General features: G+C 43.9%; 1 non-coding gene across 1 annotated transcript; it reads right to left on the reverse strand.

Annotated features, from left to right (window-relative positions):
- Positions 1-282,757: 282,757 nt before the first annotated feature.
- Positions 282,758-282,909, reverse strand: LOC129395802 (5.8S ribosomal RNA). Its single transcript, XR_008623015.1, has one exon. It is a non-coding gene; the product is annotated as a 5.8S ribosomal RNA (ribosomal RNA).
- Positions 282,910-288,358: the final 5,449 nt, after the last annotated feature.

Here is a 288,358-nt window from a genome sequence, read left to right on the forward strand (position 1 = left end):
AAGAGGTACATCAGCAGGGTTATCAGTTCACTGATATGTCACAATGCCCCTGTAGGCAGAGCATAGAGAAGGGTTGCATCAATGGGGTGATCAGTGCAGAGATATGTCACAATGTCCCCTGTAGGCGAAGTCTAGGCAAGAGTTACATCACCTTTGTCATCAATTCAGAGATATGTCAAAACGCCCCTGTGGGCAGAGCCTAGACAAGACTTACATCACCTGGTTGATCAGTGCAGACATATTTCTCAATACCCCCCGTAGGCATATCCTAGATAAAATTCACATCACCTGGGTGATCAGTGCAGAGATATTTCACAATGCCCCCTATAGCAGAGGGTAGAGAAGAGTTGCATCACCTAGGTTATCAGTTCAGAGATATGTCACAAAGCCCCGTGTAAGCAGAGGCTAAACAAGAATTCTCTCCCTGGGGTGATCAGTGAAGAGATATGTCACAAGGCCCCTGTAGGCAGAGCTTAGATGAGTTACGTCACCTGAGTGATCGGTGCAAAGATATGTCACAAAGCCCCCTGTGGGCAAAGAGTAGAAAATAATTACATCACTTTTGTGATCAGTGTGGAGATCTCCCAATTCAGCTGTAGGCAGAGTTTATACAACAGTTACATCACGTAGGTGATCAGTGAAGAGATATGTCACAATGCCCCCATAGGCAGATGCAAGAAAAGAGTCCGTCACCTGGGTGACCAGTGCAGAAATAAGTCACAATACCCCCATAGGCAGAGCCTAGACAAAAGCTCCATCACCTGGATGATCAGTGCAGAATTATGTCACAAAGTCCCTTTAGGCAGATCCCAAACAAGTATTACATCACCTGGGTGATCAGTGCAGAGAAAAGTCACAATGTCACTGTAGGCAGAGCCTAAAAACGAGTTACATGACCTAGGTGATCAGCGCAGAGATACATCGCAATGCCCCTGTAGGCAGAGCCTTGACAAGTGGTACACCACCTGGGTGATCATTTCAGGGATATATCACAAAGCACCCTGTAGACAGATCGTTGTCAAGAGTTACATCACCTGTGTGATCAGTGCAGAGATATGTCACAATGCCTCTGTAGGCAGAGCCTAGACAAGAGTTACATGACCTAGGTGATAAGTGCAGAGATACATCGCAATGCCCCTGTAGGCAGAGCCTTGAAAACGGTACGTGACCTTTGTGATCATTGCAGGGATATGTCACGAAGCACCCTGTAGGTAGATTCTAGAGAAGAGTTACATCACCTGGGTGATCAGTGCAGAGATATGTCACAATGCCACTGGAGGCAGAGCCCAGACAAGATTTACATAACCTAGGTGATCAGTGCAGAGATACATCGCAATGCCCCTGTATGCAGAGCCTTGACAAGTGCTACATCACATGGGTGATCATTGCAGGGATATGTCACAAAGCACCCTGTTACTAGACAAGAGTTACATCACCTGGGTGATCACTGCAGAGATATGTCACAATGCCACTGCAGGCAGAGCCTCGACAGGAGTTACTTGATCTAGGTGATAAGTGCAGATATACATTGCAATGCCCCTGTATGCAGAGCCTTGACAAGTGGTACATCACCTGGGGGATCATTGCAGGGATATGTCACAAAGCACCCTGTAGGCAGATCCTAGACAATAGTTTTATCACCTGGGTGATGAGTGCAGAGATATGTCACAAGTCCCCTGTAGGCAGAGCCTGGACAAGGGTTATATCACCTGGGTGATCAGTGCAGTGATATCTAACAAAGCCGTGTAGCCAGAACCTTGACAAAAGATACATCACGTGGGAGATCACTGCAGAGATATGTCACTATCTCCCCAATAGGCAGAGCCCCGACAAGAGTTGGATCACCTCGGGATCAGTGCAGAGATATGTCTCAATCCCCCTGTGGGCACAGAGTGGACAAGAGTTACATCACCTAGGTTAAAAGTGCAGAGAGATGTCAAAATGCCCCTGTAGGCAGAGCCTAAAAAGTGTTACATCACTTAGGTGATCAGTGCAGAGATATATCACAATACACCTAGTAAGCAGAGCCTAGACAAAAGTTACATCACCTGGGTGATCAGTGCAGAGATATGTGACAAAGACCCTTTAAGCAGAGCCTAGAAAATAGTTGAATCACCTGAGTGATCAGTGCAGAGATCGGTCACAATGCCCCTTTAGGCAGAGACTAGACCAGAGTTACCCTACCTGGGTGATAAGTGCAGAGATATTTCACAATGCCTTCATAGGCAGATCCAAGAAAAGAGTCCAACACCTCGGTGATCAGTGTAGAAATATGTGACAATACCCCCAGTTGGCATAGCCTAGAAAAGAGTCCCATCACCTGGGTGATCAGTGCAGAGTTATGCCACAATGCCCCCTGGAGGCAGAGCCTACACAAGAGTTACATCACCTGGTTGATCAGTAAAGAGATATTTCACAATGTCCCTGCAGGCAGAGCATAAGTAACAGTTACATCACCTAGATGATAAGTGCAGAGACATGTCAGAAGAACCCCTGTAGTCAGAGCCTGGACAAAAGTTACATCACCTCGTTGATCAATGCAGTGATATGTCACTATTCCCCAATAGGCAGAGCCTAGTCAAACGTTATGTCACCTGGGTGATCAGTGCAGAGATATGTCACAAAGCCCCAATATACAGAGCCTAGATAAGAGTCCGATCACCTGGGTGTTTGGTGCAGAAATATATCGCAATGCACCATAGGCAGACCAACGGAAGAGATACATCACCTGGGTGATCAATGTAGAGATATGTCACAATGCCCCCGTAGGCAGAGCCCAGAAAAAAGTTCCATCAACTGGGTGATCAGTGCAGAGATATGTCACAAAGCCCCTGTAGGCAGAGCATAGACAAGAGTTACATCACTCGGTTGATCAGTTCAGAGATGTGTCACAATGCCCATGTAGGCAGAGCCTAGACAAGTGTTCCAACATCTGGGTGATCAGTGCAGAGATATGTGACAAGGCCCATTCAAGCAGAGCCTAGACTATAGTTACATCATCTGAGTGATCAACGCAGTGATATGTCACTATGCCCCAGTAGTCAGGGCCTAGTCAAGCGTTACATCACCTGGGTGATCAGTGCAGAGATATGTCAAAATGCCACTGCAGGTGGAGCCTAGACAAGAGTTACATGACCTAGGTGATCAGTGCAGGGATACATCACAATGCCCCTGTAGGCAGAGCCTTGACAAGTGGTAAATCACCTGGATGATCATTGCAGGGATATGTCACAAGGCACCCTGTAGGCAGATCTGAGCCAAGAGTTACATCACCTGGGTGATCACTGCAGAGATATGTCACAATGCCACCGCAGGCAGGGCCTAGACAAAAGTTACATGACGTAGGTGATCATTGCAGAGTTACATTGCAATGCCCCTGTAGGCAGAGCCTTCACAAGTGGTAACTCACCTGGGTGATCATTGTAGGGATATGTCACAAAGCACCCTGTAGGCAGGTCCTAGAAAAGAGTTACGTTACCTGGGTGATCAGTGCACAGATATGTCATGAGCCCCCTGTAGGCAGAGCCTAGACAAGGGTTATATAACCTCGGTGATCAGTGCAGTGATATGTCACAATACCTCCATAGGCAGAGCCCAGAAAAATGTCCCAACACCTTGGAGATCAGTGCAGAGATATATCACAAAGCCCTTGGAGGCAGAGGCTTGACAAGAGTTACATCTCTTGGTTGATCAGTTCAGAGATGTGTCACAATGCCCACGCAGGTAGAGCCTAGACAAGTGTTCCATCAGCTGCGTGATCAGTGAAGAGATATGGGACAAGGCTCCTTAACGGAGCCTAGACAATAGTTACATCATCTGAGTGGTTAATGCAGTGATATGTCACTATGCCCCAGTAGGCAGAGCCTAGTCAAGCGTTACATCACCTGGGTGATCAGTGCAGAGATATGTCATGAAGCCCCCATACACAGAGCCAAGGAAAGAGTCCAATCACTTGGGTGATCAGCTCAGAAATATGTCGCAATGCCACCATAGGCAGATTCAACAGAAGAGTTACATCAACTGTGTGATCAGTGTCGAGATATGTCACAATGCCCCCGTAGGCAGAGCCGAGACAAAAGTCCCATCACCTTAGTGATCAGTGCAGTGGTATGTCACAAAGCCCCTGTAGGCAGAGCAAGACAAGAGTTACATCACTTGGTTGATCAGTTCAGACATGTGTCACAATGCCCGTGTAGGCAGAGCCTAGACAAGTGTTCCATCACCTGGGTGATCACTGCAGAGATTTGTCACAAAACCCCTGCAGGCAAAGCCTAGACAAGAGTTACATTACCTAGTTTATCAGTGCAGAGAAATGTCACAATGCCACCTGTTGGCAGAGTCCAGGCAGGAGTTACATCACCTCGGTGATCACTGCAGAGATATGTCTCAATGCCTCCTGTCGGCAGAGCCCAGACAAGAGTTACATCATCTCGATGATCAGTGCAGACATATGTCAAATTGTCCCTGTGGGCAAAGCCTAGACAATATTTACATCACCTGGATGATCAGTGCAGAGATATGTCACAATGTCCATGTAGGCAGAGCCTAGACACGAGTTACAGTACCTGGGTGATCAGGTCAGACATATGTCACAATGCCTTCTATAGGCAGACCCCAGAGAAGAGTTGCATCACCTTGGTGGTCAGTGCAGAGATATGTCTCAGTGGCCCCTGTAGGCGAAGCCTATACTAGAGATACATCATCTCAGTGATCAGTGCAGTGATATGTTAAATTGCCCCTGTAGCAGAGCCTAGATAAGTTACATCACCTGGGTGATCAGTACAGAGATATCTCACAATACCCCCGTAAGCAGAGCCTAGACAAGAGTTACATCAACTGGGTGAGCAGTGCAGATAAATGTTTTAAATCTCACTGTAGGCAAAGCCTAGAAAAGTGTTACATCATCTCAGTGATCAGTGCAGAGATATGTCCCAATCTCCCTGTAGGCAGAGCTTAGACAAGAGTCACATCTCCTGGGTGATCAGTGCAGAGATATGTCACAATGCCCCCATAGGCAGAGCCTAGACAAGAGTTACATAACCCTGGTGATCCCTGCAGAGTGATGTCACAACGCCCTCTGTAGGCAGAGACTAGAAAAGAGTTACATCACCTGTGTTATCAGTGCAGAGATATGTCACAATGCCCTTGTAGGCAGAGCATAGAGAAGAGTTGCATCACCGGGGTGATCCGTGCAGAGATATGTCACAATGTCCCCTGTAGGCAAAGCCTAGGCCAGAGTTACATCACCTTTGTCATCAGTTCAGAGATATGTCAAAACTCCCCTGTAGGCAGAGCCTAGACAAGAGTTACATCACCTAGTTCATCAGTGCTGAGATATTTCACAATACCTGTAGTCATATCCTAGACAAGAGTTGCATCACCTGGGTGATCAGTGCAGAGATATTTCACAATGCCCCCTGTAAGAAGAGGGTAGGCACGAGTTACATCACCTTCGTGATCAGTGCAGAGATATTTCACAATACGCCCTGTAGGCAGATTCTAGACAAAAGTTGCATCACCTGGGTGATCAGTGTAGGCATATTTCACAATACCCCCTGCAGCAGAGGGTAGAGAAGAGTTACATCACCTCGGTGATCAGTGCAGACCTTTGTCAAAATTCCCTGTAGGCAGAGCTTATAAAAGAGTAACATCACCTAGGTGATCAATGCAGAGATATGTCACAAAGCCCCCTGTAGGGAGAGGGTAGACAAGAATTCTCTCCCCGGGGTGATCAGTGAAGAGACATGTCACAATGTCCCAGTAGGCAGAGCTTAGATGTGTTACATCACCTGGGTGATCAGTGCAAAGATATGTCACAAAGCCCCCTGTAGGCAAAGACTAGACAATAATTACATCACTTTCGGGATCAGTGGAGAGAGCTCACAATTCCCTTGTAGGCAGAGCTTATAAAACAGTTACATCACTTGGGTGATCAGTGAGGAGATATGTCACAATGCCCCCATAGGCAGATACAGGAAGAGTCCGTCACCTTGGTGATCAGTGCAGAAATAAGTCACAATGCCTCTGTAGGCAGAACCTAGACAAAAGCCCTATCACCTGGATGATCAGTGAAGAGTTATGACACAAAGTCCCTTCAGGCAGATCCTAGACAAGAGATCCATCACCTCGGTGATCAGTGCAGAGATATGTCACAATGCCACTGTAGGCAGAGCCTAAAAAAGAATTACATGACCTAGGTAATCAGCACAGAGATAGATCACATGCCCCTCTGGCAGAGCCTTGTAAAGTCGTACACCACCTGCGTGATCATTTCAGGGATATGTCACAAAGCACCCTGTAGGCAAATCGTAGTCAAGTGTTACATCACCTGTGTGATCAGTGCAGAGATGTGTCACAACGTCACTGCAGGCAGAGCCTCGACAAGGGTTACTTGACCTAGGTGATCAGTTCAGATATACATCACAATGCCCCTGTAGGGAGAGCGTTGACAAGTCTTACATCACCTGGGTGATCATTGCAGGGATATGTCACAAAGCACCCTGTAGGCAGACCCTAGACAATAGTTACATCCCCTAGGTGTTCAGTGCAGAGATATGTCACAAGTCCCCGGTAGGCACAGCATAGACAAGAGTTATATCACCTGGGAGATGAGTGCGGTGATATGTCACAAAGCCATGTAGCCAGAACCTTGACAAAAGATAGATCACCTGGGAGATCACTGCAGAGATATGTCACTATGTCTCCAATACGCAGAGCCCGGACAAGAGTTGGATCACCTCAGGATCAGTGCAGAGATATGTCTCAATCCCCCTGTGGGCACAGCCTAGACAAGAGTTACATCACCTCGGTTAACAGTGCAGAGAGATGTCAAAAAGCCCCTGTGGGCAGAGCCTACACAAGAGTTACATCAAGTAGGTAATCAGTGCAGAGATATGTCACAATACTCCCTATAAGCAGAGCCTAGAAAAGAGTTACATCATCTCGGTGATCAGTGCAGAGATATGTCAAAATGCCCCTGTGGGCATAGCCTAGACAAAATGTACATCACCTGGGTGATCAGTGATATTTCAGCACTGATCTCAAGGGTGATGGGACTCTTGTCTAGGCTCTGTGTGTCTGGGCTTTGTGACATATCTCTGCACTGATCACCCTGGTGATTTAATGCCTGACTGGGCTCTGCCTACTGGAGCATAGTGACATATCACTGCATTGATCACCGAGGTGATGTAACTCTTCTCCAGGCTTTGCCTACAGGGGACCTTGTGACATATCTCTGCACTGATCATCAAGGTGATGTAACTCTTGCTTACGCTCCGCCTGCAGGGGCATTGTGAAACATCTCTTTACTGATCAACCAGGTGATGTAAATATTGTGTGGGCTCTCCCTACAGCGGACATGGTGTCATAACTCTGCACTGATAACCCAGGTGATGTAACGCTTGACTAGGCTCTGCCTACTGGGGCATAGTGACATATTGCATTGATCACTCAGATGATGTAACTATTGTCTAGGCTCTGCTTAAGGGGCCTTGTCACACATCTCTTCACTGATCACGCTGCTGATGGAACATTTGTCTATGCTCTGCCTACATGGGCATTGTGACACATCTCTGAACTGATCAACAAAGTGATGTAACGCTTGTCTAGGCTCTGCCTACAGGGGCTTTGTGACATATCTCTGCACTGATCACCCAGTTGAAGGGACTTTTGTCTAGGCTCTGCCTACGGGGGCATTGTGACATATCTCTACCCTGATCACCCAGGTGATGTATCTCTTGTGTTGTATCTGCCTATGGGGCATTGCGACATATTTTTGCACTAAACATCCAGGAGATGGGACTCTTATCTAGGCTCCGTGTATGGGGGCTTTCTGACATATCTCTGCACTGATCAACCAGGTGATGTAACCCTTTTCTAGGCTTTGCCTGCAGGGGTTTTGTGACATATCTCTGCACTGATCACCGAGGTGATGGAACACGTGTGTAGGCGCTGCCTACATGGGCAATGTGACACATCTCTGAACTGATCAACCAAGTGATGTAATTCTTCTCTAGGCTCTGTCTACAGGGGTTTTCTGAAATATCTCTGTACTGATCACCCAGGTGATGGGACTGTTGTCTAGGCTCTGCCTATGGGGACATTGTGACATATTTCTACACTGATCACGCAGGTAATGGGACGCTTGTCTAGGCTCTGTGTATGGGGGCTTTGTGACATATCTCTGCACTGATCACCCAGGTGATGTAATGCTTGAATAAGCTCTGCCTACTGGGACATAGTGACATACGACTGCATTGATCACCGAGGTGATGTAACTCTTGTCTAAGCTCTGCCTATAGGGGGCCTTGTGACACATCTCTGCACTGATCATCTAAGTGATGCAACTCTTGCTTACTCTCTGCCTGCAGGGGCATTGTGAAATATCTCTTTACTGATCATCCAGGTGATGTAACCATTGTCTAGGCTCTGCCTACAGGGGGCATTGGGGCATAACTCTGCACTCATCAGCCAGGTGATGGGACTCTTCTCTAGGCTCTGCCTACTGGGGGCATGGTCACATATTTCTGCACTGATCACCCAGGTAACGGACTCTTTTCTTGGATCTGCTTATGGGGCATTCTGACCTGTCTCTGCACTTATCACTCAAATGATGTAACTATGGTCTAAGCTCTGCCTAAAGGGGCATTGTGACAGATCTCTGCACTGATCACTCAGAAGATGTAACTATTGTGTAGGCTCTGCTTAAAGGGGCCTTGTCACATATCTCTGCATTGATCACCCAGGTGATGTAACTCTTGTCTAGGCTCTGCCTACGGGGGATATTGTGACATATCTCTACACTGATCACCAAAGTGATGTAACACTTGTGTAGGCTCTGCCTACTGGGGAAATTGTGACATATCTCTGCACTGATCACCCAGGTGATGCAACTGTTCTCTGTGCTCTGCCTACAGGGGGCAATGAGACGTATCTCTGCACTGATCACCCAGGTGATGTAACTCTTTTCTAGTCTCTGCTTACAGAGGGCGTTGTGACATCACTCTGCGCGGATCACACGGGTTATGTAACTCTTGTCTAGGCTCTGCCTATGGGGACATTGTGACGTATCTCTGCACTGATCACCCAGGAGATGTGACTCTTGACTAAGCTCTACCTACAGGGGCATGGGACATATATCTTTACTGATCACTGAGGTGATGTAACACTTGCCTAGGCTTTGCCTACAGTGGGATTTATGACATCTATCTGCACTGATCACCCCGTTGGTGTAACTCTTGTCTAGGCTCTGCTTACAGGGGGTATTGTGAGATATCTCGGCACGGATCACCCAAGTGATGTAACTCTTTTCTATGCTCTGCCTACATGGGCATGTTAACATATCACTGCACTGATCACCGAGATGATGTAACTCTTGTATAGGCTTCGCTGACAGGGGACATTGAGACATATCTTTGGACTGATCACCGAGGTGATGCAACTCTTGTCTGGGATCTGCCTACAGGGTGCTTTTTTACATATCCCTGCAATAATCACCCAGGTGATATACCATTTGTCAAGGCTCTGCCTACAGGGGCATTGCGATGTATCTCTGCACTGATCACCTAGGTCATGTAACTCTTGTTTAGGCTCCACCTACAGTGGCAGAGAGACATATCTCTGCACTGTTCAGCCTGCTGATGTAACTCTTGTCTAGGATCTGCCTAAAGGGACTTTGTGACATAACTCTGCACTGATCATCCAGGTTATGTAACTCTTGTCTAGGCTTTGCCTGCAGGGGTTTTGTGACATATCTCTGCACTGATCACACAGGTGATGTAACACTTGTCTAGGCTCTGCCTACATGGGCATTGTGACACATCTCTGAACTGATCTACCAAATGATGTAACTCTTGTCTAGGCTCTGCCTACAGGGGCTTTGTGACATGTCCCTGCAATGACCACCCAAGTGATGGGACTTTTGTCTAGGCTCTGCCGACGGGGGCATTGTTACATATGCATTGATCACTCAGATGATGTAACTATTGTCTAGGTTCTGCTTAAAGAGGCCTTGTTTCATATCTCTCCACTGATCACCCAGCTGTTGGAACTCTAGTCTAGGCTCTGCCTACGTGGGCATTGTGACACATCTCTGAACTGATCAACCAAATTATGTAACTCTTGTCTAGGCTCTGCCTACAGGGGCTTTGTGATATATCTCTGCACTGATCACCCAGGTCATGGGACTTTTGTCTAGGCTCTGCCTACGGGGGCATTGTGACATATCTCTACACTGATCAGCCTGGTGATGTAACTCTTGTGTTGGATCTGCCTATGGTGCATTGCGACATATTTCTGCACTGATCACCAGGTGATAGGACTCTTGTCTAGGCTCTTTGCATGGGGGCTTTGTGACATATATCTGCACTGATCACCCAGGTGATGTAACACTTGACTAGCCTCTGCCTACTGGAGCATAGTGACATATTACTGCATTGATCACCGAGATGGTGTAACTCTTCTCCAGGCTCTGCCTATAGGGGGCCTAGTGACATATCTCTGCACTGATCATCTAGGTAATGTAACTCTTGCTTACGCTCTGCCTGCAGGGGCATTGTGAAATGTCTCTTACTGACCCACCAGGTGATGTAACTCTTGTCTAGGCTCTGCCTACAGAGGACATTTTGGCATAACTCTGCACTGATCACCCAGGTGATGGGGGTCATCTCTAGGCTCTGCCTACTGGTGGAACTGTCATATATTTCTGCACTGATCACCCAGGTGATGGACTCTTGTCTTGCATCTGCCTATGGGGGCATTGTGACATTTCACTGCACTGATCACGCAGGTGATGTAACCCTGGTCTAAGCTCTGCCTAAAGGGGCTTTGTGACAGATCTCTTCACTGATCACTCAGGTGATGGAACTATTGTCTAAGCTCTGGTTAAAAGGGCCTGGTCACATATCTCTGCACTGATCACCCAGGTGATGTAACTCTTGTCTAGGCTCAGCTTATAGGGAGTATTGTGACATATCTCTCCACTGATCACCTCAGTGATGAAACACTTGTGTAGGCTCTGAGTATAACGGCATTTTGACATATCTCTGGACTGTTAACCGAGGTGATGGAACTCTTGTCTAGGCTGTGCCTACAGGGTGATTGAGACAGTTCTCTGCACTGATCCCAAGGTGATCTATCTCTTGTCTGGGCTCTACCCACTGGGGATATTGTGATATATCTCTGCACTGAACTCTCAGGTGATGTAACTTTTGTCTAGGCTCTGGCAACATGGCATTGTGACATATCACTGCACTAATCACCCAGCTGATATAACTCTTGTCTAGGCTTTGTATAAAGGGGGTTTGTGACATATCTCTGCACTGACCACCCAGGTGATGTAACTCTTGCCTTGGATCTGCCTACAGGGTGCTTTGTGACATATCCCTGCAATGATCACTCAGGTGATGTGCCACTTGTCAAGGCTCTGACTACAGGAGCATTGTGATGTATCTCTGAACGGGTCACCTAGGGCATGTAACTCTTGCCTAGGCTCTGCCTGCAGTGGTATTGTGACATATCTCTTCAGTGATCACCCAGGTGATACAACTTTTGTCTAGGATCTGCCTACAAGTTGCTTTGTGACATATTCCTGCAATGATCAGCGAGGTGATGGGACTTTTGCCTAGGCTCTGCCTACGGGGGCATTGTGACATATCTCTACACTGATCACCCAGGTGATGTAACTCTTGTGTTGGATCTGCCTATGGGGCATTGTGACCTATGTCACAATGTGATCAGTGCAGAGACATGTCAAAATCTCCATGTTGTCAGAGCCTAGACAAGAGTTACATCACCTGGGTGATCATTGCAGACTGATGTCACAAAGCACTCTGTAGGCAGAGATTAGACAAGAGTTACCTCACCTGAGAGATCAGTGCAGAGATATTTCACAACACTCTCTGTAGGCAAAGACTAGACAAATTACATCACCTGTGTGATCAGTGCAGATATATGCCACTACGTCCCTGTGTCCAGAGACTAGACACGAGTTACATCTCCTGGGAGATCAGATCAGAGATACATCAAAATGCCCCCTGTAGGCAGATCCCAGAAAACAGTTGCATCATTTGGTGATCAATGCTGAGATATGTCTCAATGCCTCCTGTTGGCAAAGCCTACACAACAGTTCCATCATTTCGGTGATCACTGTGGATATATGTCAAAATGCCCCTGTGGGCAAAGCCTAGACACAATTTACACCACCTGAATGATCAGTGCAGAGACATGTCACAATGTCCATGTAGGCACAGCCCAGACAAGAGTTACATCATCAGGGCAATCATGGCAGAGTGATGTCACAACATCCTCTGTAGGCAGAGACTAGACAAGAGTTACCTCACATGAGAGATCAATGCAGAGATATGTCACAACCCCCTCTGTAGGCAAAGACTAGACAAGAGTTACATCACCTGTGTGATCAGTGCAGATATATGTCACAATGTCCCTGTGGCCAGATCTAGCCAAGAGTTACATCACCTGGGTGATCAGTGCAGAGATAAGTCACAATGTCTCCAGTAGGCAGAGCCTAGAAAAGAGTAAAATCACCTGGGTGATCAAGTCAGAAGTTTGTCACAATGACCCCTGTAGGCAGATCCCAGACAAGAGTTGCATCAACTCGGTCATCAGTGCAGAGTTATGTTTCAATGCCCCCTATCCGTGAAGCCTATACAAGAGTTACATCATCTTGGTGATCTGTGCACTGATATGTTAAAATATCCCAGTAGGCAGAGCCTAGACAAGAGTTACATCACCTGGGTGATCAATGCAGATATATGTCATAAATCCCACTGTAGGCAAAGACTAGACAAGAGTTACATCACCTCAGTGATCAGTGCAGAGATATTTCCCAATGCCCTTGCAGGCAGAGCTTAAACAAGAGTCACATCTCCTGGGTGATTAGTGCAGAGATACGTCACAATGTCCCCATAGGCAGAGCCTAGACAAGAGTTACATAACCCGGGTGATCCGTGCAGAGTGATGTCACAACCCCCTCTGTAGGCAGAGACTAGAAAAGAGATACATCACCTAGGTGATCAGTGCAGATATGTCACAATGTCCCCTGTAGGCTAAGCCTAGGCAAGAGTTACATCACCTTTGTCATCAGTTCAGAAATATGTTAAACCGCCCCTGTGGGCAGAGCCTAGACAATAGTTACATCACCTAGTTGACCAGTGCGGAGACATTTCACAATAACCCCTGCAGGCAGATCCTAGACAAGGGTTGCATCACCTGGGTGATCAGTGCAGAGATATTTCACAATGCCCCCTGTAGGCAGACGGTAGACAAGAGTTACATAACCCTGGTGATCCGTGTAGAGTGATGTCACAAAGCCTTCTGTAGGCAGAGATTAGAAAAGAGTTACATCACCTGAGTGATCAGTGCAGAGGTATGTCACAATGCCCCCTGTAGGCAGAGCATAGAGAAGAGTTGCATCACGTGGGTGCTCAGTGCAGAGATATGTCACAATGTCCCCTGAAGGCAAAGCCTAGGCAAGAGTTTCATCACCTTTGCCATCAGTTCAGAGATATGTCAAAAAGCCCCTGTAGGCAGAGCCTAGGCAAGAGTTACATCACCTAGTTGATCAGTGCAGAGATATTTCACAATACCCCATGTAGGCAGATGCTAGAAAAGAGTTGCATCACCTGGGTGGTCAGTGCAGAGATATTTCACAATGACCCCTGTAGGCATAGGGTAGACAACAGTTACATCACCTAGGTGATCATTGCGGAAATATTTCACAACACCCCATGTAGGTAGAGGTTATACAACAGGTAGATCACCCAGGTGATCAGTGCAGATATTTGTCAAAATTCCCTATATGCTCAGCTTATAAAATTGTTACATCACCTAGACAGTCTAGAAAATAGTTGCATCATCTGAGTGAACAATGCAGTGATATTTCACAATGCCCCAGTAGGCAGAGCCTAGTCAAGCGTTACATCACCTGTGTGATCAGTGCAGAGATATGTCACAAAGCCCCCCACACACAAAGCCTAGAAAAGAGTCTCACCACCTGGGTGATCAGGGCAGAAATATGTCGCAATGCCCCCATAGACAGATCCAACACAAGAGTTACATCACTTTGGTGATCAGTGTAGAGATACGTCACAATTCCCCCATAGGCAGAGCCTAGACAAAAGTCCCATCACCTGGGTTATCAGTGCAGAGATATGTCACAGAGTCCCTGTAGGCAGAGCCTAGAGAAGAGTTCCATCAATTGGTTGATCAGTTCAGAGATGTGTCACAATGCCCAGGTAGGCAGAGTCTAGACAAGTGTTTCATCAGTTGGGTGATCAGTGCAGAGATATGTGACAAGGCCCCTTTAAGCAGAGCCTAGACAATAGTTACAACATCTGAGTGATCAATGCAGTGATATGTCACTATGCCCCAGTAGGCAGAGCCTACTCAAGTGTTACATAACCTGGGTAATCAGTGCAGGGATATGTCACAAGGCCCCCACACGCAGAGCCTAAAAAATAGTCCCATCACCTTGGTGATCAGTGCAGAAATATGTCGTAATGCCACCATAGGCAAATCCAACACAAGAGTTACATCACCTGGGTGATCAGTTTAGAGATATGTCACAATGCCCTCGTTGGCAGAACCTAGATATAAGTCCCATTACCTGGGTTATCAGTACAGAGATATGTCACAAAGCCCTGTAGGCAGAGCCTAGACAAGTGTTACATCACTTGGTTGATCAGTTCAGAGATGTGTCACAATGCCCATTTAGGCAGAGCCTAGACAAGTGTTCCATCACGTCAGTGATCAGTGCAGAGATATGTCAAAAAACTACTGCAGTCAAAGCCTAGACAAAAGTTAAATCACCTGGATGATCAGTGTAGAGATATGTCACAATGCCCCCTATAGGCAGAGCCTAGACAACTGTTACATCACCTGGGTGATCATTGCAGTGATAAGTCAAAATGCCCTTGTAGGCCGAGCCTAGACAACAGTTACATCATTGAGGTCAACAGTGCAGTGATATATCACAAAAATCCCTGTAGACAGAGCCTAGAAAAGAGTTACATCACCTGGGTGATCAGTACAGATATTTGACACAATGCCCCCATAGACAGAGCCTAGACAAGACTTCGATCACCTGGGTGATCAGTGCAGGGATATGTCACAAATCCTCCTTTAGTCAGAGTATTGAGAAAGGTACCATCATCTGAGTGATCAATGCAGAGTTATGTCACAAAGACCCCGGTTGGCAGAGCTTAGACAAGAGTGACATCACCTCTGTTATGAGTGTAGGGATATGTCACAATGCCCTTGTAGGCATAGCGTAGACAAGAGTTGCACTACCTCAGTGATCATTGTAGAGATATGTAACAATTCCTCCTCTGGGAAAAGCCTAGAAAAGAGTTACATCGCCTAGTTGATCAGTGCAGAGATATGTCACAAAGACCCCTGAAAGTGCAGCCCAGAGAAAAGTTACATCACCTGGGTGATCAGTGCGTGATATGTCACAACTTCCCTGTAGGCAGACCCCAAAAAAGGGTTACATCACCTGGGTGATCAGTACAGAGATATGTGGCAAATCCCCCTTTAGGCAGAGCCTAGAAAAGGGTTACATAATCTGGGGAATCAGTGATGAGATATCTCACAATGCACCCATAGGGGGAACTTAGACAGGGGTCACATCACTTCACTGATCAGTGCAGAGATCTGTCACAATGCCCCATTAGGCAGAGCCTAGACAAGTGTTACATCACTTGGATTATCAATACAGAGTGATTTCACAAAGCACTTTGCAGGCAGAGCCTAAAGAAGAGTTACATCACCTTTGTGATCAGTGCAGAGATATGTCACAATGCCCCTGTAGGCAGAGCCTAGAGAAGAATTGCATCACCTGGGTTATCAGTGCAGAGATATGTCACAATACCACCTTTAGGCAGAGCCTAGACAAGAGTTACAACACCTGGGTGATCAGGGCCGAGGTATGTCACAATGCCCCCTGTAGGCTGAGCCCACACAAGAGTTGCATCACCTCAGTGATCAGTGCAGAGATATGTCTCAGTGCCTCCTGTCGGAAAAGCCCAGAAAAGAGTTACATCATCTCGGTGATCAGTGCAGGGATATATCAAAATCCTCATGTGGGCAGAGACTAGACAAAATTTACATCACCTGGGTGATCAGTGAAGAGACATGTCACAATGTCCATGTAGGCAGAGCCTAGGCAAGAGTTACGTCACCTGGGTGATCATTGCAGAGTGACGTCACAACTCACTCTGCAGGCAGAGACTAGACAAGAGTTACCTCACCTAAGAGATCAGTGCAGAGATATGTCACAGCGCCCTCTGTAGGCAAAGACTAGACAAGAGTTACATCACCTGTGTGATCAGTGCAGAGATAAGTCACAGTGTCTCCAGTAGGCAGAGCCTAGACCAGAATTACATCACCTGGATGATCAGGTCAGAGATATTTCACAATGCCCTCTACAGGCAGATCCCAGACAAGACTAGCATCACCTCGGTGATCAACACAGAGATATGTCTCAATGCCCCCTGTCGGCGGAGCGTATACAAGAGTTACATCATCTCAGTGATCAGTGCAGTGATATGTTAAAATGCCCCGGTAGGCAGAGTCTAGACAAGTGTTACATCACCTGGGTGATCATTGCAGAGTGATGTCACAATGCCCTCTGTAGGCAGAGACTAGACAAGAGTTACCTCGCCTGAGAGATCAGTGCAGAGATATGCCACAACGCCCTCTGTAGGCAAAGACTAGACAAGAGTTACATCACCTGTGTGATCAGTGTAGAGATATGTCACAATGTCTCCTGCAGGCAAAGCCTAGGCAAGAGTTACATCACTTTTGTCACCAGTTCAGAGATATGTCAAAACGCCCCTGTAGGCAGAGACTAGAGAAGGGTTACATCACCTAGTTGATCAGTGCAGAGATATTTCACAATACACCCATAGGCAGATCCTAGACAAGTGTTGCATCACGTAGGTGATCAGTGCAGAGATGTTTCAGAATGCCCCCTCTAGGCAGGGGGTAGACAGGAGTTACATCAACTAGGTGATCGGTGTGGAGATACCTCACAATAGCCCCTGTAGGTAGATCCTAGATAAGAGTTGCTTCACCTGGGTAATGACAGCAGAGATATTTCACAATGCCCCCTGTAGGCAGAGGGTAGACAAGGGTTACATTACCTAGGTGATCAGTGCAGACATTTGTCAAAATTCCCTTAGGCAGAGCTTATGAAAATGTTACATCACCTAGGTGGTCAGTGCAGAGATATGTCACAAATCCTCCTGTAGGCAGAGCCTAGACAAGAATTCTCTCCCCGGGTTGATCAGTGCAGAGATATGTCACATGGCCACTGCAGTCGGAGCTTAGATTAGTTACACCGCCTGGGTGATCAGTGTAAAATATGTCACAAAGCCCCATGTAGGCAAAGCTTAGACAATAGTTACATCACTTGGGTGATCAGTGGAGAGATCTCTCACAATTCTGCTGTAGGCCGAGCTTATACAACAGTTAGAACACCTGTGTGATCAGTGTTGATTAGTGCAGAGATATGTCACAATGCCATTGTAGACAGAGCCTAGACAACACTTACATGACCTAGGTGACCAGTTCAGAGACACATCACAATGCCCCTGTAGGCAGAGCCTTGACAAGTGCCTGATCAGCTGGGTGATCATTGCAGGGATATGTCACAAAGCACCCTGTACGCAGCGTCTAGACAAGAGTAATGTCAACTGGGTGTTCAGTGCAGTGATATGTCACAATGCCGTGTAGCCAGAGCCTAGACAAAAGTTACATCACCTGGGAGATCAGTGCAGAGACATGTCACAATGTCCTCAGTCGGCAGAGCCCAGACAAGAGCTGGATCATCTCGGGATCAGTGCAGAGATATGTCTCAATCCCGCTGTGGGCACAGCCTAGACAAGAGTTACATCACCTCAGTTAACAGTGCAGAGATATGTGAAAAGTCCCCTGCAGGCAGAGACTACACAAGTGTTACATCACTTCGGTGATCAGTGCAGAGGTATGTCACAGTACCCCCTGTAAGCAGAGCCTAGACAGGAGTTACATCACCGAGGTGATCAGTGCAGAGATATGTGACGAGGACCTTTTAAGCAGAGCCTAGACAAGAGTTACATCACCTGAGTGATCAGTGCAGAGATCTGTCACAATGCCCCTTTAGTCAGAGCTTAGCCCAGTGTTACATCACCTGGGTGATCAGTGCAGAGTTATGTCACAATGCCCCCATGGGCAGAGCCAAGACAAGAGTCCATCACCTGGGTGATCAGTGCAGAAATATGTGACAATGTCCCCAGTAGTCAGAGCATAGAGAAGAGTCCCATCACCTGGGTGATTAGTGCAGAGTTATGCTACAATAACCCTGTAGGCAGAGCCTAGACAAGAGTTACATCACCTGGTTGATCAGTAAAGAGATGTTTCACAATGCCCCTGCAGGCAGAGCATAGGCAAGAGTTACATCACCTAGATGATCCATGCAGACATATGTCACAAGGACCCCTATGGGCATAGGCTGGACAGGAGTTACATCACTTCGGTGATAAATGCAGTGATATGTCACTATGCCCCAGTAGACAGAGAGTAGTCAACCGATACATCACCTGGGTGATCAGTACAGAGAAATGTCACAAAGCCCCCATACACGGAGCCTAGACAAGTGTCCCATCACCTGGGTGATCAGTGCAAAGATATGTCAGAAAGCCCCTGTATGCAGAGCCTAGAGAAGAATTACATCAGTTAGTTGATCAGCTCAGGGATGTGTCACAATGCCCATGTAGGCAGAGCATAGAAAATTGTTAAATCAGCTGGGTGATCAGTGTAGAGTTATGTGACAAGTCCCCTTTAAACAGATTCTAGACAATAGTTACACCATCTGAGTGATTAATGCAGTGATATGTCAGTATGCCCCAGTAGGCAGAGCCTAGTCAAGCATTACATCACCTGGGTGATCAGAGCAGAGATGTGTCACAAAGCCCCCATACACAGAGCCTAGGAAAGCGTCCCATCACCTGGGTGATCAGTTTAAAAATATGTCACAGTGCCCCCAGAGGCAGAGCCAACAAAAGAGTTACATCACCTGGGTGATCAGTGTAGAGATATGTCACAAAGCCCCTATAGGCAGAGTCTAAACAAGAGTTACATCACTTGGTTGATCAGTTCAGACATGTGTCACAATGCCCATGTAGGCAGAGCCTAGAAAATTATTCCATCACCTGGGTCATCAGTGAGTAGATATGTCACAAAACCCCTGCAGCCAAAGCCTAGACAAGGGTTAGATCACCTGGTTGATCAGTGCAGAGATATGTCACAATGTCCCCTATAGGCAGAGGCTAGACAAGAGTTACATCACCTGGGTGATCAGTACAGTCATATGTCAAAACGCCCCTGTAGGAAGAGCCTAGACAAGAGTTACATCATCTAGGTTATCAGTGCCATGATATGTCATAAAAATCCCTGTAGACAGAGCCCAGACAAGAGTTACATCACCTGAGTGATCAGTGCACATACAATGCCCCCATAGACAGAGCCTAGGAAAGACTTTCATCACTTGCGTGATCAGTGAAGAGATATGTCACAAATCCCCCTCTAGGCAGAGTATAGAGAAGAGTCCCATCACCTGAGCGATCAGTGCAGAGATATGTCACAAAGACCCCTGTAGGGAGAGCGTAGACAAGAGTACCATCACCTGTGTGATCAGTGTAGTGATATTTCCCAATGCCCCTGTCGGCAGAGCGTAGACAAGAGTTGCATTAACTGGGTGACCCGTGCAGATATATGTAACAATACCCCCTCTGGGCAAACGCCTAGAAAAGCGTTACAACGCCTAGTTTTTCAGTGCAGAGGTATGTCACAAAGCTTCTGAAAGTACAGACTAGAGAAGAGTTACATCACATGGGTGATCAGTGCAGTGATATGTCAAAAGTCCCCTGTAGGCAGAGCCTAGAAACGTGTTACATCACCTGGGTGATCAGTACAGAGATATGTGTCAAATCCAGCTTTAGGCAAACTTAGAGAAGAGTCACTTCATGTAAAGAATCAGTGCGGTGACATCTCACAATGCACCCATAGGGAGAGCTTAGACAGGGGTCACCTCACCTCAGTGATCAGTGCTGAGATATGTCACAATGACGCCTAGGCAGAGACTAGACAAAAGTTACAACAATTGGATGATCGATATAGAGTGATGTCACAAAGCACCTTGCAGGCCGAGCCTAGAGAAGAGTTACATCAGCTGCATGATCAGTGCAGATATGTCAAAATGCCCCCAGTAGGCAGAGCCTAGAGAAGAGTTTCATCACCTGGGTGATCAGTGCAGAGATATGATACAATGCCCCCTGCAGGCAAAGCCTAAACAAGAGTTACATCACCTGGGTGATCAGGGCAGATATATGTCACAATGCCCCCTGTAGACAGAGCACAGACAAGTGTTGCATCACCTCGGTGATCAGTGCAGAGATATGACTCAATGCCCCTTGTCGGCAAAGCCCAGACAAGAGTTATATCATCTAGGTGATCAGTGCAGAGCTATGTCAAAACGCCCATGTAGGCAGAGCCTAGAAAAGAGTTACATCACCTAGGTGATCAGTGCTGAGATATGTCACAATAACCCCTTTAAGCAGAGACTAGACAAGAGTTACTTCACCTGGGTGATCAGGGTAGAGATATGTCACAATGCCCCCTGTAGGCAGAGCACAGACAAGGGTTGCATCACCTCGGTGATCAGTGCAGAAATATGACTCAATGCCTCCTGTCGGCAAATCCCAGACAAGAGTTATATCATCTAAGTGATCAGTGCAGATATATGTCAAAATGCCCCTGTGGGCAGAGCCTAGACAAAATTTACATCACCTGGGTGATCAGTACAGAGATATGTCACAATGTCTATGTAGGCAGAGCCTAGACAGGTATTACATCACCTGGGTGATCATTGCAGTCATGTCACAACGCCCTCTGTAGGCAGAGACTAGACAAGAGTTACTTCACCTGAGAGATCAGTGCAGAGATATGTCTCAACGGCCTCTGTAGGGAAAGACTAGACAAGAGTTACATATCCTGTGTCATCAGTGCAGATATATGTCACTATGTTCCTGTGGCCGGAGACTAGACAAGAGTTGCATCAACAGGGTGATCAGTGCAGAGATAAGTCACAAAGTCTCCAGCAGGCAGGACCTAGACATGAGTTACATCACCTGGGTGATCAGGTCAGGGAAATGTCACAATGCCCCCTGTGGGCAGATCCCAGACAAGAGTTGCATCACCTCGGTGATCAGTGCAGAGATATATCTCCATGCCCCCTGTCGACGAAGCCTATACAAGTGTTACATCATCTCGGTGATCAGTGTAGTGCTATGTTAAAATGCCCCTGTTGTCAGAGCCTAGAAAATGGTTACATCACCTGGGTGATCAGTGCAGAGATATCTCACAATACCCCCGTTAAGCAGAGCCTAGACAATAGTTACATCAACTGGGTGATCAGTGCAGAGATATATCATAAATCCCACTGTAGGGAAAGCCTAGACAATTGTTACATCACCTCAGTGATCAATGCAGAGATATGTCCCAATGCCCATGTAGGCAGAGCTTAGACATGGGTCACAACTCCTGGGTGATCAGTGCAGAGATACGTCACAATGCCCTTATAGGCAGAGCCTAGACAAGAGTTACATAACACAGGTGATCCTTGCAGAGTGTAGTCACAACACCCTCTGTAGCCAGAGATTAGAAGAAAGTTACATCACCTGGGTGATCAGCACAGAGATATGTCACAATGCCCCCTGTAGGCAGAGCATAGAAAAGAGTTGCATCACCTGGGTGATCAATGCAGAGATATGTCACAATGACCCTGTAGGCAAAGCCTAAGTAAGAGTTACATCACCTTTGTCATCAGTTCAGAGATAAGTTACAACGGCCCTGTAGGCAGAGCCTAGGAAAGAGTTACATCACCTAGGTGATCAGTGCAGAGATATTTTACAATACCTCCGTAGGCAGATCCTAGACAAGAATTTCATCACCTGGGTGATCAGTGGAGATATATTACACAATGACCCCTGTAGGCAGAGGATAGACAAGAGTTACATCACCTAGATGATCAGTGCAGAGATATTTTGCAATACCCACTATACGCAGATCCTAGACAAGGGTTGCATCACCTGGGTGATGAGTGCAGAGATATTTCACAATGCCCACTCTAGGCAGAGGGTAGACAAGAATTATATCACCTAGGTGATCAGTGCAGAGATTTTTCAAAATTCCCTGTAGTCAGAGCTTAAATGAATGTTACATCACCTAGGTGATCAGCCTAGAGATATGTCACAAAGCCCCCTGTAGGCAAAGCCTAGACAATACCTACATCACTTGGGTGATCAGTGGAAAGATCTCTCACAATTACCCTCTTGGCAGAGCTTATACAACAGTTACATCACCTGGGTGATCAGTGCAGAGATATATCACAATGCCCCCACAGGCAGATGCAAGACAAGAGTCCGTCACCTGGTTGATCAGTGTAGAAATACGTCACAATGCCCACGTAGGCAGAGCCTAGACAAAAGCACCATCACCTGGATGCCCAGTGCAGAGTTATGTCACAAAGTCCCTTTAGGCAGATCCTAGACAAGTGTTACATCACCTGGGTGATCAGTGCAGAGATATGTCACAATGTCACTGTAGGCAGAGCCTAGACAGGAGTTGCATCACCCTGGGTGATCAGTGCAGAGATAATTGACAATGCCCCCTTTTGGCAGAGGGTAGACAAGAGTTACATCACCTAGGTGATCAGTACAGAGATTTGTCAAAATTTCCTGTAGGCAGAGCTTATAAAAGTGTTACATCACCTAGGTGATCAGTGGAGAGATATGTCACAAAGACAGCTGTAGGCAGAGCCTAGAAAATAATTCTCTCCCCAGGGTGATCAGTGCAGAGATATGTCACAAGGCCCCTGGAGGCAGAGCTTAGATGCGTTACACCACCTCTGTGATCAGTGCAAAGTTATGTCACAAAGCCCGCGGTAGGCAAAGCCTAGACAACAGCTAAATTACTTGGGTGATCAGTGGAGAGATCTCTCACAATTCCCCTGTAGGCAGAGCTTATACAACAGTTATATCACCTGGGTGATCAGCGCAGAGATATGTCACAACGCCCCCATAGGTAGATGCAAGACAAGAGTCCATCACCTGGGTGATCAGTGCAGAAATACGTCACATGCCCCCTTGGGCAGAGCCTAGACAAAAGCCCCATCTCCTGGATGATCAGTGAAGAGTTATGCCACAATGACCCCTGTAGGCAGAGCCTAGACAAGAGTTACATCACCTGGTGGATCAGTAAAAAGATATAACACAATGACCCTGTAGGCAGAGCATAAACAAAGGTTACGTCACCTAGATGATCAGTTCAGGGATATGTCAGAAGGCCCCATATATGCAGAGCCTGGACAAGAGGTACATCACCTCGGTGATCAATGCAGTTATATGTCACTATGACCCAGGAGGCAGAGCCTAGTCAAGCGTTACGTCACCTGGGTGATCAATGCAGAGATATGTCACAGAATCCCCATACACAGAGCCTAGACAAGGATCCCATCACCTGGGAGTTCAGTGCTGAAATGTGTCGCAATGCCCAATAGGCAGATCCAACACAAGTGATACATCACCCGGGTGATCAGTGTAGAGATATGTCACAAACCCCCTGCAGGGAAAGCCTAGACAAGAGTTACATCACTTGGTTGATCAGTGCAGAGATATGTCACAAAGCCCCGTCACACAGAGCCTAGATAAGAGTCCGCTTACCTTGGTGATTAGTTCAGAAATATGTCGCAATGCCCCACAGGCAGATGCAACACAAGAGTTACATCACCTGGGTGATCAGTGTAGAGATATGTCACAATGCCCCCCTAGGCAGAGACTAGACAAAAGTTCCATCACCTGGGTGATCAGTGCAGAGATATGTCACAAAGCCCCTGTTTACAGAGCCTAGACAAGGGTTACATCACTGGGTTGATTAGTTCAGACATGTGTCACAATGCCCACGTAGGTAAAGCCTAGACAATTGTTGCATCGGCTGGGTGATCAGTGCAGAGATATTTCACTAGGCCCCTTTAAGCAGAGCCTAGACAATAGTTACATCATCTGAGTGATCAATGCAGTGATATGTCACTATGCCCCAGTAACAAAGCCTAGTCAAGCGTTACATCACCTGGGTGATCAGTGCAGATATATGTCACAAAGTCCCCATACACAGAGCTTAGAAAAGAGTCCCATCACCTGGGTGATCTGTGCAGAAATATGTCGCAATGCTCCCACAGGCAGATCCAACACAAGGGTTACATCACCTGGGTAATCAGTGTGGAGATATGTCAAAAAGTCCCTCTAGGCAGAGCCTAGACAAATTACATCACTTGGTTGATCAGATCAGAGATGTGTCACAATGCCCATGTAGGCAGAGCCTAGACAAGTGTTCCATCACCTGGGTGGTCAGTGCAGAGATATGTCACAAAACCACTGCAGGCAAAGCCTAGACAAGTGTTATGTCACCTGGTTGATCAGGGCAGAGATATGTCACAATGCTCCCTATAGGCTGAGCCTAGACAAGAGTTACATCACCTGGGTGATCAGTGCAGTTATACGTCAAAATGTCCCTGTAGGCAGAGCATAGACAAGAGTTACATCATCTAGGTGATCAGTTCGGTGATGTGTCACAAACAGCCCTGTAGACAGAGCCTAGACAAGAGTTATATCCCCTCGGTGATCAGTGCAGATATTTGACATGATGCCCCCATAGACAGAGCCTAGACAAGACTTCTATCACCAGGGTAATCAGTGCAGAGATATATGTCAAATCCCCCTCTAGGCAGAGTATAGAGAAGAGACCCATCACCTGAGTGATCAGTAAAGAGATATGTCACAAAGACCCCTGTAGGCAGAGCGTAGACAAGAGTCCAGTCACCTGTGTGATCAGTGTAGTGATATGTCACAATGCCCCTGTAGGCAGAGCATAGACAAGAGTTGCATTACCTGGGTGATCAGTGCAGAGATATGTAACAATGCCCGCTCTGGGCAAAGCCTAGGAAAGAGTTACATCGCCAGTTCATCAGTGAAGAGGTATGTCACAAAGCACTCTAGAAGTAAAGCCTAGAGAAGAGTTACATGGCCTGGGTGATCAGTGCAGCGATATGTCAAAATTCCCCTGTAGGCAGAGCCTAGAAAAGGGTTACATCACCTGGGTGATCAGTACAGAGATATGTGGCAAATTCCCCTTTAGGCAAAGTGTAGAAAAGAGTGGTACCATGTGGGGAATGAGTGCAGAGATATCTCAAAATGCACCCATAGGGAGAGCTTAGACAAGGGTCACATCACCTCAGTGATCAGTGCAGAGGTGTGTCAGAATGCCCCTTTAGGCAGATCATAGAAAAAAGTTACATCACCTGGATGATCAATACAGAGTGATGTCACAAATCACCTAGTAGGCAGAACCTAGAGAAGAGTTACATCACCTGCGTGATCAGTGCAGATATATGTCACAATGCCACCTGTAGGCAGAGACTAGAAAAGAGTTGCATCACCTGGGTGATCAGTGCAGAGATATGCTACAATGCACCCTGTAGGCAAAGCCTAGACAAGAGTTACATCACCTGTGTGATCACGGCAGATATATGTCAAAACGCCCCTGTAGGCAGAGCCTAGAAAAGAGTTACATCACCTAGGTGATCAGTGCAGAGATATGTCACAATATTCCCTTTAGGCAGAGCCTAGACAAGAGTTACATCACCTGGGTGATCACGGCAGAGATATGTCACAATGTGCCGTGTAGGCAGAGCCCAGACAAGGGTTGCATCACCTCGTTAATCAGTGTAGATATATGTCAAAATGTCCCTGTGGGCATAGACTAGACAAAATTTACATCACCTGGGTGATCAGTACAGAGATATGTCACAAAGTCCATGTAGGCAGACCATAGACAAGTGTTACATCACCCGGTTGATAATTGCAGAGTGATGTCACAATGCCCTCTGTAGACAGAGACTATACAAGAGTTACCTCACCTGAGAGATCAGTGCAGAGATATGCCACAACACCCTCCGTAGGCAAAGACGAGACAAGAGTTACATCACAAGTGTGATCAGTGCAGAGATAGTCACAATGTTCCCTGTAGGCAAAGCCTATACAATAGCTACACCAATTGTGTGATCAGTGGAGAGATCTCTCACAATTCCCCTGTAGTCAGAGCTTTTACAACAGTTATGTCACCTGGGAGATCAGTGCAGAGATATGTCACAATGCCTCCATAGGCAGATGCAAGACAAGAGTCTGTCACCTGGGTGATCAGTGCAGAAAGACATCACAATGCCCAAATAGGCAGAGTCTAGACAAAAGCCCCATCACCTGGATGATCAGTGCAGAGGTATGTCACAAAGTCTCTTTAGGCAGATCCTAGACAAGAGTTACATCACCTGGGTGATCAGTGCAGAGATATGTCACAATGCCACTGTAGACAGAGCCTAGACAACAGTTACATGACCTAGGTGATCAGTGCAGAGATACATCACAATGCCCCTGTAGGCAGAGCCTTCACAAGTGGTTGATCAGCTGGGTGATCATTGCAGGTACATGTAACAAAGCACCCTGTAGGCAGCGCCTAGACAAGAGTTATATTACCTGGTGATCAGTGCAGTGATATGTCACAATGCCGTGTAGCCAGAACCTAGAGAAACGTTACATCACCTGGGAGATCAATGCAGAGATATGTCACAATGTCCCTAGTAGGCAGAGCCCAGAAAAGAGATGGATCACCTCAGGATCAGTGCAGATGTATGTCTCAAACCCCTGTGGGCACTGCCAAGAAAACAGTTACATCACCTCGGTTAACAGTGCAGAGATATGTCAAAATGCCCCTGTAGGCAGAGCCTACACAAGTGTTACATCACTAAGGTGATCAGTGCAGAGGAATGTCACAATACCCCCTTTAAGCAGAGCCTAGACAAGAGTTACATCACCTGAGTGATCAGTGAAGAGATCTGTCACAATATCCCTTTAGGCAGAGCTTAGAACAGAGTTACACCACCGGGGTAATCAGTGCAGAGATATGTCACAAGGACTCCATAGGCAGATCGAAGACAAGAGTCCGTCCCCTGGGTGATCAGTGCAGAAATATGTGACAATGCCCCCAGTTGGCAGAGTCTAGAGAAGAGTCCCATCACCTGGGTGGTCATTGCAGAGTTATGACACAATGCTCCCTGTACGCAGAGCCTAGGCAAGAGCTACATCACCTGGTTGATCAGTAAAGAGATATTTCACAATGCCGCTGCAGTCAGAGCATAAGCAAGAGTTACATCACCCAGATGATTCGTGCAGAGATATGTCACAAGGACCCCTATAGGCAGAGCCTGGATAAGAGTTACATCACCGCAGTGATCAATGCAGTGATATGTCACTATGCCCCTGTAGGCAGAGCCTAGTGAAGTGATACATCACCTGGGTGATCAGTGCAGAGATATGTCACAAAGCCCCCATACACAGAGCCTAGACAGGAGTCCCATCACCTGGGTGATCAGTGCAGAAATATGTCACAATGCACCACAGGCAGATCCAACACAAGAGTTACATCACCTGGGCGATCAGTGTAGAGATATGTCAGAATGCCACTGTAGGCAGAGCCTAGAAATAGTCCCATCACCTGGGTGATCAGTGCAGAGGTATGACACAAAGGCCCTGTAGGCAGAGCGTAGAAAAGAGTTACATCACCTGGGTAATCAGGGCAGAGCTAAGTCACAATGTCTCCAGTAGACAGAGCCTAGACAACAGTTACATCACCTGGGTGATCAAGTCAGAGATATGTCACAATGCCCCCTGTAGGCAGATCCCAGAAAAGAGTTGCAGCACCTTGATGATCAGTGCACAGATATGTCTCAATGCCCGCTGTTGGCGAAGCCTATACAAGAGTTACATCATCTCGGTGATCATTTCAGTGATAAGTTAAAATGCCCCTGGAGGCAGAGCCTAGAGAAGAGTTACATCACCTGGGTGATCAGTGCAGAGATATCTCACAATAACGCCTGTAAGCAGAGCCTAGTCAAGAGTTACATCAACTGGGTGATCAGTGCAGAGATATATTATAAATCCCACTCTAGGCAAAGCCTTGACAAGTGTTACATCACCTCAGTGATCAGTGCAGAGAAGTGTCCCAATGCCCCTGTAGGCAGAGCTTAGACAAGAGTCACATGTCCTGGGTGATCAGTGAAGAGATAAGTCACAATGAACCCCTAGGCAGAGCCTAGACAAGAATTACATAAGACGGGTGATCAGTGCAGAATGATGTAACAATGCCTTCTGTAGGCAGAGACTATACAAGAGTTAGGTCAACCGAGAAATCAGTGCAGAGATATGTCACAACGCCCTCTGTAGGCAAAAACTAGAGAAGAGTTACATCACTAGTGTGATCAGTGCAGAGATATGTCACAATGTCCCCTGTAGGCAAAGCCTAGGTAAGAGTTACATCTCCTTTGTCATCAGTTCAGAGATATGTCAAAAAGCCCCTGTAGGCAGAGTCTAGACAAGGGTTACATCACCGAGTTGATCAGTGCAGAGATATTTCACAATACACCAGTAGGCAGATCCTAGACAAGAGTTGCATCACGTGGGTTATCAGTGCAGAGATATTTCACAATGCCCCCTGTAGGCAGAGGGTAGACAAGAGTTACATCACCTAGGTGATTAGTGCAGAGATATCTCACCTTACCCCCGTAGGCAGATCCTAGACAAGAGTTGCATCACCAGAGTAATCAGTGCAGAGATATTTCACAATGCCCCCTGTAGGCAGAGTGTAGACAAGAGTTACATCACCTAGGTGATCAGTGCAGAGATTTGTCAAAACTCCCTCTAGGAAGAGCTTATAAAAGTTTTACGTCAACTAGATGATCAGTGAAGAGATATGTCACAAAGCCCCCTGTAGGCAGAGCCTAGAAAAGAATTCTCTTCCGGGAGTGATCAGTGCAGAGATATGTCAAAAGGCCCCTGCACTCGGAGCTTAGATGAGTTACACAACCTGGGTGAACAGTGCAAAGATATGCCACAAAGCCACATGTAGGCAAAGCCTAGACAATAGTTACATCATTTTGGGTGATCAGTGGAGGGATCTCTCACAATTCCGCTGTAGGCCGAGTTGATACAACAGTTACATCACCTGTGAGATCAGTGCAGAGATATGTCACAATGCCCTCATAAGCAGATGAAAGACAAGAGTCCGTCACCTGGGTGATCAGTGCAGAAATACATTACAATGCCCCTGTAGGCAGAGCATAGAAGAAAGCCCCAACACCTGGATTATCAGCGCAGAGTTATGTCACAATGTCCCTTTAGGCAGAGCCTAGACAAGAGTTACATCACCTGGGTGATCAGTGCAAAGATCACTGCACGGATGCCTGGAATGGAATGGAGTGGAGTGAAGTTGAGAGAAATGGAGTGGAGTGGAATGGAATGGAAAGGAGTGGAATGCAAAGGAATGCGCTGGAATGAAACGGAATGGAATAGAATGCAAGGCAATGGAAAACAATGCAATGCAATGCAATGCAAGGCAATGCAATGCAAAGCAATGGGATAGAATGCAATGCAATGGAAAGTTGACATGTAATGTTAGCTGAGATTATACCATTGCACACCAGCCTGGGTGACACAGTGATATCCTCTCAAAAGAAAGGAATGGAATGCAACAGTTTGAAACGGAATGGAATGGAATGGAATGAATGGAATGGAATCACATGAAGTGGATTAGAAAAGAGAGGAGTGGAGTGGAGTGGAATGGAGTCGAATGGAATGGGATGGAGTGGAATGGAAAGGAGTGTAGTGTAGTGGAGTGGAGTGAAAAAGAGTGGAATGGAATGGAATGGAATGGAGTGGGAGGATTGGAATGGAATGGAGAGAAGGAGAGTGGAGTGGAATCGAATGAAACTGAGTGGAGTCGAGTGCAGTGGAGTGCAATGGAATGGAGTTGAGTGGAGTGGAATGGAAAGCAGTGGAAGGGAGTGGAGAGAACTGGAATGGAACGGAATGGAATGGTGAAAAGAAATGTGTGCTGAGATTGCATGACTATGCTACAGCATCAGTGACAGAGAGATATACTTTCAAAAGAAAGGAGTGGAATGGAAAGGATTGGATAGGAATGGAATGTAACGGATTGGAGTGGAGTGGAATGCAATTAAGTGGGTTGGAGTGGAGTGCAGTGGAATGGAATGGAACGGAAAGGAGAAATGAAATGTGAGCTGAGATTGTGCCACTGCACAGCAGTCTGGGTGACAGAGTGAGATCCTTCCAAGAAAAAGGAATGGAAATTAATGCAGTGGAAAGGAACAGACTGTACTGGAGAGGAGTGGAGTGGAGTGAAGTAGAGGGGATTGGAGTGGAATGCAGTGGAATGGAATGGAAGGGAATGGAATGGAATGGAATGGAATGGAATGGATTGGAAGAGTGGAGTGGAGAGAAGTGGAGTGTAGTGGAATGGAATGGCATGGAGCAAAATGGAATGGAATGTAACGGAATGGAGTGGAGTGAAATGGAATAGAGAGAAGTGGAGGGGAATGGAGTGACGTGGAATGGAATGGAGTGGGGTGGAGTGACATAGAGTGGGATAAAATGGGAAAGAATGGAAGGCAAATGAATGGTGAAAAGAAATGTGAGCTGATATTGTGCCAATGCACTCCAGTAGTTGTGACAAAGAGAGATCCTGTGGAAAAACGGATTGGAATGGAATGGAGTGGAGTTGAGTGAAGTGGAGTGAAGTGGAATGGAGTGGAGTGAAGTGGAGGTGACTGGAGTTGAATGGAATGGAATGGAGTGGAATGGAATGGAATGGAGTGGAATGGAGTGGAGTGGAATGGAATGGAATGGAATGGAATGGAATGGAATGGAATGGAATGGAATGGAATGGAATGGAATGGAATGGAATGGAACGGAATGGAACGGAATGGAATACAATGCAACGCAATGGAAAGCAATGCAATGCAACTAAATATAAGGCAATGAAATAGAGTGCAATGCAATGGAAAGTTGATATATAATGTGAGCTGAGATTGTGCCAGTGCACTCCAGCCTGGGTGACACAGTGCTGTCCTGTAGAAAGAAAGGAATGGAATGCAGTGGAGTGAAGGGGAATGGAATGGAATGGAATGGAATGGAATGGAAAGGAATGGAATGGAATGGAATGGAATGGAATGGAATGGAATGGAGTGGAGTGGAGTGGAATGCAGTGGGGTGGAGTGGAATGCGGTGAACTGGAATGGGTTAGAGTGCATTGGACAGGAGTAGAAAGGAGTGGAGTGGTGTGGAATGAGGTGGAGTAGAATGGAATGGAATGGAGTGCAGTGGAATAGAGTGGAATGTAATGTAATGGAATGGAATGGAGTGGATTGGAGTGGAGTGTAAGGGAGTAGAGTGGAATGGAGTGGAATGGAATGGAATGGAGTGGAATGGAGAGGAGTTGAGTGCAGTGGAATGGAATGGAATGGAATGGATGCAGTGGGGTGGAGTGGATTGGAATCGAGTGGAGTGGAGTGGAATGGAATGGAGTGGAGTAGAGTGGACTGGAGTGGAATGGAATGGAGTGGAGTAGAATAGAATGAAGTTGAAAGGAAGGGAATGGAGAGGAGTGGAATAGAATACATTGGAGTGGAATGGAATGGAGTACAGTGGAATGGAATGGAGTGGAGCGGGGTGGAGTGGAGAGGAATGTAGTGGAGTAGAAAGGAATGGAATGGAGTGGAGTGGAATGGAGTGGAGTAGATAGGATTGGAGTGGAGTGAAGTGGAATGGAGTGGAGTGGAGTGTAATGGAGTAGAGTGGAATGGAATGGAGTGCAGTGAAATGGAATGGATTGGAGTGCAGTGGAATGGAGTGGACTGGATTGGCCTGGAGTGGAGTGGAGTGGAATGGGATGGAGTGGATTATACTGGAGTCTATTAGAGTGGAATGGAGTGGAGTGAAAAGGAGTGTAGTGGAATGGAGTGGAGAGCAAAGGAGTGGAGTGAAGTGGAGTGGAATGGAGTGGAGTGGAATGGAATGCAATGGAATGGAAGGGAATGCAATGGAATGCAATGGAATAGAATGCAATGCAATGGAAAGTGACATGTAATGTGAGGTGAGATTGTGCCACTACAATCAAGTGTTGGTGACATAGTGATATCCTGTCGAAAGGAAGGAATGGAATGCAATGGAGTGAAATGGAATGGAATGGAATGGAGTGGAGAGGAGTGGATTGGAATGGAGTGCAATGGAGTGGAATAGAGTCGATTGGAAAGGAATGGAGACAAGTGGAGTGGAGTGGAGTGAAATAGAGTAGAATGGAATGGGATGGAATGGAATACAATGGAACGGTGAAAATAAATGTAAGCTGAGAATCTGCCACTGCACTCCTGCCTTTGTGACAGAGAGAGATCCTGTTTAAAGAAAGGAAAGGAATGGAACGGAGTGGAATGGAACGGAAACGAATGAAGGGGAATGGAAAGGAATGGAATGGAACGGAATGGAATGGAATGGAATGCTTTGCAATGCAATGGAATGCCATGCAATGCAACGCATTGAAAGGCAATGAAATAGAATGCAACGCAATGGAAAGTTGACATTCAATGTGAGCTGAGATACTGTAACTGCACTCCAGCCTGGGTAACACAGTGATATCCTGTTGAAAGAAAGGAATGGAATGCAGTGGAGAGGAATGGAATGGAATGGAGTGGATTGGAGTAGAATGGAGTGGATTGGAGTGGTATGCAGAAGGGTGGATTGGAATGGGGTGGAACGGATTGAACTGGATTGGAATGGAATAGAGAGGAGTGGAATGGGGTGGAGTGGAATGGAATGGAGTGAAGTAGAATGGAGGGGAAAGGATTGAAATGGAATGGAGCAGAGTGAATTGGAGTGGAGTGAAGTGGAGAAGAGTGGAATGGAGTAGAATGGAACGGAACGGAGAGGAGTGGAGTGGAGGGGAAGGGAATGGAATGGAGTGGAAAGGAGTTCACTGGAGTTGAGTGGAGAGGAATGAAGTGGATTTGAGTGGAGTAGAATGGAATGGAATGGAGTGGTATGGAGTGGAATGGAAAGGAAAGGAAAGGAATGGAGTAGAGTGGAGTCGAATGGAGTTGACAGGAATGGAATTGAGTGGAGTGAAATGGAAGAGAGGGGAGTGGAATGGAGTGGAGTGGAAGGGTGTGGAATTGAATGGAAGGGAATGGAGTGGAGTGGAATGGAATGCAGTGGAGTGGAGTGGAAAGGAGTGGAGTGGAGTAGAATGGAGTGGAGAGAAGTGGAATGGAGTGGAATGGAGTGGAGTGAGAGGAATGGATGGTAATATAGTGGAGTGGAGTGGATTGGAATGAACTGAAATGGAATGGAATGGAATGGAATGGAATGGAATGGAATGGAATGGAGTTAAGTATGGTGGAGAAGAGTGGAATAGAGTGGAATGGAATGGAATGGAATTTAATGGAGGGGAGTGGAGTGGATTGAAGTGGAATTGAATGGAGTGCAGTGGAGTGCACTGTAATGGAATGGAATGCAATGGAGTGGGGTGGAGTGGAGTGGAGTGGAGGTGAATGGGGTTGAATGGAATGGAAGGGAGTGGAATGGAATGGAATGGGATGAAAAGGAATGGAATGGGATGGAAAGGAATGGAATGGAATTGAATGCAATACAATGCGTTGGAATGCAATGCAATGCAATGCAATTAAAGGCAATGGAATAGAATGCAATGCAAAAGAAAGAGGACATGTAATGTCAGCTGAGACTGTGCCACTGCACTCCAGACTGGGTGATACAGTGATATCCTGTTGAAAGAAAGGAATGGAATGCAGTGGAGTGAAATCAAACGGAATGGAATGAAATGCAGTGGACTTGAGTAGAGTGGAGTGGAGTGGAGTGGAGTGCACTGCAGAGGAGTGGAATGGGGTGTAGTGGAGTGGACTGAAATGGAATGGAGTGGAGTGGAGTGGAATTGGGTGTAGTGCAATGGAATGGAATGCAGTGGAGTGTAATGGAGTGGATTGGAATGCAATGGAATGGAGCATAGTGAAGATGAGTGGAGTAGAATGGAGCGGAAGGGAATGGAATGGAGTGTAATGGAGTGGAGTGGTTTGGAGTGGAGTGGAATGTAATGGAATAAAATGGAGTGGAATGCAATGGAATGGAGTTCAGTGGAATGGATTAGAGTGGAATGGAGTGGAAAGTATTGTAATGGAATGGAATGGAGTGGAGTGGTGTGTAATGGAATGGAACGGAGTGGAGTGGATAGGAATGGAATAGAATGGAATAGAATACAATGGAATGGAATGGAGCGGAGTGGAGTGGAATGGAGTTGACTGGAATCGAATGGAGTGAAGTTGAATGCAATAGATGGGAATGGAATGGAATGAAGAGGAATTGAATAGAATGGGATGGAAGTGAATGGTGTGGAGTGGAATGGAATGCATTGGAGTGTTGTGGAATGGAGTGGAATGGAGTGGAATGGACTGGAGTGGAGTGGAATGGAGTGGAATCGAGTAGACTGGTGAGGAATGGAATGTATTGTAGTGTAGTGGAGTGGAGTGGAATGAAATGCCTGGAATGCAATTTAATGGAATGGAATGCAGTGGATAGGAGTGTGGTGGAGAGGAGTGGAGTAGAGTGGAATGTAATGTAATGTAATGAAATGAAATGAAATTGAGTGGAATGGAGTGGAGTGGAGTGGAATGGAATGTAGTAGAATGGAATAGAATGGATAAAAATGGAATGCAATAGAATGGAATGATAAATGAAATATGAGCTGAGATTTTGCCACTGCACTCCAGCCTGGTTGCAGAGTGAGATTCTGTTGAAGGAAAGGAAGGGGATGTAAAGGAGTAGAATATAATGGAATGGAACTCAGTGCTGCGGGGGAGATTGGAGTGGACTGGAGTGGTGTGGAGTCGAGTGGAATGGAATGTAATGGAGTGGAATGTAATGGAATGGAATGGAATGGAGTGGAGTGGAGTGGAGTTGAGTGGAATGGAATGGAATGGAAGGGAATGGAAAGTAGTGGATTGGAGTAGAGTGGAATGGAATACAGTTGAGTGGAGTGAAGTGGAATTGAATAAAAAGGAGAGGAGAGGAATGGAATGGAATAGAATGGAACGGAATGCAATGGAATGGAGTGGACTGAAGTGTAGTGGGATGGAATGCAGTGGAGTGGAATGGAATGGAGCAGATCGGAGTGGAGTCGGGTGGAGTGCAGTGGAGTGGAAGGGAATGGAGTGCAGTGGGATAGAGAGAAGTGGAATGGAATGAAGTGGAGTTCAGTGGAGTGGAATGAAATGGAAAGCAGTTGAATGGAATAGCATGAAAAAGAATTGAATAGAATGGAGTGTAGTGGAATGGAGTGGAGTGGATTGGAATTGATTGGAGTAGAGTGGAATGGATTGGAGGGGAGTGGAGTGGAATGGAATGGAGTGGAGTGGAATTGAATGGGTGGAGTAGTGTATAATTGAATGCTATGGAATGGAATGAAATGAAATGGAATGGAATGGTGGAATGTAATGTAAGCTTAGATTGTGCCACTGCACTCCTGTATTGGTGACAGTTTGATATCCAGTCAAAAAAAAAAAGAATGCAATTGAATGAAGAATAATTGAATTCATTAGAGTGGAGTGGAGTGCATTGGAGTGGAGTGGAAACGAATGGAATGGAGGGGAATGGAATGGAATGGAATGGAATTTAATGGAAGGGTGAAACAAAATGTGGGCTGAGATTGTGACGCTGCACTTCAGCCTGTTTGACAGATTGCGATCCTGTAGAAAGAAAATCTAGGAATGGAATATAGTGGAATGGAATGGAATGGAATGGAGTGGAGTGGATTTGAAAGGAGAGGAATGGAATGGGATGGAATGAAATGGATTGGAGTGGAGTGCATTAGAGTGGAATGGAATGGAGTGGAGTGGAGTGGAGTGGAAAGGAAAGGAGGGGACTGGAGTGGGAAGGAATGACATGGAGAAAAGTCAAGTGTGCTGAGTTTGTGCCACTGCGCTGCAACCTGTGTGACCGGGACAACTTGTTGAAAAAAACGAGTGGAATGAAAGGGATTTATATGGAATGGTACAGAGTGAATTGGAGTGGAGTGGAGTGGAATTGAGTGGAGCTGAGTGCAATGCAGTGGAATGGAGTGGAATGGAATGGAATGGAATGGAGTGGAATGGAATGGAATGCAATGGTGAAATAAAATATGTGCTAAGATTGTGCTACTGCACTGCAGGCAGGGTGATAGTGTGAAATCCAATCGAAATAAAGGAATGGAATGGAATGGAGTGGAGTGGAGACGAATGGAGATGAGTGGAGTGGAATGTAATGGAATGGAGGCAAATGGAATGGTGAAATGAAATGTGAGGTGAGATTGTGCCACTGCAATCCAGCCTTGGTGACAGAGGGAAATCCTGCCAAAAGAAAATATTGGAATGGAATGCAGTGGTATGGTGTGGAATGGAGTGGAGTGACATGGAAAGGACTGGAATGTCGTAAAATGGAATCAGATGTAATGGAATGTAGTTGAGTGCAGTGAAATGGAGCGGATTGGAGTGGAAAGGAACAGAACAAAACAAACCAAATGGAATTGAACAGAGTGCAGCGGAGTGGAGTGGAGTTGAGTGGAGTGGATCGGGGGGCAGGGAAATGGAATGGTGGGGAGTGTTCTGAAGTGGAGTGGAATGGACTGGAGTAGAGAGTATTGGAATGGAGTGGACCGGAGTGGACTGAAGAGGAGGGGAAAGGAGTAGAGTGGAGTGGAATGCAGTAGACAGCAATGGAGTAGAGTGGAATGGAGTGGAATGGCATCGAATGGAACGGAGTGGAACAGAAAGGAAATGAGTGGAATGGAGTTGAGTGGAGTGGAGTGGAGTAGAGTGGAATGGAAGGGAATGGAGTGGAACAGAATGGAATGGAGTGCAGTGTAGTGGAGTGGAGTGGAGAGGAAAGGAGTGAAATGGAATTGGAAGGAAAGGAAATGAGTGGAATGGATTGGAATGGAATGAAGTGGAGTGGAGTGGAATGGAATGGAGTGGAGTCTAGTGGAATGGAATACAATGGAATGGAATGGTGAAATGAAATGAGAGCTGATATTGTGCCATGGCAATCCAGGCTGGGTGACAGAGTGAGACACTCTCGATGAAGGAATGGAATAGAATGGAATGGAATGGAAAGGAATGGAATGGAATGGAATGGAACGGAATGAAATGCAATGGAATGGAACGCAGTGTACTGGAGTAGAGTGGAGTAGAGTGGAGTGAAGTGGAGTGGAATGGGGCTGAGGGCAGTGGAATGGAATGAGATGGAATGAAGTGGAGACATATTGGGTGAAGATGAGTGCAGTGGAATGGAGTAGAATGGAACGGGATGGAGTGGAATGCAGTGGAGTAGAGTGCAGTGGAGGGGAGAGAAGTGGAATGGAGTGGAATGGAATCACATGTAACGGAATGCAATGGAGTAGAGTGGAGTGGAGTGGAGTGGATCGGAGTGCAGTGGAATGGAATGGAGTGGAATAGAACTGAGTGGAGAGTCGTGGGGTTTAGGTTAATGGAGTGGAGGGGAGTGGAATGAAATGGAGTGGAATGTAGTGGAGTGGAATGTAATGGAGTGGAGAGAATGGAATGGAATGGAATGGAATGGAATGGAGTGGAGAGGAATAGAATGGAGGAAGTGGAAAGGAAATAAGAGAAGTGTAGTGGAATGGAGTGGATAGGATGGGAGTGGAATGGTACGGAATGGAGTGTAGTGCAGTGGAGTGGAAAGGAATACAATGGTATGGAATGGAATGGAATGGAAGGGAATGGAAGGAAACGGAAAGGAGTGCAGTCGAGCGGAATGGATTGGAAAGGAATGGAGTAGAGGGGAATGGACTGGAATGGAAAAGAATGGAATGGAATGGAGAGCAGTGGACTGGAATGGGATGCAATGGAATGGAGTAGAGAGGAGTGCAATGGGCTGGAATGGAATGGAGAGGAGAGGAATGGAATGGAGTGGAATGGAATATAATAGAGTGGAAAAGAATTTAATGGAATGGAATTGAATGGAATGCAAAGAAATGGAATGGAATGGATTAGGAAGGAATGGAATGGAATGGAATGGAAGGGAATGGAGTGTACTGGAGTAGAGTGGAGTGGAGGGGAGTGAAGTGGAGTGGAATGAGCTGGAGGGCAGTGGAGAGGAATGGAATGGAATGAAGTGGAGAGATATTGGGTGAAGATGAGTGCAGTGGAATGGAGTAGAATTGAATGGAATGGAGTGGAATGGAGTGGAGTAGAGTGCAGTGGAGTGGAGAGAAGTGGAATGTAGTGGAATGGAATCACATGTAACGGAATGCAATGGAGTAGAGTGGAGTGGAGTGGATCGGAGTGCAGTGGAATGGCATGGAATGGAATGGAATGGAATGGAGTGGAGTGGAATAGAATGGAGTTGAGAGTCGTGGGGTTTAGGTTAATGGAGTGGAGGGGAGTGGAGAGAAATGGAATGGAATGTAGTGGAGTGGAATGCAATAGAGTGGAGAGAATGGAATGCAATGGAATGGAGAGGAATACATGGAGGAAATGGAAAGGAAATAAGAGACGAGTAGTGGAATGGAGTTGATTGGATGGGAATGAAATGGTATGGAATGCAGTGTAGTGCAGTGGAGTGGAAAGGAACAGAATGGAATGGAATGGAATGGAATATAATGGAATGGAATGGAATGGAATGGAATGGAATGGCAGGGAATGGAAGGGAATGGAATGGAGTTCAGTCGAGAGGAATGGATTGGAAAGGAATGGCGTAGAGGGGAATGAACCGAAATGGAATGGAATGGAATGGAGTGCAGTGGAGTGGAATGGAATGGAATGGAATGGAATGGAATGGAATGGAATGGAGTAGACAGTAGTTCAGTGGGCTGGAATGGAACGTTGGAGTGTAATGGAATGGAGTAGAATGGAATGGAATAGAGTGGAAAGGAATTTAATGGAATGGAATGGAATGGAATGCAATGCTAAGGAATGGAATGGAATGGAACAGAATGGAATGGAATGGAATGGAATGGAATGGAAAGCAGTGTACTGGAGTAGAGTGGAGTGGATTGGAGTGAAGTGGAGTCGTATGGGGCGGAGGGAAGTGGAATGGAATGGAATGGAATGGAATGCAGTGGAGACATATTGGGTGAAGATGAGTGCAGTGGAATGGAGTAGAATTGAATGGAATGGAGTGGAATGGAATATAATAGAGTGGAAAGGAATTTAATGGAATGGAATGGAATGCAAAGAAATGGAATGGAATGGAATAGGAAGGAATGGAATGGAATGGAGTGTACTGGAGTAGAGTGGAGTGGAGGGGAGTGAAGTGGAGTGGAATGAGGTGGAGGGCAGTGGAATGGAATGGAATGGAATGAAGTGGAGAGATATTGGGTGAAGATGAGTGCAGTGGAATGGAGTAGAATTGAATGGAATGGAGTGGAATGGAGTGGAGTAGAGTGCAGTGGAGTGGAGAGAAGTGGAATGTAGTGGAATGGAATCACATGTAATGGAATGCAATGGAGTAGAGTAGAGTGGAGCGGATCGGAGTGCAGTGGAATGGCATGGAATGGAATGGAATGGAATGGAATGGAGTGGAGTGGAATAGAATGGAGTTGTGGGTCGTGGGGTTTAGGTTAATGGAGTGGAGGGGAGTGGAGAGAAATGGAATGGAATGTAGTGGAGTGGAATGCAATAGAGTGGAGAGAAAGAATGGAATGGAATGCAATGGAATGGAGAGGAATACATGGAGGAAGTGGAAAGGAAATAAGAGAAGTGTAGTGGAATGGAGTGGATTGGATGGGAGTGAAATGGTATGGAATGGAGTGTAGTGCAGTGGAGTGGAAGGGAACAGAATGGAATGGAATGGAATGGAATATAATGGAATGGAATGGAATGGAATGGAATATAATGGAATGGAATGGAATGGAATGGCAGGGAATGGAATGGAGTGCAGTCTAGAGGAATGGATTGGAAAGGAATGGAGTAGAGGGGAATGAACCGAAATGGAATGGAATGGAATGGAGTGGAGTGGAATGGAATGGAATGGAATGGAATGGAATGGAATGGAATGGAATGGAATGGATTGGACTGGAATGGACTGGAGTAGACAGGAGTGCAGTGGGCTGGAATGGAATGTTGGAGTGGAATGGAATGGAGTAGAATGGAATTGAATAGAGTGGAAAGGAATTTAATGGAATGGAATGGAATGCAATGCAATGCTAAGGAATGGAATGGAATGGAAAGGAATGGAATTTAATGGAGTGCAGTGTACTGCAGTAGACTGGAGTGGAGTGGAGTGAAGTGGAGTGGAACGGGGCGGAGGGCAATGGAATGGAATGGAATAGAATGAAGTGGAGACATATTGGGTGAAGATGAGTGCAGTGGAATGGAGTAGAATGGAATGGGATGGAGTGGAATGCAGTGGAGTAGAGTGCAGTGGAGGGGAGAGAAGTGGAATGGAGTGGAATGGAATCACATGTAACGGAATGCAATGGAGTAGAGTGGAGTGGAGTGGAGTGGATTGGAGTGCAGTGGAATGGAATGGAGTGGAATAGAACTGAGTGGAGAGTCGTGGGGTTTAGGTTAATGGAGTGGAGGGGAGTGGAATGAAATGGAGTGGAATGTAGTGGAGTGGAATGTAATGGAGTGGAGAGAATGAAATTGAATGGAATGGAATGGAATGGAATGGAATGGAGTGGAGAGGAATAGAATGGAGGAAGTGGAAAGGAAATAAGAGAAGTGTAGTGGAATGGAGTGGATAGGATGGGAGTGGATTGGTACGGAATGGAGTGTAGTGCAGTGGAGTGGAAAGGAATACAATGGTATGGAATGGAATGGAATGGAAGGGAATCGAAAGAAACGGAAAGGAGTGCAGTCGAGAGGAATGGATTGGAAAGGAATGGAGTAGAGGGGAATGGACTGGAATGGAAAGGAATGGAATGGAATGGAGTGCAGTGGACTGGAATGGGATGGAATGGAATGGAGTAGAGAGGAGTGCAATGGGCTGGAATGGAATGGAGAGGAGTGGAATGGAATGGAGGGGAATGGAATGGAATGGAATGGAATGGAGTGTACTGGAGTAGAGTGGAGTGGAGGGGAGTGAAGTGGGGTGGAATGAGGTGGAGGGCAGTGGAATGGAATGGAATGGAATCAAGTGGAGAGATATTGGGTGAAGATGAGTGCAGTGGAATGGAGTAGAATTGAATGGAATGGAGTGGAATGGAGTGGAGTAGCGTGCAGTGGAGTGGAGAGAAGTGGAATGTAGTTGAATGGAATCACATGTAACGGAATGCAATGGAGTAGAGTGGAGTGGAGTGGATCGGAGTGCAGTGGAATGGCATGGCATGGAATGGAATGGAATGGAATGGAATGGAATGGAATGGAATGGAGTGGAGTGGAATAGAATGGAGTTGAGAGTCGTGGGGTTTAGGTTAATGGAGTGGAGGGGAGTGGAGAGAAATGGAATGGAATGTAGTGGAGTGGAATGCAATAGAGTGGAAAGAATGGAACGGAATGGAATGCAATGGAATGGAGAGGAATACATGGAGGAAGTGGAAAGGAAATAAGAGAAGTGTAGTGGAACGGATTGGATTGGACGGGAGTGAAATGGTATGGAATGGAGTGTAGTGCAGTGCAGCGGAAAGGAACAGAATGGAATGGAATGGAATGGAATGGAATGGCATATAATGGAATGGAATGCAATGGAAAGGCAGGGAATGGAAGGGAATGGCATGGAGTGCAGTAGAGAGGAATGGATTGGAAAGGAATGGAGTAGAGGGGAATGAACCGAAATGGAATGGAATTGAAAGGAGTGCAGTGGAGTGGAATGGAATGGAATGGAATGGACTGGAATTGACTGGAATGGACTGGAGTAGACAGGAGTGCAGTGGGCTGGAATGGAATGTTTGAGTGGAATGGAATGGAGTAGAATGGAATTGAATAGAGTGGAAAGGAATTTAATGGAATGGAATGGAATGGAATGGAATGCTAAGGAATGGAAGGGAACGCAACGGAATGGAATGCAATGGAATGGAATGGAATGGAATGGAATGGAATGCAGTGTACTGGAGTAGAGTGGAGTGGAGTGGAGTGAAGTGGAGTGGAATGGGGCGGAGGGCAGTGGAATGGAATGGAATGGAATGAAGTGGAGACATATTGGGTGAAGATGAGTGCAGTGGAACGGAGTAGAATGGAATGGGATGGAGTGGAATGCAGTGGAGTAGAGTGCAGTGGAGGGGAGAGCAGTGGAATGGAGTGGAATGGAATCACATGTAACGGAATGCAATGGAGTAGAGTGGAGTAGAGTGGAGTGGAATGGAGTGGATCGGAGTGCAGTGGAATGGAATGGAGTGGAACAGAATTGAGGGGAGAGTCGTGGGGTTTAGGTTAATGGAGTGGAGGGAAGTGGAATGAAATGGAGTGGAATGTTGTGGAGTGGAATGTAATGGAGTAGAGAGAATGAAATGGAATGGAATGGAATGCAATGGAATGGAGTGGAGAGGAATAGAATGGAGGAAGTGGAAAGGAAATAAGAGAAGTGTGGTGGAATGGAGTGGATAGGATGGGAGTGGAATGGTACGGAATGGAGTGTAGTGCAGTGGAGTGCAAAGGAATACAATGGTATGGAATGGAATGGAATGGAAGGGAATCGAAGGAAACGGAAAGGAGTGCGGTCGAGAGGAAAGGATTGGAAAGGAATGGAGTAGAGGGGAATGGACTGGAATGGAAAGGCATGGAATGGAATGGAGTACAGTGGACTGGAATGGGATGGAATGGAATGGAGTAGAGAGGAGTGCAATGGGCTGGAATGGAATGGAGAGGAGTGGAATGGAATGGAGTGGAATGGAATATAATATAGTGGAAAGGAATTTAATGGAATGGAATGGAATGGAATGCAAAGAAATGGAATGGAATGGATTAGGAAGGAATGGAATGGAATGGAATGGAATGGAATGGAATGGAATGGAATCGAATGGAATGGAATGGAATGTAAGGGAATGGAGAGTACTGGAGTAGCGTGGAGTGGAGGGGAGTGAAGTGGAGTGGAATGAGGTGGAGGGCAGTGGAATGGAATGGACTGGAATGAAGTGGAGAGATATTGGGTGAAGATGAGTTCAGTGGAATGGAGCAGATTTGAATGGAATGGAGTGGAATGGAGTGGAGTAGAGTGCAGTGGAGTGGAGAGAAGTGGAATGAAGTGGAATGGAATCACCTGTAACGGAATGCAATGCAGTAGAGTGGAGTGGAGAGGATCGGAGTGCAGTGGAATGGCATGGAATGGAATGGAATGGAATGGAATGGAATGGAATGGAATGGAATGGAATGGAATGGAATGGATTGCAGTGGAGTGGAATAGAATGGAGTTGAGAGTCGTGGGGTTTAGGTTAATGGAGTGGAGGGGAGTGGAGAGAAATGGAAAGGAATGTAGTGGAGTGGAATGCAATAGAGTGGAGGGAATGGAATGGAATGGAATGCAATGGAATGGAGAGGAATACATGGAGGAAGTGGAAAGGAAATAAGAGAAGTGTAGTGGAATGGAGTGGATTGGATGGGAGTGAAATGGTATGGAATGGAGTGTAGTGCAGTGGAGTGGAAAGGAACAGAATGGAATGGAATGGAATGGAATGGAATGGAATGGAATATAATGGAATGGAATGGAATGGTAGGGCAGTGAATGGAAGGGAACGGCTTGGAGTGCGGTCGAGAAGAATGGATTGGAAAGGAATGGAGTAGAGGGGAATGAATCGAAATGGAATGGAATGGAATGGAGTGCAGTGGACTGGAATGGGATGGAATGGAATGGAGTAGAGAGGAGTGCAATGGGCTGGAATGGAATGGAGAGGAGTGGAATGGAGAGGAGTGGAATGGAACATAATAGAGTGGAAAGGAATTTAATGGAATAGAATGGAATGGAATGCAAAGAAATCGAATGGAATGGATTAGGAAGGAATGGAATGGAATGGAATGGAGTGGAATGGAAGGGAATGGAGTGTACTGGAGTAGAGTGGAGTGGAGGGGAGTGAAGTGGAGTGGAATGAGGTGGAGGGCAGTGGAATGAAATGGAATGTAATGAAGTGGAGAGATATTGGGTGAAGATGAGTTCAGTGGAATGGAGCAGATTTGAATGGAATGGAGTGGAATGGAGTGGAGTAGAGTGCAGCGGAGTGGAGAGAACTGGAATGTAGTGGAATGGAATCACACGTAATGGAATGCAATGGAGTAGAGTGGAGTGGAGAGGATCGGAGTGCAGTGGAATGGCATGGAATGGAATGGAATGGAATGGAATGGAATGGAATGGAATGGAGTGGAGTGGAATAGAATGGAGTTGGGAGTCGTGAGGTTTAGGTTAATGGAGTGGAGGGGAGTGGAGAGAAATGGAATGGAATGTAGTGGAGTGGAATGCAATAGAGTGGAGAGAATGGAATGGAATGGAATGCAATGGAATGGAGAGGAATACATGGAGGAAGTGGAAAGGAAATAAGAGAAGTGTAGTGGAATGGAGTGGATTGGATGGGAGTGAAATGGTATGGAATGGAGTGTAGTGCAGTGGAGTGGAAAGGAACAGAATGGAATGGAATGGAATGGAATGGAATGGAATGGAATGGAATGGAATGGAATATAATGGAATGGAATGGAAAGGAAGGGCAGGGAATGGAAGGGAATGGCATGGAGTGCAGTCGAGAGGAATGGATTGGAAAGGAATGGAGTAGAGGGGAATGAACCGAAATGGAATGGAATGGAATGGAGTGCAGTGGAGTGGAATGGAATGGAATGGAATGGACTGGAATGGACTGGAATGGACTGGAGTAGACAGGAGTGCAGTGGGCTGGAATGGAATGTTGGAGTGGAAAGGAATGGAGTAGAATGGAATGGAACAGAGTGGAAATGAATTTAATGGAATGGAATGCAATGCTAAGGAATGGAATGGAATGCAACGGATTGGAATGGAATGGAATGCAATGGAATGGAATGGAATGCAGTGTACTGGAGTAGAGTGGAGTGGAGTGGAGTGATGTGGAGTGGAATGGGGCGGAGGGCAATGGAATGGAATGGAATGGAATGAAGTGGAGACATATTGGGTGAAGATGAGTGCAGTGGAATGGAGTAGAATGGAATGGGATGGAGTGGAATGCAGTGGAGTAGAGTGCAGTGGAGGGGGGAGAAGTGGAATGTAGTGGAATGGAATCACATGTAACGGAATGCAGTGGAGTAGAGTGGAGTGGAGTGGAGTGGATCGGAGTGCAGTGGAATGGAATGGAGTGGAATAGAATTGGGTGGAGAGTTGTGGGGTTTAGGTTAATGGAGTGGAGGGGAGTGGAATGAAATGGAGTGGAATGTAGTGGAGTGGAATGTAATGGAGTAGAGAGAATGAAATGGAATGGAATGGAATGCAATGGAATGGAGTGGAGAGGAATAGAATGGAGGAAGTGGAAAGGAAATAAGAGAAGTGTAGTGGAATAGAGTGGATAGGATGGGAGTGGAATGGTACGGAATGGAGTGTAGTGCAGTGGAGTGCAAAGGAATACAATGGTATGGAATGGAATGGAATGGAAGGGAATCGAAGGAAACGGAAAGGAGTGCGGTCGAGAGGAATGGATTGGAAAGGAATGGACTAGAGGGGAATGGACTGGAATGGAAAGTAATGGAATGGAATGGAGTGCAGTGGACTGGAATGGGATGGAATGGAATGGAGTAGAGAGGAGTGCAATGGGCTGGAATGGAATGGAGAGGAGTGGAATGGAATGGAGTGGAATGGAACATAATAGAGTGGAAAGGAATTTAATGGAATGGGATGGAATGGAATGGAATGCAAAGAAATGGAATGGAATGGATTAGGAAGGAATGGAATGGAATGGAATGGAATGGAATGGAACGGAATGGAATGGAATGGAAGGGAATGGAGTGTACTGGAGTAGAGTGGAGTGGAGGGGAGTGAAGTGGAGTGGAATGAGGTGGAGAGCAGTGGAATGGAATGGAATGGAATGAAGTGGAGAGATATTGGGTGAAGATGAGTTCAGTGGAATGGAGCAGATTTGAATGGAATGGAATGGAATGTAGTGGAATGGAATCAGATGTAACGGAATGCAATGGAGAAGAGTGGAGTGGAGAGGATCGGAGTGAAGTGGAATGGCATGGAATGGAATGGAATGGAATGAAATGGAATGGAATGGAATGGAATGGAGTGAAGTGGAATAGAATGGAGTTGAGAGTCGTGGGGTTTAGGTTAATGGAGTGGAGGGGAGTGGAGAGAAATGGAATGGAATGTAGTGGAGTGGAATGCAATAGAGTGGAGAGAATGGAATGGAATGGAATGCAATGGAATGGAGAGGAATACATGGAGGAAGTGGAAAGGAAATTAGAGAAGTGTAGTGGAATGGAGTGGATTGGATGGGAGTGAAATGGTATGGAATGGAGTGTAGTGCAGTGGAGTGGAAAGGAACAGAATGGAATGGAATGGAATGGAATGGAATGGAATGGAATGGAATGGAATGGAATATAATGAAATGGAATGGAATGGAAGGGCAGGGAATGGAAGGGAAGGGCATAGAGTGCAGTAGAGAGGAATGGATTGGAAAGGAATGGAGTAGAGGGGAATGAACCGAAATGGAATGGAATGGAATGGAGTGCAGTGGAATGGAATGGAATGGACTGCAATGGACTGGAATGGACTGGAGTAGACAGGAGTGAAGTGGGCTGGAATGGAATGTTGGAGTGGAATGGAATGGAGTAGAATGGAATGGAATAGAGTGGAAAGGAATTTAATGGAATGGAATGGAATGGAATGCAATGCTAAGGAATGGAATGGAATGGAACGGAATGGAATGGAATGGAATGGAATGGAATGGAATGGAATGGAATGGAATGGAATGCAGGGTATTGGAGTAGAGTGGAGTGGAGTGGAGTGAAGTGGAGTGGAATGGGGTGGAGGGCAGTGGAATGGAATGGAATGGAATGAAGTGGAGACATATTGGGAGAAGATGAGTGCAGTGGAATGGAGTAGAATGGAATGGGATGGAGTGGAATGCAGTGGAGTAGAGTGCAGTGGTGGGGAGAGAAGTGGAATGGAGTGGAATGGAATCACATGTAACGGAATGCAATGGAGTAGAGTGGAGTGGAGTTGAGCGGAATGGATCGGAGTGCAGTTTAATGGCATGGAATGGAATGGAATGGAATGCAATGGAGTTGAGTGGAATAGAATGGAGTTGAGAGTCGTGGGGTTTAGGTTAATGGAGTGGAGGGGAGTGGAGAGAAATGGAATGGAATATAGTGGAGTGGAATGCAATAGAGTGGAGAGAATGGAATGGAATGGAATGCAATGGAATGGAGAGGAATACATGGAGGAAGTGGAAAGGAAATAAGAGAAGTGTAGTGGAATGGAGTGGATTGGATGGGAGTGAAATGGTATGGAATGGAGTGTAGTGCAGTGGAGTGGAAAGGAACAGAATGGAATGGAATGGAATGGAATGGAATATAATGGAATGGAATGGAATGGCAGGGAATGGAATGGAAGGGAATGGAGTGTACTGGAGTAGAGTGGAGTGGAGGAGAGTGAAGTGGAGTGGAATGAGGTGGAGGACAGTGGAATTGAATGGAATGGAATGAAGTGGAGAGATATTGGGTGAAGATGAGTTCAGTGGAATGGAGCAGATTTGAATGGAATGGAGTGGAATGGAGTGGAGTAGAGTGCAGTGGAGTGGAGAGAAGTGGAATGTAGTGGAATGGAATCTCATGTAACGGAATGCAATGGAGTAGAGTGGAGTGGAGAGGATCGGAGTGCAGTGGAATGGCATGGAATGGAATGGAATGGAATGGAATGGAATGGAAGGGAATGGAATGGAATGGAATGGAATGGAGTGGAGTGGAATAGAATGGAGTTGAGAGTCGTGGGGTTTAGGTTAATGGAGTGGAGGGGTGTGGAGAGAAATGGAATGGAATGTAGTGGAGTGGAATGCAATAGAGTGGAGAGAATGGAATAGAATGGAATGCAATGGAATGGAGAGGAATACATGGAGGAAGTGGAAAGGAAATAAGAGAAGTGTAGTGGAATGGAGTGGATTGGATGGGAGTGAAATGGTATGGAATGGAGTGTAGTGCAGTGGAGTGGAAAGGAACAGAATGGAATGGAATGGAGTGGAATGGAATATAATGGAATGGAATGGAATGGAAGGGCAGGGAATGGAAGGGAATGGCATGGACTGCGGTCGAGAGGAATGGATTGGAAAGGAATGGAGTAGAGGGGAATGAACCGAAATGGAATGGAATGGAATGGAGTGCAGTGGAGTGGAATGGAATGGAATGGAATGGACTGGAATGGACTGGAATGGACTGGAGTCGACAGGAGTGCAGTGGGCTGGAATGGAATGTTGGAGTGGAATGGAATGGAGTAGAATGGAATGGAATAGAGTGTAAAGGAATTTAATGGAATGGAATGGAATGGAATGCAATGCTAAGGAATGGAATGGAATGGAACGGAATGGAATGGAATGGAATGGAATGGAATGGAATGGAATGGAATGGAATGGAATGGAATGCAGTGTACTGGAGTAGAGTGGAGTGGAGTGGAGTGAAGTGGAGTGGAATGGGGCGGAGGGCAGTGGAATCGAATGGAATGGAATGAAGTGGAGACATATTGGGTGAAGATGAGTGCAGTGGAATGGAGTAGAATGCAATGGGATGGAGTGGAATGCAGTGGAGTAGAGTGCAGTGGAGGGGGGAGAAGTGGAATGGAGTGGAATGGAATCACATGTAACGAAATGCAATGGAGTAGAGTGGAGTGGAGTGGAGTGGATCGGAGTGCAGTGGAATGGAATGGAGTGGAATAGAATTGAGTGGTGAGTCGTGGGTTTTAGGTTAATGGAGTGGAGGGGAGTGGAATGAAATGGAGTGGAATGTAGTGGAGTGGAATGTAATGGAGTAGAGAGAATGAAATGGAATGCAATGGAATGGAGTGGAGAGGAATAGAATGGAGGAAGTGGAAAGGAAATAAGAGAAGTGTAGTGGAATGGAGTGGATAGGATGGGAGTGGAATGGTACGGAATGGAGTGTAGTGCAGTGGAGTGCAAAGGAATACAATGGTATGGAATGGAATGGAATGGAAGGGAATCGAAGGAAACGGAAAGGAGTGCGGTCGAGAGGAATGGATTGGAAAGGAATGGAGTAGAGGGGAATGGACTGGAATGGAAAGGAATGAAATGGAATGGAGTGCAGTGGACTGGAATGGGATGGAATGGAATGGAGTAGAGAGGAGTGCAATGGGCTGGAATGGAATGGAGAGGAGTGGAATGGAATGGAGTGGAATGGAATATAATAGAGTGGAAATGAATTTAATGGAATGGAATGGAATGGAATGCAAAGAAATGGAATGGAATGGATTAGGAAGGAATGGAATGGAATGGAATGGAATGGAATGGAAGCGAATGGAATGTACTGGAGTAGAGTGGAGTGGAGGGGAGTGAAGTGGAGTGGAATGAGGTGGAGGGCAGTGGAATGGAATGGAATGGAATGAAGTGAAGAGATATTGGGTGAAGATGAGTTCAGTGGAATGGAGCAGATTTGAATGGAATGGAGTGGAATGGAGTGGAGTAGAGTGCAGTTGAGTGGAGAGAAGTAGAATGTAGTGGAATGGAATCACATGTAACGGAATGCAATGGAGTAGAGTGGAGTGGAGAGGATCGGAGTGCAGTGGAATGGCATGGAATGGAATGCAATGGAATGGAGACGAATACATGGAGGAATTGGAAAGGAAATAAGAGAAGTGTAGTGGAATGGAGTGGAATGGATGGGAGTGGAATGGTACGGAATGGAGTGTAGTGCAGTGGAGTGGAAAGGAATACAATGGTATGGAATGGAATGGAATGGAAGGGAATGGAAGGAAACGGAAAGGAGTGCAGTCGAGCGGAATGGATTGGAAAGGAATGGAGTAGACGGGAATGGACTGGAATGGAAGGGAATGGAATGGAATGGAGTGCCGTGGACTGGAATGGGATGGAATGGAATGGAGTAGAGAGTAGTACAATGGGCTGGAATGGAATGGAGAGGAGTGGAATGGAATGGAGTGGAATGGAATGGAATGGAATGGAGTGTACTGGAGTAGAGTGGAGTGGAGGGGAGTGAAGTGGAGTGGAATGAGGTGGAGGGCAGTGGAATGGAATGGAATGGAATGGAATGAAGTGGAGAGATATTGGGTGAAGATGAGTGCAGTGGAATGGAGTAGAATTGAATGGAATGGAGTGGAATGGAGTGGAGTAGAGTGCAGTGGAGTGGAGAGAAGTGGAATGTAGTGGAATGGAATCACATGTAACGGAATGCAATGGAGTAGAGTGGAGTGAGAGGATCGGAGTGCAGTGGAATGGCATGTCATGGAATGGAATGGAATGGAATGGAATGGAATGGAATGGAATGGAGTGGAGTGGAATAGAATGGAGTTGAGAGTCGTGGGGTTTAGGTTAATGGAGTGGAGGGGAGTGGAGAGAAATGGAATGGAATGTAGTGGAGTGGAATGCAATAGAGTGGAGAGAATGGAATGGAATGGAATGCAATGGAATGGAGAGGAATACATGGAGGAATTGGAAAGGAAATAAGAGAAGTGTAGTGGAATGGAGTGGATTGGATGGGAGTGAAATGGTATGGAATGGAGTGTAGTGCAGTGGAGTGGAAAGGAACAGAATGGAATGGAATGGAATGGAATGGAATATAATGGAATGGAATGGAATGGAAGGGCAGGGAATGGAAGGGAATGGCATGGAGTGCAGTCAAGAGCAATGGATTGGAAAGGAATGGAGTAGAGGGGAATGAACCGACATGGAATGGAATGGAATGGAGTGCAGTGGAGTGGAATGGAATGGAATGGAATGGACTGGAATGGACTGGAATGGACTGGAGTAGACAGGAGTGCAGTGGGCTGGAATGGAATGTTGGAGTGGAATGGAATGGAGTAGAATGGAATGGAATAGAGTGGAAAGGAATTTAATGCAATGGAATGGAATGGGATGCAATGCTAAGGAATGGAATGGAATGCAACGGAATGGAATGGAATGGAATGGAATGGAATGGAATGGAATGGAATGGAATGGAATGGAATGCAGTGTACTGGAGTAGAGTGGAGTGGAGTGGAGTGAAGTGGAGTGGAATGGGGCGGAGGGCAGTGGAATGGAATGGAATGGAATGTAGTGTAGACATATTGGGTGAAGATGAGTGCAGTGGAATGGAGTAGAATGGAATGGGATGGAGTGGAATGCAGTGGAGTAGAGTGCAGTGGAGGGGAGAGAAGTGGAATGGAGTGGAATGGAATCACATGTAACGGAATGCAATGGAGTAGAGTGGAGTGGAGTGGAGTGGATCGGAGTGCAGTGGAATGGAATGGAGTGGAATAGAATGGAGTGGAGAGTCGTGGGGTTTAGGTTAATGGAGTGGAGGGGAGTGGAATGAAATGGAGTGGAATGTAGTGGAGTGGAATGTAATGGAGTAGAGAGAATCAAATGGAATGGAATGGAATGCAATGGAATGGAGTGGAGAGGAATAGAATGGAGGAAGTGGAAAGGAAATAAGAGAAGTGTAGTGGAATGGAGTGGATAGGATGGGAGTGGAATGGTACGGAATGGCGTGCAGTGCAGTGGAGTGCAAAGGAATACAATGGTATATAATGGAATGGAATGGAAGGGAATCGAAGGAAACGGAAAGGAGTGCGGTCGAGAGGAATGGATTGGAAAGGAATGGAGTAGAGGGGAATGGACTGGAATGGTAAGGCATGGAATGGAATGGAGTGCAGTGGACTGGAATGGGATGGAATGGAATGGAGTAGAGAGGAGTGCAATGGGCTGGAATGGAATGGAGAGGAGTGGAATGGAATGGAGTGGAATGGAATATAATGGAGTGGAAAGGAATTTAATGGAATGGAATGGAATGGAATGCAAAGAAATGGAATGGAATGGATTAGGAAGGAATGGAATTGAATGGAATGGAATGGAAGGGAATGGAGTGTACTGGAGTAGAGTGGAGTGGAGGGGAGTGAAGAGGAGTGGAGTGTGGTGGATGGCGGTGGAATGGAATGGAATGGAATGAAGTGGAGAGATATTGGGTGAAGATGAGTTCAGTGGAATGGAGCAGATTTGAATGGAATGGAGTGGAATGGAGTGGAGTAGAGTGCAGTGGAGTGGTGAGAAGTGGAATGTAGTGGAATGGAATCACATGTAACGGAATGCAATGGAGTAGAGTGGAGTGGAGAGGATCGGAGTGCAGTGGAATGGCATGGAATGGAATGGAATGGAATGGAATGGAATGGAATGGAATGGAATGGAGTGGAGTGGAATAGAATGGAGTTGAGAGTCGTGGGGTTTAGGTTAATGGAGTGGAGTGGAGTGGAGAGAAATGGAATGGAATGTAGTGGAGTGGAATGCAATAGAGTGGAGAGAATGGAATGGAATGGAATGCAATGGAATGGAGAGGAATACATGGAGGAAGTGGAAAGGAAATAAGAGAAGTGTAGTGGAATGGAGTGGATTGGATGGGAGTGAAATGGTATGGAATGGAGTGTAGTGCAGTGGAGTGGAAAGGAACAGAATGGAATGGAATGGAATGGAATGGAATATAATGAAATGGAATGGAATGGAAGGGCAGGGAATGGAAGGGAATGGCATGGACTGCGGTCGAGAGGAATGGATTGGAAAGGAATGGATTAGAGGGGAATGAACCGAAATGGAATGGAATGGAATGGAGTGCAGTGGAGTGGAATGGAATGGAATGGAATGGACTGGAATGGACTGGAATGGACTGGAGTCGACAGGAGTGCAGTGGGCTGGAATGGAATGTTGGAGTGGAATGGAATGGAGTAGAATGGAATGGAATAGAGTGGAAAGGAATTTAATGGAATGGAATGGAATGGATTGCAATACTAAGGAATGGAATGGAATGGAACGGAATGGAATGGAATGGAATGGAATGGAATGGAATGGAATGGAATGGAATGGAATGCAGTGTACAGAAGTAGAGTGGAGTGGAGTGGAGTAAAGTGGAGTGGAATGGGGCGGAGGGCAGTGGAATGGAAAGGAATGAAATGAAGTGGAGACATATTGGGTGAAGATGAGTGCAGTGGAATTTAGTAGAATGGAATGGGATGGAGTGGAATGCAGTGGAGTAGAGTGCAGAGGAGGGGAGAGAAGTGGAATGGAGTGGAATGGAATCACATGTAACGGAATGCAATGGAGTAGAGTGGAGTGGAGTGGAGTGGACCGGAGTGCAGTGGAATGGAATGGAGTTGAATAGGATTGAGTGGAGAGTCGTGGGGTTTAGGTTAATGGAGTGGAGGGGAGTGGAATGAAATGGAGTGGAATGTAGTGGAGTGGAATGTAATGCAGTAGAGAGAATGAAATGGAATGGAATGGAATGCAATGGAATGGAGTGGAGAGGAATAGAATGGAGGAAGTGGAAATGATATAAGAGAAGTGTAGTGGAATGGAGTGGATAGGATGGGAGTGGAATGGTACGGAATGGAGTGTAGTGCAGTGGAGTGCAAAGGAATACAATGGTATGGAATGGAATGGAATGGAAGGGAATCGAAGGAAACGGAAAGGAGTGCGGTCGAGAGGAATGGATTGGAAAGGAATGGAGTAGAGGGGAATGGACTGGAATGGAAAGGAATGGAATGGAATGGAGTGCAGTGGCCTGGAATGGGATGGAATGGAATGGAGTAGAGAGGAGTGCAATGGGCTGGAATGGAATGGAGAGGAGTGGAATGGAATGGAGTGGAATGGAATATAATAGAGTGGAAAGGAATTTAATGGAATGGAATGGAATGGAATGCAAAGAAATGGAATGGAATGGATTAGGAAGGAATGGAATGGAATGGAATGGAGTGTACTGGAGTAGAGTGGAGTGGAGGGGAGTGAAGTGGAGTGGAATGAGGTGGAGGGCAGTGGAATGGAATGGAATGGAAAGAAGTGGAGAGATATTGGGTGAAGATGAGTGCAGTGGAATGGAGTAGAATTGAATGGAATGGAGTGGAATGGAGTGGAGTATAGTGCAGTGGAGTGGAGAGAAGTGGAATGTAGTGGAATGCAATCACATGTAATGGAATGCAATGGAGTAGAGTGGAGTGGATCGCAGTGCAGTGGAATGGCATGGAATGGAATGGAATGGAATGGAATGGAATGGAATGGAATGGAATGGAGTGGAGTGGAATAGAATGGAGTTGAGAGTCATGGGGTTTAGGTTAATGGAGTGGAGGGGAGTGGAGAGAAATGGAATTGAATGTAGTGGAGTGGAATGCAATAGAGTGGAGAGAATGGAATGGAATGGAATGCAATGGAATGGAGAGGAATACATGGAGGAAGTGGAAAGGAAATAAGAGAAGTGTAGTGGAATGGAGTGGATTGGATGGTAGTGAAATGCTATGGAATGGAGGGTCGTGCAGTGGAGTGGAAAGGAACAGAATGGAATGGAATGGAATGGAATGGAATATAATGGAATGGAATGGAATGGAATGGCAGGTAATGGAAGGGAATGGAATGGAGTGCAGTCGAGAGGAATGGATTGGAAAGGAATGGAGTAGAGGGGTATGAACCGAAATGGAATGGAATGGAATGGAGTGCAGTGGAGTGGAATGGAATGGAATGGAATGGACTGGAATGGACTGGAGTAGACAGGAGTGCAGTGGGCTGGAATGAAATGTTGGAGTGGAATGGAATGGAGTAGAATGGAATTGAATAGAGTGGAAAGGAATTTAATGGAATGGAATGGAATGGAATGCAATGCTAAGGAATGGAATGGAATGGAATGGAATGGAATTTAATGGAATGCAGTGTACTGCAGTAGACTGGAGTGGAGTGGAGTGAAGTGGAGTGGAATGGGAAAGAGGGCAATAGAATGGAATGGAATGGAATGAAGTGGAGACATATTGGGTGAAGATGAGTGCAGTGGAATGGAGTAGAATGGAATGGGATGGAGTGGAACGCAGTGGAGTAGAGTGCAGTGGAGGGGAGAGAAGTGGAATGGAGTGGAATGGAATCACATGTAACGGAATGCAATGGAGTAGAGTGGAGTGGAATGGATCGGAGTGCAGTGGAATGGAATGGAGTGGATTAGAACTGAGTGGAGGGTCGTGGGGTTTAGGTTAATGGAGTGGAGGGGAGTGGAATGAAATGGAGTGGAATGTAGTGGAGTGGAATGTAATGGAGTGGAGAGAATGAAATGGAGTGGAATGGAATGGAATGGAATGGAATGGAATGGAGTGGAGAGGAATAGAATGGAGGAAGTGGAAAGGAAATAAGAGAAGTGTAGTGGAATGGAGTGGATAGGATGGGATTGGAATGGTACGGAATGGAGTGTAGTGCAGTGGAGTGGAAAGGAATACAATGGTATGGAATGGAATGGAATGGAAGGGAATGGAAGGAAACGGAAAGGAGTGCAGTCGAGCGGAATGGATTGGAAAGGAATGGAGCAGAGGGGAATGGACTGGAATGGAAAGGAATGGAATGGAATGGAGTGCAGTGGACTGGAATGGGATGGAATGGAATGGAGTAAAGAGGAGTGCAATGGGCTGGAATGGAATGGAGAGGACTGGAATGGAATGGAGTGGAATGGAATGGAATGGAATGAAGTGGAGAGATATTGGGTGAAGATGAGTGCAGTGGAATGGAGTAGAATTGAATGCAATGGAGTGGAATGGAGTGGAGTAGAGTGCAGTGGAGTGGAGAGAAGTGGAATGTAGTGGAATGGAATCACATGTAACGGAATGCAATGGAGTAGAGTGGAGTGGAGTGGATCGGAGTGCAGTGGAATGGCATGGCATGGAATGGAATGGAATGGAATGGAATGGAATGGAGTGGAGTATAATAGAATGGAGTTGAGAGTCGTGGGGTTTAGGTTAATGGAGTGGAGGGGAGTGGAGAGAAATGGAATGGAATGTAGTGGAGTGGAATGCAATAGAGTGGAGAGAATGGAATGGAATGGAATGCAATGGAATGGAGAGGATTACATGGAGGAAGTGGAAAGGAAATAAGGGAAGTGTAGTGGAATGGAGTGGATTGGATGGGAGTGAAATGGTATGGAATGGAGTGTAGTGCAGTGGAGTGGAAAGGAACAGAATGGAATGGAATGGAATGGAATGGAATATAATGGAATGGAATGGAATGGAAGGGCAGGGAATGGAAGGGAATGACATGGAGTGCAGTCGAGAGGAATGGATTGGAAAGATATGTAGTAGAGGGGAATGCACCGAAATGGAATGGAATGGAATGGAGTGCAGTGGAGTGGAATGGAATGGAATGCAATGGACTGGAATGGACTGGAATGGACTGGAGTAGACAGGAGTGCAGTGGGCTGGAATGGAATGTTGGAGTGGAATGGAATGGAGTAGAATGGAATGGAATAGAGTGGAAAGGAATTTAATGGAATGGAATGGAATGGAATGCAATGCTAAGGAATGGAATGGAATGCAACGGAATGGAATGGAATGGAATGGAATGGAATGGAATGGAATGGAATGGAATGGAATGGAATGGAATGCAGGGTACTGGAGTAGAGTGGAGTGGAGTGGAGTGAAGTGGAGTGGAATGGGGCGGAGGGCAGTGGAATGGAATGGAATGGAATGAAGTGGAGACATATTGGGTGAAGATGAGTGCAGTGGAATGGAGTAGAATGGAATGGGATGGAGTGGAATGCAGTGGAGTAGAGTGCAGTGGAGGGGAGAGAAGTGGAATGGAGTGGAATGGAATCACATGTAACGGAATGCAATGGAGTAGAGTGGAGTGGAGTGCAGTGGAGTGGATCGGAGTCCAGTGGAATGGAATGGAGTGGAATAGAATTGAGTGGAGAGTCGTGGGGTTTAGGTTAATGGAGTGGAGGGGGGTGGAACGAAATGGAGTGGAATGTAGTGGAGTGGAATTTAATGGAGTAGAGAGAATGAAATGGAATGGAATGGAATGCAATGGAATGGAGTGGAGAGGAATAGAATGGAGGAAGTGGAAAGGAAATAAGAGAAGTGTAGTGGAATGGAGTGGATAGGATGGGAGTGGAATGGTACGGAATGGAGTGTAGTGCAGTGGAGTGCAAAGGAATACAATGGTATGGAATGGAATGGAATGGAAGGGAATCGAAGGAAACGGAAAGGAGTGCAGTCGAGAGGAATGGATTGGAAAGGAATGGAGTAGAGGGGAATGGACTGGAATGGAAAGGAATGGAATGGAATGGAGTGCAGTGGACTGGAATGGGATGGAATGGAATGGAGTAGAGAGGAGTGCAATGGGCTGGAATGGAATGGAGAGGAGAGGAATGGAATGGAGTGGAATGGAATATAATAGAGTGGAAAGGAATTTAATGGAATGGAATGGAATGGAATGCAAAGAAATGGAATGGAATGGATTAGGAAGGAATGGAATGGAATGGAATGGAATGGAATGGAATGGAAGGGAATGGAGTGTACTGGAGTAGAGTGGAGTGGAGGGGAGTGAAGTGGAGTGGAATGAGGTGGAGGGCAGTGGAAAGGAATGGAATGGAATGAAGTGGAGAGATATTGGGTGAAGATGAGTTCAGTGGAATGGAGCAGATTTGAACGGAATGGAGTGGAATGGAGTGGAGTAGAGTGCAGTGCAGTGGAGAGAAGTGGAATGTAGTAGAATGGAATCAGATGTAACGGAATACAATGGAGTAGAGTGGAGTGGAGAGGATCGGAGTGCAGTGGAACGGCATGGAATGGAATGGAATGCAATGAAATGGAATGGAATGGAATGGAATGGAGTGGAGTGGAATAGAATGGAGTTGAGAGTCGTGGGGTTTAGGTTAATGGAGTGGAGGGGAGTGGAGAGAAATGGAATAGAATGTAGTGGAGTGCAATGCAATAGAGTGGAGAGAATGGAATGGAATGGAATGCAATGGAATGGAGAGGAATACATGGAGGAATTGGAAAGGAAATAAGAGAAGTGTAGTGGAATGGAGTGGATTGGATGGGAGTGAAATGGTATGGAATGGAGTGTAGTGCAGTGGAGTGGAAAGGAACAGAATGGAATGGAATGGAATGGAATGGAATGGAATATAATGAAATGGAATGGAATGGAAGGGCAGGGAATGGAAGGGAATGGCATGGAGTGCAGTCGAGAGGAATGGATTGGAAAGGAATGGATTAGAGGGGAATGAACCGAAATGGAATGGAATGGAATGGAGTGCAGTGGAGTGGAATGGAATGGAATGGAACGGAATGGAATGCACTGGAATGGACTGGAGTAGACAGGAGTGCAGTGGGCTGGAATGGAATGTGGGAGTGGAATGGAATGGAGTAGAATGGAATGGAATAGAGTGGAAAGGAATTTAATGGAATGGAATGGAATGGATTGCAACGCTAAGGAATGGAATGGAATGGAACGGAATGGAATGGAATGGAATGGAATGGAATGGAATGGAATGCAGTGTACAGAAGTAGAGTGGAGTGGAGTGGAGTAAAGTGGAGTGGAATGGGGCGGAGGGCAGTGGAATGGAATGGAATGCAATGAAGTGGAGACATATTGGGTGAAGATGAGTGCAGTGGAATTTAGTAGAATGGAATGGGATGGAGTGGAATGCAGTGGAGTAGAGTGCAGAGGACGGGAGAGAAGTGGAATGGAGTGGAATGGAATAACATGTAACGGAATGCAATGGAGTAGAGTGGAGTGGAGTGGAGTGGATCTGAGTGCAGTGGAATGGAATGGAGTTGAATAGGATTGAGTGGAGAGTCGTGGGGTTTAGGTTAATGGAGTGGAGGGGAGTGGAATGAAATGGAGTGGAATGTAGTGGAGTGGAATGTAATGCAGTAGAGAGAATGAAATGGAATGGAATGGAATGCAATGGAATGGAGTGGAGAGGAATAGAATGGAGGAAGTGGAAAGGAAATAAGAGAAGTGTAGTGGAATGGAGTGGATAGGATGGGAGTGGAATGGTACGGAATGGAGTGTAGTGCAGTGGAGTGCAAAGGACTACAATGGTATGGAATGGAATGGAATGGAAGGGAATCGAAGGAAACGGAAAGGAGTGCGGTCGAGAGGAATGGCTTGGAAAGGAATGGAGTAGAGGGGAATGGACTGGAATGGAAAGGAATGGAATGGAATGGAGTGCAGTGGACTGGAATGGGATGGAATGGAATGGAGTAGAGAGGAGTGCAATGGGCTGGAATGGAATGGAGAGGAGTGGAATGGAATGGAGTGGAATGGAATATAATAGAGTGGAAAGGAATTTAATGGAATGGAATGGAATGGAATGCAAAGAAATGGAATGGAATGGAATGGAATGGAATGGAATGGAATGGAATGGAGTGTACTGGAGTAGAGTGGAGTGGAGGGGAGTGAAGTGGAGTGGAATGAGGTGGAGGGCAGTGGAATGGAATGGAATGGAATGAAGTGGAGAGATATTGGGTGAAGATGAGTGCAGTGGAATGGAGTAGAATTGAATGGAATGGAGTGGAATGGAGTGGAGTATAGTGCAGTGGAGTGGAGAGAAGTGGAATGTAGTGGAATGCAATCACATGTAACGGAATGCAATGGAGTAGAGTGGAGTGGAGTGGATCGGAGTGCAGTGGAATGGCATGGCATGGAATGGAATGGAATGGAATGGAATGGAATGGAATGGAGAGGAATACATGGAGGAAGTGGAAAGGAAATAAGAGATGTGTAGTGGAATGGAGTGGATTGGATGGGAGTGAAATGGTATGGAATGGAGTGTAGTGCAGTGGAGTGGAAAGGAACAGAATGGAATGGAATGGAATGGAATGGAATGGAATATAATGAAATGGAATGGAATGGAAGGGCAGGGAATGGAAGGGAATGGCATGGAGTGCAGTCGAGAGGAATGGATTGGAAAGGAATGTAGTAGAGGGGAATGAACCGAAATGGAATGGAATGGAATGGAGTGCAGTGGAGTGGAATGGAATGGAATGCAATGGACTGGAATGGACTGGAATGGACTGGAGTAGACAGGAGTGCAGTGGGCTGGAATGGAATGTTGGAGTGGAATGGAATGGAGTAGAATGGAATGGAATAGAGTGGAAAGGAATTTAATGGAATGGAATGGAATGGAATGGAATGAAATGCTAAGGAATGGAATGGAATGCAACGGAATGGAATGGAATGGAATGGAATGGAATGGAATGGAATGCAGTGTACTGGAGTAGAGTGGAGTGGAGTGGAGTGAAGTGGAGTGGAATGGGGTGGAGGGCAGTGGAATGGAATGGAATGGAATGAAGTGGAGACATATTGGGTGAAGATGAGTGCAGTGGAATGGAGTAGAATGGAATGGGATGGAGTGGAATGCAGTGGAGTAGAGTGCAGTGGAGGGGAGAGAAGTGGAATGGAGTGGAATGGAATCACATGTAACGGAATGCAATGGAGTAGAGTGGAGTGGAGGGATCAGAGTGCAGTGGAATGGAATGGAGTGGAATAGAATTGAGTGGAGAGTCGTGGGGTTTAGGTTAATGGAGTGGAGGGGAGTGGAATGAAATGGAGTGGAATGTAGTGGAGTGGAATTTAATGGAGTAGAGAGAATGAAATGGAATGGAATGGAATGCAATGGAATGGAGTGGAGAGGAATAGAATGGAGGAAGTGGAAAGGAAATAAGAGAAGTGTAGTGGAATGGAGTGGATAGGATGGGAGTGGAATGGTACGGAATGGAGTGTAGTGCAGTGGAGTGCAAAGGACTACAATGGTATGGAATGGAATGGAATGGAAGGGAATCGAAGGAAACGGAAAGGAGTGCGGTCGAGAGGAATGGATTGGAAAGGAATGGAGTAGAGGGGAATGGACTGGAATGGAAAGGAATGGAATGGAAGGGAGTGCAGTGGACTGGAATGGGATGGAATGGAATGGAGTAGAGAGGAGTGCAATGGGCTGGAATGGAATGGAGAGGAGTGGAATGGAATGGAGTGGAATGGAATATAATAGAGTGGAAAGGAATTTAATGGAATGGAATGGAATGGAATGCAAAGAAATGGAATGGAATGGATTAGGAAGGAATGGAATGGAATGGAATGGAATGGAATGGAATGGAATGGAATGGAATGGAATGGAATGGAAGGGAATGGACTGGAATGGAATGGAATGGAATGGACTGTAATGGACTGGAATGAACTGGAGTGGACAGGAGTGCAGTGGGCTGTAATGGAATGTTGGAGTGGAATGGAATGGAGTAGAATGGAATGGAATAGAGTGGAAAGGAATTTAATGGAATGGAATGGAATGGAATGGACTGCTAAGGAATGGAATTGAATGCAACGGAATGGAATGGAATGGAATGGAATGGAATGGAATGGAGTGGAGAGGAATAGAATGGAGGAAGTGGAAAGGATATAAGAGAAGTGTAGTGGAATGGAGTGGATAGGATGGGAGTGGAATGGTACGGAATGGAGTGTAGTGCAGTGGAGTGCAAAGGAATACAATGGTATGGAATGGAATGGAATGGAAGGGAATGGAAGGAAACGGAAAGGAGTGCAGTCGAGCGGAATGGATTGGAAAGGAATGGAGTAGAGGGGAATGGACTGGAATGGAAAGGAATGAAATGGAATGGAGTGCAGTGGACTGGAATGGGATGGAATGGAATGGAGTAGAGAGGAGTGCAATGGGCTGGAATGGAATGGAGAGGAGTGGAATGGAATGGAGTGGAATGGAATATAATAGAGTGGAAAGGAATTTAATGGAATGGAATGGAATGGAATGCAAAGAAATGGAATGGAATGGATTAGGAAGAAATGGAATGGAATGGAATGGAATGGAATGGAATGGAAGGGAATGGAGTGTACTGGAGTAGAGTGGAGTGGAGGGGAGTGAAGTGGAGTGGAATGAGGTGGAGGGCAGTGGAAAGGAATGGAATGGAATGAAGTGGAGAGATATTGGGTGAAGATGAGTTCAGTGGAATGGAGCAGATTTGAATGGAATGGAGTGGAATGGAGTGGAGTAGAGTGCAGTGGAGTGGAGAGAAGTGGAATGTAGTAGAATGGAATCAGATGTAACGGAATACAATGGAGTAGAGTGGAGTGGAGAGGATCGGAGTGCAGTGGAACGGCATGGAATGGAATGGAATGGAATGAAATGGAATGGAATGGAATGGAATGGAGTGGAGTGGAATAGAGTGGAGTTGAGAGTCGTGGGGTTTAGGTTAATGGAGTGGAGGGGAGTGGAGAGAAATGGAATGGAATGTAGTGGAGTGGAATGCAATAGAGTGGAGAGAATGGAATGGAATGGAATGCAATGGAATGGAGAGGAATACATGGAGGAAGTGGAAAGGAAATAAGAGAAGTGTAGTGGAATGGAGTGGATTGGATGGGAGTGAAATGGTATGGAATGGAGTGTAGTGCAGTGGAGTGGAAAGGAACAGAATGGAATGGAATGGAATGGAATGGAATATAATGAAATGGAATGGAATGGAGGGGCAGGGAATGGAAGGGAATGGCATGGAGTGCAGTCGAGAGGAATGGATTGGAAAGGAATGTAGTAGAGGGGAATGAACCGAAATGGAATGGAATGGAATGGAGTGCAGTGGAGTGGAATGGAATGGAATGGAATGGACTGGAATGGACTGGAATGGACTGGAGTAGACAGGAGTGCAGTGGGCTGGAATGGAATGTTGGAGTGGAATGGAATGGAGTAGAATGGAATGGAATAGAGTGGAAAGGAATTTAATGGAATGGAATGGAATGGAATGCAATGCTAAGGAATGGAATGGAATGGAATGGAATGCAGTGTACTGGAGTAGAGTGGAGTGGAGTGGAGTGAAGTGGAGTGGAATGGGGCGGAGGGCAGTGGAATGGAATAGATTGGAATGAAGTGGAGACATATTGGGTGAAGATGAGTTCAGTGGAATGGAGTAGAATGGAATGGGATGGAGTGGAATGCAGTGGAGTAGAGTGCAGTGGAGGGGAGAGAAGTGGAATGGAGTGGAATGGAATCACATGTAACGGAATGCAATGGAGTAGAGTGGAGTGGAGTGGAGTGGAATGGATCGGAGTGCAGTGGAATGGCATGGAATGGAATGGAATGGAATGGATTGGAGTGGAATAGAATGGAGTTGAGAGTCGTGGGGTTTAGGTTAATGGAGTGGAGGGGAGTGGAGAGAAATGGAATGGAATGTAGTGGAGTGGAATGCAATAGAGTGGAGAGAATGGAATGGAATGGAATGCAATGGAATGGAGAGGAATACATGGAGGAAGTGGAAAGGAAATAAGAGAAGTGTAGTGGAATGGAGTGGATTGGATGGGAGTGAAATGGTATGGAATGGAGTGTAGTGCAGTAGAGTGGAAAGGAACAGAATGGAATGGAATGGAATGGAATGGAATATAATGGAATGGAATGGAATGGCAGGGAATGGAAGGGAATGGAATGGAGTGCAGTGGACAAGAATGGATTGGAAAGGAATGTATTAGTGGGGAATGAACCGAAATGGAATGAAATGGAATGGAGTGCAGTGGAGTGGAATGGAATGGAATGGAATGGAATGGAATGGAATGGAATGGACTGGAGTAGACAGGAGTGCAGTGGGCTGGAATGGAATGTTGGAGTGGAATGGAATGGAGTAGAATGGAATGGAATAGAGTGGAAAGGAATTTAATGGAATGGAATGGAATGCAATGCTAAGGAATTGAATGGAATGGAACGGAATGGAATGGAATGGAATAAAATGGAATCGAAAGGAGAGGAGTGGATAAAAATGGAATCAAGAGGAATGGAGTGGAGTGGAGCGATATGCAATGGAATGGAATGAAGTGGAATGGAATGGAATGGAATGAAATGGAAGGGAGTAGACAAGGGGAGTGGAATGGATTTGAGTGGAGTGGATTGCACTGGAATGGAATGGAATGGAATGGAATGCAGTGTATTGGATTGGGGTGGACTAAAGTGAGGTGGAGTGGAGTGGAAATGAATGGAGTGTAATGGGATGAAATTGTGTGGAGTGGAGTGGAATGGAATCCAATGTAATGGGGTGGAGTGGAGTCGTGTGTAGTGGACTAGAATGGAATGGATTGGAGGGGAATGGAGTGGAATGGATTGGAATTGAGTGAAGTGTAGTGAACAGGGATGGAATGAGGTGGAGTGGAGTGGAGTGGAGTGGAGTGAAGTTGAATGGAATGGAGTGTATTGGATTGTAATGGAGGGGAATAGAGTGGAATGGAATGGAATGGAGTGGAGTGGAGTAGAGTGGAGAAGAGTGGAGTAGAGTTAAGTGGAATGGAGGTGAATGGAGTAGATTTTAATGGAATGGAATGGATTGGATTGGAGTGGAGTGTAGTGGAGTGAATAGGAGTGGACTGGAATGGAATAGAATGGAGAGGAAAGGAATGGAATGGTATGGAATTGAATGGAATGTTATGGAATGCAATGCAATGCAACGGAATGCAAAGTTATGCAATACAATGCGATGTAATAGAATAGAAGGCAGTGCAATGGAAAGTTAGCATGTAATGTGAGCTGAGATTATGCCAGTGCACTTTAGCCCGGGTGACACAGTGATATCCTGTCGAAAGAAAGGAATGGAATTCAATGATGAGGAATGGAATGGAATTGAATGGAATGAAGTGAAGTGAAGTGGAAAAGAGTGGAATGGAGTGGAGTGGAGTGGAGTCGAATGGACTGGGATGTATTCAAATGGAGTGGAGTTGAATGGAGTGAGAAAGTGTGGAATGAATTGGGATGGAATGGAAAGCGAAGGAATGGTGAAAAGTAATCTGAGCTGATATTGTGCCACTGCACTGCAACCTTTGTGACAGAGAGAGATGTTGTGTAAAGAAATGAATGAAATTGAATGTAGTGGATTGGAATGGAGTGGAAGGCAGCAGAGTGGAGAGGAGTGGACTGAATTGGAGTGGAACTGAATGGAATGGAGTGGAATGGAGTATAGTGGAGTGGTATGGAATGGAGTGGAATGGAACGGGTTTGAATGGAGTGGAATGGAATGAAATAGATTGGAGTGGAATAGAATAGAATGGAGTGGAATGAAGTGGAGTGGAGTGAAATGGAATGGAGTGTTGTGGGGTCAAGTGGAGTGGAGTGCAGTGGAGTGAAGTGGAATGGAGTGGAGAGGAGTGGAGTGATGTGGAGTGGACTGGAGTGGAATGGAATGCAATGGAATGGAATGGAATGGAATGGAATGGAATGGAGTATAGTTTTTCGAGTGGAGTGGGGTGGAATGGAATGGAATGAAATGAAATGGAGTGGAGTGGAATGGAAAGGAGTGGAGTGGAGCGGAACAGACTGCAGTAGAATGCAATGGTGGGGATTGAACTGGAATGGAGTGGAATAGACAGGAATGGAATGGAGTGGAGTGGTGTGGAAAGGAGTGCAGTGTAGTGGAATGAAGTAGAGTGGAATGGAATGGACTGGATTGGAGTGGAGTGGAGTGGACTGGAGTGGAATGGAGTGGAGCGGAATGGAGTAGACTGCAATGGAGTACGGTGGAATGGAGTGGAATGGAATGGAAACGTAATGAGTGAAATGGAGTTGAGTGGAGTGGAGTGCAGCCGATTGCAATGGAATGGAATGGAATGGAGTGGAGTGCAGTGTAGTGGGAAGGAGTGCAATGGAATTGGATTGAAAGGAAATGAGTGGAGTGTACTGGAATGGATTGAAGTGGAGTGGAGTGGAATTGATTGAAGTGGAGTCTAGTGGAGTGGAATGGAATGGAAGATAATGGACTGGATTTGAATGGACAGGTGAAGTGAAATGAAAGCTGACATTGTGCCACAGCATTCCAGGCTGGGTGACAGAGTGAGATATTTTCGAGGAAAGCAAAGGAATGGAACTCAGTGGAATGAAATGGAATGGAATGGAATGCAGTGGAATGGAATGGAATGGAATGGAATGGAATGGAATGGAATGGAATGGAATGGAGTGGAATGAAATGGAATGGATCATAACCGCATGGACGGGAGTGAGGTGGAGTTGAGTGAAGTGGATTGGAGTGCAGTGGAATGGAATGGAATGGAATTTAATGGAATGGAATATAATGGAATGGAATGGAATGGAATTTAATGGAATGGAATATAATGGAATGGAATGGAATGGAAAGGAATGGAGTGGAATGGAACAGAATGGAATGGAGCAGAACGGAAAGGAGTGGACTGGAATAGAGTTGAGTGGAATGCAAAGGAGTGGAATGGAATGGAATTGAGTGGAGTGGAAAGGAATGGAATGGAATGGTGAAATGAAATGTGATGTAAGATTGTGCCACTGCACTCTAGTCTGTGTGACAGAGTGAGATCCAGTCGAAATAAATGAAAGGAATGGAATGGAGTAGAATAGAATGAAAAGTAGGGGAGGGGAATGGAATGGAGTGGAATTCGGTGAAGTGGAGTGGAAATAATTGGAGTGGATTGGAAAGGAGTGGAGTTGAATGGAGTGGAGTTGAGTTGACTGAAGTGGATCAGATTGCAGTGGAAATGAATGGAATGGAATGGAATGGAATGGAATTGATTGGAGTGGAATGGAAGAGAATGGATTGTAATGTATGGGAGTGGAGTGGAATGGAATGGAGTGGAGTGGAGAGGAGTGGAGTTGAATGGAGTGGAGTGGAAAGGAGTTGACTGAAGTGGATCAGAGTGCAGTGGAACTGAAAGAAATGGAATGGAATGGAATGTACAGGAATGGAACGTAAGGAAATGGAATGGAATGGAATGGAATGGAATAGAGTGGAATGGAAGGGAACAGATTGCGGTGTAGTGGAGTGGAGTGGAATGGAATGGAGTGGCAAGGTTTGGAGTGATTTGGAGTGCAGTGGAGTGGAATGGAACGGAACCGAGTCAAACGGTATAGAATGGAGTGGAGAGGAATGAAACGAACTGGAGTGAAATGGAATAGAATGGAGTGGAATATAATTGAGTGGAGTGAAAAGAAATGGAGATGATTGGAGTGGAATGGAATGGAGTGAATATGAACGGAATGGTATGGAATGGATTGGAATGGAGTGGAGAGGAATGGAGTGGAGTGGAGTGGAATGGAATGGAGAGGAGTGGAATGAAATGGAGAGGAGTGTAATGGAATGGATTGGAGTGGAATGGAATGGAATGGAATGGAATGGTGAAATGCAATGTGACCTAAAATTGTACCACTTCACTCCAGTCCTGGTGACAGAGTGAGATCCAATCAAAATAAAGGATTGCAATGGAATCGAGTAGAATAGAATGAAAAGGAGTGGAGTTGAATAGAATGGAGTGGAACGGGGTGGAGTGGAGTGGAATGGATAAGAGTGGAGTGGAAAGAGTGGAGATGAATGGAGTGGAGAGGAGTGGAGTGGAGTTGACTGAAGTGGATCAGAGTGCAGTGGAATTGAAAGGAATGGAATGCAGTGGAATTTAATTGAATGAAATGAAATGGAATGGAATGGAATGGAATGGAATGGAGTGGAACGGAATGGAATGGAATGGAATGGAATGGAATGGAATGGAATGGAATGGAATGGAATGGAATAGAGTGCACTGGAATGGAAGGGAATGGATTGTAGTGTACGGTAGTGGAGTGGAGTGCAATGGAATGGAGTAGCATGGTGTGGAGTGAATTGGAGTGCAGTGGATTGGAAAGGAATAGAATGGTGCCAAATTGAATAGCATGGAGTGGAGTGGAATGGAATGGAATCGAATGGATTGGAGTGAAATGGAATGGAATGGAGTGGAATAGAATTGAGTGGGGTGAAACACAATGAAGTTGAGCAGAATGGAATGGAATGGAGTGGATAGGAATGGAGTGGAATGGCATGGAGTGGAGTGGAATGGAATGGAGTGGAGTGCAATGGAATGGTGGAATGAAATGTGAGCTAAGATTGTGCCACTGCACTGTGATCTTGGTGACAGAGTGAGATCCAGTCGAAATAAAGGAATGAAATGGAATGGAGCAAAATGTGATGGAATGGAGTGTAGTGTTGTGGAGTGGAGGGGAGTTGAGTAGAGTGCAATGGAATAGAATGGACTGGAGTGAAATGGAATGGAATGGAGTGGAATAGAATTGAGTGGAGTGAAAAGCAATGCGGTTGATTGGAGTGGAATGGAATGGAGTGGACTGGATTGGAGTGGAATGAAGTGGAACAGAATGGAGTGAAGAGGAGTGGATTGTAGTGTAGTGGAATGGAGTGGAATGGCATGGAATGGAATGAAATGGAATGGAATGAAGTGGAATGGAATGTAATGGAAAGGGGAAATGAAAAGTGAGCTAAGATTATGCCACTGCATTCCAGTCTGGGTGACAGAGGGAGATCTAGTCGAAATAAAGTTATGGAATGGAATGGAGTAGAATGGAATGGAATGGAGTAGAGTGGAATGGAATGTAATGGAAAGGGGAAATGAAAAGTGAGCTAAGATTATGCCACTGCATTCCAGTCTGGGTGACAGAGGGAGATCTAGTCGAAATAAAGTTATGGAATGGAATGGAGTAGAATGGAATGGAATGGAGTAGATTGGAATGAAATGGAGTGGAATAGAGTGGAGTGGTGTGGAGTGGATTGGAATGGAATGGTGAAACGAAATGTGAACTGAGGTTGTGCTACTGCACTCCCGTCTGAGTGACAGAGTGAGATCCAGTAGAAATAAAGTTTTGGAATGGAATGGAGTAGAATGGAAAGGATTGGCGTATAGTGGAATGGAATAGAGTGGAATGGAGTGGAATGGTGTCTAATGGAATGAAGTGGAATGGACTGGAGGATAATGGAGCGGAACTGAGTGGAATGGAAAGGAATGAAATGTAGTACAATGGAACGAAATGGAGTGGAATGGAGTTGAGTGGAGTGGAATGGAGAGTAGGGGAATCGAGTGGATTGGGATGTAGTGGAATGGAGTGGAATGGAATGAAATAGAACAGAGTGGAATGGAATGAAATAGATCAGAGTGGAATGGAATGGAACTGAGTGGAATTGAATTGATTGGGATGCAGTGGAGTGGATTGGAGTGGAGTGGAATGGTATGGAGTTTAATGGAATGGAACGGAACGTTACAAAAGGGAATGCAACGGAATGGAGTGGAGTGGAGTTGAGTGGATTGGACTGAAGTGTCCTGGAATGGAAAGGAATGGAAGGGAATGGGGTGGAGGGTAGTGGAGTGGAGTGTAGTAGAGTGGAGAGAAGTTGAAAGGAATGGAGTGGATTACAACGGAATGCAATGGAACAGAATGGAATGGAATGGAACGGAATCAAAGGGTTTGGAAAGGAGTGCAGTGGAGAAGAGTTGAGTCGAGAGGATTGGAGTGCAGAAGAATGGAATGAAATGGAATGGAAAGGAGATGAATGGAGTAGAATGGAATGGAATGGAGACGAATGGAGTGAAATGGAGTGGCATAGAAAGGAGTGGAGTGGAATGAAATGGAATGGAGTGGAATTGAAAGGAAAGGAGTTGAGAGGAGTGGATTTGAGTGCAGTGGAATGGAATGGAATGGAATGGAAAGGAACGGAGTGGAGTGGAGTGGAGTTGAGTTGATTGGAGTTGATCAGAGTGGAATGGAATTGAATGGAATGGAATGCAATCAAATCGAATGGAATGTAACGGACCAGAGTGAAGAGGAGTGGAGTGGAGTGAAATGGAGTGGAATGGAGTGAAACGGAGTAGAGTGGAATGGTGTGTAATGGAATAGAATGCAGTGGAATGGAACAAAACGGAACACAATGGAAAGGAATGCAATGGAATGGAGTGGAGTTGGGTGGACAGAAGTGGAGATGAGTGGATTTGATTTTAGTGCAGTGGATTGGAATTGAATGGAGTGGAGTGGAGTGGAAATGAGTTGAGTGGTATGCAAAGGTATTTAACGGAGTGCAACGTTGAAAGGAAATGTGAGCTGAGATTTTGCCACTGCACTCCAGTCTGAGTGACAGAATTACAAACAGTCGAAATAAAGGAATGGAAAGGAATGGAGTAGAATGGAAAGGAATAGAGTTGCATAGAGTGGAGAGCTGTTGAATGGAGTACAGGGAATGGAGTGGAGGGCAATGGAGTGGCACGGATTGGAATGGAATGAAGTAGAATGGAATGGAATGGAGTGGAATGGAGTGGAGTGAAAAAGAATGGAGTGGAGTGGTATGAAATGGAGTGGAATTGAGTGGAAAAGAATGGAATGGAATGGAATGGAAAGGAATGAAATGCAATGGAATGGAGAGAAATGAAATGGAATGGAATGTAGTAAATGGAATGGAATGGAGTGGAGGAGAGTAGAGTAGAGTGGAGTGGAATGGAATGAAGTGGAATGTTGTGAAATGGAGTGGAGTAGAACTGAGTGGAGTGCATAGGAATGGAGTGGAATGGAATGGAACGGAACAGAATGAAATGGACTGGAGTATAGGGGAGGGGAGTGGAGTGGAGTGGATCAGAGTGTGATGGAGTAGAATAGAATGGAGTGGAGTGGAATGGAATGGAGTAGAGTGGAATTTAGTGAAGTGGAGTGCAGTGGAGTGGAGAGGAATGGTGTGGAATGGAGAAGAATGGAATGGAGTGGAGTGGAATAGAATGAAATGTAATGGAAGGGAATTGAATGGAACAGACTGGAATGGAATTGAATAGAATGGAGTGGGGTGGAGTGGAGTAGAGTGTATTTGACTGAAGTGGATTGGAGTGAAGTGGAATGGAATGGAATGGAAAGGAATGGAATGGAGAGGAATGGAATGGAATGAATGGAATGAATGGAATGGAATGGAATGGAATGGAATAGAATGGAGTTTAGTGGAATGGAATGGAATAGAATGGAATGGAGTGGAGTGGAATGGAGTGGAATTGAGTGGAATGGAAAGCAGTGAAGAAGAGAAGAGTGGAATGCAGTGGAATGGAGTGGAATAGAATGGAATGGAGTTTAGTAGAATGTAACGCAATGGGGTCTAATGGAAAGGAGTGGAGTGGAATGGAATGCAGGGTAGTGGAGAGGAATGAAGTGTAGAGGAATCGATTGGAGTGGAGTGGAATGGACTGCAATGGAAATGCATGGAGTGCAATGGAATGCAATGGAACATAATGGAATAGAATGGAAAGAAGGGGAGTGGATTGAAGTGGAATGCAGTATACTGAAGTGGATCAGAGTGCTGTGTCATGGAATGGATGGCAATGGAATGGAGTGGAGTGATATGGAATGGAATGGAGTGGAGAGGACGGGACTGGAATGGAATGGATTAGAGTGGAGTGGAACGGAATGCAATAGAATGGAATGGAAAGGAATGGAAGGAAACAGAGTTGAATGCAGTGGAGTGGAATGGAGTTTAGTGGAGGGGATTGGGGTGCAGTTGATTGGAATGGAATGGAGTGGAGTGTTGTGGAATGGAATGGAATGTAATCGAGTGGAATGGAGTGAAGTGGAGTTGAGTGGAGTGGACTGGAGTGCAGTGTATTGGAATGGAAATGAATGCAATGGCATGGTGAAATGAAATGTGAGCTAAGATTGTGCCACTGCACTCCAGACTGGGCGACAGAGTGAGATCCATTCAAAATAAAGCAAATGAATGGTATGGAATAGAATGGAATAGAAAGGAGTGGACTGGAATGTAATGGAATGGAACGGAATGGACTGGAATGAAAGGAAGTGGAGTGCAGTGGAATGGAGCAGAATGCATTGGAATGCAGTGGAATGGAATAGAATGCTGTCAAATGGATTGGAGTGGAGTGTAGCAGAGTGGAGTGGAGTGGAGTGGAATGGAGTGGCATGGAGTGGAATGGAGTTAAATTGGGCAGAGTGGAGGGGAGTGGCCTGGAAGTGAAAGGAGTGTAATGGAATGGAATGGGACAGAATGGAGCGGAAAGGAATGGAGTGGAGTGGAGTGGAGTGCAGTTGAGTGGAGTGGATAGGAGTGCAGCGGAATGGAATGGAATGGAATAAAATGGAGTAGACAGGAGTAGAGTGGAGTGGAGTGGAGTGGAATGGAGTGGAATGGAGTGGAGTGAAATGGAATTGAATGGAACATAATGGAATGGAATGGAATGGAATGGATCGGAACTGAGTGGACTACAGTGGAGTGGAGTTGAGTGAAGTGGGTTGTAGAGCAGTGGAATGGAATGGAAGGGAATGGAATGGAATGGAATGGAATGGAAAGGCATGAAATAGAATGGAATGGAATGGAGTGGAATGGAATGGAATGGAACGGAACAGAACAGAATGGAGTTGACTGGAGTGGAGTGGAATGGAATGGAGTGGAGTGGAGTGGAAAGGAATGGAATTGAATGGAATGGTGAAATGAAATGTGAGCTAAGATTGTGCTACTGCACTCTAGTCTCGGTGACAGAATGAGATTGAGTTGAAATAAAGAATGGAATGGAATGGAGTAGAATAGTATGAAAAGGAGTGGAGTGGAATAGAATGGAGTGGAATGGGGTGGAGTGGAGTGGAATGGATTGGAGCGGAGTGGAAAAAAGTGGAGTTGAATGGAGTTGTGTGGAGCTGACTGAAGTGGATAGGAGTGCAGAGGAATTGAAAGGAATGGAATGAAATAGAAAGGAATGGAATGGTGTCGACTGGAATGGAAGGGAATGGATTGTAGTGGAGTGGAGTGGAGAGGAATGGAACGGAGTGACATGGAGTGGAGTGAACTGGAGTGCAGTGGAGTGGAATGGAATGGAATGGAGTCAAATGGAATAGAATTGATTGGAGTGCAAAGGAGTGTAATTGAACGGACTGGAGTGAAATGGAATGGAATGGAGTAGGATAGAATTGAGTGGAGTTAAAAGCAGTGTAGTTGATTGGAGTGGAATGGAATGGAGTGGACTGGAATGAAGTGTAAAGGAATGGAATGGAATGGAGTGGAGTGGAATACCGTGGCATGGAATGGAATGGTAAAATGAAATGTGAGCTAAGATTGTGCCACAACACTCCAGTCTTGGTGACAGAGTGAAATCCAATTGTAATAAAGAAATGGAATGGAACGGAGTAGAATAGAATGAAAAGGAGTGCAGTGGAATAGAAGGGAGAGAAATGAGATGAAGTGGAGTGGAATGGACAGGAGTGGAGTGGAAAGGAGGGGAGTTCAATGGAGTGGAGAGGAGTGGAGTTGACTGAAGTGGATCGGAGTGCAGTGGAATTGAAAGGAATGGAATGGAATGGAATGGAATGAATGGAATAGAATGGAATGGAGTGGATTGGAATGGAAGGGAACGGATTGCAGTTGAGTGGAGTGGAGTAAAAAGTAAGGGAGTGACATGGAGTGGAGTGAATTGGATTGCTGTAGAGTGGAATGGAACGGAATGGAGTCGAATGTAATTGAATGGACTGGAGTGGAATGGAAGGGAACGGAATGTAATGGAATAGAGTGAAATGGAATGGAGAGGAGTGGAATAAAATTGAGTGGAGTGAAGAGCAATGGGATTGATTGGAGTGGAATGTAATGGAGTGGATTGGAATGGAGTGGAATTAAGTGGAATGGAATGGAGTGAAGTGGAGTGGATTGTAGCGGAGTGGAATGGAGTGGAATGGCACTTAATGGAACGGAATGGAATGAAGTTGAAAGGAATGAAATGGAAAGACGAAATGAAAAGTGAGCTAAGATTGTGCCACTGCATTCCAGTCTGGGTGACAGAGTGAGATCCAGTAGATATAAAGTTGCGGAATGGAATGGAGTAGAATGGAATGGAAAGGAGTAGATTGGAATGAAATGTAGCGGAATAGAGTGGAGTGGAGTGCAGTGGAGTGGAGTGGAGTGGACTTTAATGAAATGGAATGGAATGGAAAGGAATGGAATAGTGAAATGAAATGTGAGCTAAGATTGTGTCACTACACTCCAGTCTGGGTGACAGAGTGAGATCCAGTAAAAATAAAATTATAGAATGTATGGATTAGAATGGAATGGAAAGGAGTAGAGTGGAATAGAATGGGGTGGAATGGAGTGGAGTTGTGTCTAATGGAATGAAGTGGAATGGACTAGGGGGAATGGAATGGGATTGTGTGGAAAGGAAAGGAACAGAATGTAGTGCAATGGAATAGAATGGAGTGGAATTGAGTTGAATGGATTGGAAAGGAGAGTAGGGGTATCGAGTGGGTTGGAATATAGTGGAATGGAGTGGAATGGAAGTAAATAGAATGGAGTGGAAAGGAAAGAAATGGAGTTTAATTTAATGGACTGGTGTGCAGTGGAGTGGAATGGAGTGGAGTGGAATGGTATGGAGTTTAATGGAATGGAAGGAAACGTTGCAAAATGAAATGAAATGGAGTAGAGTGAAGTGGAGTGGAGTGGAAATTTGTGGATTGGATCGAACTGCACTGGAATGGAAAAGAATGGAAGGGAATGGGGTGGTGTGTAGTGGAGTGGAGTGGAGAGGAGACGAGTGGAATGGAATGGAGTGGATTCGAATTGAATGCAATGGAATGGAATGGAATGGAACAAAACGGACTCAAATGGTTAACAACGGAGTGGAGTGGAGTAGAGTTGAGTGGAGTAGATTGGAGTGCAGTTGAATGGAATGGAATTGAATGAACGGAATGGAACGGAATGGAATGGGGTGGAATCGAGTTGATTGGAAAGCAGTGCATTGTACTGGAGTAGGGTGGAGTGGAATGGAGTGGAATGGAATGAAGAGGAATAGAGTGGAAAGGAATGGAGTGGAATGGAATAGAATGAAATGGAATGGAATGGAATAAAATTGAATGGAATGGTATGGTGAAATGAAATGAGAGTTAAGATTTTGCTACTCCACTCCACTCTGGGTGACAGAGTGTGATCCAGGCGAAATAAAGCAACGGTATGGAATGGAGTAGAATGGAATGGAATTGAATGTAGTAGAATGGATTGGAATGGAATGGAATGGGGTGGAGTGGAAAGGAATGGAATGGAGTGGAATGGAGAGGAAAGGAATAGAATGGAGTGAAATGGAGTGGAAAGGAATGGAATAGAGTGGAATAGACTGGAGTGGAGTGGAGTGGAGTGGAAATGAGAGGAATGGAGTGAAATGGAGTGGAGTGGAAAGGAGATGAGTTAAGCAGAGTGGAGTGGAATGGAGTGGAATGGATTGAAAAGGAGTGGTGTAGGAAATAGTGGAGTGGAATGACATGGAGTTCAGGGGAATTGAAAGGAAGTGAGTTGAAAGGAGTGGATTGGAGTGTAGTGGAATGGATTGGAATAGAACACAACGGAATGGAGAGGAGTGTAGAGGAGTTGATTGGAGTGGATCGGAGTGGAAAGGAATTGAATCGAATGGAGTGGAAAGGACTGGAATGGAGTAAAATGGAATGGAGTGGAGTGGAGTAAGTGGAATGGAATGAAAAGGAGTGGAGTGGAATGGAGTGGATGAAAATGGAATGGAGTGTAATGGAAAGGTACAAAACGGAATTGAATGTAATGGAACGGAGTGGACTGGAATTGAGTGGAATGGAGGTGAGTGGAGTGCATCAGAGTGCAGTGGAATGGAATGCAATGGAATGGAATGGAATGGAGTGGGGTGGAGTGATGTTGAGTGCAGTGGAGTGGAGTGGAATGCAGTGTAATGCAGTGGAATGGAGTGGAGTGGAGTGGAACGGAGTGGAGTGGAACAGTGTGCAATTGAATGGAGTGTAATGGAAAGGAATGGAACAGAAGGCTATGGAGTGGAGTACAGTGGAGTGGAGTAGAGTTGAGTGGGGTGGATGAGAGTGCAGTGGAATGGAATGGAGTGGAGTGGAATGAAACGGAGAGGAGTGGAGTAGATTGGAGTTCATTGGAGTGGAGTGCAGTGCAATGGAGTGGTATGGAGTGGAGTGGGGTGTAATGGACTGGAGTGGAGTGGAATGGAGTGGAATGGAATGGAGTGGAGTGTAATCAAATGGAATGGAACAGAACGGAATGGAATGGAATGGAATAGAATGCAACGGAATGGAACGGAGTGGAGTGGAGTGGAGTAGACTGGAGTGGATTGGAGTGTATCGGAGTTCACAGGAATGGAATGGAATGCAATGGAATGGAATGGATAGGAATGGAAAGGAATGGAAACGTGAAATGAAATGTGAGATAAGATTGTGCCACTGCACTCCAGTCTGGGAGACAGAGAGAGATCCAGTCAAAATAAAGGAATGGAATGAGGTGGAGTACAAAGGAATAGAATGGAATGGAGTGGAGTGGGGTGGAATGTAGAGCAGTGGAATAGAGTGTAGTGGAAGGAAATGAAAAGGAGTGGAATGGAATGGAGTGGATTGGAGTGGAATGTGGAGTGGAAAATAGTGTAGTAGAATGGAGTGGATTAGAGTGGAATGTAATGTAATGGAATGGAATAGAATGGAGTGGAATGGATTTGACTCGAGTGGAATGGACTGGAGTGTAGTGGAAAGGATTGGAGTTGTATGGAGTGGAGTGGAGTGTGATGGAATCGAGTGGAGTGGAATGGATTTGAATGAAGTGGAATGGAGTAGAATGGAATTGAAAGGAGTGGAGTGGAATGGAATGGAATGGAATGGAATACAATGGATTTGAATGGAATGAAATTGAGTGGAATGGAGTGGAGTGGAGTGGAATGGAGTGGAGTGGAATGGAATAGACGGGAATGGAGTAGAATGGAATAGAATGGAATTGAGTGGAACGGAAGGAAATGGAGTGGGAAAAAATGGAGAGAAGTGTACTGAAGTGAAGAGGAGTGGAAGGTAGCCAAAGGAAGTGAAAAGGAATGGAATGGAATGGAGTGGAGTGGAATGGAAAGGTGTGGAATGGAATGGAATGGAATGCAATGGCAGGCAGCATAGTGGAATGGAGTTGAGTGGATTAGATTGGAGTGCTGTGGACTGGAATGGAATGGAAGGGAATGAAATGGAATGGAATAGAACGGGAAGGAATGGAATGGAATGGAGTGGTGTGTAGTGGATTGGAGTGGAGTGGAGTGGAGTCTAGTGAAGTGCAGTGGAGTCGAATGCAATGGAGTGGAGTGGAGAGGAATGGAATGGACTCCAATGGAACAGAATGGAACGGAATGGAACAGAATGGAATGTAATGGAACGGAATGGAGTGGAGAGGATTGAAGTGTAATGGAGTTGAGGGGAGTTGATAGGAGTGCAATGGAATGGAATGGAATGGAATCTAAATGAAAGGAATTGAGTGGAGTGGAAGGGGATGGAATGGAATGGAATTGAATAGAATGGAACTGAATGGAATGGAGTGGAGTGGAGTAGAGTGAAGTGGAGTGGAATAGATCGGAGTGCAGAGGAATGGAATGGAATGGAATGAAATGGAATGTAATGGAATGGAATGGATAGCAATGGAAAGGAATGGAAACGTGAAATGAAATGTGAGCTAAGATTGTGCCATTGCACTCCAGTCTGGGTGACAGAGTGAGATCCAGTCGAAAAAAAGGAAAGGAATGTAATGGAGTAGAAAGAGATGGAGTAGAATGGAGGGGAGTGGAGTGGAATGGAGAGAAGAGGAATGGAGTGTAGTGGAAGGAAGTGGAATGGAGTGGAATGGAATGGAATGGAGTGGATTGGAGAGGAAGGTAGTGGAGTGAAATACAATGTAGTAGAATGGAGTGGATTCGAGTGGAATGGAATTGAATGGAATGGAATGGAGTTTAATGCATTGGACTGGAGTGGAATGGACTGGAGTGGAGTGGAAAGGATTGGAGTTGAATGGAGTGGAGTGGAGTGTAATGGAATGGAGTGGAGTGGAATGGAGTAGAATGGAATGGAGTAGAATGGAATGGAAAGGAGTGGAGTGGAATGGAGTGGAATGGATTGGAATGGAGTGTAGCGTAAAGGAATGGAGTGGAGTGGAATGGAATGGAGTGGAATAGAAAGAAACGGAGTGGAATGGAATGTAGGGGAGTGGAATGTAGTGGAGTGGAATGGATTGTAGTGGAATGGAGTGGAATGGAATAGAATGGAATTGAGTGGAATGGAATGAAATAGAGTAGAAAGAAATGGAGAGAAGTGTACTGAATTGAAAAGGACTGGAATGTAGCGGAATGGAGTGAAATGGAATGGAATGGAATGGAGTGGATTGGAATGGAAAGGTGTGGAATGGAACGGAATGGAATTAAATGCATTGGCATGGAGTGGAGTGGAGTGGAGTTGAATGGGGTAGATTGGAGTGCTGTGGATTCGAAAGGAATGGAAAGGAATGAAATGGAATGGAATAGAATGGAAAGGAATGGAATAGAATGGAGTGGAGTGGAGTGGATTGGAGTGTAGAGGATTCTAGTGGACTGGAGTGGAGTCAAATGTAATGGATGGAGTGGAGTGGTATGGAATGGACTCCAATGGAACAGAATGGAATGGAATGGAACAGAATGGAATGTAACGGAATGGAATGGAGTGGAGAGGATTGAAGTGGAATGGAGTTGAGTGGAGTTGATAGGAGTGCAATGGAATGGAATGGAATGGATTGGAATCTAAATAAATGGAATGCAATTGAGTGGAGTGGAATGGAATGGAATGAAATGGAGTGGAATGGAATGGAAAGAAATGGAGTGGAGTGGAGTGGAAAGGAATGGAGTGGAGTGGAATAGAATGAAGTGGAGTGGTGTGGACTGGAGGTGAGTGGAATGGAGTGGAAATAATTGGAATGCAATTGAATAGAGTGAAATGGAGTGGAATGTAGTGGAGTGGAGTGTAGCAGAGTGGAGTGGAGTGGAGAGGAATGGAGTGGCATGGAGTGGAAAGGAGTGAAATGAATCAGAGTGGAGTGGAGTGGCATGAAATGGACAGCAGTGGATTCGAAAGGAATGGAATGGAATAGAAAGGAATGGAAAGGAGTGGAGTGGAGTACAGTTCTGTGGAGTGGATTGGAGTGCACTGGAATGGAATGGAGTCCTATGGAATGGAGTAGATGGGAGTGGAGTGGAGTGCAGTGGAATGGAGTGGAATGGAATTGAGTGGAGTGCAATAGAATCTAATGGAATGTAATGGAAAGGAATGGAATATAATGGAATGGAATGGAACTGAGTGAAGTGGAGTGGAGTGAGTGTAGTGGATAGGAGTAGAGTGGAATGAAATGGAATTTAATGGAATGGAATGGAATGGAATGGAATGGAATGGGATGGGATGGAATGGAGTGGAGTGGAATGGAATGGAGTGGAGTGCTGTGTAGTTGAGTGGAGTGGATTGGCAAGGAGTGGAGTGGAGAAAAATGGACCGCTATGGAGTCGAATGGAATATAATGGAGTGGAATGGAATGGAATGGAACGGAATGGAATGGAATGTAAAAGATTGGAATTTAATGATATGGAATGGAATGGATTGCAGTGGAGTGAAAAGCAATGGTGTGGATTGGAGTGGAATGGAAAGGAGTGGAGTGGAATGGAGTAGAGTGGAGTGGAATTGAATGGAATGAAGTCGAGTGGATTGGAGTGGAGTGGAATGGAGTGGAATGAAGTCGAATGGAATGCAATGGAAAGGTGAAATGAAAAGCGAGCTAATATTGTGGCACTTCATTCCAGTATGGTTGACATAGTACGATCCGGTCGAAAGAAATATATGGAATGGAAGGGAGAAGAATGCAATGGAATGGAGTGGAGTGGACTGGAGTACAGTGGAATGGAATGGAACGGTGGAATGAAATACAAGCTAAGATTGTGCCACTGCACTCCAGTGTGGGTGACACAGTGAGATCCAGTCGAAATAAACTTACAGAATGGAACAGAGTAGAATGGAATGCAATGGAGTGGAGTGGAATGGAATGGAGTGGAACGAAGCGGAGAGGAGTCTAAAGAAATGAAGTGCAATGGAGTGGAGGAGAATGGAGTGGAATGGAAAGTAATGGAATGGAGTGGAATGGAATTGAATGGAGTGGAATGGAGTTGAGTAGAGTGGAATGGAGAGGAATGGAATGGAGTGGAGTGGAATGGATTGGAATGGTGTGTAATGGAGTGGAATAGAACAAAGTGTAATGGAATGGAATGGAGTGTAATTGAATGGACTGGATGGAGTGGAGTGGAATGGAGTGAAGTGGCAGGGAATGGAGTGGAAAGGAATGATACGGAACGGAACAGAATGGAAAGGAATGGAATGGAGTGGAATGGAGTTCAGTGGAATGGATCAGAGTGCACAGAATAGAATGGAATAGAATAGAGTGTAGTGTAGTGGAGTGGAGTGGAATGTTATGTAATAAAGTGGAATGGAATGGAGTGGAGTAGAATGGAATGCAATGGAATGGAATGAAATTGAATAGAATGGAACAGAATCAAATGGTACAGAATGGAGTAGAGTTAAGTGCAGTGGATTGGAATGCAGTGGATTGCAATGGAAGGGAATGGAAAGGAATGGAATGGAGTGGAATGGAAAGGAGTGGAATGGAGTTGAATTGAGTGGATTGTACTGGAGTAAGGTGGATTGGAACGGAGTGGAATGGAATGGAGTGGAATGGAGTGGAATGGAATGGACTGGAAAGGAATGGAAAGAAGTGGAATGGAATAAAATGGAACGGAATGGTATGGTAAAATGAAATGTGATATAAGGTTGTGCAACAACACTCCAGCCTGGGTGACAGAGTGAAATCCAGTCAAAATAAAGAAACGGAATGGAATGGCGTAAAATAGAACGGAATGCAGTGGAGTGGAATGCAATAGAGTGGAATGGAGTGGAATGTGGTGGAGTGGAGTGGAATGGATTGGAAGGGAGAGGAATTGAATGGAGTGGAGTGGAATGGAATGGAGAAAAATGGAGAAGAGTGGAATGCAGTGGAACGGAACGGAATGGAATGGAATGGAATGAAATGGAATGGAATGGAATGGAATAGAATGGAATGGAATGGAATGGAATGAAATGGAATAGAATGGAATGAGGAAATGAAATGTGAGCTAAGATTGTGCCTCTGCACTCAAGTCTGGGTGACAGAGATAATCCCGTGGAAATAAAGATTGGAATAGAATGCAGTAGCATTGAATGGAAGTGAGTGGAGTGGAATGGAATGGAGTGGAATGGAGTGGGGTGGAATGGAGTGGAATGGAATGGAATGCAGTGGAATGCAGTGGAATGGAGTGTACTGCAATGGAGTGGAAAGGAATGGAATGGAGTGGAATGGAATGGAGTGGACAAGAGTGGAATGTAGTGGACAAGAGTGGGATGGAATGAAGTTGAGTGGAATGGAGTAGAGCGGAATGGAATGGAGTGGAGAGGAGTATACGGGAGTGGAGTGGAGTGCAATGGAGTGGCATGGAGTGAAATGGAATGGAGTGGAGTGGAGTGGGTTTTAATGGAGTGGGATGGCAAGAAATGGAGGGGAGTGCAATGGAGCGGAGTGGAGTGGAATGGAATATAGTGGAATGGAAGAGAATGGAAAGAAATGGAGTGGAACTGAATGGAACAGAGTGGACTGGAGTGGAGTGGAGTTGAGTGGAAAGGGTCAGAGTGCAGTTGAAAGGAACGAAGTAGAATGGAATGGAATGGAATGTAGTGGTTTGGAGTGGATTGGAGTAAATCGGTGTGGAGTAGAGTGGAATGGAGTGGAATGACATGGAGTGGAGAGGAATCGAATCAAATGTAGTGGAATTGTAACGAATGGTGTGGAGTGGAATGGAATGGAAAGGAATGTAGTATAACGGAGTGAAATGGAGTGGAGTTGAGTGGAGTAGGTTGCAGTGCAGTGGAATGGAATGGAATGGAATGAAATGGAATGGAAAAGAATGGTGCAATCAAAGGTGAGCTAAGATTGTGCCACTGCACTCCAGTCTGTGTGAAAGAGTGAGACCCAGTCGAAATAAAAGAACGTAAAGGAATGGAGTAGAATAGAATGAATTGGATTGGAGTGGAATGAAATGGAGTGGAATGGAGTGGTGTGAAGTGGAAGGGAGCTGAGTGGAATTTAGTGGAATGGAATGAAATGGAGTGGAATGGAAAGTAACAGAACGGAACAGAAAGGAACGTAATGCAACGGAATGGAGTGGAGTGAACTGGAGTTTATTGGAGTGGATCGGGGTGCAGCAGAATGGAATACAATGGAATGGATTGCAGTGGAGTGGAGAAGAGTGGAGTGTTCTCGAACGGAGTGCAATGGAGTGGAATGGATAGGAATGGAGTGGAATGGAATGGAGTGGAGTGGAGGGGAATGGAATGGAATGGAATGGAATGGTATGGAACGGAAAGAAATGGAATGGAATAGAATGGCATGGAATGGAATGGAAGGGAAAGGATTCAAGTTGAGTGGAGTTGAGTGGAGTGGATCGGAGTACAGTGGATGGGATTGGAATGGAATGTAGTGGAGTGGAATGGAATGGAATGGAATGGATTGGAATGGATTGGAGTGGAGCGAATTGAAGAGATTTAGAGTGGAATGGAATGGAATGGAATGAAATTTAGTGGAATTGACTTGAATGGAGAGGAGAAGAATGGAGTGGTATGGGGTGTAATGGAACGGAGTGGAGTGAAGCGGAGTGGAGTGGAATGGAATGGAATGGAATGGAGTGGTGAAATGAAATATGAGCTAAGATTGTGGCACTACACTAGAGTCTGGGTGACAGAGTGAGTTCCAGTCGAAATAAAGAATGGAATTGAATGGAGAAAAATGGAATGGAATTGAATGAAGTGGATTGGAATGGAGTGGAAAAGAGTGGAGTGGAATGGAGTGGAGAGGCATGGAGTGGAATGGATAGGGATGGAATGGAATGCAATGGAGGGGAATGCAATGGAATGGAGTTGAATGGAGTGGAGTGGAGTGGAATGGAATGGAGTGGAGTGGAATGGATTGGAATGGAATGGAATGGAATGGTATGGAGTGGAGTGGAATGGAATGGAACGGATCAGAATGGAATGGAATGGAACGGCATGCAAAGCAATGGAACGGAACAGAGTTGAGAGGAGTGGAGTGGATTGGAGTTGAATAGAGTGGATCAGAGTGCCCTGAATGGAAATGAATGGAAAGGAGTGGAGTGGAGTGTAGTAAAGTGGAAGGGAGAGGAATGGAGTAGAATGGAATGAAGTTGAGCGCAATGAAATGTAATGGAACAGAATGAAATGCAATGGAAAGGAATGGAATGGAATGCAATGGAATGGAATGGAACGGAATGGAATGGAAAAGTGTAATGAAATGTGAGCTACGATTCTACCACTGCACTCCAGTATTGGTGACAGAGTGAGATCCAGTGGAAATAAAGGAATGAATTGAAATGAAGTAGAATGGAATGGAATGGAGTGGAAGGGAATGGAGTGGAGAGGAGTGGAATGCACTGGAGTGGAGTGGAATGCTGTGGAATGGAATGGGTGGAGTGGAATGGAGTGAAATGGAGTGGAAAGGAATGTAATGGAATGGAATTGAGTGGCATGGAATGGATTGAATAGGAGTGGAGTGGAGTGGAGAGGAGTGCAATGGAGTGGAATGGATTGAAATGAAGTGGAGTGTAATGGAGTGGAGTGGAATGGATGGAGTGTAATGGAATGGAACTGAAGGGAATGGATGGAAAAGAATGGAACAGAGTGCAGTTCAGTGGAAGGGGTTGAGTAAGGTGGATCAGAGTTCTGTGGAATAGAAGGAATTAAATGGAATGGAATGAACTGGAGTGGAATGGAGCGGAATGGAATGGAGTGGAGTGGAATGTAACGAAATGGAATGGAATGGAATGGAATGGAATGGAATGGAATGGAATGGAATGGAATGGAATAAAACGCAATGGAATGGAATGCAGTGGAATGGAGTGGAGTGGAGTGGAATGGGTGGAGTGGAATGGAGTGCAAAGGAGTGGAATGGAATCGAATGGAATGGAATTTAATGGGGTGGAAAGGAATGGAATAGAGTGGATTGCAGTGCAGTGGAATGGAGTGGAGTGGAATGGAATGGAATGGAATTGGGTGGAATTGAGAGGAACGGAAAGGATTGGAATGCAATGGAATGGAGTGGAATGGAATGGAGTGCAATGGAATGCAGAGGAAAGGATGGGTGTAGAGAGGAGTGTACTGGAATAGCGTAGAATGGAGTGAAATGGAGTGGAGTGAAAAGGACTGGAGTGGAAAGGAATAGCGTATAATGGAATGGAATGGAACGGAACTTAAAGGAAGTAGTGGAGTGAAGTGGATTAGAGTAGAGTTTACTAGACTGGATCGGCATGCATTGGAATGGAATTGAATGGAACAGAGTAGATTGTAGTGGAATGGAGTGGAATGGATTAAAATGGAGTGCAATGGAATGGAGTGGAATGGAATGGAAAGGAACAGAGTGGAATGGTATGGAATAGAAAGGAATGGAACAGAACGAAATGGAGGAAAGTTGAGTGGAGTGGAGTGAAGTCAAGTGGATCAGAGTGCAGTGGAATGGAATGGAAAGGAATCTAATGGAATGGAGTGGATTGTGGTTGAATGGAATTGAATGGTGTGGAGTGGATTTGACTGGAGTGGATTGAAGTGGAATGGAGTGGAATGGAATGAAATGGAATGTAGTGGAACGGAATTGAGTGGATTGAAATGTAATGGATTGGAGTGGAGTGGATTTGAGTGGAGTGGAGTGGAATGGAGTGAAAAGGAACAGAGAAGAATAGAGTGGAATGGATTGGATTGGAGTGGAATGGAATGGAGTGGAACAGAACAGAATGAAATGGAATGGAAAGGAATGTACTGGAGTGGATTGGAGCGGAATTGAGTGGAGTGAATCGGAGTGAAGTGGAATAGAATGGAATGGAATGGAGTTGACAGGAGTGGAGTGAAGCGGACGTTAGTGGAATGGATTGGAAAGGAAAGGAGTGGAGTGGAATATTATGGAATAGAATGGAACGGAATGGAATGGAATGGAGTGGAGTGCAGTGGAGTGGAGTTGAGTGGAGTGGGTCTGAGTGCAGTGGAATGGAATGGAATGGAATCGACTGGTGTGGAATGGTATGGAAAGAAATGGAATGGATTTGAGTGGAATAGAGTGGAGTGGAATAGAGTGGGGTGGAATTGAGTGGCGTGGAATGGAGTGGAAAGGAGTGGCATGGAATGTAACAGAATGGAATCGAACGGAACGGAACGGAATTGAACTAAGTGGAATGGAGTGGAGTGGATTCTAGTGCAATAGTGTGGAGTGGAATGGAGTTGAGAGGAACTGAGTGGAATGGAATGGACTGGAATGGAATGGAATGGAATGGAATGGAATGGAATGGAATGGAATGGAATGGAATGGTGAAATGAAATGTCAGCTAAGATTGTGCCACTGCTCTCCACTCTTGGTGAGAGAGTGAGATTCAGACGAAATAAAGCAATGGAATGGAATGGAGTACAATGGAATGGAATGGAGTGGATTGGAATAGAATGGAGTGGAATGGAGTGGAGTGGAGTGGAATGTATTGGAGTGGAATGGAGTGGAGTGGAGTGGAGTAGATTGAAATGCCATGGTATGGATTTGAAAGGAATGAAATGGAGTGGAGTGGAGTGCAATGGGGTGGAGTGGAATGGAGTGGTATTCAACGGAGTAGAATAGGATGGAATGGAATGGAGTGGAATGGAATGCAGTGGAGTGGAATTGAATGGAGTGGAGTGGCGTGGACAGGAGTGGAGTGGAATGCAGTGGAATGCAATGGAATGGAATGGAGAGTAATGGAAGGGAATGAAGTAGAATTGAATGGTGTGGAATGGTGTGGAGTTGAATAAAGTGGAATGGAGAGAAATGGCGTGGAGTAGAACGGAGTGGAGTGTAATCATATGGAGGGAAATGGAATGGAACGGAACCGAACCGAATCGAACGGATTGGATTGGAGAGGAATGGAATTGATTGGAGTGGATTGCAGTGCAGTGGAATGGAATGGAATTTAATGGAATGCAGAGGAGTGGAATGGAATGGACTGGAGTGGTATGGAATGGAATGAAATGGAGTGGAGTGGAGTAGAATGGAATGAAGTGGAATGGAATGGAGTGCAATGGAATGGAATGGAATGCAATACAATGGAGAGGAATGGAGTGGAATGGAGTGGAAGAGCATGGAGTTTAGTGGAATGGATTGGAGTGGATATTAGTGGAGTGGAATTGAGTAGAATGGAGTGAAGTGGAAAGGAGTGGCGTGGAATGGAATGGAATGGAGTGGAGGGCAGTGGGGTGGAGTGGAGTGGAATTGAGTGGAATGGATTGGAGTGGAGTGGAATCGAATGGTATAGTATGCAATGGAATGGAATAGAATGGAACACAGTGGAAAGGAATAGAAGAGAGTGGAGTGTACGGGATTGTAGTGGATTTGAGTGGAGTGGTTCGGAGTGCATTGCAATAGAGAAGAATGTAAAAGAATGGAATGGAATGGAATGGAATGGAATGGACTGGTCAAAAGAAATGTGAGCTGATATTTTTCCACTGCAGTCCAATCTGGGTGACTGAATGAGATACAGTCAACATAAAGCAATGTAATGGAATGAAGTAGAATGGATTGGAATGGAGTGGAGTGGAGTGCAATGGAGTGGAATGGATTGAAAAGGAGTGCAGTGGAAAGGAGTGTAGTGGAATGAATTGGAGTGGAACGGATTTGGGTGGAACGGAATGGAAAGGAATGGAACGGAAAGGTATGGAATGGAATGGAGTGGAGTGGGGTGGAGTTGAAAATAGTGGATCAGAGTGTCCTGTAATGGAATGATATGGAAAGGAGTGGAGTGGAGTGGAAGAGAGGGGAATGCGGTGGGATTGAATGGAGTTGAGTGGAATGGAATGGTATGGAAAAGAATGGAATGGATGCAATGGAATGGAATTGAATGGAATGGAATGGAAGAAAACGGAAGGGAACGGAGTGGAGCGGACTGGAGTGGAATGGAGTGTAAGAGAATGGAACGGTGTGGAATGGAATGAGACAGAACTGAACACAAGGGAAAGGAATGGAACACAGTGGAGTGGAGTGCAGTGTAATTGAGTGCAGGATATCATACTGCAGTGGAATTGAATGTAATAAAAGTGAAACGATGAAGCAGAATGGAGTGGAGTGGAGTGGAATGGAGTGGAGTGGAGTGGAATGGAGTGGAATGGAGTGGAGTGGAATGGAGTGGAATGGAGTGGAGTGGAATGGAGTGGAATGGAGTGGAGTGGAATGGAGTGGAATGGAATGGAGTGGAATGGAATGGAGTGGAGTAAAGTAGTGTGGATTGGAGTGGAGTGGAATGGAGTGGAGAGGAATTGACTGGAGTGGAGTCGAACGGACCAGAACAGAACCTAGTGGAATGGAATGAAGTGGAGTGCAGTGGAGTTGAGTTGAGAGGAGTGGATCACAGTGAAATGGAATGAAATGGAATTCAATGGAGTGGAGTGGAGGGGAGTGGATTGGTGAGGAGAGGAGTGGAATGGAGTGGAGTTAAGTGGATTGTAGTGCAGAGGAGAGGAATGGAGTGGAATGGAGTGGAATTGAAAGGAGTGGTGTGGAATGGAATGGAATGGACCGGAAAGGAATGGGAAGTGATGAAATGGAATGAAATGGAATGGAACGAAACTGAGTGGAGTGGAGTTGAGAGGAGATGAGTGGAGTATATCAGAATGCAGTGGAAACGGAATGGAATGGAATGCAATAGTGAAATGAAATGTGAGTGAAGATTGTGCAACTGCAATCGAGTCTGCGTGACAGAGAGAGATCTAGTACAAATAATGGAATGCAATGGAATGGAGTAGTATGTAACGAAATGGAGTGGAGAGGAATGGAGTGGAGAGTAGTGGAATGCAGTGAAATGTAATCTAGTGTAGAGGAATGTATTAGAATGGAGTGTAAAGAATGGATTGGAATGGAGTAGAATGCAACGGAATAGATTGGAATGCAGTGGAGTGGATTGGAATATAGTGGAGTGGAAAGGAGTGGAGTGGAATGGAGTGGAATGCAGTGAAATGCAATGGAATGGAATGGAGTGGAATGGAATGGAATGGAGTGGAATGGAATGGGGTGGAGTGGAAAGGAGTGGAATGGAATGGAGTGGAATGGAATGGAGTGGAATGGAATGGAGTGGAATGGAATGGACTGGAGTGGAGAGGAATGGAGTGGAATGGATTGGAGGGGAATGGAGTAGAATGGAATGGAATGGAATGGAGTGGGATTGAAGAGAATGGATTGGAGTGAAAAGGAATGGAGTGGAATTGAGTGGAATGGACGGGAATGGAGTGAAATGGAGTAGAGTGGAGTGGAATGGAGTGGAATGGCTTGCAAGGGAATGAAAAGGAATGGAATGGAATGGAATGGAGTGGAGTGGAGTGGAGTGGATGGGATTATAGTGGAGTGTAATGGAGTGGAGTGGAATGGAGTGGAGTGCAGTGAAATGCAATGGAATGGAATGGAGTGGAGTGGAGAGGAATGGAGTAGAATGGATTTGAGGGGAATGGAGAGCAATGGAGTGGAATGGAATATAATTGAATTAAGTGGAATGGAATGGAATGGAATGGAATGGATAGGATTGGAAAGGAGTGGAGTGGAGTGGAGTGGAGTGGAATGGAGAGGAATGGAGTGAAATGGAGAGGTGTGGAATTTAGTGGAGTGGAATGGAATGGAGTAGAATGGCACGCAATGGAATGGAAAGGAATGGAACGGAATGGAATGGAATGGAACGGAACGGATTCGAGTGTGGTGTATTGGGATGGGGTTCTGTGCAGAGGATTAGACTGCAATGGAATGGAATGGAATGGAATAGAGTGTAGTGGACAGGAGAGGAGTGGAAGACAGTGGAGTGGAGTGGAGTGGAATGGAGAGGAATTGAATGGAGTGGCATGGAATGGAATTGAATTGAAAGGAATGGAAAGGAATGGAATGAAATGTAATGTAACGGAATGGAACAGAGTGGAGTGGATTGGAGTGCAGTTGAGTGTAGTGTATCACGGTGCAGTGGAATGGACTGGAATGGAGGGGAATGGAATGGAATGGAATAGAAAAGTTAAATGAAATGCGAGTTAAGATCGTTCCACTGCAAACCAGTCTGGGTGAAAGAGTGAGATAAAGTTGAAATAAAGGAATGAAATGGAATGCAGTAGAATGGAATGGAGAGGAGTGGATTGGAATTGAATGGAGTGGCATGCAGTGGAGTGGATTGAATGGAGTGGAGTGGAATGGAGTGGAGTGGATTGCAGTGGAATGGAAAGGTATTGAGTGGAATTGAATGCAATGGAGTGGAATGGACTGGAGTGGGGTTGATTGGAGTGGAGTGGAATGGAGGGGAGTTGAATGGAGTGGATCAGAGTGCAGTGGAATGGAATGGAGTGCTGTGGAGGGGATTGGAGTGGAGAGGAGAAGAGTGGAGTGGAGTAGAGTTGAGTTGAGTGGAGTGGAGAGGAGTGGAATGGAGTGGAGTGGAATGGAGTTAAATGGAATGGAATGAAATGAAGTGGAATGGAATGGAATGGAGTGGAGTGGAGTGGACTGAAATGGAGTAGAATGGAGTGGAATGGAATGAAGTGGAGTTTAATCTCATGGAATGGCATGGAATGGAATGGAACAGAATGGAAAGAAATGGTATGGAATCGAATGGAATGGAGTGGAGTGGAGTGGAGTGGATTTGAGGGGAGTGGATACGAGTGCAGTGCAATGGAATGGAATGGAATGGAATGGATTAGAATGAAATTGTGAAATGAAATGTAAGCTAAGATTGTACCACTGCAATCCAATCAGGGTGACAGACTGCGGTCAGGTCGAAATAAAGAAATGGAATGGAAAGTAATTGAATGGAATGCAAAGGAATTCAGTGAAATGGAATGTAGTGGAATGGAGTGGAGTAGAGTGAAATGGAGAGAAGTGGAGTTGAATAGATTAGAATGGTGTGGAATGGAATGGAGTGGGATGCACTGGAAGGGAATGGAATAGAGTGGAATTCAAAGAAGTGGATTGTATTGGACTGGAGTGGAATGGAATGGTATGTAATGGAATGGAATGGAATGGAATGGAATGGAGTGGAATGGAATGGAGTTGAGGGGAATTCGGTGGAGTGGAATGGAGCCGAATGGAGTGGAATGGAGAGAAATGGAGTGGAGTGGAACAGAGTGGAGTGGAAGGGAATGGAGTGTAAAAGAATAGAAAGGAATGGAATGGAACTTAATGGAACGGAGTGGAGTGGAGTTGAGTGGAGTGGATTGGGGTGCAGTAGAATGGAATTGAATGGAAGGGAATCAAATGGAATGGAATGGAATGGAATGGTGAAATGAAATGTGAGCTAAGATTGTGCGACTGTACTCCTGTCTGTGTGACAGAGTAAGATCCAATCAAAAAAAGAAAAGAAACGGAATGAGGTAGAGTAGAATGTAATGCAGGGGTGTGGAATAAAATGGAGTGGAATGGAGTGGAGTGGAGTGGTATGGAATGGAATGAAATGCAATGTAGTGAAATGGAATGGAATGGAGTGGAATGGAATGGTGAGATGAAATGATAACTAGGATTGGGACCCTGACTCCAGTCTGGGTGACAGAGTGATATCCAGTCAAAATAAAGGAATGGGAAGGAATGGTGTAGAATGAAACGGAATGTAGTGTAGTGGAGTGGACTGGATTGGAATGGAGTGGATTGGAGTGGAGGGAAATGGACTGGATGTGAGAGGAAAGGAGAGGAGTTGAATGGAGTTTAATGGAGTGGAATGGAATGAAATGGAGAGGAACAGAAAGGTTTGGAGTGGAATGGACTGGAGGGGAGAGGAATGGAGAGGAGAGGAATGGAGTGAAGTGGAGAGTAGTGCAGTGGAATCCAGTAGAGTGGAATGCGATGGAGTAGAATTGAATGTTATGGAGTGGAATGGAGTGGAGAGAAGTATAGAAAGGAGTGGAGTGGAATTGAATGGAATGGATTGGAGTTGTATGGAAAGGAATGGAATGGAATGGAATTGAATATAATGGAAAGGAAAGGAGTGGAGTGGTGTGGAGTGGAGTGGAAATGGAATGGAGTGGCATGGAATGGAATGGAGTGCAGTGGAGCAGAGTGGAATGGAAATGAATGGAATAGAGTGGAATAGAATAGGACGCAGTGAAGTGGAAAGGAATACAGTGAAGTGGAATGGAATGGAGTAGAATGGAATGGAGTGGACTTGTGTGTAGAGGAGTGTAGTGTAGTGGAATGGAATGGAGTGGAATGGAGTGAAATGGAATGAAAAAATGGAATGCAATGGAATTTAAAGGAATGGGATGGCATGGAGAGCAGTGGATTGGAATGTAGTGTGTGGAATGGAGTGGAGAGGAATGGAGTGGAATGGAGTGAAAAGGAGTGGCGTGGAATGAAGTGGAGTGGAATAAAATGGAGTGGAATGGAACGAAATGGAACGGAATGGAAAGGAAAGGTACGGAAAGCACTGGTGTGAATTGGAGTGGAATTGAGTGCAGTGGATCACAGTGCAGTGGAATTGAATGGGAAAGAATGTACTGTAATGGAATGGAATGGAATGGAATAGAATATAATGTAATGGGATGGTATGGAAAGGAGTGGAATGGAGTGGAGCGGAAAGGAGTGGAGTGGAATGGAGAGGAGTGCAATGGAGTGGAATGCAATGGAAGGGATTAGAGCGGAATGGAATGGAGTGGATTAAGATGGATTGGAAGGAAGTTGAGTGTAATGTAATGGAGTGGAGTGGAGTGAACTCTAGTGGAGGGCAATGGAGAAGACAGGAGTGGAATAGAATTGGGTGGAGTGGAAAGGAATGCAAAGGAGTGGAAAGAAATGGAATGAGGTGAAGTGGAATGGAATGGAATGGAATGGAATGGAATGGAATGGAATGGAATGGAGTAGAATGTAGTGGAGTGGATTGGAATGGAGTGAAGAGGAGTGGAATACAATGGAGTGCATTGGAGTGGAATGGAGTACAGTAGAATGGAAAGGAATGGAGTTGAGTGGAATGAAGCAGAGTGGACTGGAATGGAATGCACTAGAATGGAGTGGGGTGGACTGGAAAAGTTTGGAGTGAAGTGGAATGGAATGGAGAGAAATGGAGTGGGGTGGAATGGAGTGGAGTGCAATGGAGTGTTGTAGAGTGGAATGCAGTGGACAGGAGTAGAGTGGAATGGAGTGGAGTGGAATAAAATTCAGTGGAATGGAAAGGAATTGAATGAAATGGAATGGTGAAATGAAATGTGAGCCAAGATTGTGCCACGGCACTCCAGCCTGAGTGACTGAGTGAGATCCCATCAATGTAAAGGAATGGAAAGAAATGAAATAGAATGGAATGGAATAGAGTGGAGTGGAAGGCGATGGAATGTAATGGAGTTTAATGGCGTGGCAGTGAGTGGAGTGGAATGGAGTGAAATGGAATGCAATGGAGTGGCATGGAATGGAAAGTAATGGAATGGAGTGGAGGGCAGTGTGTGGAGTGGAGTGGAGTGGAATGGAATGGAATGGAATGGGTTGGAATGGAATGGATTTGAAAGGAAGTGATAAGAGTGGAGTGGAATGGAGTGGAGTGGAGTTGAGTAGAGTGTATCGGTATGCATTGGAATGTAACGTAATGGAATGGAATGGAGAAATGAGTTTTCTGGAATGGAATGGAATGGAATGGCATGGAATGGTATGGAATGTTATGGAATGCAGTGAAGTGGGGAGGAATGGAAAGGAATGAAATGGAATTTAATAGAGTGGAGTGGAATGGAATTGAATGGAGTGCAGTGGAGTGGAATGGAATAGAGTGGAGTGGAATGGAATGGATTGGAGTGAAGTGGAGTGGATTGGAGTGGAGTTTAAAGTAATGGAATGTAATGGAATGCAATGGAGAAATGAAATGTGACCTAAGATTGTGCCACAGAATTCCAGTCTGAGTGACAGAGTAAGATCCAGGTGAAATTAAAGAATATAATGGAATTTAGTAGAATGGAATGGAATAGAGTGCAGTGGAATGGAATTAAGAGGATTGGAGTGCACTGGAGCGGAATGGAGCCGATTGGAGGCTAATGGAGTGGAGTGGACTGAGGTGCACTGGATGGGAGTGAAGTGTAATGGAATGCATTGGAACGGTTTGGAGTGTAGTGTAGTGCAGTGAATTAGAGTGGAGTGGAGTGCAACGGATTGGAGTGCAGTGGAAGGCAGTGGAACGGAGTGGAGTAGAGGGGGGTAGAGTGGAGTGGAATGGAGTGAAAAGGATTGCAGAGAAATGGAGTGGAGTGGAATGGAATGGATAGTAAAGGAACGGAACAGAATGTAAAGCAACCGACTGGAATGGAGTGGAGTGGAGTTGAGTGCAGTGGTTCGGAGTGCTTTGGAATGGAATGGAGTGGATTGGAGTGGAGTGTAATTAAGTGGTGTGTCGTGAATTGGAGTTTAGAGTAAAGGAATGGAGTGGAGTGGAGTGCAATGGATTGAAATGGAATGTAGTGGAATGGAATGGAATGGCATGGGACAGAATGGAATTAAATGGAACAGAAAGGAATGGAATGGAATTGAACGGATTGGAATGGAGTGGAGTGGATTGGATTTGAGTGGAGTGGATTGAAGTGCAGTGGAATAGAGTGGAATGGAATGGAATGAGATGGAATGGAGTGGAGTGCAAAGGAATGGAGTGGAGTGCATTGGAATGGGGTGGAATGGATTGGTGTGGAGGGGAGTGGATATAAGTGTAGTGTAGTGGATTGGACTGGATCGCAGAGTAGTGGAATGGAATGGGATGGAGTGGAGTGAAATGGAATGGAGTGGAGTGGGGTGGATTGCAGTAGAGTGTAGTGGAATGGAGTGGATTGAAATGGAATGGAATGGAATGGAATGGAACCGAATTGGGAAATAAAATGTGAGCTAAGATTGGGCTGCTACACTCCAGTCTCAGTGACAGAGTGAGATCCAGTCGAAATAAAGGAATGGAAGGGAATGGAGTAGAAGGGAATGGAATGGATTAGAGTGGAATGGAATTGAGTGGAATGGAGTGGATTGGAGTTGAATGAAGTGAAGTGGAATGGCGTGGAATGGAGTGGAAGGTAAGGAATGGATTGGAAACGAAAGGAGTGGAGTGGAGTGGATTGGAGTGGAGTGGAATGGAGTGAAATGGAGTGGAGTGTAATGGAGTGGAGTGGAAGGGAATGGACTGGAATGGAATGGAACGCAACAAAACGGAATGGAACAAAACGGAATGGAACAGAATGGAGTTTAGAGATGTGAAAATGAGTGGAGTGGATCACAATGCATTGGAATAGAATGGAATGGATTGGAAAGCAGTGGAATGCAGTGGAATTGAGTGGAGTGGAGAAGAATGGCGTGGAATCCAGTGGAATGGAATGGAGTGGAATGGAATGGAATGGAATGGAAAGGAGTGGAATGCAGTGGGGTGGAGTGGAGTGGAGTGGATTGGATCAGAATGCAGTGGAATTGAATATAATGGAACGGAGTGGAATGGAATGGAATGGAATAACATCGAATGGAATGTAAGGGAGAGCAGTGGAGAAGATGGAGTGGAATGGAGTGGAATGGAGTGGAGTGGAGTGTATTGGAGTGGAGTGGATTGGCCTGGAATGGAATGGAGAGGAATGGGATGGCAGGGGTTGGAACGGAATGGAATGGAGTGGAATGGAATGGTATAGAGTGGTGTGGAATGGAATGGAATGAAATGGACTGGAGTATAGTGGAATGTAAAGGAATGGAGTGTAATGGAATGAAGTGGAGTGGAATGGACTGGAGTGGTATGCAGTGGAATGGAAAACAGTGGAGTAGAAAGGAATGGAATGGAACGGATTGAAATGCAATGGAAAAGAATGGAATTGAACAGAATGGAACGGAGTGGAGTGGAGTGGAGTGGAATGTAGTGGAATGGAATGGAGTAGAGTGGAATGGAATGTGGTGGAACCAAAGGGAAGAGAATGAAGTGGAATGGCATGGAATGGAAGGGAATGGAGTGGAAAGGAGTGGAGTGGATTGGATCTGACTGGAGTGGATCGGAGTGCAGTGGAATGGAATGGAGTGGAATGGAGTGGAGTGGAGTGGAGACGAGTGGAGTGGAATGGAATGGAATAGAATGGAAAATGGAATGGTGAAATAAATTTAAGACTTAACATTGCCCCACTTGACTCCAGTCTGGGTGACAGAGTGACATCTAGCCGAAATAAAGGAATGGAATGGAATTGTGTATAGTGGATGGAATGAAGTGGAGTGGAGTAGCATGCAGTGAAAGGGAGTGGATAGGGGTGGAATGGAGAGAAATGGAAAGGAGTGGAGTGGAATGGAGTGGAATGGAATGGAATGGAGTGGAAAGAAAAGAATGGAGTGGAATGGAGAGAAGTAGAGAAGATTGAAGTGGAGTGGAATGTTTTCTTGTGGAATGGAGTATAGTGGAATGTAGTGGAATGGAGCGTAATTTAATGGAATGGAAAGAAGTGGAATGGAATGGAATGAAATGGAGTCTAATAGAATGGAATGGATTGGAATAGAATGGAGTGGAGTGGAGTGGAGTGGAATGGAGTGGAGGTGAGTGCATTTGAGTGGATAGGAAATGCATGGAACAGAACGGAATGGAATGGAAAAGAGTCGAGTGGAGTTTAGTTTCGTGGAGTCAAATGCAGTGGAATGGAGTGGAGTGGATTACACTGGAGTGAAATAAAAGGGAATGGAACAGAATGGAATTTTTTGGAAAAGAATGGAATGGAATGGGAAGAAAAGGAGTGAAATAGAGAGGAGTGGAGTTGACTGGAGTGGATGGGTGTGCAGAGGCATGGAATGGAATGGAATGGAATGGAACGCAATGAAATGGAATGGAGTGGAGTGGAGTCGAATGGAGTGGAGTGGAATGGAATAGAGTTGAATGGATTGGAAAGGTGTGGAATTGAGTAGAATGGAATGGAGTGGAATGTAAGGGTGTAGAATGTAATAGAATGGAGTGGAGTGCAATGGAATCGAGTAGAATGCAGTAGAGTGGAGTGGAGTGGAATGGAGTGGAGTGGAATGGAGTAGAATGGAGACCAATGGAATGGAATGGATTGCAAATGACTGGAGTGGAGTTGATTGGACTGGAGGGGAATGGAGTGGAATGGAATTGAATGGAATGGAATGGAGTGGAATGAAATGGAATGGAGTGCAAAGGACTGGAGTGGAGATGACTGGAGTGGAGATGACTAGAGTGGAGGGGAATGGAGTGGAACGGAATTGAGTGGAATGGAGTTGAATGGAATGGTATGGAATGGAGTGGAAGTGAATGGAATGGAGTGCAATGGAATGGTTTGGAATGGAGTGGAAATGAATGGAATTGAGTGGAATGGAATGGAGTGTAGTGGAATGGAGTGGAGAGGAATGGAGGAGAATGGTATGGAGTGGAATGGAATGGAAAGTAATGGAATAGTATGGAGTGGAATAGAATGTGGAGTAGTGGAATGGAATAGAGTGGAGTGGAGTGGACGCGACAGGAATGGAAAAAAAGTGGAATGGAATGGAATGGAAAGGAGTGGAGTGGAGTGGAATTGAGTGGAGTGGAATGGAATGAAATGAAGAGGAATGAAATGGAATGGAGAGGAAAGGAATGGAGTGCAGTGGAATGGAACGGAATGGAATGTAACAGAAAGGAATGGAACTGAGTGGAGTGGAGTGGGTGCACAGGATTGCTGTGGAATGTAAGGAAATGGAAAGTAACGGAGTGGAGTGGAGTGGATTGCATTGGAATGGAGTGGAATGGAATGGAGAGGAGTGGAATGGAATGGAAAAGTACGGAATGGAATGGAATGAAGCAGAATGGAATGGAAAGGAATGGAATGGAACAGAACGGGATGCAGTGGAGTGGAGAGGAGTGGTTAGGATCATAGAGCTGTGGTATGGAATGGAATGCAATGTAATGGAGTGGAGTGGAATGGAATGGAGTGGAATGGAATGGAGTGGAATGGAATGGAATGAAATGGAATGGATTTGAAAGGAAGAACTGAGTGGAGTGGAGTGGAGTGCAGTGAACAAGATTGCTGTGGAATGTAAGGAAAGTGAAAGTCATGGAGTGGAGTGGAGTGCAGTAGAGTGAATTGGAGTGGATTGGATTGGAATGGAGGTGAATGGAAAGGAGAGGAGTGAAATGGAATTGAATGGTATGGAACGGAATGGAATGGAATGCAATGGAATGGAATAGAATGGAATGCAATGGAACAGAACGGGACGGAGTGTAGTGGAGAGGAGTGGATTGGATCATAGACTGTTGTATGGAATGGAATGCTAAGTAATGGAGTGGAGTGTAATGGAATGGAGTGGAGTGGAATTGAGTGGAGTATAGAGGACTGGAGTGGAATGGAATGGAATGGAATGGAATTGAGTGGAGAGGAAAGGAGTAGAGTGGAGAGGATTGGAGTAGAGGGAATTGGAGTACAATGGCGTGGAATGGAATGAAATGGAATAAAAAGGTGAAATGAATTATCAGCAAAATTGTGTCACTGCACTCCTGTCTGGGTGACAGAGTGAGATCTAGTGGAAATAAAAGAATGGAATGGAATGGAGCTGAACGGAATTGAAAGGAGTGGAGTGGAATGGAATGGAGTGAAATGGAATGGAGTGGAGTGGAATGGAATGGAGTGAATTGAGTGGAATGGAGAGCAATGGAATGGAATGGAGTACAATGGAATGCAATGGAGTGAAAAGGACTGGAGTGGAGTTGATTGGAGTGGAGGGTAATGGAGTGAAATGGAATAGAGTGGAACGGGGTTGAAAGGAATTGTGTGGAATGGAGTGGAAATTAGTGGAATGGAGTGGAATGGAATGTTTTGGAATGGAGTGGAAATGAATGGAATGGAGTGGAATGGAGTGGAGTGGAGTAGAATGGAGAGGAGAGAAATGGAGTGGAATTGCATAAATAGAATATAATGGTATGGTATGGAGTGGAATAGAATGTGGAGGAGGGGAATGGAATGGAGTGGAGTGGAGTGGACTGGAATGGAACAAAGTGGAATGGAATGGAATGGAAGGACATGGAATGGAATGGAATGGAATGGAATGGAATGGAATGGAATGGAAGGGCATGGAATGGAACGGAATTGAATGGTATGAAATGGAAAGGAGTGGAGCGGAGTGGAGTTGAGTGGAGTGGAATGGAGTGAAATGGTGTGGAGTGGAATGGAATGGAATGGAATGGAATGGAATGGAATGAAGTGGAATGGAACAGAACGGAACAGAACAGAACAGAAAGGAATGGAACAGAGTGGAGTGGAGTGGAGTTGAGTGTAGTGCAGAGGATTGCTGTGGAATGTAAGGAAATGGAAACAAATGGAGTGGAGTGGAGTGGAGGGGTTTGGATTGGGATGGAGTGGAATGGAATGGAGAGGAGTGGAATGGAATGGAACAGAATGGAATGGAATGAAACCGGACAGAGTGGAGTGGAGAAGCGTAGATTGGATCATAGAGCTGTGGTATGGAATGGAATGCAATGTAATGGAGTGGAGTGGAATGGAATGGAGTGGAAGGGAATGGAATGGAAGGGAACGGAAAGGAATTGATCTGAGTAGAGGGGAGTGGAGTTGAGTGTAGTGCACAGGATTGCTGTGGAATGTAAGGAAATGGAAAAGTAATGGAGTGGAGTGGAGTGTTGTGGAGTGCATTGGATTGGAATGCAGTGGAATGGAATGGAGAGAAGTGGAATGGAATGGAATGGCATGGAATGGAATTAATGGAATGGAAGGGAATGTCATGGAATGGAATGAATGGAATGGAATGGAACGGAATGGGACAGAGTGGAGTGGAGAGGAGTGGATTGGATTATGGAGCTATGGTATGGAATGGAATGCAATGTAATGGAGTGGAGTGGAAAGGAATGGAGTGTAGTGGAATTGAGTGGAGTATAGAGGACTGGATTGGAATGGAATGGAATGGAATGGAATCTAGAGGAGAGGAAAGGAGTAGAGTGGAGTGGAGTACAGGGGAGTGGTGTGTAATGGCGTGGAATGGAATGAAATGGAATAGAATGGTGGAATGAAATATCAGCAAACATTGTGTCACTGCACTCCATCCTGGGTGACAGAGTGAGATCTAGTCAAAATAAAGGAATAGAATTGAATGGAGCAGAATGGAATAGAAAGGAGTGTAGTGGAATGGAATGGAATGAAATGGAATGGATAGGAGTGGAATGGAGTGGAATGGAATGGAGGGGAGTGGAGTGGAGTGGAATGGAGCAGAATGGAATGGAGAGGAATGAAAATGAATCGTGAGGAATGAAGTGTAGTGGAGAGGAATAGATTGGAGTAGAATGGAGTGTAGTTGAATGGAGTAGATATGTGTGGAATGTAATGGAATTTATTGGAGTGGAATGGAAAGGAGTGGAATGGAATGGAAGGCAATGGAGTGGATTGGAGTGGAGTCGAGTAGATTGGAGTGGAATGGAGAGAAACTGATTGGAGAGGAATGGAGTGGAGTGGAAAGGAAAGGAGTGGAACGAAACAGAATGAAACGGAAAGGAATAGAACGAATTGGAAAGGAGTGGAGTGGAGTTGAGTGGAATCGATTGGAGTGTGGAGGAATGCAATGGAATGGAGTGGATTGGAGTGTAGTGCAGTGGAGTAATGTTGATTGGATTGCAGTGGAGGGGAATGCAATGGAGTGGAGCAGAGTGGAGTGGAGTGGAATGGAATGGAATGGAGTGGAGTGGAAAGGAATGCAATGGAACGGAATGGAACGGAGTGGAATGGAGTGGCGTGGATTGTGTTTGATTGGAGTGGAACAGAGTTCAGTGGTATGGAATGAAATGGAATGGAATGGAGTAGAGTTGCCTGGAAAGAAAAGAGAGTAAAGGAAAGGAAACTAATGGAACGGAATGCAACGGACTGGAGTGTATTGGACGGGAGTTGAGTGGAGTGGATTGGAGTGCAGTGAAATTGAATGGAATAAAATGGATAGGAAAGTATTGTGGTGGAGTCGAGTGGAGTGGATTGGAGTTGAGTTCAAAGGAATGGAGTGGAATGGAGTGGAGGGGAATGGAGTGGAATGGAATGGAGTGGAGTCTCATGGGACTGAATGGAATGTAATGCAATGGAATGGAAAGGAATACAATGGAGTGGAATGCAGTGGAGTGGATTGGATTTGACTGAAGTGCATCAGAGTTCAGTTGAATGGAATGGACTGGAATGGAATGAAACGGAATGCAGAAGAGTGAAAAGAAATTGAGTGGAATGGAATGGATTGGAGAGGAGTGGACTGGGGTGAAGTGGCGTGGGGTGGAGAAGAATGGGAATGGAATGAAATGGAAAGCAATGCAGCGAAATGAAATGGAGCGTAGTTGGGTGGAGTGAAGTTGATTGGAGTAGAATGCAGTGGAGTGGAATGGAATGGAATGGGATGGAATGAAATGGAATCGAATTGTGAAATGAAATGTGAGCTAAGATTTTGCCACTGCACTCCAGTCTGGGTGAGATAATTAAATCCAGTCGAAATAAAGGACTGCAATGGAGTGGTTTCGAATGGAAAGGAATGGAGTGGATTGGAATGGAAATGAGTGGAATGGAGTGTGGTGGATTGGAATGAAGTGGCGTGGAATAGACTGGAGTGGAATGGAGTGGATTGGAGTGGAATGGAGTGGAATGGAATGGAATGGAGTGGAACTGAAATAAGTGGCGTCGAGAGGATTGGATTGGAGTGGAATGGAGTGAAATGGAGTGATGTGGAATGGAGTGGATTGGAAGGGAATGGACTGGAATGGAAAAGAAGGAAATGGAACGGAAAAGAAAGGAATGGAATGGAACTGAGTGGAGTGGATTTGAGATGGGTGGATTGGAGACCAATGGAATGGAATGGAATGTATTGGAGTGGAGTGCAGTGGAGTGGATTGGAGTGGAATGGATTGTAATGGAGAGGAATGGAATGGAATGAAGTGGGGTGGAATGGAATGGAATACAACGGAATGGAATGCAATGGAATGGAATGGAGTGCAATGGAGTGGAGTGGAGTTGAGTGGAGTAGATCGGAGTTCATTGGAATTCAATGGAAATGAGTGAAGTGCAAAGAAATGGAGTGGAATGTAATAAAATGGAACGGAATGGTATAGAGAGGAGTGGAGTGGAGTTGAATGCAGTGGAGGTTTGTGAAGTGGATTGACGTGGAGTGGAGTGGAGTGGAATGGATAGGAATGGGAAGGAATGGTGTGGAATGGAATGGAAATGAGTGGAATTGAATGGAGTGGAATGAAATGGATTGGAGTAGAGTGGAATGGAAAGGAATGGAGTGGACTGGAATGAAGTGGAGAGGAATGGAATGGAATGAAATGCAGGGTAATGGAATGGAGAGGAGTGGAAAGCAATGGAATGGAACCGAATGAAATGGAATGCAATGGAAAGCAACTGAATGGAATTGAATGGAGTGGAGTGGAGTGGAGTAGAGTGGAGTGGATCAGAGTGCAGTGGATTGGAATGGAATAGAAAGGAATGGAGTGGAGTCGAGTGGACTTGAGTGCATTGGATTGGAATGGAAAGGAATTGAGTGGAATGGAATGAAGTGCATTGTAATGGAATGGAGTGGAATGCAGTGGAAAGGAATGGAGTGGAGTGGAAAGGAATGGAATGCAACGGAATGAAATGGAACGGAACATAATGGAAAGGAGTGGAGTGGAGTGCAGCGACGTTGAGTGGAGCGGATCAGAATGCACTGGATTAGAATGGAATGCAAAGGAACAGAGTGCAGTGGAGTGGAATGGACTGCATTGGAATGGAATGGAAAGGAATGGAATGAAATGGAGTGAAATGGCAAGGAATACAATGCAAAGAAATGGAAAGGAATCAAACGAAAGTAATAGGCGGAAACGGAACGTAGTAGAGTGTAGTGTAGTGGAGTTGCATGGAGAGGTTGGGAATGCAGTGGAATGGAATGGAAAGAAATGCAATGGAATAAAATGGACGGGAGTGGAATGGAATGGAAGGGAATGGGACGAAATGGAATGGAATGGAATGATGAAATGAAATCTGAGCTAAGATTGTGCCACTGCACTCTAGACTGTGTGACAGAATGAGATCCATTCAAAATAAAGGAACACAAAGGAATGGAGTTGAATGAAATGGAATGGAGTGCAGCGGAATGGAATGGAGTTTATTGGAGAGGGGGGAAGTGGAATGGAGTGGAATGGAAAGGAGAGGAGTGGAATGGAATGGAATGGAATAGAGTGGAAGGGAATGGAGTGGAATGCAGTGGAGTGGAGTGGAATAAATTGGAGTGGAATGGAGTGGTGTTGAATGGAGTGTAAAGTTGTGGAATGGAATGGAATGGAATTGAGTGGAGTGGAATGGAAGGCAGTGGAACGGAGTGGAGTACACTGGGGTAGAGTGGAGTGGAATGGAGTGAAAAGGATTGGAGAGAAATGGAGTGGAGTGGAATGGAATGGATTCTAAAGGAAAGGAATGGAATGTAATGCAAACGAGTGGAATGGAGTGGAGTGGAGTTGAGTGGAGTGGATCGGAGTGCAGTGGAATAGAATGGAGTGGATTGGAGTGTAGCGTAGTTAAGTGGTGTGTCGTGAATTGGAGTTTAGTGTAAAGGAGTGGAGTGGAGTGGAATGGATTGGAATGGAATGTAGTGCAGTGGAATGGAATGGAATGGAACAGAATGGAATTAAACGGTATAGAATGGAATGGAATGGAATAGAACGGATTGGAAAGGAGGGGAGTGGATTTGATTTGAGTGGAGTGGATTGAGGTGCAGTGGAAAAGAATGGAATGGAATGGAATGAGATGGAATGGAGTGGAGTGCAATGGAATTGAGTGGAATGGAATGGTGTGGAGGGGAGTGGATTGAAGTGTAGTGGAGTGGATTGGACTGGATCGGAGTGCAGTGGAATGGAATAGGATGGAGTGGAGTGAAATGGAATGGAGTGGAGTGGGGTGGATTGCAGTGGAAAGGAGTGGAGAGAAATGGAATGGAACCGAATTGGGAAATGAAATGCGAGCTAAAATTGGGCTGCTACACTCCAGTCTCGGTGACAGAGTGACATCCAGTCGAAATACAGGAATGGAAGGGAATGGAGTAGAATGCAATGGAATGGATTGGAGTGGAAAGGAAATGAGGGGAATGGAGTGGACTGGAGTGGAATGAGGTGAAGTGGAATAGAGTGAAGTGGAATGGCGTCAAATGGAGTGGAATGGAGTGGAAAGGAAAGGAGTGGAGTGGAGTGGATTGGAGTGGAGTGGAATGGAGTGAAATGGAGTGGAGTGTAATGGAGTGGAGTGGAAGGGAATGGACTGGAATGGAACGCAACAAAACGGAACGGAACAAAACGGAATGCAAACGAATGGAGTTTAGAGGTGTGAATTTGAGTGGAGTGGATCACAATGCATTGGAATGGAATGGAATGGAATGGAACGGAATGGGATGGAATGGAATGGAATGCAGTAGAGTGGAGTGGAGAGGAATGGCGTGGAATCCAGTGGAAAGGAATGGAGTGGAGTGGAATGGAATGGAATGGAAAGGAGTGGAATGCAGTAGAGTGGAGTGGAGTGGATTGGATCAGAATGCATTGGAAATGAATATAATGTAATGGAGTAGAATGGAATGGAATGGAATAAAATCGAATGGAATGTGAGGGAGAGCAGTGGAGAAGATGGAGTGGAATGGAGTGGAGTGCAGTGTATTGGGGTGGAGTGGATTGGTGTGGAATGGAATGGAGAGGAATGGGATGGCAGGGGTTGGAATGGAATGGAATGGAGTGGAATGGAATGGTATAGAGTGGTGTGGAATGGAATGGAATGAAATGGACTGGAGTATATTGGAATGTAAAAGAGTGGAGTGTAATGGAATGAAATGGAGTGGAATGGACTGGAGTGGTATGCAGTGGAATGGAACCCAGTGGAGTAGAAAGGAATGTAATGGAGAGGATTGAAATGCAATGGAAAAGAATGGAATTGAACAGAATGGAACCGAGTGGAGTGGAGTGGAGTGGAAAGTAGTGAAATGGAATGGAGTAGAGTGGAATGGAATGTGATGGAACCACAGGGAAGAGAATGGAATGGAATGGCATAGAACGGAATGGAATGGAATGGAGTGGAAAGGAGTGGAGTGGATTGGATCTGACTGGAATGGATCGGAGTGCATTGGAATGGAATGAAATGGAATGGAATGGAGTGGAGTGGAGACGAGTGGAGTGGAATGGAATGGAGTGGAATGGAAAGGAATGGAATGGAATGGAATGGAATGGAATGGAATGGAATGGTGAAATAAATTTAAGACCTAAGATGGCCCCACTTCACTCCAGTCTGGGTGACAGAGTGACATCTAGTCGAAATACAGGAATGAAATGGAATTGTGTATCATGGAATGGAATGGAGTGGAGTGGAACTGCATGCAGTGGAAGGGAGTGGATAGGGGCCGAATGGAAAGAAATGGAAAGGAGTAGAGTGGAATGGAATGGAATGGAATGGAAGGGAGTGGAATGGAATAGAATGGAGTGGAATGGAGAGAAGTAGAGTCAAATGGAGTGGAGCGGAATGGTCTGTTGTGGAAAGGAGTATAGTGGAATGGAATGGAGTGGAATGGAATGGAATGGATTCTAATAGAATGGAATGGAGTGGAATGGAATGGAGTGGAGTGGAGTTGAGTGGAATGGAGTGGAGGTGAATGCAAATGAGTGGGTTGGAAATGAATGGAACCGAACGGAATGGAATGGAACAGAGTCGAGTGGAGTTTAGTTGAGTGGAGTGGAATGCAGTGGAATGGAGTGGAATGGATTACAGTGGAGGGAAATAAAAGGGAATGGAACGGAATAGCATATTTTGGAAAGGAACGGAATGGAACGGAAAGAAAAGGAGTGAAATAGAGAGTAGTGAAGTTGACTGGAGTGGATGGGTGTGCAGAGGAATGGAATGGAACGCAATGAAATGGAATGGAGTTTAGTGGAGTGGAATGGAGTGGAGCGGTATGGAATGGAATGGAATGGAATGGAATGGAACGCAATGAAATGGAATGGAGTGGAGTGGAGTGGAATGGAGTGGAGGCGAAAGGAAACTTATTTGAATGGAGTGAATAGGCGTGGAATGGAGTAGAATGGAATAGAGTGGAATGTAAGGGTGTAGATTGTAATGGAATGGAGCGGAGTGGAATGTAATGGAGTAGAATGGAGTAGAGTGGAGTGGAGTGGAATGGAGTGGAGTGGAATGGAGTGTAATGGAGAGCAATGGAATGGAATGGAATGGAGTGGAATGGAATGGAATGAAGTGGAATGGAATGGAGTCTGAAGGACTAGAGTGGAGTTGATTGGAGTGGAGGGGAATGGAGTGTAATGGAATTGAGTGGAATGGAGTTGAATGGAATTGTATGGAATGGAGTGGAAATGAATGGAATGGAGTGGAATGGAATGGTTTGGAATGGAGTGGAAATGAATGGAATTGAGTGGAACGGATTGGAGTGGAGTGGAATGGAGTGGAAAGGAATGGAGGGGAATGGTATGGAGTGGATTGGAATGTGGAGTAGTGGAATGGAAGAGAGTGGAGTGGAGGGGACTGGAATGGAAAACAATGGAATGGAATGGAATGGAGTGGAGTGGAATTGAATGGAGTGGACTGGAATGAAATGAAGAGGAGTGGAATGGAATGCAGTGGAATGGAACGGAACGGAATGGAATGGAACGGAAAGGAATGGAACAGAGTGGAGTGGAGCGGAGTGGAGTGGAGTGGGTGCACAGTATTGCTGTGGAATGTAAGGAAATGGAAAGTAAAGGAGTGGAGTGGAATGGAGTGGATTGCATTGGAATGGAGTGGAATGGAATGGAGAGGAGTAGAATGGAATGGAATGGTACGGAATGGAAGGGAATGGAATGGAATGGGACGGAATGGAATGAAACGGGACGGGATGCAGTGGAGTGGAGAAGAGTGGATTGGCTCATAGAGCTGCAGGATGTAATGTAATGTAATGTAATGTAATGTAATGTAATGTAATGTAATGTAATGTAATGGAGTGGAGTGGAAAGGAATGGAGTGGAATGGAATGGAGTGGAATGGAATGGAACGAAATGAAATGGATTGTAAAGGAAGTACTGAGTGGAGGGAAGTGGAGTGTTAGTGCACAGGATTGCTGTGGAATGAAAGGAAATTGAAAATAATTGAGTGGAGTGGAGTGGATTCGATTGGAATGGAGGGGAATGGAATGGAGAGGAGTGGAATTTAATGGAATGTTATGGAATGGAATGGTACGGAATGGAATGGAATGAAAGGGAATGGAATGGAATGGAGTTCAGTGAAATGGAATGGAGTGGTGTGGGGGGAGAGGAGTGAAGTGGAGCTTAGTGGAGTGGAATGGAGTGGAGTGGAAAGAAATGGAATGGAATGGAATCGAAGTGTGACATGCAATTTGAGCCAGGATTGTGCCACTGCACTCCAGTCTGGGTGACAGAATGAGATCAAGTAGAAATAAAGAAATGGAATGGAAAGGAGTAGAAGGGAAAGGAGTGGAGTGAGTGGAAACGAATTGGGTAGAATGGAGTGGAGGGGAGTGGAATGATGTGGAGTCGAATGGAGTGGAGTGGATTGGAGAGACAAGGAGAGTAATGGAATGGAATGGAGTGTAATGGAATGCACTGGAGTGGAGAGGATTGGATTGGAGTGGAATGCCATGCAATGCAGAGGAATGGAATGGAGGGGAGTGGAAGAGATTGGACTGGAAAGGAACGGAATGAAACAGAATGGAACAGAACTTAACGGAATGGAACTGAGTAGAGAGGAGTGGAGTGGACTTGAATGGAGTCGATTGGAGTCCATTGGAATGGAATAGAATGCAGTGGAGTGGACTGGATTTGAGTGGATTGGAGTCGAATGGAGTGGAGTGGATTTAATAGCAATGCAGGGCAATAGAGTGGAATGGAATGGAATGGAGTGGCATGGAATGGAATGAAATGGAATGGAATTGAATGGAATGGAAGAAAATGGAATGGAATGGAACAGAATAGAGTGGACAGGAGTGGAGTGAATTTGAGTAGATTGGAACGGAATGCAGTTAAATTGGATGGAAGGGAATGGAATGGAATGCAATTGAATAAAATCGAATTGAATGTAATGGAGAGGAGTGGAGTGGAATTGAGAGCAGTGGAGTGGACTGGGTTATAGTGTAGTGTAGTGGAGTTGAATGGAGAATAATGGGCTGGAATGGGGTAGAATGGAATGGAATGGAGTGGAATGGCATGAATGGAGTGGAGTGGCATGGAATGGAATGAACTGGAATGGAGTAGAGAGGAATGAAAATGAATAGAGTGGAATGTAATGAAGTGGAGTGTAAGGGAATGGAGGCGAATGAAGTGGAATGGAATGGAGAGTAGTGGATAGGAATGGAATGGAATGAAATCGAATGGAACAGAATGCAAAGGAGGGGAGAGGAGTGGAGCAAAGTTGAGTGGAGTGGATCAGATTGCAGTGGATTGGAATAGAATGCAAAGGAAGAGAGTGGAGTTGAGTGGAATGGAATGCATTGGAATGGAGTGGAATGGAATGGAGTGAAATTGAAATGAATAGAATGGAAAGGAATGAAATGGAATGGATCAAAAGGGAATGGAAAGAAACGGAACGTAGCAGAATGTAGTGGAGTGGAGTTGAGTGTAGTGCCTGAGAGTGCAGTGGAATGGAATGGAAAGGAATGTAATGGAATGAAATGGAGGGAATTGGAAAGGAATGAACAGAAATGGAATGGAATGGAAAGGAGTGGAGTGGCGTGGAGTGTAGAGGAATGGACTGGAATGTAGTGAAATTGACTGCAGTGGAATGGAACGGAGTGGAACGGAATGGAGTGGAATGGAACAGAACAGAACAGAAAGTAATGGAATGGTAAGGAGAGGAGTGGAGTGGAGTGGAGTGGAGACTAGTGGAGTGGAATGGGATGCAGTGAAATGGAATGGAATGGAATGGAATTGAGCGGAGTAGACTGGAGTGGAAATCAGTGGAATAGAGTGGAGTCGAGTGTAAGGTACAGGAATGGAACGCAGAGGAGTTGAATGGATAGGAATAGAATGGAAATTAGTGGAATAGAATGCAATTGGATGGAATGGAACAGAAAAAAATGGAGTGGAGTGCAATGGATTGGAATGGAGTGGAGTTGAGTGCAGTGGATTTGAGTTGAGTGGATCAGAGTGCAGTGGAATTAAAAGGAATGGAAAGGAGTGGAGTAGAGTGGAGTGGAGTGGAGTGAAGAGGAATGGAGTGGAATGGAGTGGAAATCAGTGGAATGGAATAGTGTGGGGTGGAATGGAATGGAATCGAATAGAACAGAACAAAGTGGAGTTGAGAGGAGGGCAGTTTAATAGAGTAGATCGGAGTGCAGTGTATTGGAATGGAATGGAGTGGATTGGAATGGAATAGTATGGAATGGAATAAAATGGAATGGAATGGAGAGGAGTGGAGTGAAGTGGACTGTAGTGGAGTGGAATAGAGTGGATTGGAGTGGAATGGAGTGGAAGGTAGTGGAATGAAATGGAAGGGATTGGAATGGAATAAAACGAAGTGGAAACGAGGGTAATGGGAAGGCATGGAATGGAATGGAGTGGAATGGAATGGAATGCAATGGAATGAAATGCAATGGAATGGAATGGAATGGAATGGAATGGAATGGAAGGGGGTGGAGTGCAATGGTTTGGAGTGGAGTGTAAACTAATGGAGTGGAGTGGAACGGAGTGGAGTTGACTGGAATGAAGTGAAATGGAGTGCAGTGGAATGGAGAGGAAAGTAATCGGATGTAATGGAATGTAGTGGAGTGGAATGCAGTGGAACAGAAGGGAACAGAATTTAAAGTAACAGAAAGGAACTGAATGGAACAGAGTGGAGTGGATTAGACTTGTGTGGTGTTGACTGGAATGTATCTGAGTGCAGAAGAATGGAATGGAATGGAGTGGGGTGGAAAGGAAGGGAAGGGAATGTAATAAAATGGAATGGAATGGAATGGACAGGAGTGGATTGGATTGGAATGGAGTGCACTGGAGTGAAATGGAGTGGAGTGGAATGCTGCGGATTGTGGTGGCGTGGAGTCCAGTGAATTGAAATGAAAGTAATGCAATGGAATCGGGTGGAATGGCATGGTATGGAGTGGAATGAAAAGGAACAGAGTGGATTGGAATGGAATGGAATGAAGTGGAGTGGAGTGGTGTGGAGTGCATTACAGTGGAAAGGAGCAGAATGGAATGGGATGGATTTGAATGAAGTGGAGTGGAGTGCAGTGGAGTGGAGAGGAGTGGAATGGAGTGCAATGGAATCAAATGTAAAGGAATGTAGTGGAGTGGATTGGAAAGAAATGGAACGGAATGGAACAGAACGTCATGGAACCGAGTGGAATGGCATGGAGTGGTGTGGAGTGGAGCTGAGTGGAGGGAATCAGAGTGCAGAGGAATGAAATGAAATGGAATGGAGTAGAAAGGAGTGGATTGGAGTGGAGTGGAATGGAGTGTAGTGCAGTGGAATGGAGTGACAAGAAGTGGAATAAAATGGAATGGAGTGGAATTGAAAGGAATGGAGTGGAGTGGAGTGGAGTTGATTGGAATGGAGTGGAATCTAATGAAACAGAATGTAATGGAATAATGAAATGTAATGTGAGCTAAGATTGTGCCACTGCACTCCACTCTGGGTGACGAAGTGAGATCTAGTCGAAATATTAGAATGGAATGGAATGGAAAGGAGTAGAATACAATGGAATGAAGTGGAGTGGAATGGAGTGTAGTGCAGTGGAATGGAGTGACAAGAAGTGGAATAAAACGGAATGGAGTGGAATTGAAAGGAATGGAGTGGAATGGAGTGCAGCGGAGTGGAATGGAGTGGAGTGCAAAGGAGTGGAGTGGAATGGAGTAGCATGGAGTGAAATGGAATGGAATGGAATGGAGTAGAATGCAAAGGAATGGAATTGAGAAGAATAGAATGGAATGGAGTGGAATGGAATGGAGTGGAGTGCATTGCATTGCAGAGAAGTGGAATGCATTGGACTGGAGTGAAATGGAGTGGAGTGGAGTGGTGTGGAATCAAAAGGAATGGAGTTGATTGAAATGAAATGGAACAGAATGGAACGGAATGGAATGTAGTGGAGTGGAGTGATGTTGAATGAAGTGGATTCGAGTGTAGTGGAACAGAATGGAATGGAACGGAAAGGAGAGGAGTGGAGTGGAATGGACTGGATTGTCATGGAATGAAGTGGGATGAAATGGAGTGGGATTAAACGGAATGGAAAGGAATGGAATGAAATGGAATGGAGTGGAAAGGAATAGAAAGGAATGGAATGGAACGGAGTGGAGTGGAATGGAGTTGAGTGGAGTGAATCAAAGTGCAGCGGAATGGAATGTAACTAAATGGAAATTAATGGATTAGAATGGAACAGAGTTTAGAGGAGTGGAATAGAATGGAGTGGAGTCGAGTCGAGTGTAGTGGAATGGAGTGGAATGGAATGGATTGGAGCCATGGCAAATGGAATGGAGTGGAATGGAGTGGAGTGAAATGGAGTGGAATGGAATGGAATGGAATGGAGTGGAATGGAATGGAGTGGAATTGTGTAGAAGGGACAGGAATGAGGTGGAATGAAGTACAATGGAGTGGAGTGGAATAGACTGGCGTGGTATGGAATGGGGTGGAATTAAATGGAATGGAATAGAGTGGAGTGGAGAGAAGCAGAGTGTTGTTTATTGAGTGGATCAGAATGTAGTGCAATGCAATGGCATAGAATTGAGTGGAGCGAAGTGGAGTGGAAAGGAGACGAATGCAGTGGAATGGAATGGAGTGGCTTGGAATGGAAAGGAATGGAACAGAATGGAAGGGAATGGAATAGACTGGAACAGAACAGAATGGCGTGGAGTGGAGTTGAGTGGAGTGGATCAGAGGGCAGTGGAATGGAATGAAGCAGAATGGAATGGAATAGAATGGAATAGAATGGAATGGAATGGAATGGAAAGGAATGGAATGGAATGGAATGGAATGGAATGGAAAGGAATGGAATGGAATGGAATGGAATGGAATGGAATGGAATGGAATGGAATGGAATGGAAAGAAAAGGAATGAAATGGAATATAATGCAGTGGAGTGCAGTGTATTAGAGTGGTGTGTAATGGAATGGAATGGAATGGTGAAATGAAATGTGAGCTAATATCGTGCCACTGCACTCCAGTATGGGTGACAGACAAAGATCCAATCAAAATAAAGTAATAGAATGGAATGAAGTAGAATGGAATTAAATGGATAGGAGTGGAATGGAATGGAGTAGAATGGAGTGAAGTGGAGTGGAATTGTGTGGAGATCAATGGAGTGCAGTGGAATGGAGTGAAATGGAATAGAATAGAACGGAGTGGAGTGGTGTGGGATGGATTGGACTGGAGTGGAGTGGAAAGCAGTGGAGAGGAATGGCGTGGAGTGGAATAGTGTGGACTGGAGTAGAATGGAATGAAGAGCAATGGAATGGAATGGAGTGGAATGGAATGGAGTGAAACCGAATGGAATGGAGAGGAACGGAATGGAATGTAAAAGAACGGAACGTGTTGGAGTGGAGTGGAGGGGAGTAGAGTTGAGTGTTGTGGATCAGAGTGCAGAGGAATAGAGTGGAATGGAATGGAATGGAATGGAGTGGAGTGGAGTTGAGAGGAATGGAATCGAGGGGAGTGGAGTGGAGAGGAATGGAATATTTTGGAATGGAATGGAATGGAATGCAATGGTGAAATTAAATGTGAGCTACGATTGTGCCACTGCACTCCATTCTAGGTGATGGAGTGAGGTCAAGCCGCAATAAATGAAAGGAAAGGAATGGAATGGAGTAGAACACACTGGAATGGAGTGGAGAGTAAGGGAATGGAGTGGAGTGGAATGGATAGAAGTGGAATGGGGTGAAATGGAGTGGGGTGGAATGGAATGGAATGGAGTGCAATGGAATGGAATGGATTAGAATGGAATGGAGAGGAATGGAATGGAATGGAGTGGAACGGAATGGAATGGAGTGGAACGTAATGTAATGGAAAGGAATGGAATGGGATGGAATGGAATGAAACGGAATGGAATGGAATGGAATGGAATGGAATGAAATGGAATGGAGAGGAATAGAGTGGAGTGGAGTGGAGTTGAGTGAAGTGGATTGGAGTTCAAAGGAATGAAAAGGAATTGAATGGAATGAAGTGGAGTGAAGTGGAATGGAATGGAATGGAGTGGAATGGAATGGAATTTTGAAATGAAATTCAAGCTAAGAGTGTGCCACTACACTCCAGTCTGTGTGAAAGAGTGAGTAGAAATTAAGCAGTGAAATGGAGTGGAGTAGAAAGGAAAGAAATGGAGAGGAATGGAATGGAGAGTAGTGGAATGAAAGGGAGTCAAATGGAATGGAGTGCAGTGGAGTGGAGAGGAGTGGAATGGAATGGAATGGAGTGAAATGGAGTGGAGTGGAATGGAGTGGAGAGGAAGGGAATGGAGTGGAATTGAATGGAACAGAACCGAATGAAATGCAAGGGAACACATTGGAAGAGTGGAGTTGAGTGGAGTGGAATGCATTTGAGGGGAGTTGACTGGAGTGCAGTGGAATGGAATGGAATTGAATGGATTGGAGTGGAGTGGAGTGGAAAGGAATGGAGTGGAATGCAGTGGAATGGAATGATGTGGTTTGGAATTGCATGGAATGGAGTGGAATTCAATGGAATGGAAAGGAACATAGTGAAGTGGATTGGAGTGGTGTGGAGTTGGCTGGAGTTGATGGCAGTGCAGTGGAATGGAATGGAATGGAATGGAATGCAATGGAATGGAGTGGAGGGGAGGGGAATGGACAGGAATGGAGTGGAATGGATGGAGTGGATTGGAATGGCAAGGAATGGAACGGAATGGAATGGAATGAAACGGAATTAAATGGAATGGAAAGGAAAGGATTGGATTGGAGTGGAGTGGAGACGAATGGAGTGGATTGGAGTGCAGTGGAAGGAAATGGAAGAAAATGGAATGGAATGGAGTGTTGCTACATTGATTGGAGTGGAGTGGAGTTGATTGGAATGGAGTGGAATCTAAAGAAATGGAAAGTAATGGAATGACGAAATGTACTGTGAGATAAGATTGTGCCACTGCACTCCACTCTGGGTGATGGAGTGAGTTCAAGTCGAAATAATGTAAAGGAATGGAATGGAAAGGAGTAGACTGCAATGGAATGGAGGGGAGTGGAATGGAGTGTAGTGGAATGGAATGGAGTGACAAGGAGTGAAATTAAATGGAATTCAGTGGAATTGAATGGAATGGAGTGGAGTGGAGTGGAATTGACTGGAATGGAGTGGAAACTAATGAAATGGAAGTACCAGAATGATGACAGGTAATGTGAGCTAAGATTGTGACACTGCACTCCACTCTGTGTGACAAAGTGAGATCTAGTCAAAATAATGGAACGGAATGGAATGGAAAAGAGTAGAATGCAATGGAATGGAATGGAGTGAAATGGAGTATAGTGGAGTGGAATGGAGTGACAAGAAGTGAAATAAAATGGAATGGAGTGGAATTGAACGAAATGGAGTGGAATGGAGTGGAGTAGAGTGGAATGGAGTGGAGTGCAATGGAGTGGAGTGGAATAGAGTAGCATGGAGTGAAATGCAATGTAATGGAATGGAGTAGAATGGAAAGGAATGGAGAGGAATGAAATGGAGTGGAGTGGAGTGCATTGTATTGCAGTGAATTGGAATGGAGTGGAATGGAGTGGATTGGAGTGGAGTGGAATCAAAAGGAATGGAGTTAAACGAAATGAAATGGAACGGAATGGAATGGAGTGAAGTGCTGTGGTGTTGAGTGAAGTGGATTTGAGTGCAGTGGAACGGAATCGAATGAAATGGAAAGGACAGGAGTGGAGTGGAGTGGAGTGTGGTGGAATGGAGTGGAATGAAATGGAGTAGGGTGGAATGGAATGGAATAGAATGAAATGGAATGGAATGGAGTGGAGTGGAGAGGAGTGGAGTGTATCAAAATTCAGTGGGATGGAATGTCATGAAATGGAAATTAATGGATTGAAAAGGAACAGAATTTAGAGGAGTGGAATGGAACGGAGTGGAGTGGAGTCGAGTGTAGTGGAATGGAGTGGAATGGAATGGATTGGAGTGGTGTCGAATGGAATGGAGTGGAATTGACTGGAGTGGAATGGAGTGAAATGGAATGGAATGGAATGGAGTGGAATGGAATGGAGAGGAATGGTGTAGAATGGAGAGAAATGAGGTGGAATGAAGTGTAATGGAACGGAGTGGAATAGAGTGGAGAGGATGGGAATGGAGCGGAATTGAAAGGAACATAACGGAATTGAATGCAAGGGAAAGCAATAGAACAGAGTGGAGTGGAGTGGAGTGGAATGTAGTTGAGTGGAGTGGATTAGAGTGCAGTGGAAAGGAATGGAATTGAATGGAGTGGAGTGGAATGAAATGGAGGCGAATGGATTGGAATGGAATGAAGTGGTTTGGAATGGCATGGAATGGAAAGGAATTCAATGGAATGGAATGGAACGGAACATAGTGGAGTGGATTGGAGTGGTATGGAGTTGACTGGAGTGGATGAGAATGCAGTAGAATGGAATGGAATGGAGTGTTGTGGAATGGAAGAAAATTGAATTGAATAAAATGGAAAGAAATGGAGAGGAGTAGAGTGGAGTAGACTAGAATGGTTTGGAGTGTAGTGGAGTTGATTGGAGTGGATTGGAGTGGAGTGGAGTGGAATGGAGAGGAATGGAATTGGGTGGAATGGAATGGAATGGAGTGGAATGTAAGGGAATGGAGTGGAGTGGAATGGAATGGAATGGAATGGAACGGAATGGAATGGAGTGGAAGAGAGTGAGATGGAAAGGAAAAGATTGGAATGGAATGGAATGGAATGGAATGGAATGGAATGGAATGGAATGGAATGGAATGAAATGGAATGGAAGAGAAAGGAATGGAATGGATCCGAATGGAAAGGAACTGAATGCAAAGGAGAAGAGTGAAATGCAGTGGAGTGGAGTTGAATTTGTGGATCAGACTTCACTGGAATGGATTTTAAAGGAATGTAATGTAATGGAGTGGAGTGGTGTGGTGTGGAATGGAATGGAATGGAATGGAATGGAGTAGAATAGAGTGAAATGGAAAGGAAAAGATTGGAATGGAATGGAATGGACTGGAATGGAATGGAATGGAAGAGAAAGGAATGGAATGGATCCAAATGGAAAGGAACGGAATGCAAAGGAGAAGAGTGAAATGCAGTGGAGTGAAGTTGAATTTGTGGATCGGACTTCACTGGAATGGATTTTAAAGAAATGGAATGTAATGGAGTGGAATGGAGTGGAGTGGTCTGGAATGGAATGCAATGGAATGGAATGGAATGGAATGGAATACAATAGAAAGCAATGGAATGCAACGGAACGGTGAAATGTAACGTGAGCTAATATTGTGCCACTGTACTCCATTCTGGGAGACAGTGTGATATCAAGTCGAAATAAAGAATGGAATGGAATGGAATAGAATGGATCGGAATGGTGTGAGGTGGAATGAAATAGAGGGGAATGCAGTGGAGCAGAATCAAATGGAATGGAGTGGATTGGAGTGGAGAAGATTGGAATGGAATCGAGTGGAGTGGAAAGGATTGGTGTGGAATGGAATGGAATGGAATGGAATGAGACGGAGTTTAATGGAATGGAATTGAATGGAATGGAACAGAGTTGAGTGTAATGGAGTGCAGTGGAATTAAGTGGAGAGGAATGGAGTAGAATGGAGTGGAATGAAATGGAATCGATTGTTGTGTAATGGAATGGAATGGAGTGGAATGGAATGAAGTTGAGTGGAGTGGAGTAAAGTGGAGTGGAGTGAAATGGAGTGGAAAGGAGTAAAAAGGAATGGGTTGGAATTGAGTGGAGTGGAACAGAGTGGAGTGCAAAAGAACGGAACAGAAGAGTATGGAATAAAACAGAGTCGAGTGGAGTGGAGTTGAGTGTTGTTTATCAGAATGCAGTGGAATAAAATGGAATGGAAAGGAATGAAGTGGAGTGGGGTAGAATGGAGTGGAATGGTGTGAAACGGAATGGAGTGGAGTGGAGTAGAATAAAGTTGAGTGGAGTGGATTGGAGTGCAGTGAAATGGAATGAATAGGAATGTAATGGAAGGGAATGGATAGAAATGGAAAGGAACGGAACTAAACGGAGTGGATTGGTTTGGAATTGACTGGAGTGGGTTGGATTGCAGTAGATTGGAACAGAATGAAAGGAATGGAAAGAAATGGAATGGAATGGAACAGAATGGAGCAGAATGGTGTGGGGTGGAATGGAATAGCGCGGAATGTAGTGTAGCGGAATGGAATGGAATGGAACGGATTGGAGTGGAGTGGATTGGATTGGAATGAAATCAATTGGACTGGAAAGGAATGGTGTGGAATGGAATAGAAGGGAATGGAATGGAATGGAAAGGAATGGAATGGAATGGAGTTTAATGGAATGGAATTGAGAGGAACTGAGTGGACTTGAGTGAAATGGAGTGGAGTGGAATGGAGTGGAGAGGAATGAAATAGAATGCAGTGGAATGATTTGGAATCGAATGTGGTGTAATGGAATATAATGGAGTGGAATGGAATGGAGTTGAGTGGAGTGCAGTAAAGTGGAGTGGAGTGGAATGGAGAGGAAAGGAGTAAAATTAAATGGGATGGAATTCAGTGCAGTGGAAAGGAGAAGAGGACAAAAGAACGGAAAGGAAAGGAACGGAACAGTACAGAATGGAATGGAGTGGAGTGGAGTGGAGTGTTTTTTATTGGAGTGCAGTGGAATAAAATGGAATGAAGTGGAATGGAGTGAAAAGGTGTGCACTGGAATGGAGTGGAGTGGAGTGAAGTTGAGTGGAGTGGATCAGACTGCAGTGAAATGGAATGGATTGGAATTTAATGGAATTGAACGGAAAGAAATGGAATGAAACAGAACTTAATGAAGTGGTTTGGAATTGAGTGGAGTGGATCGGAGTGCAGTGGAATGGAATGGAAGGAATGCAAAGGAATGGAACAGAATGGAATGGAATGGCATGCAATGAAGTGGAGTTAAATGCAATGGAATGGAACAGAGTGCAGTGGAGTGGAGAGAAGTGCAGTAGAGTGGAGAGGACTGGAGTGGAATGTAATGGAATGGAGTGGAGTGGAATGGAATGGAGTGGAAATGAATGAAATGGAATGGAGTGCAGTGGAGTGGAGGGGTCTGGAATAGAATGCAATGGAATGGAAAGGAATGTAATGTAATGTAATGGAATGGAACGGAGTGGAATGGAATGGAATGCAGTGGAATGTTGAAATTTAATGTGAGCTATTATTGTGCCACTGTACTCCAGTCTGGGTGACAGAGTGAGACCCGGTCGAAATAAAGAATGGAATGGAATGGAATAAAATGGAGCAGAATGGTGTGGGGTGGATTGGAATGTAGGGGAATGGACTGGAGTGGAGTGGAATGTAGTGGTTTGGAATGGAGTTGAGTGGAATGCAGTGGATGGGGGTCGAGTGGAATGCAGTGGAATGGAATTTAATGGAATGGAGTGGAGTAGAGTGGAATTGAGTGGAGTGGAGTGGAATGGTGTGGAGTGGAAAGGAATGGAGTGATATTGAGTTTAATGGAAAGCAACCGAATGGAATGGAATGGAACAGAATGGAATGGAGTGGAGTGGATTGGAATCGAGTGGAGGTGAGTGGATTAGATATTTGTGCAGAGGAATTTAATGGAATGGAATGAAGTATATTGGAGTGCAGTGGAGTGGAATGCAGTGCAGTGGATTGGAATGGAATGGAGTTGAACGGAGTGGAATGGAATAGAGGGGATTGGAATGGAATGGAATGGAAAGGAATGGAATGGTCTGTAATGGATTGGAATACGATGGAATGGTGTGGAACGGAAAGGAACAGAAAGGAGTGGAGTGGAGATGAGACGGGTGGATTGGAGTGCAGTAGAATGGAATGGAATGGAATGAAATGGAATGGAGGAGTATGTAATGGAATGGACTGGAGTGAAGGGATTTGAGTGGAATGGAAAGGAATGGAATGGAGTGGAGAGGAGAGGAGTGGGGTGGAATGAAAATCAAAGGAGTGGAATGGAAAGGAGTGGAATGGAATGGAATGGAAGAGCATGAAATGGAAAGGATCAGAATGGCGTGTTGTGGCCTGGAGTGCAGTGGAGTTGCGTGGAGTGGATGGGAGTGCATTAGGATAGAATGAAAAGTAATGGAATGAAATGGAAATGAAAGTTGTGGAGTAGATTGAAATGGAGTGCAATAGAATGGAGTGGAGTTGACTGGAGTGGATTGGAGTGGACTGGAAAGGAATGGAGTGGAGTGTAATGGAATGGGATGAAATGAAATGGAATGGATTGGAATGGAGTGGAATGGAGTGGAGTTGAATGAAGGGGAATGGAGTGAATAAGAGTGGAGTGGAATGGAGTGGAGTGGGAGGGAATGGAGTGGAATGGAACGGAATGGAAGGGAACAGTACAGAATATAATGGATGGAGATGAGTGGAGTGGAGTGGATCTGAGTGCAGTTGAATGTAATGTAATGAATGGAGTGTAGAAGAGTGCAGTGGATTAGAGTGGATTGGAATGGAATGGAATGGAATGGAATGGAATGGAATGGAATGGAATGGAATGGAATCGTGAAATGAAATGAGAGCTAAGATTGTGCCACTGCACTCCAATCTGGTTGACAGAGAAGGAACCAGTCGAAATAAAGGAAGGAAATGCAATGGAGAAAAATGTAATGGAACGGAATGGAGCAGAGTAGAATCGAATGGAGTGGAGTAGAATCGAACGGAGTGGAATGGAATCGAATAGAGTGGAATGGAATTTATTGAAGTGGCATGGAGTGCAATGGAGTGGAATGGAATGGATTGGTATGGAATGGAGTGGAAAGGAATGCAATGGAGTGGAACAGAGTGGATTGGCTTGGAAGGGAGTGGAATGGAATGAATGGGAGTGGAGTGGAATGGAGGTGAATTTAATGGAATAGAGTGTAATGGAATGGAATGGAAGGGAATAGAATGCAATGGGATGGAGTGGAGTTGAGTGGAGTGTATCAGAGTGCAGAGGAATGGAATGGAATGGAATGGAGAGGAGTAAAAGGATGAGAAGTGGAGTGTAGTGGAGTGGAATGGAGTGGAATGGAATGAAGTTGAGTCTAATGGAATGGAATGGAATGGAGTTGAGTCTAATGGATTGCAAAGGAAGGGAATGGAATGGAACTGAGTGGAGTGGAGTTGAGTGGAGTGGATCAGAACGCAGTGGAAATAAAAGGAATGGAAGGAAATGGAGTGGAGTGGAGAGTAATGGAATTGAAAGGAATGGAATGGAATGGTGAAATGAAATGTGAGCTAATACTGTGCCACTTCACTCCATCTGGGTGACAGACTGGGATCTAGTAGAAATAAAAGAATAGAAAGGAATGAAGTAGAATGGAATGGAATGGAGTGCAGTGGAATAGAAGGGAGTGGAATGAAGTGGAGCAGAGTGGAATGGAGTGGATGGGAATGAAGTTGAGTGGAACGGAATGGAATGGAGTGAAATGAAATTGAATAAATACAGATGAATGGAATTAAATGGAGTGGAATAGAGTGGAGTGGAGTGGAATGGAGTGGTGTGGAATGGAATACAGTGGAATAGAGATGAATGGGGTGGAATCGATGGAATGGACTGGAGTGTAGTGGAATGGAATGGAGAGGGATGGAAAGGAGTGGAGTGGAGTTGTATTGAGTGAAATCGGTGGAGTGGAATGGAATGGTGTGGATTTGAATGGAGTGGAACACAATGGAATGCAACAGAACGGAACTGAACAGAATGGAACAGTGTGGAGTGGAGTGGAGTGGAGTCGAATGAACTGGAACGGAGTGGAATGGAATGGAGATGAGTGGACTGACATGGAATAGAATGGAATGGAATGAAATGGAATGGAATGGAAAAGAATGGAACAGAACGGAACAGAAACGAGTGGAGTGGAGTGAAGTGGAGTGGACTGAAAGGGAGTTCAATGGAATGGAATGGAATGGAGTGGAATGAAATGGAATGTAATGGAGTGGAATGGAAATGAATGGAAAGAATGGAATGGTGTAATGAAATCTATGCCAAGATTGTGCCACCGCACTCCAGTCTGTTTGACACAATTGGATCAAGTAGAAATAACGGAATTGAAACAAATGGAATAGAGTGGAATGGAATGGAGTGGAGTGGAATGGAATGGAGAAGAATGGAGTTCAGTGGAGTGGAATGGAATGGAGTGGAATGGAGTGGAGTAGAATGGAATGGAAAAGAGTTGAATGGAATGGAGTCTAATTGAGTGGAGTGGAGTGGAATAGAGTTGAATGGAGTGAATTGGAGTGCAGTTTAATGGAATGGAGTGGAATGGAAGGGAGAGGAATGGCACAGAAAGGAAGGGAATGGAACGGAAAGTAATGGAATGGATTGGAGTGGACTGGAGTGGAGTTGAGTCATTTAAGACAGAGGTCAGTGTAATGGAATGAAATGGAGTGTAGTGGAGTGCAGTTGAGTGGAGTGGTGTGAAGTGGAATGGAATGGAAAGGAATGGAAAGGAAGTGAAAGGAGTGAAGTGGCCTGGAATGGAGTAGAGTGGAGAGGATCACAGAGGAGTGGAATGTAATGGGATGGAATGGAATGGATTGGAGTGGAATGGAGTGCAGTGGAGTGGAATGGAGTGAAGTGGAGTGGAATGGAATGAAATGGAATGGTGAAATGAAATGTGAGCTAAGATTGCACCACTGCACTCCAGCCTGGAAGACAGAGTGAGATCCTCTCAAAATGGAGGAATGGAACGAATGGAGTAGAATTGAATGGAATGGAGTTGAGTGGAATGGAATGGAGTGGAATCGATTGGAGTGGAAAGCAGAGGAATGAAGTGGAATGGAGTGCAGTGGAATGGAATGCAGTGGAATGGAGTGGAACGGAGTGGACAAGAAAGGAGTGGAAGGCCGGGCACGGTGGCTCACACCTGTAATCCCAGCACTTTTGTAGGCCGAGGCGGGCAGATCACGAGGTCAGGAGATCGAGACCATCCTGGCTAACACGGTGAAACCCCGTCTCTACTAAAAATACAAAAAATTAGCCGGGCGTGGTAGCGGGCGCCTGTAGTCCCAGCTACTCGGGAGGCTGAGGCAGGAGAATGGCGTGAACCCGGGAGGCGGAGCTTGCAGTGAGCCGAGAGCGCGCCACTGCACTCCAGCCTGGGCGACAGAGCGAGACTCCGTATCAAAAAGAAAAAAAAAAAAAGAAAGAAAGAAAGGAGTGGAATGGAATGGAGTGGAGTGGAGTGGAGTGTAAGGGAGTGGAGTGGAATGGAGTAGAAGGGAGTGGAAAAAAATTGAATGGAATGGAGTGGAATGTAATTGACTGCAGTGGATCGGAGTGTAGTGGAATGGAATGGAATGGAATGGAATGGAATGGAGTGGAGTGGAGTGGAATGGAGTGAAGTGGACCGGAGTGGAATGGAGTAGCATGGAGTGGAATGGAACGGACGGGAATGGAATGTAATGGAATGGAATGAAAAGGAGAAGATTTGAGGGGAGCAGAGTGGAATGGAGTGGAATTTTGTGAAATTGACTGGAGTGGAATGGAGTGGAATGGAATGGAATGGAACAGAATAGAATGGAACAGAGTATAGTGGAGTGGAGTGGAGGGGATTGGAGTGAGGCAGAATGGAATGAAATGGAATGGAATGCAGTGATGTTGTGTGGATTGGAGTGGAGTGGAATGGAGTGGAATGGAATGGAATAGAGTAGAATGGAATGGAAAGGAAAATAATGGAAAGGAAAGGAACGTAAAGGAATGGAACATAATAGAATGAAGTGCAGTGGCGTGGAATGAAGTGGAGTTGAGTCGAGTGGAGTTGAATGGAGTGGAGTGGAGTGGAATGGAGTGGAGTGCAGAGGTGTGGAGTGGAGTGGAATGGAATTTAATGGAGAGGAGTGGAATGGAGAGCAGCGCAGTTGAGCTGAGGGGAATGGAACTGAATGGAATGCAATACAATAGAAAGGAATGGAATGGAATGGAATGGAATGGAATGGAATGGAATGGAATGGAATGGAATACAGTGGAATGCTAAAATGAAATCTGAGCTAAGTTTGTGCAACTGCATTCCAGTCTGCAGTGACAGTGAGAACCGTTCGAAATAATGGAGTGGAATAGAATGGAGAAGAATGGAATGGAATGGAGTGGAGTGAAACTGAATGGAGTGGAATGGAGTGGATTGGAGTGCAATGGAGTGGAGTCGATTTGAGAGGAGTGGAACGGAGTGGACTGGAGAGGAATAGAATGGGGAGATGACTGGAATTGAATGGAATGCAGTGGAATGGAGCGGAGTGGAGAAGAATAGATGGGAGTTAAATGGATTGGAATGGAGAGGAATTGAATGGAATAGAGTGGATTGGAATGGAATGGAATGGTGTGGTATGGTGTGGAGTGGAATGGAATGCACTGGAGTGGAAATAAGTGAAGTTTAGTGGAGTTGAGTGGAGAGGAGTGTAATGTAATGTAATGAAGTGAAATGCAGTGTAGTGGAAGGGAGTGGAGTGGAATGGAGTGGAGTGGAATGGAATGGAATGGAAAGGAATGGAACAAATAGGAACGGAGTGGAGTGGAGTTTAGTGGAATGGACCGGATTGCAATGGAATGGAATGGAATGGAATGGAATGGAATGGAATGGAATGGAATGGAGTGGACTTTAGTGCAGTAGAGTGGAGTAGAATGGAGTGGAGTGGAGTGGAGTGGAATGAAGAAGAATGGAGTGGAATGGAATTGAGTGGAGTGGAATGGAATGGAACAGAAAGAATTTAATGGAATAGAATGAAATGGAACACAAAGGAACAGAGTGGAGTAGATTGGAGTTTAGAGGAGTGGATCAGAGTACAGGGGAAAGGAAAGGAATGGAGTGAAGTGGATTGGAATGGAATGGAATGGAATGGAATGATGAAACGAAATTTGAACTGTAATTATGCCACTGCAACTGTGTCTGTGTGACAGAGTGAGATCCAGTCGAAATAAAGGAATAGAATGGAATGGAGTAGAATGGAAAGGAATAAAGTGGAGTGGAATTGAATGCAGATAAATGGATTGGAGTGGAGTGGAATGCAGTGGAGTGGAAAGGAGTGGAGTGGAAAGGAGTGCAATTGAGTTGAATGGAATGGAATAGAGTGGAATAGAATGGCATGCGTGGAATGGAGTGGAGTGGGGTGGAATGGAGTGGGATGGAGTTAATTGGATAGGACAGCAGTGGAGAGTAATGGAATTTAGTAATGTGGAATGTAACGGAACGGATGGGAATGGAACAGAATGGAAAGGAGTGTAGAGGTGAGGAGTGTAGTGGATTTCAGTGTAGTGGATCAGAGTGCAGGGGAATGGAAAGGAGTGGAATGGAATGGAATGGAATGGAATGGAATGGAATGGAATGGAATGGAAAGAAAAAATGAAATGTGAGATAAGATTGGGCCACTGCACTCCAGTTTGGGTGACAGAGTGAGATTCAGTCGAAATAAAGGAATGGAATAGAATGGAGCAGAATGGAATGTAGTGTAGTGTAGTGTAGTGTAGTGTAGTGTAGTGTAGTGTAGTGTAGTGTAGTGTAGTAGACTGGACTGGAATGGAGGGAAATGGTGTGAAATGGAGTAGAGTTGAAAAGAGTGGAGTGGAATGGAATGGAGTGTAATGGAACGGAACAAAGTGGAATGGAACTGAACAGAATGGAAAAAAGTGGAGTGGAGTGGAGTGGACTGTATTGGATCAGAGTGCAATGGAATGGAATGGAATGGTAAAAGGAAATGTGAGCTAAAATTGTGCCACTACACTCCAGTCTGGGAGACCCAGCGAGATCCAATTTAAATAAAGGAATGGAAAGGAATAGAGTAGAATGGAATGGAATGAAGTTGAGAGGAATGGAATAGAGTACAATGGAGTGGAATGGATTGGGTGGGAGTCGAATGGATTGTAGTGGAGTGGAATAGATTGCAACGGAGTGGAATGGAATGTAATGGAATAGAGTGGAACGGAAAAGAATGGATGGGAATGGAGAGCGGTGGAGTGGAATGGAGTGGAGTGTAATGGAGTGGAATGGAGTGGATGGAATGGAGTAGAGTGGAGTGTACTCGAATAGAGGGGAAAGGAGTGGAATGGAATGGTATGGAGTGTAGTGGAGTGGACTGGATTGGAGTTGAGTGGAGAGGATCAGAGAGCAGTTGGAAAGAAAGCAATGAAACGGAATGGAGTGGAGTGGAGTGGAGTGAAATGGAGTGGAATGGAGTGGAATAGAATAGAGTGGAGAGGAAAGGAATGGAATGGAATGGAATTGAATTGAATGGAACAAAACGGAGGGGAAAGGAGTGGATTTGATTGGAATGGAAAGGAATACAGTATAATGGAATGGAATGGAGTGGAATGAAATGGACTGGAGTGGAGTGGAAGTGAATGGAATGCTGAGGAATTGAGTGGAGTGGAGTGAAGTGGAGTTTAGTTTAATGGAATGGAGCAGACTGGAATGGAATGGCATGGAGTGAAATGGAATGGAATGGAATGGAATGAAATGGAAAGGAAAGCAATGGTGTGAACTGGAGCTTAATGGAAAGGAGGGGAGTTGAGCGGAATGGAATGTAGTGGATTGTAATGGAGGGGAATGTAGCGAAACGTGGTGGAGTGAGGTGGATTGGAGTGGAATGTAATGGACAGGAATGGCATTTAGTGGAATGGAGATGAATTGAGTGAAATGGAAAGGAATGGAATGGAGTGGAGAAGAATAGAATGGAGGGGGCTGGAGTGGAGAAGAGTAGAATGAAGGGGAGTGGATTGCAGTAGAGTGAAATGGAGTGGAATGGAGTGAAATGGAATGGAATTGAATGGAGTGGAATGGAATGCAATGGAATGGAATGGAATGGAATATAGTGGAGTGGCGTGGAGTCTAATGGGGCGGAATGGAGGGGAATGGAATTAAATGAAGTGGAGGAGAATGGATTGGAGTGCAATGGAATGGAGTGGATTGGAACGGAATGGAACGGAACGGTATGGCAACGAATGGCATAGAATGGAATACAGTGGAGTGGCATGGACTGGTGTAGAGTCAAGTGGAGTGGATCGGAGTGCTGTGGAATGGAATGCAATGGAAATGAGTGGAGTGGAGCAGATTGGAGTGGAGTGCAGTAGAATGGAGTGGAAGGGAGAAGAGTGGAGTGGAATGGAGTGGAACGGAATGGAAAGGAAATAAACGGAATGGAATGGAATGGATTAGAAAGGAATGAAACAGATCAAAATGGACTGGAGTGGAGTGGAGTAGAGTGGAGGGGAACGGAGTGGAATGGAATGGAATGGAATGGAGTTAAAGGGAATGGAGTAGAATGGAGGGGAGGAGAATGGAATGGAGTGGAATTGAACAGAATGGAATGTAATGGTATGGAATGGAATGGCATGGAAGGGAATGGAGTGGAATGGTGTGGAATGGTGTGGAGTCAAGTGGAGTGAATTGGAGTAATATATAATGGAATGGAATGGAATGGAAACTAGTGGAGTGGAGTGCAGTGTAGTGTAGTGTAGTGTAGTGAAATGGAGTGGAAAAGACTGGAGTTCAGTGGAGTGGAATGGAATGGAATGGAAAGGGAAGGAGTGGAATGGGATGGAATGGAGTTTAATGGAATGGAGAGGAGTGGAGTGGAGTGGAGTAGAATGGAGAGCAATGGAGTGAAACGGAATGGAGTGGAATGGAGCGGAGTGGAATGTATTGGAATGAAATGGAGTGGAATGGAATGGAACGGATTGGAATCCTGTGGCGTTAAGGGGAATTTTTCAGAGTGGAGTGAAGTAGAGTGGATTGCAATGGATTGGAGTAGGATGGAATAGAGTGGAATGGAGTGGAGTGGAATGGAATGTATGGTATTGAATGGAATTGAATGGAATTAAATGGAGTAGATGTGACTGGAGTGGAATGTAATGGCGTGTAAAGAAATAGAGTGGAGTTTAAAGGAATGGAATCAAAGGGAATGCAATGGAATAGAACACAATGGAATAGAAAGTAACAGAACGGACTGGAATGGAATGGAGTGGATTGGAATGGAGTGAAGTGGAATGGATAGGAATGGAGTGGAATGGAATGGAGTAGAATGTAGTGGAATGGAGTCCAATGGAATGGAGTGGAGTAGAGTGAAGTGCAGTGGAGTGGAGTGGAATAGAGTGCAATGGAGAGAAATCTAGTGGATTAGAATGGAGTAGAGTGGAATGGAATGGATTTGAGTGGAGTTAAGTGGAGTGGAGTTGAGTGGATTGGATCAGAGTGCAGTGGAATGGAGTGGAATGGAATGAAAAGGAATGGAATGGAGAGGAGTGGAATGAAATGGAATGGAAAGGTGAAATAGAATGTGAGCTACGATTGTGCCACTGCACTCCAGTCTGGGTGACAGAGTCAGATTCAGTCGAAATTAAGAAATGGAATAGAATGGAGCTGAATGGAATGGAGTGGATTGGTTTGCAGTGGAGTGGAGTAGACAGCAGTGGAATCGACGGGAAAGGAGTGAAATGGAGTTCAGTGGAATGGAGTTGAGTGGAATGAAATGGAGTGGAATGGAAAGGAATGGAACAGAAATGCGTGGAATGCACTGGAGTGGAGTGGGGAGGAGTGGTGTGGAGTCAAGTGGAGTGGATCAGAGTGCAGTGGAATGGAATGGAATGGAATGGAATGGAATGGAATGGAATGTAGATGAGTGGAGTCCAGTGGAGTGGAATCAAATGGAATTGAGTGGAGTGGCATGGAATATAGTGGAATGAAATGGAGTGGAGTGGAGTGAAATGGAATTTAACTGAATGGAGTAGAGTGGATTGGAGTGCAGTGGAATGGAGAAGAAAGGATTGCAATGGAGTCAAATGGAGTGGTGTGGAAAGGAGTGGAGTGGAAGGTAATGAAGTGAAATCGAGTGGAATGGAGTGGAATGAAATGGAATGGAATGGAAGGGAATACTGTGTATTTGAATGGAGAGGATAAAAATGGAATGAAATGGAGTTGAGTGGAATGGAGAAGAGAGGAATCGAATGGTGTGGAATGGAGTGAAATGGAATAGAATGGATTGGAATTAAATGGAATTGAGTGAAGTGGAGTGGAGTGGAAAGGAGTGGAATGGAATGGAGTGGATTGGAATGGAATGGACTGGGATGGAACTGAATGGATTGGAACGGGTCTGAACGGACTGAAGTGGAGTGGAGTGGTGTCAAAATGAGTGGAGTTGAATGGATTGTAATGGAGTTTAAAGCAGTGGAGTAGAATGGAATGGAGTGGAATGGAATGGAGTGGAATGGAACACAACAGAACAAAAGGTTATGGAACGAAATGGCGCGGAAGAGAAGGAAGTAGATAGGCATGGAGTGGTGTGGAGTCAAGTGGATTGGACCGGAGTGCAGTGGAATGGAAAGTAAAGGAATGGAATGGAAAGGAATAGAATGGAATGGAGTGGAAAGGAATGGAATATAACGGAATGGAATGGAACGGAATGGAATGGAATGGAATGGAATGGAATGGAATGGAATGGAATGGAATGGAATAGAATGGAACGGAACGGAACGGAATGGTGAAATGAAATGTGAGCTAAGATTGTGCCACTGAACTCCAGTCTGTGTGACAGAGTAAGATTCATTCGAAATAAAGGAATGGAATGAAATGCAGCTGATAGGAATAAAACAGAGTGGAGTATAGTGGAGTGGAGTGGATTAGAGAGGAGTGGAAAAGAGGGGAATGGAGTGAAATGGCGTGGAGTGATAAAAAAAGTGAAGTGGAATTGAATGGAGTGGAATGGAACAGAACAGAATGGAACAGCAGGGAGTGTTATGGAGTGGAGTGTCTTGGAGTGTTGTGGAGTCAAGAGGAGTGGATCAGAGTGAAGTGGAGTGGAATGGAATAGAATGGAATAGGGTGGAGTAGAGTGGAGTGTTAAGGAGTGGAACGGGGTGAAACGGAGGGGAAGTGAATGGAATGGAGTGGAGTGGAGTGGAATGAAATGGAAAGAAATGGAATTGAGGGTAATGGAAATGAGTGGAATTAAATGGAATTGATTGGAATGCAGTGGATTGGAGTGGAATTGAGTAGAATGGAGTGCAATGGAGTGAAATGGACTGGAGTGGAATGGAGTGTAGTAGAATAAAAAGGAATGAAATGGAGTGGAATGGAGTGGAATGGAATGGAGTGGAGAGGAATGGAATAAATTTGAACATAATGCACTAGAATGGAATGGATGGGAATGGACAGGAGTGGAATGGAATGGAGTGGAATGGAGTGGAGAGGAATGGACTGGAATGGACTGGAATGGAGTTAAAGGGAGTGGATTAGAATATAGTGGAGTGGAATTGAATGGAGTGGAATGGATCAAAATGGAACGTAACGGTATGAAACGGAATGGCGTAGAATGGAACGGAGTGGAGTGGCGTGGAGTGTTGTGGAGTCAAGTGGAGTAGTTTAGAGTGCACTGGAATGGAACGGAATGGAATGGAATGGAATGGAATAGAATGGAATGGAAAGAAGTGGAGTGGAGAGGAGAGGATTAAATGAATTGGAGTGGAGTGGAGGAGTGGAGTGGAGTGGAATGGAATGGAGTACATTGGAATGAGTGGAATGGAATGGAGTGGATTGCAGTGGACTGGAATGGAATGGAGTGCAACGGAATGGAGTGGAGTTTAATGGAATGGAGTAGAGTGGAGTAGAGTCGAACGGAGCAGAATGGAATGCAACAGAGTGGAGTGGAATGGAATGGATTGGAATTTCGTGGAATGAAATGGAGTGAAATGGAGTGGAATGGAAAGGAAAGGAATGGAATAGAATGGAATGGAATGCTGGGGAGTTGAGAGTAGTGTATAACAGTGGAATGAAATGGAGTGAAGTGGAACGGATAGGAGTGGAATGGAATGGAGTGGAATGGAAGGAAATAAAATGGAATGGAATGGAGGGGATTGGGGTAGAGTGGAGTGGAGTGGTGTTGAATATAGTGGATGGGAGTGCAGAGGAATGGAAAGGAATGGAATGGAATGCAATGGAATGGAATGGAATTAAGTGGAATGGAATGGAGTGGATTTTAATGGAATGGAGTGGAATAGAGTGGAGTGGACTCGAATGGAGCAGAATGGAGTGTAATGGAGTGAAACGGAGTGGAGTGCAATGCAGCGGAGTGGAACGAAATGGAAATGAAATGGAGTGGAATGGAGTGGAATGGAATGGAATGGAAAGGAATGCTGTGGATTTCAGGGTAGTGTATCACAGTGGATTGAAATGTAGTGGAGTAGAATGGATAGGAGTGGAATGGAATGGAGTGAAATGGATTGGAATGGAATGGAATGAAATGGAATGGAATGGAGTAGAGTGAAGTGGAGGGCAGAGGAGTAGAATGGAGTGGAATGGAATGGAGTTGAGGGGAATGGAATGGAACTGAAGAGAATGCAATGGAGTGGAACAGAATGGAATGGAATGGATGGGAAAGGACTGGAGAGGAGTGGAATCGAATGGAGTGGAGTAGAATGGTGAAGAATGGAGTGGAATAGAGTGGAATGGAATGCAGTGGAATGTAGTGGAATGAAATTGAGTGTAGTGGAATGGAGTGAAGTTCAATGGAATGGAGAGGAATGGAGAGAAATCTAGCGGATTGGAATGGATTGGAGTGGAATGCAATGGAATGGAATGAAGTGCAACAGAATGAAACGGAATGGACTTGAATGGAAGGGAATGGAGTGGAGTGGATTGGAGTTGAGAAGAGTGGATGGGAGTGCAGAGGAATGGAATGGATTGGAATGGAATGGAATGGAGTGGAATGGTGAAATGAAATGAGAGCTAAGATTGTGCCACCACATTCCAGTCTGCGTGAAAGAGAGAGATTCAGTTGTAATAAATGAATGGAATGGAATGGAGCTGAATGGAATGGAGTGGAGTGGAGGGCAAGGGAGTGGAGTGTAAGAGGGTGGAATCGAGGGGAATGGAGTTAAATGGAGTGGACTGGAATGGAGTGGAGTGGAATGTAATGGAGTGGAATGGAACGGAACGGAACGGCATGGAACGGAAAGGTGTGGCGTGACGGTCAGTGGTGTGGAGTCAAGTGGAGTGTATCAGAGTGCAGTGGAAAGGAATGGAATGTAAAGGAGTTGAGTGGAGTGGAGTGGTGTGGAATGGGGTGGAATGGAAAGGAGTGGATTGGAATGGAGTGGAGTGGAGTGGAATGGAATGGGACAGAATGGAACGAAGTGGAAAGCAATGGAGTGAAGTTTAATGGAATGGAGTGCAGTGGAATGGAGTCGAATGGAGAAGAATGGAATTCAATGGAGTCAAACGGAGTGGAGTGGAATGGAGTGGAGTGGAATGTAATGGAATGAAATGGAGTGGACTAGAGTGGACTGGAATGAATTTAAATTGCATACTTTAAAGTTGAGGGGAGTGAATAAGTGTGGCATGAAATGGAGTGGGGTGGAATGCAGTGGAGAGGAATGGAAAGGAGTGAAATGGGATGGAAGGGAATGGAAAGGAATGTAATGGAATGGAGTGGATTTGGGTGGAGTGGAGTGGAAAGAAGTGGAATGGAATGGAGTAGAGTGGAATGGAATTCAATGGAATGGAATGGAATGGAATGGAATGGAACGGAATGGAATGGAACAGGTATTAACGTACTGGAGTGGAGTAGCAGAATGGAGTGGAGTGGAATGAAGTGGAATAGAGTTTAAGGGAGTGGAATAGAACGGAGTGGAGTGGAATGGAATGGAGTGGAATGGAACAGAACTAAACGGAACGTTATAGAATGGAACGGCATGGAATGGAAGGAAGCGGAGTGGCATGCCATGGCGTGGAGAGAAGTGAAATGGATAGGAGTGCAGTGGAATGGAATGGAATTGAATAGAATTCAATGGAGTGGGGTGGAGTGGAGTGGAATGGAGTGGAATGGAATGGAGCAGAAGGAAATGGAATGGAATCGAATGTAATGCAATGGAATGGAACAGAAATGAGTTGAACGGAATGGACTGAAACATACTGGAGTGGAGAGGACTGGAGTGGAACAGAGTGGAGTGGAATGGAGTGGAATGGAATGGAGTGGAATGTAGTGGAATGGAGTGGAATGGAATGGAGTGGAGTGCAGTGGAGTGGAGTGAAGTTCATCGGAGTGGGGTGGAATGGAGTAGAATGGAGACAAATCTAGTGTATTGGAATATAGTGGATTAGAATGAAATGGAATGGAATGGAATCGAATGAAATGGAATGGAATGGAATGGAATGGAAGGGAGTGCAGTGGAGTGGATTGGAGTTGAGTGCAATGGACGGGAGTTCAGAGGGATGGCATGGATTGGAATGGAATGGAATGGAATGAAATGGAATGGAGTGAAGTGGAATGGAATGGAATGGAAAGGTGAAATTAAATGTGAGCTAAGATTGTGCCACTGCACTCCAGTCTGGGTGACAGAGTGAGATTCAGTCAAACTAAAGGAATGGAATGGAATGGAGCTGAATGTAATTGAGTGGAGTGGAGGGCAGTGGAGTGGAGTGGAGGGGATGAATTCGAGGGTAATAGAGTGAAACGGAGTGGAGTGGAATGGAGTGGAGTGGACGGGAATGCAGTGGAATGGAATGGAACAGAATGGAACAGCATTGAACGGAGCGGAGTGCAGTGACGGGCAGTGGTGTGGAGCCAAGTGGAGTGGATAAGACTGCAGTGGAATAGAATGGAATGTAAAGAAGCTGAGTGGAGTGGAGTGCAGTGCAGTGGAGTGGAATGGAGTGGAAAAGAATGGAGTGGAGTGGATTGGGATGGAATGGAATGGACTGGAAAGCAATGGAGTGAAGTTTAATGGAATGGAGGGGAGTGGAGTGGACTGTATCGGATCGGAGTTCAATGGAATGGAATGGAATGGAAAAGTGAAATGAAGTATGAGCTAAGACTGTGACACTGCATTCCAGTCTGGGTGACAGAGTGAGATTCATTTGAAATAAAGGAATGGAATGGAGTGGAGCTGCAAGGAATGAAATGGAGTGGAGTATAGTGGAGTGGAGTGGATATGAAAGGAGTGGAATCAAGGAGAATGGAGTGAAATGGCATGAATTGATAGAAAAAAAGTGGAGTGGAATTGAATGGAGTGGAATGGAACAGAACAGAGTAGAAAGGCCGGGAATGGTACGGAGTGGAGTGTCATGGAGTGTTGTGGAGTCAACAGGAGTGGATCAGTGTGAAGTGGAGTGGAATGGAATGGAAGGGAATACAGTGGAGTGGAGTGGACTGTTGTGGAGTGGAATGTAGTGAAATGGAGGGGAATGGAATGGAATGCAATGGAAAGGAATGGAATGGAGTGGAATGTAGAGGAGTGGAGTGGAATGAAATGGAAAGGAATGGAACTGAGGGAAATGGAAAGGAGTGGAATTAAATGGAAGGATTGGAATGCAGTGGAGTGGAGTAGAATCGAGTAGAATAGAGTGCAAGGGAGTGAAATGGACTGCAGAGGAATGGAGTGTAGTAGAATGTAAAGGAATGAAATGGAGTGAAATGGAGTGGAATGGAATGGAGAGGAATGGAATGTGGTGGAGTTTACGGGAATGGATCAGAGAGGAGTGAAATGGAGTGGATTTGAATGGAGTTGAGAGGAATGGAAAGGAGTGGAATGGAATGGAATGGATTGGAGTGGAGAGGAGCACAGTGGAATGAAGTGGAATGGAATGCAGTGGAGTAGAATGTAAAGGAATCGAACGCAATGGAATGGAATAGAATGGAATGGATTGGAACGTACTGGAGTGGAATGGAGTGGAGTGGAGTTGAATGGAGTGGAGTGGAAAGGAATGGAATGGAATGGAGTTAAAGGGAATGGAGTGGAATGGAAGGGAGTGGAATGGAACAAAATGGAATGGAATGGTATTTAATGAAACGGCACGGAATGGAATGGAGTTGAGTGCTGTGGAGTGTTGTGGCATAAACTGGTGTGGATTGAAGTGCAGTGGAATGGAATGGAATGGATTGGAATGGAGTGGAATCGAATGGAATGGAACAGAATGGAATGGAAAGGAGTGGAGTGGAGTGGAGAGGAGTGAAATGAACTGGAGTGGAATGTAGTGGAGAAGAGTGGAGTGGAATGGAGTGGAGTACATTGAAATGGAGTGGAATGGAATAGAGTGGATTGGAGTGGACTGTAATGGAATGGAATGGAATGGATTGAAACGGAATGGAGTGGAGTTTAAAGGAATGGAGCAGAGTGGAGTCAAATGGAGCAGAGCGGAGTGCAATGGAGTGAAACGGAGTGGACTGGAATGGAGCAGATTGGAATTTAGTGGTATGAAATGGAGTGGAATAGAAAGGAATGGAATGGAATGGAATGCTGTGGAGATGAAGGTAGTGTATCACAGTGGAGAGAAATGGAGTGGAGTGGAATGGATAGGAGTAGAATGGTATGGAGTGGAATGGAATGGAATGGAATTTAATGAAAAGGAATGGAATGGATTGGATTGGGGTGTAGTGGAGTTGAATAGAGTGGATGGGAGTGCAGAGGAATGGAATGGAATGGAATGGACAGGAATGGAAAGGAATTGAGTGAAACGTAATGGAGGGGACTTTAATGGAATGGAGAGGAGTAGAGTGGAGTGGAGTCGAATGGAGTAGAATGGAGGACAATGGAGTGAAACGGAGTGGAGTGCAATGCAGCGGAGTGGAATGTAGTGGAAATGAAATGGAGTGCAACGGAGTGAAATGGAATGGATGGAATGGAATGCTGTGGATTTGAGGGTAGCTTATAACAGTGAACTGAAATGGAGTGGAATGGAACGGACAGGAGTGGAATGGAATGGAGTGGAACGGACTGGAATAGAATGGAATGGAACAGAGTAGAGTGGAGTAGAGTGGAGTGCAAAGGAGTGGAATGTAGTGGAATGGAATGGAGTGGAGAGGAATGGAATAAATTTGAACATAATGCACTAGAATGGAATGGATGGGAATGGACAGGAATGGAAAGGAATGGAGTGGAATGGAGTGGAGAGGAATGGACTGGAATGGACTGGAATGGAGTTAAAGGGAGTGGATTAGAATATAGTGGAGTGGAATTGAATGGAGTGGAATGGATCAAAATGGAACGTAACGGTATGAAACTGAATGGCGTGGAATGGAACGGAGTGGAGTGGCGTGGAGTGTTGTGGAGTCAAGTGGATTAGTTTAGAGTGCACTGGAATGGAACGGAATGGAATGGAATGGAATGGAATGGAATGGTATGGAATGGAATGGAATGGAATGGAATGGAATAGAATGGAATGGAAAGAAGTGGAGTGGAGAGGAGAGGATTAAATGAATTGGAGTGGAGTGGAGGAGTGGAGTGGAGTGGAATGGAATGGAGTACATTGGAATGAGTGGAATGGAATGGAGTGCAACGGAATGGAGTGGAGTTTAATGGAATGGAGTAGAGTGGAGTAGAGTCGAACGGAGCAGAATGGAATGCAACAGAGTGGAATGGAATGGAATGGATTGGAATTTCGTGGAATGAATTGGAGTGAAATGGAGTGGAATGGAAATGAAAGGAATGGAATAGAATGGAATGGAACGCTGGGGAGTTGAGAGTAGTGTATAACAGTGGAATGAAATGGAGTGAAGTGGAACGGATAGGAGTGGAATGGAATGGAGTGGAATGGAAGGAAATAAAATGGAATGGAATGGAGGGGATTGGGGTAGAGTGGAGTGGAGTGGTGTTGAATATAGTGGATGCGAGTGCAGAGGAATGGAAAGGAATGGAATGGAATGCAATGGAATGGAATGGAATTAAGTGGAATGGAATGGAGTGGATTTTAATGGAATGGAGTGGAATAGAGTGGAGTGGACTCGAATGGAGCAGAATGGAGTGTAATGGAGTGAAACGGAGTGGAGTGCAATGCAGCGGAGTGGAACAAAATGGAAATGAAATGGAGTGGAATGGAGTGGAATGGAATGGAATGGAAAGGAATGCTGTGGATTTCAGGGTAGTGTATCACAGTGGATTGAAATGTAGTGGAGTAGAATGGATAGGAGTGGAATGGAATGGAGTGAAATGGATTGGAATGGAATGGAATGAAATGGAATGGAATGGAGTAGAGTGGAGTGGAGGGCAGAAGAATAGAATGGAGTGGAATGGAATGGAGTTGAGGGGAATGGAATGGAACTGAAGAGAATGCAATGGAGTGGAACAGAATGGAATGGAATGGATGGGAACGGACTGGAGTGGAGTGGAGTCGAATGGAGTGGAGTAGAATGGTGAGGAATGGAGTGGAATAGAGTGGAATGGAATGCAGTGGAATGTAGTGGAATGAAATTGAGTGTAGTGGAATGGAGTGAAGTTCAATGGAATGGAGAGGAATGGAGAGAAATCTAGCGGATTGGAATGGATTGGAGTGGAATGCAATGGAATGGAATGGAGTGGAACAGAATGAAACGGAATGGACTTGAATGGAAGGGAATGGAGTGGAGTGGATTGGAGTTGAGAAGAGTGGATGGGAGTGCAGAGGAATGGAATGGAATGGAATGGAATGGAATGGAATGGAATGGAATGGAATGGTGAAATGAAATGAGAGCTAAGATTGTGCCACCGCACTCCAGTCTGCGTGAAAGAGAGAGATTCAGTCGTAATAAAGGAATGGAATGGAATGGAGCTGAATGGAATGGAGTGGAGTGGAGGGCAGGGGAGTGGAGTGAAAGAGGGTGGAATCGAGGGGAATGGAGTTAAATGGAGTGGACTGGAATGGAGTGGAGTGGAATGTAATGGAGTAGAATGGAACGGAACGGAACGGCATGGAACAGAAAGGTGTGGAGTGACGGTCAGTGGTGTGGAGTCAAGTGGAGTGTATCAGAGTGCAGTGGAAAGGAATGGAATGTAAAGGATTTGAGTGGAGTGGAGTGGTGTGGAATGGGGTGGAATGGAAAGGAGTGGATTGGAATGGAGTGGAGTGGAGTGGAATGGAATGGGACAGAATGGAACGAAGTGGAAAGCAATGGAGTGAAGTTTAATGGAATGGAGTGCAGTGGAATGGAGTCGAATGGAGAAGAATGGAATTCAATGGAGTCAAACGGAGTGGAGTGGAATGGAGTGGAATGGAATGTAATGGAATGAAATGGAGTGGACTAGAGTGGACTGGAATGAATTTAAATTGCATACTTTAAAGTTGAGGGGAGTGAATAAGTGTGGCATGAAATGGAGTGGGGTGGAATGCAGTGGAGAGGAATGGAAAGGAGTGAAATGGGATGGAAGGGAATGGAAAGGAATGTAATGGAATGGAGTGGATTTGGGTGGAGTGGAGTGGAAAGAACTGGAATGGAATGGAGTAGAGTGGAATGGAATTCAATGGAATGGAATGGAATGGAATGGAATGGAATGGAATGGAATGGAATGGAACAGAATGGAATGGAACAGGTATTAACGTACTGGAGTGGAGTAGCAGAATGGAGTGGAGTGGAATGGAGTGGAATAGAGTTTAAGGGAGTGGAATAGAACGGAGTGGAGTGGAATGGAATGGAGTGGAATGGAACAGAACTAAACGGAACGTTATAGAATGGAACGGCATGGAATGGAAGGAAGTGGAGTGGCATGCCATGGCGTGGAGAGAAGTGAAATGGATAGGAGTGCAGTGGAATGGAATGGAATGGAATGGAATAGAATTCAATGGAGTAGGGTGGAGTGGAGTGGAATGGAGTGGAATGGAATAGAGTAGAAGGAAATGGAATGGAATCGAATGTAATGCAATGGAATGGAACAGAAATGAGTTGAACGGAATGGACTGAAACATACTGGAGTGGAGAGGACTGGAGTGGAACAGAGTGGAGTGGAATGGAGTGGAATGGAATGGAGTGGAATGTAGTGGAATGGAGTGGAATGGAATGGAGTGGAGTGCAGTGGAGTGGAGTGAAGTTCATCGGAGTGGGGTGGAATGGAGTAGAATGGAGACAAATCTAGTGTATTGGAATATAGTGGATTAGAATGAAATGGAAAGGAATGGAATCGAATGAAATGGAATGGAAGGGAGTGCAGTGGAGTGGATTGGAATTGAGTGCAATGGACGGGAGTTCAGAGGGATGGCATGGATTGGAATGGAATGGAATGGAATGAAATGGAATGGAGTGAAGTGGAATGGAATGGAATGGAATGGAATGGAATGGAATGGAATGGAATGGAATGGAATGGAATGGAATGGAAAGGTGAAATTAAATGTGAGCTAAGATTGTGCCACTGCACTCCAGTCTGGGTGACAGAGTGAGATTCAGTCAAACTAAAGGAATGGAATGGAATGGAGCTGAATGTAATTGAGTGGAGTGGAGGGCAGTGGAGTGGAGTGGAGAGGATGAATTCGAGGGTAATAGAGGGAAACGGAGTGGAGTGGAATGGAGTGGAGTGGAATGGAGTGGAGTGGAATGTAGAGGAGTGTAGTGAAATGGAGGGGAATGGAATGGAATGCAATGGAATGGAATGGAGTGGAATGTAGAGGAGTGGAGTGGAATGAAATGGAAAGGAATGGAACTGAGGGAAATGGAAAGGAGTGGAATTAAATGGAATGGATTGGAATGCAGTGGAGTGGAGTGGAATCGAGTAGAATAGAGTGCAAGGGAGTGAAATGGGCTGCAGAGGAATGGAGTGTAGTAGAATGTAAAGGAATGAAATGGAGTGAAATGGAGTGGAATGTAATGGAGTGGAATGGAATGTGGTGAAGTTTACGGGAGTGGATCAGAGAGGAGTGAAATGGAGTGGATTTGAATGGTGTTGAGAGGAATGGAAAGGAGTGGAATGGAATGGAATGGATTGGAACGTACTGGAGTGGAATGGAGTGGAGTGGAGTTGAATGGAGTGGAGTGGAAAGGAATGGAATGGAATGGAGTTAAAGGGAGTGGAGTGGGATGGAAGGGAGTGGAATGGAACAAAATGGAATGGAGTGGTATTTAATGAAATGGCATGGAATGGAATGGAGTTGAGTGCTGTGGAGTGTTGTGGCATAAACTGGTGTGGATTGAAGTGCAGTGGAATGGAATGGAATGGATTGGAATGGAATGGAATCGAATGGAATGGAACAGAATGGAATGGAAAGGAGTGGAGTGGAGTGGAGTGGAGACGAGTGAAATGAACTGGAGTGGAATGTAGTGGAGAAGAGTGGAGTGGAGTGGAGTGGAGTACATTGGAATGGAGTGGAATGGAATAGAGTGGATTGGAGTGGACTGGAATGGAATGGGATGGAATGGATTGAAACGGAATGGAGTGGAGTTTAAAGGAATGGAGCAGAGTGGAGTCAAATGGAGCAGAATGGAGTGCAATGGAGTGAAACGGAGTGGACTGGAATGGAGCAGATTGGAATTTAGTGGTATGAAATGGAGTGGAATAGAAAGGAATGGAATGGAATGGAATGCTGTGGAGATGAGGGTAGTGTATCACAGTGGAGATAAATGGAGTGGAGTGGAATGGATAGGAGTAGAAGGGAATGGAGTGGAATGGAATGGAATGGAATGGAATTTAATGAAAAGGAATGGAATGGATTGGATTGGGGTGTAGTGGAGTTGAATAAAGTGGATGGGAGTGCAGAGGAATGGAATGGAATGGAATGGACAGGAATGGAAAGGAATTGAGTGAAACGTAATGGAGTGGAGTTTAATGGAATGGAGAGGAGTAGAGTGGTGTGGAGTCGAATGAAGTAGAATGGAGTGCAATGGAGTCAAACGGAGTGGAGTGGAACGCAGCGAAGAGAAATGTAGTGGAAATGAAATGGAGTGGAATGGAGCGGAATTGAATGGATGGAATGGAAACCTGTAGATTTGAGGGTAGTGTATAACAGTGGATTGGAATGGAGTGGAGTGGAATGGTTAGGAGTGGAATGGAATGGAATGGAATGGAGTGGAATGGAATGGCATGAAATGGAGTGGAATTGAATGGAGTAGAATGGAATGGAGTGCAAAGGAGGGGAATGCAGTGGAATGGAATGGAGTGGAGGGGAGTGGAATGGATTTGAACAGAATGCAATGGAATGGAAGAGAATGGAATGCAATGGATGGGAAAGGACTGGAGTGGAATGGGGTGGAGTGGTATGGAGTGGAGTGGAATGGACTGGAATGGAATGGAATGGAGTTAAAAGGAGTGGAGTGGAATCGAATGGAGTGGAATGGAACAAAATGGAACGGAACGGTATGGAAAGGAATGGCATGGAATGGAATGGAGTGGCGTGGCATGGAGTGTTGTGGATTCAAGTGGAGTGGATTAGAGTGCAGTGGAATGGAATGGAATGGAATGGAGTGGAGTATAGTGGAGAGGAGTGCAATGAACCGGAGTGGAGTGTAGAGGAGAAGAGTGGAGTGAAGTGGAATGGAGTGAAGTGTATTGGAATGGAGTGGAACGGAATGGAGTGGATTGGAGTGGACTGGAATGGAATGGAGTGCAATGAAATGGAGTGGAGTATAATGGAATGGAGTGGAGTCGAATGGAGTACAATGCAGTGCAAAGGAGTGACACGGAGTGGAGTGGAATGGTAAGGATTGGAATTTAGTTGAATGAAATAGATTGGAAAGGAGTGGAATGGAAAGGAAAGGAATAGAATGGAATGGAATTCTGGGTGTTTGAGTGTAGTGTATAACAGTGGAGTGAAATGGAGTGCAGTGGAATGGATAGGAGTGGAATGGAATGGAATGAAATGGAATGGAATGGAATGGAGGGGATTGGGGTGGAGTGGAGTGCAGTGGAGTTGAATAGAGTGGATGGGACAGTGGAATGGAATGGAATGGAATGGAATGGAATGGAAAGGAATGGAATGGAAGGGAATAGAAGGGAATGGAATTGAGTAGAATATAATGGAGTGGAGTTTAATGGAATGGAGTGGAATAGAATGAAGTGGACTCGAATGGAGTAGAATGGAGTGCAATGAAATGAAACGAAGTGGAGTGCAATGCAGTGGAGTGGAATGAAGTGGAAATGAAATGGAGTAGAATGGATTGGAATGGAATGGAATGGAAAGGAATGTTGTGGAGTTGAGGGTAGTGTATCACAGTGGATTAAAAAGGAGTGCAGTGGAATGGATAGGAGTGGAATGGAACAGAATGGAATGGAAAGGAGTGGAGTGAAGAGGAGTGAAATAAAATGGATTGGAGTGTAGTGGAGAAGATTGGAGTGTAGCGGAATGGAGTGGAGTGCATTGGAATGGAGTGGAATTCAACGGAGTGGATTCGAGTGGACTGGGAGGGAATGGAGTGCAACGGAATGGAGAGGAGTTTAATGGAATGGAGTGGAGTGGAGTCGAATGGAGTAGAATGGAGTGCAATGGAGTCACACGGAGTGGAGTGGAATGGAACGGATTGGAATTTAGTGGAATGAAATGGAGCAGAAAGGAGTTTAATAGAAAGGAAAGGAATGGAATAGAATGTAATGCAATACTGGGGAGTTGAAGGTAGTGTATAACAGTGGAGTGAAATCGAGTGGAGTGGAACGGGTTGGAGTGGAGTGGAATGGAGTGGAATGGAATGGAATTACATGGAATGGAACGGGGGGGATAGGGGTGGAGTGGAGTGGAGTGGATTGGAGTTGAATAGAGTGGATGGGAGTGAAGACAAATATAATGGAATGGAATGGAATGGAATTGAGTGGAATGTAATGGAGTAGGGTTTAATGGAATGGAGTCGAATAGAGTGGAGTGGACTCGAATGGAGTAGAATGGAGTGTAATGGAGTGAAACGGAGTGGAGTGCAATGCAGCGGAGTGGAATGAAGAGGAAATGAAATGGAATGGAATGGAATGGAAAGGAATGCTGTGGATTTGAGGGTAGTGTATCACAGTGGATTGAAATGGACTGGAGTGGAACGGATAGGAGTGGAATGGAATGGAGGGGAATGGATTAGAATGGAATGTAATGAAATGGAATGGAATAAAGGGGATTGGGGTGGAGTGGAGTGCAGTGGAGTTGAATAGAGTGGATGGGACAGAGGAATGGAATGGAATGGAATGGAATGGAATGGAATGGAATGGAATGGAATGGAATGGAATGGATTGTGGTGGGGTTGAGTGGACTGGAGTGGAAAGAAGTGGAATGTAATGGAGTGGAGTCGAAAGGAATGGAATGGAACAAAATGGAATGGAACAGATCGGAACGGACAGGAGTGAAGTTGAGTGGGATGGACTGGAGTGGAATAGAGTTAAAAGAGTGGTGTAGAACGGAGTGAAGTCGAATGAAATGGAATGGAACATAACGGAACTGAACGGAAAACTATGGAAAGGAATGGCAAGAAATGGAAGGAAGTGGAGTGGCGTGGCGAGGCGTGGAGTCAAGTGGAGTGGATCAGAGTGCAGTGGAATGGAATGGAATGGAATGGAATGCAATGGAGTGGAGTGCAATGGAGTGGAATGGAATCGAGTGGAGGGGAATGAACTGGAATCGAATGGAATGCAGCGGAATGGAACAGAATCGAATGGAATGGAACAGAATGTACTGGACTGGAGTGGAGTGGAGTGGAATGAAGTGGAGTAGAATGGAGAGGAATGGAGTGGAATGGAATGGAGTGGAATGTAGTGGAATGAAGTGGAATGTAATGGAATGGAGTGGAGAGGTGTGAAGTTCAGTGGAGTGGAGTGGAATGGAGTAGAATGGAGAGAAATCTAGTGGATTGGAATGGAGTAGAGTGTAATGCAGTGGAATGGAATGAAATGGAAAGGACCAGAATGGAACGGAGTGGAGTGGAGTGGATTGGAATAGATTGGAGTGGATGAGAGTGAAGAGGAATGGAATGGAATGAAATGGAATGGAATGGAAAGGAATGGAGTGGAGTGGAATGGAATGGAATGGAAAGGTGAAATGAAATGTGAGATAGGTTTGTACCACTGCACTCCAGTCTGGGTGACAGAGTGAGATTCAGTCAAAATAATGGAATATATTGGAATGGAGCTGAATGGAATGGAGTGGAGTGGATAGCAGTGGAGTGCAGTGGAGGGGATTGGAATCGAGGGGAAAGGAGTAAAACGCAGGGGAGTGGAATGGAGTGGAGTGGAATGGAATGGAGTGGAATGGATTGGAACAGAACATAAAGGAATGACATGTCATGGAATAGAGTGGAGTGACACGCAGTGGTGTGGAGTCAAGTGGAGTGTATCGGAGGGCAGTGGAATGGAATGGAATAGAAAGGATTTTGGTGGAGTGGAGTGGAATGCAGTGCAATGGAGTGGAATGGAATGGAGTCGATTGAAATGGAGTGGAAAAGAATGGAGTGGAGTGCATTGGAATGCAATGGAATGGAATGGAAAGGAGTGGAATGCAATGGACTCAAGTTTAATGGAATGGAGTGGAGTGAAGTGGAGTGGAATGTAGAAGAACGGAGTGCAATGGAGTCAAACGGAGTGAAGTGGAATGGAGTGGAGTAGAATGGATGGGAATGGATTGCTGTAAATTTGAGGGGTGTCAATCAATGTGGCATGAAATGGAGTGGATTAGAATGGAGTTGAGAGGAATGGAATGGAGTGGAATGTAATGAAAGGGAATATAATGGAATGGAATGGAATGGAGAGGATTAGAGTTAAGTGGAGTGGAATGGAAAGAAGTGGAATGCAATGGAGTGGAGTGGAATGGAATGGAATTAAATGGAATGGAACAGAATGGAATGGAATGGATTGGAAAGGACAGGAGTGGATTGCAGTGGAGTGGAGTGGAATGAATAGGAATAGAGTTTAAGGGAGTGGAGTAGAATGGAGTAGAGTGGAATGGAATGGAGTGGAATGGAACAGAATGGAACGGAAAGGTATGGAATCGAACGGAATGGAATGGAAGTGGACTGGTGTGGCATGGCGTGGAGTCAAGTAGAGTGGATCAGAGTGCAGTGAAATGGAATGGAATGGAATGAATTGGAATGGAATGGTGAAATGAAATGTGAGCTAAGATTGTGACACGGTACTCCAGTGCGGGCGACAAAGTGAGATTCAGTGGAAATAAAAGAACGAACTGTAATGGATCTAAACAGAATGAAGTGGAATGGAATATAGTAGAGTGGAGTAGGGTAGAGAAGAGGAATCGAGCGGAATGGACTGAAATGCAGTGGAGTGCAATAAAGTGGAGTGGAATGGAATGAAGTGGAATGGAACGAAACAGAGCGGAACAGCAGGGAAAGGAATGGAGTGGAGAGGCGTGGAGGGGTGTGGAGTCAAGTGGAGTGGAACGGAGTGCAGTGGAATGGAATGGAATGGAAAGGATTGGAGTGGAGTGGAGGGGAGAGGAGAGGAGTGGAGCCGAATGCAGTGGAGTGGAGTGGAATGAAGTGCAATGGAATGGAGTGGAGTGGAGTGGAATGGAATGGAACACAATAGAATGCAGCGGATTGGAATGGAGTGGACTTAAACGGAATGGAGTTTAACGGAGTAGAGTGCAGTGGAATGGAGCAGAATGGAGTGTAATGAGGTGAAATGGATGGAGTGGTATCGAGTGGAGTGAAATGTAAGGGAATGAAATGGAGTGGAGAGCAGTGGAATGGAGTGGAGGGGAAAGGAGAGGAGTGGAATGGAGAGGAAGGGAGTGGAATGGAATGGAGTGGAATGTAGTGGAATGGAGTGGAATGGAATGGAGTGTAGTGGAGTAAAGTGGATTGGAGTGGAGTGGAATGGAGTGGAATAGAGAGAAATCTAGGGGATTGGAATAGAGTGGAGTGGAATGAAATGGAATGGAACAGAGAGGAATGGACCAGAATGGAAGGGAGTGGAGTGGAGTATAGTGGAGTTGAGTGGAGAGGATCAGAGTTCAAAGGAATGGAATGGAATGGAATGGAATGGAATGGAATGGAATGGAATGGAATGGAGTGGAATGGAATGTAAAAGTAAGTTGAAATGAAATGTGAGCAAAGATTTTGGCACTGCACACCATTCTGGGTGATAGAGTGAGATTGAGTCAAAATAAAGGAATGGAATGGAATGGAGATGAATGCAATGGAAGGGATGCAATGCAGTGGAGTGCAGTGGAGAGGAGTGGAATATAGGAGAATGGAGTGAAATGTAGTGTAGCGGAATGGAGTCGAGTGGAATGGAATGGAGTGGAATGGAATGGAATGGAAGGGAAGGAGTTGAGTGGAGTGTAGTGGAATGGATTGGAATGAAGTGGAGTGGAGTGGAATGGAATGGAATTGAATGGACTAGAGTAGAGTGGAATGGAATGGAAAAAATGGAATGTAGTGGACTGAAATGGCATGGAATTTAATGGAATGGACTGGAGTGGAGTGGAATGGAGAAGAATAGAGAGTAATGGAATCAAATGGAGTGAAGTGGAAAGGAGTGCGGTGGAATGTAAATGAATGAAATGGAGTGGAATGGAGTGGATTGGAATTGAATGGAATGGAATGTTGTGGAGTTGAGGGGAGTGTATCAGAGTGGAGTGGAATAGAGTGGAGCGAAATGGAATGGACTGGAATGGAACGGAATGGAATAAAGTGGAGTGGAGGGGAGTGGAAAGGAGTGGAATAGAATGAAGTGGAAGAGAATGGAATGGATTCAAACGGTATGGCATGTAACGGAAAATAATGGAATGGAACAGCTCCGAACAGACTGGAGTGGAGTGGAGTGTAGTGGAATGGACTGAAGTTGAATGGAGTGGAATGGAGTTTAACAGAGTGGAGTAGAATGGAGTGGAGTGGAATGGAATGGAGTGCAATGCAATGGAGAGAAATGGAAAAGTATGGAATAGAAGAGCATGGAATGGAAGGAAGTGGAGTGGCGTGGAGTGGTGAGAACTCAACTGGAGTGGATCGGAGTGCAATGGAATGGAATGGAATGGAATGGAATGGAATGGAATGGAAACAAAAGCAATGAAATGGAATGAAATGGATTGGAAAGGTGAAATGAAATGTTAGCTAAGATTGTGCCACTGCACTCCAGTCTGGGTGACAGAGTGAGATTCTCTCGAAATAAAGGAATGGAATAGAGTGGAACTGAATGGAATGGAGTGGAGTGGAGTATAGTGGAGTGGAGTGGAGTTGAGAGGAGTGGAATCGAGGGGAATGGAGTGAAATGGAGAGGAGTGGAATAAAGTGGATTGGAGTGGAATGGAATGGAAAAGAATGGAGCGGCAGGTAATGGAATAGATTGGAGTGGCATGGAGAATTGTGGAGTCAAGTGTTGTGGATCGGAGTGCAGTGGACTGGAATAGAATGGAACGGAATGGAATGGAATGGAAAGGAGTGGAGTGGAGTGGAGCAGAGTGGAGTGGAGGGAAATGGAGTGGAATGGAGTGGAGTGGAGTGGAATGCAGGGAATGGAGTGGATTGGAGTGGATTGGAATGGAATGGAGTGGAGTGGAATGGAATGGAATGGAATGGAATGGAATGGAATGGAGTATAATGGAATGGAGAGCAATGGAGTGGAGTGAAGTGGAATGGAGTAGAATGGAGTGCAATGGAGTGAAATGGAGCAGAGTGGAATGGAGTGGCGTCGAATATAATGGAATGAAATGGAGAGGAATTAAGTGGAATGGAATGGAAATGAATGGAATGTTGTGGAGATGATGGGAGTGGATCATATTGGAGTGAAATAGAGTGTAGTGGAATTTAGTTGAGAGTAATGGAACGGAATAGAAACGACTGGAATGGAAAGGAGTGGAGTGGAGAGGAATGGATTGAAATGGAATGGAGAGGAGAGGAAAAAAATGGAATCAAACGGAGTGAAATGTAAAAGAATGGAATGGAATGGATCAGAACAGACTGGAGTGGAATCGAGTGGAGTGGAATGGAGTGCGGTGGAATGGAGTGGAGTTGAATGGATTGGAATCGAATGGAATAGAGTTAAAAGGAGTGGATTAGAAAGGAGTGGAGTGGATTGGAATGGAGTGGAATGGAACGGAAAGGAACGGAACAATAAGTAATGGAATGGCATGGAATGGAACGAAGTGGGGTGGCGTGGAGTGTTGAAGATTCAAGTGGGGTGGTCTGCAGTGCAGTGGAATGGAATGGAATGGAATGGAATGGAATGGAATGGAATGGAAGAGTGGAGTGGAATGGAGTGGGGTAGAGTGGAGTGTAGTGGAATGAAGTGGAGAGGAGTGGAATGCAGTGGAATGGAATGGAGTGGAGTGCAGTGGAATTAAATGGAACGGAATGGAAAGGAGTTGAATGGAATGGAGAGGAGATTAATGAAATGGAGTGGAGTGGAGTGGAGTGGAGTGGAGTTAAGGGGAATGGAGTAGAATGGAGTGCAATGGAGTGAAACGGAGTATAGTGGAATGGAGTGAAACGGATTGGAATGCTGTAGAGTTGAGGGGAGTGGATCAGAGTGGATTGAAATGGAGTGGAGTGGAATGGAATAAAAAGCAATGGAATAGAATGGAACAGAATGGATTGGAACGGATTGGAAAGAACTGGAGTGGAGTGCATAGGATTGGAATGGAGTGGTGTGGAATGGAGTGCAATAGCGTGGAATGGAGTGGAATGGAATTGAGTGGAATGTAGCAGAATGGAGTGGAATTCAATGGAGTGGATTGGAGTCGTGTGAAGTGCAGTAGAGTGAAGTGGAATGGAGTGGACTTGGGTGAAATGCAGTAGATTGGAATAAGGTGAAGTGCAGTGCAATGGAGTAGAATGGAACGGAACAGAACCAAACGGAATGTAGCGGAATGGAAGGGAGTGGAGTGGAGTGGAGTGGAGTGGAGTGGAATGGAGTGCAGAGGAATGGAATAGAATGGAATGGAATGGAATGGAATGGAATGGAATGGAATGGAATGGAATGGAATGGAATTCAATGGAACGGAGTGGAAAGGAGTGGAATGGAACTGAGTTGAGTGGAATGGAGTGGAGTGGAGTTGAGTGGAGTCGATTGGATTGCAGTGGAATAGAAAGACATGGAATGGTATGGAATGGAATGGAATGAAATGGATTGGAATGGAATGGGATGGATTGGAATTGAATTGAAGGGAATGAAAAGGTTAAAGGAAATGTGAGCTAAGCTGTTGCCACTGGACTCCAGTCTGCTTGACAGAGAGAGATTCAGACTAAATACAGGAAAGGAATGGAATGCAGCTGAAGGGAATGGAGTTGAGTGGAGAGGAGTGGAATCAACGGGAATGGAGTGAAATAGAGTGGAGTGAAATGCAATGGAGTGCAATGGAACAGAACAGAATGAAATGGACGGAAGGGAATGGAACTGAGTGGAGTGGAGTGGAGGTGAGTTGAGTGTAGAAGATTGGAGTGCAGTGGAATAATGGAATGGAATGGAATGGAATGGAATGCAATGGAATGGAATGGAATGAAATGGAATGGAGAAATGAAATGTGAGCTAAGATTGTGCCAATGCACTCCACTGTGAGTGACATAGTGAGATCCAGTTTAAAGGAATGGAATGGAATGGAGTAGCATGGAATGGAATGGAGCAGAAGGAGTGGAGTGCTGTGGGGTTGAGGGGAGTGGATCAGAGTGGAATGAAATGCCGTGTAGTGGAATGGTGTGGAATGGAGTGGATAGGAACAGAGTGGAATGGAAAGGAATGGATTGGAATGGAAAGCAGTGGAGTGGAAAGGAGTGGAGTGGAATGGAGTGGAATAGAGAGGAATGGAATGGAATGGATTGGACAGGAATGGAACGGAATGGAGTACACTGGATAGGAGAGGAGTGGAATGGAGTGGATTGTATTGGATTGGAGTGGAATGGAGTGGAATAGAGTGGAATGGAATGGAATGGAATTGACAGCAATAGAATGGAATGGAGTGAACTGGAGGGGAGAGGAGAGGAATGCAGTGGTGTGGATTGGATTGGAGTGGAATGGAGTGGAATAGAATGGAATGGAAAGGAATTGAATGGAAGGAATGGAAATGAATGGAGTGGAATGAAATGGACTGGAGTGCCTTGGTATGGACTGCAGTGGTATGGAGTGGGAAGGAGTTAAATGGAGTGGAGTGGAATGGAGTGTAATGCAGATAAGTAGAGGGGAGTGGAATGGAGTGGAGAGCAATGGAATGGAGTGGAATGGAATTGAACGGATCGGAATGGTTTGGATTGGAATGGAACATAACGGATTGGAATGGAGTGGAGTGACGTGGAACGCTGTGGAGTCACCTGGGGTGGATTGGAGAACAGAGGAATGGAATGGAATGGAATGGAATGGAATGGAGTGGAATGGAATGGATTTGAGTGGAGTGGATTGGAGTGGAGTTAAGTGGATTGGATCAGAGTGCAGTGGAATGGAAAGAAATGGAATAAAATGGAGTGGAGTGCAGCAGAGTGGAGTGGAATCAAGGGGAGTAGAGTGGAATCGATGGGACTGGAATGGAGTGGAGTGGAATGGAATGCAACGGAATGGAATGGAAAGAAATGTAATGGAATGGACTGGAGTGGAGTGGAGTGGAAAGGAATGCAGCACAGTGGAATGGAATGGAGTGGAAATGAATGTATTGGACTGGAGTGGAAGAAAATAGAATGTAATGGATTTGAGTGCAGTGGAATGCAGCGGAGTGGAGTGGAGTGGAGTTTAATGGAATGGAATGGAATGAAATGGAATGAAATGGAATGGAATGGTGTGGATTGGAGTGGAATTGAATAGAGGGGATTTCAGTGGAATGGAGTGGACTGGATTGGGAAGTAGTGCAATGGAGTGAGATGTAGTGCAATGAGAAGGAGTGGAGTGGAATGCAATGGAGTGGAGTGGAATGGAACGGAATGGAGTGGAGTGGAATGGAAAGGATTGAAGAAGAGTGATATGAAGTGGAGTGGATTTGACTGGAGTGGAATGGAGTGGAATGGAATGGAATGGAGTGGAGTGGAATGGAATGGAATGGAGTGGAGTGGAGTGGAGAAGAGTGGAATGAAGTGGAGTGGAATAGAGTGGAGTGGGATGGAGTGGAATAGAGTGGAAACGAATGGAATTGAATAAATTGGAATGGAATGGAATGGAGTGGAATGGAATTTAGTGGAGTGGCATCGAGTGGAGTGGAGTAGAGTGGAGTGGATTGGTGTGGATTTAACAGGAGTGGAGTGCAATGGAGTGAAGTGGAATGGAAAGGAGTGGAATGGAAAGGAATGGAAGGGTATGGAAAGGAAAGGCAAGGAAAGGAATGGAGTGGAGTTGCATTGAGTCGTGAGGAGTAAAGTGGAATGGATTGGAGTGCAGTGGAATGGAATGGAATGGAGTGGAGTGTAATGGAATGGAAAGGAGTGCAGTGGATGGAATGCAGTGGAATGGAATTGAGTGGAGTGGAATGGGATCGAATCGAACGAAATGGAATGGAACACAATGGATTGGAACTTATAAAACAGACTGGAGTGGTGTGGAATGGATTGGAGTGGAATGGAGTGGAATGGAGTGGGATGGACAGAAACGGAATTGGGTGGAATGGAGTGGAATGGAGTGGAATGAAATAAATTCGAGTAGAGAGAAATGTAGTGCAATGGAGTGGAATGGTGGGGAATGGAGAGAAATGCAGTGGATTGGAATAGAATTGAGTGGAATGCAATGGAATGGAATGGAACAAAAAGGAAAGGACAGGAAGGGAAGGAAGTGGAGTGGAGTTGAGTGGAGTGAATCGAAGTGCAGTGGAACAGAATGCAATGGAATGGAATGGAATGGAACGGAAAGGAATAGAAAGGAAAGGTGAAATGAAATGTGAGCTAAGATTGTGCCGTTGCACTCCAGTCTGGGTAACAGAGTGATTTCAGTCGAAATAAAGGAATGGAAGGGAATGGAACTGATGGAATGGAGTGGAGTGGAGAGGAGTGGAATTGTAGGGAATGGAGTGAAATGGAGTGGAGTGGAATGGAGGGGAGTGGAATTGAATGGAGTGAAATGGAATGGAATGGAATGGAACCGCATGGAATGGAATGGTGTGCAGTGGCGTTAGGTGGTGCGGAGTCATGTGGAGTGTGTCAGATTGCAGTGGAATGGAATGGAATGGAAGGGAAGGGAGAGGAGTGGAGTAGAGAGGAATGCAGTGGAATCAAGTGGAGTGGAGCTGAATGCAGTGGACTGGAATGCAGTGGAGTGGAGCGGAGTGGAATGGAATGGAACATAATGGAATGGAGAGGAATTTAATGGAATGGAGAGGAGTGGAGTGGAATGGTGTAGAATGGAATGTAATGGATGAAATGGATTGGAGTGGAATAGAGTGGAGTGGAATATAATGGAATGAAATTGAGTGGAATGGAGTGGAATAAAATACACTGGAATGGAATGCTGTGGAGTTGAGGGGAGTGAATGAGAGTGGAGTGAAATGGAGTGGAGTTGAATAGAATGGAGGGGAATGGAATGGAGTGGAATGGAATAGAAAGGAATGGAATGGAATGGAGTGGAGTGGAGTGGAGTGGAGTGGCGTGTAATGGAGTGGAATTGAATGGAGTGGCGTGGAATGGAATGGAAAGGAATTGAACGGAGTGGAGTGGAATGGAATGGAATCAAACGGAATGAAATGGAATGGAACAGAATGGAATAGAGGGGATCAGAACAGATTGGAGTGGAGTGGATTGTGGTGGAATGGAGTAGAGTGGAATGGAGTGGAATGGAGTGGGATGGAGTAAAAGAGACTGGAGTAGAATGGAATGAAGTGGAATGGAATGGAGTGGAATGGAACGAAACAGAATGGAACAGTATGGAATGGAACCGTATGGAATGGAATGGAGTGGAGTGGCCTGGAGTGGTGTGGAATAAATGGGAGTGGATCGGACTGCAGTCAAATGGAATGGAATGGAACAAAATGGAAAGGAGTGCAGTGGAGTGGAATGGAGTGGAGTGGATTGGATTGGAGTGGAATGGAAGGAGTGGAATGGAGTGGAATGGAATGGAAAGGAATGGAAAGGAGTGTAATGGAATGGAGTGGAGTGGATTGGAATGGAGTTGAGTGGAGTGGAGTGGAATTGAGTGGAATGGATTGGACCACAGTGGAATGGAGTGAAATGGAATGGAATGCAATGAAATGTAATGCAATGGAAAGAAGAAATGAAATATGAGCTAAGATTCTGCCACTACACTCTAGTCAGAGTTACGGTGAAAGATTCAGTCGAAATAAAGGAATGGAATGGAATGCAGTGGAATGGAACAGAGTGCAGTGGAGTATAGTGGAGTGGAGTGGATAGGAGTGGAATCGAGGGGAGTGGGGTTGAATGGAGTGGAGTGGAATGGAATGGAGTGGAATGAAACAGAACAGAATGGAATGACACAGAATGGATTTGAAACGAGTGGATTGGACTGGAGTTGAGTGTAGAGGATAAAAGTGCAGTGGAATGAAGTAGGATGAAATGGAACGGAATGGAATGGAATGGAATGACATGGAATGGAATGGAATGGTGAAATGAAATGTGAGCTAAAATTTGCGACTGAACTCCAGTCTGGGTGAGAGAGTGACACCCAGTTAAAATAAAGGAATGGAATGAAATGCCGTAGAATAGAATGGAATGGAGAGGAGTGGAACGGTATGTAGGGGAATGGAGTGGAATGGACTGGAGTGGAGTGGAATGCAGTGGAGTGGATTTGAGTGGAATGGAAAGGAGTGGAATGAAGTGGACTTGAATGGAATGTAATGGGGTGGAATGGAAAGGAATGGATTGGAATGAAGAGCATTGGAGTGGAATGGAGTAGAGTGGAACAGATTGTAGTGGAATGGAGTGGAATGGAATGGAGTGGAGTACAGTGGAGTGGAGTGGAGTGGAATGTAGTGGACTGGAGTGGAACAGAATGGAAGTGAGTGAAATAGAATGGAATGGAATGGAGTGGAATGCAATGGAGTGGAGAGGAGAGGAGTGGAGTGGAATGGAGTGGAGAGTAATTTAATGACACGAGAAGGAGTGCAGTGGAATGGAGAGCAATGGAATGGAATGCAGTGGAATGGAATGGAATGGCAGGGAATGGAATGAAATGGAATGGAGTGGAGTGGAATGGAATAGAACGGAGTGGAATGGAATTGAGTGGAGTGAAGTGGAATTGAATGGAACAGAATGGAATTTAATGGAAAGGAGAATACTGTAATGGAACGGAAAGGAATGGATTAGAGTGGAGTGGAATTGAGTGGAATGGACAGAGTGCAGTGAAATGGAAGGGGATGGAAAGCCAGGAAATGGAATGGAATGTAGTGTAGTGGAACGGAATGGAGTATAGTGGAACAGAGTAGAGAGGAGCGGAGTAGAATTGAGTTTAGTGGAGTGGAGTGGATTGCAATGGAATGGATTTTAATGATATGGAATGAAGTGAAAAGGATTGGAGTGAAATGGAATGGAGTGGAGAGGGGTGTGGTGGAGTGGAGTCGAATTGAGTGGAGTGGAATCGAGTGGAGTGGAATGGAACGGAATGGAACCGAATGGAACGGAGTGGATCAGAGTGGAGTGGAGTGGAATGGAATGCAATGGAGTGGAATGGAATTGAGTGAAGTGAAAAGGAATGGAATGGAACAGAAAGGAATTTAATGGAAAGGTGCAGAATGGAATGGAACGGAAAGGAGTGGAGTGGAGTGGAATTTAGTGGAGTGGACGGAGTGCAGTGAAATGGAAGGGAAAGGAAAGCCATGAAATGGAATGGAGTGCAGTATAGTTGAATGGAATGGAGTAGAATGGAATGGAGTAGAGTGGATTGGAATAACGTGTAGTTGAGTTGAGTGGATCGGATTGCAGTGGAATGGAATGGAATGATATAGAATGAAATGAAAAGGTTTGGAGTGAAATGGAATGGCGTGGAAAGGGGTGGGGTGGAGTTCAGTGGAATGGAGAGGAGTGGAATGGAATGGACTGGACTGGAATGGAATGGAACAGAATGGAACGGAAAGGAGCACAATGGAACATAGTGGAGTGGAGTGGATTTGAGTTGATTACACCGGAGTTCCGTGGAATGGAATGGAATGCAATGGAGTGGAGTGGAGTAGAGTTGAGTGGAGTGGAATGGAGTTTAATGTAGTGGTATGGAATGGAGTGGAGTTGAATGGAATGGAATGGGATTGAATGGAAAGGAATGAAAAGGAATGTAATGTAATGGAATAGAGTGGAGTGGATTGGACTGGAGTGGATTTGAGGAGAGTGGATTGGAGTGGAATGGATTTCAGTGGAATGAAATGGAATGGGATGGAATGGAAAGGAATGGAGTGGAATGAGGTGGTACGGAATGGAGTATGGTGGAGTGGAATTGAGTGGAGTAGTTTGGAATGGGATGGGATGGAATGGAATGGAGTGGAGTGGAATGGAACAAAGAGGAGTGGAGTGGAGTCGAGTGGAATGGAGAGGAGTTGAGTGGATTGGATTGGGGTTGAGTGGAGTGGATTGATGTGGAATGGAGAGGAATGGAATGGAATGGGGTGGAATATAATGGAATGGAGTTGAATGGAATTGAATGCAGTGGGGTGGTATGGAATGGAGTGGAATGGAGTGGATTAGAGTGCAATGGAAAGGAATGGAGTGGAAGGGAATGGAGACGAGTGGAATGGACTGAAGTGGAATGGAGTGGAATTGAATTCAGTGGAGTTGAATGGAATGGAATGGAAGGGAAGGGAAAGGAACGGAACGGAATGGAATGGAATGGAATGCAATGGAAAGCAAAGGAATAGAACGGAGTGGAGTGGAATGGAAGGGAGTGGAGTGGAGTTGAGTGGAGTGGATTGGAGTGCAGTGGAATGGAATGGAATGATATGGAATGACATGAAATGGAATGGAATTGAATGGAATGGAGTGGGATGGAATGTAACAGGTGGTGGAGTAGAGTGGAGGCGAGTGCAGTGGAGTGGAATGAAATGGAATGGAATGAAGTGAAATGGAATGGTGGAATAAATTGTTAGCTAAGATTGTGCCAATGTACTCCAATATGGTTGACAGAGAGATATCCAGTAGAAATAAAGGAATGGAATGGAATCGCATAGTATGGAATGGAATGGAATGGAGTGGAATAGAGTGGAGTGAAGTGGAATGGAGTGGAGTAGAATGGAGTGGAGTGGAATATAGTGGAGTTGAGTGGATTGGATTGCAGTTGAATGGAGTGGAGTGGAATGGAATGGATAGGAATAGAAGGGATCATATCAGAACACAACAGAATGGAACAGAGTGGAGTGTGGTGGAGTGTACTGGAGTTGAGTAGAATGGATTGGAGTGCAGTGAAATGAAATGGAATGGAATGGAATGGCATGGAATGGAAAGGAATGGATTGGAGTGAAGTGGAGTGAAGTGGAATAGAATGGAATGGAATGAAATCCAAAGGAATGGAAAGGAATGAAATAGTGAAATGAAATATGAGCTAACATTGTGTTACGGCACTCCAGTATGGGTGAGAGAGTGAGATCCTGTCGAAATAACGGAATTCAATGGAATGGAATAGAATGGAATGAAATGGAGTGGAGTGGACTGGAACGGAGTGGTGTGGAGTGGAGTGGAGAGGAACGGAGTGGAGTTAAGAGGAATGGAGTGGAGTGGTATGGAGTGGAGTGCAATAAAGTGGAATGGAGTGGAATGGAATGAAATGGAGTGGATTTTAAAGGAATGGAGTGGAATGTATTGTAATGGAATGGAGTGGAATGTATTTTAATGTAATGGAGTGGAGTGTAATGGAGTGGAATGGATAGGAATGGAAAGGAGTGGAATTGAATGGAATGGATTTGAGTGCAATGGAGTGGGTTCGAATGGAGTGGAGTGGAGTGGAATGGAGTAGAATGGCGTGAAATGGAGTGGAATGCAATGATGTGGAAAGGAATGGAGTGGAAGTGAACATAACGGAAAGGAATAGAATAGAATGTAGTGGAGTGGAGTGGTTTGGATTTCAGTGGCGTGGATTGGAGTGCAGTGGAATGGAATGGAATGGATTAGAATGGAGTGAAATGGAATGGAATGCAGTAGTGTGGAATGGAAAGGAGTGGAGTGGAGTGGGATGAAGTGGAGTGGAGTAGGGAGGACTTGAGTGGAGTTGTGTGGAATGCAATGGAACTGAATTGAATGGAAAGGAATAGAATGGAATGGAATGGAATGGAATGGAATGGAATGGAATGGAATGGAATGGTGAAATGAAATCTGAGCTAAGATGGTGCCACAGCACTCCAGTCTTTTGACAGAGTGAGAAACAGTTGAAATAAAGCAATTGAATGGAATGAATTAGAATGGAATGGAATGGAGTGGAGTGGAGTGGAATTGGATGGATTCTAAGGGAGTAGAGTGGAGTGGAAAGAAGTGGAGTGGAATGGAGTGGAGTTGAGTACAGTGTAATGGAATGGCATGGAATGGAGTAGAATGGAAGGGAATGAAATGGATTAGAGTGGATTGGAGAGGAACGGAGTGGATTGGAATGGACTGGAGTGGAATGGAGTGGATTGGATTGGAATGGAATGGAATGGAGTGGATTGGAATGGAAAAGAAGGAGTGGAGTCCTATGGAGTGGAGTGGAATGGTGTGGAATGTAGTGAAATGGAATGGAGTGGAATGGAGTGGAGTGGAATGGAATGCAGTGGAAAGGAATGGAAAGGAACGGAACGGATGGGAAAGGAATGGAATGGAGTGGAGTGGAGTGGCTCAGAATGCATTGGAAAGGAATTGAATGTAATGGAATGGCATGCAGTGGAGTACAGTGGAGTGGAGTGGAATGGAATGGATCGGAATGGAATGGATTCAAGTTAAATGGAATGGAATGGAATGGAACTGAATTGAATGGAATCAAATGGAACAGAGTGGAGTGGAGTAGAATGGAGTGCAGTTGAGTGGAGTGGATCGGAGTGCAGTGGAATCAAATGGAAAGGAATGGAATGCAACGGAGTGGATTCGAGTGGAATGGAGTGGAGTGGAGTGGAATGGATGGGAGTGGAATGGATTGGAATAGAGTGGAATGGAATGGAGTGGAATGGAATGGAGTGGAATGGTGCAGAATGGAATGGAAAGTAATGGAGTGGAATTGCGTGGAATGGATTGGAATGGAGTTGAGTGGACTAGAATGGAGTGCAGTGGAATGGAATGGTATGAAATGGAATAGTATGGAACAGAGCGTAATGGATTGAAGTGGAATGGAGTGTCATGGAGTTGAATGGAGTGGATCGGAGTGCAGTGGAATGGAATGGAATGGAATGGAATGAAGTGTAGTGGAATGGACTGTGGTGTAATGGAAAGAATGGAATGTAATGGAATTGAAAGTAACGGAAGTGAGTAGAGCAAAGTGGAGTGGAGAAGAGTTGAGAGGAGGGGATTCGAGTGCAGTGGAATGGAAAGGAGGGGACTGTAGTGAAATGGAAGGGAATTGAGTGGAGAGGACTGCAGGGGAGTGGAATGGAATAGAATCGAATGGAAAGGAATGGGATGGAGTGGACTGCGGTTGAATGAAGTAGACTTTAGTGGAGTGTAGGGAATGGAGTGGATTTGGGTGGAGTGGAGAGTAGTGGAGTAAAGTTGAGGAGAGTGAATCAGAGTGTAGTTGAATGGAATGGAATGGAGTGCAGTGGAGTGGACTGGAGTGGACTGTAGTGCAGTGGAGTGGAATGGAATGGATTGGAGTGGAATGGAATGGAATGGAAAAGAATGGAATTGAATGGAGCAGAAAGGAATGGAACAGAGAGGAGTGGAGTTGAGGTGATTGGAGTGTATCAGAATGCAGTGGAATGGGATGGAATTCACAGGAATTGTATGGAAAGGAATGGAATTGATGGTGAATGAAATGTGAGCTAAAATAGGGCCACTGCAATTCATTCTGAGTGACAGAGTGAGATCCAGTGAAAATAAAGGAATGGAATGCAATGGTGTAGAATGGAATGGAGTGGAACAGAAGGGAAAGGAAGGGAGTGGAGTGGCATGGAGTGGAGTGGAGTTCAGTGGATTCGATTGGAGTGCAGTAAAATGGAATGGAATGGAATGGAGTGGAGTGGAATGAAATTCAGTGGAGTGGAGTGGAGTGGAATGGAGTGGAATGGATTGGAATGGAGTTGAGTGGACTAGAATGGAGTGCAGTGGAATGGAATGGTATGAAATGGAATAGTATGGAACAGAGCGTAATGGATTGAAGTGGAATGGAGTGTCATGGAGTTGAATGGAGTGGATCGGAGTGCAGTGGAATGGAATGGAATGGAATGGAATGAAGTGTAGTGGAATGGACTGTGGTGTAATGGAAAGAATGGAATGTAATGGAATTGAAAGTAACGGAAGTGAGTAGAGCAAAGTGGAGTGGAGAAGAGTTGAGAGGAGGGGATTCGAGTGCAGTGGAATGGAAAGGAGGGGACTGTAGTGAAATGGAAGGGAATTGAGTGGAGAGGACTGCAGGGGAGTGGAATGGAATAGAATCGAATGGAAAGGAATGGGATGGAGTGGACTGCGGTTGAATGAAGTAGACTTTAGTGGAGTGTAGGGAATGGAGTGGATTTGGGTGGAGTGGAGAGTAGTGGAGTAAAGTTGAGGAGAGTGAATCAGAGTGTAGTTGAATGGAATGGAATGGAGTGCAGTGGAGTGGACTGGAGTGGACTGTAGTGCAGTGGAGTGGAATGGAATGGATTGGAGTGGAATGGAATGGAATGGAAAAGAATGGAATTGAATGGAGCAGAAAGGAACGGAACAGAGAGGAGTGGAGTGGAGGTGATTGGAGTGTATCAGAATGCAGTGGAATGGGATGGAATTCACAGGAATTGTATGGAAAGGAATGGAATTGATGGTGAATGAAATGTGAGCTAAAATAGGGCCACTGCAATTCATTCTGAGTGACAGAGTGAGATCCAGTGAAAATAAAGGAATGGAATGCAATGGTGTAGAATGGAATGGAGTGGAACAGAAGGGAAAGGAAGGGAGTGGAGTGGCATGGAGTGGAGTGGAGTTCAGTGGATTCGATTGGAGTGGAGTAAAATGGAATGGAATGGAATGGAGTGGAGTGGAATGAAATTCAGTGGAGTGGAGTGGAGTGGAATGGAGTGGAATGGATTGGAATTCAATGGAATGGTGAAATGAAATTTGAACTGAGCTTGTGCTGCAGCACTCCAGTCTGGGTGGCAGTGTGAGATCCAGTCAAAATTAAGGAATGGAACAGAATGGAACAGAATGTAATGGAAAGGAGCAGAGTGGAATGAAGTAGAGTGGAATGCAATGGAGTGGAATGGAATGGAATGGAGTGGAGTGGAGTGGAATAGAATCTAATGAGGCGGAGTAGAGTGGAGTGGAATGGATTGGAGTGGAGTGAAATGAAGTGGAATGGAATGGAGTAGAATAGAATGGAGTGGAATGGAGTGGCGTGGAGTGGAATGAAGTTGAGTGCAGTGGATTGGAGTGCTGGGGAATGGAATGGAGTGGAGGGGAGTGGAATGGAATGAAGTGGAATGCGGTGAAATTGAGTGGAATGGAGTGGAATGGAATGGAGTGGAAGGAAATGGAATGGAATGAAGTAGAATGGAATGGAATGGAATGGAATGAAGTGGAAAGGAATGGAACAGAGTGGAGAAGAGAGGAGTGGAGTTGAATGGAGTAGATAGGAGTGATGTGGAATGGAAGATAATGCAAAAGAATGGAATGGAAAGGAACGCAAAGGAAAGGAATGGAATGGAATGGAATGGTTAATGAAATGAGAGCTAAGATTGGGCCCGTCGAAATAAAAGACTGGAATGGAATGGAGTAGAATGGAATGTAATGGTGTGCATTGGAATGGAATGGAATGGAATGGAATAGATGGGAATGGAATGGAATGGAGTGGAGTAGAATGGAACATAACGGAATGGAATAGAATGGAACAGAATAGAATGGAGTGCAATGGACTGGAGTGGAGTGGAGTCGAATTCAGTGGAGTGGATAGGAATGCAGTGGAATGGAATGGAATGCAGTAGAATGGAATGAAATGGAATGGAATGGAATGCAATGCAATTGAATGGTAAATGAAATGGGAGCTAAGATTGGACACAGCACTCCAGTATGGGTGACAGAGTGAGAATCACTCGATATAAAGTAATAGAATGTAATACAGTATAGTGGAATGTAATGGATTGGAGTGGAATGGAAAGCAGTGGAGTTGAGAGGAGTGGAGTTGACTGGATTCGAGTGGAATCGAGAGGAGAGGAATGGAGTGGAATGGAGTGGAATGGAAAATCATGAAAAGGAGTGGAATGGAAAGGAATGGCATGGAGTGCAGTGGAGTGGAGGGGAATACAGTGTAGTGAAATGGAAAGGAATGGAAGAGAATATAGTGGAATCGAATGGAGTGGAATGGAATGGAATGGAATGGAGCACAGTTGAGTGGAGTGGATAGAAGTGCAGTGGAATTGAATGGAATATTGTAGAATGGAATGCACTGAAATGGACTGGAATAGAATGGAATGGTGAATAGAAATGTGAGCTAAGATTCTGACACTGCACTTCAGTCTGGTGACAAAGTGAGATCCAGTCGAAATGAAGGAATATAATGAAACGGAGTTGCATGATATCGAAAGGGGTGGAGTGGAGTGGAATGGAATGTAATTGAGTGGAATGGAGTGGAGTGAAGTGGAATGGAGTGAAATGAAGAGAAATGGAGTGGCGTGGAATGGAGTGGAATGTAGTGCAATGGAATGGAATGGAAAGGAGAGTAATTGGATGGAATGAGTTGGAATGGAATGGAGTGGAACGGAATGGAGTGGAGTGAAATGGAGTGGATAGGAGGTGATGGAATGGAGTGGAATAGAATGGAGGGGAATCTAATGGAGTGCAGTGGAGTGGAATGAAATGGAACGGGGTGGGATGAAGTGCAATGGAGTGGAAAGGAGTGGAACGCAGTGAAATGGAGTGGAGTGGAATTGAGTGAAGTGGAATGGAATGGAACGGAAAGGAATGCAATGCAAAGGAATGGAAAGAAACGGAATGGAGTGTCATGGAGTTGAGTGGAGTGGACCAGAATGCAGTGGAACGGAATGGAATGGAACGGAATGAACTGGAGTGGACTGGAGTGGAACGGAATGGAGTGTAATGGAGTGGAGTAGAGTGGAATGGAGTCGAGGGGAATGGAATGGAATGGAATGGAATAGAATGGAATGGAAAGGAATGGAATGGAACGGTGAAATGAAATGTGAGCAAAGATTGTGCCACTGCACTGCAGTCTGGTTGAAAGAGTGAGGTCCAGTAGAAATAAAGGAGTGGAATGGAATGCAGTAGAGTGAAATGCAATGGAGTGGAGTAGAAAGGAGTGGAGTGGAATGGAATGGAGAGGAATGGAATGGAAAGGAAGGGAATGGAATGGAACACAGTGGAGTGGAGAGAAGTAAAGTTGAGTGCGGTGGATCAGAGAGTAGTGGAATGGAATGGAATGGAATGGAGCGGAGTGGAGTGCAGTGGAGTGGAGTGGAATGGAATGGAGCAGAGTGGAGTGCAGTGGAGTGGAGTGGAATGGAATGCAACGGAGTGGAGTGACGTGGAGTGCAGTGGAATGGAATAGAGTGGAGTGCAATGGAATGGAGTGGTATTCAATGGGAAATAATGGATTGGTGAAATGAAATGTGAGCTAAGATTGGGCCAATGCACTCCTGTCTGGGTGACAGAGTGAGATCCCGTCAAAATAAAGGAATGGAACGGAGAAGAATGGATTGGAATGGAGTGGAGTAGAATGGAGAAGGGTGAAATGGAATAGAGTGGAATGGTAAGAAACGGAACGCAATGCAATGGAGTGGAGTGGAGTGAAGTTGAGTGGAGTAGATTGGATTGAAGGGGAATTGAATGCAATGGAATGGAGTGTAGTGGTGTGGAGTGGGGTGGAATGAAGTGAAATATAGAGGAATAGAGTGGAATGGAATGGTGTGTAGAGGAATGGAATAGAATAGATTGGAGTGGAATGGAATAGAAGAGAATGGAATGGAACGGAATGGACCGGAATGGAGAAGAGTGGAGTGGATTTGAATGGAGTGGATCGGAATGCAATGGAATGGAAGGGAACACAATAGCATGGAATGGAATGGAATGGAATGGAATGGAATGGAATGGAATGGAATAGAATGGAATGGAATGGAATGGAATAGAATGGAGTGGAGTTGAGGGGAATGGAGTGAAGTGGAGTGGATTGGAGTGGGATGAAGTGGAATGGAGTGGAATGGAGTAGAGCAGTATTTAATGGAATGGAATAGAATGGGATGGAAAAGAATAAAACGGAGTGCAGTGTAGTTCAGGGCAGTGAAAGAGAGTGCAATGGAATGGAATGAAATGCAATGGAAAGGAATTGAATGAAATTGAATGGAATGGAATGGAATGCAATGGAATGGTTAATGAAATGTGAGCTAAGATTGGGCTATGGCACTACAGTCGGGGAGACACAGTGAGATTCAGTCGAAATAAAGAATGGAATGTAATGAATTGCAGTGGAATGGAGAGGAGTGGAGTTGTTTGGATTTGAGTGGAATCGAGTGGAGTGGAATGGAGTGGAATGGAACATCGTGGAAAGGAGTGGAATGGAAAGGAATGGCTTGGAGTTCAGTAGAGTGGAGTGGAACGCAGTGGAGTAGAATGCAGTGGAGTGGAAAGGAGAAGAATGGAATGCAATGTAGTGGAATCGAATGGAGTGGAAAGGAATGGAATGGACTGGAGTGGAGCGGACTTGAGAGGAGTGGATCAGAGTGCATTGGAATGGAAAGCAATGTAGTGGAATGGAAAGGAATGGAATGGAATGCAATGGAACGGAACGGAACGGAACGGAATGGAACGGAACGGAACGGAAAGGAATGGAATGGAATGGAATGGAATGGAATGGAAAGAAATGGAATGGTGAAATAAAATGTGAGCTAAGATTGTGCCAATGAACTTCAGTCTGATGACCAAATGAGATACAGTAAAAATAAGGGAATGGAATGGAACGGAGTTGCATGTTATGGAATGGAGTGGAGTGGAGTGGAAAGGAATATAGTGGAATGGAGTGGATTGGAGTGGAATGGAATGGAATGGAATGGAGAGTAATTGAATGTAATGTATTGGAATGGAAAGGAGTAGAGTGGAAAGGAATGGAGTGGAGTGGAGTGGATTAGAGTTGAATGGAAGGGAGTGGAATAGAATGGAGGTGAGTGGAATGTAATGGAATGGAATGTAATGGAATGGAATGGAATGGAATGGAGTGGAATGGCATGGAATGGAATGGAATGGAATGGAATGGAGTGAAATGGCATGGAATGGAATGGAATGGAATGGAATGGAGTGGAGAGGAATGGAATGGAATGGAGTGGAGTGGAGTGGAGGGGAAAGAAGTGAAATGGAGTGAAATGCAAAGGAATGGAGAGGAATGGAATGGAGTCGAGTGGAATGGATTGGAATGGATTGGAATGGAATGGAATGGAATGGAAAAGAATGGAGAAGAGAGGAGTGGAGTTGAATGGAGTGCACCAGAGTGCAATGGAATGGAAAGGAACTTAATGGAAAGGAATGGAATGGAATGGAATGGAATGAAACGGAACGGAATGGAAGAGAACAGAACGGAATGGAATGGAATGGAATAGAATGGAGTAAAGTCGAGTGGAATGGAGTGAAGTGGGGAGGGGTGGAGTGGGAAGTAGTGGAATGGAAAGGAGCGGAATAGAGTGGAATTGAACAGAATGGAATGGAATGGGATGGAGCAGGATAAAATGGAGTGGAGTGGAGTTCAGTGCAGTGGATTGGAATGCAATGGAATGGAATGAAATGCATTCGAATGTAATGGAATGAAAAGGAATGGAATGTAATGGAATGCAATGGAATGGTTAATTAAATGTGAGCAAAGATTAGGCTACGGCAAACCTGTCTGGTTGACAAAGAGAGATTCAGTCGACATAAATAAATGGAATGGAATAGAGTAGAATGGAATGTAATGGATGAAAGTGGAATGGAATGCAGTGGAATGGAGAGGAGTGAAGTTGATTGGATTCGAGTAGCATCGAGAGGACTGAAATGGAGTGGAAGGGATTGGAATGGAATATCATGGAAAGGAGTGGAATGGAAAGGAATGACGTGGAGTGTGTAGAGTGGAGTGGAATGGGGAGGAGTGGAATGCAGTGGAGTGGAATGGAATGGGATGTATTGGAATCGAATGGAGTGGAATGGAATGGAATGGACTGGAGTGGAGCGGAGTTGAGTGGAGTGGATCAGAGTGCAGTGGAATGGAATGGAACGTAGTGGAATGGAATGGAATGGAATGGGACGTAATGGTGAAATGAAATAAGAGCTAAGATTGTGCCACTGCACTTCAGTCTGATGACAAAGTGGGATCCAGTCGAAATAAAGAAATGGAATGGAACAGAGTTGCCTGTTATGGAATGGAGTGGAGTGGAATGGAATGGAATGGCGTGGAATGGAGTGGAATGGATTTTAACGGAATGGAATGGAATGGATTGTAATTGAATGGAATGAATTGGAATGGAGTGAAGTGTAGTGGAACGGAATGGAGTGGAGTGGAGTCGTTTGGAGTTGAATGGAATGGAGTGGAATAGAATCAACGGGAGTAGAAAGGAGTGGAGTGGAGTGGAGTGGAGTAGAATGGAATGGAATGGAGTGGAATGCACTGCAGTTGAGTGGAAAGGAGTGGAATGGAGTGAAATGGAATGGAAAGGAGTGGAATGGAGGGAAGTGGAATGGAAAGGAGTGGAATGGAATTGAGCAGAATCGAAAGAAATGCAGCGGAGTATCATGGAGTTGAGTGGAGTGGATAGCAGTTCACTGGAATGGAATGGAATGGAACGGAATGCAATGGAGTGGATTGGAGTGGAATAGAATGGAGTGGAGTGGAGTCTGGTGGATTGGAGTTGAATGGAATGGAGTGGAGTGGAGTCGGGTGGATTGGAGTTGAATGGAATGGAGAGGAATGGAATGAGATGGAATGGAATGGAATGGAATGGAATGGAATGGAATGGAATGGAAAGAAACACTCTGGAGTGGCGTGGTGTTGAGTGGAGTGGATAGGAGTGCAGTGAAATGGAATGGAATTGAACGGAATGAAATGGATTGGACTGGGGTGAAATGGAATGGAATGGAATGGAGTGGGGTGGATTGGATTTGAATGGAATGGAGTGGAATGGAATGGTTTGGAATGGAATGGAATGGAATGGAATGGAATGGAATGGGATGGAATGGAATAGAATGGAATGGAATGGTGAAATGAAATGTGAGCTATATTATGCCACTGCGCTCCAGTCTGGTTGAAATAGTGAGATCAAGTTGAAATAAAGGAATGGAAAGGAATGAAGTAGAATGGAATGGATTGGAGTGCAGTGGAATGGAGTGGGGTGGAATGGAATGGACAGCAATGGAATGGAAAGGAAGAGAACAGAATGGAACGGAGTTGAGTGGAGTGGAGTGAATTTGAGTTGAGTGGATTGGAGTGCAGTGGAATGAAATGGAATGTAATGGAATGGAGTGGAGTGGAGTGAAGTGGAGTGGAGTGGAATGGAATGCAATGCAATGGAAGGGAATGAAGTGGAATGGAGTGAAATGCAAAGGAATGGATAGGAAGGGAATGGAGTGGATTGGAATGGATTGGAATGGATTAGAGTGGAATGGAATGGGACGGAATGGAAAGGAATGGAGAAGAGTGGATTGGAGTTGAATGGAGGGCATCCAAGTGCAATGGAATGCAAGGGAACGCAATAGAATAAAATGGAATGGAACGGACTGGAATGGAATGGAATGCATAATTAAATGTGAGCTAAGACTGGGCCACTCCACTCCTGTCTGGGTATCAGAGTGAGAACCCATCGAAATAAAGGAATGGAATGGAGTAGAATGGATTGGAATGGAGTGAAGGAGAATGGAGAAGTGTGAAATGGAATAGAGTGGAGTGGTACAGAACAGAACGGAATGGAATGGACTGGAGTGGAGTGGAGTGAATTTGAGTGGAGTGGATTGGAGTGCAGGGGAATTGAATGGAATGAAATGGAGTTGAGTGGAATGGAGTGGAGTGGAATTAAGTGGAATAGAGTGATATGCAGAGGAATGGAGTGGAATGGAATGAAGTGGAATGGAGTGAAGTGGAATGGAAAGGAGTGGAATGGAATGGAACAGAATGGAACAGAATCAAAAGAAACACAGTAGAGTGGCGTGAAGTAGAGTGGAGTGGATAGGAGTGCACTGGAATGGAATGGAATGGAACGGAATGCAATGGAGTGGACTGGAGTGCAATGGAATGGAGTGGAGTGGAGTGGGGTGGATTGCAGTTGAATGGAATGGAGTGGAATGGAATGGGATGGATTGGAATGGAATGGAATGGTGAAATAAAATGTGAGCTAAGATTATGCCACTGCACTCCAGTCTGGTTGAAATAGTGAGATCCAGTTCAAATAACGGAATGGAAAGGAATGGAGTAGAAGGGAATGAAATGGAGTGGAGTGGAATGGGGTGGAGTGGAACGGAAAGGAGAGGAATGGAATGGAAAAGAAGGGAATGGAATGGAACGGAGTTGAGTGGAGTGGAGTGAATTTGAGTGGAGTGGATCGGTGTGCAGTGGAATGAAATGGAATGGAATGGAGTGGAGTGCAGTGGAGTGGAGTGGAATGGAGTGGAATGGAATGGAATGGAGTGGAGTGGAATGGAATGTAGAGGAATGCCATGGGTTGGAATGGATTGGTGAAAGGAAATGTGAGCTAAGTTTGGGCTACTGCACACCTCTCTAGGTGACAGAGGGAGATCCCATCAAAATAAAGGAATGGAATGGAATAGAATGGAATGAAATGGAGTGGAGTTGATTGGCGAAGAGTGAAATGGCATGGAGTGTAATGGTACAGAATGGATCGGAAAGGAATGGAATGGAGTGGAGTGGAGTGAATTTGAGTGGAGTGGATTGGAGTGCATGGGAATTGAATGGAATGGAATGGAGTTCATTGGAGTGGAGTGGAATGAAGTGGAATGGAGTGAAAGGCAAAGGAATGGATAGGAATGCAATGGAGTGGAGTGGAATGGATTGGAATGAACTGGAGTGGAATGGAATGGAACGGAATGGAGAAGAGTGGAGCCGAGTTGAATGGAGTGCATCAGAGTTCAACGGAATGGAAGGGAATGCAATTGAATGGAATGGGATGGAATGGGATGGAATGGAATGGAATGGGATGGAATGGAATGGAATGGAATGTGTAATTAAATGGGAGCTAAGATTGGGCCACTGCACTCCTGTCTGTGTGACAGAGTGAGAACACGTCGAAATAAAGAAATGGAATGGAATGGAGTGGAATGGAATGGAATAGTATGAATTGGAATGGAATGGAATGAAATTTAATGGAATGAAATGGAATGGAATAGAATGCAATGGAATGGAAAGGAATGGAATAGAGAGGAATGGAATGGAATGGAATAGATTGGAGTGGAGTGGAGGGGAACGGATTGAAGTGGATAGGAGTGCAGTGGATTTAAGTGGAATGGAATGGAGTGGAGGGGATCAGAATTGAACGGAAAGGAATGAAATGGGATGAAGCAGAATAGAACAGAGTGGAGTGGAGTGGAGTGGACTTCAGTGCAGTGGATCGGAATGCAATGAAATGGAATGGAATGCAATAGAATGTAATAGAATGAAACGGAATGGAATGTAATGGAATGCAATGGAATGGTTAATGGATTGTGAGCTAAGATTGGGCTATGGCACTCCTGTCTGGGCGACACAGAGACATTCAGTCGACATAAAGGAATGGAATGGAATGGAGTAGAATGGAATGGAATGGATTGGAGTGGAATGGAATGCAGTGGAATGGAGGGGAGTGGAGTTGATTGGATTCAAATGGAAACGTGTGGAGTGAAATGGATTGGAATGGAATATCAAGAAAGGAGTAGAAGGGAAAGGAATGGCTTGGAGTGTTTAGAGTGGAGTGGAATGGGGTGGAGTGGAATGCAGTGGAGTGGAATGGAATGGAATGTAGTGAAATCGAATGGAGTGTAAGGGAGTGGAATTGACTGTAGTGGAGTGGAGAGGAGTGGAGTGGATCAGAGTGCAGTGGAATGGAATGGAATGTAGTGGAATGGAATGGAATGGAGTGGAATGGAATGGAATGGAATGGAAAGGAATGGGTTGTAATGGTGAAATGAAAAGTGAGCTAAGACTGTGTCACTGCACTTCAGTCCGATGACAAAGTGAGATCCAATCGAAATAAAGAAATGGAATGGAACAGAGTTGCCTATTATGGAATGGAGTGGAGTGTAATTGAATGGAATGGAGTGGAATGGAGTGGAGTGGACTGGAATGGAGTAGAGTGGAATGGAGTGGAATGGAGGTTAATGGAATGGAAAGGAATGGAGAGAATTTGAATGGAATGGATTAAAAAGGAGTGAAGTGGAGTGGAGCGGAATGGAGTGGATTGGAGTCTTTTGGAGTTGAATAGAATGGAATGGAATAGAATCAAGGGGAGTGGAATGGAGTTGAGTGGAACAGGAAGAAAAGGAGTGGAATGCAGTGGAGTCGAGGGGAAAGGAGTTGAATTGAATGAAATGGAGTGGAGTGGAATAGAGAGAGGTGGAATAGAAAGGAGTGGAATGGAATGGAATGGAACAGAATGGAATAGAATGGAACGGAATGGAAAGAAATGCACAGGAGTGGCGTGGAGTTGAGTGGAGTTGGCAGAAGTGCAGTGGAATGAAATGGAATGGAACAGAATGCAATGGAGTGGACAGGAGTGGAAAGGAATGGAGTGGAAAGGAATGGAATGGAATGGTGAAATGAAATGTGAGCTAAGATTGTGCCACTGCACTCCAGTCTGGTTGAAAGAGTGAGATGCAGTTGAAATAAAGGAATGGAAAGAAACGGAGTAGACTGGAATGGAATGGAGTTGAGTGGAATGGAGTGGAGTGGAATGGAATGGAGAGGAACGGAATGGAAAGGAAGGGAACAGAACGGAACGGAGTTGAGTGGAGTGGAGTGAAGTTGAGTGGAGTGGATGAGAGTACAGTGGAATGAAATGGAATGGAATGGAGTGGAGTGGAGTACAGTGCAGTGGAATGGAGTGGAATTGAATGGAATGGAGTGCAGTGTAGTGGAGTGGAATGGAATGGAGTGGAATGCAATGGGATGGAACAGATTGATGAAATGAAATGTGAGCTAAGATTGGGCTACTGCACTCCTGTCTGGGTGACAGAGTGAGATCCCATCAAAATAAAGGAATGGAATCAAATAGAATGGTAAGGCATAGAGTGGAGTGGATTGGAGAAGCGTGAAGTGGAATGGAGTGGAATGGTATGGAGCACAGCGGAATGGAATGGAATGGAGTGGAGTAGAGTGAATTTGAGTGGAGTGGATTGGAGTGCAGGGGAATTGAATGGAAAGGAATGGAGTGGAGTGCAGAGGAGTGGAGTGGAGTGGAAAGAAGTGGAATGGAGTGAAATGCAAAGGAATGGAGAAGAATGGAATGGAGTGGAGTGTAATGGAATGCAATGGATTGGAGTGGAATGGAACAGAAAGGAATGGAATGGAGAGGAATGGAGAAGAGTGGAGTGGAGTTGAATGGAGTGCATCAGACTGCAATGGAATGGAAGGGAACGCAATAGAATGGAATGGAATGGAAGGGAATGCAATAGAATGAAATGGAATGGAATGGAATGGTTAATTAAATGTGAGCTAAGATTGGGTCACTGCACTCCTGTCTGGGTGGAATGGAATGGAGTAGAATGTAATGTAATGGTCTGCATTGGAATGGAATGGAATGGAATGGAATGAAAAGGAATAGAATGGAGTGAAGTGGAGGGGAATGGTGTGAAGTGGATAGGAGTGGAGTGGAATGAAGTGGAATGGAATGGAGTGGAGTGGAGCAGAATTGAATGGAACGAAATGGAACAGGATGGAATGGAATAGAATGGAGTAGATGAGAGTGGAGAGGAGCTCTGTGCAGTGGTTCAGAGTGCACTGGAATGCAGTGGAATGGAATGGAATGCAATGGAATGAAATGGAATGGAATGGAATGTTATGCAATGGAATGGTTAATAAAATGTGAGCTAAGATTGGGCTACAGCACTCCAGTCTGGGTGACACTTGAGATTCAGACGAAATAAAGGAATGAAATGGAATGGATTGGAGTGGAATGGAAAGCAGTGGAATGGAGTGTAGTGCAGTTGAATGGAGTAGAGTGGAATCAAGTGGGGTGGAATGAAGTGGAATGGAGTGAAATGGAATGGAATGTAGTGGAATCAAATGGAATGAAGTGTAATGGAATGGAGTGGAGAGGAATGGAATGGAATGTATCGGAACGGAATGGAACCGAAACGAAGGGTGTGAAGTAGAGTGAAGTGGATTGGAGTTGAGTGGAGTGCATTGGAGTGCAGTGGAAAGGAATGGAATGGAACAACATGGAATGGAATGGAATGCCATGGAATGGAATGGAATGGAATGGAATGGAATGGAATGGAATGGAATGGAATGCTGAAAGAAATGTCAGCTAAGATTGTGCCACTGCACTCCAGTCTGGGTGACACAGTGAGAACCATTCAAAATAAAGGAATGGAATGACATGGAGTAGAATGCATTAGAATGGTGTGGACTGGAACGGAACGGAATGGAACAGAGTGTAGTGCAGTGTAGTGGAGTGGAACTGAGCGGAGTGGATTGGAGTGCAGTGGAATGGAAAGGAATGGAATGGAATGAAACGAATGGAGAGGAGTGGAATGGAATGGAGAGGAATAGAGTGGAAAGGAATGGAATGTAGTGGAATGGGACGGAATGGTATGGAAAGGAAAGGAATGGAATGGAATGGAATGGTATGGAATGGAACGGAATGGAATGGTGAAATGAAATATGAGCTAAGTTGGTGCCACTGCACTCCAGTCTGGGTGATAATGTGAGAGTGTCAAAATAAAGGAATAGAAAGGAATGCAGTAGAATGGAATAAAATGAAGAGGAGTGGAATGGAGTGGAGTGAAATGGAATGCAGTGGACTGGAATGAAACGGAATGGAACGGAATGGATCGGAGTGGAGTGGAGTGAAATTGAGTGGAGTGGAACAGCATGCAGTGGAATGGAATGGAATGGAATGGAATGGAGTGGAGTGGAGTGAGTGGCTTGGAGTGGAGTAGAGTGGAATGGAGTGGAATGGAATGGAGTGGAGTGGAATGGAATGGAACAGAATGGAAAGGAATGGAATGAAATAGATTAGAAAGGAACAAAAAGGAACGTAGTGGAGTGGAGTGGAGTGTGGTTGATTGGAGTGGATAGGAGTGCAGTAGAGTGTGATGGAATGAAATGGAATGTAATGGAAAGGAATGGTTAAAGAAATGTGAGGTAAGATTGAGCAACTGCTCCTTAGTCTTGGAGACAGAGTGAGATCAAATCGAAATAAAGAAATGGAATAGAGTAAAGTAGAATGGAAAGGAAACGAATGGAGCGGATTGGAATGCAGTGGAATAGAGTAGAGTGGAGTTGAACGGAGTGGAGTGGAATATACTGGAGTGGAATGGAGTGGAATGGAGGGGAATGGAAAGTCATTGAATGGAGGGGAAATAATGGAAAGGAGTGGAGTGGAGTATAATAGAGTGGAGCGGAATGGAATAGAGTGGAAAGGAGGGGAATGGAATGGAATGTAGTGTAATTGAATGGAGTGGAGTAGAATGGAAAGCAGTGGATTGGAGTGGAGTGCAGTGGAGTTGAGTGGAGTGGATCAAAGTGCAGTGGAGTGGAATGGAATGGAATGGAGTGTAGTGGAATGGAATGGAATGGAATGGAGGGTAATGGAATTGAATGGAGTGGTTTGGAGAGGATTGTAGTGCACTGGAATGGAGTGGAGTGGAATGGAGTGGAATGGAATGGAAGCTAATGGAATAGAATGGAGTGGAATGGAATGGAATTGAGGGGAATGGAATGCAGTGGAGTGGACTGCAGTGGAGTGGACTAGTGTGGAATGGAGTGGAATGGAGTGAAATGGAGTCAAGTGGAATGGAAGGGAGAGGAATGGAATAGAGTGGAATGCAATGGAATAGAAAGGAACGGAATGAAACGGAGTGGAGTGGAGTTGAGTGGAGTGGGTCAGACTGCATTGGAATGGAATAGAATGGAGTGGTTTTGACTGGAATGGAGTGAATTGGGGCGGAAAGGAGTGGACTGGTTTGGAATGGAATAGAGTGGAATGGAATGAAGTGGAGTGGAGTGGAATGGCGTGGAGCAGAGTGGAGTGGAATGGAATGCACTAGAATGCAGTGGAATGCAATGGTGTGGAATACAATGGAATGGAATGGAAAGGGGTGATGTGTAAAGGAAAGGAATGGAATGGAATGGAACGGAACAGAACGGAATGGAGTGAAGTGGATATGAGAGCACTTGGTCAGAGTGGAGTGGAGTAGACTGGAGTGGATTAGAGTGGAGTGGAGTGGAATGAAGTGAAACGGAGTGAAACGAAATGGAGTGGAATGGAGTGGAGTGGAATTTAATGGAGTGGAAAGGAATGGAAAGGAACAGAAGGGAATGGAATGGAATGCAGTGAAGAGGAGTGAATTTGAGTTGGGTCGATCGCAGTGCAGTGGAATGGAAAGGAGAGAAGTGGAGTGGAGAGAAGTGGAGTGGAATGGAGTGGATTGTAGTGGAAAGGAGTGGAGTGGAAAGGAGTTAAATGGAGTGGAATGGAATGGAATGGAATTGAGTGGAATGGAATAGAATGGAGTGGAAAGGACAGGAATGGATTGGAATGCAAAGGAACGGAACGGAGTGGCGTGGAGTGAACTTGAGGGTAGTGGCTCAGAGTGCAGTGGAAAGGAATGGAATGGAATGGAACGGAATGGAATGGAATGGAATGGAATGGCAAGGAATGAAATAGTGAATGGAACGTCACTTAAGATTGGGCCAGTGCACACCAGTCTGGCAGACACAGTGAGATCCAGTCAAAATAACGGAATGAAATGTCATAGAGTAGAGCGGAATGGAATGGTGTGGACTGGAATGGAACGGAAAGGAATGGAGTATAGTGGAGTGGAGTGGAATGGAGTTGAGTGGAGTGGATCAAAGTGCAGTGGAAAGGAAAGGAGTGGAATGGAATGAAAGGAGTGGAGTGGATTGGAGTTGAGTGGAGTGGAACAGAGTGGGGAGTAAAAAAGGGAGTGGAATGGAATGGAGTGGCATGGAGTGCAATATAAGTGAACTTAGTGGAATCGAATGGAATGGAGTTTAATGGAATGGAGTGGATTGCAGTGGGGTGGACTGGAGTTGAATGAAGTGGATTGGAGTGCAGTGGAATGGAATGGAATGGAATGGAATGGAGTGGAATCGAATGAAATAGATTGGAAAGGAATGAATGGAAATGGAATGGAATGGAGAGGAATGGAGGAGTGGAAAGGATTGCAGAAGAGTGGAATTGAGTGGAGTGGAATGGAGTGCAGAGGAGAGCAATGTAATGGAATGGAATTGAGAGGAATGGAATGGAATGGAGTTGAATGGAGTGGAATGGAATGAAGTGGAGAGGAGTAGAGTGGAATGGAGTGGAATAGAATGAAATGGAGTCAAGTGGAATGCAGTGAAATTGAATGGAATAGAGTGGAATGGAATAGAACAGAAAGGAATGGAAGGGAACAGAGTGGAATGGAGTGGAGTGGAGTGGAGTTCAGTGGAGTGGATCAGAATGCAGTGTAATGGAATGGAATGAAATGTAGTGGAATGCAATGAAATGGAATGGAATGGAATAGAGTGGATTGGACTGGAATGGAGTGGCGTAGAGTGGAATGAAATGAACGGGAGTGGAATGGCATGGATTGGAGTGGAATGAAGTTTAGTGGAGTGAAATGGAGTGGAGTGGAGCAGACTGGAGTGGAATGGAATGCATTGGATTGGAGAGGAATGGAATGGTGTGGAATGGAATGGAATAGAATGGAATGGAATGGTGTGGAATGAAAAGGAATGGATTGGAATGGAACAGAAAGGTGTTTAATGGATTTGAGAGGACTGGATCACAGTGGAGTGGAGTGGACTGTTTTAGAGTGGAGTGGAGTGGAATGTATTGGAATGGAGTGAAATTGAGTGGGGTGGATTGGAGTGGAGTGGAATGGAATGGAGTGGAATGGAACAGTATGGAACAGAAACAAATGGAATAGAATGGAGTGGAGTGGAGTGAATTTCAGTGGAGTGGATCGGAGTGCACTGGAATGGAATGGAATGCAATGGAATGGAATGGAAGGGAAGGGAATGTAATGCAATGGTGGGGAAGGGAACGGAGTTGAGTTGGGTGAAATGGAGTGGAGTCAGGTAGAATAGAGTGGAATTGTTTGGAATGCAATGGAATGGAATGGAATGGAATGGAATGGAACGGAACGGAATGGTGAAATGAAATGTGAGCGAAGATTGTGCCAGTCAACACCAGTAATTTTGACATAGTGATATACAGTCGAAATAAAGCAAATGAATTGAATGGAATGGAATGGCGTGGACTGGAATGGAATGGATAGTAATGGAGTGGACTGGAATGGAAAGGAGGGGAGTGGACTGGAGTGGAGTGGAGTGGAGTAGAGTGGAATAGAGAGAAATTGAATGGAATGGAAAGGAATGGAGTGGAGTGGAATGGAAAGGAATGGAGTGGAATGGAGTGGATTGGAGTGGAACGGAGTGGATTGGAATGGAGTGCAGTGGAATGGAGTGGAATGGATTGGAAGGGAATGGAGTGGATTGAAATGGAATGGAGTGGAGTGGAGTGGAATGGAGTGTAATGGAATGGAGTGTAATGGAGTAGAATGGAATGGAGAGGAACGGTGCAGAATGGAATGGAACGGAATGGAGTGGAATGGAATGGAATGGTTTGGAACTCAACTGAGTGGACTAGAATGGAGTGGAGTGGAATGGAAAGGAATGGAAAGGAATGATACGGAACAGAACGAAAAGGAGTGGAGTGGAGTCGAGTGGCATGGAGTTGAGTCGAGTGGATCGGAGTGCAGTGGAAGGGAATGGAATGGGATAAAATGGAATGAAATGGAATGGAATGTAGTGGAGAGGAGTGTAGTAGAATGGAAATGAATGGAATGGAATGGAAATGAATGGAATGGAATGGAATGGAATGGAACGGAATGGAATGGAACAGAGTGAAGTAGAGTGGAGAGTATTTGAGTGGAGTGAATGGGAGTACAGTATAATGGAATGCAGTGAACTGGAGTGCAATGAAATGGAATTGAGAGGAGTGGAGTGCCGTAGAGTTGAGTGGAATGGAGTGGAATGGAATGGAATGGAGTGGAGTGGAATGAAACGGAGTGGAGTGGAGTGAAGTTTAGGGGAGTGGAATGCAATGGAATGGAATAAAAAGGAATGAAATGGAGTGGAGTGGAGTGGAGTGAAATAGATTTTAGTGGAGTGGAGGGGAATGTAGTGGATTTGCGGGTGTGGAGACGAGTGGAGTGAAGATGAGTGGAGTGGATCGGAGTGCAGTTGCATGGAATGTAATGCAATGGAGTAGAGTGGGGTGGATAGGAATGGAATTGAGTGGATTGGAATGGAGTGGATTAGAATGGAATGGACAAGAATGGAAAAGAAAGGAATGGAATGGAGAAGAATGGCATGGAACGGAAAGCAGAGGAGTGGAGTGGAGTGCCTCAGAATGCAGTGGAATAGAATGGAATTCAACGGAATTGTATGGAACGGAAAGGAAAGGTATGGAATGGAATGGAATGGAATGGAATGGAATGGAATGGAATGGAATGGGGAATCAAGTGTGTGTTAAGATAGGGCCACTGCACACCATTCTGAGTGACAGAGTGAGATCCAATAGAAATAAAGGAATGCAAAGGAATGGAGAAGAATGGAATGGAATCGCATGGAGTGGAATGGAAGGGAACGGAAAGGAAAGGAATGGAGTGGAATGGTGTAGAGTGGAGTGGAGTTGAGTGGAGTGGCTCGGAGTGCGGTGAAATGGAATGGAATGGAATGGATTGTAGTGGAGTGGAGTGGAATGAAATGTAGTGGAGTGGAGTGGAATGGAATGGAGTGGAGTGGATTGGAGAGGAATGAAATAGAATGAAATGGATTGGAATGGAATGGAATGGTGAAATGAAACGTGAGCTAAGATTGTCCCACTGCACTACAGTCTGGATGACAGAGTGAGATCCAGTCGATATAAAAGAATGGAATGGAATGGAGTATAATGGAATGGAATGGAATGGAATGGAGTGGAGTGTAATACAGTAGAGTGGGATGGAGTTGCATAGAATGGAACTGAATGGAACAAAACGGATTGGAATGGAGTGGAGTGGAGTGGAATGAATTTGATTGGACTGGATTGGAGTGCAGGGGAATGGAATGGAATCGAATCGATTGGAGTGGTCAGGAGTAGAGTAGGGTGGAATGAAGTGGAATGGAGTGAAATGAAGTGGAAAGGAGTGGAATGGAGTGGAATTGAATGGAGTGCAGTGGAGTGGAATGGAATGGAATGGAGTGGAATTGAATGGAACGGAGTGAAATGGAACAGAGTGGAATGAAGTGTAGAAGAGTGGATTGGAGTTCAATGGAGTGGAATGGAGTGCAGTTGAATGGCAGAGAGTTCAATGGAATGGAATGGAACGGAATGGAATGGTTAATGAAGTGTGAGCTAAGGTTCTGCCTCTGCACTCCTGTCTGGGTGAGAGTGCTAGATCCTGCCAAAATGAATGAATGGAAGGGAAAGGAGTAGAATGGAATGAAATGGTGTGCATTGGTTTGGAAGGGTATGGAATGGAATGGAATGGAAGAGAAGGGAATGGAATGTAGTGGAGTGGAGTGATGGTTAATGGAGTGAAGTGGAAAACAGGGGTGTGGAATGAAATGGAATGGAATGGAGTGGAGTGGAGTGGAATGGAACATAATGGAATGCTTTGGAAGGGAACGGAATAGTACAGAGTAGAGTGGAGTTCAGTGGAGTGGATTGGAATTCAGAGAAATGGAATGGATTGCAATGGAATGGAATGGAGTGCAATGGAATGGTTAATGAAATGTGAGCTGAGATGGGGCCACAGCACTCTAGTCTGTGTAACAGAGTGAGATTCAGTCGAAATAAAGATACAGAATGGAATGGAGTGTAGTGGAATGGAATGCACTGGAATGAAGTGTAGTGCAGTTGAATGGAGTCGAGTGGTATCGAGTGGAGTGGAATGAAGTGGAAGGGAGTGGAATGGAATGCCATGGAAAGGAGAGGAATGGAAAGGAATGGTGTGGAGTTTAGTGGAGAGAAGTGGAATGGAGTGGAGTTAAATTCAGTGGAGTGGAATTGATAGGAATGGAATGGACTGTAGTGGAATGGAATGGAGTGGAATGGAATGGAATGGAATGGAATGGAATGGAATGGAATGGAGCGAAGTTGAGTGGAGTGGATCAGAGTGCAGTGAAATGGAATGGATTGTAGTGGAATGGAATGGAATGCAATGGAATGCAATGGAATGGAATGAAAAGGTGAAATGAAATGTGAGCTAAGATTGTGCCACTGCAATTAACTCTGCTGACCAAGAGAGATCCAGTCGAAATAAAGGAATGGAAAGGAATGGAATTTCATGGAATACAATGCAGTGGAGAGGAATGGAATGTATTAGAATTGATTGGAGTGTAGTGGCATGGAGTGGAATGTAGTGGAATGGAATGGAAAGGAGTGGAATGGAATGGATTGGATTGGTATGGAGTGGAGTGGAGTGGAACGGAGTGGAGTGGAATGTAATGGAAAGAGTGGAATGCAATGGAATGGAATGGAGTGGAATGAAATGGAATGGAGTGGAATGGAATGGAAAGGAAAAGAACAAAAAAGAACGTAGGGAAGTGTTGAGGAGTGAAGTTGAGTGGAGTTGATGGGTGGCAGTGGAATGAAATGGAATGGAATGGAGTGGAGTGGAGTGGAGAAGAGTGGAGTGGAGTGGAGTGGTACGGAATGGAATGGAGTGGAATGGAAAGGCATGGATTGGAATGGAGTGGAGTCGAGAGGAATGGAAAGGAGTGGAGTGGAATGGAGAGCAATGGAGTGGAATGGAATGGAATTGAATTAAGTGGAATGGAATAGAATGGAGTGGAATGGAGTAGAATGGAATGGAACAGAACAGAATGGAATGGAGTGGATTGGAATGGAGTTGAGGGGAGTGGATCAGAGTGCAGTGGAATGGAATGGAATGCAATGGAATGGAATGTATTGGAATGAAATGATAAATGAAATGTGAAATAAGATTGGCCACTGCACTCCAGTCTGGGTGTCACAGTGAGATCCAGTCTAAATAAAGGAATGGAATGGCATGGAGTAGAATTGAATGGAATGCTGTGGAGTGGAATAAAATATAATAGAACGGAATGTAGTGGAGTGAAGTGAAGTGAAGTGGACTTGAATGCATTGGATTGGAGTGCATTGGAATGGAAAGGAATGGAATGCATTGAAATGAGTGGAGTAGAGTGGAATGGAGGGGAGTGGAGTGGAGGGGAGTGGAATGGAATGGTGTGGAATGGAATGGCTTGGAATTGTGAAATGAAATATGAGCTAAGTTGGTGCCACTGCACTCCAGTCTGTGTGACAGTGTGAGAATCATTCGAAATAAAGGAATGGAATGGAATGCATTAGAATAGAAGGGAATGGAGTGGAGTGGAATGGAGTGGAGTGCAATTGAATGCAGTGGACTGCATGGGATGGAACGGAATGGAACCGATCAGAGTGGAGTGCTGTGAAGTTGAATTGAGTGGATCGGATGGCAGTGGAATAGAATGGAATGGAATGCAATGGAATGGAAAGGAATGGAATGGAATGGAAAGGAATGGAATGGAATGGAATGGAGTGGCGTGGAGTGGAGCAGAATGGAGTAGAATGGAACGGAGTGGAGTGGAATGGAATGGAATAGTACGGAATGGAATGGAATGGAAAGGAATAGAATGGAACAGAACAGAAAGGAATGGAGTGGAGTGAAGGGGAGTTGAGTGGAGTGGATTGGAATCCAGTGGAATAGAATAGAATGGAATGGAATGAAATGGAACGGAACGGAATGGAATGGAATGGAATGGAATGGAATGGAGTGGAGTGGAATGGAATGGGAAATGAAATGTGAGCTACAGTTGGGCCACTGCACTTTAGAATTGATGACAGAGTGAGATCCAGTCAAAATAAAGGAATGGAATGGAATGGAGTGGAGTGGAATGGAAATCAGTGGAATGGAGAGGAATGGAGTTGAATGGAGTGGAATGGAATCGAGTGGAGTGGAATGGAGTGGAATGGAATGTGATGCAATAGAGTGGAATGGAAAGGAATGCAATGGAGTACAGTGGAATGGAGTGGAGTGCAATGAAATGGAGTGGAAAGGAGTGGAATGGAATGGAATATGGTGGAATCAAATGGAATGGAGTCAAAAGGAATGGATTGGAGTGGAGTAGATTGGAGTGCAATGGAGTGGAATGAAGGGAAATTGAGTGGAGTGGAATGGATTGGGGTCGAATGGAATGGAACGGAATAGAATCAAAAGGATGGAGTGGAGTAGAGTGAAGTGCAGTGGACTTGAGTGGAGTGGATGGGAGTGCAGTGGAATGGAATGGAATGGAACAGAACAGAATAGGGAGCAGTGGAGTGGAGTGGAATGGAATGGAATGGAATGGAATGGAATGGAATGGAATGGAATGGAATGGAATGGAATGGAATGGAATGGAATAAATGGATTGGAATAGTTTGTTGAAATGAAATGAGAGCTAAGATTGTGCCACAGCACTTCAGTCTGGTGACAAAGTCAGATCCATTCAAAATAAAGGAATGGAATGGAATGTAGAAGCATGGAATAAAATGCAGTGGAGTGGGATGGAATGGAGTGGAACGCAGTCGAGTGGAGTGGAATGGAGTGGAATGTAATGGAATGGAGTGGAGTGGAGTGGAAAGTAATGGAAAGCATTGAAATGGAGTTGAGAGGAGTAGAGTTGGAGTGGAGTGGAATGGAGTTGAAGGGAGTGGAAGGGAGGGGTAGAGAGTGGAATGGAATGCATTGGAATTGGATACAATGGAGTGGAGTGGAATGGAGAGGAGAGGAATGCAGTCGAGTGGGGTGGAATGGATAGGAAAGGAGTGGTATACCGTGGAATGGAGTGGAATGGAGTTCAATGGAGTGAAACGGAGTGGAGTGGAATGGAGTGCAGTGGAATGCAAATACGTGGAATGGAATGCAAAGGAATATAATGGAAAGGAAGAGAATGAAATGGATTGGAGTGGTGTGGAGTTGACTGAAGTGCAACGTAGTGCAGTGGAATACAATGGAATGGAAAGGAAAGCAATGGAGTGAAGTGGAGTGGAATGGAATTGGGTAGAGTGGAGTGGAATGTATTGGAGTTTAAGAAAATGGTGTGGAATGGAACAGAATGGAATGGAATGGAATGGTGAAATGAAATGTGAGCTAAGATTGTGTGACTGCATTGAATTCAGGATGAAAGAGTGAGATGAAGTCAAATTAAAGGAATGGAATGGAACGCAGTACAATGCAATGGAATAGAATGGAGTCGAATGGAGTGGAGTGGAATGGAATGGATTGGAATGGAATGGAAAGGAATGGAAGGGAATGGAATTCAAAACAGTGGATGCAGTGAAGTTGAGTGGAGTGGATCACAGTGCAGTGGAATGGAATGGAATGGAATGGAATGGAATGGAATGGAATGCTGAAAGGAAATGTGAGCTAATATTGTGTCATGCACCCCAGCCTGAGCTGAGATTGTGCCACTGTACTCCATCCTGTGTGACAGAGTGCGATGTCTTTGAAAGAAAGCAATGGAATGGAAAGGAGTGAAATGTAATGGAATGGATTGGAGAGGAGTGCAGTGGAATGGAGTAGAGTAGAATGGAGAGTAGTAGAATGGAGTGAAATGGGACGGAATGGAATGGAATGTAGTGGTGTGGAGTTTAGTGGAATGGAGTACTATGTACTGGAATGTAATTGAATTGAATGTCATGGAGTGGAGTGGAGAGGAGAGGAGTGGATTGGAATGCAATGGAATGGAATGGAATGGAATGGAGTGGAATGAAGTGGAGTGGAGTAGAGTGGAATGGAGTGGAATGGAACGGAATGGAATGAAGTGGAGTGGAGTGGAGTGGAGTAGAATGGAATGCAATGGAATGGAATGGTGAAATGAAATGTGAGCTGATACAGTGCCATTGCACTCCAGCCTGAGCTGACTGTCTGCCACTGCATTCCAGCCTGTGTGACAGAGTGAGATGCTGTCGAAAGAAGTAAATGGCATGTTATGGAGTTAAATGGAATGGAATGGAATGGAGTGTAGTGGAGAGGAGTGGAGGGGTGTGGAATGGAGTACAGTAGAGTGGAGAGTAGTGGAATGGAGTGGAATGGGATGGAATGGAATGCAATGTAGCGGAGTGGAGTGTAGTGGAATGGAGTACCATGGACTGGAATGTAATGGAATAGAATGGCATTGAGTGGAGTGGAGAGGAGTGGAGTGGATTAGAATTTATAGGAATGGAATGGAATTTAATGGAAGGGAATCGAATGGAGTGTAGTGGAGTGGAATAGAATGGGGTGGAATGCAGTGGAGTGGAGATAAACAGAGAGGAGAAGAGTGGACTGGAATGGAAAGGAATGTAAAGAATTGGAATGGATTGGAATAGAGTGGAGTGGAATGGAGTGGAATTGAATGAGAGGATTTGAGTGAAGTGCAGTGGAATGGATTGGGGTGGAATCGAATGGGATGGAATGGAAAGAAGTGGAGTGGAGTTGAGTAGAATGAAGTGGAATGGAATGGGATGGAGTAGAGAGGAGTAGAATGGAGGGGAGTGGAGTGAAATGGAGTGAAGTGGTCTGAAATGGAGTGGAGTTTAAAAGAATAGAATGGAGGGGAATGGAATGGAAGGCTATGGTGAAATGAAATATAAGCTGATATTCTTCCACTGCACCCCAATTTGTGTGACAGAGTGACATAATTTCAAAAGAAAGGAATGGAAGGGAATGGAAGGGAATGGAATGGAGTGGAGTGGAGAGGACAGGATTGGACTAGAGTGGAGTGGAATGGAGGGGAATGGAGTGGAATAGAATGGAATGGAGTGGAATGGAAGGGAGTGGAGTGGAGTGGAGAGCAGTGGAGTCGAGTGGATAGCATTGGAGTTGAATGGAGTGGAGAGGAATGGAATAGAATGGAATGGAATGGAATGTAGTAGAGTGGAGAGGAAAGGAATGGAGTGGAGAGGAATGGAATGGAATGGAACAGAAAGGAGTAAAATGGCATGGAATGGATTGGAATTTAATGGAATAGAATGGAATACAATGGAATGAAATGGAATGGAATGGAATGGAATGGAGTGGAGTGGAATGGAATGCAATGGAAGGGAATGCAATTGAATAGAGTGCAATGGAGTGGAGTGGAGTGGAATGGAAAGGTTTGGATTGGATTGGATGGGAATGGAATGGACTGAATTGGCGTGCAGTGGAATGGAATGGAATGGAGAGGATTGGGTTGGAATAGAACAGAGAGGAGTGGAGTGGAGTGGAATGCAGTGGAGTGGCATGGAATGAGGTGGAATGGAATGGAATGGAATGGAATGGAATGGAATGGAATGGAATGGAATGCAATGGTGAAATGATATGTGAGCTAAGATTGTGCCAGAGCACTACAGTCTGGGTGACAGTGTGATAACCAGTCGAAATAAAGGAATGGAAGGGACAAGAATAGAATGGAACGAACTGGAATGAAGTGGAGAGGAGAGCAGTGGAGTTGAATGGAGTGGATCGGAGTGCAGTGGAATGGAAGAGAATGCAATGGAATGTAATGCAATGGAATGTAATGGAATGGAATGGAATGGAATGGAATGGAATGGAATGGAATGGAATGGTTAATGAAATGTGAGCTAAGATTGGGCCACTGCACTCCAGTCTGGGTGTCAGAGTGAGGTCCTGTCAAAATGAAGAAATGGAATGGAATGGAGTGGAATGGAATGGAATGGAATGGAGTGGAATGGAATGGAACGGAGTGCATTGATATGAAATGGAATGGAATGGAATGGAATGAAATGGAATGGAATGGAATAGAATGGAAAGGAATGGAATGGAATGGAATGGAATAGAATGGAGGGGAATGCAGTGAAGTGGAGTGTAATGGAATGCAGTGGAATGTGATAAAGTTGAATGGAATGGAATGGAATGGAAAGCAATGCAAAGCAATGGAATGGAATGGAATAGAACAGCATGGAGTGGAATGGAGAGGAATGGAGCTGAGTGGAGTGGATCGGAGAGCCGTGGAATGGAATGGCATGGAATGGAATAGAATGGAATGGAGTGGAATGGAATGCAATGGAAAGGAATGGAATGGAATGGAATGGAACGTAATGGAATGGAACACACCAGAACGGAGTGGAGTGGAGTGAAGTGGAGTGGAGTGGAGTAATTTGGAGTGGAGTTGAGTTGAATGGAATGGAATGCTATGAATGGAATGGAATGGAATGGAATGGAATGGAATGGAATGGAATGCAATGCAATGCAATGGAAAGGTGAAATGAAATGTGAGAAAACAATGTGGGACTAGACTCCAGTCTGGGTGAGAGAGTGAGTTCCAGCCGAAATAAAGAATGGAATGGAATGGAGTAAAATCGAATGGAATGGAGTGGAGTGGAATGGAAAAGATTGGAATGGAGTGCAGTTAGGTGGAATGGAGTGGAGTGGAATGGACTGGAGAGGAATGGAGTGGAATGCAGAGGAATGGAATGAAATGGAATGGAGTGGAATAAAAGAGAATGGATTAGTATGCATTGGAGTGGAATGGAGTGGAGTGGAATGGAATGAAATTGAATGGAAGGGAATGGATTGGAATGGAACAGAATGAAATGGAGTGGAGTGGAGTAGAGTTAAGTGGAGTTCAGTGGAGTGGATCAGAATGCAGTGGAATGGAATGGAATGGAATGGAATGGAATGGAATGGAGTGGATTGGAGTGGAGTGGAAGGAAATGGAGTGGAATGGAATGGAATAGAATGGAAAGGAATACTGTGCAACAGAAAGGAACGGAGTGGAGTGGAGTGGGGTGGATCTGAGTGCAGTTTAATGGAATGAAATGTAAGGAAATGGAATGGAATGGAATGGAATTTAGTGGAGTGGAGTCGAAGAGAATGGAATTGAGTGGAATGCAGTGGAATGGAGTGGAGTGAAATGGCAAAGAATGGAATGGAAAGGAGCAGAGTGGAATGGAATGGAATGGAATGGAACGGAATGGCATGGAATGGAATGGAAGGGAATGGCATGGAATGGAATAGAATGGTATGGAATGGAATTGAATTGTGAATGAAATGTGAGGTGAGATAGGGCCACTACACTTCATTCTGAGTGACAGAGTGATACCCTGTCGTAATAAAGGAATAGAATGGAAAGGAGTAGAATGGAATGTAATAGAGTGGAGTGGAAGGGAATGGAAAGGAAATAATTGGAGTGGCGTGGAGGGGCGTGGAGTTGAGTGGAGTGGATGGGAGTTCAGTGGAATGGAATGGAAAGGAATGGAATGGAGTGGAGTGGAGTGGAGTGGAATGGAATGAAATGGAGGGTAGTGGAGTGGAGAGGAGTGCAGTGGAATGGAGTGGAGTGGAAAAGAATGGAATGGAAAGGAATGGAATGGAATGGAATGGAATGGAATGGAATGGAATGGAATAGAGTGGAATGGAATGGAGTGGAATTGATGGGAATGAAGTGAAGGGGAGAGGAGTGGAGTGGAATTAAGTGGAATGGAACAGAGTTCGGTGGAGTGGAATGGAACGGAATGGAACGGATTGGAATGGAAAGGAATAGAGTGGAGTGGAGTCAAGTAGAGTGGATCAGAGTGCAGTGGAATGGAATGCAATGCAATGGAATGGAATGGAATGGAATGAAATGGAATGGAATGGAATGAAATATTTTATAATCATCAATGAAATGTGAGCTAACATTGGGCCACAGCACTCCGGTTTGCGTGAAACAGTGAGATTCAGTCGAAATAAAGGAATGGAATGGAATGGAGTAGAATGGAATGGAATGGAGTGTAGTGGAATTGAATACAGTGGAATGGAGTGTAGTTGAGTTGCATGGAGTCGAGTGGAACCTAGTGGAGTGGAATGGAATGTCATGGAATGGAGTGGAATGGAATGGAATCGCATGAAAAGGAGTAGAGTGGAGAGGAATGGAGTGGAGAGTAATGCAGTGGAGTTGATTGGTGTAGAATGGAATGGAATGTAGTGGAATCGAGAGGAATGGTATGGAAAGGAATGGATTGGAGTGGAGTGGAGTTGAGTGAAGTGGATCAAAGTGCAGTGGAATAGAATGGAATGGAATGTAATGAAATGGAATGGAGTGTGTGGAATGGAGTTTAATGGAGTGTTGTGGGGTGGAGTGGAGTGGAGTTCTGTGGAATGCAATGGAATGGAAATGAATGGAATGGAATGGAATGGACTGCAATGGAATTCAATGGAATGGCATGGAATGGAATGGGGAAATGAAATCTGAGCTAAGATTGTGCCACTGTACTCCAGGATTTTTGACAGAGTGAGATAGATTAGAAATAAAGCAATTGAACGGAATTCAGTAGAATGGAATGGAATGGAGTGGAGTGGAAAGGAATGGATTGTAATGCAATGGAGTGGACTGGAAAGGGGTGGAGGATAATGGAGTGGAGTGGAGTGGAATAGAGTGGAATGGAGTGGAATGGAATGGAATGGATTAGAATGGAATGGAATTGAGTTGGAATCGAGTGCATTGGGGTGGAATGGAGTGAAGCAGAATCGACTAGATTGGAATGGAGTGAATGGATTGGAATGGGAAGCAGTGGACTGGAATGGAGAGGATTGGAATGGAATGCAGTGGAGGGAAGAGGAGTGGAATCCTGTTGAGTGGAGTGGAATGAGGTGGAAAGGAATGGAAAGCAGTGGAATGGAAGATATAAGAACAGATTGGCATTGAAAGGAATGGAATGGAATGGAGTGAAGTGGAGTTCAGTGGAGTTGAGTGGAGTGGATCAGAGTGTAGTGGAATGGAATGGAATAGAATGGTATGTATTGCAGTGTAGTGTAGTGGAGTGGAGTGTAATTGATTGGAATGGAATGGAGTGAAGTGGAATGGAATGCACTGTAATGGAATGGAAGGGAATGGAACAGAATGGAATGGAATGGAGCAGAATGGAGTGGAGTGGAGTGGAGTGAAACTGAGTGGAGAAAATCAGAGTGCAGTGGAAAAGAATGGAAAGGAATGGAATGCAATTGAGTGGAGTGGAGTGGAATGGAGTGGAATGGAATAGATGGGAGTGGAATGGAGTGAAATAGAGTAGAATGGAATTGTGTAGAATCGTGCAGAATGGAATGGAATGGAGTAGAATGGAATGGAACGGATTGAAAGAGAGTTGAGTGAGGTAAAGTGGAGTGGAGTGGAATGGAATGCAACGGAAAGGAATGACAGAGAATGGAGCAGAACAGAGTGGAGTGGATTACAGTGGACTTGAGTTGAGTGCAGTGGAACAGAGTGCAGTGGAATGGAATGGAGTGGACTGGAGTGGAATGAAATTGAATTGAGTGGAGTGGAGTGGAGTGCAGTGGAGAGGAGTGGAATGGAGTGGAATGGAATTGAGTGGAGTGGAATGAAACTGAATTGAGTGGAGAGGAGTGCAGTGGAGTGGAGTGGAATGGAGTGGAGTGGAATGAAATGGAAAGGAGTGGAGTGGAATGAAACTGAATTGAGTGGAGAGGAGTGGAATGGAGTGGAATGGAATGGAGTGGAGTGGAATGAAATGGAATGGAGTGGAGTGGAATGAAACTGAATTGAGTGGAGAGGAGTGCAGTGGAGTGGAGTGGAATGGAATGGAGTGGAATGAAATGGAATGGAGTGGAGTGGAATGAAACTGAATTGAGTGGAGAGGAGTGGAATGGAGTGGAATGGAATGGAGTGGAATGAAATGGAATGGAGAGGAGTGGAATGGAATTGAATTGAGTGGAGTGGAGTGAAGTGGAGTGGAGAGGAATGGAATGGAGTGGAATGGAATGGAGTGGGGTGGAATGAAATGGAGTGGAGTGGAGCGGAGTGGAGTGTAGTGGAACAGAATGGAATGGAGTGGAGTGGAGTGGAATGAAGTAGATTTTAGTGAAGTGAAGGGGAATGGAGTGGATTTGGGTGGAGTGGAGTCGAATGGAGTGAAATTGAGTTGAGTGGATCGCAGTGCAGTTGAATTAAATTGAATGGAATGGAGTGGAATGGAGTGGACTGCAATGGAGTGGAATGGAATGGAATGGAATGGAGTGAAGTGGAATGGAATGGAATGGAAAAGAACAGAATGAAATGGAGCAGAATGGAATGGAATGGTACAGACTGGAATGGTGTGGAGTGGAGTGAAGTGGATTGTTTCATAATGCAGTGAAATGGAATGGAATACAATGGTATGTTATGCAATGGAATGGAATTGTATGGAATGGTGAATGAAATGTGAGCTAAGATAAGACCACTACAATCCATTCTGAGTGACAAAGTGAGTTCCATTCTAAATAAAGGAATGGAGTGGAATAGAGTTCAGCAGAATGGAAGGAGTGGAATGGAAGGGAATGGAATGGAACGGAGTGGAGTGGCTTGCCGCGGAGAGGATTTGAGTGGACTTCAACAGACTGCAGTGTAATGGAATGGAATGGAATGGAATAGACTGGAGTGGAGTGGAGTGGAGTGGAATGTAATGGAGAGGAATGGACTGGAATGGAACGGAGTGGAACGCAATGGAATGGAATGGAATGGAATGGTGAAATGAAATGTGAGCTAGATTGTGCCACAGCACTCCATTCTGCGTGACAGTGTGAGATCCAGTAGAAATAAAGGAATGGAAGGGACCGGAATAGAATGGAATGGAAAAGAACAAAGTGGAGAGGAGAGAATTGGAGTTGAATGGAGTTGAGTGGAGTGCAGAGGAATGGAAGAGAATGCAATGGAATGGAATGGAATGGAATGGAATGGAATGGAATGGAATGGAATGGAATGGAATGGAATGGAATGGAATGGAGTGCAATGGAATGGAAGGCAAAGGAATGGATTGGAATGATTAATGAAATGTTAGTTACGATTTGGCCACTTTATATCCCGTCGAAGTAAAGGAATGGAATGGAACGGAGTAGAATGGAATGGAATGGAGTGCATTGGAATGGAATGGAATGGAATGGAATGGAATGGAATGGAATGGAATGGAATGGAGTGGAAAGGAGGGGAATTGAGTGAAGTGGAGAGGAATGGAGTGTAATGAAGTGGAATGTAATGAAGTAGAGTGGAGTGGACTGCAACGGAACGGAATGGAATGCAATGGAAATATCTAGAGTGGAGTGGAGTAGAGTGGAGTTCCGAAGAGTGGATCGGAGTGCAGTGGAATGGAATGAAATGGAATGGAATGGAATGGAAAGAAATGGTATGGTTAATGAAAAGTGAGCTAAGATTGGGCCACAACACTCCAGTCTGTGTGGGAGAGTGAGATTCAGTCCAAATAAAGGAATGAAATGGAATGGAGTAGAATGGAATGGAATGGAGTGGAGTGGAATGGTTAATGAAATGTGAGCTAAGATTGGACCACTGCATTCCTTTCTCGTTGTCAGAGTGAGATCCCATCAAAATAAAGGAATGGAATAGAATGCAGTAGAATGGAATGGAATGGAATGGATGTAGAATGGAGCAGAATGGAAAGGCATGGAATGCAGTGGAATGGAATGGAATGGAGTGAAATGGAGTGGAGTGGAATTGAGTGGACTGGAATGGAATGCAACTGAATGAAACGGAACAGAATGGCATAGAATGGAACAAAGTGGAGTGCAGGGGAGTGGACTGGAGTTTAGTGGAGAGCATCAGAGTGCAGTGGAATGCAATGCAAATGAAAGGAAAGGAATGGAATGGAGTGGAGTAGAATGGAGTGGAATGGAATGGAATGAAATGGAGTGGAGTGGAGTGGAATGGAATGGAGTGGCGTGGAATGGAATGGAAAGCAATGGAAAATAATTTAATGGAATGGAAGGGAATGGAATGGAATAGAATGGATTTGAATGCATAGGAATGGAATCGAATGGTGATAAGAAATGTGAGCTACGACTGTGCCACTGCACTCCAGTCTGGGTGACAGAAAGGTATCCAATCAAAATAACGGAATGAAATGGAAAGGACTGGAATGGAATGGAATGGAGTGGAGTGGAACGGAATGGAGTAAAATGGAGTGGAAACGAGTGGAATGGAGTGGAGTGGAATGGAGTAGAATGGAGTGGAATGGAATGGAATGGAATGGATTGGAATGGAATGGAGTGGAATGGAGTGGATTGGAGTGGAATGGAGATGAGTGGAATGGAGTGGAGTGCAATGGAGTGGAATGGAGTGGAGTGGAATGGAGTGGAATGGTGTGGAAAGAATGGAATGGAATGTAACGGAATGGAATGGAAGGGATTGGAATGGAATTGAGACAAGCGGAGAGGAGTGAAGTGGAGAGGAATGGAGAGGAATGGACAGAAATGGAGTGCAGTGGAATGGAGAGGGGTGGAATGGAATTGAGTGGAATAGAATGGAAGAGAACAGAATGGAATGGAATGGAATGGAGAGGAGTAGAGTTGAGAGGAGATGATCGGAGTGCAGTGGAATGGAATTGAATGGAATGTGGTGGAGTGGATTGGAGTAGAGTGGAGAGGAATGGAAAGGAAAGGAATGCAATGGAGTGGACTGGAGTGGAGTGGAGTTGAGTGCAATGGAGTGGAGTGGAGTGGAATAGAGTGGAATGGAATGGATTGGATTGCAATAGAATGGAGTGGAATGCAATGGAAGGGAATGGAACAGAATGGAATTGAATGCATCAAACTTTGTGGAGTGGAGTGCAGTGGTGTGGGTTTGAGTTGAGGGGATCCGAGAGCATTGGAATGGAATGGCGTGGAAAGGAGTGGAATTGAATGCAATGGTATGGAATGGAATGGATTGGAATGCAAAAAAAAAAAAAATGGAATCGAACGGTGAAAAGAAACGTGAGCTAAGATTGTGCCACTGTACTTTATTCTGGGTGACAGAGTGAGATCCAGTCAAAATAATGGAATGGAATGGAATGGAATGGAATGGAATGGAATGGAATGGAATGGAGTTGAATGGAATGGAATGGAGTGGATTGGAATGGAATGGAGTGCAACGGAATGGAGAGGATTGGAAAGGAGTGTAGTGGCATGGACTGGTGTGGAATAAAGTTGAATGAAGTGTAATGGAATGCAATGGAATGGAGTTTAATTGAATGGAATTGAGTAGAGGGGAGTGGAGTGGAATACAGTGGAATTCAGTGGAGTGGAATGGAGTGGAGTGGAATGGAATGGAATGGAATGGAATGGAATTGAGTGGAATGGAAATGTATGGAGTGTAATAGAATGGAGTGGAGTGGAGTGGATGGTAGTGAAGTGGATTGGAATGGATTGAAGTGGAATGGAGTGAAAAGGAATGAAGTGGAGTGGAGTGGAGTGTAATAGAAAGGAGTGGAATGGAATGGAAAGGATTGGAACAGAACGGAAAGGAATGGAAAGGTGTAGAGTAGTGTGGAGAGGAGTAGAGTGGAGTGGAGTGGAGGGGAGTTTAGTGCACTTGAGTGGAATGGACTGGGGTGGAATGGAGTGGTGTAGGGTGGAATGGAGTGGAATGGAACCAAGTGGAATGGAATGAAGTGGAATGGAGAGGAACGGAATTCAATGGAATGGAGTGGAATCGATTTGAATGGAATTTAATGAAATGGAGTGGAATGGAATGGAATTGAGTGCAATGAAGTGGAGTAGAGTGGAATGTAGTGGAGTGAAATGGAAAAGAATGGAACGAAACGAAACGGAATACAATGGAGTGGAGAGGACGGGAGTGGAGTGGATTTGAATGGAGTGGATTGGAGTTCAGCAGTATGGAATGTAATGCAATGGAACGGAATGGAATGGAATGGAGTGGAGTGGACTGGAGTGGAAAGGAATCGAGCGCATTGGAATAAAATGAGGAGTGAATTGGAATGGAATGGAGTGGAATGGAGTGGAGGGGAATGGAGTGGAGTGGAGTGGAATGGAATGCAATGGAGTGGAGTTGAATGGAGAGGAATGGCCTGGAATGGAATGAAATGGAATGGAATGGATCTGAACAGAACAAAGTGGAGTGTAGTGGAGTGGAATGGAGTTGAGTGGAGTTTATCAGAGTGCAGTGGAATGGAATGGAATAGAACGGAATTGATGGAAGGGAATGGAATGGAATGAATTGGGATGGAATGGAATGCAAAGGAATGGAATGGAATGGAATGAAATAGTGAAATGAAATGTCAGCTAAGAATGTGCCTCTGCATTCCTGTTGAAGTGATAAAGTGAGATGCAGTCGAAATAAAGGAATGGAATGATATGTAGTAGAATTGAATGGATGGAGTATAGAGGAATAAAATGGAATGCAGTGGAGTGTAATGGAGGGAGTGCAATGAAGTGGACTGGAATGGAGTGGAATGGAGGGGAATGGCATGGAATGCATTGTAAATAAATGAATGGATTGGAATAAAGCGGAGGAAGCGAACTGAGTGGAGTGGAATGGACTGGAGTGGAATTCAGTGGAACAGAGTGGAATGGAATGGAATGGAATAGAGTGGAATGGAATGGAATGGAGTGGAATGGAATGGAACAGAATGGAAAGGAATGGAACGGAATGGAATGGAAAGGAACAGAATGGAGTGGAGTGCATTTGAGTGAAGTGGACCGGAGTGCAGCGGAATTGAATGGAGCTGAATGGAGTGTAGTGGACTGGAGTGAAGCAGAATGGAATGGAATGGACTGCAATGGAGAGGACTGGATTATAGTGGAGCGGAGTGGAATGAAGTGGATTGAAGTGAAGTGGAGTTGAATGCAGTGGAATGGAATGGAGTGGATTGGAATGGAGTGGAATGGAATGGAATGGAATGGAATGGAATGTAACAGAACAGAATAGAGTGGAAAAGAATGCAACAATATGGAGGGGATTGGAGTGGATTGGATTTTATTGGAGTGGATCAGAGTGCAGTGAAATGGAATGTAAAGCAAAGCAAAGCAAAGGAATGGAATGGAATGGAATGGAATGGTAAAAAGACATGTGAGATAACATTGTGCCACTGCATTGCAGTGTGGATGACAGAGTATGATCCGGTAGAAATAACGGAATGAAATGCAATGGAATGGAGTAGTATGGAATGGAATGGAGTGGAGTGGCATGGATGGAAGAGGAATGGAGTGAAGCGGAGTGGAAAGGGATGGAGTGGAATAGAGTGGAGTGGAATGGAATGGAATGGAATGGAGTGAATTGGAATGGATTGGAATGGAGTGGAATGGAGTGGAGTGGAGTGGAGAGGAGAGGAGTGGAGTGCAGTGTCCTGGAATGGAGTGGAGCATAAGGGAGTTTAATGGAGTGGATTGGAATAGAATTGAATGGAAAAGGAATGTAATGAAATGGAGTGGAATGGAATGGAGTGGAGGGCAGTGGAGTGGAGTGGAGTGCAATGGAGTGAACTGGAGTGAAGTGGAGAGGAGTGGAGTGGAAAGGAATGGATTTTTATGGAACGGAAAGGAATTGAAAGGAACGACAATTAATTGAACGGAATGGAGTGTAGTGCAGTGGGGTTGAGTGGAGTGGATCAGAGTGCAGTGGAATGGAATGGAGTGGAATGGAAAGGAATGGACTGGAGTGGAGTCGACTTAATTTGACTGGAGTCGACTGGAGTTTAGAGGAGTTGAGTGGAGTAGAGTAGAATGGAGTGGAATAGAATGGAGTGCAGTGCAATGGAATGGAGTGGAAAGGAATGGAACAGAATGGAAGGGAATGGAACGGAATGGAATGGAAAGGAACAGAGTGGGATGGAGTGCATTTGAGTGGAGTGGACCAGAGTGCAGTGGAATTTAACGGAGTCGAATGCATTGTAGTGGAGTGGAGTGGAGTGGAATGGAATAGAATGGACTGCAATGGAGAGGACTGGATTGGAGTGGAGTGGAGTGGAATGAAGTGGATTGGAGTGAAGTGGAGTTGAATGCAGTGTAATGGAATTGAGTGGAATGGAATAGAGTGGAATGGAATGGAACGGAATGGAATGTAAAGGAACAGAATAGAAAGGAACAGATCGCAACAATATGGAGTGGATTGGAGTGGAGTGGATTTCATTGGAGTGGATCAGACTGCAGTCACATGAAACGGAAAGCAAAGCAAAGGAATGGAATGGAATAGAATAGAATGGAATCGTAAAAAGAAATGTGAGATAAGATTGTGCCACTGCATTGCAGTGTGGATGACAGAGCAAGATTCGGTACAAATAACGGAATGGAATGCAATGGAATGGAGTAATATGGAATGGAATGGTGTGGAGTGGAATGGAAAGAAGAGGAATGGAGTGGAGTGGAGTGGAAAGGGGTAGAGTGGAATAGAGTGGAATGGAATGGAATGGAATGGAATGGAATGGAATGGAATGGAATGGAGTGAATTGGAATGGATTGGAATGCAGTGGAATGGAGTGGAATGGAGTGGGGAGGAGAGGAGTGGAGTGCAGTGTCCTGGGATGGAGTGGAGCATAAAGGAGTGGAATGGAGTGGAATGGAATGGAATTGAATGGAAAAGGAATGCAATGAAATGGAGTGGAATGGAATGGAGTGGAGGGCAGTGGAGTGGAGTGAAGTGCAATGGAGTGAACTGGAGTGAAGTGGAGAGGAGTGGAGTGGAAAGGAATGGATTTTAATGGAATAGAAAGGAATCAAAAGGAATGGAAAGTAATAGAACGGAGAGGAGTGTAGTGTAATGGGGTCGAGAGGAGTGGATCAGAGTGCAGTGGAATGGAATGGAGTAGAATGGAAAGGAATGGACTAGAGTGGAGTGGAGTGGAGTTCAGTGGACTGGAGTTCACTGGGGAGTTTAGAGGAGTTGAGTGGAGTAGAGTGGAATGGAGTGGAATAGAATGGAGTGCAGGTAATGGAATGGAGTGGAATGGAATGGAATGTAGTGGAGTGGAGTACAGTGGAGTGGAATGGAGTGGAATGGAGTTGAGTGGAATGGAATGGAATGGAATGGAATGCAATGGAATGGAATGCAATGCAATGAAATGGAACGGAAGGGAATGGTGAAATGAAATGTGAGCTAACATTGTGCCACTGCACATCAGACTGGGTGACACTGTGAGATCCATTTCAAAAAAGGAACTGAATGGAATCTAGTAGAATGGAATGGAATGGAGTGGAGTGGTGTGGAATTGAATAGAGTGGAACGGAGTGGAGTGGAATGGAGTGGAGTGGAATTTAGTGAAAAGTAGTTGAATGGAATTGAATGGAATGGAGTGGAAGGGAATGCATTGGAATGGAATGGAATGGAATGGAGTGGAGTGGAATTAAATGGAGTGGATCAGAGTGCAATGGAATGGAATGGAATGGAATGGAATGGAATTGAGTGAATTGGAGTGGAATGTAGTGGAGTGGACTGGAGTGCAGTGGAGTGGAACGGAGTGGAGTGGTGTGGAATGGAATGGAATGGAACGGAATGGAATAGAATGTAATGTAATGGAATCATGAAATGAAATGTGAGCTAAAATTTTGCCACAGCACTTCAGTCTGTGTGAAAGTGTGACATCCAGTCGAAATAAAGAAATGGAATGGAATGGAGAAGAATGTAAAGGAATGGAGTAGACTGGAATGTAATGGAGTGGAATGGAGTGGAGTGGAGTGGAATGGAGTGGAAAGAAATGGAATGTAATGGAATTTAATGTAATGAAGTGGAATGGATTGGAATGGAATTGATTGGAATAAAATGGGGTGGAAAGGAGTGGAGTGGAGTGGAATATAGTGGACTGGAAATGAGTGGAGTGGAATGCAGTGTAATGCAGTGGAATGGAATGGAGTGGAAAGGAATGGAGTGGAGTGCAGTGGATTAGAGTATAATGCAGTGGAATGGAGTGAAATGGAGCTTAGTGAAATTGAGTGGAGTGGAATGGAGTGGAGTGGAGTGGAGTGGAATGCAGTGGAGTCGAATGCAGTGGAGTGGAATGGAGTGGAGTGGAGTGGAGTGGAATGGAGTGGAGTCGAATGCAGTGGAGTGAATGTAATGGAGTAGAATGGAGTGGAAAGGAGTGGAATGGAATGGAGTCGAAAGGAAAGGATTGGAATGGAATGGAGTGGAATGGAATGGAGTGGAGTGGAATGGAGTGCAGAGGAGTGGAGTGGAATGAGGCTTAATGGAGTGAAATTGAGTTGAGTGGAATGGAGTGGAGTAGAATGGAATGGAGTGGAATGGAACAGAACAGAACGGAATGGAACAAAGTGGAGTGGTTAGGAATTGAGGGGAGTGGATCATAGTGCAGTGGAATGGAAGGGAATGGAATGGGATGGAATGGAAAGGAATGGAATGGAACGGAGTGGAGTGGAGTTGAGTGGTGTGGAAGAGTGTGGAGTGGAGTGGAGTGGAGTGGAATGGAATGGAATGTAACAGAACGGAATGGAATGGAAAGGAATGGAACTGAATGGAATGGAATAGAATGCAATGAAATGGAATGGAAGGGAATGGTGAAATGAAATGTGAGCTAACATTGTGCCACTGGGTTAGCTGGGTGGCAGTGTGAGATCCATTTCAAAAAAAGGAACGGAATGGAATGTAGTAGAATGGAATGAAATGGAGTGCAGTGGAATTGAATAGAGTGTAATGGAGTGGAGTGAAATGGAGCAGAGTGGGATTTAGTGAAAATGATTGGAATGGAATGGAATGGAATTGAATGGAAAGGAATTGAGTGGATTGGAATGGAATGTAGTGGAGTGGAGTGCAGTGGAGTGGAATGAAGTGGAGTGGTGTGGAATGGAATGGAATAGAATGTAATGGAATGGAATGGTGAAATGAAATGTGAGCTAAAATTGTGCCACAGCACTTCAGTCTATGTGAAAGAGTGACATCCAGTCGAAATAAAGAAATGGAATGGAATGGAGTAGAATGTAAAGGAATGGAGTAGACTGGAATGTAATGGAGTGGAATGGAGTGAAGTGGAGTGGAATGGAGTGGAAAGGAATTTAATGTAATGATGTGGAATGGATTGGAATGGAATGGAGTGGAATGAAATGGAGTGGAAAGGAGTGGAGTGGAGTGGAATATAGTGGACTGGAAAGTAGTGGAGTGGAATGCGGTGGAATGCAGTGGAATGGAATGGAATGGAATGGAATGGAATAGAGTGTAATGAAATGGAGTGGAGTGCAGTGGATTGGAGTGTAATGTGGTGGAATGGAGTTAAAAGGAGATTAGTGAAATGGAGTGGAATGGAGTGGAGTGGAGTGGAATGGAGTGGAGTGGAATGCAGTGGAGTGAATGTAATGAAGTAGAGTGGAATGGAGTGGAGTGGAATGGAATGGAGTGGAGTGGAATGGAGTGGAGTGGAGTGAAATGGCGCTTAATGGAGTGAAATTGAGTTGAGTGGAATGGAGTGGAGTAGAATGGAATGGAGTGGAATGAAAAGGAACAGAGTGGAATGGAACAGAGTGGAGTGGAGAGGAGTTGACGGGAGTGGATCATAGTGCAGTGGAATGGAAGCGAATGGAATGGAATGGAACAGAGTGGAGTGCAGTTGAATGGTGTGGAATGGAGTGGAGTGGAGTGGAATGGAACAGAACGGAATGGAACGGAAGGGAACAGAATGGAATGGAATGGAATGGAATGGAATGGAATGGAATGGAATAGAATGGAAAGGAATGCTATGGAATGGGACCGAACGGAGTTGAGTGGAGTGGAGATGAATTGAGTGGAGTGGATTGGAGTGTAGTGGCAGGGAATGGAATGGAATGAAGTAGAGTGGAATAGACCTGAAAGAATTGAAATGAAATAGACTGCAGTGAAGTGGATTGGAGTGCAGTGGAATGGAGTGGAGTGGAGAGGAATGCAGTGGAAAGGAATAGAATGGAATGGAGTGGAATGGAATTCATTGGAATGGACTGGAGTGAAGTGGAATGGAATGGAAGGAATGGAATGCAGTGGAATGGAGAGGAATTCAATGGAATGGAATGGAATGGAATGGAAAGGATTTGAATGCAATGGAATGGAATGGAAAGGATTTGAATGCAATGGAATGGAGGGGAACAGAATGGCCTGGAACAAAATGAAACGGATTGGAACATAGCGGAGTGGTGTGGAGTGGAGTGGAGTTCAGTGGAGTGGATTGTAGTGCAGGGGAATGGAAAAGAATGGAATTGAATGGAATGAAATGGAATGGAATGGAATGGAGTGGAATGGAGTGGAGTGGAGTGGAATGGAGTGGAATGGAATAGTGTGGAATGGTGTGTAATAGAGTGGAGAGGAGTGGATTGGAGTTGAGTGGAGTGGAATGGAGTTGAATGGCATGGAATGGAATGGAATGGAATGGATTGGAGTGGATTGGAATGGAAAGGAGTGGAGTGGAGTGGAGTTTCATTGATTGGAATGGAGAGGAATGGAATTGAGGGATGTAGAATGGAATAGAGTGGAGTGGAGTGGAAAGGAATGGAGTGGATTGAAATCAGAGAAATGGAAGGTAATAGAATGGAGTGGAATGGAATGAAATGGAGTGGAATGTTATAGAGTGGACTGGAATGGAGTGGAGTTGAATGGCGTGGGATGGAGTGAAATGAAGGGGAATGGAATAGAGTGGACTGGAATGTAAAGGACAGGAATACAATGGAACAAAACGGAATGGAACAGAATGAAACAGAGTGGAGTGGAGTGGACTCGAGTTGAGTGGAGCGGATTGGAGTGCAGTTAAATGCAATGAAATGTAATGGAATGCAGTGTAATGGAGTGGAATGGAGTGGAATGCAGTGAGTGGAGTGTAGTGGAATGGATTGAAAGGGAGTGGAGTGTAATGGAAAGTAATGGATTGGAATGAAATTGAGTGGAGTGGAGTGGAATTCAATGGAGAGGAATGCAGTGGAATGGAGAGGAGTGGAATGGAATGGAATGGACTGGAAAGGAATGAATTGTAGTGGAATGGAAAGGAGTGGAGTGGAGTGGAGTGGAATGGAGTGGGATGAAGTGGAATGGAATGGAATGGAGTGGAATGTATTGGAGAGGAGTGTGGTGGAGTTGAGCGGTGTGTAGTGGAATGGAGTGGAATGGAGTGAAATAGAGTGGAGTGGAATGGAGTGGAGTTGAATGCAATGGAGTGGAATGGAACAGAATTGAATGGAATGGTATGGAATGGAAAAGAATGGCCCCGAGTGGAGTGGAGAGGAGTGGATTTGATTGGAGTGGATTGGAGTGCAGTGGAATGGAATGGAATGGAATACAGTGGAGTGGAGTGGAGTGGAGAGGAATGGAGTAGAATGGAATGGAATGGAATGGAATGGAATGGAATGGAATGGAATGGAATGGAATGGAATGGAATGGAGTGGAATGAAACATTGTGAAGTGGAGTGGATTGGAATGGAGTTGAGTGGAGTGGATCGGAATACAGTGGAATGGACTGGAATGGAATGGAATGGAGTGGAATGTAAAGTAATGGAATGGAGTGGAGTGTATTGGAATGGAATGGAGTGGAATGGAATGGAGTGGATTAGAATGGAGTGGAATGGCATGGAATGGAATGGAATAGTGAAATGAAATGTGCGCTAAGATTGTGCCGCTGTACTGCAGTCTGGGTGACAGAGTGAGATCCAGTCGAAATAAAGGAATTGAATGGAGTGGAGTAGAATGGAATGGAATGGGGTACAATGGAGTGGAGTGGAGTGGAATGGAGTGGAGTGGAATGGAATGGAATGGAATGGAGTCTATTGGAGTGGAGTGGAGTGCAGTGGAGTGGAATGAAATTGAATAGAAAAGAATGGAATTGAATTTAATGTTAAAATGAAATGTGAGCTGAGGTTGTGCCATTGCAATCCAGCCTGGGTGACAGAGTGAGATGCTGTTGGAAGAAAGAAATGGAATGTAATTGAGTGGGATGAAATGGAAAGGAAGGGAATGGAAAGGAATGTAGTGGACAAGAATGCATTGGAGTGGAGTGGAGTGGAGTAGAGTGGAGAGGAGTGGAATGGAGTGAATTAGGATGGCATGGAATGGAATGTAGTGGAGTGGAGTGGAGTGGAATGCAGTGGAATGGACTGGACAGGAATGGAATGGTATGTCATGCAGTGGAGTGGAGTGGAATACAATTAAATGGAATGTAATAGAATGGAAAGGAAGGAAATGCAATGAAATGCTAAAATGAAATGTGAGCTGAGATTGTGCCAGTTAATTCCAGGGACAGAGTGAGATCCTGACGAAGAAAAGGAATGTAGTGCAATAGTGTTTAATGAAATCGAATGGAAAGAAGTGGAGAATAGTTGACTGGAGTGGGGTGTAATGGAGGGGAATGGAATGGTATGGAGTGGAATGGAATGGAGTGGAGTGGAGTGCAGAAAAGTGGAGTGGAATAGAGTCGAATGCAATGGGATGGAATGGTGTGGAGTGGAGTGGAGTGGAGTGGAGTGGAGTGGAATGCAATGGAATGGTGAAATGAAATGTGAGCTGAGATTGTGCCACGGCTCTCCAGCCAGTGTGATAGAGTGAGATTTTCTCGACAGAAATTAATGGAATGGAATGAAATGGAAAGGAATGGAGTGGAGTGGAGTGCAGTGGATTCGAGTGGAATGGCATGGAATGGGATGGATGGGAATGCAATGGAGTGGAGTGCATTAGAGTTGAGTGGAATGGAATGGGATGGAGGGGAGAAGAGTGGAGTAGAGTGGGGTGGAATTGAGTTGAATGGAATGGAATGGAATTCAACAGAGTAGAGTGGAGTGGAATGGAATGAAATGGAGTGGAATGGAATGGAGAAATGAAATGTCAGCTGAGATTGTGCCACTGCACTCCAGGATGGAAGCCACAGAGAGATCCTGTTGAAAGAAAGGGATGGAATGGTTAGGAGTGAATGGAATGGAATGGAATGGAATGGAATGGAATGGAATGGAATGGGTGGAATGGAATGGAGCCAATTGGAGTGAAGTGGAGTGGAGTCTAATGGAATGGAATTGAGTGGAGAGCAATGGAATGGAATAGAATGGAATAGAATGGTGAAAGGAAGTGGGAGCTGAAATTGTGCCACTGCACTTCAGACTGTGTGACAGATTGAGATCTTGTCAAAAGAAAAGAATGGAATGGAATGGAATGGAATGGAATGGAATGGAATGGAATGGAAATGAAAGAAGTGCAACGGAGTGGAGTGGAGTGGACTGGAGTGAAATAGAATGGAGTGGAATGGAATAGAATGGAATGGAATGGAATGGAATAGAATGGAATGGAATGGATTGGAATACAATGGAAACGTGAAATGAAACGCGATCTCAGATTCTTCCACTGCACTGCAATCTGGCTGAGAGAGAGGGAGAAACCATTCAAAGAAAGGAGTACAATGGAATGGAGTGGAATGGAATGGAGTGGAGGGGAGAGGAGTGGACACGAGTGGAGTAGAGTGCAGTGGAGTGGACAGGAGTGGAGTAGAGTGGAGTGGAGGGGAATTGAGTGGAATAGAATGGGAAGGAGGGGATTTGAATGTAGTGGAGAGTAGTAGAGTGGAATGGATTCGAGTGGACTGTAGTGGTGTGGACTGGAGTGGAAAGGAATGGAATGGAATTTATTGGAATGGAGTGGAGTGGAGTGGAGTTGAATGGAGTGAAGTGCAATGGAATAGAGTTAGATGGAATGGAATGGAATGCAAAGGAATGGAATGCAATGGAATGGAATGCCACGGAATGGAATGGAATAGAAAGGAAAAATGAAATGTGAGGTGAGATTGTGCCACCGTACTGCAGCCAGGGTGAGAAAGGGAGATCCTGTCAAAAGAAAGCAATGGAATGCATGGGAGAGGAATGGAATGGAATGGAGTGGAGTGGAGTGGAGAGGAGAGGAATGGGTTGAAGTGGAATGGAGAGGATTGGAGTGGAGTCGAGTGGAATGAAAGGGAACAGAATGGAGTGAAGTGGAGTGGAATGGAATGGAATGGAATGAAATGGAATGGAAAGGAATGGAATAGAATGGTGTAATTAAATGGGGGTTGAGATGGTGCCACTGCACTCCGGCCAGGGTAACAGAGTGAGATCCTGTCGAAAGAAAGGAATGGAATGGAATGGAGTGGTAAGGAATGGAATGGAATGGCGTGGATTAGTGTGGAGCGGAATGGAGTGAAGTCAAAATGAATGGAGTGGAATGGTATGATGAAATGAAATGAGAGATGAGATTGTGATACTGCACTCAAGCCTGTGTCACAGAGTGAGATTCTGTCGAAAGTAGGGCATGAAATGGAATGTAGCTTAATGGAATGGAATGGAATCGAATCGAATCGAATGGAATCGAATGGAGTGGAATGGAATGGGATGAAATGGAATAGAGTGAAGAGGATTTGAGTGGAGTGGAGTTGTGTGGAATAGAGTGGAACGGAATGGAATGGAATGGAATGGAGTGAAGTCGAGCGGAGTGGACAGGAGTGGAGTGGAATGGAGTGCAGTGGAGTGGAGTGGAATGGAAAGGAATGGAATGGAAAGGATTGGAATGGAATGGAATGGAATGGAAAGGATTGGAATGGAATGGAATGGTGGAATGAAATTTGAAGTGAGATTGTGCCTATACACTCCAGCCTGTTTGATGGAGGGAGATCCTGTCAAAAGAAAGGAAAGGAATGGAAAGGAGTGGAATGGAATGGAATGGAATGGAATTGAGTGCAGTGGAGTGGAGTGGAGTGGATTGGAGTGGAGTGGAGTGGAACGTAATGGAATGGGATGGAATAGTGAAATGAAATGTGAGCTGAGTTTGTGCCACTGCACTCCACCCTGTGTGACAGAGTGAGATCCTAACGAAAGAAAGCAAAGGAATGGAATGGAATGGAGTGGAATGGAATGGACTGAGATTTAATGGAGTGGATTGGAGTGTGGTGTAGTGGAATGCAGTGGTACTGAGGGAAATGAAATGTGAGCTGAGATTGTGCCACTGCACCCCAGCCTGTGTGACAGGGTGAGATACTGTCATAAAAAAGGAATGGAATGCAATGGAGTGTAATGGAATCAAATGGAATGGAATGAAATGGGATGGAATGTCCCAGAATGGAGTGTAGTGAAGTGTAGTGTTGTGGAATGAAATGGGATGGAGTGGAATGGAATGGACTGGAGTTGAATGGAGTGGAATGGATTGGAATTGAGTGGATTAGAGTGAAGTGGAGTACAATGGAATGGTATGAAATGGAGTGCAGTGGAGTGGAGTAGAGTGGAATGGAATGGTATTAAATGGAGTGGAATGAAGTGGAATGGAATGGAACACAATCCTGAAATGTAATGTGAGCTGAGATTATGCAACTGCACTCCACGCTGAGTGACAGAGTGAGATCCTGTGAAAAGAAAGGAATGGAAAGAAATGGACTGCAATGGAATGCTATGGAGTGGAAAGTTAAAATGAAAAGTAAACTGAGATTGTGTCACTGCACTCCACCCTGCGTCAAAGAATGATATCCTGACAAAAGAAAGGAAAGGAATTGAAAGGAGAGGAATGGAATGGATTGGGATTGAATGGAGTGGAATAGAGTTGAGTGGGGTGGAGTGGAGTGGAGTGGAATGGAGTGCAATGGAATGGTGAAATGAAATGTGAGCTCAGATATTGCCACTGCACTCTAGCCTCTGTGACTGAGTAAGATCGTTTGAAAAGAAATGAATTGAATGGAATGGACTAGAATGGATTGGAATGGAATGGAATAAAATGTAATTGGATGGAATGACATGTAATGGAGTGGAGTGGAGTGGAATGAAATGGGATGGAATGGATTGGAGTGAATTGGAGTGGAGTGGAGTGGACTGGAATGGAATGGAATGGAATGTGATGGAGTGGGATGGAGTGGAATCAGTTGGAATGTAATGCAATGGAGTGGAGTGGAGTGGTGTAGAATGGAGTGGAATGGACTGCGATGGAATAAAATGCAATGGAGTGGAGTGGAGTGGAGATGAGTGGAGTGGAGTGGAATGTAATGGAATTGAATGGGAAGGAATATTGAAATGAAATGTGAGCTGCGATTACCACTACACTCCACCCTGTGTGACAGAGTGAGATCCTATTGAAAGAAAGCAAAGGAATGGAGTGGAATGGAGTGGAATGGAATGGATTTGGATTTAATGGAGTGAAGTGAAGTGGAGTGGGGTGTGGTGTAGTGTAGTAGAGTGGTATGGAGTGAAATGAAATGGTGAAATGAATTGTGAGCTGAGATTGTGCCACTGCACACCAGCCTGTGTGACCGAGTGAGATACTGTTGAAAAAAATGAATGGAATGCAGCGGAGTGGAATAGAATCAAATGGAAAGGAATGGAAAGGAATGAAATGAGGTGGAATGGCAGGAAATGGAGTGTAGTGGAGCGTAATAGTGTGGAATGAAACGGGATAGAGTGGAATGGAATGGAGTGGAGTGGAGTGGAGTGGAGTAGAGCCGAATGGAATGAGATAGAATGGAACTGAGTGGATTAGAGTGAAGTGGAGTGGAATGGAATGGTATGAAAAGGAGTGCAGTGGAGTGGAGTGGAGTAAAGTGAAATGGAGTCGAAAAGAATGGAATGGAATGGAGAGGAATGGAGTGGAATGCCATGATGAAATGTAATGTGAGCTGAGATTATGTGACTGTACTCCACCCTGAGTGACAGTGCCAAAAGAAAGGAATGGAAAGAAATGGACTGCAATGGAATACTATGGAGTAGAAATTTGAAATGAAATGTGAACGGAGATTGTGCCACTGCACTACACCCTGCGTGAAAGAGTGATATCCTGACGAAAGAAAGGAAAGGAATGGAATGGAGTGGAATGGAATGGATTGGGATGGAATGGAGTGGAATGGAGTGGAGTGGGGTGGAGTGGAGTTGAGTGGAATGGAGTACAATGGAATGGTGAAATGAAATGTGAGCTCAGATTTTCCCACTGCACTCCAGCCAGTGTGACTAAGTGAGATCATTTCAAAAGAAACGAATTGAATGGAATGGATAGGAATGGATTGGAATGGAACGGAATAGAATGGAATTCGATGGAATGGCATGGAATGGAGTGCAGTGGAATGCAATGAGATGGAATGGATTGGAGTGAATTGGAGTGGAGTGGAGTTGAATGGAATGGAATGGAATGGAATGGGATGGAGTGGGATGGAATGGAATTGATTGGAATGTAATGCAATGGAGTGGAGTGGAGTGGTGTAGAATGGAGTGGAATGGACTGGGATGGAATACATTGCAATGGAGTGGAGTGGACTGGAGTGGAGGGGAGTGGAGTGGAGTGGAATTGAATGGGATGGAATATTGAAATGAAATGTGAGCGGAGATTGTGCCACTACACTCCACCCTGTGTGACAGAGTGAGATCCTATTGAAAGAAAGCAAAGGAATGGAATGGAATGGAGTGGAATGGAATGGATTTGGATTAAATGGAGTGGAAGGAGTGGAGTGGAATGGAGTGGACTGTGGTGTAGTGTAGTAGAGTGGTATGGAGTGAAATGAAATGGTGAAATGAATTGTGAGCTGAGATTGTGCCACTGCACAACAGCCTGTGTGACCGAGTGTGATACTGTCGAAAAAAAAGGAATGGAATGCAATGGAGTGGAATGGAATCAAGTGGAATGGATTGGAGTGGAATGAAATAGGGTGGAGTGGCAGGAAATGGAGTGTAGTGGAGTGTAGTTGTGTGGAATGAAACGGGATGGAGGGTAATGGACTGGAGTGGAGTGGAGTGGAATGGAATGGGATGGAATGGAATGGAATGGATTAGAGTGAAGTGAGTGAAATGGAATGGTATGAAATGAAATGCAGTGGAGTGGAGTAGAGTGGAATTGAATGGAAACGAATGGAATGGAATGGAGTGGAATGGAATGGAATGCAATGCTGAAACGTAATGTGAGCTGAGTTTATGCGACTGCACTCCACCCGGAGTGACAGAGTGAGATCCTCTAAAATAAAGGAATGGAAAGAAACGGACTGCAATGGAATGCTACAGAGTGGAAAGTTGAAATAAAATGTGAACTGAGATTGTGCCACTCCACTCCACCCTGCGTGAAAGACTGATATCCTCATGAAAGAAAAGAAAGGAATGAAATGGAGTGGAATGTAATGGATTGGGATGGGATGGAACGGAATGGAGTGGAGTGGGGTGGAATGGAATGGAGTAGAATGGAGTGCAATGGAATGGTGACATGAAATGAAGCTCAGATTTTCCCACCGAACTCCAGCCTGTGTGACTGAGGGAGATCATTTCAAAAGAAACGAAATGAATGGAATGGACAGGAATGGATTGGAATTGAACGGAATAGAATGGAATTGGATGGAATGGCATGCAATGGAGTGGAGTGGATGGTGTGGAGTGGAGTGGAATGAAATGGGATGGAATGGAATGGAGTGAATTGGATTGAGTGGAGTGGAATAGAATGGAATGCAATGGAATGGAATGGAATAGAAAGTTCAGATGAGTGGATTGGAGTGGAGTGGAATGGAATGGAATGGAATGGAATTGAGTAGATTGGAGTGGAGTGGAGTGGAGTGGAATGGAGTGGGATAGAATGGGATATATTGTAGTGGAGTGGAAAGGAGTGGAGTGAAGTGGAGTGGAATGGAAAGCAATGGAGTGGAGATGAGTAGAATGGAGTATAATGGAATGGAATGGAATGGAATGGAATGGAATGGAATGGAATGGAATGGAATGGAATCGAATGGAACGGAATGGAAGGTTGAAGTGAAATTTGAGGTGAGATTGTGCCACTACACTCCAGCCTGTTTGATAGAGTGAGATCCTGTCAAAAGAAAGGAAAGGAATGGAAAGGAGTGGAGTGGAATTGAACGGACTGGAATAGAGTGGAGGGGAGTGGAGTAGAGTGGAATGAAATGGAATGAGATGGAATATTGAAATGAAATGTCAGCTGAGATTGTGCCACTGCACTCCACCCAGCGTGACAGAGTGAGATCCTGTCGAAAGAAAACAAAGGAATGGAATGGAATGGAGTGGAATGGAATGGATTGGGATTTAATGGAGTGGAGTGGAGTGGAGTGTGGTGTGGTGGAATGGAGTGGAATGGAGTGAAATGAAACGGTGAAACGAAATGTGAGCTGAGATTGTGCCACTGCACTCCTGCCTGTGTGACAGAGTGAGATACTGTCGGAATAAAGAATGGAATGCAATGGAGTGGAATGGAATCAAATGGAATGGAATGGAATGGAGAGAAATGGGATGGAATGGCAGGGAGTGGAGTGGAGTGAAGTGGTGTGGAATGAAATGGGATGGAGTGGAATGGAATGGAATGGAGTGGAGTGGAGTGGAATGGAATGGATTGGGATTTAATGGAGTGGAGGGGGTGGAGTGGAGTGGAGTGGAATGTAGTGCAATGGAATGGTGAAATGAAGTGTGAGCTCAGATATTCCTACTGCACTCCAGCCTGTGTGAATGAGTGAGATCGTTTCAAAAGAAAAGAATTGAATGGAATGGACTAGAATGGATTGGAATGGAACACAATAGAATGGAATTGGATGGAATGGCATGGAATGGAGTGGACTGGAGTGGATTGGAGTGGAATGAAATGGGATGGAGTGGAATGGAATGAACAGGAGTGGAGTGGATTGGAGTGGAATGGAATGGAATGGAAGGAAATGGAATTGAATGCAATGGTGAAATGTAATGTGAGCTGAGATTATGCCACTGCACATGAGCCAGGGTGACAGAGTCAGATCCTGTCAAAAGAAAGGAATGGAATGCAAAGGAATGGAATGGAATGGAATGGAATGGAATGGAATGGAATGGAATGGAGGGGAGTGGAGTGGAATGGAATGGAATGGAGTGGAGTGGAGTGGAATGGAATGGAATGGAGTGGAATGGAATGGAATGTAGTGGAGTGGAATGGAATGGAGTGGAGTTGAGTGGAATGGAGTGAAGTGGAGTTGTGTGGAGTGGTGTGGATTGGAGTGGAATGGAATGGAGAGGAATGGAATGGAATGGAAAAGAATGGAATGGAATCGAGTGGAATAGAGTGGAGAGGAGTAGAATGGAGTGAAATGAAACGGGAGGTAATGGAACAAATGGGAGTGGAGTGTAGTGGAATGGAGTGGAATGGACTGGAATGGAATGGCATGGAGTGGAGTGGAGAGGAGTGCAGTGCAATGGATTGGAAATCAAGGGAATGTAATGTAATAGAATGGAGCAGAATGGAATGGAAAGAAATGGAATGGAATGGAATGGAATGGAATGGAATGGAGTGGAGTGGAGAGGAGTGGAGTGGAGTGGACTGCAATGGAGTGGAATGGAATATGATGAAATGCAATGGAGAGGAGTGGAGTGGAGTGGATTGGAATTCAATGGAATGGAAAGGGATTGAGTGGAATAGAGTGGATTGTGCTAGATTGGAGTGGAGTGGACTGGAGTGGAATGGAGCAGAGTTGAGTCGACTGGAGTGGAGTGGAGGGTAATGGAATGGAATTAAATGGAATGGAAAGGAATGGTGAAACGAAATGTGAGCTGAGGTTTTGCCACGGCACTCCATCCTGGGTGACAGAGTGAGATCCTGTTGAACGAAAGGAATGCAATGGAAGTGAGTGGAATGGAATACAACGGAGTGGAGGGGAATGGAGTAGATTGGCGTGGAATGGAGTGAAATGGAATGGAATGGAATGAGGCAGAGTGGAGTGGAGTGGAGTGGAATGGAATGGAATGAAATGGAATGGAGTGGAATGCATTGTAATGGAATGCAATGGAATGTTGAAATGAAATGCCAGCTGAGATTATGCCACGTTACTCCAGCCTTGGTGATAAAGTGAGATCCTGTCGAAAGAACAGAGTGGAATGGCAAAGAGAGGAATGGAGTGTAATGGAATGGAATGGATTGTAGTGGAGTGGAGTGGAGTGGACTGGAACAGAGTGGAATGGAAAGGAATTGGGAGGAATGGAGTGGAATGGAAGGGGATGGAATGGAATGGAGTGGATTGGAGTGGAGTGGAGTGTAGTTGAGTGGAATGGAATGCAACGGAGTGGAGTGGAGTGGAATGGAATTTAATAGAATGAAATGGAATGGAATTTAATGAAAAGGAATGGAATGAACTGGAATATAATGGAATGCAATAGAATGGAATGGAACATTTTAATGAAAAGTGAGTTGAGATTGGGCCTCTGCACTCCAGCCCGGGTGACAGAGTGAGATCCTGTTGAAACAAAGGAAAGGAATGAAATGGAGTGGAATGATATGGAGTGGAATGGCGTGGACTGGTGTGGAGTGGAGTGGACTGGAGTGAAGTGGAGTGGAATGCAGTGGAATGGTATGGTGAAATGAAATGTGAGGTAAGATTGTGCTACTGAAATCAAGCCTGTGTCACAGACTGAGAGTCTGTCGAAAGTAGGCAATGGAATAGAAAGGAGTTTAATGGAATGGAATGGAATGGAATGGAATGGAATGGAATGGAATGGAATGGAATGGAATGGAATAGAGTGGAAAGGAAAGGAATGGAGTGGAATGGAATGGAGTGGAGTGGTGTGTAATGGAGTGGAATGAGATGGAATGGAATGGAATGGAATGAAGTGGATTGGGGTGGACTGGAGTGGAGTGGAGTGGAATGGAGTGGAGTGGAACAGAACTGAACGGAATGTTACCTAATGGAATACAATGTTATGCACTGAAATGTAATGTAATGGAATGGAATGGTTAAATGAAAGTTGAGCTGAGATTGTGCCACTGCATTCAAGCTTGGGGTGCAAAGTGAGATATTGTCGAAAGAAAAGTATGTGATGTACTGGAGTGTATTGGAATGGAATGGAATGGAATGGAATGGAATGGAATGGAATGGAATGGAGTGGAGTGGAGTGGAGTGGAGTGGAGTGGAATGGAGTGGAATGGAGTGAAATGGAAGGGGATGGAATGCAGGGTAGAGGAATGGAGTGTAGTGCAGTGGAAAAGAATGGAAATAAGTGAAGTGAACTTGAGTGGAGTGGAGTAGAATAAAGTGGAAAGGAATGGAATGGTGAAATGTAATGTAAGCTGAGTTTGTGCCACTGCACTCCAGCCTGTGTGACACAGTGAGATCCTGTCAAAGGAAAGAATGGAATGGAATGGAATGGAATGGAATGGAATGGAATGGAATGGAATGCAATGGAATGCAATGGAATGGAATGGAGTGGAATGGAATGGCATCAAATGGAAAGGAATGGAATGGAGTGGATTGGAGTGGAGTGTTGTGGAATGGAGTGGAGTGGAGTGGAGTCGTGTGGAAAAAAGTTGAATGGAATGGGAAGGAGTGGAATGGAATAGAATGGAATGGAGTGGAATTGAATGGACTGGAATGGAGTGGAATGGAATGGAATGGAATGAAATGGAATGGAATGGAATGGAAGGGAGTGGAGTGGAGTGGAATTCAGTGCAGTTGAGTGGAATGGAACACAAAGGAATGGAATGGAATGGAATGGAATGGAATGGAATGGAATGGAATGGAATGGTGAAATGTAATGTGAGCTGAGATTGTATCACCGAACTCCAGCCTGCGTGACAGTGTGAGATGATGTTAAAAGTAATGAATGGAATGGAACGGAGATGAATGGTATGGGATGGAATGGAATGGAATGGAATGGAATGGAATGGAATGGAATGGAATGAAAAGGAAAGGAGTGGAGTGGAATGGATTCCAATGGGATGGAATCGAATGGAATAGAGTGGAGAGGAGTGGAATGCAGTAGAGTGGAGAGGAGTGGAATGGAGTGAAATAAAACGGGATGTAATGGAAAAAATTGGAGTGGAATGTAGTGCAATGGAGTGGATTGAACTGGAATGCAATAGAATGGAATGGAATGGAGTAGTGTGGAGAGGAATGCAGTGCAATAGATTGGAATTAAATGGAACATAATGTAATGGAATGGAGCACAATGGAATGGAATGGAATGGAATGGAATTCAATGTAATGGAATGGAAAGGTGAAGGAAATGTGAGCTGAGATTGTGACACTGCACTCCAGCCTGAGTGACAGAGAGATATCCTGTAGAAGAAAAGGAATGGAATGGAATAGAGTGAAATGGAATGGAGTGGAGAGTAGTGCACTGCAGTGGATTCTCGTGGAGTGGAATGGAAGGTTGGGGAGTGGAATGGAATGAAGTGGAGTGGAGTGCGGTGAAGTGGAGTTGAATGGAGCGGAATGCAATGGGATTGAATGGAGTGAAGTGGAGTGGAGTGATGTGGAGTGGAGTGGAGTGGAATGGAATGGAATGTAGAATGAAATGTGACCTGAGACTCTGTCACTGCACTCCAGCCAGTGTGACAGAGCGAGATATTGTTGAAAGAAAAACACAGAATGAAATGGAGTGGGATGGAATGGAATGGAATGGAATGGAATGGAATGGAATGGAATGGAATGGAGTAGAGTGGAATGGCATGGAATGGGATGGGATGCAATGGGATGGAGTGGAGAGGAGTAGAGTAGAGTGGAGTGGAATGAAATGGAATGGAATGAAATGGAATGGAATGGAATGGAATGGAATGGAATACAGCAGAGTGGAGTGGAGTGGAATGGAAATTAATGAAATGGAATGGAATGCAATGAAATGGAATGCCATGGAATGGTAAAATGAAATGTGAGCTGAGATTGTGCCACTGCACTCCAGCCTGGGTGAAAGAGTGAGATTCTGTCAAAAGACAGGAATGGAATGAAAAAGAGTGGAAAGGAATGCAATGTAGTGGAGTGGAAAGGAGTGGAGTGGAGTGGATTGGCGTGAATGGAATGGGATGGAGTGGAATGGAATGGAGTGGAAAGGAGTGGAGTAGAGTGCAGTGGATTAGAGTGGAATGGAATGGGATGGAATGGAAAGAAGTTGAGTGGATTGGAGTGTTGTGGAATGGAGTGGAATAGAATGGGAAGGAATGAAGTGGAGTGGAGTGGAGTGGGGTGAAGTGGAGTGGAGTGGAGTGGACTGAAATGGAATGGAATTTAAAGGAATGGAATGGAATAGAACGCTATGGTGAAACGAAATGTGAGCTGATATTGTTCAACTGCCCTTTAACCTGGATGACAGAGTGAGATTTTGACGGAAGAAAGGAATGGAATGGAATGCAGCGGAATGGAATTGAGTGGAATGGAACGGAGTGGAGTGGAGTGGACTGGAATGGAGTTGAGTTTAGTGGAGTGGAAAGGAATTTATTGGAATAGAATATTATGGAGTGTAATGGAATGGAGTGGAGTGTGGTGGAGTGGAGTGGAGTTGAGTGGAGTGGTTTGGAGAGGAATGGAGTAGAATGGAATCGAATGAAATGGAATACAGCAGACTGAAGTGGAACAGAATGGAATGGAATGGAATGGAATGGAATGGAATGGAATGGAATGGAATGGAATGGAATGCAATGGAATGCAATGGAATACAATGGAATGGTTAAATGAAACGTGAGCTGAGATTGTGTCACTGTACTGCAGCCTGGGTGACACTGAGAGATGCTGTTGAAAAAAAGGAATGTAATGGAATGGAGCGGAATGGAATGGAGTGGAGCGGAGTACAGTGGAGTGGAGTGGACTGGAACGAAGTACAGGGGAATGTATTGGAAGAGAATGTTATGGAGTGGAATGTAACGGAGTGGAGCGGAATAGAGTGGAGTGGAGTGGACTGGAAAGGAGTAGAGGGGAGTGGAGTGCAGGGGAATGAATTGGAATAGAATGTAATGGAGTGGAATGGAATGGAGTGGATTGTGGTGGAGGGGAGTGGAGTCGAGTGGAGTACATAGGAGTGGAATGGAGTGGAATGGAATCGAATGGAATGGAATGCAGCAGAGTGGAATGGAATGGAATGCAATGGATAAAATGGAATGGTTAAATAAAACGTGAGCTGAGATTGTGCCACTGCACTCCAGCTAGGTGACAGAGAGACATCCTGTCGAATAAAGGAATGGAATGGAAAGGAGTTGAATGGAATGGAATTAAGTGGAGTGGAGTGGATTGGCGTGAATGGAATGCAATGGAGTGGACAGGAGTGGAGTGGAGTGGACTGGAATGGAATCGAATGGGATGGAATGGAAAGAAGAGGAGTGGAGTGGAGTGGAATGGAGTGGAACAGAATGGGATGGAATGGAGAGGAGTGGAGTGGAGTGGACTGGAATGGAATGGAATTTTAGGGAATGGAATGGAATGCAATGGAATGGAACGGAACGGAACGGAACGGAATGGAATGGAACGGAATGGAACAGAATGGAACGGAATGGAATGGAATGGAGTGGAATGGAATGGAATGGAAGGGAATGAAACGGAATGCATTGGAGATGAGTGCAGTGGAGTGGAGTAGGTGGAGAGGAGTGGAATGGAGTGAAATAGGACGACATGGAATGGAATGAAGTGGAGTGGAGTGTAGTGGAATGCAGTGGAATTTAGTGGAAGGTACTGGAATGGAATGGAATGGCGTGGAGTGGAGAGGAGTGGATTGCAATTAAATGGAATGCAATGGAAGGAAATACAATGGAATCGTGAAATGAAATGTGAGCTGAGATTGTGCCACTGCACTCCAACCTGAGGGACAGAGTGAGATACTGTCGAAGAAAAAGAATGGAATGTGATAGAGTGGAATGGAATAAAACGGAATGGAATGGAATGGAATGGAATGGAATGGAATGGAATGGAATGGAATGGAATGGATGGAAGGGAGTGGAGAGGAGTTTACTGGAATGGAGTGGAGTGGAGGGAAATGGAATGGTAGGGAGTGAGATGGAATGGAGTAGAGTGGAGTGCAGTGAAGTGGAGTGGAATGCAGTGGAATGCAATGATATAGAATGGAGTGGAGTGGAGTTGAGTGGAGAGGAATGGAATAGAAAGGAATGGTGAAATGAAATGTGAGCTGAAAGTGCAACACTGCACTACAGCCAGTGTGACAGAGTGAGATTTTCTCGACAGAAAGTAATGGAATGGAATGGAATGGAATGGAATGGAATGGAATGGAATGGAATGGAATGGAATGCAATGGAATGGAATGGAATGGAGTGGAGTAGAGTGGAGTGCAGTAGTGTGGATTTGACTGGAATGGCTGGAATGGGGTGAGAGGGAATGCAATAGAGTGGAGTGGAGTGGAATTGAATGGGTTGAAATGGGATGGAGTGTAGAGTAGTGGAGTAGGGTGAAGTGGAATGGAATGGAATGAAATGCAGCAGATTGGAATGGAATGGAATGGAATAGTATGGAATTGAATGGAATGCAATGCAATGGAATGATGAAATTAAATGTGAGCTGATATTGTGCCACTGCTCTACAGGCTGGGTGACAGAATGAGATCCTGTCAAAAGAAAGGAATGGAATGGATAGGAGTGGGATGAAATGGAATGTAATTGAATGGAGTGGACTGGAGTGAAGTGGAATGGAGTGGAATGGAATGGAATTGAGAGGAGTGGAGTGGAATGGAATGGAATGGAATGGTGAAGTGAAATATGAACTTAAATTTTGCCACTGCACTTTAGCCTGTGTGAGAGAGTGAGATCCTGTCGAAAGAAAGGTACAGAATGGAATGGAGTGGAACGGATTGGAATGGAAATGAATGGAGTGTAGTGTAGTGGAGTGGAATGGAGCAGAGTGGAATGGAATGGAATGGAATGGAATGGAATGGAATGGAATGGAATGGAATGGAATAGAATGGAAAGGTGAAATGAAATGTGAGCTGAGATTGTTCCACTGCACTGCAAAAAGGGTGAGAGAATGAGATCCTGGTGAAAGAAAGGAATGGAATTCAATGGAGTGGAATGGAATGGAGTGGAGTGAAGTCAAGTGGACAGAAGTGGAGTAGAGTGGACTGGAGGGGACTGAAGTGGAATACAATTGGATGGAGGGGATTGGAATGGAGTGGAGAGTAGTGGAGTGCAGCGGAGTCAAGTGGAATGCAGCGGAGTGGACTAGAGTGGAAAGGAATAGAAAGGAATGGAATGGAATGGAATGGAATGGAATGGAGAGGAATTTATTGGAGTTGAATGGAATGTAGGGTAATGGAATTGAATGAAATGGAATGGAATGGAATACAACTAATGGAATGCAACGGAATGTAATGGAATAGAACTCTGAAATGAAATGTGAGGTGAGATTGTGCCACTGCACTCCAGCATGGTTGAGGGAGTGAGATTCTGTCAAAAGAAAGGAATGAAATGTAAGAGAGTGGAATGGAATGGATTGGAGTGGAGTGGAGAGGAGTGTAATGGAGTGGAGTTGAATGGAATGGAATGGAATGGAAAGGAGTGGAAAGGAATGGAATGAAATGGAATGGAACGGAATGCAATAGAATACAATGGAATGGTATGGAATGTAATGGAATGCAACGGAATGCAATGGAACGGAATACCATGGAATGGAGTGCAATGGAATGCAAAGGAATAGCATGGTGAAATGTAATGTGAGCTCAGATTGTGCCACTACACTCCAGCCTGGGTGAGAGAAAAAGATACTTTCAAAAGAAAGGAATCAAATGGAAGGTGTGGAATGGAATGGAAGTGAGTGGAATGGAATGGAATGGGATGGAACGGAATGGAATGGAATGGAATGGAATGGAATGGAATGGAATGGGATGGGATGGAATGGATTGGAGTGAAGTGGAGTTGACTGGAGTGGAATGGATTGGAATGGAATGGGATGGAGTGGAATGGAGTGGAATGGAGTGGAGTGGCATGGAATTGTATGGAATGGAATGGAGTAGATTGGAGTGGAGTGGAGTGGAATGGAATGGAATGGAATGGAATGGAGTGGAATGGTGAAACGAAATGTGAGCTGATATTGACCACTGCAGTGCAGCCTTTGTGACAGAGTGAGATCCTGTCGAAAGAAAGGAATGGAATGGAGTGGAATGTAATGTAATGGAATTACATGGAGTGGAATGCAGTGGAGTGGAATGGAGTGAAATGGAATGGAATGGACTGGAGTGGAGTGGAGTGCAGTAGAGTAGAATGGAATGGAATGGAAAGGAATGGAATGGAATGGAATGGTAAAATGAAATGTGAGCTGAGATTGTGTCATTGCACTCCAGCCTGGTTGAGTGTGAGATGCTGTTGAAAGAAACAGATGGAATGTAATAAAACGGAATGGAAGGGAATGGAAAGGAACGGATTGGAGAGGAGTACAGTGGAGTTTAGTGGAGCAGAGTGGAGAGGAGTGGAATGGAGTGAAATGGGATGGCATGGAATGGAATGAATTGGAGTGGAGTTTAGTGGAATGGAGGGGAATGGAGTGAAATGGAGTGGAATGGAATGGAACGGAATGGCATGGAGTGGATGGCAATTAAATGGAAGGCAATGAAAGGAAATGCAATGGAATGGTGAAATGAAATGTGAGATGAAATGGAGTGCAGAGCCACTGCACTCCAGCCTGAGGGACAGAGTGAGATACTTTTGAAAAAAAGGAGTGGAATGTAATAGAGTGGAATGGATTGTAATGGAGTGGAGAGGAGTTGACTGGAGTGCAGTGCATTGGAGGGGAATGGAATGGTAGGGAGTGGAATGGGATGGAGTGGAGTGGAGTGCAGTGAAGTGGAGTGGAATGGAGTGGAATGCAATGGGATGGAATGGAGTGGAGTGGAGTGGATTAGAGTGGAAAGGAGTGGAAAGAAATGGTGAAATTAAATGTGAGCTGAAAGTGCGACACTGCACTACAGCCAGTGTGAGAGTGAGATTTTCTCGACAGAAAGTAATGGAATGGAATGGAAAGGAATGGAATGGAATGGAATGGAATGGAATGGAATGGAATGGAATGGAATGGAATGGAATGGAATGGAATGGAGTGGAGTGGAGTGGAATGGAATGGAATGGAGTTGAGTTGAGTGGAGTGGAGTGGTGTGGATTTGAGTCAAATGGCTTGGAATGAGATGGGAGGGAATGCAGTAGAGTATACTGGAGTGGAGTGGATTGGAATTGAATGGGATGGAAAGGGATGGAGTATAGAATAGTGGAGTAGAGTGGAGTGGAATGAAGTGGAATGGAATGGAATGGAATGCAGCAGAGTGGAATGGAATGCAATGGAATGCAATGGAATGGAATGCAATGGAATGGGGAAATGCAATGTGAGCAGAGATTGTGCCACTGAACTCCAGGCTGGGTGACAGAGTGAGATCCTGTTGAAAGAAGGGAATGGAATGAATAGAAGTGGAATGAAATGGAATGTAATTGAATGGAGTGGACTGGAGTGAAGTGGAGTGGAGTGGAATGGAATGGAATTGAGTGGAGTGGAGTGGAATGGAGTGGATAGAATAGAATGCAATGGAATGGTGAAGTGAAATGGGAGGTGAGACTTTGCCACTGCACTTCAGCCTATGTGACAGAGTGAGATCCTGTCGAAAGAAAGGAATGGAATGAAACAGAGTGGAATGGATTGGAATGGAAATGAATGGAGTGTAACGTAGTAGAATGGAGTGTATTGGAATGGAGTGGAGTGGAATGAAATGGAATACAATGGAATGGTATGGAATGGAATGGAATACAATGGAAAGGTGAAACGAAACGGGAGCTGAGATTGTTCCACTGCACTGCAAACTGGGTGAGAGAGTGAGATCCTGTAGAAAAAAAGGAATGGAATTCAAAGGAGTGGAAAGGAATGGAGTGGAATGAAGTGGGTGGACAGGAGTGGATTACAGTGCAGTGGAGGGGAATACAGTGAAAAACAATGGGATGGAGGGGACTGGAATGGAGTGGAGAGTAGTGGAGAGGAGTGGAGTCGAGTGGAGTGCAGTGGAGTGGACTGGATTGGAAAGGAATGGAATTGAGTGGAGTGGAGTGTATTGGAGTTGGATGGAGTGTAGTGGAATGGAATTGAATGAAATGGAATGGAATGGAATACAATTAATGGAATGCAATGAAATGGAATGCAATGTAATGGAATGGAATAGAGTGGTGAAACGAAATGTGAGGTGAGATTGTGCAACTACAATCCAACCTGGGTGAGGGAGTGAGATCCTGTCAAAAGGAATGGAATGTAAGGGAGTAGAATGGAATGGATTGGATTGGAGTAGAGTGGAGTGGAATGGGATGGTGTGAAATGGAATGGATTGGATTGGAGTGGAGTGGAGTGAAATGGAATAGAATGGAGTGTAATATAATGTAGTGGAATGGAGTGGAGAGTAGTGGAATAGAATGGAATGGAATGGAATGGAATGGAATGGAATGGAATGGAATGGAATGGAACAGAATGGATTGGGATGGTGTAATGAAATGTGAGTTAAGATTTTGACATTGCACTCTAGCCTGGGCAACAGAGTGAGATCCTGTCGAAAGAAAGGAATGGAATGGAATGGAGTGGAATGGAATGGAGTGGAATGCCGTGGATTGGTGAGGAGTACAGTGGAGTGAAGTGGAGTGGAATGATGAGGAATGGTACAGTGAAATGATATGTGAGATGCGATTTTGCTATTGCATTCAAGCCTGTTTCACAGAGTGAGATTCTGTGGAAAGTAGGGAATTAAATGGAATGGAGTTTAATGGAATGGAAAAGAATGGATTGAAATGGAATGGAGTTTAATGGAATGGAATGGAATGGAGAGGAATGGAATGGGATGGAATGGAGTAGAGTGGATTGGAGTGGAGTGGAGTAGAGTGGAGTGGTGTGAAATGCAGTGGAATGTAATAGGATGGAATTGAATGGAATGGAGTGACGTGGACTGGAGTGGAGTGGAGTGGAATTGAGTGGAGTGGAGTGGAATGGGATGGAATGGAATGGAAAGGAATGGAACTGTTAAATTAAATGTAAGCTGAGATTGTGCCACTGCATTCCAGCCTGGATGACAGAGTGAGATCCTGTCAAAAGAAATGAATGTAATATAATGGACTGTATTGGAATGGAATGGAATGGAGTGGAGTGGAGTGGAGTCGAGTGGAGTGGAGTGGAATGTGATGTAATGGTAAGGAACGGAATGGAGTGGAGTGGAAGGGATGGAATGGAATCGGATGGAATGGAGAGGAGACGAGTGGCGTGGCGTACATTGGAATTGAATGGAATGGAGTGAAGTGGACTTGAGTAGAGTGGAGTGGAATGGAATGGAATGGAATGGAATGCAATGGAATGGTGAAATGAAATGTGAGCTGAGATTATGCCACTGCGCTCCAGCCTCTATGGCAGAGTGAGATTCTGTCGAAAGAAGGAATGGGATTGTATCGAGCGGAGTGGAATAAAGTGGAGTGGAATCTAGTGGAATGGAATGTTATGGAATGGAAAGGAATGGAGTGGAGTGGAGTCGAGTGGTTTGGAATGGAGTGGAGTGGAGTGGTGTGGAATACAGTGGAATCGAATGGGATGGAGTGGAATGGAATGGAATAGAGTGGAGGGGAGGGGAATTCAGTAGAGTTCAGTGGAATTGAATGGAATGGAATGGAATGTTGAAAGGAAATGTTAGCTGAGATTGCCCTACTGCACTCCAGCCTGTGTGACAGAGTGAGATGTTGTCTAACGGAAGGAATGGAATGGAATGGAGTGGAATGGAATGGAATGGAATGGAATAGAGTAGAGAGGAGTGGAGTGGAATGGAGTGGAATGGAATGGAATGCAGCAGAATGGTGAAATGAAATGTGAGCTGAGATTATGCCACTGCGCTCCAGCCTGTATGGCAGAGTGAGATCCTGTTGAAAGAGGGAATGGAATTTAATGGAGTGGAGTGGAATAAAGTGGAATGGAATGGAGTGGAATGGAATGTTAAGGAATGGAGTGGAATGGAGTCGAGTGGTGTGGAATGGAGTGGAGTGGAGTGGTGTGGAATAGAGTGGAATCGAATGTGATGGAATGGAATGGAATGGAATGGAATGGAATAGAGTGGAGGGGAGGGGAATGCAGTAGAGTTGAGTGGAATTGAATGGAATTGAATGGAATGGAATGGAATGTTGAAACGAAATGTTAGCTGAGATGGCGCTACTGCACTCCAGCCTGCGTGACAGAGTGAGATGTTGTCGAACGGAAGGAATGGAATGGAATGGAGTGGAATGGAGTGGAATGGAATGGAATGGAATAGAGTAGAGACGAGTGGAGTGGAGTAGAGTGGAGAAGAGTGGAATGGAGTGGAATGAGACAGGATGTAATGGTATATAGCGTAGTGGAGTGGAGCAGAATGGAGGGGAATGGACTGGAATGTAATAGAATGGAATGGCATGGAGTGGAGTGGAGTGGAGTGGAATGGATTTGAATTAAATGGAATGGAAGGGAATGGAATGCAATGGAATGGTGAAAAGAAATGTGAGCTGAGAGTGTGCCACTGTACTCCAGCCTGAGTGAAAGAGTCAGATCCAGTCTAGGAAAAGGAAGGGAATGGAATGGATTGGAATGGAATGGAGTGGAGAGTAGTTGACAGGAGTGGAGTGGAGTGTAAGGGAATTGTATGGAGTGGAATGGAATGGAGTGCAGTGGAGTGCAGTGAAGTGTAGTGGAATGGAGTGGAATGCACTTCAATGGAGTGGAGTGGAGTGGAGTGGAATGGAATAGAATAGAGAAATGAAACTTGAGCTGAGATGGTGCCACTGCACTCCAGCCAGTATGAGAGACTGAGATCTTGTTGACAGAAAGGAATGGAATGGAATAGAGTGGAATGGAAGGGAATTGAATGGAGTGGAGTGGAGTGCAGTTTAGTGAAGTGGAGTTGAATGGAGTGGAATGAGATGGGATGGAATGAAATGAAAGGGAGTGGAGTGGAAAGGAGTGGAATGGAACTGGATGGAACAGGACAGAGAGGAGGGGAGTGGAGTAGAGTGGAGTGTAAAGCAGTGGAATGGAATGCAGTGGAAAGGAATTGAATGCAGCAGAGTGGAGTGGAGTGGAACGGATTGGAATGGAATGGATTGCAATGGAATAAAATGGAATGGAGTGGTTAAAAGAAATGTGAGCTGAGATTGCGCCACTGAACACTGTCACTGTGTGACAGAAAGAGATCCTGTAGAGAGAAAGGAATGGAATGGAATAGAGTGGAAAGGAATTGAATGAAATTGAATGGTGTCGAATGGAGTAGAGGTGAGTGGATTGGGGTGTAGCAGAATGGATTTGAATGGAATGGTATGGAATAGAATGGAATGGAGTGGAGTGGATTTGAATGGAGTGGTGTGGAATGGAGTGGAATGGCATAGGATGGATTGGAATGGAGTGGAGTGGAGTGGAGTGAGGTGGAATGGAATGGAATGGAATTGTTTGGAATAGAGTGGAGTAGAGTGCAGTGAAGTGCAGTGGAGTAGAATGGAATGGAATGGAATGGAATGGGATGAAATGGAATGGTGAGATGAGATGTGAGCTGAGATTGCACTGCTGCACTACAGCCTTTGTGACAGAGGGTGATGCTGTCAAAAGAAAGGAATGGAATGGAATGGAGTGGATTGGAGTGGAATGGAATGGAATAGAGTGGATTGGAGTGGAATGAAATGGAATGGAATGGAATGGAATGGAATGGAATGGAATGGAATGGAATGGAATCAATTGGAGAGGACTGGAGTGGAGTGGAGCGGAGTGGAGAGGAGTGGAATGGAGTGGAATGAGAAGGTATGGGATGGAATCTAGTGGTGTGGTGTGGAATTGAATGTAGTGGAGTTGCTGTAATGTAATGGAATGGAAGAGTGTGGAGTGGAGTGCAGTGGAGTGGAGTGGTGCAGAGAGGATTGGAATTAAATTTAATGGAATGGAATGGAATGGAATAGAATGGAATGGTGAAAAGAAATGGGAGCTGAGATTGTGAAACTGCAGTCCAGCCTGGGTTACAGCGTGAGATCCTTTCAAAGAAAAGGAATGGAATGGAATGGAGTGTAATAGAATGGAGTGGAGAGTAATAGACTGGAGTGGAGTAGAGTGGAATTTAATGAAATGGTATCGAGTGGAATGGAATGGAGTGGAGTGCAGTGAAATGAAGTGGAATGGAGTGCAATGCGATGGAATGGAAAGGAGTGGAGTGGAGTGTAATGGAATGGAATTGGATGGAATGGGGTGGAGTGGAGAGGCGTGGAGTCGAATGGAGTAGAATTGAGTGGAATGGAATGGAATGGAAAGCAGCAGGGTGGAGTGGAGTGGAGCTGAGTGGAGTGGAATGTGATGGAATGGAATGCAGTGGAATGGAATGGAATTGAAAAGTGTGGAATGCAATGGAATGGAATGCAATGGAATGGTGAAATGAAATGTGAGCTGAGATTATGCCACTGCATTCCAGCATGGGTAACATAGTGAGATCCTGTCGAAAGAAATGAATGGAATGGAAAGGAGTGGAATGGAATGAAATGGAAAGGAATGGAATGGAATGGAACACAGTTGAATGGAATGGAATGGAACGGAACGGAACGGAACGGAACGGAATGGAATGGAATGGAACAGAATGGATGGGAACGGAATGGAATGGAATGGAATGGAATGGAATGGAATGGAATGGAGTTGAGTTGAGTGGAGTGGGGTGGATTCGATTGGCGTGAATGGAATGGGATGGAGTGGAATGGAATGGAGTGAACAGGAGTGGAGTGGAGCCAATTGGGGTGGAATGGATTGGGATGGAATGGAAAGAAGTGGAGTGGAGTGGAATGGAGTGGAAAGGAATGGGATGGAATGGAGTGGAGTGGAGTACCGTGGAGTAGAGTGGAGTGAATCGTAGTGGAGTGGAGTGGACAGGAGTGGAATGGAATTTAAAGGAATGGAGTGGAATGGAATGGAATGGAATGCTATGATGCAATGAAATGTGAGCTGAGATTGTACCACTGCACTCCAATCTGGGTGAGAGAGTGAGATCCTGTCAAAAGCAAGTAACGAAATTGAAAGGAATGTAATGGAATGGAATGGCATAGAATGGAGTGGAGTGGAATGGAGTGGATTGGCTTCAATAGAATTGGATAGAATGGAATGGAATGGAGTGGACAGCAGTGGAGTGGAGTGGAGTGGATTGCCATACAATGGAATAGGATGGATTGTAAAATTGGAGTGGAGTAGAGTCGAATGAATTGGAATGGAATGGGATGGAATGGAGTGGAGTGGACTGAAGTGCAGTGGAGTGCAGTGGACTGTAATGGAATGGAATTTAAAGGAATGGAGTGGTATGGAATGGAATGGAATGGAATGGAATGGAAAGCTATGGTGCATTGAAATGTGAACTGAGATTGTTCCACTGCACTCCAAACTGGGTGAAAGAGTGAGATCCTATCAAAAGAAAGGAATGTAATGAAATGTAAATGAACAGAATGGAGTGGAGTGGAGTGGAGTGGAATGGAGTGGAGTGGAGTGGAATGGAATGAAATGGAATGCAATGGAATGGAATGCAATGGAATGGAGTGCAGTGGAATGCAATGCAATGGAATAGAATGGTGAAATGAAATGTGAGCTGAGATTGTGCCTCTGAACTCCACCCTGGGTGAGAGAGTGAGATCCTTTCGAAAGAAAGGAATGGAATGAAAGGGAGTGGAAGAAAATGGAGGGGAGTGGAATGGAATGGAATGCACTGGGGTGGAGTGAAGTGGATTTGAGTGGAGTAGAATGAAGTGGAATGGAATGGGATGGAGTAGATTGGAGGGGAGTGGAGAGGAGTGGAATGGAGGGGAGTGGAATGAAATGGGATGGAGAGGAATGGAGTGGAGTGGAGTGGAATGGAGTGGAGTGGAATTGAAAGGGATGGAATGGAATGGAGTGGATTGTAGTAGTGTGGAGTGGAGTGGAGTGGAATGGAGTCGAATGGAATGGAATGTAATAGAATGAAATGGATTTGACTGGAATGCAGTGGAGTGGAATGGAATGGAATGGAATGGAATGGTGAAATGAAATGTGAGCTGAGATTGGAAAAGTGCAGTTGAGCCTGTGTGACAGAGTGAGATCCTGTTGAAAGAAAGGAATGGAATGGAATGGAGTAGAATGGAATGAAATTGAATGGAATGTATTGGAGTGGAGTGGAGTGGAGTGGGATGGAGTAGCATGGAATCGGATGGAATGTAATGCAATGAAGTGGAGCGGAGTGGTGTTTTACGGTGTGGAATGGAACGGGATGGATTGGAATGAAGTGGAGGGGAGTGGAGTAGAATGAAGTGGAATGGAATGGAAGCGAATGGAGTGGAGTGGAGTACAGTGGATTGCAATGGCGTGGAATGGAATGGAATGGTGAAATGAAAAGTTAGCTGAGATTTTGCCAGTGCACTCCAGCCTGTGTGATAGAATGAGATGTTGAAAGAAAGGACTGGAATGGAATGGAGTGGAATGGGATGGAGTGGAGTGGAATGGAATGGAATGGAATGCATTGGAATGGAATGGAGGGGAGAGGAGTATAGTGGAGTAGAGTAGAGTGGAGAGGAGTGGAATGGAGTTGAATGGAACTGGATGGACTGGAATATAGCAGAGTGGAGTGGAGTGGAATGGAGTGAAATGTACTGGAATGGAATGGAATGGAATGGCATGCAGTGGAGTGGAGTGGAGTAGATTGGAATTAAATGGAATGGAATGGAATGCAATGGAATGTAATGGAATGGTGAAATGAATCTTGAGCTGAGATTTTGCCACTGTACTTCGGCCTGAGGGACAGAGTGAGATCCTGTCAAAGAAAAGGAATGGAATGCAATGGAGTGGAATGGAATGGAATGCAATGGAGTGGAGCGTAGTTTAATGGAGTGGAGTGGAGTGGACGGGAATGGAATGGTATGGCGTGGAATGGAATGGAGTGGAGTGCAGTGAAATATAGTGGAATGCAATGGGATGGAATTGACTGGAGTGGAGTGGAATTGAGTGGAGTGGAATGAAATGGATTGGTGAAATGAAATGTGAGTTGAGATTCTGCCATTGCACTCCAACCGGTGTGACAGAGTTAGATCTTGTAGACAAAAGGAATGGAATGGAATGGAATGAAATGGAATGGAACGAAATGGAATGGAATACAATGAAATGGAATGGAGTAGAGTGGAGTGTGGTGGAATGGTGTGGAATGTAATTGAATGGAATGAAATGGAATGGAAAAGTGAAAAGAATTGTGAGCTGAAATTGTGACACTGTGCTCCAGCCTAAGTGACAAAGTGAGATCGTGTTGAAGACAGAATGGAATGGAATGGAGTGGAATGGAATGAAATGGAATTGAATGGAGAGGAGTGGAGTGGAGTGGAGTGGAGTGGAGTGGAATTCAGTGGAAAGGAATGGGATGGAATAGAATGGAATGGAGTGCAGAAGAGTGGATTGGTGTGAACTGGAGTGGAATGGAGTGGGAAAGAGTGGAATGGAATGGAATGGAATGGAATGGAGTGGAGTAGAATGATGTGCAGTGCAGTGGAGTGGAATGGAATGGAATGGAATGGAATGGAATGGAATGGAATGGAATGGAATGGAATGGAATAGTGAAGTGAAATGTGAGCTGAGATTGTGCCACTCCACCCCAGCCTGCGTGACATAGTGAGATGTTGTCGAAAGGAAGGAATGGAGTGCAATGGAGTGGAATGGAATGGAATGGAATAGTGTGGAGAGGAGTGAAGAGGAGTGGAATGAGACGGGATATAATGGAATATAGTGGAGTGGAGTGGAGTTGAATAGAGTGGAACTGACTGGAAAGTAATGGAATGGAATGGCATGGAGTGGATTGAAATTGACTGGAATTAAAGGGAATGGTATGGAATGCAATGGAATAAAATGGAATGGTGAAATGAAATGTGAGCTGAGATTGTGCCACTGCACTCCAGCCTGAGTGACAGAGTGAGATCCTGTCAAAGAAAAGGAATGGAATGGAATGGAGTGGAATGGAATGTAGTGGAGAGAAGAGGACAGGAGTGGAGTGCAGTTGAGGGGAATGGAATGGTATGAAGTGCAATGGAATGGAGTGGAGTGGAGTGCAGAGAAGTGGAGTGGAATGGAGTGGAATACAATTGGATTGAGTGGAGTGGAGTGGAGTGAAATGGAGAAATGAAATGTGAGCTGAGATTGTGCTACTGCACTCCAGCCAGTGTGACAGAGTGAGATCTTGTTGACAGAAAGGAATGGAATGGAGTGGAATTGAATGGAAAAGAATGGAGGGGAGTGGAGTGGAGTGGAATGGCATGGAATGTAATGGAATGGATTGCATTGGAGTGGAGTGGAATGGAGTGGAAAGGAATTGGATGGATTAGGATGGAGTGGAATAGAGTGGAGTGGAATGGAATGGAATGCAGCAGAGTGGAGTGGAGAGGAATTGTGTGGAATGGAATGGAATGGGATGGAATAAAAAGGAATGCGATGCCATGGAATTGTGAAATGGAATGTGAGCTGAGATTGTGTGACTGCACTGCAGCCTGGGTGACAGAGTGAGATCCTGTCGATAAAAGGAATAGAATGGAAAGGAGTGGAGTGGAATGGAATGGAATAGAATGGAATTGAATGGAGTGTAGTGGAATGGAGTGAAATGAATTTGCATGAATTGAATGGGTTGGAGTGGAATGGAATGGAGTAGACAGGATTGGACTGGAGTGGAGTGGATTGGAGTTGAATGGAATGGGATGGAATGGAAAGAAGTGGAATGGCATGTAGTGGAATGTAGTGGAATAGAATGGGATGGAATGGAATTGAGTGGAGTGGAGTGGAATGGATTGATTGGAATGGAATGGGATGGAATCAAAAGAAGTAGAGTGGAGTGGATCGGACTGGAGTGGAATGGAATGGAATGGGATGCAATGGAGTGGAGTGGAATAGAGTGAAGTGGAATAGAGTGGAGTGGACTGCAATGGTATGAAATTTAAAGGAATGGATTAGAATGGAATGGAGTTGAATGGAATGGAAAGGAATAGAATGGAATGGAATGGAATGGAATGGAATAGAATGGAATGGAATGGAATGGAATGGAATGGAATGGAATGGAATGGAATGGAATGGAATGGAATGGAATGGAAGGGAATGTCATGGTGAAATAAAGGTGAGCAGAGATTGTTCCACTGCACTCCAGCCTGGGTGACAGAGTGAGATCCTTTTGAAAAAAAGGAACGGAATGGAAAGGATTGAAATGTAATCGAGTGGAGTGGAAGGGAGTGGAGTGGAGTGGACTGAAGTAGAGAAGAATGGAGTGGAGTGGAGGAGAATAAAGTGGAATAGAATGGTATGGAGGGGAATGGAGTGGAGTGGAGTGGAGTGGAGTGGAGTGGAGAGGAGTGCATTAGTGTGAAATGGAGTGGAATGCAATAACATGGAGTGGAACGGAATGGAATCGAATGGTGTGGAGTGTAGTGTATTGTAGTAGAATGGAGTGGAGTGGATGGTAATGGAATGGAATGGAGAGGAATTGACTTGAATGCAATGGAATGCAATGCAATGCAATGCAATGATGAAATCAAATGTGAGCAGAGATTGTGCCACTGCTCTCCAGCCTTGGTGAGAGCGTGAGATCCTGTAGAAAGAAAGGAATGGAATGAAAGGGAGTGGAATGGAATGGAATGGAGTGCAATGGAGTGGAGTTGAGTGGAGTGGAATGCAGTGGAATGGAAAGGGATGGAGTGGAATGGAGTAGAGTGGAGTGGAATGGAATGGGATGGAATTGAATGGAGTGGATTGGAGTGGAGTAGAGTGAAATTGAATGGAGTGGAGTGGAATGGAATGGAATGGAATGAAATGGAATGGAATGGAATAGAATGGAATAGAATGTTGAAATGAAATGCGAGCTGTGATTGTGTCACTGCACTCCAGCCTGTGTAACAGAGTGAGATCCTATTGAAAGGAAGGAATGGAAAGGAATGGAGTGGAATGGAATGGAGTGGAAGGGAGTGGATTGGAGTGGAGTGGAGTGATGTGGAGTGGAATGGATTGGAATGGAATGGTGGAAAGAAATGTGGGATGAGATTGTGGTAGTGCACTCCAGCCTGTGTCACAGAGTGAAATACTGTCGAAAGTCGGGAAAGAAATGGAATGGAGGGGGAAAGGAATGGAAAGGAATGGAACGGAAGGGGTTCGAATGGATTGGAATGGAATGGAGTCGAGTAGAGTGGTGTGGAATAGAGTGGAATGGAATGGGATGGAATGAAATAGAATAGAATGGAGTCGAGAGGTGTGGTGTGGAATGGAGTGGAATGGAATGGGATGGAATGGAATGGAATGGAGTGGAGTGGACTGGAGTGCACTGGAGGCTAGTGGAGTGGAATGAAGTGGAATGGAATGGAACGGAGTGTAATGAAGTGGAGTGGACTGGAGTGGAGTGGATTGCAATGGAGTCAAGTAGAGTGACATGGAGTGGAGTGGAATGGAATGGAACGAAATGGAAAGGAACAGAATGGAATGTAATGGTGAAATGTAATGTGAGCTGAGATTGTGCCACTCCACTCGAGTCTGGGTGATAAAGTGAGATCCCATCGAAAGAAAGGAATGTAATGTAATGGAGTGTATTCGAATGGAATGGAGTGGAGTAGAGTGGAGTGGAATGGAGTGGAATGCTTTGGGATGTAATGTAATGGAATAGAATGCATTGGAGTGGAATGGAGTGGATTGGAGTGGAATGGAGTGGAGTGAAGTGTGGTGGAATGGACTGGGATGGAATGGAATGGAATGTAGAGGAGTGGAGTGGAGTGGAATTTAATGGATTTGAGTGAAGTGGAATGGAATGGAATGGAACGGAATAGTATGGAATGGAATAGAAAGGAATGCAACAGTGAAATGAAATGCGAGCTGAGATTGTGCCACTGCTCTCCAGCCTGTGTGAGAGAGTGAGATACTGTCAAAAGAAAGGAATGGAATGGAATGCAGTGGAATGGAATGGAATGCAATTGAATTGGGTGTAGTGGAGTTTATTGGAATGGAATGGAATGGAGTGGAATGGAATGGTGAAATGAAACTTGAGCTGAGATTGTGCCACTGCACTTCAGCCTGAGGGACAGAGTGAGATCTTGTCAAAGAAAAGGAATCGAATGCAATGGAGTGAAATAGAAAGGAATGCAATGGAGTGGAGAGTAGTTGAGCGGAGTGGAGTGGAGTGGACGGGAATGGAATGCTATGGAGTGGAATGGAATGGAGTGGAGTGGAGTGCAGTGAAGTGGAGTGGAATGGAGTGGAATGAAATGCGACGGAATTGACTGGAGTGGATTGGAATTGAGTGGAGTGGAATGAAATGGATTGGTGAAATGAAATGTGAGCTGAGATTCTGCCACTGCACTCCAACCATTGTGAGAGAGTTAGATCTTGTAGACAGAAAGGAATGAAATGGAATGGAGTGGAACGGAATGTCATGGAGTGGAGTGGAGCAGAGCGGAGTGTGGTGGAATGGCATGGCATGGAATGGAATGGAATGGAATGGAATGGAATGGAATGGAATGGAATGGAATGGAATGTTGAAATGAAATATGAGATGAAATTGTGACACTGCACTCCAGCCTAAGTAACAAAGTGAGATCCTGTTGAAAGACAGAATGGAATGGAATGTATTGGAATGGAATGAAATGGAATTGAATGGAGTGGAGTGGAGTGGAATGGAGTGGAATGGAATGGGATGGAATGGAATTGACTGGAGTGAAGTGGTGTGGATTGGAATGGACTGGAATTGAATGGGATAGAATGGAGTGGAGAGGAGTGGATTGCAGTGGAATGGAATGGAATTGAATGGCATGGAATGGAAAGGAATAGAACGGTGAAATGAAATGTGAGCTGAAATTATGACACTACACTAAGTCCTTTGTGAGAGAGTCAGATACTGTCGAAAGAAAGGAAAGGAATGGAATGCATTTGAATGGAATGGAATGAAATGGAATTGGGTGGAGTGAAGTGGAGTGGAGTGGAATGAAATGGAAAAGTATGGAATTGAATGGAAAGGAATGGAATGGAAAGTTGAAATGAAATGTCAGCTGAGATTGTGCCACTGCACTCCACCCTGTGTGACAGAGTGAGATCGTGTCTAAAGAAAGGAATGGAATGGAAGTTAGTGTAATGGAATTGATTGGGATAGAATGGAGTACAGTGGAGTGGAGTGGAGTGGAGTGGAGCTGAGTGGAGGGAGAGGAATGGAGTGGAGTGGGGTGGAGTGGAGTGGAGTGGAATGGAATGGAATGGAATGGAATAGTGAAATGAAATGTGAGCTGAGATTCCTCCACTGCCCTCCAGCCTGTGTGACAGAGTCAGATCCTTTCAAAATAAAGGGAAGGAATAGAATGGAATGGAGTGGAATGGATTGGAATGGCATGGCATGGCATGGCATGGAAATCAATGGCATGGAATGGAATGGAATGGCATGGAATGGAATGGAATGGAATAGAATGCAATGCAATGGTGAAATGTAATGTGACCTGACATTATGCGACTGCAGTCCAGCATGGGTGACAGAGTGAGATACTGTCAAAAGAAAGGAATGGAATAGAACAGAGTGGAATCAAATGAAATGGAACGGAATGCTGAAATGAAATGTGAAAAGAGATTCTGCCACTACACTCCAACCTTCGTGACAGAGTGATATCCTGTTGAAAGAAAGGAATGGAATGGAATGGACAGGTATGGAATGGAATGCAGTGGAGTGGAGGGGAGTGGGGTGGAGAGGAATGGATTGCGGTGGAGTGGAGTGGAGTGCAATGGAATGGAATGGAATGGAATGGTGAAACGAAATCTGAGCTGATATTGTGCCACTGCACTTCAGCTTGTGTGACTGATTGAGATCATGTCGAAAGAAAGGAATGGAATGGATTGGAGTGGAATGGAATGGAACAGAATGCAACGGAATGGAATGGAATGGAATGGAACAAAACAGAATGGAATGGAATGGAATGGAATGGAATGGAATGGAATGGAATGGAATGGAACAGGATGGAATGGCATGGAATAGAGTGGAGTGGAGTGGAATGAAATGGGATAGAGTGGATTGGAATGGAGTGGAGTAGCATAGAGTGGAGTGGAGTGGAGAGGAGTGTAGTGGAATGGAATGGAATGGAGTGGAGTGAAATGGAATGGAATGCAATGGTGAAATCTAATGTGAGCTGTGAATGTGCCCCTGCACACCAGCCTGCGTGACAGAGTGAGATCCTGTCAAAAGAAAGTATTGGAAAGGGAAGGAGTGGAATGCAGTGGAAAGGAATGCAATGGAATGGAGTGTAGTGTAGTGTAGTGGAGTGCAATGTAATGGAGAGGAATTGAATCGAATAGAATGTAACGGAATGGAATCGAATGGAATGGAAAGGAATGGAGTGGAATGGAATGGAATGGCGGGGGAAGGAGTGTTGCGGAGTGGAGTTTAATGGAGTGGAATGGAATGGGATGGAATGGAATGGAATGAAGTGGAGTGGAGTGAAGTGGAGTGGAATGGAGTGGAGAGGAATGGAGTGGAATGGAATGGGAAGGAGTGGAATGGAGTGGAATGGACTGGATTGGAGTGATGTGGAAAGGAGTGGAATGGAGTGGAGAGGAGTGGACTAGAGTGGAGTGGAGTGGAATGGAATGGAATTTAATGGAATTTAATGGAATTGTGAAATGAAATGTGTGCTGAGATTGTGCCACTGCACTCCAGTCTGGGTTTCAGAGTGGGATACTTTCAAAAGAAAGGAATCAAATGGAATGAAGTGGAATGGAATTGAATGGAGAGGAGTGGAATGGAGTTCAATAGAATGGGATGGAATGGAATGGAATGGAATGGAATGGAATGGAATGGAATGGAATGGAATGGAATGGAATGGAATGGAGTGGAGTGGAGTAGAATGGAGTGGAGTTTAATGGTGTGGAAAGGAATTTGATTTAATGGAATAAAATGGAGTGGAGTGGAGTTGAGTAGAGTGGAATGGAGTGGAACTCAATGGGATGGAATGGAGTGGAGTTGAGTGGAATGCATTGGAATCGAATGGTGAAATGAAATGTGAGATGAGATTGTTCCACTGCACTCCAACCTGGGTGACAGAGTGAGATCCTGTCGAAGGAAAAGAATTGAATGGAATGGAGTTGAATGGAAGGAATTGAGTGTAATGGAGTGGAGTGGAGTAGAGTGGAGTGGACTGGAGTGTAGTAGAGCAGATTGGAGTTGAGGGGGTTGCAGCCGAATAGAATGGGATGCATAGGAATGGAATGATGTAGAGTGTAGTGGAGTGGAGTGGAGTCGAATGGAGACCAGTGGACTGCAAATGCCGTGGAATGGAATGGAATGGAATGGAATGGAATGGAATGGAATGGAATGGAATGGAATGGAATGGAATAGAATGGTTTGGAGTGGAGTGGAGTGGAATGGAATGGAATGGAATGGAATGGAATGGAGAAATGAAATATGAGCTGAGATTCACCACTGCACTCCAGCCTGGGTGAGAGAGTGAGATCCTGCCTAAAGAAAGGAATGTAATGGAGTGGAGTAGAATGTAATGAAGTGGATAGGAGGGGAATGGAGTGGAGTGGAGTAGAATGTAATGGAGTGGAATGGGTTGGAATGGAATGGAAAGGAATGGAATGGAAAGGAGTGGAATGGAATGGATTCCAATTGAATGAAATGAAATGGAATGGAATGGAATGGAATGGAATGGATTCCAATTGAATGAAATGAAATGGAATGGAATGGAATGGACTGGAATGAAAAGGGTTGGAATGGAATGGAATGGAGTGGAGTGGAGTGGTTTTGAAAGTAGTGGAATGGAATGGGATGGAATAAAATGGAATGGAGTGGAGTGGACTGCAGTGGAGTGGATGGAGTGGAAAGGATTGAGATGGAGTGTAACGAAGTGGAGTGGATGGCAGTGGAGTTGAGGGGAGTGGATTGGAGTTTAGTTGAGTGGAATTGAGTGGAGTGGAATGCAACAGAACAGAACGCAATGGAATGGAATTGTGAAATGAAATGTAAGCTGAGATTGTGCCACTGCATTTCGGCCTGGGTGACAGCGTCAGATTCTGTCAAAAGAAAGGGATATAATGTAATGGAGTGTATTGGAATGAAATGGAATGGAATGGAGTGGAGTCGATTGGCGTGGAATGGAGCGGAGTGGAATATGATGTAATGGAAAGGAACGGAGTGTAGTGTAGTGGATTGGATTGGAGTGGAATGGAATGGGATTAAATAGAGAGGAGAGGAGTGGAGTGGAGTGGAATTGAATGGAATGGCGTGAAGTGGAATTGAGTGGATTGGAGTGGAATGGAGTGGAATATAATGGAATAGAAAGGAATGGTGAAATGAAATGTGATCTGAGATTGTGACACTGCTCTCCAGCCTGTGTGACAGAGTGAGATCCTATTTAAAGAAAGGAATGGAATACAATGAAGTGGAGGGGAATGGAAAGGAATTGAATGGAGTTGAGTGGAGTGGAATGGAATGGAATGGAATGGAATGGAATGGAATGGAATGGAATGGAATGGAATGGAATGGAATGGAATGGAGTGGAATGGAGTGGAGTGGAGTGGCATGGAGTGGAGTGGAGTGGAGTCGAGTGGAATGGAATGGAGTGGAATGGAATGCAATGAAATGGAGTGGAGCCTAGTGTAGTGCATGTAGTGGAATGGAATGGAATGAAATGGGATGGAATGGAGGGGAGTGGAGTGGAATGGAGTGGAATTGAAGGGAATGTAATGGAGTAGAATGGAATGGAGTGCAATGAAATGGAGTGTAGTGGAGTAGAGTGGATTGGAGTGGAGTGGAGGGGAGTGGAATGGAGTGAAGTGGAATGGGATGGAATGGAGTGTAGTAGAGTGGACTGGTATTAATGGAATGTACTGGAGTGGAATGGATTGGAGTTGAGTGGAATGGAATGGAATGCAATGGAATGGAATAGAATGGAATGGAATGGAATGGAATGGAATGGAATGGTGAAATTAAATGTGAGCTGAGGTTGTGCCGCTGCACTATAGAATGTGGAGCAGAGTGAGACCCTGTCGAAAGAAAGGGATGGAGTGAAGTGGAATCGATTGAAGTGGAATAGAATGCAATGGAGTGGAGTTGAGTTTACTGGAGTGGAGTGGAGTGGAGTGGAATGCTGTGGAATGGAATGGAATGGGATGGAATGGAGTGGAGTAGAGTACAGTGGTGTGGAGTGGAGTGAAGTGAAATGGAGTGGAAAGTAATGAGATTCAATGAAATGGAGTGGAGTGGAGTGGAGTAGAGTGGACTAGAATGAAGTGGAGTGGAGTGGAATGGAGTGGAATGGGATGGGATGGATTGGAATGGAATGGAGTGGAGTGGAGTGGAGTGGAATGGAGTGGAATGGAGTGGGATGAAATGGGATGGAGTGGAGTGGAGTGGCGGGTAATGGAGTGGAATGAAATGGAATGGAATGGAATGGAAGGGAATGGAGTTGAGTGGATTGAAGTGGAATGGACTGGAGTGGAGTGGATTGGAGTTTGGTGCAGTGGAGTGGAATGTTATGGAATGGAATGGAATGGAATGGAATGGAATGGAAAGCAATGCATTGGAAAGGTGAAGTGAAATATCAGCTGAGATTGTTCCAGTACACTCCCGCCTGGATGACAGAGTGACATCCTGTCAAAAGAAAGGAATGGAATGGAAGTTAGTGTAATGGAATGGATTGGGGTAGAATGGAGTGGAGTGGAGTTGAGTTGAGTGGAATGGAATGGAGTTGAAAGGAATGGAATCGAATGGAATGGAATGGTGAAATGAAATGTGAGCTGAGATTGTGACACTGCAGTCCAGACTTTTTGACAGGGTGAGATCCTGTCAAAATAAAGGAGTGTTATGCAATGGAGTTGAATGGAATGGAATGGAATTGAAACTGAGTATATTGGAGTGGAGTCGAGTGGAGTGGAGTGGAGTCAAGTGGAGTGGAGTGGATTGGAGTGGAATGTAGTGGAGTGGAATGGGATGGAATGGAATGGAGTGGAGTGGAGTGGAGTGGTGTGGAGTGGGATGGAATAGAATGGAATGGAATGCCACGGAATGGAATGGAATGATGAAATGAAATGTGAGCTGACACTGTGCCACTGCACTCCAGCCTGGGAGACAGAATGAGATCCTTTCAAAAAATTGTATGTAATACCCTGGATTGGAATAGAGTGGAATCGAAAGGAATGGAATGGAATGGAGTGCATTGGAGTGGAGTGGATTGGAGTGGAATGGAGTGGAATGGAATGGGACGAAATGGAATGCAGTGTAGTGGATTGGAGCACTTTGACGCCTATGGTGGAAAGGGAAATATCTTCACATAAAACCTAGACAGAAGCACGCTGAGAAACTTCTACGTGATTTGTTCATTCTTCTCACAGAGTTGAACCTTTCTTTTTATTTAACAGATTGGAAAGACTCTTTTTGTAGAATCTGCAAGTGGACACATGGAGCGATTTGAGGCATTTGGTGAAAAGAAAATATCTTCACATAAAAACTAGACAGAAGCATTCTGACAAACTTCTTTGTGATATATGCATTGAACTCACAGAGTTGAACTTTAGTTTTGATTGAGCAGTTTTGAAACACCATTTTTTTACTATCTGCAAGTGGACACTTGGAGTACATTGAGGCCTATTTTGGAAAAGGAAATATCTTCACAAAACTAGACAGAAGCATTCTGACAATTTTCTTTGTGATGTGTGTATTCATCTCACAGGGTTGAAACTTTCATTTGATTAAACAGCCTTGAAACACTTTGTACAATCTGCATGTGGACATTTGGAGCGCCTTGAAGCCTATGATGGAAAAGGAAGAGTCTTCACATAAAAACTATAGAGAGAAACATTCTGACAAACTTCTTTGTGATGTGTGCATTCATCTCACAGAGTTGAACCTTAATTTCCATTGAACACTTTTGAAACACTCTTTTTGTAGAATCTGCAAGTGAACATTTGGAGCTCTTTGAGTCCTTTGGTGGATAACGAAATATCCTCAAATAATAACTAGACAGAACCATTCTGAGAAACTTCTTTGTGGTGTGTGCAATCATCTCACAGAATTGAATATTTATTTTGATTGAACAGCTTGGAAACACAGTTTTTGTAGAATCTACAAGTGGACATTAAGATTGCTTTGAGGCATATGGTGGATAACGAAATATCTTCACATAATAACTAGAAAGAATCATTCTGAGAAACTTCTCTGTGATGTGTGCATTCATCTCAGAGTTGAATATTTCTTTCGATTGAGCATCTTGCAAACACAGTTTTTGTAGAATCTGCAAGTGGACATTTGGAGCACTTTGATGCCTATGGTGGAAAGGGAAATATCTTCACACAAACACGACACAGAAATATTCTGACAAACTCCTTCGTAATCTGTGCATTCGTCTCACGCAGTTGAACCTTCCTTTCATTGAGCAGTTCTGCAACACCCTTTTTGCAGAACCTGCAAGTGTACATTTAGAGCACTTTGAGGTGTATTGTGGAAAAGGAAATATCTTCACATAAAAACTAGATGGAGGCATTCTGAAAAACTTCAATGTGTTGTGTGCATTCATCTTACAGCGTTGAACCTTTATTTTGATTGAGCAGTTTTGCAAGACTCTTTTAGTAAAATCTGTAAGGGGATATTTGGAACGAATTGCATCCATTGCCGATAAAGGAAATATCTTCACGTAAAATCTAGACGGAAGCATTCTGAACAACTTATTTGTGATGTGTGCATTCAACTCACGGAGTTGAACCTTTCTTTTGACTGAGTAGTTTTGAAACACTCTTTTTGTAGAATCTGCAAGTGGATATTTGGAGCGCTTTGCCGCCTATAGTGGAAAAGGAAATATCTTCACATAAAAACTAGACCAAAGTATTCTGAGAAACTTCTTTGTGATGTGTACATTCATCCCTCAGACTTGAACATTTCTTTTGATTGAGCAGTTTTAAAACACACTTTTTGTAGAATCTGCAAGAGGATATTTAGAGGGCTTTGTGGCCTACTGAGATAAAGGAAATATCTTCACTTAGAAACTAGACAGAAGCATTCCGGGAAACTCATTTCTGATATGCGCATTCATCTCACAGAGTTAAAACTTTCTTTAGATTAAGCCGTTTGGAAACTCTCTTTTTATAGAACCTGGAAGTAGAAATTTGAAGCACTTAGAGGTCTATGGTGGGAAATGAAATATCTTCACATGAAAACAACACAGAAGCATTCTGAGAAACTTCTTTGTGATGTGTGCATTCACCTCACAGAGTTGAACTTTCTTTTGATTGAGCAGTTTTGAAACATTCTTTTTGTAGAATCTACATGTGCATATTTGGAGCTCTTTCAGGCCTATGGTGGAAAAGGAAATATCTTCACATAAAAACTACACAGAAGCATTCTGAGAAACTTCTTTGTAATGTGTGCATTCAAACAACAGAGTTGAACCTATCTTTTGATAGAGCATTTTTTAAACTCACTTTTTGTAGAATCTGCAAATGGATATTTGGAGACCTTTGGGGCATATGGTGGAAAAGGAAATATTTTTACATAAAAATTACACAGAAGCATTCTAAGAAACTTCTTTCTGATGTGTGCACTCATCTCACAGAGTTGAAACTCTCTTTTGATTGAGCAGTTTTGAAACACTCTTTTTGTAGAGTCTTCAAGTGGATATTTGCTGTGCTTTGATTCCTATTGTGGTAAAGGAAATATCTTTCCACAAAAACTACACAGAAGCATTCGGAGAAACTTCTTTGTGATGTGTGCATTCATCTCACAGAGTTGAACATTTCTTTTGATTGAGTAGTTTGGAAACACTCTTTTAGTAAAATCTGCAAGTGGATATTTGGTGCACTTGGAAGTCTATTGTGGAAAAGGAAATATCTTCACATAAAAACTACACAGAAGCATTCCAAGAAACTTGTTTGTGATATGTACATTCAACTGACAGATTTGAACCTTTCTTTTGATTGAATAGTTTTGAAAATATCTTTTTGTAGAATCTGCAAGTGGATATTTGGAGTGCTCTGAGGCCTATGGTGGAAAAGGAAATATCTTTACATAAAAACTACACAGAAGCATTCTGAGAAACTACTTTGTGATGTGTGCATTCATATCACTTAGTTGAACCTATCTTTTGATAGAGCAGTTTTGAAACTCTCTTTTTGTAGAATCTGCAAGTGGATATTTGGAGCCCTTTGCAGCCTATGGTGGAAAAGGAAATATCTTCACATAAAAACTACACAGACGCATTCTGTGAAACTTCTTTGTGCTGTGTGCATTCAAACCACAGAGTTGAACCTATCTTTTGAATGAGCAGTTTTGAAACTCTCTTTTCATAGTATCTGCAAGTGGATATTTGGAGCCTTTTGTGGCCTACGGTGGGAAAATAAATATCTTCATATAAAAACTACACAGAAGCATTCTGAGAAACTTCTCAGTGATGTGAGCATTCTTCTCACATAGTTGAACCTTTCTTTTGATTGAGCAGTTTTGAAACACTGTTTTTTTAGAATCTGCAAGTGAATATTTGGAGCCTTTTGGGGGTTATTGTGGAAAAGGAAATATCTTCACATAAAAACTACATAGAAGCATTCTGAGACACTTCTTTGTGGTATGTGCATTCATCTCACAGAGGTGAAACTTTCTTTTGATGGAGCAGTTTTGAAAAAATCTTTTTGTAGAATCTGCAAGTGGATATTTGGAGCACTTTGAGGCCCATTGTGGAAAAGGAAATATCTTCACATAAAAACTACACAGAAATATTCTGAGAAACATCTTTTTGTTGTGCTCATTCAACTCACAGAGTTGAAGTATCTTTGGATTGAGCAGTTTTGAAATACTCTTTTTGTAAAATCTGCAAGTGGATATTTTGAGTGTTTTGAGAACTATTGTGGAAAAGGAATTATCTTCTCATAAAACCTACATTGAAGGTTTCTGAGAAATTTCTTGTGATGTGTGCATTCATCTCACAGAGTTGAACATTTCCTATGATTGAGCAGTTTGGAAATACTCTTTTCATAGAATATGAAAGTGGATATTTGGAGCCCTTTGAGGCCTATTGTGGAAAAGGAAATATCTTCACATAAAAACTACAGAGAAGCATTCTGAGAAACTTCTTTGTGATGTGTGCATTCATCAAACAGAATTGAACATTTCTTTTGATTGTGCAGTTTTGAAACAATTTTCTTGTGGTATCTGCAAGTGGATATTTGGAGCGTTTTAAGACCTAAGGTGGGAAAGGAAATATCTTCACATAAAAATTACACAGAAAGATTCTGAGAAACTTCTTTGTGATGTGTGCATTCATCTCATATATTTGAACCTTTCTTTTCATTGTGCAGTTTCCAAACAATCTTTTTCTAGAATGTGTAAGTGGATATTTGGAGCACTTTGTGGACTATGGAGGGAAAAGAAATATCTTCACATAAAATCTACACAGTAGCATTGGGAGAAAATACTTGTGATATTTGTGTTCAACTCACAAAGTTGAACATATTGTTTGATAGAGCAATTGTGAGTCTCTCTTTTTGTAGAATCTGTAAGTGGATATTTGGAGCCCTTTGTGGCACATGGTAGAAAAGGAACTATCCTCACAGAAAAACTACCCAGAAGCATTTTGAGAAACTTCTTTGTGATTTGTGCACTCATCTCACGGTGTTGAAACTTTATTTTTATTGAGCAATTTTGAACATTCTTTTTATAGAATCTACAAGTGGATATTTGGATTGGTTTGAGACCTATGGTAGAAAAAGAACTATCTTCACCGAAAAACTACACAGAAACATTTTGAGAAGCTTCTTCTTGATGTATGCATTCAACTCACAGAGACGAACTGATCTTTTGATAGAGCAGTTTTGAAACTCACTTTTGTAGAATCTGCAGGTGGATATTTGGAGTACATTGCAGCCTATGGTGAAAAAGGAACTATCTTCGCATAAAAACTAGGCAGAAACATTCTGAGAAACAAGTTTGTGATGTGTACATTCATCTCACAGAGTTGAAATCATTTTTTGATTTGAGTAGTATGGAAACACTCTTTTTGTGGAATCCGTAAGGGGATATTTGAAGCGTTTTGCACGCTGTTGTGGAAAAGGAAATATCTTCTTATAAAAACTACACAGAAGCATTCTGAGAAACTTCTTTGTGATGTGTGCATTCATCTCACAAAGTTGAACCATTCTAATGGTTGAGCAGATTGGAAAAACTGTTTTTGTTGAATCTGCATGTGGATATTTGGAGCGCTTTGAGGCCTTTGGTGGAAAAGGAAATATGTTCACATAAAAACTACACAGAAGCATTCTGAGAAACTGCTTTGTGGTGTGTGCATTCATCTCACAGTGTTGAACGTTTCTTTTGATTGAGCAGTTTTCAAAGTCTCCTTTTGTAGAATCTGCAAGTGGATATTTGGAGTGCTTTGAGGTGTATGGCAGAAAAGGAAATATCTTCACAAGAAAACTACACAGAAACACTCTGAGAAACTACTTTGTGATGTGTGCGTTCAACTCACAGAGTTGAACCTATCTATTGATAGAGCAGTTTTGAAACTCTCTTTTTGTAGAATCTGTAAGTGGATATTTGTAGCCCTTTGTGGCCTGTGGTGGAAAAGGAAATATCTTCACATAAAAACTACACAGAAGCCTTCTGATATACTTCTTTGTGATATGTGCATTCAGCTAACTGATTTTAGCCTTTCATTTCATTGAGTAGTTTGAAACACTCTTTTTTAGAATTTGCAAGTGGCTATTTGGACCGCTTTTAGGCCTATGATGGAAAAGGAAATACCTTCACAAAGAAACTACACAGAAGTATCCTGAGAAACTTCTTTGTGATTTGTGCATTAATCACACATAATTGATCTTTTCTTTTGATGGAGCCGTTTGGAAACACTATTTTCATATAATCTACAAGTGGATATTTGGAGCGCTTTGAGGCTTATTGGGGAAAAGGAAATATCTTCACATAAAAACTACACAGAAGCATTCTGAGAAACTTCTTTGTGATGTGTGCATTAATATCACAGAGTTGAACCTTTCTTTTGATTGAGTAGTTTTGAAACAATCTTTTAGTAGAATCTGCAATTGGATATTTGGAGCACATTTAGGGCTACTGTGGAAAAGGAAATATCTTCCCATAAAAACTACACAGAAGCATTCTCAGAAACTTCTTTGTGATGTGTGCATTCATCTCAAAGTTTTGAAACTTTCTGTTGATTGAGCAGTTTTGAAACAAACTTTTTATAGGATCTGCAGGTGGATATTTGAAGCATTTTGAGGCCTATGGTGGAAAAGGAATTATTTTCACATAAATACTACACAAATACATTCTGACGAATTTCTTTGTGATGTGTGCATTCAACTCACTGTGTTCAACCTATCTTTTGATTGAACAGTTTTGAGTCTTTCTTTTTTTTAGAATTTGCAATGAGATACTTGGAACCCTTTGTGGCATATGGTGGAAAAGGAAATATCTTCACATAAAAACTACACAGAAGCATTCTGAGGAACTGCTTCGTGATGTATGCATTCATCTCACAGGGTTGAACATTTCTTTTAATTCAGGAGTTTTGAAACACTCTTTTTATAGAATCTGCAAGTATATATTTGAAGGCCTTTGAGGCCTATTGTGGAAAAGGAAGTATCTTCACATAAAAACTAGGCAGAAGCATTCTGGGAAACTATTTGGTGATGTGTGCATTCCTCTCACAGAGTTGAACATTTCTTTTGATTGAACAGTTTGGAAGCACTCTTTTTGTAGAATCTGCAAGTAGATATTTGGAGCGCTTTGAGGTCTGTGGTGGAAAAGGAAATATCTTCAGATAAAAACTACACAGAAGCATTCTGACAAACTTCTTTGTGCTGTGTGCCTTCATATCACAGAGTTGAACCTATCTTTTGATAGAGTAGTTTTGAAACTGTCTTTTTGTAGAATCTGCAAGTGGATATTTGGAGCCCTTTGCTGCCTATGGTGGAAATGGAAATATCTTCACATAGAAATTACACAGAAGCATTCTGAGAAATTCCGTTGTGATGTGTGCATTCATCTGACAGAGTTGAGCCTTTCATTTGATTGAGCTGTTTTGAAACACTCTTTTTGTAGGATCTGCAAGTGGATATTTGGAGCGATTTGAGGCTTATTGTGGAAAAGGAAATATCTTCACATAAAAACTACACAGAATGATTCTGAGAAACTTCTTTGTGTGCCTTCATGTCACAGAGTTGAACCTATCTTTTGATTGACCAGTTTTGAATCTCTCATTTTGTAGAATCTGCAAGTGGATATTTGGAGCATTTTGCAGACTATTTTGAAAAGAAAATATCTTCACATAAGAACTACACAGAAGCATTCTGAGAAACTTCTTTCTGATGTGTGCATTCATCTCACAGAATTGAACATTTCTTTTGATTGAGCAGTTTTGAAACACTCATTTTATGGTGTCTGCAAGTGGATAATTGAAGCTCTTTGAGACCTATTGTGGAATAGGAAATATTTTCTCGTAAAACTAAACAGAAGCACTCTGAGAAACTTATTTGTGAGGTGTGCATTCTTCTCACAGAGTTGAACCTCTCTTTTGATTGAGCAGCTTTGAAATCCTCTTCTTTTAGAACCTGCAGGTGGATATTCAGAGTGCTTTGAGGACTATTATGAAAAAGGAAGTACCTCCATGTAAAAACTACACATAAGTATTGTGAGAAATTTCTTGTGATGTGTGCGTTCATCTCACAGAGTTGAAATTTATTTTGATTTAGCAGCTTTTAAACAATCATTTTGTAGAATATGAAAATGGATATTGGGAGTGCTTTTAGGCCTCTAGTGGAAAAATAAATATCTTCACATAAAAACTGCACAGAAGTAGGGGGGGCAGAGCCAAGATGGCCGAATAGGAACAGCTCCAGTCTACAGCTCCCAGCATGAGAATCACAGAAAATGGGTGATTTCTGCATTTCCATCTGCAGTACCGGGTTCCTCTGACCAGGGAGTGCCAGACAGTCGGTGCAGGTCAGTGGGTGCATGAACCATGCATGAGCCAAAGCAGGGCAAGGCATTGCCTCACTTGGGAAGTGCAAGGGGTCAGGGAGTTCCCTTTTCTAGTCAAAGAAAGGGGTGACAGACAGCACCTGGAAAATCGGGTCACTCCCACCCAAATACTGCACTTTTCCAGTGGGCTTAAAAGACGGTGCACCAGGAGATTATATCCTGCACATGGCTCAGAGCATCCTATGACCATGGAGTCTTGCTGATTGCTAGCACAGCAGTCTGAGATCAAAATGCGAGGCAGCAGTGAGGCTGGTGGAGGGGGACCAACATTGCCCAGGCTTGCTTAGGTAAACAAAGCAGCTGCTAAGTTCGAACTGGATGGAGCCCACCACAGCTCAAGGAGGCCTGCCTGCCTCCATAGGCTACACCTCTTGGGGCAGGGCACAGACAAACAAAAAGACAGCAGTAACCTCTGCAGACTTAAATGTACCTGTCTGACAGCTTTGAAGAGAGCAGTGGTTCTCCCAGCATGCAGCTGGAGATCTGAGAACAGACAGACGGCCTCCTCAAGTCGGACCCTGACCCCTGACCCACAAGCAGCCTAACTGGGAGGCACCCCTCAGTAGGGGCACACTGACACCTCACACGGCTGGGTACTCCTCTGAGACAAAACTTCCAGAGGAACGATCATACAACAGCATTCACGATTCATGAATATCCACTATTCTCCAGCCACTGCTGCTGATACCCAGGCCAACAGGGTTTGGAGTGGACCTCTAGCAAACTCCAACAGACCTGCAGCTGAGGGTCCTGACTGTTAGAAGGAAAACTAACAAACAGAAAAGACATCCACACCAAAAACCCATCTGAACATCACCATCATCACAGACCAAAAGTAGATAAAACCAAAAAGATGGGGAAAAAACAGAGCAGAAAAACTGGAAACTCTAAAAAGCAGAGTGCCTCTCCTCCTCCAAAGGAAAACAGTTCCTCACCAGCAATTGAACAAAGCTGGATGGAGAATGACTTTGACAAGCTGAGAGAAGAAGGCTTCAGATGATCAAATCACTCCGAGCTATGGAAGGACATTCAAACCTAAGACAAATAAATTTAAAACTTTGAAAAAAAATTAGAAGAATGTATAACTAGAAAGCCTCAGGAACTGATGTGATCAACTGGAAGAAAGGGTATCAGTGATGGAAGATGAAATGAATGAAATGAATTGAGAAGGGAAGTTTAGAGAAAAAAGAATAAAAAGAAATGAGCAAAACCTCCAAGAAATATGGGACTATGTGAAAAGACCAAATCTACATCTGATTGGTGTACCTGAAAGTGATGGGGAGAATGGAACCAAGTTGGAAAACACTCTGCAGAATATTAACCAGGAAAACTTCCCCAATCTAACAAGGCAGGCCAACATTCAGATACAGGAAATACAGAGAACATCACAAAGATACTCCTCGAGAAGTGTAACTCCAAGACTCATAATTGTCAGATTCACCAAAGTTGAAATGAAGGAAAAAAATGTTAAGGGCAGCCAGAGAGAAAGGTCGGGTTATCCTCAAAGGGAAGCCCATCACACTAACAGTGGATCTCTCAGCAGAAACTCTAAAAGCCAGAAGAGAGTGAGGGCCAATATTCAACATTCTTAAATAAAAGAATTTTCAACCCAGAATTTCATATCCAGCCAAACTAAGCTTCATAAGTGAAGGAGAAATAAAATAGTTTACACACAAGCAAAAGCTGAGAGATGTTGAAATAGAAAAGCAAGAGCAAACACATTCAAAAGCTAGCAGAAGGCAAGAAATAACTAAAATCAGAGCAGAACTGAAGGAAATAGAGACACAAAAAATCCTTCAAGAATTAATGAATCCAGGAGCCGTTTTTTTGAAAGGATCAACAAAATTGATAGACTGCTAGCAAGACTAATAAAGAATAAAAGAGAGAAAAATCAAATAGATGCAATAAAAAATGATAAAAGGGATATCACCACCGATCCCACAGAAATACAAACTACCATCAGAGAATATTATAAACACCTTTATGCAAATAAACTAGAAAATCAAGAAGAAATGGATAAATTCCTCGACACATACACTCTCCCAAGACTAAACCAGGTAGAAGTTGAATCTCTGAATACACCAATAACAGGAGTTGAAATTGTGGCAATAATCAATATATACCAAAAAAAAAAAAAAAAAGAGTCCAGGACCAGATGGAATCCGAGCCAAATTCTACCAGAGATACAAGGAGGAATTGGTAGCATTCCTTCTGAAACTATTCCAATCAATTGAAAAAGAGGAAATCCTCCCTAACTCATTTTGTGAGGCCAGCATCATCCTGATACCAAAGCTGGGCAGAGAAACAAACAAAAAAGAGAATTTTACACCAATAACCTTGATGAACATTGATGCAAAAATCCTCAATAAAATACTGGCAAACCGAATCCAGCAGCACATCAAAAAGTTTATCCACCATGATCAAGTGGGCTTCATCCCTGGGATGCAAGGCTGGTTGAACATATGCAAATCGATAAACGTAATCCAGCATACAAACAGAACCAAAGACAAAAACCACATGATTATCTCAATAGATGCAGAAAAGGCCTTTGACAAAATTCAACAATGCTTCATGCCAAAAACTCTCAATAAATTAGGTATTGATGGGATGTATCTCAAAATAATAAGAGCTATCTATGACAAACCCACAGCCAATATCATACTGAACAGGCAAAAACTGGAAGCATTCCCTTTGAAAACTGGAACAAGACAGGGATGCCCCCTCTTTCCACTCCTATTCAACATAGTGTTGGATGTTCTGGCCAAGTCAATTAGGCAGGAGAAGGAAATAAAGGGTATTCAATTAGGAAAGAGGAAGTCAAATTGTCCCTGTTTGCAGACGACATGATTGTATATCTAGAAAACTCCATTGTCTCAGCCCAAAATCTCCTTAAGCTGATAAGCATCTTCAGCAAGCCTCAGGATACGAAATCAATGTACAAAAATTGCAAGCATTCTTATACACCAATAACAGACAAACAGAGACTCAAATCATGAGTGAACTCACATTCACAATTGCTTCAAAGAGAAAAAGATATCTAGGAATCCAAATTACAAAGGATGTGAAAAACCTATTCAAGGAGAACTATAAACCATTGCTCAATGGAATAAAAGGGGATACAAATGGAAGAAAATTCCATGCACATAGGTGGGAAGAATCAACATCGTGAAAATGGCCATACTGCCCAAAGTAATTTATAGATTCAATTCCATCCCCATCAAGCTACCAATGACTTTCTTCACAGAATTGGAAAAAACTACTTTAAAGTTCATATGGAACCAAAAAAGAGCCCTCATCACCAAGTCAATCCTAAGCCAAAAGAACAAAGCTGGAGTCATCACGCTACCTGACTTCAAACTATACTACAAGTCTACAGTAAACAAAACAGCATGGTACTGGTACCAAAACAGAGATATAGATCAATGAACAGAAAAGATCCCTCAGAAATAATGCCGCATATCTACAACTATCTGATTTTGACAAATCTGAGAAAAACAAGCAATGGGGAAAGGATTCCTATTTAACAAATGGTGCTGGGAAAATTGGCTAGCCATATGTAGAAAGCTGAAAATGGATCCCTTCCTTACACCTTATACAAAAATCAATTAAAGATGGATTAAAGACTTAAACATTAGACCTAAAACCATAAAAACCCTAAAAGAAAACCTAGGCATTACCATTCAGGGCATGGGCATGGGCAAGGGCTTCATGTCTAAAACACCAAAAGCAATGGCGACAAATGCCAAAATTGACAAATTGTATCTAATTATACTAAAGAGCTTCTGCACAGCAAAAGAAACTACCATCAGAGTGAACATGCAACCTACAAAATGGGAGAAAATTTTCACAACCTACTCATCTGACAAAAGTCTAATATCCGGAATCTACAATGAACCCAAACAAATTTACAAGAAAAAAAACAAACAACCCCATCAAAAATTGGGCAAAGAATATGAACAGACACTTCTCAAAAGAAGACATTTATGCAGCCAAAAAACACATGAAAAAATGCTCACCATCGCTGACCATCAGAGAAATGCAAATCAAAACCACAAGGAGATACCATCTCACAGCTGTTAGAATGGCAATCATTAAAAAGTCAGGAAACAATTGTTGCTGTAGAGGATGTGGAGAAATAGGAAAACCTTTACACTGTTGGTGGGACTGTAAACTAGTTCAACCATTGTGGAAGTCAGTGTGGTGATTCTTCTGGGATCTAGAACTAGAAATACCATTTGACCCAGCCATCCCATTACTGGGTATATACCCAAAGGACTATAAATCATGCTGCTATAAAGACACATGCACACGTATGTTTTTTGTGGCATGATTCACAATAGCAAAGACTTGGAACCAACCCAAATGTCCAAAAATGATAGACTGGATTAAGAAAGTGGGGCACATATACACTATGGAATACTATGCAGCCATGAAAAATGATGAGTTCATGTCCTTTGTAGGGACATGGATGAAATTGGAAATCATCATTCTCAGTAAACCATCGCAAGAACAATAAACAAAACACCACATATTCTCACTCATAGGTGGGAATTGAACAATGAGAACACATGGACACAGGAAGGGGAACACCACACTCTGGAGACTGTTATGGGGTGGGGGGAGGGGGGAGGAATAGCATTGGGAGATATACCTATTGCTAGATGACGAGTTACTGGGTGCAGCACACCAGCATGGCACGTGTATACATATGTAACTAACGTGCTCATTGTGCACATGTATGCTAAAGCATAAAGCATAATAATAATAAATAAAAGAAGAAACTACACAGAAGCATTCTGAGAAAGTACTTTGTGATGTGTGTATGCAACTCTCAGTGTTGAACCTACCTTTTGATAGAGCAGTTTTGAAACTCTCTTTTTGTAGAATCTGTAAGTGGATATTTGGAGCCCTTTGCAGCCTATGGTAGAAAAGGAAATATCTTCACATGAAAACAACACAAAAGCATTCTGAGAAACCGCTTTATGATGTGTGCATTCATCTCACGGAATTTAACCTTTCTTTTGACTGAGCAATTATGAAACACTCTTTTTGTAGAATTTGCAAGTGGATATTTGGAGTACTTTGTGGCCTATCGTGGAAAAGGAAATATCTTTAGATAAAAACTACACAGAAGCATTGTGAGAAACTTCATTGTGATTTGTGCATTGATGTCACAGAGTTGAACCTTTCTTTTGATTGAGCAGTTTGGAAACACTCTTTTTGTAGAATCTGCAAGTGGATCTTTGGAGCACATTGAGGCCTATGTTGGAAAAGGAAATATCTTCACATAAAAACTTCACAGAAGCATTCTGAGAAACTTCTTTGTGATGTTTGCATTAAACTCTCAGAGTTGAACCTATCTTTTGATAGAGCAGTTTTGAAACTCACCCTTTGTAGCATCTTCAAGTTGATATTTAGAGCCGTTTCTGGCCTAAGGTGGAAAAGGTAATATCTTCACATAAAAACTGCACAGAAGCTTGGTACTAGTACCAAAACAGAGGTATTGATCAATGGAACAGAACAGGGCCCTCAGAAATAATGCCGCATATCTACAGCTATCTGATCTTTGACAAACCTGAGAAAAACAAGCAATGGGGAAGGATTCCCTATTTAAGAAATGGTGCTGGGAAAACTGCCTAGCCATATGTAGAAAGCTGAAACTGGATCCCTTCCTTACACCTTATACAAAAATTAATTCAAGATGGATTGAAGACTTAAACGTCAGACATAAAACCATAAAAAGCCTAGAAGAAAACCTAGGCCTTACCATTCAGGACATGGGTATGGGCAAGGACTTCATGTTTAAAACACCAAAAGCAATGGCAACAAACGCCAAAACTGACAAGTGGGATCTCTTTAAACTAAAGAGCTTCTGCACAACAAAAGAAACTACCATCAGAATGAAGAGGCAACCTACAGAATGGGAGAAAATTTTCACAACCTACTCATCTGACAAAGGGCTAATATCCAGAATCTACAATGAACTCAAACAAATTTACAAGAAAAATAAAACAACCCCATGAAAAAGTTGGCAAAGGGCGTGAACAGACACTTCTCAAAAGAAGACATTTATGCAGCCAAAAAACACAATGAAAAATGCTCACCATCTCTGGCCATCAGAGAAATGCAAATCAAAACCACAAGGAGATACCATCTCACACCAGTTAGAATGGCAATCATTAAAAAGTCAGGAAACAACAGGTGCTGGAGAGGAGGTGGAGAAATAGGAACACTTTTACACTGTTGGTGGGACTGTAAACTAGTTCAACCATTGTGGAAGTCAGTGTGGTGATTCCTCTGGGATCTAGAACTTGAAATACCATTTGTCCCAGTCATCCCATTACAGAGTATGTACCCAAAGGACTATAAATCATGCTGCTATAAAGACACATGCCCATGTATGTTTATTGTGGCACTATGCACAGCAGCAGAGACTTTGAAACAACCCAAATATCCAACAATGATAGACTGGAGTAAGAAAATGTGACACGTATACACGATGGAATACTATGCAGCCATAAAAAAGGATGAGTTCATGTACTTTGTAGGGGCATGGATGAAATTGGAAATCACCATTCTCAGTAAACAATCACAAGAACAAAAAACCAAACACCAAACACCACATATTCTCACTCATAGGTGGGTATTGAACAATAAGAACACATGGACACAGGAAGGGGAACATCACACTCTGGGGACTGTTGTGGGGTGTTTGGAGAGGGGAGGGATAGCTTTAGGAGATATACCTAGTGCTAAATGACGAGTTAATGCAGCACCCATGCATGGCACATGTTTACATATGTAACCAAACTGCACATTGTGCACATGTACCCTAAAACTTAAAGAATAATAATAATAATATAAAATTAAAAAACTACACAGATGCATTCTGCGAAATTTCTTTGTGATGTTGGGTTTCATCTCACAGAGTTGAAACTTACATTTGATTGAGCAGTTTTGAAACAATCTTTTTGTAGTATCTGCAAGTGGATATTAGGAGGACTTTGAGGCCTATGGTGGAAAAGGAAGTATCTTCACATTAAAACTACACAGAAGCATTCCGAGAAACTTGTTTGTGATATGTGCATTCAACTGACAGAGTTGAACTTTTCTTTGGATTGAATAGTTTGGAAAATCCCTTTTTTGTAGAATCTGCAAGTGGATATTTGGATCGCTGTGAGGCCTATGGTGGAAAAGGAAATATCTTCACCTAAGAACTACACAGAAGCATTCTGAGAATCTCCTTTGTGATGTGTGCATTCATCTCACAGAGTTGAACATAACTTTGATATAGCAGATTTGAACTCTCTTTTTGTAGAATCTGCAAGTGGATAATTGGAGCCCATTGCAGCCTATTTTGGAAAAGGAAATATCTTCACATAAAAACTACAGAGAAGCATTCTGATAAATACCTTTGTGATGTGTGCATTCAATTCACAGAGTTGAAACTAACTTTTGATAGAGTAGTTTTGAAACTCTCTTTTTGTAGAATCTGGAGTGTGTATTTAGAGCCCTTTGCAGCTTAAGATGGAAAAGGAAATATTGTCACATAAAAACAACACAGAATCATTCTGATAAATTTCTTTCTGATGTGTACATTCATCTGACAGTGTTGAGACTTTCATTTGAGCAGTTTTGAAACCCTCTTTTTGTATAATATGCAAGTGGATATTTGGAGCTCTTTGAGGCCTGTGGTGAAAAAGAAAATATCTTCACATAATAACTCCACAGAAGCATTCTGAGAAACTTCTTTGTGATGTGTGTGTTCATCTCACATAGTTGAAACTTTCTTTTAATTGAACAATTTTGAAACACTCTTTTTGTATACTATGCCAGTGGATATTTGGAGCGCTTTGAAGCCTATTGTAGAAAAGAAAATATCTTCACATAAAAACTACACAGAAGCATTCTGAGAAACTTCTTTGTGATGTGTGCATTCATCTCACAGACTTGAATATTTCTTCTGATTGAGAAGACTTGAAACACGCTTTTTATGGAATCTACAAGTGGATATTTGAAATGCTTTGAAGCCTATTGTGGAAAACAAATATCTTCACATAAAAACTACACAGAAACATTCTGAGAAACTACATTGCACTGTGTGCATTCATCTCACAGAGTTGAACTTCTTTTTCTATCGAGCAGTTTTGAAACACTCTTTTTGTAGAATCTCCAGTTGGATATTTGGAGTGCTTTGAGGACTAGTGTGGAAAACGAGGTATCTCCACATAAAAACCACACAGAAGCATTCTGAGAATCTTCTTCTGATGTGTGTATTCATCTCACAGAGATGAACCTTTCTTTTGTTTGAGCAGTTTCGAGACACTCTTTTTGTAGAATATGCAAGTGGGTATTTGGAGCATTTTGAGTCCTATGGTGGAAAAACAAATACCTTCACATAAAAACTAACAGAAGCATTCTGAGAAACTTCTTTGTGATGTATGCATTCATCTCACAGTTGAGATTATCTTTTGATTGAGCAGTTTTGAATCTCCCTTTTGGTAGAATCTGCAAGTGGATATTAGGAGACCTTTGTGGCCGATGGTGGGAAAGGAAACATCTTCCTATGAAAACTACACAGAAGCATACTGAGAAGTGTCTTTGTGTTGTTGGCATTCATTTCACAGAGTTGAAACTTTCATTAGATTGAGCAGTTTTGAAACAATCTTTTCATAGAATCTGCAAGTGGATATTTGGAGTGCTTTGAGGCCTATCATGGAAAAGGAAATACCTTCACAGAAAAACTACACAGAAGCAGTCTCAGAAACTACTTTGTGATGTGTGCATTCATCTCACAGATTTGAAATTTTCTTTTGATTTAACAGTTGGAAACACTGCTTTTGTAGAATCTCCAAGTGGATATTTGTAATACTTTGAGGCCTATTGTGGAAAAAGAAATATCTTCACATAAAAACTACACAGAAGCATTTTGAGAAACTTCTTTGTGATGTGTGCCTTCATCTCACAGAGGTGAACCTTTCTTTTGATTGAGAAGTTTTGAAACACTCTTTTCACAGAATCTGCAAGTGGATATTTGGAGCGCTTAGAGACCTACGGTGGAAAAGAAAGTATCTTCACATGAAAACTACACAGAAGCATACTGAGAAACTACTTTGTGATGTGTGCATTCACATCACAGAGTTTAACCTTTCTTTTGATAGAGCAGTTTTGAAACTCTCTTTTTTTAAAATCTGCAAGTGGATATTTAGAGCCCTTTGTGGCCTATGGTGGAAAAGGAAATATCTTCACATAAAAACTACGCAGAAGCACTCTGAGAAATTTCTTCATGATGTCTTCATTCATCTCACAGAGTTGAACCATTCTTTTGATTGAGGAGTTTTGAGACACTCTTTTTGTAAAATCTGCAAGTGGATATTTGGAGCACTTTGAGAACTATGGTGGAAAAGGAAATATCTTCACAAAAAAACCACAAAGAAGCAATCAGAGAAACTTCTTGGTGATGTATCCATTTAACTCACAGGGTTGAACACATCTTTGGTGGAGCTGTTTTGAAACTCTCTTTTGTAGAATCTGCAAGTGGATATTTGGAGCCATTAGTGGTCTATGGTGGAAAAGGAACTATCTGCAAAAAATAAAAATAAAAACTACACAAAAGCATTCTGAGAAACTTCTTTGTCATGTGTGCATTCAACTGGCAGAGTTGAACCTAACTTTTGACACAGCACTTTTGAAACTCTCTTTTTGTAGATTCGGCAGGTGAATATTTGGAGTCCTTTGTGGCCTATGGTGGAAAAGAAAATATCTTCACCTAAACACTTCACAGAAGTATTCTAAGAAACTTCTTTGTGATGTGTGCATTCATCTCACAGATTTGAACCTTTCATTTGAATGAGCAGTTTTGAAACACTCTTTTTGTAGAATCTTCAAGCGGATATTTGGAGGGCTTCAAGGCCTAATGTTGAAAAGGAGATATCTTCACACTAAATCTACACAGAAACATTCTGAGACTCTTCTTTGTGGTGTGTGCATTCATCTCATAGAATTGAATCTGTCTTTTGATTTAGCAGTTTTGAAACACTCTTTTTGTAGAATCTCTAAGTGGATATTTGGAGCACTTTGAGGGCTATGGTGGAGAAGGAAATATCTTCACATAAAACCTACACAGAAGCCTTCTCAGGAACTTCTTTGTGATGTGTGCATTCAACCCACAGAGTTGAGCCTATCTTCTGTTGGAGCAGTTTTGAAACTGTTGGTAGAATCTGCAAGTGGATATTTGGAGCCATTTGCAGCCAATGGTGGAAAAGGAAATATCTTCACATAATAACCACACAGAAGCATTCTGAGAAACGTCTTTGTGATGTGTGCATTCATCTCACAGAGTTGAACCTCCTTTTGATTGAGCAATTTTGAAACACTCTTTTTGGAGAATCTGCAAGTGGATATTTGGAGGGCTTTGAGGACTTTGGTGGAAAAGGGAATGTCTTCACATAAAAACTAAGCAGAAGCATTCTGAGAAACTTCTTTGTGATGTGTGTATTCAACTCGAACGATTGAACCTCTCTTTTGATAGAGCAGTTTTGAATCTTTTTTTGTAGAATCTGCATGTGGACATTTTGAGCTGTTTGTGGCCAATTGTGGAAAAGGATATATCTTTCCATAAAAATGACACAGAAGCATTCTGGGAAACTTCTCTGTGATGTGTGCATTCATCTTACAGAATTGAAACTTTTCTTTCATTGAGCAGTTTGGAAACACTCATTTTGTAGAATCTGCAATTGGATATTTGGAGCCCTTTGAGGCCTATTGTGGAAAAGGAAATATCTTCACATAAAAACTACACAGAAGGATTCTGAGAAACTACTTGGTGATGAATAAATTCATCACACAGAATTGAATCTTTCTTTTGATTGAGCAGTTTTGAAACATTCTTTTTGTAAAATCTGCAAGTGTATACTTGGCGAGCTTTGTGGCCTGTGGCAGAAAATGAAATGTCTTCAAATAAAAACTAGACAGAAGGATTCTGAGAAACTTCTTTGCGATGTGTGCATTCATCATACAAAGGTGAAACTTTCCTTTAATTGAGCAGTTTACAAACACTACTTGTCTGGAGTCTGCTAGTGGATATTTGGAGCGATTTGCAGCTTATGGTGTAAAAGAAAATATCTTCACATAAAAAGTAGACAGAAGCATTCTGAGAAAGTTCTTTGTGATGTGTGCATTCATCTCACAGTGTTGAACCTTTCTTTTGATTGAGCACTTTGGAAACCCTCTTTTGGAGAATCTCTAAGTGGATATTTGGAGGGGTTTGAGGCCTATGGTGGAAAAGGAAATATCTTCACATAATAACTAAACAAAAGCATGCAGAGGCACTTCTTTGTGATGTGTACATTCATCTCAAAGAGTTAAACATTTCTTTTGATTGAGCTGTTTTGAAACACTGTTTTTGTATAGTCTGCAATTGGATATTTGCCACAATTTGCAGCCAATGGTGTAAAGGGCAATACCTTCATATAAAAACTAGACAGAAACATTCTGGGAAACTTCTTTGTCATGTGTGCATTCATCACACAGAGTTGAACCTTTCTTTTTATTGAGCAGTTTGGAAACACTCTTTTTGTAGAAACTGTAAGTGGATATTTGGAGCACTTTGAGGCCTATGGTGGAAAAGAAAATATCTTCACATAAAAACTAGACAGAAGCATTCTCAGAAACTTCTTTGTGATGTGTGCATTCATGTCACAGAGTTGAATCTTTCTTTTGATTGAGCAGTTTTGAAACACTCCCTTTGTAGAATCTGCCAGTAGACATTTGGGATGACTTGTGGCCTATGGTAAAAAAAGGAAATATCTTCACACAAAAACAGAAGCATTCTGAGAAACTTCTTTGTGATGTATACATTCATCTCACAGAGTTAAACTTTTCTTTTGATTGAGCAGTTTTGTAACACTCTTTTGGTAGAATTTGCAAGTAGATATTTGGAGCGTTTTGAGTCCCATGGAGGAAAAGGGAATATCTTCACGTAAAAACTGGACAGAAACATTTTGAGAAAATTCATGATGTATGCATTCTTCTCATACATGAGTTGAACTTTCTTTTGATTAAGGAGTTTTGAAACACTCTTTGTAAACAATCTTCCTGTGGATATTTGGAGCCCTTTGGGTCCTATGTTGGACAAAGAAATATCTTCATATAAAAACTACACAGAAGTATTCTGAGAAACTTCTTTATGATGTGTGCATTAAAGTCACAGAGTTGAACCTTTCTTTTGATTAATTAGTTTGGAAACACTCTTTTAGTGGAATATGTAAATGGGTATTTGGAGCACTCTGTGGCTTATGGTGGAAAAGGAAATATCTTCATATAAAAACTTGACAAATGCATTCTGAGAAAACTCTTTGTGATGTGTGCATTCACCTCACAGAGCTGTACCTTTCTTTTGATTGAGCAGTTTTGAAAAACTCTTTTTGTAAAATCTGCAAGTGTGTATTTGGAGTACTTTGCGGCCTATGGTGGAAAACGAACTATCTTCACTTAAAAACTAGGCAGAAGCATTCTGAGAAACCTCTTTGTGATGTGTGCATTCATCTCACAGAGTTGAACAGTTCTTTTAACTGAACAGTTTTGAAACACTCTTTTTGTGGAATCTACAAGTGGATATACGGAGGGCTTTCAGGCTTAATGTGGAAAAGAATTATCTTCACATAAAACTTCACAGAAGATTTCTGAGAAACTTCGATGTTATGTGTGCATTCATCTCGCAGAGTTGAACATTTCTTTTTATTGAGCAGTTTTGAAACACACTTTTTGTGGAATCTGCAAGTGGATATTTGGAGCAATTTGTGGCCTAAGGTGGAAAAGGAAATATCTTCACATAAAAACTAGACAGAAGCATTCTGAGGAATTTCTTTTTGATGTGTGCATTCATCTCACTGAGTTGAAAATTTCTTTGATTCAGCATTTTTGAAACACTCTTTATGTAGAATATGCAAGTGGATGTTTGGAGCACTTTGCCATCTATTGTGGAAACGGAAATATCTTCACATAGAAACTAGACAGAAGCATTCTGAGAAACTTCTTTCTCATGTGTGCCTTCAGCTCATAGAGTTGAATCTTTTTTTTGATTGAGCACATTGAGGCCTATGGTCGAAAAGGAAATATCTTAACATAAAAGCTATACAGAAGCATTCTGAGAAACTACTTTGTTATGTGTGCATTCATCTCAAAGTGTTGAATCTTTCTTTTGATTGAGCAGTTTTGAAACACTCCTTTTGTCGAATGTGCAAGTGGATATTTGGAGCACTTTGCAGACAATTGTGGAAAAGGAAATATTTTCAATAAAAACAAGACAGAAACATTCTGAGGATCTTGTTTGTTATGTCTGCATTCAACTCACAGAGATGAAACTTTCTTTTCATTGAGCTGTTTTGAAACACTTTTTTTGTGGAATCTACAAGTGGATATTTGGAGTGCTTTGTGGCCTAGGTGAAAAAGGAAATATCTTCACATAAAAACTTGACAGAAGCATTCTGAGAAACTTCTTTTTGACGTGTGTGTTCATCTCACTGAGTTGAAAATTTCTTTTGATTCACCATTTTTGAAACACTCTTTTTGTAGAATCTGCAAGTGGATGTTTGGAGCACTTTGGTGTCAATGGTGGAAACGGAAATATCTTCACACAGAAACTAGACAGATGCATTCTGAGAAACTTCTTTCTCATGTGTGCATTCATCTCATAGAGTTGAACGTTTCTTTTGATTGAGCGCATTGAGACCTATGGTGTAAAAGGAAGCATCTTCACATAAAAACTTGACAGAAGCATTCTGAGAAACTTCTTTTTGATGTGGGCCTTCATCTCACCGAGTTGAACTCTTCTTTTGATTGAGCAGTTTTGAAACAGTCCTTTTGTAGAATCTGCACGTGTATTTTTGGAGCACCTTTTTGCCTATGGTGGAAAAGGAAATATCTTCACATAAAAACTAAACAGCAGCATTCTGAGAATCTTCTTTGTGATGTCTGCATTCATCTCATAGACTTGAACCTTTTTTTTAATTGAGTAGTGTTGAAACACTCTTTTTGTACAATCTGCAAGTGGATATTTTGTGTGATTTGTGGCCTTTACTGGAAAAGGAAATATCTTCACATAAAAACTAGACAGAAGCATTCTGAGAAACTTCTTTGTGATGTGTGCCTTCATCTCACAGAGTTGAACCTTTCTTTTAATTAAGCAGTTTTGAAACACTCTTTTTGTGGAATCTGCAGGTGGATATTTGGACTGCTTTGAGGCCTATGGTGGAAAAGGAAATATCTTCAAATAAAAATTAGACAGAAGCATCCTGAGAAATTTCTTTTTGAAGTGTGTGTTCTTTTCACAGAGTTGAACCTTTCTATTGATTGAGCAGTTTTGAAGCACTCTTTTTGTAGAATCTGTAAGTGGATATTTGGAGCACTTTGAGGCCTATGTTGGAAAAGGAAATATCTTCTCATAAAAATTAGACTGAAGGATTCTGAGAAGCTTCTTTGTGATGTGTGCACTCATCTCACAGAGTTGAATGTTTCTTTTGATTGAGAAGTTTTGAAACACTGTTTTTGTAGAATCTGCATGTGGATGTTTGGAACACTTTGGGGCCCATGGTGGAAAAGGAAATATCTTCACATAAAAACTATACAGAAGCAATCTGAGATACTTCTTTGTGATGTCTGCATTCAACTCACAGAGTTGAACCTTTCCTTTGATTGATCAGTTTTGAAACACTCTTTTTGTAGTACCTTCAATTGGATATTTGGAGTGGATTGAGGCTTACGGTGGAAAAGGACATATCTTCACATACATACTAGCCCAAAGCATTCTGAGAAACTTATTTGTGATGAGTGTATTCAACTCACAGAGTTGAAACTTTCTTTTGATTGAGCAGTTTTGAAACACTCTTTTTGTCATATCTGCCAGTGGATATTTTTGAGAGCTTTGAGGCCTGTGGCAGAAAAGGAAATATCTTCACATAAAAATTAGACAGAAGTATTCTGAGAAACTTCTTTTTGATCTGTGCATTTATCTCACAGAGTTGAAACTTTCTTTTGATTAGGCAGTTTGGAATCAGTCTTTTTGTAGAATCTGCAAGTGGATATTTGGAGTGCTTTGAGACCTATAGTGTAAAGGAAATATCTTCACATAAAAAATAGACAGAAGCAATCTGAGAAACTTCCTTGTTATGTGTGCCTTCACTTCACAGACTTGAACCTTTGTATTGATTGGGCAGTTTGGAAACCGTCGTTTTGTAGACTCTGTAGAGGGATATGTATCAGACCATTGAGGCCTCTGGAGAAATAGGAAATATCTTCAGATAAGAACTAGACAGAAACATTCTGAGAAACTTCCTTTTGATGTGTGCATTCATCTCACAGAGTTGAACGTTTCTTTTGATTGAGCAGTTTGGAAAGAGTCTTTCTGTAATATCTGCAAATGGATATTTGGAGTGCTTTGAGGCATATGTTGAAAAAGGAAATATATTCACATAAAAACTTGACAGAAGTATTCTGAGGAACTTCTTTTTCATGTGTGCATTCATTTCACAGAGTTGAACCTTTCTTTTGATTGAGCAGTTTTGAAACACTCTTCTTGTAGTATCTGCAAGTGGATATTTGTACCGTTTTGGGACCTGTAGAGGAAAAGGATATATCTTCACATAAAACCTAGAAAGAAGCATTCTGAGAAACTTCTCTGTGATTTTTGCATTCATCTCACAGAGTTGAACATTTCTTTTGATTGAGCAGTTTGGAAACCCTCTTTTTATGGAATCTGCATGTGTACATTTGGAGCCATTTGTGGCCTATAGTGGAAGAGGCAATATCTTCACATAAAAATTAGACAGAAGCATTCTGAGGAACTTCTTGTGATTTGCGCATTCATCTCACAGAGTTGAATCTTTCTTTTCATTGAGCAGTTTGGAAACAGTCCTTTTGTAGAATCTGCAAGTGTATATTTCGAGTGCTTTGCAGACTACAGTGGAAAGGGAAACATCTTCACATTAAAACTAGACAGAAGCATTCTGAGAAACTTGTTTATGATGTTTGCATTCATATCACAGAAGTAAACCTTTCTTTTGATTGAGCAGTTTGGAAACCTGTCGTTTTGTACAATCTGCAAAGGGATATTTGTGAACCCATTGAGGCCTCTGGGGCAATAGGAAATATCTTCACATAAAAACTAGACAGAAACTTTCTGAGAAACTACTTTGTGATGTGTGAGTTCATCTCACAGAGTTGAACCTTTCTATTGATTGAGAAGTTCTGAAACACTCTTTTTATAGAGTCTGCAAGTGGATATTTGGAGCGCTTTGGGGCCTATAGTTGAAAAGGAAATATCTTCATGTAAAAACTAGACAGAAGCATTCTGAGAAACTTCTTTGTGCATTCATCTTACAGAGTTGAACCTTTCTTTAGATTGAACAGTTTTGAATCAGTCATTTTCTAGAATCTGCAAAGGGATATTTGAGAGCCCTTTGTGCCCTCTAGGACAACTGAAAATAATTTCACATAAAAGCTAGGCAGAAACTTTTAGAGAAATTTCTTTGTGATGTGTGCCTTCTTCTTACAGAGCTGAAACTTACTTTTCATTGAGCAGTTTGGAAACAGTCTTTTTGTAGAATCCACAAATGGATATTTGGAGTGCTTTGCGGCCTCTGTTGGAAAAGGAAATATCTTCACATAAAAACTAGACGGAAACGTTCTGAGAAACTTCTTTGAGATGTGTGCATTCGACTCATGGTTTTGAAGCAATCTTTTGATTAAGCAGTTTTGAAACTTTCTTTTTGTAGCATCTACAAATGTATATTTGGAGTGCTTAGAGGCCAATATTGGAAAAGGAAATATCTTCACATAAAAACTAGACAGAAGCATTCTGAGTAACTTCTTTGTGATGTGTGCATTCATCTGGGAGAGTTGAACCACTCTTTTGATTGAGCAGTTTGGAAACAGTCTTTTTGTAGTATCTGCATGTGGATATTTGGAGCGCTTTGTGGCCAATGGTGGAAAAGGAAATATCCTCACACAAAAAACCAGACAGAAGCATTCCAAGAAACTTATTTGTGATGTGTGCATTCATGTCACTGAGTTGAACATTTCTTTTCATTGAACCGTTTTGAAACACTCTTTGTAGAACCTTCAAGTGTATATTTGGAGAGCTTTGCTGCCTAAAGTGGAAAAGGTAATATCTTCACATAAAACCTAGACAGAAGCATTCTGAGAAACTTCTTTGTGATGCAGGCATTCAACTCACAAGTTAAACCTTTCTTTGGATTGAGCAGTTTTGAAACACACTTTTTGTAGAATCTTCAATGGATATTTGGAGTGCTTTGTGGCCTCAGGTGGAAAAGGAAATATCTTCACTTAAAAACTATATGGAACCATTCTGAGAAAATTCTTTGTGATGTGTGCATTCAACTCACAGAGTTGAACATTTCTATTAATTGGGCAGTTTGAAAACAGACTTTTTGTAGAATCTGCAATTGGATACTTGGAGAACTTTGAGGCCTATGGTGGAAAAGGAAATATCTTCACATAAAAACTACAGAGAAGCATTCTGAGAAACTGCTTTGTGATGTGTGCATTCAACTCTCAGAGTTAAACCTTTCTTTTGATTCAGCAGTTTTGAAACACTCTTTTTGTAGACTCTGCAAGTGGATATTTGGAGCGATTGGCAGCCTACAATGGAAAAGGAAATATCTTCACATAAAAACTAGACAGAAGCATTCTGAGAAACTTCTTTGTGATGTGTGCATTCAACTCACAGAGTTGAACAATTGCTTTGTTTGAGTAGTTTGGAAATAGTCTTTTTGTAGTATCTGTAAATCGATATTTGGAGCACTTTAAGGCCTATGGTGGAAAAGGAAGTATCTTTACATAAAAATTAGACAGAAGCATTCTGAGAAACTTCTTTGGGATGTGTGCATTTACCTCACATATTTGAACATTTCTTTTGATTGAGCAGTTTTGAAACACTGTTTTTGTAGTATCTGCAAGTGGATATTTGGAGTGCTTGGCAGCCTCTAGTGGAAAAGAAAATATCTTCACATAGAAAGTAGACAGAAGCATTCTCAGGAACTTCTTTGTGATGTGGGCATTCACCTCACAGAGTTGAACCTTTCTTTTGATTGAGCAGTTTGGAAACACACTTTTTGTAGAATCTGCAAGTGGATATTTGGTGTGCTTTGGGGCCTATGGTGGAAAAGGGAATGTCTTCACATAAAAACTAGACAAGCAATCTGAGAAACGTCTTTGTGCTGTGTGCATTCAACTCACAAAGTTGAACCTTTCTTTTCTTTGAGCAGTGTTGAAACACTCTTTTTATAGAATCTGAAATTGGATATTTGGAGCGCTTTGTGGACTCTAGTGGAAAAGTAAATATCTTCACATAAAAACTCGACAGATACATTCTGAGAAACTGCTTTGTGATGTGTGCATTCATCTCACCGAGTTCAAACTTTCTTTTGATTGACCAGTTTTGAAATACTCTTTTTGTAGAATCTGTAAGTGGATATTTGTTGTGATTTGAAGACTTTGTTGGAAAAGGAATTATCTTCATGTAAAAACTAGACAGAAGCATTCTGAGAAACTTCTTAGTGATGTGTGTATTCATCTCAGAGAGTTGAACCACACTTTTGATTGAGCAGTTTGGAAACAGTCTTTTTGTAGTATCTGTATGTGGATATTTGGAGTCCTTTGATGCCTATGGTGGAAAAGGAAATAACATAAAAATTAGACAGGAGCATTCTGAGAAACTTCTTTGTGTTGTTTGCATTCATCTCACAGATTTGAACCTTTTCTTTGATTGAGCAGTTTTGAAACACTCTTTTTGTAGAATCTGCAAGTGGATATTTGGAATGCTGTGAGGCCTATGGTGGAAGAGGACATATCTTCACATAAGAACTGTAAAGCATGTTCCCTAAAAACAGCCTTGTGGTGTGTGCATTCATCCCACAGAGGTAAGCATTTCTTTTCTCTGTTCAGTCTGGAAACTCTGTTCTTGTACAATCTGAAAAGGGTTATTTTTCAGCACTTTGAGGCTTATGTTGACAAAGGAAATATCTTCACATACGAAGTGTAAAGAAATTTTCTGAGATACTTCTTTGTGATATGTGCATTCATCTGACATAGTTGAACCTCCTTTGATTCAGCAGTTTTGGAAACAGTATTTTTGCAGAATCTGCAAATGGATATTTGTGAGCACTTTGAGGCCTATGTAGAAAAAGAAGTATCTTTACAGAAAACTATAAAGAAGGTTTCTCAGAAACTGTTTTGTGATGTCTGCTCTCATCTTACAGAGGTAATCAATTATTTTCTTTGATCAGTTGGGAAACTCTGTTGTTTTAGATTCTGCTAAGGGACATTTGTGAGTGCATAGAGCCCTGTGGTGAAAAAGGAATTGTCTTCACATAAAAACTAGATAGAACCCTACTGAGAAACTTCTTGGTGATGTGTGCATTCATCTCACAGAACTGAAACATTATTTTGATTGAGCAGTTTAGAAACATCTTTTTGTGGAATCTGTGAAGGGATATTTCTGAGCACTTTGAGGCCTATGGTGAAAGAGAAAATATCTTCACATAAAAACTAGACTAAAGAATTCTGAGCAACTGCTTTGTGATGTGTGCATTCATCCCACAGAGTTCAACAATTCTTTTGATTCAGCAGTTGGGAAACTGTCTTTTTGTGAATTCTGCACAGGTATATTTGTGAGTGTTTTGAGATCTATGGTTAAAGGAAACATCTTCACATAAAAAGTATAAAGGTTTGTGAGAAACTTCTTTCTGATGTGTGCATTCATGTCACAGAGTTGAACCATTCTTTGACTCAGCAGTTTGGAAACAGTTTTTTTTTAGAATCTGCAAAGGGATATTTTTGAGCACTTTGAGGCCCATGGTGAAAGGGAAACTCATTCACATAAAAAAAAAATAGAAGCTTTCTTAGAAACATCTTTTTATATATGCATTCATCCCACAGAGGTGAAACTTTCTTTTGATGAGCAGTTTGTAAACAGTCTTTTGTAGAATTTCCAACTGGTTATTAGTTAGCGCTTTGTGTCCTATATTGAAAAAGGAATTATCTTTACATAAATACTAGACAGAATATTTCTAAGAAACTGTTTTGTGATGTGTGCCTTCATCTCACAGAAGTAACCATTTTTCCTCATTTAGCAGATTGGAAATTCTGTTCTTGAAAATCTGCAAAGGGATATTTGTCAGTGCTTTGAGGTATATGGTGAAAAAGGAATTATCTTCACATAAAAACTAGACAGAGGTTTTCTGTGAAACATCTTGGAGATGTGAAAATTCATCTCACAGAGTTAAAACATTCTTCTCATTGAGCAGTTTGTAAACAGTATTTTTTAGAATCTGCAAAGGGATATGTGTGATGCTTTGAAGCCTATGGTGAAAAAGGAAATATTTTCACAAGAAAACTAGAAAGAAGCTTTCTGAGAAACCTCCTTGTGATGTGTGCATTCATCTCAGAGATTTGAACTTTTCTTTGGATTGAGAAATTTGGATACAGCATTTTTGTAGAATCTGTGAAGACATATTTTTGAGAGCTATGAGGCCTATGATGAAATAGGAAATATCTTCACATAAAAACTAGACAGAAGCTTTCCGAGAAACTTCTTTGTGATGTGTGCATTCATCTCATAGAGTTCAACCATTCTTTTGATTGAACACTTTGGAAACAGTCTTTTTTAGAATCTACAAAGGGATATTTATGAGGCCTATGGTGAAAAAGGAAATATATTCACATAAAAAGTATAAAAAATGTTTCTCAGAAACAGCTTTGTGATGTATGCATTCATCTCACTGAGGTAAACATTTCTTTTCTCTGGTCAGTCTGGAAACTGTTCTTGTAGAGTCTGCAAAGGGATATTTGTGAGTGCTTTGAGGCCTATGGTGAAAAAGGAAATATCTTCACATAAAAATTAGTGAGAGGCTTTCTGAGAAACCTGTTTGTGATGTGGGCATTCATCTCACAAAGGTGAAACTTACTTTTGATTAAGCAGTATGGAAATGGTCTGCTTGTGGAAACTGCAAAGGGATATTTATGAGCGCTTTGAGGCCAATGGTGAAAAAGGAAATATATTCATATAAAAGGTATAAAGAAGGTTTCTTAGAAACAGCCTTGTGATGTGTGCATTGATCTCACAGAAGTAAACGTTTATTTTCTCTGATCAGTCTGGAAACTCTCTTCTTATAGAATCTGCAAAGGGATATTTGTGAGTGCTTTGAGGCCTATGGTGAAAAAGGAAATATCTTCACATAAAAACTAGACAGAAGCTTTCTTAGTGGCTTCTTTGTGATGTGTGCAATCATCTCACAGAGTTGAACATTTCTTCTGATTTAGCAATTTGGAAAAAGTATTTTTATAGAATCAGCAAAGGGATATTTGTGAGCATTTTGAGGCCTATGGTGAAAAAGCAAGTAATTTCACATAAAATCTAGACAGAAGCATTCTGAGAAACTTCTTTGTGATGTGTGCATTCATCATACAGAGTTGAACTTTGTTTTGATTGGGCAGTTTGGAAATAGTCTTTTTGTCAAATCTGCAAATGGATATTTGGAGCACTTTGAGGCCTGTGGTGAAAAATGAAATATATTCACATAAAAACTAGACTGAAGGATTCTGAGAAACTCCTTTGAGATGTGTGCATTCATCTCACAGTGTTGAATAATTCTTTTTATTAAGTGCTTTGGAAACAGTATTTCTGTAGAATATGCGAAGGGATATTTGTGAGGGATTTGAGGTGAGGCCGATGGTGAAAAAGGAAATATCTTCACAGAAAAACTATAAAGAAAGTTTCTGAGAAACTTTTTGTGATGTGTGCATTCATCTCACAGAGTTGAAACATTCTTTGGGTTGAGTATTTTGGAAACAGTCTTTTTGTACTATCTGCAAAGGGATATTTAGGAGCACATTGAGGCCTATGGTGAAAAAGGAAATATCCTCACATAAAAACTAGAAAGAAGCATTCTGAGAAGCTGCTTTAAGCTATGTGTATTCATCTCACAGAGATAAACGTTTCTGTTCATTGAGCAGTTTGTAAACTCTGTTATTCTAGAATCTACAAAGGGATATTTTTGAGTGCTTTGAGACCCATATTGAAAAAGGAAATATCTTCACATAAAAAACAGTGAGAAGTTTGCTGAGAAACTACTTTCTGATGTGCACATTCACCTAACAGAGTTGAAACTTTCTTTTGATTGAGCAATTTGGAAACAGTTTTTTTTTTTTTTTTTTTTGTAGATTCTGCAAAGGTGTATTTTGGAGTGCATTGAGGCCTATGTTCAAAAAGGGACTATCTTCAGATAAAAACGAGAAGGAAGTTTTCTGAGAAACTTCTTTGTAATGTGCACATTCATCTCACAGGGTGGAACCATTCTGTTTATTGAGCAGTTTGGAAAGTCTTTTCATAGAATCTGCAAAGGGATATCTGGGAGCGCATTGAGGCATATGTTGAAAAAGGAAATATCTTCACATAAAAAGTAGAAATAAATTTTCTGAGTAACTCCTTTGTGACATGCACATTCATCACACTGAAGTAAATTTTCTTCCCATTGAGCAGTTAGTTTTTATGTGAAGATATTTCCGTTTTCACCATAGACCTCAAACCACCTACATATATCCCTTTGCAGATTCTACAAAAAGACTGTTTCCAAATGGCTCAAAGAAAGCTTCCACTCTGCGAGATGAATGCACACATCACAGAGAAGTTTCTCAGAAAGTTTCTGTCTAGTTTTTATTTGTTGATACTCCCTTTTACACCATAGGCCTCAAACTGCTAATAAATAACCCTTTGCATATTCTACAAAGAGACTGATTCCAAACTACTCAATCAAAAGAAAGGTTTAACTCTGTGAGGTGAATGCACGCATCACAAAGAAGTTTCTCAGAAAGCTTCTGTCTAGTTTTTATTTAAAGATGTTTCCTTTTTCAATATAGGCCTCAAAGTGCTCATAAATGTCCCTTTACAGATTTTACAAAAAGACTGTTCCCAAACTGCTCAATGGACACAAAGCTTCAACTCTTTGAGATGAATGCACACATCACAAAGAAATTTCTCAGAAGGCTTCTGTTCAGTTTTTAAGTGAAGATATTTATTTTTTTACCATAAGTCTCAAAGCATTCAAATTATCCCTTTGCAGATTCTACTAAAAGACATTTTCCAACCTGCTCTATCTAAAGACAGGTTCAAAGTTGTGAGAAGAATGCACAAATAACAAAGAAGGTTCTCAGAATGTTTCTGTCTAGTTTTTATGTGAAGACATTTCCTTTTTCACCATAGGCCAAAAAAGGATGCGAAATATCCCTTTGAACATTCTACAAAAGAACTGTTTCAAAATTGCTCAACCCAAAGACAGGCTCAACTCTTTGGGATGAATGCATACATCACAACGAAGTTTCTCAGAAAGCTTCTGTCTAGTTTTTGTGTGAAGATATTTCTTTTTTCACCATAGGCTTCAAAGGGCTCACAAATATCACAAAGCAGATTCTACAAAACGACTGTATCCAAACTGGTCAATGAAAAGAACATTTCAAATCTGTGAGATGAATGAGCACATCACAAAGAATTTTCTCAGAAAGCTTCTTTCTAGTTTTTATGTGAAGATATTTCCATTTTCACCATAGACCTGAAACTGCCTACATATATCCCTTTGCAGATTCTACAAAAAGATTGTTTCCAAACTGCTCAATCAAAGAAAGCTTTCTACTCTGTGAGATGAATGCACACATCACAGAGAAGTTTCTCAGAAAGTTTCTGTCTAGCTCTTTTTTGTCAATACTCCCTTTTTCACCATAGGCCTCAAACCACTCATAAATAACACTTTGTAGAATCTACAAAAGTACTGTTTCCAAACTGCTAAATCAAACGAAAGTTCAGCTGTGTGTGATGAATGCACACATTACAAAGAAGTTTCTAAGAACGTTTCTGTCTAGTTTTAATGTGAAGATACTTCTTTTACACCGGAAGCCTCAAAGCATTCACAAATTTTCCTTTTCAGATTCTACGAAAAAACTCTTTCCAAACTGCTCAATCCAAAGACAGGTTCAACCCTGTGTGATGAATGCACACATCAGAAAGAACTTTATAAGAAGCCTTCTCTCTAGATATTATTTGTGGATATTTCCTTTTTCACAAGAGGCCTCAAAAATCTCACAAATATCCCTCTGCATATTCTACAAAAAGACTGTTTCCAAACTACTCAATGAAAGAAAATTCAACTCTGTGAGATGAATGCACACATCACAAAATGGTTTCTCAGAATGCTTCTGTCTAGTTTTTATATGAAGATTTCTTTTTTCACCACATGCCTCAAACTGCTCAAACTCTGAATAGACAAATAACAGGATCTGAAATTGTGACAATAATCAATAGCTTACAAACAAAAAGAGTCCAGGACCAGATGAATTCACAGCTGAATTCTACAAGAGGTACAAGGAGGAACTGGTACCATTCCTTCTGAAACTATTCCAATCAATAGAAAAAGAGGGAATCCTCTCTAACTCGTTTTATGAGGCCAGCATCATTCTGATACCAAAGCCAGGCAGAGACACAACCAAAAAAGAGAATTTTAGACCAATATCCTTGATGAACATTGATACAAAAATCCTCAATAAAATACTGGCAAAAAGAATCCAGCAGCACATTAAAAAGCTTATCCACCATCATCAAGTGGGCTTCATCCCTGGGATGCAAAGCTGGTTCAACATACAAGAATCAATAAATGTAATCCAGCAAATAAACAGAGCCAAAGACAAAAACCACATGATTATCTCAATAGATGCAGAAAAGGCCTTTGACAAAATTCAACAACTCTTCATGCCAAAAACTCTCAATAAATTAGGTATTGATGGGACTATCTCAAAATAATAACAGCTATCTGTGACAAACCCACAGCCAATATCATACTGAGTGGACAAAAACTGGAAGCATTCCCTTTGAAAACTGGCACAAGACTGTCATGCCCTCTCTCATCACTCCTATTCAACATAGTGTTGGAAGTTTTGGCCAGGGCAATCAGGCAGGAGAAGAAAATAAAGGGCATTCAATTAGCAAAAGAGGAAGTCAAATTGTCCCTGTTTGCAGATGACATGATTTTATACCTAGAAAACACCATCATCTCAGCCCAAAATCTCCTTAAGCTGATAAGCAACTTCAGCAAAGTCTCAGGATACAAAATCCATGTGCAAAAATCACAAGCATTCCTATACACCAACAACAGACAGAGATCCAAATCATGAGTGAACTCCCATTCACAATTGCTTCAAAGAGAATAAAATACCTAGGAATCCAACTTGCAAGGGATGGGAAGGACCTCTTCAAGGAGAACTACAAACCACTCCTCAAGGAAATAAAAGAGGATACAAACAAATGGAAGAACATTCCATGCTCATGGGTAGGAAGAATCAATATCGTGAAAATGGCCATACTGCCCAAGGTAATTTATAGATTCAATGCCATCCCCATCAAGCTACCAATGACTTTCTTCACAGAATTGCAAAGGGATATTTGAGAGCCCTTTGAGTCCTACGGTGAAACACGAAATATCTTCATATAAAAACTAGACAGAGGCTTTCTGAGAAACTTCTTTGTGGTGTGATATTTCATTTCAGAGAGTTGAACCATTCTTTGGATTGAGCAGTTTGGAAACAGTCTTTACGTATAATCTGCAAATGGATATTTGTTGGGCTTTGAGGCTGATGGTAAAAAAGGAAATATCTTGACATGAAAACTAGACAGATGCTTTCTGAGAAACTTTTTTGTGATGTTTGCATTCAACTCACAGAGTTGAATCTTTCTTTTCATAGAGCAGATAGGAAATAGTGTTTTTGTTCAATATGCAAAAGGATATTTCTGAGTGGTTTGAGCCCTATGGTGACAAAGAAATGTCTTCACATAAAAACTAGACTGAAGCATTCTGAGAAACTTATTTGTGATGTGTTCATTCATCTCACAGAGTTGAAACTTTCTTTAGATAGGGGAGCTTGGAAAGAGTCTTTTCATAAAATCTGCAAAGGGATATTTGCGAGCACTTTGAGGCCTACGGTGAAATAGGAAATATCTTCACATAAAAACTAGACAGAAGCATTCTCATAAACTTCTTGTGATGTGTGCACTCATCTCACAGAGTTAAAACTTTCTTTTGACTGAGCAGTTTGGAAACAGTCTTTTTGTGGAATATGCAAAGGGATATTTGTGAACCTATTGAGGCCTGTGGTGAAATAGGAAATATCTTCACATAAAAACTAGACAGAAGCTTTCTGAGAAACTTCTTTGGGATGTGGCTTTCCTCTCACAGAGTTGAAACTTTCTTTTGATTGAGCAGTTGGGAAGCTGTTTTTTATAGAATCTGGAAAGGGATATTTGTGAGCCCTTTAAGGTCTATGGTGAAACGGGAAATATCTTCACATAAAAGCTAGACAGAAACTTTCTGAGAAACATCTTTGTGATGTGTTATTTAATCTCACAGAGTTGAACCTTTCTTTTGATTGAGCAGTTTGGAAACAGTCTTTTTGCAGAGTCTGCAAATGGATATTTGGAGCACATTGAGCCAAGGGTGAAATAGATAATGGCTTCACATAAAAACTAGACAGAAGTTTTCTGATAAACTTCTTTGTGATGTGTGCATTTATCTCACACAGTTGAACTTTCCTTTGATTTAGCAGTTTGGAAACAGTATTTTTGTAGAATCTGCAAGTGGATATTTGCAGCACTTTGAGGCCCATGGTGAAAAAGAATATCTTCCCATAAAAATTAGACAGAAGCTTTCTAAGAAAATTATTTGAGATGTGTGCATTCATATCACAGAGTTGAACCTTTCTTTTAGTTGAGCAGTTTGGAAACAGTCTATTCATAGAATATGCAAATAGATATTTGTAGCACTTTGAGGCCAGTGGTGAAAAAATTTCTCTCATGGAGTTGAAACTTTCTTTTGATTGAACAGTTTTGAAACAGTCTTTTTGTAGAATCTGCAAAGGATAATTCTGAGCCCATTGAGGCCTATTCTGAAAAAGGAAATATCTACACATAAAATCAGACAGAAGCTTTCTGAGAAACTTCTTTGTGATGTGTGCTTTCATATCACAGAGTTGAACCTTTCTTTTGATTGAGCAGTTTGGAAACCATCTTTTTGTAGAATCTGCAAATAGATAGTTTTGAGCAATTTGAGGCCTATGGAGAAAAAGGAAATACCTTCACATAAAACTAGACCGATGTTTCTGAGAAACTTCTTTGTGATGTGTGCTTTCATCTCATAGAGTTGAACCTTTCTTTTGATTGAGCAGTTTGGAAAAAATCGTTTAGTAGAATGTGCAATTGAATATTTGGAGCACTTTGAGGCCTATGGTGAACAAGGAAATATCTTCACATAAAAACTAGACAAAACCTTTCTAAGGAACTTCTTCATGATGTGTGCATTCATCTCACATATTTCAACTTTTTTTGGTTTGAGTAGCTTGGAAAAAGTCTTTTTGAAGGATCTGTAGAGGGATATTCGTGTGCGGTTTGAGGCCTCTTGAGAAAAAGGAAATATTCACATAAAAACCGGATAGAAGCATTGTGAGGAACTTCTTTGTGATGTGTACATTCGTTTCACAGTGTTGAACTTTTCTTTTGATTTAACAGTTTGGAAACAGTCTTTTTCTAGAAACTGCAAAGTGATATTTATGAGCCCTTTGAGGCCTATGGTGAAATAGGAAATATTTTCACATAAAAACTAGACAGAAGCTTTCTGAGTATCTTCTTTTGTGATGTTTGATTTCATCTCACAGAGTTGAAACTTCCTTTTGATTGAGTAGTTTGGAAACAGTCTTTTTGTGGAATCTGCATAGAAATATTGTGAGTAGATTGAGGCCTATGGTGATAAAGGAAATATCTTCACATAAAAACTAGTTAGAAGGTTTTTGAGAAACTTCTTTTTGATGTTTGCATTCGTGTCACAGAGTTGAACCTTTCTTTTCATTGAGCAGTTTGGAAACAATCTTCTTACACTTTCTGCAATGGGATATTTCTGAGTGATTTGAGGCCTATGCTGAAAAATAAATATCTTCACATAAAAACTAGACAGAAGAGTTCTGACAAACTTCTTTTTGATGTGTGCTCTCATCTCACACAGTTGAAATTTCCTTTGATTGAGCAGTTTGGAAACAGATTTTTTGTTGAATCCACAGAAGGATATTTTTGAGTGGTTTGAGGCCTATGCTGAAAAAGAAATATGTTCACATAAAAACTAGATGGAAGATTTCTGAGAAACTTCTTTGGATGTGTGCATTCATATCACAGAATTGAAACTTTCTTTTGATTGAGCACTTTGGAAACAGTCTTTATTTAGAATCTGCAGAGGGATATTTGTGAACGGTTTGAGGCCTATAGTGAGAAAGGAAATATCTTCGCATAAAAACTAGAGAGAAGCCTTCTGAGAAACTTCTTTATGATGTATGCCTTTATGTTACAGAGTTGAACCTTACTTTTCATTGAGCAGTTTGGCAAAAGTCTTTTTGTACAATCTGCAAAATTATTTTTGTGAACGCTTTGAGACTTATGGTGACAAATGAAATATTTTCACATAAAAACTAGAGAGAAATCTACTGAGAAACTTCTTTCTCATGTGTGCATTCATCACAGAAGTTTGAAAATTTCTTTTGATTGAGCAGTTTGGAAACAGTATTTTTGTAGGATCTGCCAAGGGATATTTGGAGTGGTTTGAGGCCAATGGTGAAAAAGGAAATATGCCCTAATAAAATCTAGATAGTAACGTTCTGAGAAACTTATTTGTGATGTGTGCATTAATCTCACAGATTTGAAACTTTTCTTTGATTGAGCAGTTTGGAAACAGCCTTTTTGTACATTCTGCAATGGTGTATTTATAGGCAGTTTGAGGCCTATGGTGAAAAAGGAAATATCTTCACATAAATGCTAGATACAAGCTTTCTGAGAAACTTCTTTGTGATATGTACATTCATCTCACATAGATGAACAATTCTTTTGATTGAGCAGTTTGGAAACACTCTTTTTGTAGAATCTGCAAGGGATATTTGTGAAAGCTTTGAGGCTTATGGTGAAAACAGAAATATCCTCACATTAAGACTAGACAGAAACTTTCTGAGAAACTTCTGTGTGATGTGAGCATTTGTCTCACAGAGTTGAAACTTTCTTTTGATTGAGCAGTTTGGAAACAGTCTTTTTGTAGATTCTGAAAGGGATATTTTTGAGCAGTTTGAGGCTTATGGTGAAAAAAGAAATGTTCACAAATAAAATCTACATAGAAGCTTTCTGAGGAACTTTGTTGTCATTTGTGCATTCATTTCACAAGGTTGAACTTTACTTTTGATTGAGCAGTTTGGAAACCATCTTTTTGGAGCATCTGCAAAGGGAAATTTGTGAGAGGCTTAAGGCATATGGTGAGAAAGTAAATATATTAACATAAAAACTAGACAGAATATTTCTGAGAAACTTCTTTGTGATGCATGCATTCATGTCATAGAGTTGAACTGTTCTCTTGATTGAGCTGTTTGGAAACAGTCTTTTTGTATAATCTGCAAAGGGATATTTGTGAGTGGTAGGAAGTCTATGGTGAAAAAGGAAATATCTTCACATAAAAACTAGAAAGAAGATTTCTGATAAACCTCTTTGTGATGTGTGCATTCATCTCTCAGATTTGAACTTTTCTTTTCATTGAGCAGTTTGGAAACATACTTTCTGTAGAATCTGAACATTGATATTTCTGAAGGCTTTGAAGCTTATGGTGAAAAAGGAAATAACATCTGATAACAACTAGACAGAAGCTTTCTGAGAATCTTCCTTGTGATGTGTGCATTCACCTCACAGATATGAACTTTTCTTTTGATTGAGAAGTTTGGAAACCATCTTCTTGTAGAATCTGCAAAGGGATATTTGAGAGAGCTTTGAGATCTATGGTAAAAAAGGAAATATCTTCACATAAAACCTAGACAGAAGCTTTCTTAGAAACATTTTTGTGATGTATGCGTTCATCTCACTGAGTTGAACCTTTCTTTGGTAGAACAGTTTGGAAAGAATCTTTTTGTAGAATCTGCAAGTGGATATTTAGAACACTTCGGGGCCTATGGTGGAGAAGGAAATATCTTCACATAAAAACTAGAGAGAAGAATTCTGAGACACTTCTTTGTGATATGTGCATTCATCTCACAGAGTTGAACCTTCTTTTGATTGAGCAATTTTGAAACACTCTTTTTGTAGGATCTGCAATTGGAAATTTGGAGCATTTTGTCACCTATCGTGGAAAAAGAAATATCTTCACAGAAAAACTAGACAGAAGCTTTCTGAGAAACTTCTTTGTGAAGTGTGCATTCAGCTCACAGAGTTGAACCTTTGTTTTGATTGAGCAGTTTGGGAACAGTCTATTTGTAGAATCTGCAAAGTGATATTTGTGAACACTTTGAGGCTTACAGTGAAAAAGGAAATATCTTCAAATAAAAACTAGACAAAAGGTTTCTGATAAACGTCTTTGTGATATGTGAATTCTTCAAATAGAGCTGAAACTTTCTTTTGATTGATCAGTTTGTAAACAGTCTTTTTGGAGTATCTGCAAAACGATATTTTTGGGCAGTTTGAGGCTCATGGTGAGAAAGAAAATATATTCACAGAAAAGTTGACAGAAGCTTTCTGAGAAACTTCTTAGTGATGTGTTCATTCATCTCACAGAGTTGAACCTTTCTTTTGATTGAGCAGTTTGGAAGCAATCCTTTTGTAGAATCTGAAAAGGGATATTTCTGATCCATTTTTGGCATACAGTGAAAAAGGAAATGTCTTCACAAAAAAACTAAACAAAAGCTTTCTGAGAAACTTCTTTATGATGTGTGCATTCATTTCACAGAGTGGAAACTTTATTTTGATTGAGCAGTTTGGGAGCTGTCTTTTTGTATAATCTGCAAAGTGATATTTGTGAACAATTTGAAGTTTATGGTGAAAAAGGAAGCATCTTCCCAAAAATCTAGACAGAAACTTTCCGAGAAACTTTTTGTGACGTGTGCATTCATCTCACAGAGTTGAAGCTTCTTTTTGACTGATCAGTTTGGAAGCACTCTTTTTGTAGAATCTGCATAGAGATATTTGTGAACCCTTTGAGGCCTGTGGTGAAAGAGGAAATATCTTCATATAAAAACTAGACAGAAGCATTCTGAGAAACTTCGTTGTGTTGTGTGTTTTCATCTCACAGAGTTTAACATTTCCTTTCATTCAGCAGTTTGGAAACAGTCTTTATGTAGAATGTGCACAGGGACATTTTTGAGTGATTTAAGGTCTATGGTGTAAAAGGAAATATCTTCACATAAAAACTGGACAGAAGCATTCTGAGAAACTTCTTTGTGATGTGTGCACTCAGCTCACAGTGTTGAACCCTTCTTTAGATTGAGCAGTTTGGAAACAGTGTTTTTGTAGAATCTGCAGAGAGATATCTGTGAGCCCTTTAAGGCCTATGGTGAAAAAGGAATTATCTACAAATAATATCTAGACAGAAACTCTCTGAGAAACTTCTTTGTGATGTGTGCATTCATCTCACTGAGTTGAATCTTCCTTTTGATTGAGCAGTTTGGAAACAGTCTTTTTGTAGAATCTGCATAGGGATAGTTGTAAGCCCATTGAAGCCTGTCTTGAAAAAGGAATTCTCTTCACATAAAAACTAGACAGAAGCTTCCTGAGAGACTACTTTGTGATGTGTGTGTTCATCTCACAGAGTTGAACCTCTCTTTTGATTGAGTAGTGTGAAAACAGTCTTTTTTAGAAACTGCAAGGAATATTTGTGAGTGGTTTGAAACCTATGGTGAAAAAAGAATTATCTATAAATAAAATATAAACAGAAGCTTTCTGAGAAACTTATTTGTGATGTGTGCATTCATCTCACGTAGTTGAACTTTTGTTTTGATTGAGTAGTTTTTAAACAGTCTTTTTGTACAATCTGCAGAGTGATATCTGTGAATGCTTTCAGGCTTATGGTGAAAAAGGAAATATCTTCACCTAAACCTATAAAGAAGCTTTCTGAGAAACTTCTTAAGGATGAGTACATTCATCTCACAGAGTTGAACATTTCTTTTTATTCACCAGTTCAAAAACAGTCTTTTTGTAGAATCTGTAAGGAGACATTTTTGAGCTCTTTGAGGCCTATGGTGAAAAAGCAAATATCTTTACATAAAAACTATACAGAAACTTTCTGAGAAACTTCTCTGAAATGTGTGCATTCATCTCAGAGAGTTTAACCTTTGTTTTGATTGAGTAGTTTGGAAACAGTCTTTTTGTAGAATCTGTAAAGGGGTATTTGAAGGCATTTTGAGGCATATGGTGAAAAAGGAATTATCTTCACATAAAAACTAGACAGAAACTTTCTGAGAAACTTCCTTTTGATGTGTGCATTCATCTCACAGAGTTGAAACTTTCTTTTCACTTATCAAGTTGGAAACAGTCTTTTTGTAGAATAGGCAAAGGGATATTTATGAGTAGTTTGAGGTCTGCAGTGAAAAAGGAAATATCTTCACATAAAACCTAGAGAGAAGCATTCTGAGAAACTTCTTTGTGATGTGTGCATTCATCTCAGAGAGTTGAACCTTTCTTTTCATTCAGCAGTTTGGAAGCCGGCTTTTTGTTGAATCTGAACAGTGATATGTTTCAGCGGTTTGAGTCCTATGGTGAAAAAGGAAATATCAAAAAACAAAATGTAGACAGCAGCTTTCTAAAAAACTTCTTTTTGATGTGTGTATTCATCTTACAGGGTTGAAACTTTCTTTTCATTGAACAGTTTGGAAACAGTCTTTTCATAGAAACTGCAAAGAGATATTTGTGAACACTTTGAGGCTTCTGGTGAAAAAGGAAATATCTTCAAATAGAAACTAGACTCATGTTTTCTGGGAAACTTCTTTATGATGTGTGTATGCATCTCAAAGAGTTGAATCTTTCTTTTGATTGAGCAGTTTGGAAACATTCTTTTTGGAGAATCTGCAAAGGGATGTGTTTTTTTCCTTTATTATTTACTTATTTTTATTATTATACTTTAAATTTTAGGGTACATGTGCACATTGTGCAGGTTAGTTACATACGTATACATGTGCCATGCTGGTGTGCTGCACCCACTAACTCATCATCTAGCATTAGGACTATCTCCTAATGCTATCCCTCCCCCCTCTCCCCACCCCACAACAGTCCCCAGAGTGATGTTCCCCTTCCTGTGTCTATGTGTTCTCATTGTTCAATTCCCACCTATGACTGAGAGTATGCGGTGTTTGGTTTTTTGTTCTTGTGATAGTTTACTGAGAATGATGATTTCCAATTTCATCCATGTCCCTACAAACGACATGAACTCATCATTTTTTATGGCTGCATAGTATTCCATGGTGAATATGTGCCACATTTTCTTAATCCAGTCTATCATTGTTGGACATTTGGGTTGGTTCCAAGTCTTTGCTATTGTGAATAATGCCGCAATAAACACAAGTGTGCATGAGTCTTTATAGCAGCATGATTTATAGACCTTTGGGTATATACCCAGTAATGGGATGGCTGGGTCAAGTGGTATTTCTAGGTCTAGATCCCTGAGGAATCGCCACACTGACTTCCACAATGGTTGAGCTAGTTTACAGTCCCACCAACAGTGTAAAAGTGTTCCTATTTCTCCACATCCTCTCCAGCACCTGCTGTTTCCTGACTTTTTAATGATTGCCATTCTAACTGGTGTGAGATGGTATCTCATTGTGGTTTTGATTTGCATTTCTCTGATGGCCAGTGATGGTGAGCATTTTTTCATGGTTTTTTGGCTGCATAAGTGTCTTCTTTTGAGAAGTGTCTGTTCGTGTCCTTTGCCTACTTTTTGATGAGATTGTTTGTTTTTTTCTTGTACATTTGTTTGAGTTCATTGTAGACTCTGGATATTAGCCCTTTGTCAGATGAGTAGGTTGCGAAAATTTTCTCCCGTTTTGTAGGTTGCCTGTTCACTCTGATGATAGTTTATTTTGACGTGTAGAAGCTCTTTAGTTTAATTAGATCCCATTTGTCAATTTTTTCTTCTGTTGCCATTGCTTTTGGTGTTTTAGACATGAAGTCCTTGCCCAGGCCTATGTCCTGAATGGTAATGCCTAGGTTTTCTTCTAGGGTTTTTATGGTTTTAGGTCTAATGTTTAAGTATTTAATCCATCTTGAATTTATTTTTGTGTAAGGTGTAAGGAAGGGATCTATTTTCAGCTTTCTACATATGGCTAGCCAGTTTTCCCAGCACCATTTATTAAATAGGGAATCCCTTCCCCAATGCTTGTTTTTCTCAGGTTTATCAAAGATCAGATAGTTGTTGATATGCGGCATTATTTCTGAGGGCTCTGTTCTGTTCCATTGATCTATATCTCTGTTTTGGTACCAGTACCATGCTGTTTTGGTTACTGTAGCCTTGTAGTATAGTTTGAAGGCTGGTAGTGTGATGCCTCCAGCTTTGTTCTTTTGGCTTAGGATTGACTTGGCATTGCAGGCTCTTTTTTGTTTCCATATGAACTTTAAAGTAGTTTTTTCCAATTTTGTGAAGAAAGTCATTGGTAGCTTGATGGGGATGGCATTCTATCTGTAAATTTCCTTGGGCAGTATGGCCATTTTCATGATATTGATTCACATATGTATATATGTGTCTATATATACATATACATATATGTATATGTATGTGTGTATATATATACACACATACATATACATATATTATATATATATATACACACATATATATATATAGTACTTCCACTCACTGGAGGCCTTTACTCTTTCAATGCTAGATTCACTGATTTCTGGTCCCATGCTTATGTTGATTACTAGCTAGTGTATGTAGACTCCTTAAATTTAAGGAGTTGAGAGAACTCTTCATATCACCAAGTTGATTTCTTTAGTCTTCTCCCTGTCAAAGACCAGGTTGCCCTAGATATCAGAGACAGCTGTTTTTTCCATAAAAAATAAAGGTCCTGTCTCTCACTCATTAGCCACCAAGCCCAGTTTCTTCTCATGGAGGATTGCTTCATAGGTAACTTTAAAACTCCAGTAACTTCTCACAAGGTTGCTTCGAACACCTGAACATAAACTTCATCATGGAGCCTCTGAAACCCCTGAAGCCTCAGAATGGGAAGCTTCAGAAGGCTCTTTGCACTATTGAGGTTCTACAAAAGGACCGTTTCCAAACTGCTTAATCAGAAGAAAGGTTCAAATACGTGTGATGAATGCACACATTATGAAGAAGTTTTTCAGAATGCTTCTGTCTAGTTTTTGTGTGAAGATATTTATTTATCTCCATGGGCCTGAAAACACTCTGATATATCCCTCTGCAGACAGTACAAAAAGACTGTTTCCAATCTGCTCAATCAAAAGAAAGCTTCTACTCTGTGAGAAGAAAGAACACATCATAAGGAAGTTTCTCAGAATGCTTCTGTCTGGTTTTCTGTGAAAATATTTCCTTTTTCACCATAGGCCTCAAAGCACTACAGATATCCATTTGCAGATTCTACAAAAAGACATTTACAAACTGCTCAATCCAAAGAAAGTTTCAACACTGTGAGATGAATGCCTGCATTACAAAGTAGTTTATCAGAAAGCTTCTGTTTAGTTTTTATGTGAAGATATTTCCTTTTTCACCATAGGCCTCAAAGCGCTTCAATTATCCATTTGCAGATTCTGCAAAAAGAGTATTTCCAAACTGCTCAGTCAAAAGAAATGCTCAACTCCTTAAGATGAAAGCACTTATTTAAAAGTAGTTTCTCAGAAAGCTTCTGTCTAGCTTTTATGTGAAGATATTTCCTATATCACCAAAGGCCTCAATGGCTCAGAATTGTCCCTTTGGGGATTCTACAAAGGACTGTTTCCAAACTGCTCTAGCAAAAGAAAGCTTCAACTCTGTGAGATGAATGCACCCATCACAAAAAAGTTTCTCAGAATGTTTCTGTGTAGTTTTTATATGAAGATATTTCCTACTTCAGCATTGGCCTCAAAGGCTTCACAATTATCCCTTTGTAGATTTTACAAAAAGACTTTTTCCAAATCTTCAATCAAAGAAATGTTCAACTGTGTGAGATGAATGCAAACATCACCAAGAAGTTTCTCAGAATGCTTCCATCTAATTTTTATGTGAAGATATTTCCCTTTTCACCATAGGCCTCAAAGGGCTGCAAATATCCATTTGCAGATTGTACAAAACACTGCTTCCAACCTGCTTAATCGAAGGAAATGTTCAACTCTGTGAGACGAAAGCATAAATCACAGAGAAGTTTCTCAGAAAGCTACTGTTTAGTTTTTATATGAAGATATTTCCTATTTCACCATAGGCCATAAAGGGCTCACAAATATATCTTTGCAGATGCTACAAAAATGCTGTTACCAAACTGCTCAATCAAAAGAAAGTTTCAACTCCATGAGATGAATGGACACATCACAAAGTAGTTTCTAAGAATGCTTCTGTCTAGTTTTTGTGGGAAGATATTTCTTTTTCACCATAAGCCTCAAATGGCTCAGAAATATCCCTTTGCAGATTGTACAAAAAGACTGTTTCCAAACTGTTCAATGAAAAGAAAGGTTCAACTCTGTGAGATGAATTCAAACGTCCAAGAGGTTTCTCAAAATACATCTATCTAGTTTTTATGTGAAGGCATTTACTGTTTCACCACATGCCTCAAACGGCTCACAAATATTCCCTTTGCAGATTCTACAAAAAGACTGTTTCCAAACTGCTCAATGAAAAGAAAGGTTAAACTCTCTGAGATGAAAGCTCTCATCACAAAGAAGTTTCTCAGAATGCTTCTGTCTAGTTTTTATGTGAAGAAGTTTCCTTTTTCACCATAGACCTAAAACTGCTTCAAATATACATTTGTGGATTCTATGAAAAGTCTATTTCTAACTGCTCAATCAAAAGAACTGTTCAACTCTGTGAGATGAATGTGCACATCACAAAAAAGTTTCTCAGAAAGCTTCCATTTAGTTTTTATGTGAAGATATTTCCTTTTTTACCATGGGCCTCAAAGTGCTCCAAATATCCATTTGCAGATTCTACAAAAAGAGTATTTCCAAACTGCTCAATCCAAAGAGAGGTTCAACTCTGTGAGATGGAAGCACAGATCACAAAGGAGTTTCTTAGAAACCTTCAGTCTAGTTTTTATGGGAAGATATTTCATATTTCACCATAGGCCTCAATGGGCTCAGAAATATACCTTTGCAGATTCTACAAAAGGATTTTTTCCAAACTGCTCAATCCAACGAAAGATTCAACACTGTGAGATGAATTCATACATCACAAAGAAGTTTCTCAGAAAGCTTCAGTCTAGTTTTTATGTGAATATATTTCCTTTTTCACCATAAGCCTCAAACCACTCTCAAACATCCCCTGGAGATACTATATAAAGATTGTTTCCAAGCTGTTCAATCAAAAGAAAGGTTCAACTCTGTGTGGTAAATGCACATGTCACCAAGAAGTTTCTCAGAATGCTTCTGTCTAGTTTTTATGTGAAGATATTTCCTTTCTCAGCAAGTCTTCAAACTGCTCCAAATATCCATACGCAGAATCTACAAAAAGATGGTTTCTGATCTCCTCAATGAATAGAAAGGTTCAACTCTGTGAAATGAAAGAACACATCACAAAGAAGTTTCATAGAATGTTGCTTTCTAGTTTTTATATGAAGATATTTCCTTTTTCACCATTGTCCTCAAAGTGCTTCAAATATCCATTTGCAGATTTTACAAAAAGTGTGTTTCCAAACTGCTCAATCAAAAGAAAGGCTCAACTCTGTGGGATGAAAGCACACATCACAAAGAAGTTTCTCAGAAATCTTCTGACTAGTTTTTATGTGAAGATATTTCCTATTTCACCGTAGGCCTCAATGGGCTCACAAATATCCCCTTGCAGATTCTACAAAAGGACTGTTTTGAAACTCCTCAATCAGAAGAAAGGTTCAACTCTGTGAGATGAATGCATACATCACAAAGAAGTTTCTCAGAATTCTTCTGTCTAGTTTTTATGTGAGGATATTTCCTTTTTCACCATAGGCCTCAAAGCACTCCAAATATCCATTTGCATATTCTACAGAAAGACTGTTTCCAGACTCTTCAATCAAAAGGGAGGTTCAACTCTGTGAGATGAAAGCACACTTCACAAAGCAGTTTCTCAGAATGCTTCTGTCTAGTTTCTATGTGAATATATTTCCTATTTCAACTTAGGCCATAAAGGGCTCACATATATCCCTCTGCAGATTCTAGAAAATTATAGAAAAGGACTCTTTCCAAACTGCTCAATCAAAAGAAAGGTTCAACACTGTAAAATGAATGCACACATCACAAATAAGTTTCTCAGAAAGCTTCTGTCCAGTTTTTATGTAAAGATATTTCCCTTTTCACCATACCTATCAACATGCTCAAAATATGCCTTTGTAGATTCTCTGAAAAGACTGTTTCCAAACTTCTCATTCAAAAGAATGATTCAACTCTGTGAGATGAATGCACATATCACAAAGACGTTTCTCTGAAATCTTCTGTCTAGTTTTTATGTGAAGATATTTCCTTTTTCACCATAGGCCTCAAGCTTCTCACAAATATCCCATTGCAGATTGTACAAGAATAGAGTTTCCAGACTCATCAAAGAATAGAAAGTTTTATCTCTGTGAGTTGAATGCACACCTTGCAAAACAGCTTCTCAGAAACATTCTTATAGTTTTTATTGAAGATATTTCCTTTTTCACCATAAGGCTCAGAGAGCTGAAAAATATCCCTTTGCTGATTCTACAAAAATACTCTTTCCAAACTTCTTAATCAAAAGAATCATTCAACTCTCTGAGGTGAATGCACACATAGCTAGGAATTTTCTCAGAAAATTCTGTCACGTTTTTATGCGATGATATTTCCTTTTTCACCATAAGCCTCAAACTTCTCACAAATATCCCTTTGCAGATTCTACAAGAAAAGAGTTTCCCATCTGCTACGTGAAAAGAAATGTTTACCTCTGTGAGATGAATGCACACATTGTAGAGCAGTTTCTCAGAAACCTTCTGTCTAGTTTTTATGTGAAGATATTTTCTTTTTCACCATAGGCCTCAAAGCACTCACAAATATCCCCTTGCATATTCTACAAAAAGACTCTTTGTGAACTGCTCAAAGGAATGGTTCAACTCTGTGAGATGAGTGCACACATCACACAGATGTGTCTCAGAAAGCTTCTGTCTAGTTTTCATGTGAAGATATTTACGTTTTCACCATAGGCCTCAAAGTGTTCCCAAATATCCCTTTGCAGATTCTTCAAAAAGATTGTTTCCAAAATGCTCAATCAATAGAAAGGTTCAACTCTGTGAGATTCATTCACACATCACAAAGTAGTTTCTCAAAAACCTTCTTTCTAGTTTTTTATGTGAAGATATTTCCTTTTTCACCATAGGCTTCAAAGCACTCACAAATATCCCTTTTCAGATTCTACAAAAAGACTGTTACCAAACTACTCAATCAAAAGAATGGTTCAACTCTGAGATGAATGCACACATCACAAAACAGTTTCTCAGAAAGCTTCTGTCTAGTTTTTATGTGAAGATATTTCCTTTTTCACCATTGGCTTCCAAGTGCTCACAAATATCTCTTTGACAATTCTACAAAAATACTGTTTCCAAACTGCCCAATCCAAAGAATATTTCAACTCTGTGAGATGAATGCACACATAACCAGGAAGTTTCTCAGAAACTTCTGTCAAGATTTCATGGGATGATATTTCCTTTTTCACGATAGGCCTCAAACTGCTCACAAATATCCCTTTGTGGATCCTACAAGAACAGAGTTTCCAATCTGCTCAATGAAAATAAACCTTTACCTCTGTGAGATGAATGCACACATCACAAAGCAGTTTCTCATAAGCCTTCTTTCTGGTTTTTATGTGAAGATATTTCCTTTTTCACCATAGGCCTCAAAGCACTCACAAATATCCCTCTGCAGATTCTGCAAGAACACCATTTCCAAGCTTTTCAATCAAAAGAATGGTTTAACTCTGTGAGATGAATGCACATGTCACAAAGTAGTTTTTCAGAAAGCTTCTGTCTAGTTTTTATGTGAAGATATTTCCTTTTTCACCATAGACCTCAAAGCACTCACAAACATCACTTTGCAGATTGTACAAGAACTGAGTTTCCAGACTTATCAAAGGAATGAAACGTTTAACTCTGTGAGATGAATGCAGACATCACAAAGCAGTTCCTCCAAAACCTTCTTTAGAGTTTTTATGTGAAGGTATTTCTTTTTCACCATGGCCTCAAAGCACTCACAAATATCCCTTTGCAGATTCTACAACAACAGAATTTCCAAACTGTTCATAATTAGTTTTTAGGACCAACATGAGAGTTTAGACATACTGCTTGTGGTGCAGCACACATGTATTATCCACACTGAAATTAGGAATTCAACTGAAGTTCATGTGGAGGTGAAAATGTGAATATTTGGGGGACCTTGGAGATGATCTATCTCACTTTATTTTGCAGAAAAGAAAACATATTCAGGGAAAGGGCATGCATTGTCTAAGGTGATTCAGCAGCTTTGGCGCAGAAGCAAAACACACCTAAGGTGATTCATCAGGTTTGGAGAGAAACGCAAAACAGAAATACTGTTCTTTTGCTTCTCAGATCAAGAATTTTTTCACAATACTGAACTACTTATGTTTCTGATTCCTTAATTTTCTTTTTAAATTTTGCCAATATTGTCTTACAAAGATCCTATTCTTTACCCTAAAGATTTAAATCTGTTACCATTATTGTCTCTTTATAAGTAAAATTACTTGTTGTTATTATAAATGATCATTCAATCACTTTTCATTTTTTGGTAGTCCAGTACAAATTTAGTAACAAATAAACACTATTGGCCTTGGCAATCCAAGAGGAGCTCAAGTCCTCCAGGGCACGTCAGGAAAAGGCTAAATGACAGCTGTGCTGTGAATGGACAGAATACAGCTCTCATACAGATTATTGAGTATTTGATGTTCTTCAACAATTCCATTAATCTTCAGTTTTTTTCCTCTTTGAAGTGAAAGTCTGCTATGACTTTCAAGTTTCTTTTGAAATAATTATAGATTCACAGGAAGTTGTAAAATGTCCAGGGATGTCTTAGGTACTCTTCACTAATTCCAGTGGTGGCATCTCGCGTAGCCATAGAGCATTATCAAAACCTGGAAACTGACATAGGTACAATTCAGAAAGCTTACTCAGATCGCAACCGTTTTGTATGCATTCATTTTTGTATGTGTGTATGTGTGTGCGTGTGTTCTGTGCATTTTTATGTGGTGTAGATCTCTGTAACTACCACTTCCACAGTCAAGATACAGAACCGTAGCCTCACCACAAGGCTCCAACTTGCAATCTTTGCTGACACTCTGACACGTTTTCCTCCACCCCTTCCCCTTGGCAACCCCATAGTCTGTTCTCCATCTTTACAATTTTATTTCAATAATTTATATAAATGTAATTGTGCAAACTCGAATTTTTAAAGGGAAAAAACAAGTCACAGATAGTTTTGTTAGCACTGTAAAATAGTCTTTAACATTCATCTGTTTTATGTTCTATTTGTCTCAAAAAAATTTGCTTTGTTCTTTCCTGTACTTTCTGATATCAGGATAGGAAATCAATACCAAACAAAACAATTCCATTCATTTTTTTCCATAGCTTGGTTTTCACTGTTGTTGCATAACATTTATTTTTCTATTTACTCTTTCTCTCTGTTTTCCGTCACATAAAAGTAACTTTGTGTTCTTTACCTCTTCTAAGAAAATTTGGTAATGAGTCTTTAATGTGAATCCTGGACCACCCTTGTTTTGATTTTGTGTTATGGGTGTTCTTTTGTGTGATCGTTCTCATGGAGAGTTCTTGTGAAGCTGGGATTTTCCAGTGGTTTGTCAAAATGGAAATAGATATTTAACAAACCAAACACAAAATGACCTTGCTCCAGGAATGCATCATTTGTGAGAAAACACTACGTCTTCCAACTAGAGATTGTGAATATTACTCTTATTATCCTTTACTCCCTTTTATTAAAACTGTATTTTTTTACACATTTGTATAACTCAGGTAATGAAATGTGAAACTACGTGATTGCCTACCAATTACAATTGATGTTAATGATGCTACTGGGAGGCCAACCCTACAGTGGCTGCACCAAGTCTAGGGACTTGCTAGCTTTGATAAGTTACATGGGATTGCCTACGTACTAAATGTAGGTGGGGGACAGGTCCGAGGATGTGGCAGCACCAACCCGCCCTGACATCAAAGCTCTGGACGGGGTGCCAGGCACCGCGCAGCCAAGAGCAGGAGGTGGGCACCTGATGGCGTATGACACTGTAGCATCCAGGGGATCACCACCAGGGGCAAATGAACCCCAGGACCATGGCCATGAGCGCTGCCAGATGGGCCGCTTGGTGGGCTTCTGGCCCCGGACACACCACGTCACAAGCCAGGCAGGTGGGGGGCAGGCAGGAGAAGAGGATGGTGCCTGGGAGGGGTGATGGGGAGGAGGGGCGCTGGAGCGGCGGTCGGCCGGTCGCCGGGCTGCCACCAGGGGTGGGCAGCAAATTAAGGCAACTGGGACACGCTCCCCCACCCTCTCCCCAGTGGACCCTTCCTACTTGCCATCCTCCCCGCCCAACAAGCCTCCACCACCGATGATGCGCAACGACAATGATCGCACAGGACCATCCATCCCACCAGCACCAACAAACCCTGCACCACGAGCTGTGTGAGGCACGAGGGAGCCCCTGAGGGAAGAAACAGGACCGCGGTGGTGGCCACAGGAACTCAACACCAGCGGGCTCTCTTCCCTCTGTGTTTTTGCAGGTGATGGCTCCAACCTCTCTCTCTTCCTTACAGCCAGGAGCCCCTCTTCCCCCACGCCACCCAACGCGTGACCACACAGGGCCTGCAGTGGGGGTGGGGGGGGAAGGGGCAGGCATGGCAGGAGAGGAGGGCAGATGTCGCCGGGTCTGCACTTGGGGGGATGGAGGTCCCCACGGGCCCTGCCATGGAACCCCCAGCTGTGCACCCCAAGGAGCCCGGAGGCACCCCCAGGGGCTAATGATTAGCAAGCAAAGCTCAGACAGGCATAGCCCTGGGAGGAACCCGGGCCGCAAGTGCGTTCGAAGTGTCGATGATCAATGTGTCCTGCAATTCACATTAATTCTCACAGCTAGCTGCATTCTTCATCAACGCAGGAGCCAAGTGATCCACCGCTAAAAGTCATACAAGGTCGATTTGGCAAGGGCGCTCCCAACAATGGGAGGCCCTCCTGGCACAGCACGTCCCCCAGAGGGGTTACCTCAGGCCGGCCAGTCAGACAGCAATGGGACGAGACTCCAGAGAGGGGTTGGAAGGTTTCACAACACGGGGAGGTGGTGCCGTCCACGGGAGTGAGAGGGACAAATGCTGCCACAACCCCACAGGCTCCCGGGGGTTCCTGCCCCCACAGCACAGGGCATACGCCACATGCGTGGCACACATGCGACAGCACGATGGCCACTGGGTACAGCCCCCAACGGCATCAGCAGTGACACGCAAGTGCAGCACGGCCCCGGCAGCTGGGGAGACGGAGTCAGCAGTGGAGGTGAGGGAGGGGCAGACCCCTCCCAAACGGACTCCCCCGTGGGCCCACAGCACCCAACCCACGGGTGGACAGGTGACCCCCACAAGGGGTCCTTAAACCTCCGCACTAGAAAGTGCTGGGTACCTGGATGGTGGAGGCGGACGAGGAGTGGAGGGCTGGCGTCCAGCCCCCTACCCTCAAGAAGCCCTAGTGGGAAGGCTGGGGAGAGCCAGTGGGCCAGGCCGGGCCAGGTGGCGCGGTGTGGCAGAGGCAATGATGGTGGCAGTGGCAGCGATGCGAACCCGGCCGGCCCCAACGGGAGCAGGTGGGATGGGGCTGAGCCGGCAGGACAGGGAGGGATGACAGCCCCGGCAGGGAGGACACAGAGACCCACAACTCGTCGTGATGCCGAGAACCACCCCCGCGCCCGCCGACACACACGTGGGGGCCACGGCAGGGGACAGTTCCCCGCTGCTCACCAGGCCGGTGAGCCATCCAGCCTGCCCCCCGACACGCACACACAGTTTCATCCCAGCACGTGTGTCTCTGTCTACCCTCTCTCTCCCTCCCGCCAGCACACATGCCACATGGGGAACACAGTCAGCCAAGAAGGAAGGACGCAGTGGCGCCTCTGCAGCTTTGCTCTTCTCCGTTAATGATCCCTCGACATGTTCAACTATGGAAATTTTGTTATGACTTTTACTTCCTCTAGATAGTCAAGTTCGACTGTCTTCTCAGTGCTCCACCAGGGCAGTGGGCTGACCTGGCGGGGCCGATCCAAGGGCCTCACTGAACCATCCAATCAGTAGTAGTGACTGGCAGTGTGTACAAAGGGTAGGGACTTCACGCAAGTCTATGACCTGCACTTACTGGGAATTCGTCATTCATGGGGAATAATTGCAATCCCCGATCACCATCACCAATGGTGTTCAACAGGTTACCCGCGTCTGCCACATACGGTAGGCACACGCTGAGCCAGTCAGTGCAGCACGCGTGCAGCCCCGGACATCTAAGGGCATCACAGACCTGTTATTTCTCAATCTCGGGTGGCTAAATGCCACTTATCCCTCTAAGAAGTTGGGGGATGCTGACCGCTTGGGGGTCGTGTAACTAGTTAGCATGCCAGAGTCTCCTTCATTATCAGAATTAACCAGACAAATCACTCCACCAACTAAGGCCATGCACCACCACCCATGGAATCAAGAAAGACCTATCAATCTGTCAATCCTGTCCATGTCCAGGCCGGGTGAGGTTTCCCATGTTGAGTCAAATTAAGCTGCAGGCTCCACTCCTTGTGGTGCCCTTCCACCAATTCCTTTAAGTTTCAGCTTTGCAACCATACTCGCCTGGGAACCCAAAAATCCAAAGACTTTGGTTTCTGGGAAGCTGCCCAGCGGGTCATGGAAATAACGCCGCGGCATCACCAGTCGGCATTGTTTATGGTCGGAACTACGACGGTATCTGATCGTCTTCGGAACTCCGACTTTCGTTCTTGGTTAATGAAAACATTCTTGGCAAATGCTTTAGCTCTTGTCAGAACTGCACCAGTCCAAGAATTTCACCTCTAGTGGCACAATACGAATGCCCCCAGCCGTCCCTCTTAATCATGGCCTCAGTCCTGAAAACCAACAAAAAAGAACCGAGGTTCTATTCCATCTTTCCTAGCTGAGATATCTAGGTGGCTCGGGCCTGCTTTGAACACTCTAACTTTTTCAAAGTAAACGCTTTGGGCCACGGGACACTCAGCTAAGAGCATCGAGGGGGTGCTGAGAGGCAAGGGGCGGGGACGGGCCATGGCTAGCCTGCCCGCCCACTCCCAAGATCTAACTACGGGGTTTTAAACAACTTTAATATATGCTATTGGAGCTGGAATTACTGTGGCTGCTGGCTCCAGACTTGCCCTCCAATGGATCCTCCTAAAGGATTTAAAGTAGACTCATTTCAATTACAGGGCCTCGAAAGAGTCCTGTATTGTTATTTTTCATCACTACCTCCCCGGGTCGGGAGTGGGTAATTTTTGCACCTGCTGCCTTCCTTGAATGTGGTAGCTGTTTCTCAGGCTCCCTCTTCAGAGTCGAACTCTGATTCCCCATCACCCATGGTCACCGTGGTAGGCACAGCAACTACCATCGAAAGTTGATAAGGCAGATTTTCGAATGGGTCGTCGCTGCCACTGGGGGCATGCCATTGGCCTGAGGTTATCTAGAGTCACAAAAGCTGGTGGCACCTGACCCTCCTGCCGGGGCTGGAGAGGGGCTGACTGGGTTGGTTTTGATCTGATAAATACACGCATCTTCCCCGCGAAGGAGGTCAGCGCCCTTTGGCATGTATTAGCTTTAGAATTACCACAGTTTTCCAATTAGGAGAGGAGCGAGTGATCAAAAGAACCATAACTGATTTAATGAGCCATTCACAGTTTCACGGACCGGCCCTGCCTACTTAGACATGTATGGCTTAATCTTTGAGACAAGCATATGGTGCTGGTAGGATCAACCATGTAAGTAGAAAGCGGCCTCCGGGCCTCACGAGGATGAGCCCGGAGTCCAGGTCATGAGGATGGGCATGGCAGGGCAGGCAACTGGGTATGTGGGAGGGAGGGAAGCAAGGCTGAGCGGTGGGAGGGGGGCGGTGGCGCGGCGAACCGGACATCCCATACACCCACATGACACATCCCCGACCTGCTCACCACTCCCAACCCTTCGCACCAACGTGCGAGGAGGCAGACCGCCCAACCCGTGCGTGGCAGCTGTGAGGGACCAGCAGCCGCTCGTGCACGGCGGGCACGGGGCGGCCCCGATGTTTGGGCAGCGAACCAGAGGCGGACTGTAGTGCCCAGGGTCTCACCACCAGCGGCCTCCGAGCACGAAGGCGACCCTGCGCGGTACCAGGAGCGGTCGACTGGCCTTCGGCGGGCCCGCGGCTCCCCCATCGCCGCCGCCGTCACGGCCAGCCCCCGGAACCCTCTTTCCTGCACGCGCCGCAGGCCGACTCCAAACCCTCCGGGCGCCCACCAGACCCACGCGGGGAGCCGCCGACCTGGTCCCGAAGGCGCGCACCCGGGGACACGAACAAAGGGCCAACCAGTGGCCCCCGGCAGCGCCCCACAAGGCGGAGCCGGGTTTGGTCCCAGACGGGGCAACCACAGCCTAAGCGGGTGAGCCGCTCAGGGAGAGAGGATCCGCAGGTGGGGTGGGGGGCACAGACAGGAAAGACCAGGGACCGCGAGGGCAAGGTCACCCGGGAGCCCACAGAGGGGCGGCTCGGGGAGAAACCTCAGGCATGGCCGGGCCACCAGGAAAACGCGGCCATGGGATCCCACCGCCACAGACACGAGGGAGGTCCCTCGGCACTCCGCCTAGGACGCCAGATGGCCCTCGGCACCCACCGAGACCCGCCTCACGAGCCCTGGTTTCCGCCATCGGGACCCCAAAGCGACCTCAGCCACAAACCCAACGCCAGGGCCACGTTGCTCATTTCTCGTCCATCCTCCGACCCGGTCAAGCTCCGGGAGACCGGCGTGGCCCCCACTTGGGATGCTTCCTAGGGCCAGGTGGCCCAACCCCGTACCACGCAAACACGGTCATCCGCACTAGTCGCTGCTCCCCAGGGGAGCGGGCGGAGAGCCGGCTCACAGTGGAGCGGGTCATGCGCCGGACGGAATGCCAGGCACAGCCACCGCTTGCGCAGCCTCCCAACCGCTAGGACGCCGGCACCGACCGGCGGGATCCTCCCCCGTCTGGAAAGGGGGAGGTGGGGGCTACACAGTAGGCGACGAGCCGCCCTCGGTCCCCACCGCGGAGGCCGGTGGAACCCTCCATCTCCCCCCCTCACCCCGTCGAGGGGGAAGCCGAGGAGGGTTCTCTGCAAGCGAGTCGCTATGGCAGCGCTACCATAACGCAGAGAGAGGCGGCAGGCCGGGGGATCCCGTACCCCAAATGCACACCTCTCGGATCGCTACAGAAGGCTTTCTCACTGAGGGTGGGTCACACTCCCTACCCCCAGTCGCCCCTCGTCAGGCCCGCAGAGGTGCTCAGGGACGCCTGGGGAAGGGAGGGGGCCTGCATACCAGGTAAATTCTGCGTGTGGGAACCTTCAGCCTTCGCGGTCTGGGCGGGGGTCCTGGCCAATGCGCGTGCGCGCAATCCCGCAAGGGCCCCCCAGCCCCCCGTCCACCCGCCTCCTTTCTCCCAGGCAAAGCACCTCCAAGTAAACCCACACACAACCTGTCGGAGGCAGAACGGTAGCCCCTCGGCGGCCGGCCGGCGCACGCGTCGCCTGCCCAAGCCCACCGCGATCGCTCACACAGCCGGCGCGCACCCACCAGAGGGGAGCACTGGACCTGAGTTTGCCAGACCAGGCGGAGCCCTTCCCTGCATGGGAGGGGCACGTCTCCCTCTACCGCCTCAACCCCCACACCAACGAGCTCCCTTAGGACCCACTTGCAGACACCGCGGCGGTGACTGGAGGACGGGGCGCTGGGGGTGGGAACCACACACCACCGCTGGGCCTCAGGCACCTGAGGTATAAGCTGGAGGTGGGAAGGGGGAGCCGGGCGCGGTAGGCTCACGCCTGTCATCCCCGCCCTTTGGGAGCAAGGGAAGGTGGATCCCTCGATCCGGAGCCCTGGCAACATGGTGAAACCTTGTATTTTGTCTCTAAAAAAATACAAAAACTACCTGGTTTCCTAACCTGGACACAAGTTAATAAATAGATAAATAGGCCGGTCGCGGTGGCTCACGCCTGTAATGCCAGCACTTTGGGAGGCCGAGGCAGGCGGATCACGGAGGTCAAGAGATAGAGACCATCCTGGCTACCACAAGAACCCCGTCTCTACTCAAAATACAAAAAATTAGCCAGGTGTGGTGGCGGGCGCCTGTAGTCCCAGCTACTTGGGAGGCTGAGACAGGAGAATGGCATGAACCCAGGAGGCAGAGCTTGCAGTGAGCCGACATCACGCCACTGCACTCCAGTCTGGGCAAGACAGCGAGACTCCATCTCAAAAAATAATAAGAAAAATGAATAGATTAAAATTGAAAATTAAAAAAAAAAAAAAACGTAGCCGGGCGGGTGCAATTCTTCACTCCTGTCATCCCAGCCCTTTGGGAGGC

Source organism: Pan paniscus, chromosome Y, assembly GCF_029289425.2.
Source record: "Pan paniscus chromosome Y, NHGRI_mPanPan1-v2.0_pri, whole genome shotgun sequence".
NCBI classification, from domain to species: domain Eukaryota; kingdom Metazoa; phylum Chordata; class Mammalia; order Primates; family Hominidae; genus Pan; species Pan paniscus.